Source organism: Schistocerca serialis, chromosome 8, assembly GCF_023864345.2.
Source record: "Schistocerca serialis cubense isolate TAMUIC-IGC-003099 chromosome 8, iqSchSeri2.2, whole genome shotgun sequence".
Lineage (NCBI taxonomy): Eukaryota > Metazoa > Arthropoda > Insecta > Orthoptera > Acrididae > Schistocerca > Schistocerca serialis.
In genome coordinates, this window is record NC_064645.1 from 274,872,795 (window position 1) to 275,161,152 (window position 288,358).

The window sequence follows — 288,358 nt, forward strand, 5'->3', positions numbered from 1 at the left end:
TTCGTGGCATTCGCCTCGGAACTATTCCAGAGATTCGACAGGCAGTAGACCGCTCCAATCGCACCATCAACAGAACAGACTCTGCTAATGGTATACTACGTCTTGAACATTGCTCGCAACGGATTCTACACAACGCTGGTGACTACTCTGAAGGACAGTAACAGGTGCAAACATGTAACTTTTTTGTAGCGGTCGTGAACAAATAGTTTCCACTATTTAAGTTCCAACCCTCGTATATAATAGTGGTGGTGTGCCAAATAATTATCTGCAGCAATGGCAGGTATGCGTCCGATCAGGACGGCATTCAGAACGAAAAAGTTGCTTTCTTCTCGGCAAGACAACTGAACTGTGTAATTATTCTAATGTTTCAGCGGTTACACGTCACAATCCATACAACCGCTTATACTAATTATTATCTTATGTAACTCTTTATTTATATTGTGAACTTTTATGTACGTTTTTGCTATATATATCCACGCCCATTCTGTAAATGTGCCTTTAAAAAGTGTAAAATATACGTTAGAATTAAGTGTCAGCTAACCTTATAGCTCTATGAAGGAATTCATAGCTGTAGTGGTACAATCGTTGATATCGCACATAGTGATGTCCAGCGGTTGAGTTCGCCAGCTGAGTGGCGGATATAAAGTGGTGGAATGGAAGAGCTCTTGTCGGCCTATAAACTCTTGAGTTCACGCAGTCTATAAATAGCTTACTAATAGACGTGTCTGCCGCCGGCAGTTGCCACATATAAACAGCCGGAAAAGACGAAAGGCAGCTGTGGCCTGACCTCTCTACAGACTTGCAAGAGGGACCCTGAATGCAATAAAACTTAAGAAAATGGAGAAATATTTGAGTGGCTCATAAAATGTGTAGGTGACCCAAACGAAATACCCCAATGAATAGCTATGAATAGACCCATTTCCTTATGGTGCTACACTTAACATCGCAATTAAGCTCGTCAGACCAGAATTAAACAATCTCCTTAAAAAGGCGAACAGGTCGCTTTGTATCGCTGTAGATGGTTTAGAACAAGTAGGTGGTCATACTATCCCCCTCCGCTGACGTAAGATAGGGTACTGATGTACCGCGGATGTGCCAGTCGACTGTACGAAGTAGACGCGGAGAGAGAAAGTATGATAGAATTGAACTCCCGTGTTTGGGCGTGCTCCTGGCAATGCTGTGTATGAAGCTGCCCGGTATGTTCATGTACCTTCGCGATCTTGGCAACGTGACAGCAGGGAATCGTGCACCACTTGCAGTCATGTAACGTGGCGTAAGAACAGTGATCGTAAAAAGACGCTAACCGACAGGGGCAAGAGATGATTGTTACACCTTGTCAATGGCAACCGGTTTCAAATCCGAGGGGAATTGGCGTCGGGCACTCGCAAAAGATCTCTCACAGCGACGCCCAAAGCTGCACGTCCTCAATGGGACGAACGACACAGAAAGTGGACGGTAACTGGCTATAAGCGCGTAAGCAGTGTGGTGCAACCATTGCTGTAAGTGATCAGTGTGGTGCAACCAGTTCCGATTTTACCTCTTTTCAATTGATACAAGGCGTCAAGTGCATTGACGGCCCAATGAGGCGCAGCCCGTGTGTGCAGAGAATGAGAGGCTGTAGTTCCGGCTAAAGGTTGTTTTGCTATGTATTTGGGGTCTTTTCGTACCAAGACTTGAGGCCATTCATTTATGTCACCGCGAATATGAACAGGGATGTTTATTTCAACATTATTGCTGACCATATCTTGCTCTACATTAAATATATATGGTGAATATTGGGAATCATCAGCTGTAGACTGAAATGACAACAATGTGCGTTCACCGCGATGTCGCCAAACACGGATGCGACCATCATGATGCTGTAAACAGAACCTGGATTCATCCGAAAATATGACGTTTTGACATTCGTGCACCCAGGTTCGTCGTTGAGTACACCATCGCAGGCGCATGCAGCGTCAAGGGTAACCGCAGCCATTGTCTCCGAGCTGATAGTCCATGCTGCTACAAACGTCGTCGAGCTGTGCGTGCAGATGGTTGTTGTCTTGCAAACATCCCCATCTGCTGACTCAGGGACCGAGACGTGTCTACACGATTCGTTACAGCCATGCGGATAAGATGCCTGTCATCTCGACTCCTAGTGATAAGAGGTCGTTGGGAACCAGCACGGCGTTCCGTATTACCCTCCTGAACCCACCGAGTGCATATTCTGCTAACAGTCACTGGATCTCGACCAACGCGAGCAGCAATGTCGCAATACGATAAACCACAATCGCGATAGGCTACAATCCGACCTTTATCAAAGTCGGAAACGTGATGGTACGCATTTCTCCTCCTTACACGAGGCATCACAACAACGTTTCACCAGGCAACGCCGGTCAACTGCTGTTTGTGTATGAGAAATCGGTTGGAAACTTTCCTAATGTCAGCACGTTGTAGGTGTCGCCACCGGCGCCAACCTTGTGTGAATGCTCTGAAAAGCTAATCATTTGCATATCACAGCATCTTCTTCCTGTCAGTTAAATTTCGCGTCTGTAGCACGTCATCTTCGTGGTGTAGCAATTTTAATGGCCAGTAGTGTACATTATGGATGTACGAATACAGATGGTAAACGCATGGTTGACGACATATGGAAATTTTGGTCTGGCTATGAGTCGTACTCGGGTAGCCAAATGGTAAAGTGACCGCTGACGATAAGCGGGAAATCCGAGTTCGAGTCCCGGACTGACACAAATTTTCTTTGTCGTCACGCACGCGTGTCCAAAGAAACTTTGACTCGCAATTCGGAATAACACAGGCGCTGCAATATCGTATGGTCTTGCGCTTTCGTGCGCATCTTCAAGATGAGTATACCCCGGACACTCCAGACTTCCAAGATGGCATCTACGTATGTATTCCGTAAGTTTACGTGAGCAGTTGTAGTCCCGCTCTGTCAGCCGTTGTGAGCGAGCGGTTCTAGGCGCTTCAGTCCGGAACCGCGTTGTTGCTACGGTCGCGGGTTCGAATCCTGCCCCGGGCATGGATGTGTGTGATGTCCTTAGTTTAGTAAGGTTTAAGTAGTTCCAAGTCAAGGGGACTGATGACCCCAGACGTTAAGTCCCATAGTGCTCAGAGTCATTTGAACCATTTGCAGTCCCTCTGTGCATGTGTGGTGGTGCAAATCTACCAGTGTGCAGTGCTCGTTGTGACTTCCGCTCAATAACACATGGAGTACTGCGTTTTGACGGAGGACGAGTAGGTGCAATGCTCATTTCCTTGACTCAGAATATCAGGAGAAATTAACTCGTACTGATATAAGACGAGAGAGTGCAATGCTCATTCCATTGAAAAAATAATACCTACAGAAACTAAATGGTACTGATACAAGACGAGCAAATGCAATGCTAGTTACTTGCCAAGATAATAAGTAAGTTATCCTTGTAATGGGACACAGTGTACGAGGACAACTCAACTCAGGGAAGTGAATCAGTTAGGAAAACAAACGGTTACATTAATATTTAAAGGATTGCCTGTCCAGGATAATTTGTAGGGCTAGTTGAGGGATCTTGAAATCTAGGTCAAGACTGAAATTAAGTTATTTATTTGCTGTAATGATTGAAATGAAACACAATGAGATTGACAAAGAGTAAATTTACGTATAGTTAAAATTAGGTTACAAAATGACGCTACCACAGTAGGAGATACAAAAAACTGTGGAAGAATGTACAGAGCTAGTACACATGATCTGCTTATTTAGGCAGCTCGCGTGATCAAGGACATTGTTACAATAAAAAGCCACGAATATTTCCAAAATTAGCAAGACAAGTTGCGTGACAAACTAGGCAAGTGACGATTAGTGGATAACAGTAATTTTGATAGTTACATCTGCTTAAACACCTAGCATGCATCAAGCAGCATCGAACAACTGCCGGAGATAATGCCATCCCCTCAACAACCTAGAGCATGGCTCCCAGAATCCAAGTCCACGGCACTCACCTCTCTGCTCTCAAAACCTCTGAAAGGGGGCATGCTGTTGCCAAGGTGACGGGTGGGAATTGTTACTGAATCCATGACAAAGCAGGGGAAAACACACAAACTTCCTTCCTTTTGCATACAAGACACGCATTTCTTAACACGAGTTGGCACTCAGTTGGAGCAGAGTCTTCATAAATTGCCCAAGAACGCTATTCAGAGCAATGCAAAACTATTGGCTGATCCAAATTTTTAGAGTGAACGCAACTGATTTCCATGTGGGACAATGCTGCAGCGTCTGTCTTTTGAAGCCGTGGAGAAAAGAAGGAATGCGATTCTCACTCATTCTCTGTGGGCTGTTGGGCAGCTGTGGTGTCCTCTACTCCCAGAACTGAAGGTGCCAGAACACCTTTCAGTTGTCACAGAGCCGGTCGTTGCCTGGGCTCCGCATACTGCCATTCTTCCCATATCAGGTCCCACTCGAGCTAATGAGATTCAGTGACGGTCTCTGCTGACGAGAGAGGTTACAGGGACGCTTCCAGCGGTGAACCATGCTACGTGGTGGGTTCAGGGCTGTTTTCTCAGACACACTGTTCTAACTCAGATAACTGCAAAATAGCTGCCGAAAATGAAATTATAGCACGTAGTGATAAGTGACAGTAACATCACATCACCTCTCACCCGTCGGAAAATGGATATGAATAAACGTCCCAACAGCGCAGAGCTCGTTCACCAGAAATGCTGACCCTCCTTAAATTCAATGAGCAAAAGACACGTAACGATTTTCCATTAGGGCATGTGAAATGGCAAGGTATAATAATGCGTGATTTATTTTTAATGAAAAACATGACATGAGTATGGCTATGGTTCCTCTAGTTCATATGTGGGATTACTTGTGTTAGCGAAAGAGAAGTAAAATGACACTGGTAGGAATCTTTGTGGCATGTGTATGTTTACAGAATTAATCCTCAGACTGCATCATAGAGTAGACTTGCTATGATAAACAATAGCCTTGACAAAGGTAAATCTTAAACAAAATTTTGTCTTACATCAGGTAAAAATTCATCTTAGTTCCTGTTCCTCTTGGACAGAATAATAATAAAGTAATGTTTCCCACATTGGGATATTCTGTCCGCAGGTATAATAATATCGAAGTCTGATTCATTAACCTGATTGAAAACAAGGACTTGAACTAAATGAGTCTAGTGCGACGTAGTGAGTGGTAGGTTGCATTATTAAATAGTGGTGACTTCCACGTTTTTTGTGTCAGAAATGTGTGTGTATGTGCGGCATGCGCGCGTGCGTGTGAACTTTCCTTGTGGTTATCAAAGGTCCAATGAAACTGATACATTCACGTGTCAATTTACAAATATGAAATGTCTGTCTCGAGCTCAATGTGAGCATTTAATTTGGAAACATTTAAGGTGTCGGGCTCTGTGACTTCTTGTGAATGGATGGCCATCCGCAATGGACATGAGTCCACCGACCCTGTCGTTCGTCAACATCTGGAGTTTGTCGGCCTGTCCACCGAGTGTACAGGTGCATGCCGGCCCACCTTTGTGCTTCAAAATGTCCGTCCCTGGGCCCGGTAATCCCTTGTGGGGGTTGAAGGGTCCCCACCATACCTGCCAGCTTGATAAACCTCCCCTGCCTCTGAAACATTCGAAACTCCAGCGAGCGGAGTAAGGCCAATACACATGACACAACAGCACAGTATAATCATGTCGTTTCTTTTTTATAATAATAGAATTTTGTAACAAATGTTAATGTGCGACCACGATACATTTTAATATTAAACTACTTCGACTTGATATTTATTTTCAATTCGCTTACTCATGAATCAAAGCAAACCAAACATGGTTGCGCAGCAAAAGCTACAAGAAAAGCCCCATTCATGCAATCTAATTAAATAAATCTTCGATCTAATGACATTGCCCCCAAAATCTTAAGTTTAACACATTCTTATTGGTCCTCAACAATGAGTCTGTCGAAATGGTGTTCAGAACGAGATGTATTGTGGATAAAGTTACGAGAGGATGGCATTAATCCATATGAATATTTCCTAGTCACAAAGGCCGGTGAACATACTACAGAAATGACATCGAGGAGTACACAATACGTGATAACAACATCAATCGCGCAGTCCTCTATGGCAAAACTGGCGTCTGACAAATCTCAAATACATTGCGTTAAGTACCGCTCGGCATTCTTGGCAGCTGCTAGAAGACCAAAACGCAGTAAAAGCTACAGCGTCTCCTTTGATCACACAGAACACGAAATACATTAATCCCCTCGTGCCACAAACAATGATCATCTTTTGCGGCACACTGATTCGCCACACCATTCACAACACCGCGCCAGGAGTTAGAAACCAACGGTTTTCCCTCACAGACAAATTCACTACCTAATTGGAAAAGTTATCTCGTACAGTATGTGGACTCAGCGTAAGGAAACAAAACTAAATAGAAAAAAAATTGTTTGGAGGAATGATGCCCTACTTTCTTTCCTTATCTTTTTTCGTATTTCTGAAATAAAACAACAGTATCGATGTCAGGTTTCATCGATAATAATTGTCGCTGATGTTGATTGGACTAGAATCTGAAACATTACCGAAACCAACATTTTCCTTCCGCAGAAAGAATGATCACGCCATGCAAATTTGCGACCAGCAGACGGGGTCTGCACACAAGTTTAAAAACGACAGCAACTGCGAAAGGACTGACGCCCTATGCATCTACTCGACTGCACACAAAATTTAAGTCTGAAAAGTGGTGCATGCCAAAGACTCTTTGCGTCCACAATGTGTGCAGCACTGCTGCATTTGCAAAGACCAGGCGTTTTCCTGTGAGTGGCTTAATGTACAGCTAGAATAGTTTCTGTGATTTGTTCTTCACCTGTCCTTAAATTGCCCTATCCAGGTCGTAATGTGCAAGCCGCCTTCTGTGGTGTATGTGAGAAAAATCCTTAATGAAAATAAGTGTTTTCCATCAGACTCTTGTCCGTTGATGCATACCGTCCTCGGTGACGGATTCGTAGCCCTCAAAATGACCCCATTTTGCATCGCTGATGACGCGCCACCGGACATCAAATTATCACACACATGCCGCTCGTTATACCAGAGGCAGTCATGACGCAGTACTCGCAACAGCTCATTCTCTTTCTCCAGGTCCTCAAGACCTTGTTTACTTGAGGCAAACTCCTCAGTTTTGGAGAATCATACTGGTTCTGTGATCTCAGAATCCGTTCACTCGTCCAGAGCCGACGCTCTCTGAGAAAACAAGTTGTTCGTCTCCTCCGGAGTTTCACCATGATGAGTAGGCCTGCTTCAGCTGTATGATGAATCTGCATTTCTGATACAATTTCGCTGCGTTGGAGCCATATCTTCAAGAACACAGATCTCCAATTTACTCCAAACGATAAGAAGTAAATAACCGTCAAGAAGTCGGTAGTCCAACTCAAAATAAAGCAAATTGAAGGGACCATCACGATACAGGAAACGCTGGAGATAGCAGCTCGCGTAATCAAAGACAATGTCACAACAAGCAGCGACAAATATAACCAAAATGAGCAAGTAACGATTAGTGCAGAATATGAATCACAACTACAACTGTTCTACTTAATCTGGCTACACAACTGCAAAGTGGACCCCACTCGAGCTATTGAGATTCAATGGTAGTCTTTCTGCTGACCGGAGATCATAATGTTTTTCAATGCTTCAATATTGGCAATAAATACCAGCGTACAGTTGGTATCTCTTTAACAGCGTGTGTTGCAGGACGTTTCTTACAACAATGCAATTCATTTTACGAGGACAAAATTTTGTCCACACAGCTTACTTATTCTCTCGTAGATGCTTGTATGAATATATCGCTGGGAAGCCACCTTCCACTTTTCTTTCTGTCTCAGAATTAATTCAAAGGCAGAGAATATTAGTAATAATGAATGAACACAGGTTAGATACAGACAAAAGTTTGAGACTTAAAACTTTGGTGTTATTTAACTACTGTCTAGAATTAACGTCAATAATACAAGAATGATTCGCCTCTGTGTCACTACCTTAGCACCCTTTTTTTCTTCTGTAAGTTCGCTTTTAGGCGTAATATGGGAAAAGTCGAAATTTCCGTCCTGCTCGTATGAAAACGCGGACCAGACAAGATGAATTCTCGATGCGAAGAAGTCGTTCATTGGAAAAACACAAAGGATAGTTGATGAGCTAGCATCAACGACATAACATTTACAATATTAGCTTTGAGTCCTCCGTGAGTAATTAAGGAGTAAAATATACATACAGTCACTACAAAAAATAAATATGATTGTAATCAACACTACATTGGGAGTTCGTGCCCTATGTCCTTCACAGGGGATAACGAAACAGATTCATGCAAAAAGGCAGTTAAAAAATATATGTTAAGCAATACATTCTATACAGTGAATGATTTCTGAGATAACACAGAATAGGGATTTGGTAAAAAATGTAACACAAGTAAACAATAATAACAGAAGAGAACATCTGTCATTTCACATGACAGTTTCACACTGTGTTTCCATTCATTTATCTATTATTTTATTTTTTCTCTTCGATTCTAAGATACCTTACTCCAAAAGCTATACAATGTGTAATACTAGCACCTTGTCCTCTTTCTGAGCTCAACACCTCTCTCATCATAAAGCGATGTTGACTCAGTTTTGGGGAGTTGTAGTGCATGAAATGAAAAATAATGTCGTCGCCATGGTCCAGATATCAGCTGACAGTATGTAGCGTAACATTACAAAACAATGTGTACATAGTGTTGGTGGTGACTGGAGTGTAGCATTGGCCTTTTGCATTATTAAATAACTTCTTTTGAAGTAGTGCAACAGGAATGAGTTGAATGAAGTAGAGCAGTTTTAAACAGATGTCCTTGGGAAAGTCGAGGCTCCAATCCGGCACTACTAAGGTTTTCCGTGGTTTCCCAGAATTACGTTAGGCAAGCACCACGGTAGTTCCTACTTTAAGGCCATGGTCGGCGACCTGACACACCCTTATGAAACGAGTATGGGTATACATTTACATATGAATTATGTTATTTTTATTGTTCTTATACTTTAACACGAATACATCTCCAGTATCCCTGTAAAAGTGATTTATCTGTGGGAAAAAAACGCTACTTGTAATGTGTGTACTCAGCGCCCCTACAGAGGTCAGGTGTCACGAATGCTGCTCCCACTGCGAAAGATACTAGCAGCGCCAACGGTGGTGAAGTACAAACAAAAGCAAATTATCGTTTCTGTAAGCTATCGTCAATGTGTAAGTCATGGAGCTACAATACGGGGAGTTTGTCATGTCGTCACAAACTTGAAGCCGACATCTGCCATGTTAGTTGCCCCAAACATTAGCTTCTGGTGGAACTATTTTGGTCAAAAATGCCAGATTTTGTTACTTACAGGTGTACTAATTATTCTGATTGTAGTTTACAGTGTAAAGAAATCACATTTCATTCGTAAGTGAAGTCATTCAAGCGATATTTTCTGTTATATACAGGAATTTTATGTTACGCTCTTTACTTTTGCTATATTGGTTTTCGGTCATTTGACTTTAGACTTCCTGTCAACCCAACTCGAAAAGCTTTCTGGGTGAAAGCTTTGAGAATAAAAGCTCGGAATGCAAACCGAACAAACATCGCAAAATAGGTTCTCAGCATTTTCGGGAACAGGACGAAGACAGAATATGTCTCATCGGTTCGTATAAGGAAAATGTTGGGTGAAAGCAGCCTTTTCATGTCACATACTTCTCTTCTTTGTTATTCTAAACATATAACAAAAAGAAAGGTAGATTAAGCACGCGAAATGGTCGTATTACTGGAGCAAATATGCAATTAGGACTAGAAAAACTTCTGAAAATACCTTCCTGACTCTGTGTTACTCACGAAAGCACTGTAACGTTTTCTATCTAAAACAGCTATTTCACCCGCATTACAGAAATTAAGAACAAGCAGCAATCGTAAACAGGAGTATGCTTCCGCTTTCGGTCATCTAACACTGAATAACACTAGTGGGTGCATTTCTCGCAGGGGAAAATGGTCTGTCGTATGAACTGACCAGCGAGATCTTCAGATGTAAATGATACCCTTCAGGGAGATACATTACTACAAATGACTAGAAAATTATCCGTTGTACTCTCTTATACACACTCAAGTTAGACACAACAGATCTTCGTTTGATAATCATATTGTGTCAACTTAACTTGAAGATCCAGTTGAAAACGCGAGAAGACTGTCACAAATTATTTCGCCAGGAAAACTTACGAAGTCACAACAGGCTTTCACATATGTTTGTCTCAAAAATATTTCTCGAAACAGGTCTGTTCCCTCAGTTCCGATCAAAGTTTTTTGGGAGGAAGTCCTTGTTTGAAAGCCAAAATCCTGAAACTGGCATTTCCTTCCAAAATATTCCCAAGCACGCACTCCCTCTGTCGCAGCCTCAGCTTAATGGGACCGAATCTTAAACTTCGCGGCCTACCCTTCAAGTTAGGCAACGTAATGTATTCTTTATACTCCCACAGAATCCTTTCTTTTGAACCGCTTCATACTCTAGAGTCTAGAGCATTACACAGTATGTGGGTAGCAGGGAAAACCACATTCCTTATGATCAATTTTGTTATTTGACAGAGATTTTCCTGTAATATACCTTGTTTTGTTTTTATCTTCTGCTTCAGAGCTTTCTTCATTAGATGTACTAGACACCCTTTTGTATCAAATTGCCTTGTGGTTGAATGTCAACCCCACCAAGAATATTTCCAGGAAATCTGCTATCATTTTTTAATAATTTTTAGCTTGTGACACTATAATACGAGAAAATTACTCTATCGCTCAATGGTTTGAGTTCCATGTTGACCTCTAGTGCTGGCCGGAGTGGCCGAGCGGTTCTAGGCGCTACAGTCTGAAACCGCGCGACCGCTACGGTTGCAGGTTCGAATCCTGCCTCGGTCATGGATGTGTGTGATGTCCTTAGGTTAGTTAGGTTTAAGTAGTTGTAAGTTCTAGGGGACTGATGACCTCAGAAGTTAAGTCTCATAGTGCTCAGAGCCATTTGAACCATTTTTTTTTTTTTTTTTACCCCTGGTCTTAAGTGGGCCTGTTCTTAGTTCAGTGATCCCGGTGGAGGTTCGAGTCCTCCCTTGGGCATGGGTGTGTGTGTTTGTCCTTAGGATAATTTAGCTTAATTAGTGTGTAAGCTTAGGGACTGATGACCTTAGCAGTTTAGTCCCATAAGATTTCACACACATTTGAACTTTTTTCCTTAGTTCAGTGTAGCATTACAGCTTACAGTCTCCAACAGGACAATGGCTAGTAAAGAAACAGGCGGGTCAAATGAATTTCTGGGGTTCTTTCTGTTTAATTTTCCTTGCTCGTATCGGGTTTCCACTTGCCCCGTCTATTCTTCATTCGAAGTGTGGAGCTTTTCTGAAGAAAAGGAGCTTATTACCCGAAAGTTATTCGTATTTTGAATCAAACGATGTTCATGTGCGGGCGTAATCATCATCAAATTGTTGAAGCAGCTGAACGGTCGAACACGTGTTGTCATTTATGCTGAAACACATTGGTTATTGCGAGAAAGGGGGGTGGGGTGGGGAGGGGTGAGCGTAGCGGAGACTCGCTGTTTGAGTAAACTTCTGAGGACTGAGAACGATACTAAACCAACAAACTCCAGAGTCAGGGATGATGCAGCTTGGGTTTTTCCAGTGCGCCGAAAACCAGCTGCTGTAATGGAAGCAGAATTACGTGAGCTCACCCGCAAACATCTCTAAAAATACGTGACGCTGTTTACAGCATTTTCATCGGCTCTTTGTGCCAAAGGATCTATGTTTGTTGTCATGAGGCTCACGAAAGACCGATTCCTAGGCAGGATGTGTGTAAGATTGAGTGCTGCCCAGCGTAGCGATTTATTTGCTGATACTGTCATATATGGTTTTGACGTATACTCTCAATGGAATGCCGCCTAATCTCGTCGTCTCTGAGATTTGTTCCAAGTCCATTTCGCGTCTGGTTGTGTGCTACTCGCAGAGCTACCATTTCAGATTGGTATAGTTACAGAGATATAATTATTCGCTAATAACAAACGTAGCTTACTTCCAAGTCTAATCCCTTAATTCAGCGGTTGGAAATGTTTTCATCGTGATGATTGGTACTGTAGTACGTTCGGCATTGCGGTAATTAGCACCATTTCGAAAATATTCTGAGACAGACGTAGTTAAACATTTCAAATTCAAATCCTTAATATTTATCGCATCAAGACATTACTGAGGTCTTCGCAGCAATAACTATCCCATCACCGTTACGGTCTAGCTTACATTCCCAGTAAGTATCCCATCTGAAATTTTAGATTTCGCTGCTCTTTACTTCTGGTTTCAGTAAGTTTTCTGTTCCAAATGCGACGTCTATTTTATTATTATTACAAAGTTTGAATAATTCTGGAACCTTTCCTGAACACATATCGTGAACTAAAATTAGGTTTAGATTGCCTTTTTCTCATCTGCAAGGACGCACTCTTCCTCGGTGGTTACACTTACCTTATTGGTCAGCCTTAAGAGTTTTTTGTAACCTAATAAAACATCTTGTGCTACCCGAGTAGCTGCTCCATGAGTGCAATGCATGCCTGATATGTAGTTCTCGACCTGACAGAGAAAGCCAAAATATGTGAACCCGAGTACGTCACACACCTCTGATTTAAACATTCTAACCGCTTCTAAACCAGAGGAGTGCAGCTGGCCCTGGGGGTTGATGTACGAAACCACAGCATCTTCATCGTTTCAGACAGTGATGGCCTCAGAATATAGGCCTCAGGTTTCACTGAAGCCGACATGCACCATTACTCTCAGCTGACCGTACTCAATGTACTCCACAAATCGAATTCACACTGGTACTTCTTCCCACCCTGACTACTGTACCCTGAAGGGCTTCATAAAGTTGTGAAAGAGAATCTGGCAATCAGCTTTCTTCTTCGTAGGCCGTCTTCTAGAGAACAGTTCCTTGCGTTTCACATTGAGGTTCGGATGCAACTCTGGTCTTTATTTGCTCTGTAGTTACCATTAGATTAGCAAAGGTTGCTCGTGCGATTCGAGGTTCAGGCATGAACCTGTGTGCTGCTGCCGTCTGAGCCATCACGAACTTTGTTAGTCCAGCTATAACATCGCAGATACGTAGTTGATGTCTCCGTCCCAGGACGTTATGTGATTCCTCCGAAGGACCATCCAGCCTCCTACAGACTGTAACGGCACTTTATGTGCATGTGTGTAAGCTTTCGAAGTGTAGTTGTCTTGTCGCAACAAAAAGAGTAGGGAAGGAACGAAGCATAATATAGAAAGACTCCAAATTAGAGAAAAGTAGGATGGATACAGAAATACATTAGAAGATTTTTTCGAGACAAGAAAGAACACAGGAAAGGAAGCAGAGGTGTGCACTAAAAATGGGAGCTACTGTAAACATCCATCATCAGTGTAGTCACGGAGGACGTAATGTGGAGGGTAGACCGGCAATGAGCAGTTAAATAGTTCGACGAGGGGTGTTCACTGGCAATCCAAGAGAGAATGAAGCGAGACAAAGAAGTCTGCAAAGGAAAACAAGACTAGCAGCGGAAGTGCATGGAGTTAAAAGAGCGTTTAAGTCATACAAGGTGAAGGAAATGCGGTATGAAAGGAGGAAGATGAAGCAGTTGGACGAAATGAGGGACTACAATGAGATACGAAAATTCTATGGAAGATCTAGAGAACGGAAGAGAGAATTTCAACCGAAAGTACTCTTCTAAATATGGAAATTTAATTAGAGATGAAAGCTTTGGGTAGATAGCAAGAGTATTTCACTGAGCTTGAAAGGATGGAGGGGAAGCCTTGAATGAACAAAAGGAAGAACCGGATTTGGAGCTGGAATTAGAATTACAAGAGAAGGAGCAGGAAGTCGAAGCAACTGCTCAGAGGAAGTGGAGAATGCAATTACTTAAAGAACAATAAAGCAGTAGGAAAAGACAGAATAGAGGCTGAATTATTAACACTTGGAGAAAGAGGGTAGAGACGGCTGTCAGTGAATTAATAAAGGAAATATGCATAAATGAAGAAATGCCTAAGGACTTGAGCATTGGAATAATCTGCCCATTACATAAGGAAGGCGATAAGTCAGAGTGCAGCAATTACCTTGGACACAATGTATAAGGTGTTTAATAAGATTTTAGCATTTCGACTAGAACGCTGGGTGGGAAGGATACTGGGAAATCGTCAGGCTGGACTGAAGAGAAATAGATCCACAATGGACCAGATATGCATATTGAGGCAAGTGGAATAGAAATTTCATGAATATGATAAGCAACTTCATCAGTTGATTTTAAACAAGCATACGACAGTCTAGATAGGAATAAGTTTCCCCAATTTATGAAAGAGTTTATAATCCCGATGAAATAGTTAGGTTCACAGTTTATGAGATCACAACAGAATGAGAGTTGTCAGAAGATGCCGTTTAACTTAGTACTAGAGAAGGTAATTCCGGTAATGCCAACAAATCCTGAGGGAACGCTGTTTAACCGACAGGTCCAGATAGTAACACCCGCTGATGATGCAGCATTAATTTCAATGAGTGTCACAGATTTGAAGGATAATTATACTGCATTAGAAAGAAGTGGGAAGAAAACAGGACTGGAGGTGGATCACGGACAAAGTAAGATATATGATAACGGCAGAGCCTGGTAGACTTCAATAAAAATGAATGGGAAAGAATATCGAAGAGTGGAAGCGTTTAAATATGTAGCAGGTTCGACAATGACAATAGAAACGCGGGGAAGGATTGCAAATGGAAATCGGTGCACTCTTGTGGCGTGATTGGAATATGAAGATTGTAAGAGGTCCGAGCAGATGTAATTTCGATGTATTGCTCATGCGCTGCCTGCGATATGCAAGGTATAAGAAAATCTCTGACCAGAGAGCAGTGTTGACTGCAGTAGGAACTGTGTAGCTGTAGCAGTAAGTTGTTGCTAGTCTGGAGTCTGCTCTGGTCTGGTCTGGTGTATCGTGTTGGCTGGCCCGGTCGCGGTGCAGCGATGTCGGAGCCTGAGTATTAATGTATAAGGTAAAAAAGCAGCCTTGCATATATATAGTAATGTTATCTCAAGTCCCATGTAAATGTTTTAAAACTCTCGTAATAATAATCTTCCTCATAAAAAGTAACTTTTAACAACCATTCATTTCAATTTAAAGAATTTACTAATTTCTCCCATCCATGATCATCCCGATTATTGCAATAGAAAAATCAGTTGCTTCTTTTCATAAATGACAGATAGGTCGGCCAGCATTGCACAGAGCTGTGCCGGAAAAATTTATTGTAAGAGCAGATATATCCGGCGACTTCATTGAAGTAAGAATTTCTCCTTTTTTTATTCAGAATGATCTTTCAGGGCCATGACGCAGCACTGCTGTCGTCCAAAATTTACCATGTTAAATTCACAGTGAATTATTGAAAAGTCATAAGTGAGCGACAATTTAATTGAGAGGTTAGTTACATTGTTTTATTACCAGGTTACTGATTTTTTTTTTATTGCGACGTTACACTGAATGTAAACTACATAATTTTAATTTTTACTGTTGTGAGGTAACGCTAAATGTGAATGAATTTTGAGCTTAGATTAAATGTAAATGAATTTTGTGGGGAGATTAAATGTAAACGAATTTTGTGGGGAGGTTACACTTGGCGACAACCGGCCAGGATCGTATTTCTTTGTGAATCTCTGAGAAGTAGTCATATATCTGCTCTTATTTACTTAAATGTAGGCTAGTTTGCATCTGGCGCAACGCATTTACTAATTTGTTACTTTTTCTTTCACAGATCATCGGCAATTTATTGCTCTTTGTTGTAATTGTGTTTGTTCCATTTTTTACTTCGTCTTTGTTTCATTTTTGTGCTTAATTTTGATTTGTGAAAAATGCCGCGAAAAACTGTTAACAGTACATCGCGATGTGCAATGAGTGAAATAGCCGACTCGAATAATTTGACGGATAATACTAGCGACACTCAGTGTAATAGTGATAATCCTCTAATTACAGATAATCAGTGTGTGCCGATCACTAGTAATGGTTTTATTCCAGATGATGAGCAAACAAATTCATGTTTCGCCGCCTACACGTATAGCGTCAGCTCCACCAAATAGTAATGCACAGCACAAGGAAACCAGTACGTACAGAAAACACGCCATTTTAACTCATATCGCAATGCACCGTATAGAAATGACTATAATTTAACGGCAAATGATGACGAGGCACGTTCCATTACAATGAACGCTGCCCAGCTTGACACACCCGATTTGCAAAATTTACGTAACGAACAGATAAATGTTTCTAACGAAGGTGAACAATGTACTCAAAGTACGTCAGATTTATTTGATTCTGAGGTAGTTTCTAATAGTGCACATCCGATTGGCAAACCTTTTCAAGAATCACAGAATGACCAAATGGTTATACAAAACGTGACACATACAGACACACCACCACACAGCTCATAAAATAGAGCTGCTAATGAAAGTTTCAAACAGACGAATAAAAGACACGACAGTCTTAACGAACAGAACAAACAACTTAGTGAACAGATTACAGCCGTTACCGTGCGTTGTCATGACACTAAAGAACAATTATGTGAGGAAATTAAGGTTTGTGCTAGTAACAGTAGTGAAGAAATTAGATCTGTTGCACAAGAATTAAGTAATACACTTACAACCACAACAGAATCACTTATAGATGAAATTAGTGCAGTCGCTGAACAATGTTCTGAAAAAGCAACACAGTTACGCGACGAGTTTAAATTAATGTCAGCAGAACTTTCACACACGCTGGATGCGGAAGTCGATAAGAAATTTGAACAACAGAACAGCCAAATTGACGAACGTTTTAAAGTGACAGAAATGAAAAATGTTTCAGTCACTAACACGTCACAGCATACGCCACATTCCGAACATTTGTCACACTCACACAGCCAGTGTAACTTACGTAATTTAGAGAGCGTACGTGTCTTAGATTCAGAACAGTCACAGACAAACAGATTGTTACACAAACCTGAACCTGCTCAGTCATATAGAGACGATAATTTTGACAATAAGCACTTTCTATTGATGAGAAAATTTAAGGTATTTAAGAATGACAGAACACAGAATCACGCATTGGACTGGATACGATAATTTGCTTTTGTATTTTCTCCGGCTTGGCCTGTAACGCAGAAACTAGAATTGGACTGGATACAATAATTTGCTTTTGAATTTTCACCGGTATTGTCTGTAACGGAGAAACTAAAATTTATTTGCAGCGCGTAATTGACCTCAGGGGATTCATTACACTTCGATGAATATGTGCCGTAGCGTGCACAGGGCCTCGAACCGTAGTAGTGCTATTTCATCTTTAGTTTTCTGCACTGCAGCCTTCTCTTCTACTATCCTTTATATCCGTCAAAACAGCTCTTCAACTATCGACCTATCTAGAATTAGGAATGAGTAAAGAAAACCTGATATGACAAATTTTAGCGAAAGTGACAGTTTTCTTTAGACACTCCCGAAGCGACAAGAACTACCAGCGTAATTTTAATATCAGACAAAATTTCAATCATCAGTATGTACAAAATTTTCAGCAGTCGCAAACACATTTTGGTTACAATAGAGGTTTTTCCCAACAACAGCAACAAAACCAGCCGGTTAGCATACCTAACCAACAATGTGGTTTGCAAGGTCAACCAAGCTTTAATGTTTCGCCGCCTACACGTATAGCGTCAGCTCCACCAAATAGTAACGCACAGCAACAAGGAAACCAGTACGTACAGAAAACACGCCATTTTAACTCATATCGCAATGCACCGTAAAGAAATGACTATCATGACAGACGTAAATGTAATGAGCACAATTTTCAGCGTACGTTTAATAACAGTCGGTCTTACCAGCAGCAAAGTCATCCGCAATAACAGTTATCATGAATGAATCAGACAGTCGGTATCATCCCGAACGTAATGCGCCAGGACGAAATAACAGAACAGTACAAATAGTCGAAATGCCACAGCATCCTCCGGCAAATAATAGCACGTCAGATAGAATTTGACTAGATACAGTACAGGTTGCATCTTCCAGCAACGCAAGCAATACTTTTGACGCACAGAATCTTGTTCAGGAAAATGTTATGACTTTTGACGACATCCGAGACACTCTTTTGCAGGAAAAACCAGTTATTCAAAAAACCATTTCACACCCTGTCATTGAAGTAAAGATTGGATCATCCAAATTTTCAGCAGTAATCGATTCTGGATCACCTATGTCAGTTATAAATGAGGAAACTTTCAACGAATGTAACAAAGAGAATACCTATCCTACGTTACCATTAGGCAAAACTAAAGTAAAAGGAGCAGTATCTAGTAAAGGAGTAGATGTAAAATTACAGACACACTTATCATTTTGTATTGCAGGTCATACGTTTCACTCAAATTTTTTGATTGTTCCCTTATTGACAACAGACGTTATTTTAGGTACGAATTTTCTGGTACAACACGACGCAGTTATTGACTTTCAAAATTCCTATTTAATGTTAAAGGATGAAAATGTACAACTGGCATTAGAATTTCAGCACTCTTTATCTGCAGAAGAACAAACAATTAATCGTACAGAGGTCATTTCTATATCACGTGACATGGTCTGTCATTTGACATTGTTCACAGATACGTACGTACACAACTATAATTCTCCAGACGAAGGCGACTATGACGTTATACAGATGATTTCTGATAAAATTAAACAGAGCAGTGCAAATACAGACGACGAACGTTCAGAGCTACGCAAAATTCTTTTGCATCAAGCTCCAGTTTTTGACAACGTCCCTGGTACTATGTCCAGTTTTATGTATGAATTTCAAGTTAAACAGCACGTTACATTTAAAGCCAAACATTATCCCATTCCGTATATTCACAGAGAACAAGTTAAGAAAGAATTGTAAGCTATGCTTGACCAAGGAATTATTGAACCGGCAGTTAGTCCGTACATAAACCCGCTCCATATTCTTAAGAAAAAGGATGGTCCACTTCGCCTCGTACTTGATTCGCGCCACATCAGTCACATTATTATTAATGAAACAGATCCCCACAAACACTAGAAGAACTTCTACAGAAATTTCATGGTACTGCTATTTATTCCACATTAGATTTGAAATCGGGATTTTGGCAAATTCAGCTCCATCCGAACTGCAGAAAGTACACGGCTTTTCTCTGTTTTGGTGACTGTTATCAATTTTGTAAATTACCGTTCGGTTTAACTACTTCTTCAGCTGCATTTATTCACGGTTTGAATACTATACTTCCGACAGAATTAAAAGACAGAATCACAATGTATGTAGACGACATTCTTATTGCAGAAGCTAACTGGTCTGAACACAATTTGATTCTTGAGCAACTGTTACGAACTTTTCGTGCACAAGGACTCACAGTTAATCTCAGTAAATCGCACTTTGGCAAAACGTCTATAAAATTTCTTGGACATGTAATTTAAGCAGAAGGCATTGCGCCTGACCCGGAAAAACTTCAAGCTTTACGTGACATTACTGTTCCTACGACGAAGAAACAACTACGCAGCTTTTTGGGTTTAATTAACTTTTTTCGTAAATTTATTCATTACTCTGCTTTAGACACCCCTAAATTATGTCAATTGACGGTTAAAAACACTATTTGGTCCTGGGATAGCCAAGCGCAGTCTGAATTTGTCAATCTGAAACAAGCTTTGTTGAATGCACCACTTTTATCACATCCAGATCTTACTAGAAATTTTTCCATTGCCACTGACAGTTCTAACACCGCTGTAGGCGTACACATTTTTCAGGAAATTGAAGAAGACAGTACTACAGTAATTAAAAACATCGCCTTTGCGAGTCGCATTCTGTCACTTGCTGAACGCAATTATTCTGTTACAGAACTTGAAACATTATGTGTTGTATGGGCATTTACGAGATTTAGGCATTTTCTTTATGGAAGACACACTACCGTTTACACAGATCATAGAGCTATACAGTTTTTACTTTACGTAAAATTTACACACGACAGGTTAAGCAGATGGAAACTTTATTTACAGGAATTTAATTTTACAATTGTTCACATTCCCGGTACACAAAATATTGTAGCAGACGCACTATCCCGTTCTCTCAGCAACAATCAGCAAGACATCGCAACCAACTTCTGCCAAGCAAATTTCAGCGTCATGTATATTCAACAAGTTACATTTGAAAATTTCATTTCGTCGTCATTACAAGAGCAGAGTAAAGACAACGTATGGAAAGAAATTAAACACCTTTGGCAAGATAGGAATAATGTTACCATTAGAAACCATTACACTGTACGCAATAATATTCTGTTTCGCCGCTCTCACCCTGACAGCAGCAATTGGTTACTATGCATTCCTGACGAGCTTGTTAACAAATTAATTTGGTATACTCATTGAAGTTACGCACATTACGGAGCCAGAAAATGTTTTCTTATACTGAGACAGAACTGTTATTTTGCCAACATGGAGAAACGTATACGACGAGTTTTAGCGTTGTGTAAAATCTGCCAGAAAGCTAAGTCAGACACGACTTCACATATTCCTCCGTTACATCCCATTGTACCTGTTAAATTGAGACACATGGCCGCTGTAGACATTTTTGGTCCGATTCCCAGAACTAATAGAGGTTTTTGTTACATCTTTGACGCTGTTGAACTCACTTCGAAATTTGTAACCTTCACACCGTTACGCAAAGCTACTGCTAAAACTGTTTCGAAAGCATTTGTAAAACATTTTCTATGTCATGTAGGACATGTATTGAAAGTAATTTCCGACAATGGACCACAGTTTCGATCTGCTGAATGGACACGTATGTTACGAACAAGAAACATTTCTCCGATCTATATATCCAAGTATCACGCTTCTTCGAACCCTTGTGAATGACTAATGAAAGAAATTGGTAAACTATGTAGAATATACTGCCATAAAAAACATATTGATTGGGATACACACATACTGTCATTCCAGGATGTAATTAACTCAATACCAAATGAATCTACTATGCTATCTCCGACTGTTATACTGAAAAATATTGAACCACCTAACAAAATTAAAGAATTAGTATCCTTTCCTACATCTCGTCGACTACGACACCATGAAATAATTAACATTGCGCTGAACAACATCAAACGTGCCGCAGAGCGCCGGAGAAGACAGCAAAAACAGGTTTGTACACGCCGTGATTTTCACATTGGACAGAAGATATTAGTACGTACACACTATTTATCCAACAGAGGAAAGAGTAGATGCAGTAAATTTGAGCTTCTATACTCAGGTCCATATCGAATTCGCAGCATTCCTCACCCGAATGCAGTACACGTCGCAACTCTGAGAACCAGAAAAAGTAAAGGCAATCACCATGTCTCCAATATTAAACCCTTTATCGAATGAATATACTTTATGATTTATCACACTGTAATGCCATTTGCAGATATTTATATAAACACTTACTGATGATTATCATATTTTTTCTTGGCAAGTGCCTGGCAAGGTAAGGTTAGCAGGTCGCTTTTCTTGTCGTTACACATCAGACCGTGCACATTTTTCCAGATAAACTTACATATTTTATGACCAATTATGCAATTCTATCTAGTGACATATTAATTTTATCAAATTCTTTCTCCATTAAAGTCTTCAACTCTCGCCTCTATCAACAACACAACACACAAGCTGAACACAAAGAAAGTCATTTCTTGTCGTTATATATCAGACCGTGCACATTTTCCGTTTTTCGTGTATGTATGATTGTTTTCTTGTTTTGTTTGTGTGCACTACGAAATCTTTAAGATATAACAAACACCAGTTGACTTTGACATTTTGCCTTACGATATCTCAACATCGTGACTATTTTACATTTTTTTTTGCTACTACATTATGATACTCTGTGTACATTTTTTGCACTTGAAAACTGTCTACGTTTTTGACATAATACGTTTTCTGTCATGCTATGCTGTATGCTTAATTATATCACTAGAAACAAGTTTTTATTTAATGGGTATATGATTTAAATGCAAGATATTAATCCTTTTTCATCATTTTCAGAAAGCAATAACGTGTAATAGAAATAACTTAAACAAACCACAGTGGATTACTATGAAATGGAATTTGACCTTCGGAATGAACGAAAGAAAATGGAGTACCTTGTCATGAAGAGTAAATGGATCAGAATTAACAAGCATTAACAAGAATATACTATAAACATCGTATGATAGCAGTCTTAACTAATTTTTTCTTTCAGAATACGAGGCGATTGATGCAGGCTGTTAGACAGAACTGCACATCTTAGTTTTAGTGATGAAATATGCTAGAAATAAGAAACTCTATACTATGAATAGTTGTATGAAGTAAATGGTAATATGAATAATGAATAATGAAGTGTCTTTTTGTAGATGATAATGAATGATGATGAATAGTTATATGAAGAATATGCTAATATGAATAATGAGGTTTTTCTTTGCAGCTGATGATGGTGATGAAGTTATGGTAATATGAATAATGAAGTTTTTCTTTGCAGATGAGGATAATGATGAAGTTTATATATTTACTGTTAGTTAAGAAATGCTATGTTGTTATTTAAGTATTTGTTGCAGTTCATTTTGACAGTATGTCTTATATCGCATGGTATAATGACTGCATGTTTTGGAAAGGACAGCTAGAGTACATACATATTGAGTACACGTTTCATTACCTGTTAATTCGAAGTTCACTACTTTTCAGCATAATATGCGTTTCTTCTTTCAGCTTAATAATCCATTTTGTATTTTTTCCAGGAGAAGCTATTCATGAAATTAATGTGCTATAAGCAGTTAGTCATTAAACCTGTTCAAGTACTTGCATTTTTTTTACCCATTTGTGTGTGTCATTCATGAATGTGATCACGTATACTCTACTTGTTTCATAACCTTGCTACAGCTGAGTCATGACGAATGACGTTACTAATCCTTATTTGCAGCAATAAGTCAAAAGCAAATATTTTCATGGCCCCAACAATTAATTATCGATCCCAACGCAATGCGTTGCTGGCACACACACAAAAAAATGTATTACCAGTCCCAAATAATGCTACTAGTTTAAGAGATATTTATAGTACTAAATATAATTCAGATTTGTCAGATGTGTTGAATCCATTATATCTATGTATTATTGGAACACAGATCTTGAGTAATAGTTATAGTGTGTCACATTTTAAATATGTCCTATGTCACTTGAATGATAAGTTCTGAGTAATACTGAATGATGTTTTGTAATAATGGATAAATGTTATGCCAATAATTTCTGTAAATAATATTTTTGTTATACTCTATAAATGCTATGCCAATAATTAACTCTCATTTTGAATGATGACTTCTGAATAATACTGAATAATATTTTATAAAACTATATGAATACTTTGTAACTGGCCAATGAATGCCACTGTTTCTTATATTTTAAATTTGTCTTATGTCACTTACATGCTATTATATATGAATACCAGTAGCTTGATGCTACACTCATTAACTCCTGTTTTGAATGATGACTTCTGAATAATGCATAAAAATGGTTTGTAACTGGCCAATGAGTGCCAATGATTACTATAACTTCAGGAATTATGTTAATGCTATGCCATTAATTAACTCTTGTTTTGAATGATGACTTCTGAACAATGCATAAATATGGTTTGTAACTGGCCAATGAGTGCCAATATTTGGTGTAATCAGATGACTTATTAATATTGTTCTGTAATACTCCATAGATAGTACAGAAATGTTTAGTAACTAGGCAATGAGTGCCAACAATTACTCAAATCGGTTAATAGACTAGTGTAATTCTCTATGATGATTAGCATAAGACTTAATGTCCTTCACCTTCTGACCTAATTACCAGAAATTACTGCAATATCCTTTTGTCCTGTCCATCCTCATGATCATGGAGCACTATATTTGGATTTTGCACTAATTCTACGTTGGTGTACCTTACAAGAATGTGGTGTTGACACATCATGCTGTCCACCACCTTGAACGATGGAGATGTTATTATGGTCCCACTGTTTGGTGTACCTAATGTACTACCAAAATGATAACATTGAATACTAATACGACATTTCAGTGTCTTGGCTACACTGATTAATACTTCAGGGAAGAGAACTTCAGATTGTCTCACTTGGTGTTGTGCTTCTGTAGAAAGATATGGACTTTCAGTGCAGCTATGTGCAACCTACTGTGCTACAACCATGATGCAATCCTTCCCTTTCCTTTTCTAGTTCTTGTAAAATGGTAAAAAATATATACAGTGTGTGTGCACTTTATGTCATTTGTTAATGTGTTTTGTACTCATTGCGTATACATTTTGTCATTGCTTGATATGTTCTGTACTCAATGCATGTGCACTCTATTTCATTTCATGTTCTGCACTTATATATATATATGTATATACTCTGTGACTGAAAAATAGATTTTAGAAAAATTTGTTGCTCATGGCAAGTCCAATTGACTCACCATCGCTGCCAAATTTTTGCCCCCCCCCCCCCAGTGGTGGGTTATGTAAGAGGTCCGAGCAGATGTAATTTCGATGAATTGCTCATGCGCTGCCTGCGATATGCAAGGTATAAGAAAATCTCTGACCAGAGAGCAGTGTTGACTGCAGTAGGAACTGTGTAGCTGTAGCAGTAAGTTGTTGCTAGTCTGGAGTCTGCTTTGGTCTGGTATGGTGTATCGTGTTGGCTGGCCCGGTCGCTGTGCAGCGATGCTGGAGCCTGAGTATTATTGTATAAGGTAAAAAGCAGCCTCGCGCATATGTAGTAATGTTATCTCAAGTCGCATGTAAATGTTTTAAAACTCTCGTAATAATAATCTTCCTCATAAAAAATAACTTTTAACAACCATTCATTTCAATTTAAAGAATTTACTAATTTCTCCCATCCATGATCATCCCGATTATTGCAATAGAAAAATCAGTTGCTTATTTTCATAAATGACAGATAGGTCGGCCAGCATTGCTCAGAGCTGTGCCGGAAAAATTTATTGTAAGAGCAGATATATCCGGCGACTTCATTGAGGTAAGAATTTCTCCTTTTTTTATTCAGAATGACCTTTCAGGGCCATGACGCAGCACTGCTGTCGTCCAAAATTTACCAGTTTAAATTCACAGTGAAGTATTGAAAAGTCATAAGTGAGCGAAAATTTAATTGAGAGGTTAGTTACATTGTTTTATTACCAGGTTACTGATTTTTTTTTTATTGGGACGTTACACTGAATTTGAACGACATAATTATAATTTTTATTGCCGAGAGGTTTAGGAATTTTTCTGTTATGAGGTTACGCTAAATGTGAATGAATTTTGAGCTTAGATTAAATCAGAAAGAATTTTGTGTGGAGATTAAATGCAAATGAATTTTGTTTTGAGGTTACACTAAATTAGAATCGTATTCATATTATTTATTTTATTTTTGTGGGTAGGTTACAAGATGTATTTGTAGTACGTGGCCTGGGTAATGGGGACTAGGAGCAAGAGGAGGTACCGTAGTGTCAGTTCGCTCATGGACAATGAGGAATGAGGTTTAATCACACTAAAAGTCGTCAGAAAGGATGGCAAAACGTCTTGGAAGTAGGGTGCAGAGTGGTTAACCATCCTTAAGGTTCTAGGAAATTGATGGTTAGCGTGCAGAACTGGATAGTGTGGGGTAGGATTATTATAGGTGAGGCGGTGGGAGGCATTCCAGTACGGGTTTATGGGTAGTGTAGTGTTGAGGTTGGTGTTAGTCCCCAGCGTTTCTATGCGTTTGGTAATGTAGTGTAACCTTTTTGCCGTCGTCGTCATCATCGTCGTCTCTGGCGCCGCCGTTATTCTTCCTCTCCAATGATCCATGGACCTTGCTGAAGAGGTGTGGTTAGCGTGCCTCAGCGATACAGATTGCCACACAATAGGTACAACCATCGATCTACGGTGATGTATGTGGAAGGTTGGATATGTTAATCGGGTAGGTAGCTTCGAGAATTTAAAAAGGGGACTGGATAGGCTGAAGTTGGGTATAGTGAGAATTAGTGAAGTGCAGAGGTATGAAGAACAGCGCTTTAGTCCGGTAGGTATAGGGTTTTAAATACAAAATCAAATCGGAATAATTTAGTAGAGGTCTAATAATGAATAAGAGAATAGAAATGCAAATAAGCTATTATGAACAGCGTAGTAAACTGACGATAGTAGCCAACGTAAAAACGATGCCAACACCTGCCACAGTTATACAAATTTCCGTGCCTACGTGGCCCGCAGATGACGATGAGATCGAAACAATGTAAGTTGAGATAAAATAAATTATTCAGAGAAGACAGACCAACATTTAACTTTAATGGGCGATCGCAGTTTGATGGCAGGAAAACGAAGAGAACGGAAAATAATAGGAGTTCATGAACTGGAGGAAAGGAATGTAAGGGAAAGAAGCGTGATGCAATTTTTCACAGAGCATAATTTAATCATTTCTAACATTTGGCTGAATAATCGTGAGAAAGGGGGTATGAGTGGAAGAGACAAGGAGACACACGAAGGTTTCAGATAGATTACGTAATGGTAGGACAAAGATTTCGAAATCAAGTTTAGAGCTGCTAAACATTTCCAGGGGCACATGTTAACTCTGACCATAATTTATTGGTTATGAACTGCATAATGCAACTGAAGTAACTGGAAGAAACGAGAAAATTAAGGAGATGGGACCCGGAAAATTGAAAGAAATAGAAGTTGCTGACAGTCTCAAAGGAGGCATTAAGCAACGAGTGACTGAGAATGGAGAAAGGAATGCAACTGCAGACAAACTATTCCATCTACTTGACCAGAGGTCCTGTTCTTCCTGTCACTACACCTCACTAATTCTCAATATGTGTAACTTCGACCTATCCATATCCCTTTATAAATTCTCTAACCGTCCCACCCGATTAACAGATCTAATGTTCGACACTCAGGCCCATAAATAGGTGGTTGTGCCTACGGTAAGGAGTGGCGAAATACCCTCTGACTTAAAAAAAAGTAATAATTACAGTTCAAAGGAAGATACGCGCTGATAGGTCTGAATATTGCCGAACTATCAGTGTGGTAAGTCATGGCTGCAAAATAACGAGACGCTCGCCTAAATTTCCGAAATCAGCGATAGTTTCTATACGGGTTTAATCGTAGCGTAATATTAACGTCTAAGGCAGAACGGAAGGACGCCAGTATTTTTGTCATTCTTCATCGGCCAGTTTCCGTAACCAAACTTTAAACTCGGAGGGCGGGAGAGAGTTATTGATTACAGCGCAGGAGACACATCCTTCGCCAACTGGAACACCTTGTCATTGTAACCCATATCTACACGAGCTTGAACCCATAGAAGGTAGATTCCTATACCTCTTCTTTTCTTTTCTTCTGTAGTGTGACTCCTAAAATTTCCAGGGGCACATGTTAACTCTGACCATAATTTATTGGTTATGAACTGCATAATGCAACTGAAGTAACTGGAAGAAACGAGAAAATTAAGGAGATGGGGCCCGGAAAATTGAGAGAAATAGAAGTTGCTGACAGTCTCAAAGGAGGCATTAAGCAACGAGTGACTGAGAATGGAGAAAGGAATGCAACTGCAGACAAACTATTCCATCTACTTGACCAGAGGTCCTGTTCTTCCTGTCACTACACCTCACTAATTCTCAATATGTGTAACTTCGACCTATCCATATCCCTTTATAAATTCTCTAACCGTCCCACCCGATTAACAGATCTAATGTTCGACACTCAGGCCCATAAATAGGTGGTTGTGCCTACGGTAAGGAGTGGCGAAATACCCTCTGACTTAAAAAAAAGTAATAATTACAGTTCAAAGGAAGATACGCGCTGATAGGTCTGAATATTGCCGAACTATCAGTGTGGTAAGTCATGGCTGCAAAATAACGAGACGCTCGCCTAAATTTCCGAAATCAGCGATAGTTTCTATACGGGTTTAATCGTAGCGTAATATTAACGTCTAAGGCAGAACGGAAGGACGCCAGTATTTTTGTCATTCTTCATCGGCCAGTTTCCGTAACCAAACTTTAAACTCGGAGGGCGGGAGAGAGTTATTGATTACAGCGCAGGAGACACATCCTTCGCCAACTGGAACACCTTGTCATTGTAACCCATATCTACACGAGCTTGAACCCATAGAAGGTAGATTCCTATACCTCTTCTTTTCTTTTCTTCTGTAGTGTGACTCCTAAAATTTCCAGAATCAGGAAGTGCATTTCACTGTCCGCAACATACAGCTAGCATTCTGTCTCTGTAACTCCTGCTCGCCCTCCGCAAATTACCACACTTCCCGACGGAAAAAGAACGAGCAATACGGTTTAATAATTAACCAGCGATGGTAGGAAAGTTCTCTTACACTCTTGTCCCTGTCTTCCGTCTTTAAGCACAACCAATTTCCTCGGCACGTGAGTGTAATCGCACGCTGTTGTTACAGTGTCCTTTCTACAGTGTCATTTCATCCAAGTAAAATCATAAAGAAAATAGTACTACCGAGCAGACGTCCATTATTAAAATGGTTTACGTCGCAACACTGCACTCGCTTCACACAGCTGCCGCTTACACAACTCGTCACTCACGTTGCACAATTGGATTCCAGCTGTTACTTCGTACCGTGTTGTAAGACCTGAAAAGGTCTGTGCCGAAGCAAGTATGCTATTTGGCCAAAGGCCTTGGTTTGTTTTCGATTTCTGCCGACTGAAGACTGCAAATTACCACCGCAGCCAGTAATTTTGCTGGAACCATGATTCGGTTGGTATATTCTGTTGTGTAAATCAAAAAGAAATCAAGAATAAGACTTCTGCAGCTGATTCATACTATTATGGGTGTTGTTAGTCCTTGTGCCTTAGGACAGTTTTACACTGTTTATAGAAGTCGAGCCTTTATGTAAACAAGTGATTGCATGGCCATTGGTTGTCGTCTACGTTGCTGAAACATCTGGGACCCAGAGACAGATACAGAGACAGAATGCTAATCGTATGTCGGGGATAGTAAAATGCACTTCCTAATCATGGAAAAGTTTACGAGAAACACTACAGAACAAAATAACTGGTATGGAAATGTAATTTCTATGGGTCGCTCTGTAAGTAGGCCTTACTTATGTACATAGGGGCCACTAAAAGTGGGCTACACATGTCAACCCAAATTGATTTCTGTCATCGAGAAACTGAACAAAGCCGGCCGGGGTGGCCGAGCGGTTCTAGGCGCTACAGTCTGGAACCGCGCGACCGCTACGGTTGCAGGTTCGGCTCCTGCCTCGGGCATGGATGTGTGTAATGTCCTTAGGTTAGTTAGGTTTAAATAGTTCTAAGTTCTAGGGGACTGGTGACCACTGCAGTTGAGTCCCACAGTGCTCAGAGCCATTTTTTGAAACTGAACTATAGGTAGACCTTTCCGTTGCTTATAGAGACTTGTTGACTATATTGGGGGTGGGGGGAGGGGTATAGCTTTGGCAGTTCTGCCAGCGTCGTAGGGTCACCTCGATGCAGCGGCTGGATCGTGTCCAACAGCGTTCAGAGTATTGTGCTATTTGTTTACAAGAGACTGATGGTTCTTTTGTAGGTCAGGAAGTGGGGAGTAGGGTATCCCACTTCAAGGAGCCAGGCCTGCGCTGTAGACCCCTTTAGCGTGCCGTTAAGCTAAAACAGCCCGCTGAGCTTCTGCGCGGAACTGAACCAGTGAGGCCGGATTATTATAACCTCGGAGCTACCGTGAGGCGAAGTACGCGCGCAGCTTCCGAGAGAGGCGGGAGGTCCGCTTTGTAAACAGCTGCTCCGGCGGTTCCTCTCGTAACACGCGGAGGGCCCGTTTGTTAGGCCGCGAAAATACACACGCTGACAGCGCACCGCAACACGCGGCCGAGTGGTCCAGCCACGGCGGCCCGCCGACCTTGGCGCTGCTGCCTAACCTGGAAAGGCCCAGTCAGCACTCTCTGCCGAACCGTGCTGTAGCACCATCCGCTCTCCTCAATCCCTTTTCAAACGTTGTCGTCCTGTCTTCACTCCTGTGTAGAATAAGAGGAAAAGTGCTCCTGTCGGAGCGCAAAAAACGCTAATATTTCCCTGTTTATTTAAAAGACTGACTGAAAAGTGGGGTACCAGCTGCCTCACTCTACCTTCCTCTGCATCTTTAAAAATTTTCCCAAAAATTTTGGCTTGCGAACATATTCGCACATTTTTAACGTGCAAGTCACCTCAATCTCCCACAAGTTACCTACCTTTAACTCACTCACACCCGCTAGTCCATCACTGTAAGTCGTTCATAACTATCCACTCCCGTTTGCCCTTTCCCACTCTTCATTCAGCCCAACTCATTACCATTACCTCTTTGTGTCTCTCTAGCATTGTCTCCTGTGTCACAGCCACAGTCCCCATTGTTCTATCCTACTACAACAGTCTCCTCTCACTATCACCTTCTCACTCTTGCTCTCTCTTACTGCTAATATTTCATTCCTTTCATACTACTGCTGCTGTCTCTCCTCAGTATTATTATCTCTCGCTTTTTCGTTGTCATTGTCGTATACTCTGTCTCTCATTATCACCGCGTGGCTTTCACCCGCTTCCAATTTCTCTTCCACTTTATTCCCCTCCCCTCCCCCCTTCCCCTGGCACAGACTCCCTCGCTCTTTTCCTAGCACTATTCTGTCACTGCCAACCATGTTCCACACCCAATATGACCCTCTCTTTCTCTCACGCTGCCATTGTCTCCTTCGCTCTTTCTATAACACATACTCTGTCTACTATCTTCCACTATTTATTAATTTTCCGTCTCTTTGCCAATGCGATTGTCTTCTTCTCTCTCAACATAAAAAAGCACGAATATGTTTGCATGTCATAATTTTTTCGGAAATTTTTAAACATGCTGAGGAAGATAGAATGAGGCAGCTCGTGCCCCACTTTTCAGTCAGTCTTTTAAATAAACAGGGACATATTCGCATTTTTAGTGCTCGATAGGAGCATTTTCCCGCTAGTTCCCTTCTTCTCACCGAGCGGTTCTCGGCGCTTCAGTCTGGAACCGCGCGACCGCTACGGTCACAGGTTCGAATCCTGCCTCGGACATGGATTTGTGTGTCGTCCATAGGTTAGTTAGGTTAACTAGTCCTACGTTCTAGGGGACTGATGACTTCAGAGTTAAGTTCCATAGTGTTCAGTGCCACCTGAACCATTTGAACCCACTATCCTCATTACTTGCGGCATTTCGCCGATCCCCGGAAGAGTTCGAGCGTGGTGTCCATCCGCACTGAACAGATTACTGGCTGTCCTCGCCTTAATTATACGTATGTGGTGTCTGTTCCATGCCCAAAAGAACAGACCCCACATAAATATAATTAAGTGTAGGACGGCCAATGGCGTCTTCAGTACAGATGTACACCAGGCCTGAACTCTTAGGGGAATCGGTGAAATATCGCGAGTTATCATCACATATAGGTATATAAATTTGGATAGTTTACTGATATGAAGGTGCCGTGGTCTTCGGCGGAATCACATCTGACCCGTTTGCTGTGGAAAGAGGGGTTCGTCAAGGCTGCGTATTGGCTCCCACTCTGTTCAACATTTTTTTCTCAGTACTCCTCAAAGTTGCTTTTGGTGAAACTAACCTGGCATTCATCCGTAAACCAGAGCTGCTGAGAAGCTCTACAACGTTTCTCTACTCAGAACCAAGCGCTTCCGAGAAGACTTGCTTGTAAACAGCCTTTCATTTGCTGACGATGCTGCATTTGTAGCGCATACTCAAGACGATCTGCAAGAGCTTGTGGATAAATTCTCTACTGCATGCAGCTCTTCTCCTTGTCTATAAACGTAAAGAAGACGGTTGCCATGACACAAGGATACACAGATCCGCCTGTCATCAAACTGGACGGCTCCTTGTTGAAGGTAGTCGATGATTTCTGCTATCTTGGTTCAATAAAGACAGAAAATCTCTCCCTGGACGACGAGATAAATTCTCGAATAGGAAAGGCTGACAGCACATTCGGAAAGTTCCGTACACGAACATGGGACAACAAACATCTAACATTGTCGACAAAAATACTTGTGTATCAATCATGTGTGCTGAGTACTCTCCTATATGGAGCTGGGACTTGGACTTCGTATGCCAAACAGGAACGAAAGCTCAACGCCTTTCACCTCCGGTGCTTACGGAGCATCTTGGGTATATCATGGAAGGATCATGTGACAAATGATATGGTTCTGAAAACTGCAAAACAACAGACTATCACTGCCACGCTCAAGCAACGTCGCCTGGGGTGACTAGGACATCTGCATCGTATGGACCACTCCCGTCTGCCCGGCGCACATTACTCAGTGAAATAGCAGGAGCAAAGACACCTCGTGGAAGACCTTCACTACGATTTAGTGACAAAAACATTAATTTCTTTTTTAATTGTTTCTTGGTGAACATTTGTAAAACTCTAATTCGTCTCTCTTAAACCTCCACCCTATGGGGAGAGAGGGAGAGTTTTAGTTTCAGCGAATCAAAATTTACGAAGTAAATAAGTATTTTTTATTTTCCACGCAAAAATGAGAACATGGATATTCTAGAATTACAGCGCCAACTACCAAGAATCAAAACAAATGTTTAAGACAGAATGTACGTAGTTTTTATGTAGAATCTGATTCTGCAATAAAAAATAGGGGTTCCCATTTGAATTTTTAAAGTTGCCTCCCACCCCACTCCCAGGGGGCTGGGGTGGCGGGCTAATTTTAGCACCGGCAGATGTCCCCCTCGAAAATAATCAACTTTGGATTCTACACATTTTTTCGTGTGAAGCTTATTTTTCGAGTTATTCTGGTTTGTCAACTTGAAATTTAAACCCTGTATATCGAAAGCCCGATTGTCGAGGCACACTGAGTAAATGGATTAATGTTTTTTAATTTAATCGTTGGAGAAAGTAGGTGGATCAATGTTTGTTAATAATAGACACATGTTCGATATGTTAATAAACATTGATCTACCTATCTTCTCCCACGATGTAATTAAAAAAGTATGACTATTAACTATTTTATACCACATTTCCTTGTCAACCCACAAAACAATATCCGGACTCCCCGCCTCGACTGTCGGGCATTTGATATATATCGCTCGCAGTGAGGGTGCGACTTCGATGCCTAGGGTTTCATGGAAATTCCCGCTGGCTGGCATATATGACTACGAATTTCATAACACAAGTTTTACTAACTCTGTGTTAAGAGTGACCAAAGGCGCCCATGCCCTTAGGTCTGGGCTCCCCTACCCCCGCCCCCCTCCTAACCGCCAAGAAAGGAAAAAATATGGTGAATTCAGCTGTTTTTCATTCAAGAAAGCGATTTCAAAGTCAGTAGGATAAGTGACAATATATTCCGCCTTCTCCGTTATTGATAAACGAGTGAATGTGTCATTGGATGGATAAAATGTCTCTAATGGAAAATTTATACATATGACAGAACTTCTGACAGTGTTATTGGGTTTGAGGACTTGGAGTTTACATGCAAAACATGTTTTCCCCCCAATATTTGACAGTGGCTTGTCCCACTTAGAGTAATATAAAGGTGGCAACAGGCTACAATGACTAAAACACAGTATGCCTACGGAACGACAAATGGTGAACTGACCCGTTTTGCATGTAGAGGTATATGTCTGTGCTTTTTACGTGTGAATCTGTGTGTTTATATTCTTTTGATATCAACGTGGTAAGCTACAGCTCTATTCAACGTCACAAGCGTTTCTTCACGAATGTGTTGTAACTTGCTACTGGATTCATGATTTTTATCCCTAGTTGCACTTATTTTAGAATTATTTTTAGAAACATCTGTATCTTCTGATATTACACAAACTCTTGGAGGCGAAAAAAAATTCAAAATATTTCGTAAATCACATAATGGAAATGGAAATGTCGAGTGGCTAGGGCCTCCTGTCGGGTAGACCGTTCGCCTGGTGCAGGTCTTTCGATTTGACGCCACTTCGGCGACCTGCTCGTCGATGGGGATGAAATGATGATGATTAGGACAACACAACACCCAGTCCCTGAGCGGAGAAAATCTCCGACCCATCCGGGAATCGAACCCGGGCCCTTAGGATTGACAGTCTGTTGCGCTGACCACTCAGCTACCGGGGCGGACTGTAAATCACATAGGAAAGGGATGCAAAACAAACATTATGCTTACAGACATCTGACGTTTTCCTTTCTCGCCGCTTGGAGTGGTAGCGTCATTTCAGTTGTCAAAAGGCAATAACTTTTACAGCAGTGAGTGTCGCGACTGTTATGTTAGACTGTGATTTTGACTCTCTTCTACAACAACAAAACAGTTCACAAGAAATATAATATGGCCTAGATGTCATACAGGCTAGACAACGACATTATGTGCTCTCTATGAAATGGTTCGAGAGCTCTGTGTGTGACAACGATTTCTGCCGAAGCCTGGAAGTTCGTATTCATTGACTGGCTGCATTTAGTCAGTGCAGTGCATCACAAGCTTACTCTGTGTTCCGTAGGATTCAGATCCGGAGACAACACAGGCCAGTCGATGTGATTGAGGCCTTCACCTGCAAAATTGGATTAGATGATCTTGTACAGTGTTAGACATAAAAGCTGACCGCCAGCCAGCTGCCACAGATACTAATCCGAGTCGTTCACTTAAGGTGGCCGATAAAACCGACCGCCCCTGACAATGCTAGATCCGGCCATCTGCACAATCTGGCAACACTGTAAGATGCAGAAGTGTCAGGAGGAAGTGTTGTCTACTTCCGAGGAATTCTTGGGTAGTGTGAGCCCTTGGTCTGGTGGTAATCGTCCGTGCATTCTAAACTTATAGTTTCGTGTTCGCGTCCAACCGTACTTTTTTTTCAGCACATTTCCGCTCTCATCTAAAGTTACGAGTCTGATTGAACGTGGAAGATAATTCGCTTCACATCCTACCCACCAGTGATAACAAATACTTCCAGAAACAAGTCGGCAGGACAGCTCGTGGCTGCATCATTGATCAGAACAGCTTACACTCCAGCATTTCTTGAGCTGCAGCAGCCAGCTACCGGCCACCGGCCAGGCGCCACCCGCCGCTTGAAATCGGGTCCCGCCTAGGTGAATGCGGCGCGACACTTTCAGTGTATGTATCAACCGTTATTTTCGAATTTGAAATTCTAGCTATCATCTTGCAGTTAAACATTGGATTTTGCATACTTGAAAATAATGAACTACGGTTAAGTGTTTTAAAATTGGGTCGCCAGTGGAAAAAGGTGTAACATCTGCAACACATTATTTACTTTTGGTATAACAGAGGGTTGAATGCAGAGGAGGCAGCACGAAAGATTTGAACTGCGTGTGGAGCGCGTGCTTTTGGGAAAAATACGTCATAAAAAGATTTTATTGTTTCAACAACGATCGTTCTGGCATGAATGATTCCCCACGTTAAGGAAGTCTGGACAACTGATATAAGTGCTGGATTACCATTTAACCATCATGAGACATTTGCATTCAACAGGCAAGGTTCAGACGTCTGGTGTAGGATTACTGCATGTTCTAAATCGAAACAAAAAAAATCAATGGAGTGACTATTATTGTAGTTTTGCTTGCTCATTGAGCATTCCAATGCAATACTGTTACAGGTGACGAGTTATGATGCCTTTATCGTCAAATTCATAAGAAGAAATGAAAGGCTCAGCCCCACCAAAGAACGTTAACTCGAGCAAAGAGTAGTGTGAACATTATATTTTCCATCTGATAGCTCCAAAAGGGTGTTTTGCACTACGAATTCTTCCCCAAGGGTGTGTCCATCATAGCTGGAATTTGTTGCCCCCAATTGAGACACCTTTTAGTTGCAGTGTAAGAAAATGGGCCGACAAAACTACATCACGTGTGCTACTGCATGATAACACACCCTGTTGATTTGAGAAACAAAACTATCCAGGAGATTGATAGGGAAGTCATCTCTCAGGCACTTGTATTAATAGGGAAGTCATCTCTCAGACACTTGTCCATCTGACTGTATACTCGTAAAATTTTACTCTTCCTACTCTTGATCGTTCAACCGTTAAGGAAATCCATTTCTAGACGAAGATGCTCAACAAACTACGCTGGTTTAATGACATGATTAGAACCAGTACGTTTGTACAGGCGTAGTATTTGTAAACTACTTTATCATTGTAAGATTGTTTTAGATATTGTGAAAGAATAGTAGTTTATTACCGACTTTCGACTTCCAGAAGGTCTGTATTTACTTCATGTCCTGTATCATAATCAGGTATTATGAAAATGTGGCAGTTCATAGATAAAATTATGTATTGACAGCAACAAAAAATATGTCGGCGGAAAACAAATGTGGCATTATGAATTTTACAGTATCATAATGTTTTCGCTCTGACACTAAGGGATACTGAAAGTAGCGAGACGAATTTTGCTCGAGTGTTGTCTTACGATTCCCTTTTTGAGTTTCTGCCTGCTACAAAAGAATTAAAAATTTGGCTTTCAGCGACTCCTGAAGGCGAATGGAAGCAGATTGCACCTGGTAGACAAGCGTGTTACCTCGGAGCTGGTTTTTTCCTAAAGTGGGTAGAAATAATTTTGACGTTGTATTGTTGACAAATGTCAATCAGATGTGTGCCGTTGGTGTTGTTGCTGCAGGGTGCTGAATTTATACCAGTAATTTTTCTATAGGTTTTTTCTGTCCCAAATTGAGCGTTGGAAGTCTCCCATTAGGATATTCACGTGGTTCAAATGGCTCTGAGCACTATGGGACTTAACGTCTGAGGTCATCAGTCCCCTAGAACTTAGAACTACTTAAACCTAACTAACCTAAGGACATCACACACATCCATGCCCGATGCTGGATTCGAACCTGCGCCCGTAGCGGTCACGCGGTTCCAGACTGCAGCGCCTAGAACCGCACGGCCACTCCGGCCGGCGATATTCACGTCATCTTGGTTAATTTTACTCATGGTTTTTTCGATTGTGTTCCATAATTTATGATATTTTGGGTTTTTCTTATTTTCTATGTTGGTGGGGCATGTGCAATTGATGAGTGTATATTTTTTTTGGTGCTCTGAATGCGCATAGTCATAAGTCGATTGTTGATGGGTGTGATTTCTTTGACAGAATTGATGATGGATCTGTGTACGAGAAATTTTATGCCGAAGACTGGTACGCCTTTCGCTACCGTTTGTTGTGTTTTGCTCTTGAAGATGGAGTAGTTTCCGTAATGCAAGGTTTCATTGTCAGTTAGTCATGTTTCTTGAAGAGCAAGGCAGAAAATTTTTTGTCAGTCAATTTCTTATGTGAGATTATGTAGTTTTCCTGTTTGGTTCAATGTATTGATATTTAGGGTTCCAATGAATGTTCTCTGCTTGTAGGGAAGCTTACCAGAGATCTCCGATATTCTCTGCTGTGCTAGCCTGGAGTCACCAGAATCCCAAAGTCCAGTTGCCATCTGTCGATGGGCGGGTTGTGTACCACCTGGGATAAAGCTGAATATACTCGCACACTTCATGTTTGCGTATATTTCATTGGTTTGGCCTAGATGATACCAGGACCGGATAGGACCATCCTGCCAGATGGATTGGTCAAGGAGGAACAGTTACTTGGCCTTCTAGGTCTCCTGATTTAAATCCTCTGGACTTTTTTCTTTGGGGAAGCATTAAAGACGTTGTCTATCGCTATATTCCAACAACCGCAGAGGACATGCAGCAACGTATCGTGCTTGCTTGTAATTCTCATCAGCAGGCAACACAGGAAGCAATAAATAATTCTTTCATTCCTGAGTGCACCAGTGTATCGGTGTCCAGGGTCACCACTTTGAGCACCTTTGAATGTTCTACTCCTGGGCAATGGTACAGGAGAGTCAAACTCAATTTTGTGTTACGTTTTTACTTGGTTTTCGTTTGTTTTCTGACAACTCCAACAAGTGGACGAGTTTGTGATCCCGGGTTCAAAGTCAATGTTATGTTCATAACGTTGTGTTTCAGTGAATGGCACATTGTGATACATTTTTGAACAGGTTTTTAGCATATCAAATGAATTACCGAATAAAAAATACGGGGTGCTTTGAAGATAAAAAACTAGTTTTTCACAATTATCAGATGTAAGATGAAGTTTGTCCGATTCCACTAATTATGACTGCATTATTAATTGTTGGTTCACAGGCGCTTATCTGTCGCTTATTGTAACTGTTTTTTTGAATGTTTGAGCTGGAAGAATAGAAACATCAGATTTTCGCCATATGGAATATTCAAAATCACCATAAATCTTCACGTTTCGAGCAACGGCAGAATATCCGTCAGAAAAGCTGACAACAAGAAGCCAGGTCATGCCTGTCTTCTGGCAGGTGTGACAATGACCGTGATCTCAATAACAATATTGTATAGCAAAGATATGTTGCCAACTCAACCACTGGAGAAGCTCCAAAATTGTGAATCGCATCTGATGAATACGCTTTGAAGGTTTCGGTCCGATTAAGACAGTGAAACACAAATAACTGTCACAGTTATTAATTTATCACGTTTCGTTTGCACTCATTGCATCGATGTATTGCAAGTAATTACACGCTACCCCCTTCCAACATTCTGCGTGGTATCTGTTTGTTCTAAGTCGTTTCGCGCAACGACGCTCTGTGCGTGTTTTTTAGGGAATTGACTAGTTTGAACCTGGGACCTGTTCCTGGTAAGGAGACGCCAGACCACACATGACATGTAGAGATCAGAAGAGTCCAGTGAGACTACAGATGATATAACCAAATACTTAGCTCCACTGCACTCCCTGTAAAAGAATCTTAATACCAACTAAATTTAGAGGAAGGGGTTCAAGGCTTTCCTACTTTTAGTTAGCTGGTAAAATAACGTCGATAAAGCAGTTAAGTTTACCATTGGAAATTTTATTCTACTCACAAAACATTGTTTATAAATTGCACTATTGATAAAAGGAAATATTTTAATACAGGATGATAAAAACCAACTGCGTTCAACAAAAATGTGAACGAATATTCCCTGAATGGGTTTCCAAGTTCTACAATGGATCGAAGGATGACTTATGCCATATCACATCTATAATCTAGGTTTAAATTAAGTTTCACAAAAGAGAAAACTATCAAAATGGTCTACAGTGACCCTCAATTATCTTCAATTACTTATCTAACTTGTCGTAAATTACAGTGGCTGATGTGGCTTCTCAATAATTATATAACAGAAAAATCATCGCGTTTCAGATTTTAACTTATGTAGCAAATGTGAATACCATGAGCTTCAATTGACGATCGAAACTAGTATTACGTAAAAATGGGATGTAACAGATGAGACTTCTGCAGTTCTGAGTGAAACCTGCACTCAAAAATGTGGCACCACGTGCTTTCATTACCTTGTCAGTGTTCGTCAGGGGGCGGCGGCCAGCACAGCTCCATACAGCTCACCGTCTCGGAAGCAACTCTCCCCTAACTTCTCCTTACTACAATTTACCAAAGTTGGTTTAAAAAAACACTATCTGGCTGTGTTTTCATCTGACCAATCAGGGTCTCAATGTTAACCTTAAGCTCCACCTACAAAAATTCTGTCTATCCAATGAGAAACGTTATACTTTTCGTGGTGGGGCAATGTTTTTAACGTTTGCAACATAACAGAGACTCGAAAAAGTCTCACGCTAAAACTTGCGGCTGGTGTGGCCCTTTTAGTGTTATCGTAAGATCTATACTGTTCTTCTGGAGGGCTCTAGCTTCTAACATGGGCTTGGGGGTGGTCCTGGCGGTTACTTTTCGTGGTGGGGCAATGTTTTTAACGTTTGCAACGTAACAGAGACGCGAAAAAGTCTCACGCTAAAACTTGCGGCTGGTGTGGCCCTTTTAGTGTTATCGTAAGATCTATACTGTTCTTCTGGAGGGCTCTAGCTTTTAACATGGGCTGGGGAGTGGTCCTGGTGGTTAGCTGGCAACGTGGGTGTCCGTCCTTTATCGTAGGGCCTTCTAGCTTAACACGGTACTGCTCTCGGCTTCTATTCTCGTTTCCCCCCTCGGAACTTCGTCTGTCTTACGGTGGGAAGGTATGACATGCATTTAGGCATTCTTGTGTTAGTCTGTGGTATTCCATTTGCTCACTCGTTACTCGAATTACTTTGGTTAATTTAATGTCACGATTTATTAGGAGCTATGTGACATACTACTGGATTTGCTTATCATGTCAGGGTTTTCATGGAAGGTGTTGGATTTGCCTGACACCTTACACCCTAGACCTAGTTACTGAAATGCGAAAAAAACTCATTGACATTTAATGAGGATATTCCGGCCCTTGCCACCCACAACTTTGAGATGGAGCTATAATCACTTCTGAGGTCACTCACAGAACACATCAGCTGGTATCCATCCTGGCAGTATAGCTGAAACATGGCAACAGCGCAGAATATGTTTGGCAACTCTGTGACTGACGAGTTACTTCCTTAATGGTGCAGAACTATCCTGCTAAATTCACTTGATATTATCGTGTCATTTAAAGTGAATAATGTCAGCGACATTCTCTTGAGATGTTATATAAGGATATCACTTAACGCTTTTGAGTCCAGAAAAGTCGTTTCACACGGGAATTACAACTACTCTCACGCAAAACAAAGAAAGAGGAAACATGACTGCCTGCCAGGTGCAAGCTCCTTTCGTTCTTCTTTCGAGACTCGCTGAAAGCTAGATTTTTATTTCTTTTGTAGCAGAGCTACAAGCAGACAGATAGAAACTCATTAAGGGAATCGTAAGACAACGCTCGAGCAAAATTCGTCTTGCTACTTTCAGTATCCCTTAGTGTCAGAACGAAAACCTTATGATACTGTAAAATTCATAATGCCACATTTGTTTTCTACCGACATATTTTTTGATGCTGTCAATACATAATTTTATCTATGAACTGCCACATTTTCATAATACTTGATTTATGATACTGGACATGAAGTAAATACAGACCTTCTCGAAGTGATATCCTACTATTCTTTCACAATATCTAAAACAATCTGACAATGATAAAGTAGTTAACAAATTTTACGCCTGTACAAACGTACTGGTTCTAATGATGTCATTAAACCAGTATAGTTTGAAGAGCATTTTCGTCCAGAAATGAACTGCCTTAACAGTTGATCGATCAATGGCGGGAAAGGTAAAATTTTATAAGTATAGGATCAGGTGGACAAGTGTCTGAGAGATGACTTCCCTATCAATGCAAGTGCCTGAGAGATGACTCCCCTGTCAATCTCCTGGATAGTTTTGTTTCTCAAATCAACAGGGTGTGTTATCATGCAGTAGCACACGTGATGTAGTTTTGTCGGTCCATGCTATTACACTGCAACTAAAAGGTATCTCAATTGTGGGCAACAAATTCCAGCTATGATGAACACACCCTTGGGGAAGAATTCGTAGTGCAAAACAGACCTTTGGAGCTATCAGATGGAAAATATAATGTTCACACTACTCTTTGCTCGAGTTTATGTTTTTTGATGGGGCTGAGCCTTTCATTTCTTCTTAGGAATTTAACGATAAAGGCATCATAACTCGTCGCCAGTGGAGTGCATAGGAATGCTCAATGAGCAAGCAAAACTACAATAATAGTCACTCCATTGATTTTTGTTGTTTCGAATTAGAACATGCAGTAGTCCTACACCAGACTTCTGAACCTTGCCTGTTGAATGCAAATGTCTCATGATGGTTAAATGGTAATCCACCACTTATATCAGCTGTCAAGACTTCCTTAACGTGGAAAATCATTCATGTGAGAACGATCGTTGTTGAAACAATAAAATCTTTTTATGACGTATTTTTCCAAAAAACCACACGCTCCACACGCAGTTCAAATCTTTCGTGCTGCCTCCTCTGCATTCACCCCTCTGTTATACCAAAAGTAAATAATGTGTTGCAGATGTTACACCTTTTTCCACTTGCGACCCAATTTTAAAATGCTTAACCTGGCCGGTGGCCGGTAGCTGGCTGTTGCAGCGCAAGGAAATGCTGGAGAGTAAGCTGTTCTGATCAATGATGCAGCCACGAGCTGTCCTGCTGACTTGGTTCTGGATGTATTTGTTATCCCTGGTGGGTAGAATTAGAAGGAAGTTATCTTCCATGTTCAGTCAGACTCATAATTTTAGACGAGGTCCAAAATGTGCTAAAAAAAATACAGTTAGACCCAAACACGCCACTATAAGTTTAGAATGCACCACAGGCTCACACAATCCAAGATCATCTTGGACGTAGATAACACTTCCTCCTGACACTTCTGCATCTTACAGTGTTGCCAGATTGTGCAGATGGCCGGACCTAGCATTGTGAGGGGCGGTCGGTTTTATTGGCCACCTTAAGTGAACGACTCGGACTTAGTCTCTGTGGTGGCCGGCTGGCGGTCAGTTTTTATGTCTAAGACTGTACATATTGATGACCTTACGAAGTATATGCTGGAGCTAACGTCTGTTCATTTCTATTCTCTTCAGGGTGGGTGGGTGGGAGGGTTGTTAGTCAAGGTGAGTTGTAGAAAGATTAATGTGAATATAATAACTCTCAGAAAGTGGCTGATAGTATTTTCAACATCTACATCTACATCCCCCTGAACCGAGGACCTTTCTGTTGGTGGAGAGATTCGAGTGGCTCAGCGCTAGAGATTGTTGCACCATAGGTGCAAACACAATGGAGGTGTATGTGTTGAGAGGCCAGACAAATTGGTGGCTCCTGAAGAGGGGCATGAGCCTTTTCAGAAGTTGCAGGAGCAACAGTCTGGATAACTGGTCCAATAATGAATAAAAAATAGGATCGTGAATAAGCTATTATGAACATCATAGTGAATGCATTACTGTATCCAAAATAGACATGAAGCCCACGCCTACCACACTAGTACAAGTTTATATGCCAGGAAACTCTACATGTGATGAAGAGATTGAGGAAATGTATGATGCGAGTCGAAAATTTAATAGTCGTGGGGACTGGAGTTGGATAGTAGGAAAAGGAAGAGAAGGAAAAGTAGTTGGTGAACATGGAATGGGGATAAGGAATGAAAGGGGGAGCCACTTGGTACAATTCTGCGCAGAACATAGCTTAATCATAACTAACACTTGGGTTAAGAATCATGAGAGAAGATTGTATGTGTGGAAGAAGCCTAGAGACACTGTAAGATTTTCGGTAGATTATATAATGGTAAGATAGAGATTTAGGAACCAGATTTTAAATTTTAAGAAATTTCCATGGGAGATGCGGATTCTGATCACAATTTATAGGTTATGAACTGTAGATTAAAACTGCAAAACAGCAAAATGTAGGGATTTAACAAAATGGGACCTGTATAAACTGAAAGAACCAGAGGGCGTAGAGAGTTTCAGAGAGAACATTAGGGAACAATTGACAAATGCAGGGGAAAGAAATATAGCAGAAGAAGAATGGATTGCTTTGAGGGATGAAATAGTGAAGGCAGCAGTGGATCAAGTAGATAAAAAGATGAGGATTAGAAGAAATCCCTGGGTAACAGAAGAGAAATTGAATTTCACTGATGAAAGGAGAAAATATAAAAATGCACTAAATGAAGCAAGCGAAAAGGAATACAAACGTCTAAAAATGAGATCGACAGGAGGTGCAAAATGACTAGGCAAGGATGGCTAGAGGAGAAATGTAAGGCTGTAGGCGCATATATCACTAGGGGTAAGATAGACGCTACCTAAAGGAAACTTAAAGAGGCCTTTGGAGAAAAAGGAACCACCTGTATGACTATGGAGAGCTCAGATGGCAGACAAGTCCTAACCAAAGAAGGGAAAGCGGAAAGGTGGAAGGATTATAAGAGAGGGTCAATACAAGGGCGAGGTACTTCAGGACAATATTATGGAAATGGAAGAGGATGTAGATGAAGATGAAATGGAAAATGTGATACTGTGTGAAGAATTTGACAGAGCACTGAAAGACCTAAGTGGAAACAAGGCCCCAGGAGTAGACAACATTCCATTAGAACTACTGATAGCCTTGGGAGAGCCAGCCATGACATAACTCTTCCATCTGGTGGGCAAGATGTATGAGACAGGCGAAATAACCTCAGACTTCAAGAAGAATATAACAATTCCAGTTCCAAAGATAGCTGATGCAGACAGCTGTGAAAATACCGAACTATCAGTTTAATAGATCACCACTGACAAATACTATCACAAATTCTTTACAGACAAATGGAAAAATTGGTAGATGCCGACGTCGGGAAAGATCAGTTTGGATTCTGTAGAAATGTTGGAACACGTGAGGCAATACTGACCCCACGACTTATCTTAGAAGCCAATTAAGGGAAGGCCAATCTACGTTTCTAGCATTTGTAGACTTAGAGAAAGCTTTCGACAATGTTGACTGGAATACTCTGTTTCATATTATGAAGGTCGCAGGAGTAAAATACAGGGAGCGAAAGGCTATTTACAATTTGTATAGAAACCACATGGTAATTATAAGAGTCGAGGCGCATGTAAGGGAAGCAGTGGTTGAAAAGAGAGTAAGACAGGTTGTAGCTTATCCCCAACGTTATTCAATCTGTATAAACAGCAAACAGTAAAGGAAACAAAAGGAAAATTTGGAGCATGAATTAAAATCAATGGAGAAGAAATAAAAACTTTGAGGTTTGCCGATGACATCGTAATTCTATCAGAGACAGCAAAGGACGTGGAAGGGCAGTTGAACGGAATGGACACCATCTTGAAAGGGGGATATAAGATGAACTGTTTTCGATGCTAAATAATTTTTATATGCTGCATGCATTTGTAGATGTTACTTCAGGTAGCGTAGTCTGCGGGATATTTTTTGATATATTCTGCCTTCTTATACTGCTTATGTACTACATAACCTAGAAATCGTTGCGTCTAGTGTTTCGAATTTCTTGCCATGCTATTCACCGTTTCACGCATAGCAAATGGGAGAAACGGTGAACTCGGGCAGGGGTGATACGGTGAAGGACTTTTCTTATGTGTAAAGGGTAAAGCTTTTATTTAGGTACATCCCAACCAGGGTTTTTGAGAAGTCATGAAATGTTAGCGTTTCCTATCTCATGCGAGTGTTATATTCTGTCTTATCCGACGTCTCAACACAATCGTTAATTTAAAAATTAGTTTTTATATATTTTTTGCGAGTGAAGTTCGGTTTGTCAGTGATTAAAAAAGTAAATGTTCTAACTATCGCCATTGTTCCAGCCAAAGATGCCTACATTTTACAAAAGACAAAAAGGATCCAGCCGTGCTGATTGGACAGAGGAGTAACTTAACGATGCCGTAAAAGCGGTGCAAAATGGAATGAGCCTAAATAAAGCCTCAAAGGAGTTTCACGTTCCATGGTCAACGCTGAAGAGACGATTAGCAAACGTGTGCCTTACGAAAAAACCTTTGGGTGGGCCGCCTGTACTAGCACAAGAATGTCAGAAAAAGTTGGTAAAACATATCATAAAATTACAAAACTTTGGATTTGCACCGACAAGGACAGAATTACGTACCATGGCATATAAACTAGCTAAGAAATACAACCAACATCACAAATTTAACGAGAAAAGGAAATTGCTGGAATGGACTGGCTACATTTATTCTTAAAAAGAAATCCGGAACTCTCAATCCGCAAATCGGAAGGAGTTTCACAAGCACGGTCAAGGGGTTTAAGTACGGTACGAAAAACGTTTCAGACTATTTCTCTTTGCTGCAGAACATATCGGTAGAGCATAACCTCCTTGATAAGCCGGGATATATATTCAACGTAGATGAGTCCGGACTTTAGCTGAATAATAGACCAGGTTACGTGTTGGCAGCAAAGGCGTCTAAGAGCGTTCCAGCGATAACATCCGGTGAAAAGGGTGAAACCATATCTGTAATCGCTTGCTGCAATGGAGAGGGCTTGTTTTTACCCCCAACTTGTGTTTTGAAGGGAAAAAAATGAAAAGGCGGAGTACAAGGAATGGTATGCCGCCGGGTTCCACGATTTTCATGTCACAAAAGTCGGAGTACGTAACACCTGATATTTTTCTTCTGTGGCTAGGGATCCATTTTGCACCGAGAAAGCCTGAGGGAACAGTCGTGCTTAATTTGGATGGACATAGCTCTCATTGCAGCAGCGTGAATACATTAGAGTTTGCAGAAGAAAAAAACATAATTTTGCTCTGTCTACCCAACCACACCACACACTATCTGCAGCTGCTAGACAGAGCATTTTTTAAAGCTCTGAAATCCTATTATTACAATGCTTGCAATTCGCACATTAAAATGAATCCAAATACACTCCTGGAAATGGAAAAAAGAACACATTGACACCGGTGTGTCAGACCCACCATACTTGCTCCGGACACTGCGAGAGGGCTGTACAAGCAATGATCATACGCACGGCACAGCGGACACACCAGGAACCGCGGTGTTGGTCGTCGAATGGCGCTAGCTGCGCAGCATTTGTGCACCGCCGCCGTCAGTGTCAGCCAGTTTGCCGTGGCATACGGAGCTCCATCGCAGTCTTTAACACTGGTAGCATGCCGCCACAGCGTGGACGTGAACCGTATGTGCAGTTGACGGACTTTGAGCGAGGGCGTATAGTGGGCATGCGGGAGGCCGGGTGGACGTACCGCCGAATTGCTCAACACGTGGGGCGTGAGGTCTCCACAGTACATCGATGTTGTCGCCAGTGGTCGGCGGAAGGTGCAGGTGCCCGTCGACCTGGGACCGGACCGCAGCGACGCACGGATGCACGCCAAGACCGTAGGATCCTACGCAGTGCCGTAGGGGACCGCACCGCCACTTCCCAGCAAATTAGGGACACTGTTGATCCTGGGGTATCGGCGAGGACCATTCGCAACCGTCTCCATGAAGCTGGGCTACGGTCCCGCACACCGTTAGGCCGTCTTCCGCTCACGCCCCAACATCGTGCAGCCCGCCTCCAGTGGTGTCGCGACAGGCGTGAATGGAGGGACGAATGGAGACGTGTCGTCTTCAGCGATGAGAGTCGCTTCTGCCTTGGTGCCAATGATGGTCGTATGCGTGTTTGGCGCCGTGCAGGTGAGCGCCACAATCAGGACTGCATACGACCGAGGCACACAGTGCCAACACCCGGCACCATGGTGTGGGGAGCGATCTCCTACACTGGCCGTACACCACTGGTGATCGTCGAGGGGACACTGAATAGTGCACGGTACATCCAAACCGTCATCGAACCCATCGTTCTACCATTCCTAGACCGGCAAGGGAACTTGCTGTTCCAACAGGACAATGCACGTCCGCATGTATCCCGTGCCACCCAACGTGCTCTAGAAGGTGTAAGTCAACTACCCTGGCCAGCAAGATCTCCGGATCTGTCCCCCATTGAGCGTGTTTTTGACTGGATGAAGCGTCGTCTCACGCGGTCTGCACGTCCAGCACGAACTCTGGTCCAACTGAGGCGCCAGGTGGAAATGGCATGGCAAGCCGTTGCACAGGACTACATCCAGCATCTCTACGATCGTCTCCATGGGAGAATAGCAGCCTGCATTGCTGCGAAAGGTGGATATACACTGTACTAGTGCCGACATTGTGCATGCTCTGTTGCCTGTGTCTATGTGCCTGTGGTTCTGTCATTGTGATCATGTGATGTATCTGACCCCAGGAATGTGTCAATAAAGTTTCCCCTTCCTGGGACAATGAATTCACGGTGTTCTTATTTCAATTTCCAGGAGTGTAGAAAAATTTCCAGACTAGCATTCAAACGACTGCTTACACAGGCATGGGTACAAGCAGCTACGACAGAGAAGCAATATCGGGGTTCAGAAGCACAGGAATCAACCCGTTTAATCCTGATGTCATCCCTGAATACGCATTTTCAACATCAGCTTCAGATCAACATCAGGAAAACAACGAACGTCATGAAAACAGACCTACTTCACCTCGACCAAGTTGTTCGCACTGGCAGAAGATACCTAATCCCCCAGAAGAAGCAACTACAGACGTAGATAACGATCAGGCACTTGAACATATACAAGCTTCACCACAACTGGGCTGTTCGCAACGGGCGGAAAATCCACAGGAAAACATGCAGTCTTCATCAGAAGCAACAGATATGACCTCGACAGTGGCAACAGAAGAATCTCAAATAGCCCCTGGCAAACTCTTGGACCATGTTTCACCGATACCTATCCTAGATAAAGTTGCACCTGCAAGGAAGAAGTCCAGAGCTTTAGCTGACGTTTTGACTTCTCCAGAAAACATCGACAACCTGGGAAACAGAAAACGACAAAATGAGTCAGTGAAGAGTAGAGCAAATGCTAAAAAGAGGACCAAAGGAGAAATCGTAACCAAAGGAAAAACCGTCAAAGAGACTACCAAAGGAATTATCAAACAAAAGCAGCCTAAGAAACGAAAAGCGTCTACCACTGACACCGAATCCGACTCGTCGCTGGATAACCAAATGCAAGACGATGATGACGACGCGGAAGATGAAGATTGTTGTTGTGTAGGGTGCAGTAAACTGTACGGTTGCACTAAAAAGAATGTGGTTTGGATCAAATGTATTAGTGCCAACGTTGGCTGCATGAAGACTGTTCGAAATATGAAGCTATGTGTGACGTATGTACCAAAAAGCAGAGGAAATAAGTTCACCATTTCACCCAAAGGGCATTCGCCATTTCACCCATATACATGGGTGAAATGGTGAAATTGATAAAAATAAGTATATTTTTTAACTTTTGTAGTGCCTTAAAGAGGACGTGGTACTGTTAATGTGTTACTTATGTATTTTGTGAAAGGAGAGTGTTTTTATTTCGTTTAAATAAACATTTTCTTGTCTTCTACGAGGCCAAAACCTTTTGTTCACCATATCACCCTGATTTACCCTGTAGATTTCTAAGGCTCAGACATTGTTTCCACGGAATTTAGATAAAAGCATTTAGGCTTATTTACATTCGTTATGATAAAATTACAGAGTCAACTAGTTTTGAGCCCTCTGAAAATGTACCGCTGTAAAGAGGCAAGGAATGGTTTAACGAGACGCATTTAACATTTGTTGCCCAATGGAGGTATCAGTAAATCCTCAATACTGTCTCATTCTTACGAAAGCTTGTGACAATATCCCAATTCGCAACTTCTGAAAATAACCGCCGCTATACCTGCTTTTCCGCCAGCCGAAGTCTGAGCTGGGGGCAACGGACTGAAGGGACGCATTTACACGGTGGAGTCGTAAACCGTCCATTGTGTGCACAGTCACGCATAATAAAAATTGACAAGTTTTCGTGGTCTCCGATACCGCAATATGGCCAGTGACCCACTTCCATTGGCCACCTCGGTTGTATAAGAAACTCTGGCGTCTGAGAAACGTTTAGAAATAGAATCTTTATTACACCTCATAGCTAGGACTAACAAGCTCCAAGGCACAATTGATTTAGGTAAAGATCTATAAGACTGTATCTGTTTACTTGTTGCCGTGGGAAGCGACGCGACTTTGGAGAGAAACATCTTCCCCCTCTGTGAAAACTTAAGAAAGCCAGTAATTGGTGGTTCCCTTTTTTCTAGAGACGCAGGTTTCGTAACTCTTGCGCTGGTTCGACATGAGTTTGTGCTGTCGTGTGGGAGGGGAGATTTAGCGCCTCTAGAGCGCTGTGATTGGCTCAAGACGGCGTGAAGGCGGTGTCGTTCGTACACTTTGAGGGAAAACGGATTTTTTTTCTGAAGAGGTAAGAGGCACTCTCGTGCTGGACTTTGGTCTGGAAGAGGGGACTTCTGGTCGATGCTCTGTCGTGCGTGGTTGGTGCTTGGGACCTGTCCTGAGGCTGACTTCACTTGTGAGTTGTTTAAACTGGGAAGCTTGTGTTTAAGTTCTTACTGTACTGACATTGTGACTTCAAATGTCTCGGACTACTCGTTTGCCAAGGACACACTTATTCGGTGTTGGTTTACCAGTCTTGAGGTTTAGTATCCTAGTGCGCTCTGTCGTATAAAAGAGCCAAATTGGTCCTTGGTACGACCAGTGAACGGGTGTGTCACATACTGAAATCTATCGTAACTTCAGAGCTCTGGTAGAGAATAAATTGCGATCCGTCTGCCTGAACGCCAGACTGTGAGATTTTTGCATTTCTTTCGTGGCCGCGATCGATTCACAGGTGCTGCCTCATGTCTCCCCTCCGTCGCACAATATCTCGCCAGCTGCAAGCTACATTGCTGCTCCAAGTAAGCAGAGTAACGTACTGCTGCTCTGGCCTTGTCAGGGCATACAGATCTCAATCGCCGCTTGCTCTCATCTGCACCTATGTAGTGAAACCACAGTAGATTTAATCAATCAAAATCTGCTTAGCGTCAGATCAGTTCAGATTGCGTTATCCATATTTTTAGGGCCAGAGTACTTGACCCACTTCTACCACCCAGGATCGTTGTCCATTGTGGTCTCAAACCACCAGTTAGTTGTTTACAGGACTCAATCAAAACTTGTTTGGCATAATTTTTGTCTGTCTTTGTTTTGGGAAAATAAATGTTGTTGGAACTCTAGTAAATTTTGCTTCATTCTCAATCACTTTTTTATAGCACCCCCACAGGGTTAACTTTCAGTTTTAATGATTGCCACTCCAATTCATGTATCATGTCTGTGTCACTATCTCCCCTATTTCGCGATAATACAAAACGAGCAGCCCTTTTTTGAACTTTTTCGATGTAACCCGTCAGTCCCACCTAACGCGGATCCAACACCGCACAGCAATACTCCAGAAGAGGGCGGATGAGCGTAGTGTAAGCAGTCCCTTCAGTAGACCTGTTGCACTTTAACTGTTCTGCCGATGAATCTCAGTCTTTGGTTTGCTCTACCCACAACATTATCTATGCGACCGTTCCAATTTAAGTTATTTCTAATTGTAATCCCGAAGTAGTTAGTTGAATTTACATCCTTCAGATTTGTGTGACTTACCGCGTAATCGAAATTTAACGGATTTGTTTTAGTACTCGTGTGAATAACTTCATACTTTTCTTTATTCAGGGTCAACTGCCACTTTTCGCACCATACAGATATCTTATCTAAATCAGTTTGCAATTCGGCTTGGTCATCTGATGACTTTACAAGACATTAAATGACAGCATCGTCTGCAAACAATCTAAGATGGCTACTCAGATTGTCTCCTGTGTCATTAATATAGATCAGTAACAATAGAGGCCTATACCGCTTCCTTGGGGAACGCCGGATATTACTCCTATTTTAGTCGATGACTTTACGTCTATTACTACGAACTGTGACGTTTCTGACAGAAAATCACGAGTCCAGTCGCACAACTGAAGCGATATTCCATAGGCATGGAGTTTGGTTAGAAGACGCTTTTGGGGAACGGTGGCTTGACCTTCTGGAAATCTAAAATATGGAATCAATTTTACATCCTCTGTCGATAGCACTCATTACTTCATGAATATAAAGAACTAGTTGTGTTTCACAAGAACGATATTTTCTGAATCTATGCTGACTATGTGTCAATAAATCGTTTTCTTCGAGGTAATCCATAATGTTTGAACACAGTATATACCGGTATTGCAAAACCGCCGGGCGGCTCCGCCGCCTGGTCTGAGGCCTCTTTCACAGTTCCCCCATTGGAGGTTCAAGTCCTCCCTCGAGCATGGGCGTGTGCGTTGTCCTAGGGGTCGATGACCTCAGCGGTTCGGTCCCATAAGAATTTATCACAAATCAACAATTTTTTTCAAAAAACCTACTGCAATTTGGTTTTAGTGATATGGGCCGGTAATTCAGCGGATTACTCCTATTTCCCTTTCTGGGTACTGGTGTGACTTGAGCAATTTTCCAGCCTTTAGGTACTGATCTTTCAATGAGCAAGCGGTTGTATATAATATGGAGCTATTGTATCAGTATACTCTGAAAGGAACCTGACTGGTATACAATCTGGACCGGAGGCCTTGCCTTTATTAAGTGATTTAAGCTGCTTTCCTACATTGAGGATATCTATTTCTGCGTCTCTCATCTTGGCAGTTGTTCTTGATAGGAATTCAGGAATATTTACTTCGTCTTGTTTGGTGAAGGAGTTTCGGAAAACCGTGTTTAATAACTCTGCTTTAGTGTCACTGTTGTCAGTGACTTTACCGTTGTTATCGCGCAGTAAGGTATCGATTGCGTCTTGCCACTCGTGTGCTTTATTTATGAACAGAATCTCTTTAGGTTTTCTGCCAGATTCCGAGACAGGGTTTCGTTGTGGAAATTATTAAAAGCATGTCGCACTGAAGCACGCGCTATATTTCGAACTTCTGCTAAACGTTGCCAATCTTGGGGATTTTGCGTTCTTTTGAGTTTAGCGTGGTTTTTTCGTTGCTTCTGCAACAGCGATCTGACCCGTTTGCGGGATCAGTAACACCACTTATTGATTTATGTGGTATACGTCTCTCAATATTGCCGTCGATACTATTCCTTTGAAACCATTCCACAGCTTTTCTACGATTTCATGATGAGATCGGAAAGAATGGAAACTGTCTCTTAAAAATGCGTTAAGAGCATTTTTATTAGTTTTTTTAAATAGATGTACTTCACATTTCTTTTTGATGGTTATGGGTGTTACGATATTCAGCCTAGCAGCAACTGCCTTGTGGTAGCTAATCCCTGTATCCGTCATTGTACTGCCTATTTGTCCAGGATTATTTGTTGCTGAAGAGGTCAAGCATGCTTTCGTAACCATTTACGCTTCGAATGGGCTCATGAACTAATTGTTGGAAATAATTATGAGAAAGCATTCAGTACAATTTCGGATGACGTTTTATGCCTGCCGCCGGCTGTAAACGCACAATTTTTCCAGCATATCGAGGGTAGATTGAAGTCACCACAGACTATAATTGTATGAGTGGAGTACCTATTTGAAATGAGCCTCAATTTTTCTTTGAACTGTTCCTCAGCTATATCTTCTGAGTCGAGGAGTCGGTAAAACGATCCAATTAATAATTTAGTCCGATTGTCAAGTATAACCTCTACCCATACTATTTCGCTGGAACTGTATACTTCAATTTCACTATATGGTAAACTACTTATGACAACAATGAATACCCCACCACCAAGTGTATTTAATCTATCCTTTCTGAACAATGTTAGCTCATTTGAAAAAAGCTTCGGCTGAACTTATTTCCAGCTTTAGCCGTATTTCTATACCTGTAACTATTTGAGCTTCAGTGTGCTTTCTGTTAGGACTTGGAGCTCTGGTTCTTTCCCTACACAGCTACGACAATTTACAATTACAGTACCGATTGTTGCTACAACTACCTTACTGTGTTTTACCTGCCTCCTTTTAGACGGACGCCCTTTGTGCGGTTTCCTGAGACACTCAAAAACCGCCCAGTTCCTTCCACACCGTCCCTTGCACGCGTGTAGCCGCTGCCTGCGTGTAGTGGACTCCTGAACTATTAAGTAGAACCCAGAACCCCCCCCCCCCCCCCAATGGTGCAAGTCAAGGAATCTGCAGCCTACATGGTCACAGAACCGCCTGAGCCTCTGATTAAGACACTCCACTCGGCTCTGCACCAAAGGTCCTCAGTCGGTTCTATCGACGATGCTGCAGATGGTGAGCTCTGCCTTAATCTCGCAAGCAAGACTGACAGTGTCTATCATTTCCACTAGCTGCCCAAAACCAGAATGAATCTCCTCCAATCCAAAGCGACACACGTCATTAACACCGATGTGAGCCACCACCTGCAGTTGGCTGCACCCTGTACTCTTCATGGCATCCGGAAGCACCCATTCCACATCCGGATGGACTCCTCCCGGTATGCACACAGAGTGCACACTCGCTTTCTTCTCCCCCCCCCCCCCACCCCACCCCCCACCCTTGGCAGCCATGATCCTAAGGGGCCCCATTATCCGCCTAATGTTGGAGCTCCCATCTACCATCAAACCCACCCTCTGTGAATGCTCAGACCTAGTGGGCCGAAAAGCTTCCTCTTGAATAGGGTGGACAACTGCATCTGGCTTAAAGGCTTCATCAGCCACAGATAACGCCCAAAACCTGTTCGTCAAACAAATTGGGGAGGCCCTACAATCGGCTCCTCGGAAAGCCCTTCACTGCCTGCCAGAGTTTGGAATGACCTCCCACTCGACCATGGATGAGGGGTCAACCTCAGTGCAGTCAGTACCCGGGGCGGCTACGGCAGTGGACCAGTCAGGGGACATTTGGGGCATGCTCATCGTCCCTCACATCCCTGCTTCCAACCCCCCACAGTGATGTCCCTTGGCAGGAGCATCAAGCTGTGTGATAGAAGCCAACACTGCCTGGAGCTATGAGTGCAGGGTCACCATCTCAGCTTGCATCTGTACACAGCAATCACAGTTCCTACCCCTTACTGAAATCACTCCAGTTTAAAGCTCATAAAAATATGTAACAAATGAATGGTGTACTCAGCTTATTAGCAGCAGGAACTCAAGCTTCTCTCTCTCTGATGGTCTAACTGACACTGAGCTACACTAACCAAAGCAAACAAAAGCCTGTATGATAAGAGGGTCGATAACAATGGCAGTACTATACATACACTGTAATTAAAATAAAATGTTGTGCCCAATAAGCACTCAAACTCGCAAGAAGTTACAAAAATAAACTAGTTACTACACAGATAACTGAAAATAAGTAGCTCCTGTTGGAAGTTCCTAAAAACGTACAACAAAGGAACGATGTACTCGCCTTATCAGCAGCAGGAACTCGAGGAGCTATCTCACTGATGGTCCAACCAACAAAACAGTGGAAGCAAAGGAAGATTGGCTTAAAGATAACTGCTAATTATTAATGACAAGAAAACTGTATGCATTAACTTAAACTGTATAAGAAACAGAAATAGGAACAATTTAAAGTGTACCTTATGGAACAGCCAAATCTAGCAGAAGAGTCACATAAAATTTTTAGAATTATGGGTGGATGAACATCTAAGATCAGAAAGACCATGTAGAAATGCTTAACAAAAAATTAAGCAAGTTCTGTTAAATATTAAGAATGCTGAAAGATTGTTGCAATGCTGAAAGCGTGTTAATTAGATATTACACCTGGATGCATAGTTTGCTAAGGTATGAAATATTATTCTGGAGGAATACCTCTTTTGCAAAGCAGACTTTTAAACTTCAAAAGATAGCTATTATAATGATGAAGCATGTTGCTTACAGAGAATCATGTAGAGGCATTTTTGAGGCGTTAAAAATCATCACCTTACCACCTATATTTAAATTTGAATGTACAGATTACATTAGGCCTAAGTGCCATAGAGAGTTTTCAGCGTTGAACAGTGAGATTCACAATTATCAGACAAGAAATAGGGATTGTTATCAGGTAGTCGTACACAAAAAACAAAATATCAGGGCAGGGCATTTCACGCACCAAAAATCCTCTACAGTGCATTCCCAGATAACATCAAAAAATACCAAACATTAATAATTTATAAAAGAACTAAAAACTCTAGTAATAAACAACAGCTTCTGCACTCTTAATGAATATCTGGAATATTGCTAAAATCCGTAACGTCTGCCTCATAACCTTTCTAAGCAAAAATTCGTAATTATCAAAGTATTCCTAGGTAAAACAAAACTCCTTTCACTAATGTACTCATGTGTCTAATTATGTACGTATGTTTTATGTGGATATGAAATTGTACATGTTATTATGCCTATTTAACTATAATATTTTATACTTCAATAAAATCGACCAAAATGTTTAAGTAACTGTTCAGCAATATGTCTATTTTCTCTATATGTATGTACAAAATGATTATATTCTTACCCCTCATTATGTGGAATACTTTTTATGTTGCTACAGTCATGAAGATGTGCTGATAAGAAGCACCCAGCCTTGATGAAATATTACTAATTATATGTGACTTTATTTTGTATGTGATATAAATACGTTTCATTCTGTTTTGTACTTTGACGAGTCCAGCATCATGAATGTCATAAAATGGGCGCTAAATAAAGAAATAAAAGTAATGAAGCACCTTGAAGGTGCATTTAGATCGGCCGTATTTTACAGTATTGGAGAAGTGGACAAATTAAAGGACTGCAAATTCTTTGAAAGTGATTCATCTTCGAGCAGAGCTATGGGACATCGAAAGTAAAGAGTACAAAGATCACAGTCAGGAAAAGCAAGTTGGCAGGTTACTGCTGAAAGTTCAGAATCACTCGATGAAGCATTTTGAAATCTTTGAACCTATGTCAAATGCAGGACAGAAAAGTTGCATAGGAAGAATGGAAAGGCAAGTAGCTTGCGTTTGATGCCATGTGTTTCACATTATAGTTGAACCAGGAATTGATAGTGTGAACAGTGGTGTGTGCTGCTGAACAAAAAATAAAATAAAAATGAAAAGTGTACTCTTATTTCAAAAGTTTCTTAATGAAATATTTGAATCCTTATACCAAAGCGTTGCATATTTCTGGTACCATTCTGGTTGATGAATAGTAAACTTTAAAGAAGTAGGGCCTAATGCAGACTTATGTAAGAATCATCAGTAGAAAACTGAAATGTGATTGCCAACTAGGTTGTAACTGGTATATATTCTCTCATATTTGCTCTGGTTTTGATATATGATGCGGTACTGAACACAGTGCAGTTAAACACTGCTGAGAAAGTTTATTAATAACGAAACAAAGAAACTGATTCTCCTATGTGGAATAAGTTTGTACAGGACATTAAATACATAAGTTTAGTTGGAGACTTGAGTTACACAATAACTGTCTGTTGGGTGAAAGGCCCCAAGAAATGTAAAAGATAATTTCTGGATTCATGTTAGATTGAAAAGTTGATAACACCAGGCATTACAATTATCAATATCAAAGTCCACACATATCCCTGGTGCAGGGGCCACTTCATGACAAAGCTGGCTGCTTCACATGTCAGAGGTCGCTGCCTAGAGTATGGCGTCGAAGATCCTGATGATTCCTTAATGAGAACTATGATTTATGAACCGCTATTCCAGTCAGCTCATGGCCCAGAGAACTCAAAGGACTGACGTAATCTGACACAGCCCAAGCGCGGCCTAAACACCGTGCAGGCGACAGTATACAGCGAGATCTATCTGCGGCCATGTGATCCTGCACAGGCAAGTTGGTCCAGGGGGTCAGTGGCCTTTGGTGGCGACCGTGCTGCCATCTGCTGGTCTGGTGGACGTGTGAAACCTTCGGGTTATCGTCTGCTGGAGTGGGTCCTGCATCTCTGCTATGTAGGCCACCCACTTAGTGCCGTTATATGGTTCACTGCAATATGATGGGTGTAATGTATCCATCAAAATTTATTAAGAAAGAGAGTATGAGATTGCATTGTGTCTCTGAAAACTAATTGTTCTTGAGACGGGATACATCGCAGAGGCCGCAGTAGTAGTGGAAAACCGTCATGTGTGAATTGAAAATTGTGTTAGAGATAAGTAAAACTCACACTGGACCAGTAGCTGCGCTTTTACCTTTAAGACTACCGGTATATTCTGATGTGAATTCAGGCATAGATGTCTTTGAGGGAGAGCAAATAAGTTTGGAGATGGTGGACCGTGATAACACATAGTACAATACGACGAATGAGTTGCATTGGATAGCAAGAATAATCGGACTTCACATTTAATGCACTTTTGACTGTTGGTTCGAATTAAAAAGATGGAAATACGCATATAAAGCCGCGCTGATAGCACTTACGGTAATCAACACATCACCAAACTAATTGCTTCCCAACTTGATTAAGCCACTGAAATATTAAACTGACATTTACATATTATTAGTAATGATTAAGGGACTTTCACGATGAGATGAGAACATATATATACTTAAATGTGATTATTATTATTCTAGAGTTACACAGAGTGACAGAACGGCGAACTTACACGACTCCGAACAAGAGAAAAAGCAGTTACAGACAAGGATACAAAGTGTGTGTCGATTTTGAAGGGCCACACACACAAGTGATGGATTGCAGCGGTCGGTTGCATGAGTGACCAATCGCTTCGTAGATCTCACATGTGTAGGCATATGACAGCAATCAGTATCTGATCATGATCGCATGGAAGTCCCAGGCAATCTGATGGATCACATGCAATTTGTGTTTGCAATGTGGGTGCCTGGCTGGTTGGCAGCGAAGCTTGACATTATGGCTGCGACTCACTTCTCTAGTTATTAAGTGTGGTTGTGCAGTTTTGTTACTTTTAGCTTTGCCCACATTGAGTAAAAACTGTACATAAGAATATACAGCTATTCGGATACTATGAACCACTCTGAGAAGTAAAGTGGACACAGGTATTGCCATTTATATTAATAACTTATACAAAACACATCCTCCGATTTTTTAGTGATTACCATTTTGAAATTTGTGCTGTAGAATTTGAGAATCCCATAGTAACTATGGTACCCTGGACTCCCTCGGATGATTGAGTTATTTATGAAGCAAATACATGCATTATTAAAGGTTTTAGCTTGTAAACAGAGTGACATACCATAGTATTAAGCACACATTTAAATTTAAGTGTCCACACGACATTTATTTGACAGCTATACTGAAGTCAATTGTCATTTCATATAACTTATCTCGCCCTTATACAATTTATAGCAAGAGTTATGATAACCAGTAGTATGGATGATAAGAGGAGGAAAACTGTGGAGTCATTAGCAATTTCTACGCTATGTACTCATGTATTTCTTGAAAGAAAAACCACACAGTACCTGTAAAATAGTAAACTTAACACAGTGGGTAATTAGTGACAATAACAACCATACTAGAAAAAATGGTTCAAATGGCTCTGAGCACTATGGGACTTAACATTTGAGGTCATCAATCCCCTAGAACTTAGAACTACTTAAATCTAACGAACCTACGGACATCACACACATCCATGCCCGAGGCACGATTCGAGCCTGCGACTGTAGCAGTCGCGCGGTTCCAGACTGAAGCACCTAGAACCGCTGGGCCACCTCGGCCAGCAAACATAGTAGAACCAACATTTTATCGGCAGTCACTGCAGTGCTGGTTTACACAACTCTTCTCTGCCTTACACGCTTTTTTCAAGAGGTATACTTTTTTTTGAGGTTATTTCTGAAATCAGTGAAGATATTTTAAATCTGTCTTGCAACTCCAATGACATGCGTATTTTTGTCACCAGATATGTTTCGTTTTATTGAAAGAAAACAACGGCAGTGGTCTTAATGAAACAAATACACCATTTGGTTCGCTTTCTCCATCTATGAACAGTTCATTGAAAAAGATGCTGATGTTAGCATTTAAGATTTTTGCTCACACGTTTAGAAATACAGATATCCTTACATTTTGTTTGTCAACCTACGACTTTACTTACCCTTGAGAACTCAAAATTTGTCCCCCCAGGGAGCCCACAGCTCTTTTGTGGGTACGTGTGTGGCGTGCATGAGCCCCTGAGCTGCTGCAGCCTTTATTTTTTTCTGGGCTGCTTTACCTTTCTCTACCTTCTCCTTCCCTGTCATTCTTCCCTTCCCTTTGCCCCTTCCTTTCCTTCTCATTGTGTTCTTCTTTATGTCGGCCTGGCTATGTTCATGACTTTCCTTCATCTTGCAGTTTTGGTTGGTTGCTTTTCCTCCTCCTTTTTGGCTTTCCTTTTTTGGTCCCCCTCAAGAGTTTGACCTCCATCTCCAAACTGGAAATCTGTAGTGTGAGCCAGATGGGGAAGAATTCCCTTCTTAGCATCTTCATCATAGGTTCCTCTCCCCCTCTTCCTCATCTCCCTTTTCCCCCTTCCCCAATCTCCCCACCAAAGCCCTTTCACCTCCTTGCTAGGTCACCAGCTCAGCAGTCATTCCATGTGGTGGGGCTGTTATATACCCATCTGGCTCAGCCCCCTGACAGCATAGGGATCACACTGCTGGTACCTGTGCTGTCAACACTTTGTGCAAGACAAGGAGTGGTTGCCCATCTTTTTGGGGCATTGGATTCCTGGCAATGACCATCCTGCCTGTGGCCATTGCTGAGGCTGGGTGGCGCCCACAAGCCGAGTTCCTGTTCGGAAGGGATGGTACCAGGGCAGATGTTTGGCACATGAAATGCGTTAAATTCTCTGGCCGCTCCACTGCGGCTGCGTCTCTTCCTCAACAAAGTTCTGTCTCACATCCTGTTTCTGCTCTCCCGGCCTTACCCTTCTTGGATGCACCCTGGGAGGAGGAGGGCCTGGCCTGCTGGCTTGGGGCGAAACCCTTTCCACAGTTCCTGGTCTGTATCAGGACTAACAGCGAGACGTTTACTGTCACCAAACCCCTTTTCTTTGGGGAACATATTGAGGACAATTTCAGACAAGTTGAGTCATTAAGCAAGAACTGCTCTCTCCTTGTAAAGACAACTTCTGCCAGTCAGTCAGCCTCCCTCTGTGCCTGCTACCATTCAGGAGACATCCTTGTGACTATCACTCTTCACCTCACAAGCCACTCAATATGACACAGGATGTAATTTTCATTAGGGATATTCTCCTCAAGTTCGATGATGAACTGACGGCTAATCTGGAATTACAAGGTGTTCATTTCATCTGGCATTTCCGGATAGGTGCCAAGAGCCATCATGTAGACATCAGAACTTTCATTATCGCATTTTAGGGGGATACCCTGCCTGAGAAGATCAAGGTTATGATGTACAGATGCAACGTGAAACTGTACATTCCACATCCCATTCATTGCTCCCATTACCTCAAGTTTGGCCACATGCAGTGCCATTTCCATCTGTGGTGACTGTGGCTGCACTCGTCAGATGGGGAGCCCTTGCACGCTACCACTCAACTGTGTAAACTGCTCTGGTCTGTATTCCGCCCAGTCACCAGAGTGTCCAGTGTACATGAAGGAAAAAAGAATTCAGGAAATAAAGATCCTTGGCCATATCAGCTACTTTGAGGCCAAGAAGGAGTTTGACAGACATCACCCTGTAAATCTCTCCTCTACCTTTGCCTTAGCTACATCTTCCCCTCCTCATCCCCCTCCCTTACCCCCATCCTGTCACCCTTCCTTTTCCTCATCATCTGTGGCTCCTGTCCCTTCCCCTCCAGGAACTGCTGCTCCTCCTCATCGTCCTCCTCCTCCTCCTCCTCCTCCTCCTCCTCCTAGTCCAGGGAAGATGTCCTCTTCTCTGGCTTCTGCTAGGGATAGGGCTCCATCTTGGAACACCCCTCCCTGGCGTGCTCAGGACAGGAAGCTTGCACCTTTGGACCAGAAGGGAGACCTGCACTCCAAGGGTCCCAGCTGTCTGATCCCAACATCATTGCCACCTATTCCCTCACTGATAACTCCTTCTCCCTCCTTTCAAGGGAGAAGAAGAAGCGGCACAAGTCAAAGGATGCGGCTTCCCCAGGTTCCCCCTCCACCTCATCCTGAATTAGACCCAGCTTTATGGATATCACCCCATCCTTGTTGGTGATGACCACCATAAAAGTAACATGACCTCCCCTTGGCTTCTTTATGTCTCACCTGGACTCTCACCACATGATAATCCAGTATATTATCATCAACTCCTGAAAATACAACGCCTTGTTTCCTCCCACTCTTCATTCTGTCTCGCTTTTCAGGAAATGCACCTTTGTGATCACCACACTCCAACATTTCATGATATTGGGCATTCTGTTGGAACCATGCCGGCTCCGGGACAGTGCCACTTCATCAGATACGATTTTTCTATTGACCAATTTGCTACTGACTTTGATTTGTGTCTCCTCAATGATGGTTCCCCTATCCACTTCAAAGCCATTCTTGGCACCTTTATTGCTATCAATCTCACAATCTCCTCCCCTACCCTCGTGACTTGCCTACATTGGCCAACCCATGATCAGCTTTGTGACAGTGACCACTTTCCACTGATTCTGTCACTCCCCTGCCGCCACTAGGCAGACAGGCCCCCACATTAGGCATTCCACAGCGCCAATTGGCCTTCATCTATGTCTACTGTGCACTTCAACAGCTCTCTCTTGAACTGGATTTATGCGGTCATGCAGGGCATCTCTGCCACTATTCTTCATGCTTCTGGCACTGCTAAACACATCATGACACACTTTGCGACAGCATTGGCGTCCTCTACCTATCCTGCTACCTTTCCCTGGCAGAAACACAGAGTTTAACAGACCCCCATCCCCTGTTTCAACCTTCACCAAGTTGAACCCTATAATGACAACTTCACTGAATGGGAATTCTTGCAGGCTCTTACCTCTTCACATGACATGGCGCCAGGCCCAGGTTCCATCCACAACCAGATGATCCAACTCTTGGACGTTACTCAGGGTCTTCAGCCGCATTTGGCTTCCAGGTGCCTTCCCCTCACAATGGTGAGACAGTGTAGTTATCCGCATTCTTAATCCTGTGGAGAGCCAAATGTCTCTCATCAGCTACCATCCAATTAGCCTGATGGGCATACTTTGTATACTGCTTGAGAGGATGGTTAGCTTCCAATTATGTTGGGTACTCGAATCTTGGGGCTTTTTGTGACTTCAGGGAAGGATGATCTCCAACTGACCATTTGCTCGTATTGGAAACTGCAATCCAATAGGCTTTTACTAAGCGTCTGCACCTTGTTGCGGTCTTCTTTAACCTACATAAGGCATACGACATGGGTTCATGCCATAATATTTTAGTTACATCCACACCTGGGGCTTTTATGACCCCTTTCTAATTTTTATTCATGAGTTTTTATCCCACCGGCTCATCAGGGTTCAGGCTGGCACTTGCCTTAGCACCTCTCGGATTCATGAGAACGGTATCCAACAGGGTTCTGTATTAAATGTCACACTCTTCGTCATAGCCAATCCAGAAATTTATTTAGGCAACCAGCTCCTCGATGTTGTAGCATGGTCCCATTTCTTGGGCCTTATTTTTGATAAAAAGCTGATGTGGCTGCCCCACATTCACTACCCGAAGACTACATGCATGTGGAAGCTTAATGTTCTCCACCCTATGTTGGCCCTCAGGTTAGTCCGATGTTGTATGTCTATGATTTTTGCATCTGATGCAGCTCGCATTCAGTAGCATTGCTGAGCACCAGTTCCAAGGCACCATCTGACAGACCTTTGCTTGGGCCATCTCCCATGGCTCCAGTTTTCTCCCCCCAAAACATGTGTTATGCATTTTTATCGTCGATCCACAGTACATCCCAATCCAGAACTTTATTTAGGCAACCAGCTCCTCGATGTTGTAGCATGGTCCCATTTCTTGGGCCTTATTTTTGATAAAAAGCTGATGTGGCTGCCCCACATTCACTACCCGAAGACTACATGCATGTGGAAGCTTAATGTTCTCCACCCTATGTTGGCCCTCAGGTTAGTCCGATGTTGTATGTCTATGATTTTTGCATCTGATGCAGCTCGCATTCAGTAGCATTGCTGAGCACCAGTTCCAAGGCACCATCTGACAGACCTTTGCTTGGGCCATCTCCCATGGCTCCAGTTTTCTCCCCCCAAAACATGTGTTATGCATTTTTATCGTCGATCCACAGTACATCCCAATCCAGAACTTTATTTAGGCAACCAGCTCCTTGATGTTGTAGCATGGTCCCATTTCTTGGGCCTTATTTTTGATAAAAAGCTGATGTGGCTGCCCCACATTCACTACCTGAAGACTACATCCATGTGGAAGCTTAATGTTCTCCAACTCCTGGCCCACACATCTTGGGTTGCAGACCATGCTACTCTTCTCCATCTTTACCGTGTGCTCTGGTATTGTCCAGACTAGATTATGGAAGTAAGGTTTTTGGCTCAGTGGCTCCATCCACTCTGAAAATACTTGATCCTGTTCACCACTGTGGAGTGCGTCTGGCTATTGGTGTCTTTCACACTACTCCTGTTGACAGTGTCCTCACAGAAGAGGGGATTCCCTGGCTATAAATATGATGAATCCAACTCCTAGTTTCTAATGCAATCACCATTAGCGGTTTCCCTGACAATCCCATGTACCCTGTCCTCTTTGCAAGTGAGGAACGTCTCCCTCCTGATCACCACCCACAGGTGGTATTGCTGGTTGGAATAATCTCACCTCCCCCTGTCAGGTTCTACATCTCCACTCCCTGAAATATGTCCAGGGTGTTGTCACCTTCTACACTGATGGTTCTAAGATGATAGATACAGTTCTAAGATGAAAGATACAGTGAGATATGCTTTCACATCTCCTACTGGCTTACAACACCATTTATTGCTAGAATCATGAAGTGTGTTTACAGCAGATCTGCTAGCCCATTGACAGGACCCTTCATTTTGTTACTCAGGCCTCCCACCACAGTGTTTTAATATGTACCGACTCAATAAGGTGCCTGCTACTCTTGTAATCCTTTGGTCTCTGCTACCTGTGACCTTCTCTCTTCCCTTGGCCATGCTCAGTTTTCTTTCTCTGGGTACCAAGTCATGTGGGCATCCCAGGGAATGAAATGACTGACTGTTTGGATAGAGAAGCTAATACTCTCCCTCCATTCCCTTTCATAACTCCAGCTGCGGGTATGCAGATCTATGTCAATCTCTTTTTTCTCAAAAGTGGAATGACATCTCATGCACTATTGCTCTCAGTAATAAACTCTGCACAATCAAGGAGATCACTGTGTTTTGGTGTTCTTCCTTCTGCTCCTCTCAGAAGGAGTCCACTGCTTTATGTCATCTACACATAGGTCATACCAGGCTCACCCATTGTTTTCTCCTGTGCAGCGAACCACCCCCACAATATGGTTGCGGAGCAAGATTAACAGTATCCCACATATTGGTGGAATGTCGCCTTCTTTTGGCCCTTTGTGCTATGTATAGTCTCCCTTAACTGTAATATTAGCAGATAATTCATGGATAATTGAACTGGTCCTCAGTTTCCTCTGTGAAAGTGGTTATTTCCAGGTACTAGACTTTGCTTTACTCCAGGAGCAGGGGCAGAGTGGTTTGTGGTTGAGGCCTCCCTTCATGTTTTCTCGGTCTGGGACCTGATGACCACTCCCCTGTGTGAAGATTGCCCTTGTTTTCCTGTTTTTAGATTTGGCCTAGCCTTTTATGCTTTTTACAGAGAATGTCTTAACTTCATCATTTTATAGTTTGACTCCCCTGACTGCATCCATCCACTTATAGTGAACCCTCTTTCTTCTGTGAGTAATTTTTATTGTGCCATAACATACAGAGTTAAATCACAAGATTTAATGTACAGGGACTCATCAATACTGCAGTTTATGTGTATTACAGAAACAATAATTATTAATTTATAATTTACAGATGCCATGTGTATCCTGACAACAGTATTACAGTAAAAAGAGAGAATAATTATTACCGTCATTTATTGGACATAAAACTTCGAAGCTTATTTAACAAAACATTTCAGCCACTTGCTTTCTTGCTCTGATTGTCGTATTATCATTAAGAAATTCTTATAAGGAATAATAACATTTCTGTACTAACAGTTGTCATAGTTTTTGCTTTAGTTGCCCCATCTCCATGCTGAGGATTTGTTTCATTTTTAGAGTGTTGTAAATTTTCATGCCCATGTATTATGGAGTTTGTGCAAACAGCTTTAATCTATTAGTGGGAAGCATGAAATTCTCCTTGTTCCTAGTACTGTACTGATTTATAAAAGTTATTGTCTATGAATAACTTGGGGTTACTTTATACAAAAATAATCAGTTCATAAATGTACAAACATGGAGCACTCAACATTTTTAAATTTCTTAACAGTAGGCGGCAGGATACTTTCGGTTTTGCATTACACATATTTCTAACAATTGATTTTTGTAATTTTAAGATGCTAGTGATTTTGCTTGTGCTTCCCCAAAAAATAATGCCATACCTTGTAACTGATTCAAAGTAGCTGTAGTAAACTATTTTTCTTGTCTCCGTGCTATTTGAATATGACAGAATCTTTATTGCAAATGTCAGGCTGTTTAATTTACTTGTTAAATACTTTATGTGTGAAGACCAGGATACATTTTGGTCCAAATGCATCCTTAATAATTTAACATGGTCCGTTTATTTAAGTTCTTGGTTTCTACGGCTAATGTGGAATTCTTCTACCTTAGAGTTTTTAGTTTTAAACTGCAGCAAATGTGTTTTCCCAAAATTCAATTTTAGCTCATTTAATTGGAACCAGTTTACCAAACTGTCTTAATAAGTTTGTGACAGTTGAAGGAATTTTTTCAGGGTCATTGCCTTCAACAAGGGCAGAAGTATCATCAGCAAATAAAACTGAATGTGAATTTATTTTCGGGGGTAGATCATTTATATAAAGAAAAAACAAAATTGGACCCAAAATTAAACCTTGTGGAATGCCTTGTGGAAATAATCATCCATTCACAGAAGGAATTTTCCTTATGATTACATAAATTCCCTTTGTTCACTGTTCATGAGGTATGACCTAAACCACTCTAAAGCACAACCCCCAATTCCATATCTTTCCATTTTATACAGGAGTAAGTGATGGTTTACACAATCAAATGCTTTCGTGAGGTCACAGAATAATCTTGCAACTTTTCTTGACTTGTTTAAGGTAGAACTGATTTTTTTCACAAACTCATTAAAGGCCTCTATTGTACTCTTGCCTTTTTGAAAGCCATATTGATGACTTGAAATTATGTTTGATTTCTCTATAAATTTTTTTTATTAGTGTTACCACCACTTTTTCAAATGGTTTTGAAAAAATTGGGAGAATAGAGATTGGGCAATAGTTCCCTATGCCTTCTCTTGAGCCTTTTTTAAACAATGGTTTTACCGCTGCATACTTCAGAATATCTGGAAAGTGGTCTTCTTGGAGTGATTTATTAATTATTGAGCAAAGAGGGTGAGCTATGGTGCTGGCAGCTGCTTTCACTACCTTGGCAGGTATGCCGTCCCACCCAACAGAATTTTTGTTTTTTAGCTGTAATATAGTTTTCTCTGCATCTTCAACTCAAATTTTCTCAAATTTGTTAAAGTATTCTTCTGCCCTGTGTCTTAAATGTACTTTTTCTTCATAAGCACATGCATTTACATCTGATTTAGTTACATTTATAAAGAAGTGTTGAATGACACTGTCATCTGAGCCAGGTTTGTTACAATTTTACTCCCCATCTTAATTCTGGAAATACACTACTGGCCATTAAAATGCTACGCCAAGAATAAATGCAGATGATAAATGGGTATTCATTGGACAAATATATTATACTAGAACTGATATGTGATTAATTTTCATGCAATTTGGGTGCATAGATCCTGAGAAATCAGTACCCAGAACAACCACCTCTGGTTGTAATAACGGCTTTGATACGCCTGGGTATTGACTCAAACAGAGCGTGGATGGCATGTACAGGTACAGCAGCCCATGCAGCTTCAGCACGATACCACAGTTCATCAAGAGTAGTGACTGGCGTATTGTGACAAGCCAGTTGCTCAGCCACCATTGATCAGACGTTTTCAGTTGGTGAGAGATCTGGAGAATGTGCTGGCCAGGGCAGCAGTCGAACATTTTCTGTATCCAGAAAGGCCCATACATGGCCAGCAACATGCGGTCATGCATTATCCTGCTGAAATGTAGGGTTTTGCAGGGATCGAATGAAGGGTAGAGCCACGGGTCATAGCACACTGATATGTAGCGTCCGCTGTTCATGTGACCGAGACGTGTAACCAATGGCACCCCCTACCATCACGTCGGGTGATACGCCGATATGGCGATGACAAATACACACTTCCAATGTGCATTCACTGTGATGTCACCAAACATGGATGTGACCATCGTGATGCTGTAAACAGAACCTGGATTCATCAGAAAAAATGACGTTTTGCTATTCAAGCACCCAGGTTCATCATTGAGTACACCGTCGCAGGTGCTCCTGTCTTTGATGTAGCGTCAGGGATAACCACAGCCATGGTCTTCGAGCTGATAGTCCATGATGCTGCAAACGTCGTCAAACTGTTCATGCAGATGGTTGTTGTCTTGCAAAACTCCCCATCTGTTGACTCAGGGATTGAGACGTGGCAGCACGATCCATTACAGCCATGCGGATAAGATGCCTGTCATCTCGACTGCTAGTGATACGAAGCCATTGGGATCCACCATGGTGTTCTGTATTACCCTTCTGAACCCACCGATTTCATATTCTGCTAACAGTCATTGGATCTCAACCAACGCTAGCAGCAATGTCGCGATACGATAAACTGCAATCACAATAGGCTACAGTCTGACCTTTATCAAAGTCGGAAACGTGATGGTATCCATTTCTCCTCCTTACATGAGGCATCACAACAACATTTCACCAGGCAATACCGGTCAACTGCTGTTTGTGTGTGAGAAATCGGTTGGAAACTTTCCTCATGTCAGCACATTGTAGGTATCGTCACCGGGACCAAATTTGTGTGACTCCTCTGTAAAGCTAATCATTTGCATATCACAGCATCTTTTTCCTGTCAGTTAAATTTCACATCTGGAGCACGTCGTCTTTGTGGTGTAGCAATTTTAATGGCCAGTAGTGTATCTTTGTTGTCAGTTCTAATTCCCAGTTCTGATTTTACAATTGACCATACTGCCTTTGATTTGTTTCCATGAGCTGCGATGTATTTATTATTAACAATTGTTTTGCTGGTTTCACTACCCTTTTAAATATGCTTTTGAACTGTTCAACATAGTCAAAGAAAACAGGGTCTTTGTCATGTTTCAGTTCCTTGTGCATTTTTTTTTTTTTTTCACTGGATATTTTTTTTTCCAGCTTTGATCTAATTTAGCGTGTTAGACACTTTTGTCTGGTGCAGTCTAAGTGGAAATATTTCATTAAATACATGTAAAAATGTATCAAAAATATGTTCAAACGTACAGAGATTGGAATCTCATCTTGGACTTGCCACTTCACCTCTTCTAATTTAGAGCAGAACAGTTTTAAGTTGTCAACAGTAAAATGTCTTTTGCTGTAATGTTTCTAGTATTTTGTTCATTTGTATTAGTCATTTCAATAAACAAAGTGGAATAGTCTGGAAGTCCTAAATCTATTTAGAGCTTCCTTGCATCATCTGGCTTATGATTTGCTAGAATATTATCGATACAGGTGTCTGTATTGTCATTTTTTCTTATGAACTCTGTGCAGTTTGCCTTGAACCCAAATTTTTCAAGTAGGTCCATAAACTGTATTGAGTCACTGGCTCCATTTGATAAATTTATTGAAATCAGAGGCTATTACAACACTTTTCTTTTTGTCATTACTGACTTTCTGTAAAGGACCCATTAACTTTGTTAAACACAGTTTTGTTACTGCTACACTGGGAATTATGTATATTGATATAATGGCAATATTTTGTTTTTCTAATTCAAGTGAACAGCTTTCAAATACAGCTTCTTCATTTAGAAAATTGATATCATCTTTGACTTAGGATTCTATAGAGTTATTTAGAAGTATGCATGAGTCTCCATGAGTACTATTTGTTCTACAGAAGCTTGAGGCTACACTGAAATTGTTTAGCTTCTTTAAAATTGTGATATAATCTTTTGTAAGCCAATGTTCATTTAAAGAAATAATTTTAATACTTTCGCATTCTGAGAGTAAACTCTGCAGTTCATCAGTTTTATTCACTCTACCATTATGATTGGTTGTACCTAATCCATTTATGTTCAAGTGCATTGAGAAAGTGTTGGTATTTCTGTCTAAAGTCTCAAAATTAGCATTCTTTGTAAGATTTCTACAATGACTCTTTTCTGGTTTCTTATTTATACTAGAGTGTATATGTACTGTTAAACATTTGGTTGTACTTAACATAGTTTTTTCCTCCTCCTTGTGCCTGATATTAAAAAATCTTTCAGGTGGGATGGAGGCACTATTTTTCACCTCCCTGTTTCACTACACATTTCACTTGCAACTGTTTCCTCTTCTTCTGTTGGTGGGGATGTTTTATGTGCTGGGTCTGGTCTAGACACACTGTTCATACTGCTGTTATATGGTTTGACATACTTCACTGCACTTTGCATGATTATTGTTTGCACTTTGTAAAACTATTTGCATTGGATTGACTTGGGTAAAGGAATGGCCGCTGAGCTAGATATGCCATGAGCATTCCTCAAGATTTCTACAATTTTTTTACAAATGAAACTTTTTCCCTTCCCATTAAGGTGCAAACCAAGTCTGGTGTAGAATTCTCGGTCCATATCCGCAGTGTCAAGAAAGAATGTGTTTTAGGAGGCCTGGCAGATTTTATAATTCTGCCTGTTGGCTTTCTCAATCTCCTTGTTTACACGTGAAGAGCTTGGGAGGCCAAATGTGTGTGGTATTCAAAAACAATTGTTGTTTGTTTCTCTAGTAGCATCAGTGTTTTTGCTAATGACTTTGTGGCTTGTTTGAGTTCATTTTTATAGACGCCACTGGAGCCCGCAATTAATATCATGCATCAATTGTTACTAGTTTTGGAGCAGTTATTTATGACTTCACACATGGATGCACATGGTTTGACAAAATAAGTGTCATAAAATTTTGATGATTCCTCTCCCATGACTGTCAGAATGCAAAGAGATATCATTGCTATTCTTCTGTTCTTTAATTTCATTCATGTGGCATTCTGTACATGGAACAAATTTGTATTTCGTTACTGCATTTCGTGATGTGAGAGAGTTATTATGTTTGTTATTTATTTCCACTGCTGTAATTCCATTTTTAGTAACATTTGGAGTGTGCAAACTTTGTGTCGGTATTTCGCATCTGTTATTTAGCGGTACACGTTTTTTATGTTAGTTTAGGCCTAGGATGGTAAGTCAATGAACTGTGACTGTTTATTGTTTGTTGCCTCCACAGAAAGCTGAGCAAGGTACCATAAAATGCAGTGAACAGAAACAGCAGGTTGAATGGAAACAAAACTTAATGTGCACAACTACTTTCAAAACTATAAGGTTGTACTGGACATTAATTTTAACTATTATTGTTTTTAGGTTGGCAACACTTCAGACTAAAAGGGAAATTATGTGTTGTTGGGTTGGCAGCATTGTAGGTTGATGTTTATCCTTGTGTCTGTGTCAATAGTTTTTAAGCTGTTTACCTATCTACTTTGAACTTCGCTGGTAAGTGAACATGTATTCTACATATGACAGTTAATGGCATCATAAGTACAAGGTATAACATCTACATAAAACAGTAAGGGCTGGTTTTGTTTCACTTTCAATGAAATCAGGTCTGTGAATTTTCAATTTTTGTTTTGTTTTTGGTTATGCTTATAAACTTTGTGGGGTGAAGAGAAACATACGAATTCTGGTGTTTCTATTCACCCCACAATAACAAAGTCTAAAAAAATCTTTTAGTATGCAATATTAATACTATATAATTCTCTAGTTATTACATGCACAACTAACGTATCTTCCATGTTTCAGAGTTGGTGTTCAAATACGCCATGGAAATACAAACCCATCGTAGGAGGTGGTTACAAAACACACAGACCTACTTGTATAAACAATGCTCTCTCTGGCATGAAATCAGGGGTTAGCTTGAGGAAAGCAGGTGAAAAAGATGGGATTCATTATAGTGTACTATACAGACACCTAAAAAGAGGCACCAACATTAAACTTCAAGGTGGACAAACTAACTTGTCTTTTGAAGAAGAGAAGCTGTTTGTAGACAGATTGAAAATATGCAGTGAATGGGGCTATCCTATTGACTTTACAACCTTAAGAGCTCTAGTAAAGGATTTTCTAGACAGAAGGGGGAATGAAGTGAAAAGGTTTACAAATAATTTCCCTGGTCATGATTTTGTGGAATCATTTATGAAGTGACACCAAGATCAATTAGCAGTGCAAATGTGCTAAAACATAAAATGCTCCAGATCTGGTGTTACACCAGAAACTATCAACGGTTACTTCAATGAACTGTCAAAGGAACTGGAGAATGTGCCACCATCTAATATAATAAATTATGATAAGACAAATCTTACAGATTATCCAGGCAAATGAAAGGTAGTCACATGGAGGGGAATAAAATATCCCGAAAGGGTCATGAACTCCTCAAAGGCATCAATCTCCATAAAGTTTGCAGCTCTTGCAGATGGCACTATAATACCCCCTTATGTCATTTATAAGGCTTTGCATTTACATAGAAGCTGGACCAAAGGTGGGCCAAAATATGCAAGATACAATCAAATAAAATCTGGCTGGTTCAATTCGTTCTGCTTTGATAATTGGGTCCTTACAGTTGCTGTCCCATACCTGAAAAAGCTGAAAGGTAAGAAATGTATCATTGGGGACAATTTATCTTTGCATCTGTCCATAGAATAGGTTAAGTTGTGCAGGACAATGACATAAGATTTATATTCCTAACAGCAAATTCAACACACCTGACACAACCACTTGATGTGGCATTTTTTTGGCCTCTTTGAACTGCTTGGTGCCAAATATTAGAAGAATGGAGAAAGGCCCAGGAAGAAATGAGACAACAGTTCCTAAGGATAAATTTCCTCTGCTTTTGAAAAAGTTATGTGACTCCTTGAAGGAAAAAAATGTGATTGCAGGATTTAGGGAATGTGGGATTGTGCCTCTACACTGCAAAAAAGTGTTGTCAGTGCTCCCAGGTACTGGTACCGGTATACCAGTAAATGAAAACTGGGATAAGAACAATTTTGAAGAATCCACTAATGCTGTTGACAACGTTTTTAAGAACTCTTCCAGAGTCTTAGATAAGACCAGACTCCTAAACAAAGGAGAAAAATGACAAAAGTTAATGTCCAACCTGGTAGAAGTGTTAGCGTTGATGACTTTGAGGACATGGATGAAGAGGATGTAACCCCCAGTTCTTCACTTTACGGCCGGCCGGGGTGGCTAAGCGGTTAAAAGCGCTACAGTCTGGAACCGCACGACCGCTACAGTCGCAGGTTCGAATCCTGCCTCGGGCATGGATGTATGTGATGTCCTTAGGTTAGTTAGGTTTAAATAGTTCTAAGTTCTAGGGGATTGATGACCTTAGAAGTTAAGTCCCATAGTGCTCGGAGCCATTTGAACCATCTTCACTTTACAGTGATCCAATCCCTTGCACATCTACTAACAAGCCAAGACAAAGAAAACCTCAAGTTTGAATAGATTAGTCATGTGACACAAACATTTTTGTATATTTTACTTACTTTTAAAATTAATAAACCATCATCTTTTGAAATAAATGTTCATCTATTTATTTTATAATAGAAAAAAGATATTTCATAGCTCTTATCAACCTCTCTTTGCTTTTAAAAGAAACAATGACAGTTTTATAACACTGTTTCTGTTCACCATCTGCAGGGTGATTAGAAACACCATGTTTAAATTTTTTTAATTTATTGAAAGAAAATAATTTGATAATAATATCATAAGCTGATAAGAGCGATACAGACCTGAGTTTATGGTAGTATTTTTTTGTTTAAACTTGCCAAACAATAAGTAAATTTTTCAACCAAAACTCAAATTTCTTGCTATTCACTCTGTCTTATGGTACCTTAATGCATCGTTGAGCACCTTGACGTAATTTTTTGCATCCATTATTTCACTGAGGAGTGGCTCTGTCACAGAAAGTTCCACGCCTTTGTTGTATATTTGTATTGCCAATTCGCGACCTTTATATTTTAATCTGCATTCACACATTTTTTTCTTCATTAACTCACCCAAAACAGTCAGACTGGCACCATTTCTGAAACACTGAGCATACAAGGGCTCTTTTCGTCATGTTTTCACCACACGGAAGACACTTGGTGCATATAAAACTCTCATTAAATATGGAGCGATTTGCCACCACCTGGATAACTGCTGCCGCCATCTTGTGAAAATTATATTGAGGGAATTAATAATAATTTTGATGCAGAAACACATTATCATAGGCTGAGAAGTAGGTATTAACATTAAAAATGCTACTATCAATAACAGGTAGTACGTTTATAAAGAGGTTGATTATTTATGAGATGCCAACTAACACTACTGAGAGAAAAAATACGCTTTTCATAATAGAAAACAATACGCTGTGAGCATAAAACAAATTTCTGTCTCATACTATACACAAACAGCTTCAACACAGTTCTAAAGTAAAGATTGAAGTGCATCAGATTTGACAAAAGTCTTAACAGACACAGAAATTAAATATCTTGCCAAGCGCAAGGAAAGAACTCACTGGAGTTGGGAACCTATAAGAAAAAATTTGTTTTAATGTTCTTTGTCTAGAAAAACTTATATTTATTGGGTGTAGTGGGACAATATCCTGTCCACCACAATCATCTGATTTAACCTGAATAGACTTCTATGTATGAAGCTACATAACAGACAGAGTGTCTTACCTGTGGTTAACATAACAGACGGTTATACTATAATTAAAATGCAGCTACTCACGTTGATCCAGTGTGAGCTGCAATTATTGTATGGCAGTGACACTTGGTAGTTACGCTAATGCGATGTGTTAATATGGAACTGATTTACTGGTACACTGAAAGAAAATTAGTTCTAATTTTGGGCACCAGATACAAATATGGCACTCTACTGCATCTCGTTCATGTCTCCACTGCTCATACTGAGCAGTATAAGCTGTGGTTAGTAATGAAATCAACCTTATGCCATTCTCACAGGCTTAACCTGTTCTGTGGATGACCCATTCCTAATCCTTTACATCTGGAAAGATTTCTGTATCTCTTTCTTGCATTCCCAGTGCCAGATTTGCACTTGCTGGCCAAAATTGGAACACATTACAATATCTACCAAGTTTTGCTGCAACATGATAATTACAACTTACACTGGACATCTGTAAGCAGCTGCATTTTAATAATAACCACTCAGTATATCTTATAATTAATAAAGAAGTAATGTTGCAGATTTGAAATGAAAATGGAATGAAAACAATTTTATTACAAAAATATTGAATTACTTTTTGCAAATGAGTTCCCCATGCACAAAAGAGATATTCGTCATTCAGCCACACTAAAGAAATGTGTTACGTTCCTTCAAACATCAGTTGTATTTCGTTAGGCTCTTGGTAAGACCTTTAAAAATGAAACTAAATCTAGTGCTCATGAGAAAGATATGCTTTCTTCTTTTAAAATATGATCAGTAGAGATATTCTTCAGTAACGTAAATAGATTTCTGAATCTCATTCCAATTCAGTTCAATTCAATTTATTAGCATCCTTGTAGTATATCATCAAAATGACATAGGACTTGTCAATAATCATTTCAATTTAAAATACATGTACATGAAAATTTATAATTGAATTTACTTGTCACTTAGACATTACAATTTTAATAGAACTATAAGAACATTAACATAAAAATATACAAGTAGGATAACAACGTACAAAAAGAAAAAGCTAGTGATTCTCACATCAAATATTATTTCCATTCTTACGTTAACACTGTTTCACACTTTCATAGAAACAGCAAGTATTTAAATGTGAGCAATTACACATATTTATTATGTCAGGGAAATATTAACTGTGCTTTTATTGTCAATGATTCATAAACTCTTCAATACTGTAAAAACTATTGCTCAATAACATGTTTTTAAATTCTCTTTTAAATATGTGCAGTTTTGGTATTATTTTTAGTTCTTTGGAGAGAGCACTGTAAAGGATTTTGGGTTGGTATAGTACACTTTTGTGATACATGGCTGTTTTATGAATTTCTCTGTGGAAATCATTCCTATTCCTCATTTCGAAGTTATGAAATTCTCTGTTTAATGCAGAAAATTCCTTGTGTTCTTTTAAGAAACATATGCTTTCATATATGTATAAGGATGGTAGTGTCGTGATTTTTAATTCTTTGAAAGCATACCTACAAGAGTCTCTATATCCTATACCTTTTATTATTCTGACTGCCTTCTTTTGTAGTCTAAATGAATGTTTTGTTAGGCTGTTGTTCCCCCAAAACTGTACACCATATCTTAATAAACTGTGCACAAATGAGAAATAAACACATAACACTGTTTTAATATTACATGAGCTTTTAAGCATTCTAAGTATATAACATGTTTGACTTAATTTTTTATTCAATGATGTTACATGCTTTTCCCATCTTAAGTGTTCATCAAACCATACTCCCAAGAATTTAGTGTATGATGCTTGTTCAGTCTTACACTTACCCAATTCTACTGTAAGGTTAGTTTTTATTTTATTTCTAATATGTTTGAAGCTGATCCATGTTGTTTTTTTGGCATTCACAATGAGTCTGTTTTCATTAAACCATCTGTCTGCTTCGTCTGTTGCTAATGTGACTTTTTCCTGTAAGTCAGCAAACAGTACTGCCTCTGCTTCAGATAGTTGACTTGGTAGGTCATTGATAAATATTAAAAACAATAATGGCTCTAATACAGATCCCTGGGGTACTCCGTACAAAACTCTCTCGAATCTTGATGAATATGTCCTATCTGCATGGCTTATCTCCACCTTCTGATACCTGTCCGACAGACATGATTCAAACCATTTGTGGGCAACTCCACGTATCTCATAGGCATATAACTTCCTATGGTCGATGACATAAAAGCCTTTGATAAGTCTAAAAACAATCCACAATTTAATTCCTTTCTATTTATGGGATTTAGAACAAGTTGCAAAAAATTGAAGATAGCTGTTGCAGTTGATTTATTTTTTACGGAAACTATTTTGCGCATTAACCAATATTCTAGTCTTAATAAGAAATTTGTATAGTCTATGATACATTATGCTTTCTATTATTTTTGAGAAACCTGACAACATTGATAAAGGCCTAAAGTTACTAACATCATATTTATCACCATTCTTGTAAAGTGGCTTTATAATTGACATTTTAAGTTTTCATGGAAACATCCCTGTCTTAAAAGATTCATTTATAATTTTAGTGAGATGTGAGGCTATGTTTCTTGCACTTTGCTTAATGAATTTGTCAGGAATCCCATCACACCCACAGGACATTTTATTTTTTAACTTATTTATAGCATTTAGTAACTCTGATTCAGTTACTGGATAAAGGAACATCGTCATGTCATTCACAGGGATTTTTACCTTGCTATTGGAATTGCATTAGTTTTAATTAAATTTATGGATATACACTCCTGGAAATTGAAATAAGAACACCGTGAATTCATTGTCCCAGGAAGGGGAAACTTTATTGACACATTCCTGGGGTCAGATACATCACATGATCACACTGACAGAACCACAGGCACATAGACACAGGCAACAGAGCATGCACAATGTCGGCACTAGTACAGTGTATATCCACCTTTCGCAGCAATGCAGGCTGCTATTCTCCCATGGAGACGATCATAGAGATTCTGGATGTAGTCCTGTGGAACGGCTTGCCATGCCATTTCCACCTGGCGCCTCAGTTGGACCAGCGTTCTTGCTGGACGTGCAGACCGCGTGAGACGACGCTTCATCCAGTCCCAAACATGCTCAATGGGGGACAGATCTGGAGATCTTACTGGCCAGGGTAGTTGACTTACACCTTCTAGAGCACGTTGGGTGGCACGGGATACATGCGGACGTGCATTGTCCTGTTGGAACAGCAAGTTCCCTTGCCGGTCTAGGAATGGTAGAACGATGGGTTCGATGACGGTTTGGATGTACCGTGCACTATTCAGTGTCCCCTCGACGATCACCAGTGGTGTACGGCCAGTGTAGGAGATCGCTCCCCACACCATGACGCCGGGTGTTGGCCCTGTGTGCCTCGGTCGTATGCAGTCCTGATTGTGGCGCTCACCTGCACAGCGCCAAACACGCATACGACCATCATTGGCACCAAGGCAGAAGCGACTCTCATCGCTGAAGACGACACGTCTCCATTCGTCCCTCCATTCACGCCTGTCGCGACACCACTGGAGGCGGGCTGCACGATGTTGGGGCATGAGCGGAAGACGGCCTAACGGAGTGCGGGACCGTAGCCCAGCTTCATGGAGACGGTTGCGAATGGTCCTCGCCGATACCCCAGGAGCAACAGTGTCCCTAATTTGCTGGGAAGTGGCGGTGCGGTCCCCTACGGCACTGCGTATGATCCTACGGTCTTGGCGTGCATCCGTGCATCGCTGTGGTCCGGTCCCAGGTCGACGGGCACGTGCACCTTCCGCCGACCACTGGTGACAACATCGATGTACTGTGGAGACCTCACGCCCCACGTGTTGAGCAATTCGGCGGTACGTCCACCCGGCCTCCCGCATGCCCACTATACGCCCTCGCTCAAAGTCCGTCAACTGCACATACGGTTCACGTCCACGCTGTCGTGGCATGCTACCAGTGTTAAAGACTGCGATGGAGCTCCGTATGCCACGGCAAACTGGCTGACACTGACGGCGGCGGTGCACAAATGCTGCGCAGCTAGCGCCATTCGACGGCCAACACCGCGGTTCCTGGTGTGTCCGCTGTGCCGTGCGTGTGATCATTGCTTGTACAGCCGTCTCGCAGTGTCCGGAGCAAGTATGGTGGGTCTGACACACCGGTGTCAATGTGTTCTTTTTTCCATTTCCAGGAGTGTATTTGTGAAATGTTTGGCTATCTGAAGTGGGTCCTTAACAGTTTTGCCCCCACTTTTAAATTGGTAAGGAATTATATTTTTCCTCAGAAAAAAAGTCATGGATTTGCTATCCAATTCTTCCATTTAAATTATGATTTTTCAGATGAATAAAATATTCCAAAGTGACCCCCCCCCCCCAAGGGGGGGTGCAATGCGTCCCCAAGTGAGGACATTGTCTTCAAGTGGGTGCAGTATAATCCGAAAGATCAAAGGATTTTATTTGATTTTATTTCACTGAAGTAGATAAATTACACCAATGAAACATTTGTATAACAATTGGAATCCACGATATCCAATGTCTTATGGCAGTAGACGATCCACTCTATTATTTGGATAAAAGTGTATGGGGCCTGAAGATGCCAAAATGAATTGCTGAAACCAGTTGCTTTCAGAATAAAATAAAATATCTTAAAGTATATGGCTGTTTGTGAAGTTTATTGACATTGAAAAATTCATTTCATGTCAATTTTGAGGTGGGCACAAGGCCGTATAGATTTTTTCAGTGCCTACATGATGGAAAATGCTTCGGGTTGCAAAACCAGCTAAAAACTGTGAAAATGGCTGTCAAAAATCGTGTTTAGTTTCAAAAGCAGCTAACTGCATGTTGTCTTCAGGTGCAAAGCCCGCTAAATGCCCAATAGGCATGGCTGTCACACTGCCATGTCTGGATGCAAAGCTCATGAACAGATATCAGACTCACCATTCTGGACATTCAAAGCTACCTTTCAGTCTGTTACTATTAGAATGGATATTTTTCTTTTTGAGGTTTAGGTTGGCTCTGCTGTAACAAATTCATATGCAACTATAACATTATCACTGCCAATGCACTATCGTTTGGATGGGAAGAGTGTTTCGTGATTATCTCAGTATCACTTATTATCTAGTTAGTGGGCTTTGCATCTAAGCTACTCAGCTTTCAATATACCATATGATATAAAACATGTAACATTACCTACATCATTATCCTCTTGTTCAAAATTATTCCCAGGATCATTGGATAGATTGTCAGTTTCAGATGAATTAAGGAGCTCTGTAACTTTTTTTCTGTAAGTGGCCTTCGTCTATCTTGGACTTGGGGCAATGTGAAATCACCGTAAGATGACTAAAAAGACAGCGAAATAATGTCCTAACCTTCTATACTATTACAATGTTTCAATCACAATGTCCTAATTTGGAGACACTTACCTTTTGATCTGAAAGACGCTTTTAGTTTTCACCTTCAAGAATGCACCTTCTACGCACAAATAAACTTTTTTACATAAACTCAGAAGGTATTAACCGGCTGATGGGAGGTACAAAGATTACAGGGAAGTGTTCATGGAGACTAAGCACATTCAGTTTTGTTTTGTGCTACCACAGATTGACAGGAGATGTCAACACTGTTCTCAAATAAACTCTCTGCTTGTGACAATGTAAGTACAAAAATCAAAAATGGTATAATTCAATGAATTTTAATATATTAATCACTTATTTAGTATGTGCTTATATGATGTACCATGACTGAAAGGGTTAAGATAATTCCTGAGATCTCTGTAAGATTTTAGTGAAAGCAGAAAGAATGAGACCTACTTTATTCTTCTAGCTTCAGTAAAACTGTACTGTATATTAAACTAGGTGGACAGTATTGAAATATAATCTTGGTTCTCAAGTCATGTCATTTCAAGTAAAACACTCAAGCTTACAATGGCTGTTCTCCATTATCATTGTGAGGAGTAAAAGACCACTGACTTCTACAGCTGCCACACTTTTCCACTTATATAGGTATGACTGCAGCAACTGGCACCAATCAGAGAGATCCGAAGCAATTAGTGCATCGAAGGTGAATTGGATAGATCATAGCAAGCCTGCCCTGCCACGGAATCCGAATAAGAGGTGACACGAGGGGCTGGCGTCACATTTGAAACTGCCACTCAGCCTCCCTACAACAGTCAAGTATCCATCTTTGACATCCTAACTTGCTACATGTTGCTTCTCAGAATGCAGAAATGCAGCTGGATTAGCCTCTTCTGCCAATCCACAAAGCATCCTTCATCAGTGGCACCTGAAAGCATTTGCAATGTCTCCCTTGTTATAACCATTCCCTCTGAATTTAGTCTTAAGTGCTGCAATTCAGACTGCTTATGACCTGCCTGCCACTCAACTAAAACATCCAAGAATGTTAGTTTGTCATCCTTCTCCATATCAGTAGTAAATTTACTGTTGAAATGGACACTGTTCATATGACCAATGAACTGTCGCAGTGCATTTTCACTGTGAGGTCATGTAAGAAAGATGTCATTAGTGTAACATAAGAAGCAAGATGGAAGCAGCATTGCAGAGTTCAGAGCCTGCTCCTCAGAGTGACTGCTAGAGACAGTGATGATCTGTGCCATCTGTCATCTCATAATATTCATCGCCATACAAGATTTCAGTCTATAGCAAAGCAATGGACACTGATCAATACTTCAGTGCCAATAGTTTTCAGCAGCCTGTATGAAACCTAGAGTCTGAATTGCAACACCTGAGACGCACATTTAGAGAGAATAGGTACAGCAATGAGTTTTTGCAAATGCTCTCAGATGCCACCAATAAAGGACACTTTGTGGATCAGCAGATGGGGCCAAGCTAGCTGCTTTCCTGCCATACTGTGGGCCAATGGGCAACACATTAGTACAGGGACTGTGGAGGCATGGACTGAGACCAGTGTTCCAGCCCAACCCCAGGACATGAGATGTGCTCTCCACATACCAGATGTGTATGGTGACTTTGCACAGTTGTGGAGTGTTGCACAGAGTACAAGCAACAAGCAACATATTGAGCAAAGGGAACTTGTTAAGTCCAGAAACAATTTTAACAGAGATCAGGGGTACACACTTAACACGATGTGGGGACAGGCTTTGTACATCAGAGGGGCGGGGGGAGGGGAGGAAGCTAAACGGCTGCTTGACTCTTGCAGGAAAAGTGAGAGTAGCACTTTAAAATTGTTGTACCCTCTTCTTGGTGGTCTCTGTCACATATGCTTGCAGTTCACAAGTTGATATTTTGGCTGTCAGCAAGTTCAGCTTGTGTCACAGCTCCTTGTACCTTATAATGTTATAGACTGGTCCAAAAATGGTTCAAATGGCTCTGAGCACAATGGGACTTAACATCTGAGGTCATCAGTCCCCTAGAACTTAGAATTGCTTAAACCTAACTAACCTAAGGACATTACACGCATCCATGTCCGAGGCAGGATTCGAACCTGCGACCGTAGCAGTCGCGCAATTCCAGACTGAAGCGCCTAGAACCGCTCAGCCATAATGGCTGGCTATAGACTGGTGTATTACCAGTTTTCTCATCCTGGCCTTTAACATCTTGTGTAGTGGCATAGATCCAATCATCGCTCCACATTCACTAGTGCCTGTGGTGCATTGTCGTATTTTCAGTAAGTGTCTAGGATGTGGACCATCCCCCAATAAGCAGTGTATAGTTCCCTTAGTCAGAAGAAAATATGACATTCTTGATCTTTCTTTTATGTTAGGAAGGAACTGATGAGTTCTGATCTCATATTTCCTTTCATTCTCTATGAATTCATGTTTTCATTTTCTTATCTCATTTACCCTATCATATGTGCGCTTTATGAGCCAGTACTCCGCATCTCTGTTCATTATGACTAGGTCAAGTGGTAGTGCATGCACAGGACTACACTTCTCTGTGATCACCTAAGAACCTGTGCTGTCTTTATCTTTGTGGCTCTATGAGCCCATATGCTCGACCTGTAGCCCTCAACAGTAATTTAAGATTGCATTATGGTAGACTCATATTGCACATAGAGGCAGCTGATGACTTCTTTGGCCAATTGCTATTTTGTTCAGAATTTTAATGCCTCTAAGGTAAATGATTTCTACATGTGCATTAAAGTTTTGTTTCTTGTCATTGTTTATACTTAGGTTCTATTCTCTTCACAGGTTGGTCATTTATTCCGATTGTGGGGTTTCTTGATCTTGAAAACATTCGTATTAGTAATACATAAACTGTTAATTGTATGCTATTACTGCTGGTTTACTTTCTACACATCATTTACTAATTGTTTCAAGAACTTACCTGATATTTTCCTCAAATTTACTCCTTGTGTTGGCAAATACTATAATTAGCAGATCTTCTATGTAATCATATTATGAAGCTGATTCTGTTATTGACAAATTGCCTATTAGCTTCTGTCTCGGGTTCTTTGGCCGACATTCATCTAATGATTTTACTGTCATGATTCTGTAATTGCTCTATGCCAATATCCTAAAGCTCTGGACCACAAACAGATGATACAATGTTCTTTCGGGGCATTCTAGTTTCACTTGCCCACCTGTGCAGTAATCTCATAGGCTTTCAGGAGACATCAGGGACAGTCCATCTGCTCAGTCTTTTGAACAGGGCAGGCCACCATAAATTAACGAATGCCTCAGCTATATAAGTCAGTATGCCTGTAAAATACTAGTCATCTCATGTGTTCACAGTATGCATTATGTGATTTACTGCATCCTCAGTAGATTAGAGTTTACTGATAGTGTATAGCAGTAGGCTCCTGTCAATTATCTGTCCATGATCCCTCAGGTGGTGGCACAGAAACGTTTCCTGTACTTCAGCTAGAGCATTTACCAAACAAATTGGTCCTTTAATGTTTTATGGATCTTTGTCTTCTCCCTTTTTTAGTATAATAACATTCATCATTTTCCAGATTCTAGGCCCTACAAGAGACATTTGTGTAATAACTGTTAAATATGGAACAATTTGGTCTATTAGCTAGTGCAACACTTCTTCTATCTTCTTTATCTTCATTATTGGCAGCTTTACTTCTTCCTGGGCAAATGGAATAACAATTCTATTATTCACATGCTCCTCTAATAATTCAGAGTGAAAATACTGATGGTTCTCCGTGCCTTCCATCATTGTGTCATCTGGCATTAGTGTTCTCAGTAGGTATTGTATTCATGTCTCCCTATCTGACATTATTGTGCCATCAGATTGTCTCAAGGTTCATTATACAGTTGGTGACTGAACGTTGTTTGTTACAGGTTCGTATGGGAAACCCCAAATATCAGCTGCCATTTGGTCCTTGACACATGCCTCCCATTTTTCTACTCTTGTTAGGTGTAATAGTTTTTTATATTGTTGTTTGACTGCTCAATAGGCACTCAGCAGTCATCATCATTCTGTTTTCCTCAAGGATCCCTGGAAGTTTCTTCTCACCTGCCTTGCTGTGCATGTTAAATACTGTAGGGTGAGACTCCAGTAAATTTTAAATCCTTTTGACTTTCTGACAAATGTTGGGATTGCCTTGGTCTTGTGCATTCTGCAATGCTCGCACCAGTGCGTTAGTTTTGGTATCGACAGCAAATCTGCTTCCTTCCAGTGGCTGCATCTTGAATTTTACATTTAAACATTCCCAATTGGATTTGCATAGAATATATATTGCCTTGGACTGGATCTTAGTACCCAAGTCAATATCTGTGGCTATAATTATGAAATAAATGAGATTATGGTCACTTGTAAATCTGTCACAGTCCTCCTTGTTTCAAATGTCGTCACTGACTTTTGAGATTGTGAGGGTGACATTTATATTTGTTGCAACACTTGCCTGATTTTGGAAATTAGGCAGGTTGAGTGGCCTATTCATGACATTAAGTCCAAGTTCTTATATAGAGTCTTGAAGGCTGAGTCCTATCTGTTATTCTGCTATGCCACAATGTTGATTTCACTTTTGCACCTATTATGAAAATGTTTCAGTCATGTCAACCCAGTATTGCTGGCATTTTATCTCCTGACCATTTTGGAAATATTGATTAGTTATGTAAAATTATCCTAAGGCAGTCATTATTTCTGTCATCACCACATGTTCATTGCACCATTGATGTATCCTTGTTATTGTTATATTTTTATCCAGCACCGCAGTGGCAGCCGCTAGATGATTGTAATCTGTGCCATATGTGGCATATGAGGTAAAGCCCCATTCCTGTAATATGGCTCCTATATGTGGAGGTCCACTCTTCTAACACTTTCAAAAGTTCTTGAATCACTATGGTGCTGCATGCTCATTTACCTGGTCAATTTTAATCATTTGTCTGTTCCCTATAGCCATTATGGTGAGAGCTGATTTTAGGAAAAAAATAAAGGATGGAAGATTGGGTTTAACATCTCATCAACATCGAAGTCATTAAAGATATGGCACAAGCTTGGATTGTGTCAAGGATGAGAAAAGAAATCAGCTGTGCCCTTTCATATGAACCATGCCAGCATCTGCCTGTTACAATTCAGGGAAATCATGGGAAAGCTAACTCTGGATGGCCAGACACTGGTCTGAACCATTTACCATCTGAATATGAGTCCAGTGTACTAACCACTGTGCCATATCATTTGGAGTTGATTTTGGGTTTAACATCCCATCAACATCGAAGTCATTAAAGATGGAGCACAAGCTTGGATTGTGTCAAGGATGATGCTATGGAAACTCAGTGAGCACACACCAATGGAGCCATTCTCATCTATGATCATATAAAATTTGGCTATGTGTCATCTCTAACTGCTTGTAAGGATGCTTGATATCAGGTGTCTCCTGCCTCCTCTTAAAGATCACATCAAGCGGTCTGTGTTTGTAGGCAAGTTTTTGACACTGAGTTGAATATGATCAACGGGGTGGATCACAATTAATAATGAAAACTCAGATGTATGAACATATATGATAAGACAAGCAAAAATATTCCAGTAAACATTAGTGAGTCCACAGATCAGATCAGCTAGCTGACCAGTGAATGACTAATCAGACTGCAATGGGAAAAGATGACTCAGACAATTATTCACTGAAAAACTCAGATATCAGCAATGAGACACCAGAGTTCACTCATTCTGAGTCATTGGAAAGAAGTGCAGTGTTTTCCCTCCAATAGTATAGGCTGTTTCCACCCACTGGAACTTATTATTTCCACCAGCAAATCTCTTTCATTCCTGAATTTCGCCATATTCCACCTAAGTGTCTAAAATACCACCCTAAACATTTTGAATTGGTTCCCTGGCACCATATAAGCATGCTGCACTAGTCGCATCAAGGAAACACCTTGGTAATACCATGTAACACAAGTCTACTCTCAACAGTGACTGCAATTCACCAAGCAATTGAAATCAAAACTTTCTTCATATATGCTGTACCAATTTGAAGCTCCTCATTAAAGATTACAGCACATAGCTTTAACAAACTGCAAGTAATTGATTGCTACATTTCAGCCAATGTTCCAAAACACCCCAGACATTTCCTTTAAGATTGCGTCATTTATGAGGCCAATCGAGGTGTAATAGGAAGTCTTAGTGTTCGTCAAACACACTATGTGTTCAGCTCTGTGAACACAGCTGTTGTCCATCTTGGAAGACAGAATTATCCATCATGAATGAGTCAGTCCAAGTTATGGCCTGACCCATGCCCTACACACACTATGGGTTGAATGACTCATTTGGTGATTGGCAAACTCAACACCTTGCATCATTTTATAAAAAAGCAAAATCATAACTTGTCACACCACACTGCATGCCTCTATTTAGGTGCTAGCCAATTTCTGTGTTGTTTGTCCCACTGAAGCCATGCCACTTTCGCTGTGAGCCATGCTGCGCAACCGCAAATGTCCTATACATGCAGCTCTTTGCGGTGTTCACTCAGAAGTTGCTTGAGCTGGACCTGCATTCACTGACAATAGCAATTTCTGTTGAGTCTGAAACTGATTATCACTGAAAAGGCGTGATAATCATCTCAGGTCCCTTTTGGTTAGGATATTTTTAAGACGGCTGTTCTTATGCAGTGTCACATGGCTCCGAGTGGTACACCATTCCTTGTAGACAAGTTGGACAGTCTGTCTGAGACACCAACAAAATGGGCAACATGATACACTGCTTGGTTATAGGCACATCCAAACAACACAGCTCCTTTCTACCATTCTGTCATGCCTCCATGTGAAAACCATCTCATTCCACTAACTCCATACAGCCAACCAACACAAGCACTCCACTTCACTGTTATGACTTATGTAAGTGGTGCAGTGTGATATGAGTGCTTGGTATCAGTTCTGTGCCATGCACAGCCCTCTCAAATGACCAGAGTTCTCTTTGAAGGGGACAACTAATATTTTGTCTGGAAAGTTTATCTCTTCATAAGCATAACACAGATTGTGTCCAGTATCATCTCAGGTGGCAAACCATTACTGAGGTTATACAGTAGATGAAACAGAGACCTCAAATTAGTTTTCACACAATCTCTGTCAGTTTTCATTACTAATTACCATAAGCCTACATTCTGTATTCAAATTTTGCACTTGGGTGCTTCCAGCACCTCTCTGAGCTTGGCACCTCAGTGGTTACTTGTGTCACTAGGGCCATAAACCAGCCTAGACTAAACTTGTTTTAAACTTATGTGTTTCTCATAATCCAAATTTTGCAAAAAATGATGTTACCCAATTTGAATGGAGATGGAAAACTATTCTGAATTCCACCAACTGTCATATGAAGTCTGTATGTTCGAGCCCCGAGATTGATTGCACTGAGACTATGCATGTACATGCATGTTGGTTCCAAACGGTTTTCTGCCTACCTCCTTACTGTTTTGGAAAGATCATCCAGATCTGGATGATTTCAGTCACCAACAGAATCCCTGATGTCGATGCCACAGTGACCACAGCCTAAGTCAGTATGCATAGTCTGTGGAAGAGTAACCCCTCAAGTATTGTCATCAGTATCCTCTTCAGAGTCCTTCAGGTTTAAGATGAAGGCTTTTGTTATTTATAAATGAATCCAGCAGGGGATCAACATTGTTTGCAATCTTCATGCAATGTGTGTCCACAGATCATAACAGCTAGTCGACAAGTAAATGAGTAATCATCAAGCAGTTGAAAAAAAAAAAAAAAAAAACTTTAGTCGTATCAAGGAAACACCATGCTAATATCAACTAACACAACATCTACCTTTCATAATGGCCTCATTTCAACTAGGAAGATAATCACAAATTTCTTCAGATGTGCTATATCCAGCCGAAGCCAATCATTAATGATTACAGCACATAGATTTACCTAACTGCAAGTAACTGATTGCCACATTTCAGCCACTATTCCAAAACGTCTCAGACATTTTCTTTAAGGTCATGTGGTTTATCAGGCCAATTGAGATGTGATAGGATGCTTTAGTTTTTTCAGACAAATGTATGTGTTCAGTCCTGTGAACGCAGCTGTTGTTTATCTTTGAAAACAGAATTACCCATCACCCATCACACAAAAGTAGAAGAAAGGGCAACACTTGGTCTCAGTGACTGTTGAAATAAACATACTCATTCGTATTTATGGTAATCTGATTGAGTCAGTGCAAGTCATGGCCTGACCTATATCCTGCGCATACTGTGGCTTGAATGTCTCGTTGGTTGATTGGTGTACTCCACATCTTGCATCATTTTATAAAAAGGCAAAATAGTAAATTGTCATACTTTAATGCATGCCTCCACTTAGCTGCTGTCCAGTTTCTGTGTTGTTTGCCCCATTGAAGACATGCCACTTTAATTTTCACTGTGAGCCGTAGTGCTTGACACCAAATGTCCATTACATGCAGCTCTTTTCACGGAGTTCACTCACAAATTGCTTGAGCTGGAGCTGCATTTACTGACAATAGCAATTTCTGTTGGGTCTGAAACTAATTGTCACTGAAATGGCACCATAATCATCTCAGGTCCCTGGCAGTTAGGTTATTTTTAAGACATCTGTTCTTGCGCTTGTTGCGTGGCTCCAAGTGGCACACCACTTCTTGTAAACATGTTGGACAGTCTGCCCTGAGTCACCAACAAAATGGGCAACTTCAAACACAGTTTGGTTATGGGTGCATCAAAATACAATAGCTCCTTTCTGCTGTTCTGTCATGCCTCCATATCAAACCATGTCATTAAGCTAATTCCATAGTGCCAACCGACACAAGCACACCACTTAACTGTTATGACCGAGGTAAGTGGTGGACTGCTTGGCACCATTTCTACACCATTTGCAGCCTTCTAAAATGACCACTGTTCTCTTTTAAGGGGGAAATTACTATGACGGTCACCCAGAAAGTAATGCACTGCAGTTTTTTCTTCTACAATTCTTTATTGAACATAATGAGAATTACATACAAAAGAATGGTGTTTTTATCTACACACCCTGTTTTTCCACATAATCTCCATCCCTTCCTCCAGTACAAAACAAGGGCTTGTATGCCCTGTCAGTACCAATCATTGTCGTGGTGGCGGAGTCAGTGCTTCACTGCATGAATCACCTCCTCAGCATCCTCAAAATGCCTTCCACGAATAGCATCCTTTAATGGCCCAAACAAATGGAAGTCTGAGAGGGTGAGTTCAGGTGTGTCAGGTGTGACAACTATGGATGGTCTCCCCGACTGTTACAAATCGTGGAGCTCCACCAAACCACCTTCTGATGACCTCACCCCCCACCCCCTGCCAAGTGACTAACTGTACTTCTGTTGACAGCATATGCTCCATAGACTTTGCACAAGTGTTTGTGAATATTGCGAATATTTTCCACAGTTTCTTTCTCTGCAGTGAGAAATTCAATGACGGCATGCTGCTTGCAATTTGTATTACCTACAGATGCCATTTTGAAAGTGTCCTGCAGCTACGCTACCTGTCAGGAGCGACAGAAACTTGGTGGGCTCACTCAGGAGACTTCAAATAACACATACATAACATTTCCCATTTGTAGCATTGTGTTCAGCAGAGAAAAAAAAAAGTGATACATTACTTTCTGGGCAACCCTTGTATTTCGCCAGGTGAGCTTATATTTTTGTAAGGGTAACACAGGTTGTGTCCAGTATCAACTCAGGTGGCAAATTGCTAGGGGGGTGTACACCAGGTGTAACAACAGCCTTAAATTAATTTTCAGACTTTCTCAGTACGGCACAATATCTAGTGTCCTTGTATTTGCTCACACTATAAGCAGCTGTTCTGCACGAGGAATGCTGTTCTATGTTGTGGCCCTTCTAGGCCCCAGAAGGTTGTGGTATTGGGCAGTTATCACTGGAGGGAAGTTTATCTCACTGCAGTCATCTAATTTATGAATGCCTTGTGCAAGGTAGGCATCACATATGCCTGACAACATATTATGCATTACAATTCTGAGTTCTGGATATTAAGGATACAAACCACGAGCTTGTTTCATAAACACAGGGGTTCATTGGACTAAAAATAATAAGTAAACAGAAGCACCAATGCAGTAAAAAAGTTATGATGTGCTTGCTCTTAATTGAAGGACTTTTATTTTTAATCTGAGGGATTACAGCCATATGAAAGAAGAGGACATGGTACTGGGCCTCCTCAACTAACCTATCACTCATTAAACTTTTGTGTTAGGCATTGTGTCCAGTAATAAACAGCATGCGTTAAATTATCCTGTGAAGTGCATGGCCCTACGAATCATGTCAGCCACAGTTGCTGCCCATATATTGGAACTAAAGCAAATCTGATACCTTGCTTCCATGACTGCTTGAAGATTTGCATCTGCCCATGCATGAATGTTATGATAATGAGTTATCTCACTCTGTATGAATCTTGCTTCATCCATAAATAAATTGAAAACTGTGAACTGTGGATCTTGAATGCTCACATTGGCTGAACTGTATCTGGTATTGTGGTCTTGTCCCGACAGCTTGCACATGCTCTAAATGATATAGATAAATCATCTGCTCATGCAGAATTGGCCATGCAAGAGTCTAGTTCATGCCTTCAACAGCTGTGTCTCTTTGCACACTTATTTCATGTTCATCACCATATTCATCATGCAAAGTGTGTAAGTTTGTTGTGCTCTCTCAACCTTGTTACAAATGATCCTATGTCTGCAAGTTTCTGGAATAGTTTGCTCAACATTTCATCAGATGAAATGCACCATTAAAGATTTCACTTTCATGATACTTGCCTGTCAATTAAAATAATGGGTTTAACCTTAAAATACCATGTCTGCCATCTCCTGCTTGGAATGATAGGACTCTATTCTACGTTGTTCACACTTCATGACTGGGTGATTTTGCAGACCAGGTGAGGTGCCATGGGATGCCTGAGTTCTTGTCAAATCAAGAAGATATGCATGAGGTCATGCAAACATGGCTATTGTACTGGAAGATGTGGGTGCCAACAAGATACTCATTGTGGAGATTTAGATGATAGGGCAACAGTTGGTCACTGAGAATGTTGAAATAAACATCCCATTTCATTTACATGGTAACTTGAATGATTGGCCCAAGTCAAGGTACAAAAAACGCCACTAAAATACCAGAGAACCATCTCCAGGCTGAACAACAGCTTCTGCATCTTGTAGATTAAATGCCTCATTGAACAGCATGCCGAGGCAAAACCACAACTTGTGATACCACATTATATGCCTCCAGTCAGTTACTTGTCTAGTTTCTGAGCTATTTGGTCAATTCAAGATGAGCAGCTTTACGTGCTGCTGCAAGCCATGGCCTTTTGAAAGGTACCACACTCATAATGTCCATAATATGCTGTTCCTTTCACCATGTTCACTAGGAAACCAGTTAAGATGGAACTGCATTCACTGACAGTGCCAATTCCTGTCATTTTTTAAATAAACAGTCATTGATAAGATGTAGCAAGTATCTCCCGTCCCTGATGATTAGAATATTTTTAAGAACACTGCTCTTACACCACATTACATGGCTACAAATGGTACACCCCTCCTTATAGACATGGACAGTCTGCATCAATTTACCAACAAACCAGACAACTTCACACACGTTGTGGTCGTGGGCACTTCTAAACATGACAGCTCCTTTCTGCCACTCTGTCAAATCCCTATGTATACCCATCCTACTATGCAATTTCTATACAACTGACAGGCACATATCATACATGAACTCACTGCCATAATGTACATCAGGGGTGAGTGGTCATGAGCTCCCAGTTCTACAGTAAGTAGTGTGCTTCAGTGTGACCAGTCTGCTCTTTAATGTGGTGAGTATTATTTTGTCTGGTGAATTTATTTGCAGAAAACTTAGGCTGCATACAGTATTATCTCAGGGAACAAAGCACTAATGGTGGCTTCAATAAACATTCAATCAGTTACAAATAAAATGTGTGTTGCATAGAGAACAGTATGGAAAGAAATATCAGAAGAGTAGTTACACCACTATTATCATGGAAAGTGAAATCTTCTTCAGACTTTGTGCCGTCTTCAGCCAATAGATGCTATAGTGTTGTGTGATGGACCCTCAGTTTCCTGCACATGTTTCTTCTCAGCTGAAGCTTCTGACAACAAAAACAGAATTTTCAGTAATTGCAAATAGTTTTGTCTAGGCTGATGAGGATCCACATGCTACTGTTATAAAGAGCTGTTACTGATGGGTAACCATAGTCTGTGACTGGTTTATAGATTAATACCTGTTTATAAAGCAAGGTGGTGCAGTGGCCAATTCACTGAACTCACAGTCTGGAAGATGGTGGTCCAAAACCTCATCTGACTGTCCAGATTTTTTGCAGTTTCCCTAAATCACGTAAGGAAAATTCTAGAATGGTTCCTTTGAAAAGTATATGGGTGATTTTCTTCCTCAGTCCAAGCATGTGTTCCAAATATAATGATCTTTTCTTTAAAGGGATGTTATGCCCTAATGTTCATGCCTTTTATTGTATCTTCTTGCTCTTCTCTGTGCTGCAACCATTTATACTGTGTTACTGAGTAACATGCTCCTAACATTGTTGATAGAAACCTCACATGACCCTTATGCATCATGTAGCTTGTATGTGATAGAGCTCAGCTTAGTTTGGCCATGAACACCTGTGTCAGATGTTCCTTGAGAGTTATATAGTTCCATGACCATCTCATTCATTTGATCAAACTCCACTTGATTACTACATCTGTATCTATGTGCATACTCCGCAAACCATTGTAAAGTGCATGGCAAAGGGTACATCCCATTGTATCAGATATTACAGAGTTTTCCCATTCCATTCATGTATGGTGCACAGAAAGAATAATTATTTAAATGCCTCTGTGCATGCTATAATTAATCTAATCTTGTACTCACTGTCTCTATGGGAGGCAGAAGTATCACTTTCTTCAGCATCTCTGTGACACTCCCACATGTATGAAATAAACTTGTGACCATTCAAGCTTCCCTTCCCTGTACATATTCAATATTTCTTTTTAGACCTATTTGCACAGGCCCCACAGACTTGGGAAATATTCTAGGGTGGGTAACAAGAGTGATTTGTAGACTGATTGCATTTCCCCAGTATTCTACCAAAAAACTGAAGTATAGCAGCTGATTTACCCGTGACTGGACCTACATGATCATTCCATTTCATATTCCTACAAAGTGTTACACCCTGGTATTTGTATGAGTTGATTGATTTCCACTCTGACTCACTGATACTATAGTCATAGAATACGACTTTTTTCATTTTGTGAACTGCACAATTTTACATTTCTGAACATTTAAAGCAAATTTCCAGTTTTTGCACCACTTTGAAATCTTATCAAGACTGACTGAATATTTAAGCAGCTGCACTTCATTATAGTTAACTACATCATCTGCAAAAAGTATGAGGTTAATATTAATATTTTCTGCAAGGTTACTAATATACAACATAAACAGCAAAAGTTTCAACACACTCCCCTGGGACATGCCAAAAGTTACTTCTATACCTGCTGATGATGCTCCATCCAAGATAACTTGCTGCGTTCTTCCTGCCAAGAAAACCTCCATTCAGCCACAGATTTCTCTTGATACTTCATATGATTGAACTTTTGATAATAAATGTAGATATGGTACAAGGTCAAATGCTTTTCAGAAATCAATAAATACAGCATCCAGATTGCCTTGATCCAAAGCTTTCAGTGTGTCATGTTGGAAAAGTGGGAGTTGGGTTGATCAGTGATTATGGAATCCATGATGACTGGTAGGGAGCAGGTCACTCTGTTAGGGATATCTTACTATGTTTGACCTGACAATACATTATAAGATTCTACAACAAATCAACATCAAGGGTACTGGATGGTAGTTTTGTGTTTTTTGTAGATCACTTGTACCGTCCTTCTTATAAACAGGTGCGATCGTTTTGCTTGAGGGATCTATCACAGATTACAGTTAAAGGAGGGGCTTACTCAGCAGAAAATTCAGCATAGAATCTGACTGGGATTCCATCGGTCTCTGGAGCTTTATTCATTTTTAGTGACTTTACTTGTTTCTCAAAATGACTGACACTAATAGTTATTTCACTCATCTTTTCATTGGTACGAGGATTAAAATGGGGGCCATATCTCCTGGATTTTCTTTTGTAAAGAAACAATTGAAAATGTTGTAAAGGATTTAATTTTTGCTTTGCTACCCTCACAGTCCCTCTACCTTACATTTCTGAACATTTAAAGCAAATTGCCAGTCTTTGCACCGCTTTGAAATCTTATTAGCATCTGACTGAATATTTATGCAGCTTGTTGCAAATGGCATTCATTATAGATAATTAGATCCCCCAATCACATGAAAATTTTATGAGGCACGTGAGGAGACTGAAGCCTGTGACATAGTTCAAATAATATCAAGGGTTGTTGGAACATGTACAACAGAACTTTATGCAGTGCTGTAGACGTAGCACCCTGTGCAAGTATTTTTCTTATTTGATTTTACTGGCATTTGGTGTACGTAGCATCCAAGCAGCAATACATCTGATAATTACAATAAATTTACGTTGGTACTTACAGAACACAGAGAGTGACAAACTGACACTATACTGGCAGAACATCAAAGTTGATAGGAGAACAAGGCATGAACACTGAAAATTAATGTTAATATGTAGTCCATGGAGCTTCAATTTGAATCATCATCATCATCATCATCATTTAAGACTGATTATGCCTTTCAACGTTCGGTCTGGAGCATAGCCCCCTTATAAAATTCCTCCATGATCCCCTATTCAGTGCTAACATTGGTGCCTCTTCTGATGTTAAGCCTATTACTTCAAAATCATTCTTAACCGAATCCAGGTACCTTCTCCTTGGTCTGCCCCGACTCCTCCTACCCTCTACTGCTGAACCCATGAGTCTCTTGGGTAACCTTGCTTCTCCCATGCGTGTAACATGACCCCACCATCTAAGCCTGTTCGCCCTGACTGCTACATCTATAGAGTTCATTACCAGTTTTTCTTTGATTTCCTCATTGTGGACACCCTCCTGCCATGGTTCCCATCTACTAGTACCTGCAATCATCCTAGCTACTTTCATATCCATAACCCCAACCTTGTTGATAAGGTAACCTGAATCCACCCAGCTTTCGCTCACATACAACAAAGTTGGTCGAAAGATTGAACGGTGCACAGATAACTTAGTCTTGGTACTGACTTCCTTCTAGCAGAAGAGAGTAGATCGTAGCTGAGCGCTCACTGCATTAGCTTTGCTACACCTCGCTTCCAGTTCTTTCACTATGTTGCCTTCCTGTGAGAATATGCATCTTAAGTACTTGAAACTGTCCACCTGTTCTATCTTTGTTCCTCCTATTTGGCACTCAATCCGTTTATATTTCTTTCCCAGTGACATTACTTTCGTTTTGGAGATGCTAATCTTCATACCATAGTCCTTACATTTCTGATCTAGCTCTAAAATATTACTTTGCAAACTTTCAATCGAATCTGGCATCACAACTAAGTCATCCGCATATGCAAGACTGCTTATTTTGTGTTCACATATCTTAATCTCACCCACCCAGTCTATTGTTTTCAACATATGATTCATAAATAATATGAACAACAGTGGAGACAGGTTGCAGCCTTGTCTTACCCCTGACACTACTCTAAACCATGAACTCAATTTACCGTCAACTCTAACTGCTGCCTGACTATCCATGTAAAGACCTTTAATTGCTTGCAAAAGTTTGCCTCCTATTCCATAATCACATAGAACAGGCAATAACTTCCTCCTAGGAACGCAGTCATATGCCTTTTCTAGATCTATAAAACATAGATGCAATTCCTTGTTCCACTCGTAACACTTCTCCATTATTTGCCGTAAGCTAAAGATCTGGCCCTGACAACCTCTAAGAGGCCTAAACCCACACTCATTTTCATCCAATTGGTCCTCAACTAATACTCGCACTTTTCTTTCAACAATACCTGAGAAGATTTTACCCACAACACTGATTAAAGAGATACCTCTGTAGTTGTTACAATCTTTTCTGTTTCCATGTTTAAAGATTGGTGTGATTACTGCTTTTGTCCAGTCTGATGGAACCTGTCCTGACTCCCAAGCCATTTCAATTATCCTGTGTAGCCATTTAAGACCTGACATTCCACTGTATTTGATGAGTTCTGACTTAATTTCATCCACCCCAGCTGCTTTATTGCACTGCAATCTATTGACCATTTTCTCCACTTCCTCAAATGTGATCCTATTTCCATCATCATTCCTATCCCATTCTACCTCGAAATCTGAAACATTACTGATCGTATTTTCACCTACATTGAGCAACTCTTCAAAATATTCCCTCCATCTGCCCCAGGCATCCACAGGCTTCACCAGCAGTTTTCCTGACCTGTCCAAAATACTTGTCATTTCCTTCTTAGCTCCCTTTTGAAGATTGCTAATTACACTCCAGAATGGTTTTCCAGCAGCTTGACCCATAGTCTCCAACCTGTTTCCAAAGTCTTCCCAAGATTTCTTCTTGGATGCTGCAATTATCTGTTTGGCTTTGTTTCTTTCTTCAACATAACTTTCTCTGTCTACCTGAGTTCTAGTATGTAGCCATTTTTGATAGGCCTTCTTTTTACTTTTACAGGCTGCCTTGACTGTGTCATCCCACCAAGCTGTTTGCTTCATCCTACTTTTACACACTACTGTTCCAAGACATTCTTCAGCCACTTCTAGTACTGTGTCCCTGTACCTTGTCCATTCCTTTTCCAATGACTGTAATTGACTACATTCAACTAACTGGTACCTTTCTGAGATCACTGTTATGTACCTGTGCCTGATTTCCTTATCCTGAAGTTTCTCCACTCTTATCCTCCTACATATGGACCTGACCTCCTGCACTTTTGGCCTCACAATCCCAATTTCACTGCAGATTAAATAATGATCAGTGTCATCAAAGAATCCCCTGAATACACGTGTGTCCCTAACAGCCTTCCTGAATTCCTGACCTGTTATTATATAATCAATGACAGATCTGGTTCCCCTGCCTTCCCAAGTATACCGGTGAATGTTCTTATGTTTAAAAAAGGAGTTTGTGATTACTAAGCCCATACTGGCACAGAAATCCAAGAGTTGTTTCCCGTTCCTGTTGGCCTCCATATCCTCTCCAAATTTACCCATAACCTTTTCATACCCTTCTGTTCGATTTCCAATCCTGGCGTTAAAATCACCCATGAGCAGAACACTGTCCTTGTCCTTTATTCTAACAACTACATCACTGAGTGCCTCATAAAAACTATCCATCTTATCTTGATCTGTCCCTTCACAATGCGAATATACTGACACAATCCTAATTTTCTTGCTAGACACTGTCAAATCTATCCACAACAGTCGTTCGTTTACATACCTTATTGCAACTATGCTGGGCTCCATTTCTTTCCTGATGTAAAGCCCTACACCCCATTATGTTATTCCTGCTTTGACTCCTGACAGGTAGACCTTGTATTCTCCCACTTCCTCTTCTTTCTCACCCCTTACCCGAATGTCACTAACAGCTAAAACGTCCAGCCCCATCTTACTTGCAGCCTCTGCCAGCTCTACCTTCTTCCCATTGATATTAATAGCTCCCCATCTCATTACTATTTGTTTGCCAAGTCGTATCTTAGGAGTCCCTGGTTTGTCAGTTAGAGGTGGGACTCCGTCACCTCCAAAGGTCCGAGGCATTTTGCTCTGATTGTTGCCAGCATCATATTTAAAGTACCAGGGAAGCAGGTTGCTAGCCTTACTTGCCCCGAGTCCCATTGGGTTTTACCCCTAACGGCTGAGGGACTAACCGGTGGATTTGGTAGTCTTTGCTGCATGAGCACAAAGGTGACCACGACTCAGAATATGTCCGAGATGCCCAGCCTTATTCGAAGTAACTGGATCCCGACTGTCGGGACCACTTACTTGGCCACTCATACGTTGCACGTGGTTCATGAACTAGGACTTGACTACAGGAACCCACACCAAGTGGTATATATTCAATTTGAATATGAAAAGAAAATTAAATTGTACCAATTCTCCAGTACATATTCAATTTATGTGATTTCCAAGTTAATTTCTGATGACCTTATCACATTTGATGATGTCCCATTAGTCAACTTGCTTGCTGGTATTAATATTAGAAGTTCATCCATTTTATTCAAGAGTCCTGTTATATCTTGATGGTTAGATGTGCTTTTCTATACTTATTGTTCTATGCAAGATGTAATCTGCTGTTCATTGCAAGAATTTTCCAGGTCTGCATACTTCAACTGATCCAAAGCCTTTCATATTGCTCAGAAGGAACTTTATATAAGACTAGTGTTGCAAAGAATTTATGGATGTCTGATACATTTACTGTTGAATTATTGAGGCTTATGTCCAAACTAAGTACTACCTGCGCTCCCAATATGAACTACTTATAAAACATTTTTTCTCCCTAGAGCATAAATCATAGACTACCCTGCTGACATCTCCAGATAATTACTTTTTATTTGTTACGGTAACAGGCCTATTCTGAAATTCACACACCATGATTACTACTACCCAGCGAAGCAATTTTGATTTTCTTAACCATTTCCTTCCTAGTGTTTCCTTGCACTGCTGCTCATATTTGTCATAATTTTGTAGCAATAGTTGTGATAACACACCATAAGAACTGCATCATTGTTATAAATGCAGTATTTTACATAAAATTGATACTGGCATTATTTATACTGATATCCATTTTATTTATTTATTCTCATTAAAGTTGTAGCAGTTTATCCTCTCATTCAATGCAGTAATGAATTTGATTTATTTCTTGAGTTTAATCTACTTATTTAAGAAAAGACAGTGTTTTGTGGTTTCTACGTGGTGTTGATTTGCTTAAATAGCTTGTAAATCAAAATGATTCGGCAGAACATAGAATTTCTTGAGTTTAAAAGTGTTGTCCTTTGTGCTATGGCATTTTTATTAGTGAAAATTATTCTTGGAAAATAATATGAAGGTGATTTGTAGGTGACTAATTGTAATTAGTCAACAACATGCAATAAGGTTTTCAGATAGATGATATCTGTTGCAAAAAATATGGTAATGTAGATATGATTGCTACACAATTGGGGACATAATCTTACTAAACGTCTTAGGTAAGTTCTATATGACCAGTAATTTTGCAATCAGTGAAGTGACACAGAAATTAATAACTTCTGTTAAGTAATAATATATACAAAAATTTAAATTTATTCTGTTCATTATTGTAAAGTGAATCTAAAATCATATTTCTAGAATCAACACTCAATTTCAAATTTCTTTTTGAAATATTTTGTACATTTCTTCTGTACTCACATGAAACAGGGACTTTCATCTTTACCATTATGATTTTCACCAAGAAAAGATAGTAATAAAGTGATATTTTTGAGTTTTTATTATTATTTATTGCCACAAAAGTAAAATATAAAAGCTATCAAAAATCTATTAAAGTCACAGTGTCAACTGTATTAAAATCTTTGGCTACATCATTAAGTGCACATTTAGTTAAAGTACAACCATTAGATGAACAAGAATAAATTACAATTAAAATTAGCAACTTCTGTTCAAAATGAAAACCAATAATTTTAACTCTACAATTTTTCAGATAATGTATTATGCATAACACTTTACCAGTGGTGAGTTTTGCAACATTATGAATATACATGAAACTCCTTAGTGTAAAGCTAACACAAACATCAAAGACACAATTGTGAATGGTATTACTGAGGAAACAAAAGCTCTTAGTTATAAACAGCAGAAAAATCAGTAGCTGCCATGAAACTGTTAAAGGTAAGTTTCAATATTTCAGCATCAGAAGGTTTTTCACCATAAACAAAATGAAAAATATTATAAAAGGAGAAAAATGTGAAGATGTAGAAGAGGAAGAGCAGCTTTCATAATCAAACAAATGTGGGATATCCAGACATATTAAATTAAAATTTAACAATGAAACTATACTATCCGGAGAGACAGCCAGACTGAAAGATAAGAAGCAAAAGTAAGAGACAAAGAGGCACTGTATGGCCTTCCAGGTACTGGTGACACTGTAATAATACCTGCTTGTAGTTCTTACATGCAAACAGCTCACTTAGAATGTTGCTGTGAACATTGTCTGTAGTTAAGTTTCTGCCTCAACACACATCATGTACTTGAAGCAAAGAAATATTTTGCAGTATTTGGAATACTTTTTTTTTACTATTACATTAGACAGCTTTCACATTGCACACTTAAACACAAAAACTGATATCAAGCTGTTATAAAACAATCTCAAAATTATCCTTCTCTGTGAGATCTATCACAATAAGACACTGAATCAATTAAAAACTAAGGTTAAAAAAGACCACTTCACAAGCTCCTCCATAAATACAAGTTGTCTAGAAACTATGGAGAATTTAGAGTGATAAAATTTCACAACCATTGTTTAAATATAACAGTTAAAAGCTAGAATCCTAAAATACACTCGTGTCCATAAATAAAGGGTTCTTTGAGTGCCATTAAAAAATATTTCATCATGATGGACTAAACTGTGCCTGGATAGTAGGGAGGAAATCATGTGATGTATCATGTGACTCTGTATCACTTAGATATAGTGATTCTAATTCCATGTTTTGTGTGTCTAACACACTGCATTTAAGATGTAATGTTAGGAGGATGACATAGTGAGCACCTCTGGATGCCACTATGTACTGGTGTTGCATTATTAGAAGATAAGTCTCCAGCTGCCTTAAGCCCCATGTGTCCAGCTGTGGAGAGGATACCAGAAGATAGGTGTGTAGAAGATGTGACACAGCCTACTGCCAGAATTGTTATCTTTACTTATGCACCCACAGACATCAAACCGGCACAGCAATAGCTCTGACTTGAGACATCACTGCATCCTCTGGGTCATCATATCATCATTATTAGTTATCACTGCCGTAATCTCCATAAGAATAACACAGACCGGAAGTGAATTCTTCTGCAACATGGATCAAGTAAATATACGGGACGCGCAACAATGGTGCAACAATGCTGCTACTAGGACGCGTGTTGCGCAGCAGCCTCGCTCTGCGGCTAAGTCCCGCTCAAGGTCACCCGTATATTTACTTGATCCGTGTTGCAGAAGAATTCACTTCCGGTCTGTGTTATTCTTATGGAGATTACGGCATTGATAACTAATAATTGCTTAAAAATAATTTATTTAAACAGTGTACGTACTGTTTGGGTGGACTACTGAGTTTAGGAGAGGGGACGGTGGGTGAGTATTGTGTCTTACGCGTTTTACTGCACTTGACCTTGAATTCGGACTTAGTTTCTGGCCGCTGCAACACAATACTAGCAACTCATCAGCTGTGTTCCCCACATGGCTCAATGAGTACAGTGCCATGCCCACTTAGCAAGTGTTGGCAGTCACCTATCCATGCGACTGCTATGTTTAAGCCCAGAAAGTGACTTTTCCTATGTGTTTACCCTTGGTAAGTGTTAAAACCCTGCCATAACTGTGAAAAGGGGCCAGTATGGCGTTTTCAGCATCCTCGATTGGGAGAGCATCATGTCAGGAACACTTATACCACTACATGTGTTTCACAGGGCAAATGTGATGGCTGCAGCTTATAGATGTGATGCCCTGCAATTCTTTATGTTCCCTTTTTATCGTACATTTAACCCTGACGTACATCAGAAAGACTATTATGCCTTACTACACAAGATTGGCCTAGAAGACAAGTACTACCTGTATTGTGAGGGCATTATGAATCTAGAGTGACAGTACACTCTTCAGAGTTAATTGGAACATGCATAGGGTTCTCTAAGCCGCCAAATAACTACAATCCTCATGCCACCAACACATTACCAATGCTGACTTACACTGGGTGCCAATCAAGCAGTTAGAGGAATTATCTACTGGATAGACTAATCCACATTATACAGAACCATTTGCATCCTGTACTGCCATGCAAGGGTATCATACCTAGTACTGACTTTCTCCGTGTCACTGGCAGGTGGATGTGACACAGAGTAAGAGCTCCCCACAGTCCCTGGTCAGTTTTCAAGTACATCTTGTATTTATAACATTATATCACATGTTACAACATTTACAGGTCAGATTTATGTGCATTTATCATCATCATGCCTCCCGTTTTGAGAATCTCGTAGATTCCTTCACTTATGAACTTAGGTGTACATAGTCTGTTATGAAAACTCAGTCTTATATCAAATAGGTGCATTAGTTACTCATATAGTTTCTGCTACATGCTGCTCTGACTTGAATTTGCCAGTATTTCAAAAGGAATGTTTCTAACACCAAATAGAAGGTAAACCCACAGATTAAATAAAACATTTTAATTTGTCTTTCACCATAGACCACTTTTTCTAAAGGTTTGCAGTGATTAATCCTCAAAATACCTGTCCAGCTTTAAATTTATCTAGTTTTATACCTTACAACAGATGTTCTGCATCTCAGTTATCTTGACTAACTCATTTGAGATAGCCGTCTTTACTTCATTTTCTCTTCCCTTTGTATTTACACTGTCATACTTCCATCTCCTAGAAGTTTCTCCTAGATTCTCCTAGCTATTCCCACCACCCTTGACTATCCATCCCCTGACTCCATATTGACAAATTCTTGTTTCTCACTGCAGAATAATACTTTTACCACTAACAAAGCTGGATTTCCTTGTTACTGATCTTCACTGAAGTAAATTTGCAAACACAATTGAAGAGGCTCAGTTGTTGTAATGGTACTTTATTGTTGTGTATTCACTTGCTGTATAACTATGCAAACACACATCTTCAACACACTCAATACCCTCCTAATGCACATGATCATTCTCTTTTCCATAATTGTTTTTATACTGCACTCGCTTGGTTTCCACATTTATTCTTACTGATTCATTCCAATTTTTTTCCTCTTATCTGTCTGTTATGGTTGTTGTATTTAATTCTTAGATATTTATAGTCCCATTCATTTAATTTTTTCCCTATTTCTTCCTATGGACTGCATCTCATCAGTTTTAGGCTTAGCCAGAACCTTCTGGTGAACTAGATGACCTTCCCTCGCAAACATATACACAAAAGTACCTGCACTTCCTCAGCTGGTAATGCCATCTATCAGATCATATGCATAAAGATGAGATGAACGAAAAGTATATGACAAGTATTAGATCCTACAGACAGGCTGATACAGACACAGACCATTATCTAGTACTCGACAAACTACAACTTCAGTTGTGTTGTAAAAGAAGGAGGAACAACAGGGTCAAGAGACAATTTGAAGTTGAGAAGCTTAAGGATCCAGAGTTGTATCACCAGCATAATAATATCAGAGTTCATAACAAATCTGAAGTAATGAAAGAAGTGTTAATGATCAATGGGAAGATTTAAACAGGCTGCAGAAATATGAAAGTGTGAGAAGACCTTCAACTGAGACGGCGGATATAATCTAATTGGTGCATGGAAGCAAGCTCTTGATGCAGAGAAGAGCCAGAGATATTCTTTGCTATGTTTATGCTATGATGGGAGTGGTGGTGCTGCCAGAACCGATGCTGACACCATCTGCGACGGCATGACACAACTACCAAAAAATCAGAAGCTGTCTTTGGGATGTATAATGCCACCACACCATCAGTTTTGCAATCAGTTACTCCTGATGAAAACAATGGTGTAAATATCATAAGCTTGAGGTTTTACCCTGAACTGACATGGCAAGATGTTCGCGAATGTTTTATATAGGTGGAGGCAAGTTGTTGAATGCTGAAGATCCTGAAAATGTCTTCCATGAAGGAAGAATTGCAGAGGGTGTACAGAAAGAATAATCTCAAGTAATTCAACAGGACATATGCAGAGCAGTTAAGAAACTGAATAATAATGAGGCACCAGGATAATTGCAGAGATGTCAAAGATGGAAGGTGGAACACTTCAGAAAGAGTGATATATTTTTGTAAGTGAAGTATAGAGAAAGGACATGATCCTGAAAGAGTGGAAATCAGCTACTATCATCCCACTGCACAAAAAGAACAGTAAAAGGAATTACTGAGGTATTTCTTATCTAAGCACACCACACAAAGTTTTATCACTAATAATTCTTGAAAAGCTGAAGCCTTTCACTGAAGACATTGCTGGAGAGTACCAGGCAGGTTTTCAGGAAGGAAGATCAACTGTGGATGAAATTTTGACAATGAGGTAAGTCTGGGAGAAGTGCTGAGAATTCAACCATCAATTCCTGATTACATTTGTGGATTTCTCAAAGTCTTATAATAGTATAAACACATTAAGCATGTACAACATCCTGAGGGAGCTTGCCATGCCAAGGATATTAATTAACGTTTGAAGGTGTAGACAGCAGAGACAGAAGCTAAGGTGAGATACCACAGCAAGTTATCCAAGCAATTCAGCATCAGAACAGGTGTGAGACAAGGTGACGCCATTTCCCTATTGTTTTTCAATTTGGCCCGGCGAATGTAATTCTGGAAATGAAAGAAGAAGACAAAGGGGTGAAGCTAAACTGAAGAATGCAGTTATTGGGATATACAGTTGACATGGCAGCCACAACGGAGTCAGAGAGAGAATGGCAGAAACCATAGAGAACTTAGCAAAGAATGCCAATAAGACTGGACATGTTTAAGAGAAGGCTCAAATGATAAAAGTATCCATAGAAACCTCTAATAATGCCTAGTTATGTGTTGGAATATGAAACACAGTGAGAGTTGAAACTTTTAAGTAGCTTGGCACATGGTTCAGCAGGCATAATGACCTGAAACAGAAATTAATCAATGTACTGTCAAAGCACCTAAAATTTATTTCAGTCTGAAACACCTAATGTCATCAAAAAATCTGTTAGTTAAGACCAAACTTAAAGTGTATAATGCAGTGATAGTACTGGCAGCATTATGAGGGACAGAAACATTAAGCACCACAAAAAATGAAAAGAACCTGTTGATCTTTGAAAGGAAAATCATGAGAAAGATTTTTGGATCATCCTGCGAAGACAAAACTTGTGGACATCAAAAAGACCAGGAACTGCATGACCTGAAGAAACAACTAAACATCATTCACAAAATGAAAGAGCAGAGAATAAGCCTGGCAGGGCACATTGGTTGGGGGCCAGACAGGTGTCAGGCCAAAGTTGTGCATTTGGGAATAATTGAAAGAGCTCACCCTACTGGAAGAGCAAGGAAGTGAACTGAAGAAGAACCTTCAGTTACTGGGTGCCCATGAGAACTGGGCCCACAGTGCACAAGATCATCATCTTGTAACATTTGCATTAAAGCACCGCTTCTGGGACAGGGAGTTGTGCCGGCCCGGGATCGAATATGCATGACAGATTAATAATGAGGACTGGTGTGCCAGCCAGTCCAGATGTGGTTTTTAGGCAGTTTCCCACATCCCATTAGGCAAATACTGGGCTTCTACCCAAGTCCCACCTCAGTTAGACAATTCACAAACATTCAGAAACTTTTACTCACTTCCACACTACTTGAAGGCAGTCGGGGTTACACATACCTGTAAGAGTGTGTAAGAGTGGTGACAGGAAAGGCATCCTGCCACTCATTAAATTAGTCATGCCAAATCCATAAGTAATTATGCCAACCCTATGTTGATGTGGGAAAAGATGCAAAAGAAAGAAGTTTTTTTAAAAGAAATTGTGCTTTACTTCCTCCATCCCTCTCACCTCCACAAAACTAATGAGCTAATGAGCTGCCATTCCTTTAAAAAAAAAGGACAAAGTTCAAGGTCAGGTCAGCATGTGAAACAGACTTACTCTTACCTCCTCTATGTCATTTTAAATGATACAGTTAGCTTTTAGCACATACACCATGTTCACAATGCAAATCTTAATTTTTTGCTGCCAATTTAAATCTGTCAATATTACAAAATACTAATATTGCCATTGAGCAATAGGAAATAGTTCTTTGATAAATGTGTATGATAAATGCAGAAATTACACACATATAACAATGTAGATCACTCTGAATATCGTCCTGTTGCAATTTCTCTTTTTACAAAATGAACACAATGTTAAAGCAACTCTTAGAGAACAAGTAGCTATTAGATACATTATAGCACAACCCAATAACAAAATAGTTGGTGTTCTTAATAATAAAAAATACTAACAGTTTTATCTGGTAAGTATTGCACAAACAAGAATCTCATGTAGACAGAAAATCATCTGAGGTATTAATAATTTGCTATCAACACATAAATAGCAAATAGATGGTGAAGATTGTGGTTATAATTTTTGATGGTCATTGGTAATTGCCTGTATTATGTTTCGGTACCGTTTCAGCATTGGATCATATATCTGAAATCAAAATATCATTTGTTATATGATGGGTAATTAAAAATCTATTTTGTTAAAAATACAGCTTAATCATAAAAAATTATGCACATAAACAAGCAGTAACAAATAACTGGCAGAAATTGTTTCAGTTTTAGTAGATAAGAAATGAAATAAATGTTGAATTGTCAACACATATTCCAAACATTCAGTAAAACTACACTGAACAAAACCAGAGTTGTATATTATGAAAATTTCCAAATTTATGCTAGTTTAAGAACAATGATGAAAATTATTTTATAGTAATGGAGTGAAAAGTTATAATCATGAGGGAAACAAATCCTGCTGCAATTGACAAGCAGTTATTGTAAGGGTGGACATGGAACAGACATCTACAAACTTCACAATGAAACAATGGGAGCTGGACCAGGGACCACATCATTTATGGTATATCATTAACTGCAACAGCAAATGTCAAATGGTAAAGAAGACACAAGCCCAAAGGTTGTGTTAAACTCTAAGCTTTCTTCTTTTATAAGAGAAGGACAATATTTTGTACTGTTCAAATAATCTGTCTCAATGCATGGTATTTATTTGGCTTGAAAACAGATGGCAGCAGGCCTGGTATCGACTTCAATTAATTATACCATGTTTTGAAGTATATGACATGTATTTGCAGTTGCAAATAGGGATAACCTTCAACTGTATAATGGAATGACAACAATGAAGATTTGTGCCAGCTGGGATTTATGCTGTGAGCCAAAACAGTTAAGATGAGAGATCGTTTAAAATGGGAAATCTGGCTATGAGTCCTGGACTAGAACATATTTTCATTGTTGTCATTCCATTATACAGCAGAAAGTTGTCAGTAATTGCAGCTGTAAATACAGTTCATGTATTTTATTATGGTTATAGTCACTGCAATGCCTGTTCTTTCAAACAAGCATGCATATTGAAGGAAACTTGCACCATACTACTTACCAACACAGGCACTGCAATATCACATTTGGAGGTATAAGGACAGTCATTTTTTCAAACCATTCTAATTTACAGAACTATTAAATACTTCACAATATCTTACAAAATTCAAATGATCATGCAATCTGACAAAATAAGAAAATATGAACAGTCTGAGATTCTTATAAATAACATAAATTGTAAGTATAAAATAATAATACTTACAGAAGCAGCATCACGATGAGGCTGACAAACCAGATGAGGGTGGCCTAAATGTGAAACCATTTCTTTGAAGGAACTTCCAGAGGCATGAACTATAGCATGCTTGGCTTGATATGCAGCCCCCAAGACTGCAGAGTTCACTATATCCTACATTATACAGAATTATTTGAGCAAAATTGTATATCACAGTGTTCCAGTGAAAATAACTATGACATGGATAAGCAAACTGTGAATTAGCTTCAGTTTAATCAAGTATTCATTCTAAATAAAATACAACTTCCAACACATATCTGCAGCAATATCATAAACTGAAACAGATACATCAGTCTTCTGTAAATGAGAAAATTAATGATATAATATGGGATTACTGGACAAATTCCATACAGGAGATTCAGTTATCTTTCTTTCCTTGCTGATATGACAGTTATATCTAGAAATACAGAGGTTAGTGTAGAACAGTTGAATCTGTTAAAATCTGGAAACCAGGATTAATTACCATTAGAAATACAAGTATATTGTAATAGCACAGGCCAAAGCCAGCATCCAGTGCTGCATATAGGGCACCAGGTCATGGTAGATGATCTGTCAACAATAGCAACCATATTCTGTGTGCTTGCTTCCACACTGACTTCATTCTGCACGATGACACCTGAGCTTAGGAAACTGGGCCCCTTTCAGCAAATTTTTGCTTGATCTAGAAATGTGACAGAGGTCAGCTACTGACAGCATGATCAACTCCAAACAGCTGTATTTAAACCACGAGCCCAGCCGAGTAGGTTATTGGCACAGCAGGGTCATATTACATCATCTGCTAAGTGTCAGTTGCCACCACAAGATTGACAATGCTCTACAGACACAGTCATAATTGGTGTAACTGTACTGGATGATGCTGCCAATACTACACCAACACCTCTATGAGACCATCTGTCGAGAAACTTGCTGCAGCTTCATGGCCCAAGCCACAAACGGACAACCAACTGGCTCCATTTGCTGGGGGCTCCCTGCCACCAGCTGCTGCTCTCCAGGCAAAGGTCCAGAGTTTACCTCTGTGTGTTGCCATCATCTGCCATAGCACTAGAAGATGCCACTGGCTGCTTCTTGCCACTGGCAGATCCATGTTATGTGTTCCACTCAGCTGCCTCTGTGTCAGCATCCACCAAGTCAGCATTCCCTGAGTAAACAGCTTTCCTTCCAATAGTTTGTGTACATCACCAGGCCATACAGTACGCATACGCAGGGACTACATGGGATGATGCCAGCTTGTGGTCCATATAAGACACACTCATGTAATTGTTCAAGTCTACGGTATTGTTATCTTCACACTCATGTGCGTCTGCAGCCTGTCTCTCTCAGCTTCCTACGAAGCTACACTCTGGAGTCATTCCTACCTCCCTTGCCAAAATACAAACCCATGACACTCCAGGTGGAAGTTGAATTCCCCTGACAAATGGCTCCCACCACCCAGTAGCAGCCATTGCACAAACTCGCCCACTTCATTGCACGAACTCGCCCACTTCATTGTGAAGTCAGAAGTGGGATGACTTGAAGACTGATTGAGTGACAGAGAAGAAGAAGTCCACTTCATTCTGGTGAGAGAAGCTGATGGAGACTGCAATGGTGACTCAACTTGGACAGCACCAATGAAAGTAGCAGCTCAAATTTTGGATTTTCATTCATGGGATCCACAAACCTGTCCATCCTCCTGACCTTGAATTTCCACCCTCCTACCACTGCGCCCAGTTTAGATTCAAATTTTAATATTTGGTAAAGGCCCCAGGGTTGAACTATTAACAGATGTTGGTATACACATAGTGCAGTTTGCCAGGACACAGCTCCATGCACTGAACCACAGAATTTAGTTTGCTGGGTATGCCAACAGAAAGGGCATTGCTCCAGGCAATGCAGAGAGGGTGCATGGTTAAGGCGATGAACTTTAGGACAATGTAAACAGTAGGTGAATATAAGCATGGATTGTTATATGCAATGGAGCAGACGTTTATTGGTCTACATGAGTGTATCTGATATGCCTTTGTGAACTAGTGTGAGTACCAGGAATAATTAAGTATTTGCTTGAGTAATGGATTAAAGCAACTTTTAGGTGAGAAATTATGAAGAATGTGTACTGTGGCAATGTGAATACTAGAATCTTGGCATGTTTAAATTAGTAAGAAACAATGAAGCTTTGTATCATGATATGTTGAATAATAGGGAATTTGACTGTTTTTGGAAATCATTTTAACATGGCGTTGTTTTCCTGCTTTCTAGCACTGGCCAAGGCACGCCAGTACCCTATGTACCTGTGGCAACTGAGGTATTCTGTGTGCCTGTATGTGTTGCTTCACATGAACTATTGTCCCACAGCACTGTTATTGCTGGCAGACAAGATGTCAGAAGTCAGTACCCATCTTCTCTGTTCATGTTGGCTGGTTGCTTGGCAATTTCTATTGCCTCTCTAATCTTCCTCCTGAAAGGAAGAGGCTGTTTCACCAGTACACATGCTTCACCAAAATCAATCTGTTTGCCACACTCCTGCTGTTGTTCAAATTGACACAAGCACTGCTAAAGCAACTAGAATGAATTTTGACAGAGCCAGAAGACTCATCCCACAAGTTCCACAGGCACCAACAAGATATAGTTTATCGAAGGTACATAAAGAAGCCTTTCCATTACGACCAATTGTGAGTACCATTAATTCACCGATGTACAGTCTAGCAAAGGAACTGGCTCCAAAGCTCTGACATTTGGTGGGCCACACAAATTTGTACATTAAGGACTCCACCAACTTTTAAAAGAAAAGTGTATCTCAGCCACAGACCTGATGGTTAGCTTCAACATAAAGTCTTTATTCATGAATGTACTGTTATAAGACACCATGATAATCTTAGAAGAACGCATGGCACCTGATATCTGCGATCTAGTGCACCACTGTTTAATGACCACCTATTTCAGGTGGAAAGCGGACTTTTATGAACAGACAGATGGTGTAGCTATGGGCTCCCCTCTCTTGCCTTTTGCAACAGACATCTTTATGGAAGCATTCGAAGAAACAGCTCTCCAGTCCACACCATTACACCCAGAATGTTGGCTCCAATATGTTGTCGATACTTTCGTTATCTGGGCACATGGAGAGGAAGAGCTATGAAATTTCCCCCAACACCTCAACCAGCAGCACAGCAGAATTCAATTCACTATGGAGATAGAAAAGAATGGGTTGCTGCCTTCCCTCAATGTGGAAGTTTACAGAAAGTCTGATGGTAAACTGGGCCATAGAGTATATAGGAAGCAAACTAGTACTGACGGGTACCTGCATTCCTCCTCACATAATCACCCTATGCAGAAGAAATCCACCCTGCATGCTTTAATCAAGAGGGCTCACAGGATCAGTGATAAGGAACATCTAAAGGATGAACTACAAAACCTCAATTCCATTTTTTGTCCCAAGGGCTGTGGAATGAAAGTAACAGATAAAACTATGGTGTCAAAGAACAAAGGCAATGGAGGAGGGCAAAAGGAAGCACAAATCATCACTGTATTATCATATGTTCATAGTGTCACTGAATGGGTGGGAAAAATTCTCCACCTAGCAGGTATCAAGCTGATTTTCCGAAGCAACAACAGAGTAGAAGATGTTCTTTGCACAACAAAAAGATACATTTGACAAAATACATGCTGCTGGAGTTTATGAAATCAGATGCGATTGTGGATTAGTGTATGTAGGTGAGACAGGGTGACCTATCAGCACACGGATACCTGAACACGAAAAATATATCTGACTAAGGCAGCACACTAAGTTAGCAGTGGCAGAACAGCAGCACGAGTGCGGCAAACAGATCGATTTTTGGTGAAGCACGTGTACTGGCGAAACAGCCTCTTACTTTCAGGAGGAAGATTAGAGAGGCAATAGAAATAGCCAAACGACCATCCAACATGAACAGAAAAGATAGGTACTGACTTCCGACATCTTGGCTGCCAGCAATAATAGCATTACAGGACGACATCTCACATGAAACAACACATACAGGTGTGCGGGAGGCCACAGCAGCTGCAGGTACATAGGATACTGGCACACCTCAGCCGGTGCTAGAAAGCAGAAAAACAATGCCACATCACAGCTGCCGCCTGGTCTTCCATTTACCAATTTCCACCAATTACAAGCAGTAATGCAAACACCAATCAAAATTTTGGGTTTCTACCAATGAAAAGAAATAATAAAAACACCAATAAAGACTTCTAAAATCCCTCCCCTTTATCCTAAAGAGCCTATGAAAATTAGATAACAGCTATGTCTCCAGGTATATAAGAAACAAAGTTTTCTCATTCAGCAGTAAACAAAAACACCCTGTAGAAGGTCTCTTGCAACAGGGACCAAAACGTCTGTAGTTTTATATATATTGACAATGCAGTCACAAACCCAGAAAAAATTTATTGAATGTGACAATGGCCGCAGAAGCCTACATTTACATGTCATTTTATGTTCATACCATGCTTTTTCTTTCATGAATTACAGTATTCCTTCATAAAAATGGAAATGAAATTCAAAGCATTTGAAAGCCCACTAAAATGCTCTATTCGAGTCACATGATGCCTGTGATGTCAGTGGCTAGCTCACTGCTCCTACTATCATAAATATAATTCACAGTGATGTCTTGCTTTGGAATTTACATTTTCGAAAATGGATTACAAATGGTGTGTAGTAGAACACTGTACACATACAGCCATAAAAACTCTTCAAAAATTGTTTTTGAGTGTTTCAGAGAATGAGAAGGTGCATAAAAATTGGTCGCACTGTACCAGCAAAATTCCATTATGTTGATGCCTGAGTTGCCTTAATTAAAAATGTCTTTCACTCTGAAGTTAACAGTAATTTACCTCCAACATAGCTTTTCCACTGTTACAAAGAAGGGTAGCATGTCAAAAAAATTAAATTCTTACTAAAATTATATCTGCTTACAGTATATCTGCTTAACTGGTAGCTCGATTGACATGTTGTGCCTCTATTTGTGCACCTGTCTGTCTTTTTTGTGGGCCTTAGCTGTGTCCACACTGGCATCCCACATACGCACCCCCCACATCTGAAGGATTTCAACATTCAATTACTGCATGGCGTAGCATGCAGCAACATTGAGATTAAGTATCTATTAATGATGTAAACAGCGGTGTGGCACAACCTCCCAACATCTATCCAAGCAATGTGGTATCACATCGCTTGTGGAAAATTCAACACTAACCAGCATTTACACGTGATTGTTTTAAAGGCCAGTCCTTTATGCCCCACCTGTCACTCAGTGAATAATGACACCCATCACCTGACCTGCATCAGTGTTCATGAAGTCTGGACATTAGGGCAACAAATGGTCACCTGTTTACTCCTCGCCCCTCCATCCATGGTTGAAACATATGCTTTCATTTCTCATGCAATAGTCTGGGTCAAAGGATAGACGATCACCTAACTTCATGGGGTTGTGGACAAATCGTGCCTCAGTCTTTGGAACTTCCTACAGAATGATGTCCAAGCTACCATGCCTATTTTGCCAATTACCTCTGAGGGGTTTTGCACGATGCCCTGCTCAGTTGGAATGTACCAGGCATGGTTGGCTCGATTGCTGTCAACGAGCACCACTAACACTTCCCTCATGTTATTTCAAGCCCCTGGCGGGTGCAGCACCTGATACCCCAGTGTCCTTGTTTTCCATTCCTGTCTCCCCTACCTACCACTGGTATGTCACACGTTGAAAGTTCATGGTTACAATTAAGTATCTCATTCTCTGACTGTCCCATCTTGCTGTCTTCTGGTTAGTTGGTAGTGTTCAAGACGCCATGGTGGCCAGGCCTTATGTGGCCGACCCCTGCCTACCCTGCCCCCCCCCCCCCTCCCCCACTGCCCTGCCACCGAGCTGGAGGTGACCTCCGCGTACTCGTGCCCCATTATAATATTTTAACTTATTTATAAAACAAATTGATGGTCCTTTCAAATGAAAAGCAAATCACAATTACAAAACTTCACCACAACAATTAGAAACAGAGTTTCAGATATTGGCATTAATTTACACTTACAAACAGTACAACCCTTATGTTTGTGTTACCTGCACATTGTACATGCTTCATATCTCTCCATATACAAAATCTCATTGTCCTAAACCTTGTATGATGATATCTTCACTACTCCCAGTGCTTTCCGAAAAGATAATTGTTTGTAAGGAAAGTAGATGCATTTATCCTCAGTTATCTACTTCTCAGCCTTAGATTAATTTGAAGCTATATGCAATACATCCCACCATCGAAGCAACTGCTGCAATGAGCTTTTGCTAATGCTACTTTCATATTTTGTGTAAAACTTTTAAAAATTAGTAAATTGTGTAGTAAGAATAATTAGGTGATAAGATGACCACCAGGCAACAGTTAGTGAATACTATTTCATTCCCAGATGTAAGTCAGATGATAACATAGATGTAAACAATGGTACAACGCTGACAAAGCAGACCATGGATCAAGTGTCATGATAGTATCAGATGGAGAAGATTTCCTGTCTTAACACTGTACAACGCTGACACAAAGCAGCAAGGCACTGAGGCACCACACAGGTTCAGAATGAGTCTTTGGCTCTGACATGAATTAAACTTTTTCAGGTCCCTTGAGATACAGAGAGGAAGATAGCCAAAAATCTGGCAACAATATCTGTCTAGGCTAGAGATTTGACATTAGGGGGTAATAAGTCAGATATTAAGAAATAATGTTGTATAAAAGGTGTACTATGGGCACTGGAGGATAGGTGAAAAGTGACTGTGCCCCCAGGAACTAGTAAGTTCATTGTATAGTTGAACTCTCTGAAGCAGGGATGCTTCAATAGTCTTTACGGGTGAAAGATAACTGTGAGTTAACGTATTAAGGTTTTATGCGAGGGATTTCTTATCAGTCAATGTGTCTGAGAATGTGATTATAGTGATGCTACCACTGACTTCTTTCTTTTTTAAATAGTTTTCCTCATTTGCTGTACCATAGTGATAAGGCAACACAACAGATTAACATAATTGAGTTCACAGAGGTCAAGAAGTATCTGGTTTTTTATTTTAAGTGCTGGACAGTGGATGACATTGTGAGAGTTAAGGCAGTGTCTGACTTAATGGGATATGCAAGAACTTTTAACTAGTTATTAGAGGTGTACTATGTTTATATTATGAGAATGTGTGACATTCAAATTTTCACTTGTGATGTTTTTATCATAAGACCTTGGGTATCAATCCAAATGGACAAAAAGTTAGTAGTGTTAGAGTGCAAATATTACTTGGGATGACTATCAAGGTTATGCTGATGGGTGCCATCCTGATACCTATCTCCTTTCCCATGGTGTGAAACAATAAAGCTGCTAACTGGACTGAAAAGAAAAAAGAGCAAACTAGGAATTGAAAACTCTGTTTTGTGAAACATTGATCTGAGTATAAAGAAAAACGAATGCCAAAGTGCGAAGGTTATTTGAGAGGGTTTACTGTGGACTCAAGATGAAGAATATGAAGTGTAAAAACAATTGTAACATATGCATGATTGCATTTCAGTTAGATCAATATCAGGAATCTGATGAGGAAGAAAGTCAAGGCGAGGACCCAGTGCCATATCTAGAACACCAGCAGCTACAGCCAATGACCTGCCAACACAGCAGCCCTCCCCTATGTGCCAATTTCTGCTCTGACCTCCTTTCACATGATAACAGCAAGGTCTAGGACACAGGTCCTCATTCACGATACTTCTGCGTGACCTAAGAACCCGACAGTGCTACATTCTCCATGTGGTCAGCTCCAGGCACTGGTATTTAAACCCTGGCTTAGCCAAGTAGGTCATTGGCACAGCACGGTCATGTAATGTTGCCTGCCATGGGTCAGTTTCCACTGTGAGATCGACAGTGTTCTGTTGATGCACTCATAATCAGTACAAATGGAATATGCTGCACTGGACGAGGCCATACTTCTGATGCAGCCAATACTCTGCTGCTGCCTCTATGAGACTTCCTGCAGAGCAACCTACCACTGCCACGTGGTCCAAGGCATGAATGGACAACCGACTGGCTCCATGCCACTGGGATCAACCAGGCGCCAGCTGCTGCTCTTCAGCCAACTGTCCAGATTTTGACTCTGGTTGACAACAATAGTAGATGGCACTGGATGCCTTTTGCTGGCAACAGAGCCATGACGAGTGCTCTGCCTGGCCACCACAATGCCAGCATCCGCCAAATTGGCATTCTCCGAGTAAGAAGCCTGTCTTCCAGTTGTCTGGATATGCCACCAGGCTATATGCTATCATGCCTTTATGATGCAGGGACAACACCCGACTGTGTTCTGTACAAATATGTACACATATAACTGTTCAATTTTAATGGAGTAACAAAGAATTGTTATGTTCACACTCATGTCTATCTGCAGCTTGTCTCTCAGCCTTCCTGCAATGCTACACTCAGGAGACACACCTGTCTCCCTTGCCATCATGCAAACCCAGGACACCTCAGGTGGGAGTTTAATGTTTCCCGAAAGACACAAATTTTTCTTCCATCACCCAGTAGCAGTCATTGCACACCTCCATCCGCCACACTATAGTTATGTGCATGAGTCTCATGATTAATTTTAAATTCAGTGTACTGAAAAAAATGAGATATTCAGAAAAGATGGATTTGTTGACAAATTTGTCACAAAGCTTATGATTGACCACTTTTCTAGTCAAGTGCAAGCATTCATCACAGGACGGAGAAAGTTGACTCATATTCTGATGAATTTGTTAACAAAAATTAAGTTAATGTGCATTGTACCTGACCTTAAAGATTCGCTTCGAGTTAACCAACATTAGTGTGGCCTACATGTTGAAAAGAAGTCACAAATTTGTGAAAAAAAGTTAAATGGAAATAAAATTATAGCACTAGGAATTGCACAAAACAATTTCATCAGATGTGAGTGCAAAATATGCTGAATTCCTGAAAAATAAAACAAATGTTTATTTCAACAAAACAAAAACAGCTATATACTTGAAACTGTTCAGCTCCCCGGTACTATGACAAAAATGAATGAAAGTAGAGTAAAAGCTGAATTCACAAAATGTTCGCACTACATTCATGAAAGTTGGCTTGACCAGTGTAATATAATATATTTTAGCCTAACCTCCCTTTATAAAATTCATATCGATAAAGACTCCAATGATAAAAGAGGACTATAGTATTACAAAATAGCACAAGCAACTATTATTTCTCGCAACATAATCTGTGAACAGAATAGCCTCTGCTGTAGTGTGTAAAGTGCAACATAAAACAAGGTGCTGTCTTAAAGACAGTATACACTCATTGAAAGTGTCTACATTTGGCAGGGAGTAGTCATTGCACATTATCCTGTTATTAATAACTACTGTATCATATTTAAAATACAAGGTTGACCTACACAATTTACTTTACTTTTTATCTCAACTTCTCTGATTTAGGTGGTACAGTGAGAAGAAATCAAACTCGAATAGAGGTGGACAGTGGTTTGGACCTCTGTCTGGTTATCCAGATTTATGTTTTCCATAGTTTTCCTAAACCAGTTAAGGCAAATGCAAAGTTGATTCTTATAAAATGACTTGAGCAGTTTCCTTTCTCAGTCTGAGCTAGTGTTCCATCTCTAATGATTCTAATCTTCATTCCATTTTGATCTCTATTATCCATATTTCTAAATTTGTTAACAACTTTCAACAATGCAATATAATTGAACTATCGGTAGTTCATATGTATTTATGCACTACATAACAACTGTAAATTGTCTTTCATACAACTCACCAAAACATAGACATCTGCATTGAAAACATCTGCTAAGACCTGAAGAATAGTTTGGTTTGCTGATGCACCACCTGTTGCCAGGATTCTCATTTCATTGCCTAAAAAATATATAGTTATAAGATTTTTGAAGATTTGACAATCTGTCTTCACTAGAAATTGGTAATGTTGTGTTACATTATTAGGTGAACGACTAACAGAACTTAACATATATGCACTGACACAGACATTCATCTACATAAAATTATATGAAGCCGAGGTCCCATTCCTTGTTTCATTCTTTTCACTATTCCTTGCATGTAAAAATAGTTGAGAGTATTTCTACAGTTTTTTGTACTTTCAAACTATAAAATACTAAAATGTTCAACCAGAATCAAAATTAAATGTCAAAACAGAAGATAAAAATGGTAAAGACAGCTAACAATCTGTTATCTGATGTGGGAAAAAATTCAAATTATCTTCTGGTTTAGATCATCTACCAGTCACATAACTGCACAGTGTCACATGCATTTGAAAAAATACTTAGCACAAAATTACCAACCTACAGAAAGACCAAGATCTTCTGCATGAGCTCTCCGTGCTATAAACTGTCCTTCGATGGCAGCTCGAACTTCTACTTCCTTACTACTGAACCTAGACACTCGATCACCAGCTTTGTTGTAACGAAAATCTCCTTGAACAAATGGTATAATTTCTTGTGCATCAAAGTAAAGACCTGAAACAGAATGGAATTGACTAGAATGAATCACTCCTAAAATTAATAATAAATAGATAGATTATGAAATAATCTGTGTCCATGAAAAATTGAAGTCAAACAAAGACGAAAAAACACGTATTTATACAGTATCAGCAGATACAAACATGAAAAATTCTATCTTTCAGAAGAAGAAGAAACTCCATCTCTTAAAAGAAACCAAGCTGATATTTGAGACAGAGATATTAAATAATTAAGTTGGACAATCGAACAAGATTCCTGATCAAGAAAAAAGCAGCAGAATAAAGCAGGGGGGAAATCAACAATCAAATGTAAACAAGAGATGATGTTTGGAAGTTAGAATGCAGGGAGTGAAGATTAACAGAAGAAGTTCAACTGAGACAAAGGCGAACAGCAACAGAGGAAAATGAATGAACACGTAGTGGAGAAGAATTGGAAGGAGAGGAAAGAAAACAAACAAAGACTCAAACTGTTAAAGATGAAGGAGAGGACAACATAAATACACAGTAGGTAAATACAATGACAGAGATATGGTGGAATAAAACAATAACATAGAAGACAACAAGCAGAGAAAAGTTTATGAAAATAACCATGCACATACTTTGTGGCAATTTAAAGGCTACAGATTCTGAGATCCTGGTCCTGATAGGAAGAATCCAAATCACTAACATGATTAAAAAACCATCAGAGTGACCATTACAGCATTTCAAAGTGTGCTCTGCATGGCCCATTAATACAGACTCTCTGCCAGTGCTTGGTGAGAAATTAATGGTGACACTGATTTATAATATTTATACCTACAAGGAAAGATGAAAACAGTTTTCTTGTCACCTAATACATGACATTGATTGTCCAATGAGTGACTCACTTTGAGGTGTAAGCCTTATTGATGAAGGTATTGGAAAGAGTTGAAGGAAAGTGCATAGGATAAGTTGTTGATGGGAGTCAATCTTGGCAATGCATACCACATGGCAAGGAAGTAAGTTGAGGAGTAGCTAAGTGTTTGATTACATCAATTTTGGGGTTTGACAGGTGACAAAAGCTATTGCAGGCTGGTGTGAAGGCAGTAACAGGCAGGAAGGGACCCACTTTGAAGCACGATGTAAGAAAATCAATGTTCAGATACAGCAGTTCGTTAATGATTGCCAGCTCATGACAGAAATGTATGACATGGGTTGCCCTGATTTGCTGATTTGTGTTATGAGTAAGTAGTACTGCCAATATTTCAGATTTACAGCAAATCTTCTTCTTAAATAGTTTGGTAGTGTGGTTGTAAGATGTGGAAATAATGGAGGCAGGTTGTGCATTCTTAAAGTTGTTTCTCTGTATATGTTTACACAGGATGAAATTTCAACACTCCTTCTCTCTTTCACATCTGTATATCTCATTTCCTTGATTTTCTATTATTTTAACATATATTTTTCTTATGTGTACAAGCATAATTCTTAATATTTTCACTTGTCAGATGCCTTACAAACTGTACAAACTGTTCCCATCTTTCAAATACACTTGCATCATTCTTTCTGCTATGTTCTCATTACTTCTATGTGCCCTTCCATTGAACCATTATTCATATTTGCTAAGGTACGTGTATTTCTTGTCCCACAAACCTGAGTGATTATTCCCACACTACACTTCTTGTGTGTCTATCTTTATGGTAATATTCGTGAGATCTGTAATAATATAGGAACAATATTGATCGATCCAAATAAGTTCTTAAGCAACAAACACAAACACACACACACACACAGACACACACACACACACACACACATTTGCACGAAATCTGTGGTGACGAGCAGGCACGCCGCCCTCGCCTGCAGCTGTTGTCTGCCTTCGTGAGACGCGCACCTGTTATCTCGCTGACAGGCAGTGACTCGTGCCCTTCCATTGAATCATTATTCATATTTGCTAAGGTACGTGTATTTCTTGTCCCTTAAACCTGAGTGATTATTCCCACACTACACTTCTTGTGTGTCTATCTTTATGGTAATATTCGTGAGATCTGTAATAATTTAGGGACAATATTGATCGATCCAAATAAGTTCTTAAGCAACAAATGTCTGGGGAAATATGGTACTCACTTAAACAGGTTAGGCTCCAAGACCTTCACTAAGATGATTACTGATATTTACAACATTATAAATAATAAGAGAAACTAAAAAGCAGAAGAAGGGGTGATCATGTACAGAATTTGCCTGAAGAAAGTGATATTTCTTTCCTACATTAAAATGTCGAGGGATTAGGTAAGAAGATTGATGTTTTTGACCATTATCTTACTGATATTACACCCCACATACTAGTTGTCAGTGAACACCAAAAATCTTCAGAAACATACACCTGTTTAAAATACAAAATTATTCATTAACTGATTTTTACTGTCATTCTAACCATAAAGGTGGAGGAGTGGCTCTCTACCTGAGAACAAATAACTTAGTAGAATCTTACAAAGATATCACTTGGGTAAAAGAGTATTCCTCTGATTTGCACCATGAAATTTTAGCAATTAAGTTAAAAGTCTTGTCTGTTGTATACTTTATCTTAGCATGGTATAGATCACCAAATGGAAATTTTGAATTATTTATTAATTCCCTTGATACAGTATTATGTAAATTAGTGTCCAAGTAAGACCATAAATGTTATATTATTAGGGGATATTAATGTCAACAGGTTACAAGATTCCCAAGAAAGCAAACGCTTCAAAGACTGTATCCATTCTTATGGCGCAAAAGATCTGTTGGTAGACATAACCACCAGAATCACTCCAACTAGTATAAGCTCTACAGACCATGTTATTACTAATTGTGAAAGTATTGCAACAGCTGCTGTTGTAAATGGTCACATCTCTGACCATCTAGGCCAACTATTACTGCTAAAGGAAGATCCTTGTATAAAACCAAAGAAAATTTATGAATACAAAAGAAATCTCTGTGTTATCAACATTGCCAAACTGAGAGAGAGCCTTGGTCATGAATCTTGGCATCTAGTATTTCAAGCCAAAGGAGTGAATAATAAATGGGATGCCCTTCTAGACACATTATCTTATCATCTAAATAATACTATTCCCATCAGAAAGATAAATATTAATAAGAAATCGACAAGACAGTCACGACCCATGGAATTTGACAATTCTACCAAAGAACTGAAAGAAAAAATGGAAGAAATGTATATGATACAAAGAGCGACCAAAAACAATGAGCACAAGAATAAATACAAACAATACAAGTACAACTTTCGCAAGCAAGTCAAAAGATTGAAGGCTGAAAAGATTAACTCGAAAATATAAAATTCAGATTGTATCCCCAAGACCAGCTGGTCAATAGTAAATAAAATAAGAGACAATAAAACAAAACTAAAATGTACTATCAACATACAGATATCTAATAACAATATTGCTGTCACCAATCCTCAAGAGACCAGTAACATTTTCAATGACTATTTCATAGATATCATAGAATCTGACATTTGTACTACAGATAAAGTACCTGTTGGAAGTCTTGCTGAGGACAATTCTGAAGCTAATCAACACTATGAACTTGAAATCAAGGATATTTCACAGCTTCTCAGAGAATGTAGAAACAAAAAATCTGCTGGCTGAGATGAAATTTCTCCATTTTTACTTAAACAGTGCAAAAACAATCTAGCATATTCTATGGTGCGTCTAATAAATAGCGTCTTAAAAGAAAGAGTGTTCTCTGACATACTAAAATTAGCCAATGCTAAACCTCTCTTCAAAAAGGGTGATAAACAACTAGTAGAAAATTACAGACCACTCACTTTAACTTCCATTTTTAGCAAGTTAATTGAATAAATAATTCTGTAATATATGTTAGAGCATTATAATAAGCACAACATCCTGGGAGATTTTCAGCGTTGTTTCAGATGTGGTCATAGCGCCATGACTGCAACACTTCAATTTATGCTGAAGCTCTTGACAAAATTGATGAGGGCATGCAAGTAGCTGGAGTTTTCCTAGACCTATCAAAGGCTTTTGATAGGGTTGATCATAAGGTACTTCTGTCAAAACTGGCCAGAGATGGCATAAGTGGAAAACTATTGCACCTCATCCCATCATATTCAAAAAACAGAAGACAGTGTACCTCAATCTCACACAATAATAGAGAAACATTAAAAAGTTATAAATCAAGGGTCAGGAATATTAAATTTGGTATGCTCAGGGATTGATAATTGGTCCCTTCCTTTTTATATGTTACGTTAATGACTTCCCAAAGATAGTAACAAATGATACCTTCATCACAATGTATGAAGATGACACTTCAGGCCTTTGTTGGGGAAATGATATTCTTAATCTTGGCATAGAAGTAAAAAAGTTATAGATATTGCAAAGGAAAAGTTTGAAAATGACAATCTAAAAGTCAACTTACAAAAAACAAATATAATCCCCTTCAATGTTGGTGATTTGCAAACTTGTATTGATTCTCAAGACAGTAATATTTTATGGAAAATCTGCAGCGAGTGTAAATTCCTAGGTATATGCATAGATAGCAAACTACTATGGACACAACAAATTGACAATGTATGTGCAAGGGTACCATCTAGCCTATATGTTTTAAGAAGAATAGCTCTATATGTCAATACCCAAATAATGAGGATGATGTATTTTGGTTTAATACATGCATTTATGGCATATGGTCTTTTACTGTGGGGCAGGGCTTCCAAAACTCATGTAGACTGAGTATTTAAACTACAGAAAAGAGCCTTGAGAATATTAGGCAAAAAAGATGCTAGAACATCATGTAAAGGATTGTTTATAGAATTTAAAATTCTGACTATCTATTCTATGTATATGTTTCAAACAATAGTATTAACCATAGAAGATAAGAAATATAGATGTCGTAATGCAGAAATTTGTGATCACAATACTAGGCTAGTGCAAAATTATCATATGATGCACAGAAGACTGAAAAAACAGCTAACAGTCCATATATTAATGAAGCAAAATACTTCAATGCACTGCCAAATGAACTGAAGGTAATAACTGGAGAGACATTCAAAAAACATCTAAAATTGTGGCTCATTGAGCAGTGCTTCTGTAGCCTACTGTAGAAACTAAAATCTAAAGTTATTATATCAAATAATTTAAAGTACATTCTTAAGTTCCTATTATAAAGTAAAATTAGATTGTATACTGTTGTATTGTACTACCAATTACTATGCAAGTAATCACATGTTTCATGCAAATAAATAACAAATTAGAAAAAATTACAAATCCTTACATATACTTTCTTTTTAATTTAAATGAAAAAAGAAAACAGTTGTTTCCAAAACTAGAAATTCAGTGCGTTTCATGTACTTACATCCACTACTATCTGCTACAGTTACTTCAATTCTACGATATCAACAGATGTTTTTCTTCACACACACACACACACACACACACACACACACACACACACACACACCGAGCGAGATCGCGCAGTGGTTAGCACACTGGACTCGCATTCGGGAGGACGACGGTTCAATCCCGTCTCCGGCCATCCTGATTTAGGTTTTCCATGATTTCCCTAAATCGTTTCAGGCAAATGCCGGGATGGTTCCTTTGAAAGGGCACGGCCGATTTCCTTCCCAATCCTTCCCTAACCCGAGCTTGCGCTCCGTCTCTAATGACCTCATTGTCGACGGGATGTTAAACACTAACCACCACCACCACACACACACACACACACACACACACACACACACACACACCACAAGTGTGCATTGCATCTCTTCTTCTTTCACATGTTGTGAAGAAATTGATTTTATTGAATTAAATTATTTGCGCACCAGTAAAACACTGACATCATATTCACTCTGTACTGAATAAAAAATAAATACATAATTTACACAAGGAAAAGTTACAGTAATTGGAGGCAATATCATATTCAACCTGTTTTCCTCTTTTTCAACTTTGTTGAGTCATATGAGCTACATCATGTCTACAGTGTTTGATGGCTAGTCATCATAAGCAAAGAGGAGGATTGCAAAGGACTGCAGGCTGTCTGAAGACTAAACATATCTCAATATACAAAATTAAGACAAACATATCTACCAAGGATTTGGTTATTATTCTTTATAATGTGCAATTCATTTAGTTTTTTGGGGCCATAAAGATAATTACAAACAGATTATAATTTTGAATGAATATCTATTGGGAGACAATTCTTGGTGTAGCATAAGATGGAATATCTCAATTTTGTTATAAAATCAAGGAATTGATCGATGCCATCTGATTTGGGGAAAACAATTAGCAGTGAGTCCACTCCAAGTATTGCATGTTGGCAAGCTTTTAAATTTTTACAAAAGAATTTGGTGGAAACCATTCCACCATTTCTCAAAATACTTGCCTTTCATTAACTGATGCACTCATGAAGTATGCTGGGGGGGGGGGGGGGGGGGTGGAAAGAGCAGTGCCCCTCGCTGCCATGGAGTGTAAATATCTCACTGTAAGCACTTAGAATGTGAAATGTTCACTGTTTTGATTCCAGTAAGCTGTTAGTTACTTGGCAGCACATGTTAATTCCTTTTGTGAAATGACTTGGTGTAAATAGTTAAGAAGGTTGAAGTTTTCCAGACAAAATGCAATAGCTACTGAGAAGAAAGACCATATACTGCAGGTAAAATTGTTTTATCAGAATGGCAGCAATAGCACCACAGCATTTCAGGAATATCGCTGACAGAAACAGCTGCAAAGAGAGCCATGTCAATAAATGGGCTAAAGAATACAATCAAGAAATCAGGACAAACAGGTGAACTAGGTGGTGCAGCAGGGAGAAGGAAGTGGCCCATTCCCATGGCAGCTGTTGATGAAGTTGCTGTAGCAATAGCTAACTGTACAGTACATGCCTCAAATTCTGCAACCAGTGCCCAAGCTGCGTTATGGGAATTATCTGTCCCCAAGTCAACAGTTCAAAAGATTTTATGGTGTATTTTATATCCTTACAAAATTCAGAATGTGCACCAAATGAGCCCTCAAGATAGGCTTCTGTGATGTGACTTCACCCTTTATGTTTTGGCACACATCAAAATGGATGATATGTTGCCACGAAATATTCTTTGGACAGATGAGACACATTTTATACTGTATGGTACTGTGAATTAGAGATGGGCAAAACTGTTCTTTTCAGAGATCGGATCAGAACTGTTCACTCCCTGAAATGAATTAGCTCTTTTTCATGACTCACCACTCATTTACAATAGAAAATAAATGGAAGGCACATTGCCCTTTAAACTTCGTTTATTCTACTACTATACCTGTATTTTGATCTTATTTGATCCTATTTTGAAGTAACACAGATAATGAGTAAGAATTTTGTATTGTTTATTGAAATTTCCACGATATGACAAAGTTTTTGATTATTGACTTATTTTGCACTATCGTGGTTTTTTGGGTGATCGGAAAATGTTGTAACTTCAGATTTACATTAACAATATATTTGGCTACAATGTATTAAAATTTCATTAACCTCATACAAATACATCGCAAGCCATATATTTTTAAAGTGAACGTTTCCTTCCGAAGACGCCTAAAATCGCAAAATCCGTACCAGAATAAGAAAAAAACTATAAATTTGACTGTAAAACGAAAGTGCTGCATATAGCCTTACGCAGAATAAAACAAGGAAAATATTGGTGTATCACATTTTGCGATACGTTTATCGGTTCGCTCGTAATTAAAGCGTAAATTCGAGTGTCCATAATAAAAATCCTATAGTAAGAGGAGTCGTCAGGAACCTAATCTAATCAGTTTAAACAAATAAAAATAAAATAAAAACAAATGATGTATACATAACATAATAATGTAATATACGTAGCGGTATTACTACGAAGAACAATATCCAGTAGAGACGAACTCCGATGCAGAGCCGCTGAGTCGAGCAGGTCGAGCCGCGAGCTGTATTACTGCGTGAGCCGAGACCGCAGAGACCAGAGTGACACCTGAGTCGCTTTGCTCAACGCTCTGGCTAGAGTCGAGATGGTGGAGTGAGCGTTGAGCGGGCGAGTTCCGAGGGTGGGGGGAGCGGTGAACTCACCCGCTCCGAGACAAATCGTCTGTTCTCTTGCGAGCAGGTTGTTGCAAGTAGTTCCTATGTTATCCGCTAGGTGGCTCCCTGTCCTGTTGCTCGCATCAACTGCCCAGAGGGCAGGACGTGCGACTGAAACGATCGCCGACAGAGTGCGATGCGAAGTCAAGCTGCGCCAGACACTGCGCGCGGCAGACGACGCACAGAGACGGCACGGCATATGTGAAACACAAAATCCAATGGGGCACTGCTCAATGCAGGTAGCCAAGGTAGAAGCAGGGCAGAGGCCGGCGCTGGCTGTGTTGTGTGGCGTGCACTGTGCTGTGAACAGCAGAGGCGCCGCTGATATGCTCCGTCTCTCTCTCTCTCTCTCTCTCTCTCTCTCTCTCTCTCTCTCTCTGCCGTCGGAAACGTTTGGAGCTACCGTTCTTTTTTTCTGAATCACTGATTGTTCACTCCTTTGAAAGATTCAACTCTATGAATTAGTTCAAGAGTGCATCCCCCATCTCTACTGTGAATGCTCAGAACTGTCGCATATGGGGTTCTGCTCCACCACATGTCATGCAGGAACATCCACTGCACACCACTTATGTGACTGTATGGTGTGGTGTCACAAGCTCCTTGTGCTTGGTCTGTTTTTCTTCAAGGAGGCCAGTTAGGCCTACAGTGGCATCTGCACTTTATAAATACCCCCTTGTACAACATGTGATTCCAGTTTTATAAGAATACAACTGGGTCATGTACCACTGTGTTCATGCAAGATGGGTGACACCACATGGCACTTGTCAGGAGAAAGATTTGTTTTGAGAAATCTTTGGCAACAACTTTTGGTTTTGAGGATATCTGAAAAGTTAGGTCTATCAGGTATGTATCCACACTCTTCTTGACCTGAAGGACAGCATTACATCAAACATGCTCCAATAAACTATTCCCCACGCTATGTAATGGATGCAGCATGTCACTGAGTGTGGAAACCATATTGAACATGTGTTGTGACTCTTGACTATATCCTAATAAACATGCTAGAACAGCCGTTATTATGTGTTTTGTAGTTTTTCCCCATTTCATGCACCCGCATTACATTCTGAATGCTTACAGTGGCATATTTTCAGATGGTAGCAGAAAGTGGAACTGTTATTTTTTTCAGCATACTTCACAAGCACACTGATTAATGAACATATCTGCAATGTTTCAGCATCCTGTGATGTACACAGCCTACACTGCAGCACTCAAAGCACCATCAGTTTTATTATAACCACCTGGTACTTTTGCATGCACTTGAATTATATAAGAACATTTTTTTTCATTCTGGAGCTTGAATCTTGAAAATGTGGAAATCTCTAAAGAGCATTAAATTTGACTACTGAAACATGAAAATAATTTGAACATTATAGGAAGTAAAACAAAAGTTGTTAAAATAGAAAGTAGAGTGAAATTTGCATGGAAGCACAGGTGTTTGAAGAACATTCAGCCTTTATCCCTAAAGATGCAATACATAAATGTAAAGGGATATCTGCTACAGGCATAACTAAACAAAAGTAAACCACAGTAATCAGAATTGTAAGCAGTACTGCAGTTTTAGCTAAATCCAAAAACAACCTTCAAAAACATACAAAATTAAAATAAACTAGAAAAACTGACATTTTAGAATGTAGCAAAGTGTTAAAAATAGGAAATACAAGCAATATATGGAGAGAAACTGGAGCAGGCTGTCAGTAACTGACCACAAACAATGGGGCATCTAGGGTGGTTGGGTATAAGGACTTCAAGAAGCATATAGAAGATAAGAGTGTTGGGAGTGTAAGGGGTGAGGGGAGAGATGGACTTTGGGGAGAGGTTCTGGGATGGGCCTAAGGATTTGAGGAGAGACTGGAGATCCTGCTGGATTTCTGGATAGTGGTCACTGTAGCAGGGTTTGTAGGTGAATGAATCTCATGGCTGGCAGAATCCTTCTGCCAGGTAATCCTTGCAATCCTGAACAACAGTGGTGGAGCCTTTGCCAGTGGGTAATATTATAAGGCTGGGATCAGTTTTTAGGAGGTGGATTGTAGTTCTCTCTATTAATGTATGGGTAGTTTGCATGTTGAGGGATTTGTGCTACAATGGTGAGGCAAGGTGCATGGTTAAGAAATTCTGGAAAGTTAACAGGGGGTGATTTGGGGGCAGTGGGGATTGATCACGATTAGATGGAGGAGTGAACTGAGTTAGGCAGTGTTTAACATTGGTCTCTGGTTGAGTCTGATTGGTAGTGTTGGCAGCAAAACAGTCCATGGTAGGGACTTTGAGAAGGGCAGAAGGTCCTTAACAAGTCCTGCATGATTGAATTTGGGAGTGGGGAAAATGGTGAGGCCTTTGAAAAGGATTGATACTTCTGCGGGGATAAGGCTTTTGGAGGAAAGATTCATGACTGTGTTACAGGTCTGTTTACCTTCCAGATTCTGTGTGGTAGTGGGAGGGAGTTTTTGAAGGTGGGGTAAATGTAGTAGGTCTGTGAGGCAGGGTTTGTCAGTTATGAGGGGATATGGGGGAGATTTGGAGGTTTTAGTATAGGTGGCTGATAGTGGTAGTCCAAGTTGGGAGTAGGAATTGAACACAGTGGAGAGTTTTTGAGGTGGCATGTTGCTCTAGTTCAGGGAGGGCAACAGTTTCATTGTGTGATATGGGAGTCAGGAATTTGAGATTGCATAATGGGAGAATTTTATGGATGGAGAGGAGGTATTGCAAGAAGGTTTGGGACTGATTGATATGGTTTTGCAGGACTATGTTGGTGACTGGTAAACCACAGGACTGGCAGAATCTGTACAGATGGAGTTCATTGAGGAAGGCATTGTGGCAGCCAGATATGGGTAATTTGATGGTAAGGCCATTTGGGGGGATTCAATTAGCCAAGTAACAACACAGGAACAGAATGTGGGACTGGGTTCTGGCAACAGATAAGGAAACTTTTCTGTATCGACACAGATGGAAGGAGCAAGGATCCATGGGGGGAGGATAAAAATGCATAAAAATACATAAATAATGTAGAAATATGTCCAAAAAATTCGTAAAAATACACCCAATTAGGTGGGAAAAATCACGATAGTATGAGACAGAAGAAGTAAAGGAAAACAAGAATAACTCTGAGGAACCAGGCCAAAAGTGAAAGGTGGAAACCAACTGAAATTGGAGTGAAGACACAAAGAGGTCAAAGAAAAAATAAATAAAAAGGTTGTAATTTGGGTTTCAGGTCAGTGGGTGGATAAGTGTGAGGGGGGACATCAGATCTGACTAGATTAGGTGAAGTTAGTAGTTGTGAACTGGAATAGAGTGGAGAAGGGGGAGGGGGGGGCAGGTGGAAAGGGGTTGATAGGCTGAGATAAAAATTTGTGGGGCACTGGAAGGTATGGGAAATAAAAAGTGAAAATACAGGAGAGTGATGCAGGAAGATTGCTCAATTTGAAGGCATGGGATTAATGATAGCGGGTGTTGTGTGACATGAACTGCTGCAGCAACAATCAGTGCAATCTTGGAGCCATCTATTGTGTGCAGCCAATATAGCTGATACAGTGTGGCTCATAAATAGAGAGTGCTGTGTGGTTTGTAAGGCGACAAGAGAAACACAGGAAAGAAGAAAAAGAAGGAAGGTCACTGAGTATTGTAATGCATTAGAAAATAGTAACAAAGGAGAACAGCACTGGGTTATGGGATGGAAGAAAAGCCATTGGGCAAAATAAAACAATGGAAAATCCAGGATGGAATGTAACAATTTTATGAAACAAATAGTTGTTACTCAGCATATAGTGGAGACACTGAGTTGCAGACAGGCACAAAAAAATGACTGTCAGGAAGTGAACTATCAGCCAAGTCCAAGGTTGGAAATAGACAACACACACACAAACACACACACACACACACACACACACACACACACACACAACCACAGTCTCTGGATGCTGAAGCCAGACTGTGAGCAGCAGCACATGATGTGGGTAAAGAGGACGCTGAGGCAGGGAGGGGGAGGAATAGCAGGTTAGGGGTGAAGGACAGTAACGTGTTGCTTGTTGGAGCCTACAGGGATGAGGTGGAGAGAGGGTAGAGCAGCTATGTGCAGTCGGGAAGTTTGACGAAGTGCAGGGGGGGAGGGGAGGGGGGGGAGGAAGCAGAAAAATAAAAAGACTGTGGGTGTGTTGGCGGAACAGAGAGCTGTGTAGTGCTGGAATGGGAACAGGGAAGAGGCTAGATTCATGTGGACAGCATGCACACCTTCACTTCACTCCTTACTCCCACCTTCGGCTACCACCAATCACAACCTAAACTACAATCTCCAAACATCCCCCACATCCCCTCATAGCTGACAAACCCTGCATTGCAGACCTACTTCATTTGCCCCACCCTCAAAAACTACCCTCGTGACTCAGTATCACCCAGGACAGAGCAACTGAAACACATTCTCCACCAGGGTTTTGACTACCTCTTTTCATGCCCTGAAATGGGGTATGTCCTACCCACTATCCTTCCCATCCCTCCCACAGTGTTATTCCACTGCCCACTGAACCTGCACAATATCCTCATCCATCCCTACAAAGCCTCTGCTCCCAACCCCTTGCCTCATGGCTCATATCCCTGTAATAGACACATAGACATCTTCCCAACACCAAGTACTCCAGTCTGGTTACAAGCATCATCTATCCCATCAAAGACAGGGCTACCTGTGAAACTGTTCATGTGATCTACAAGGTAAGCAGCAGCCTTTCCATGTGGGAATGACAACCAACAAATCATCTGTTCACATGATTGGCCACCAACAAACTGTGGCCAAGAAACAGCTGGACCACCCGACAGCTCAGCACGTCATCCAACATGACATTCTTCATTTCAGTGACTGTTTCACAACCTGTGCTATCTGGATACTTCCCACAAACACCAGATTTTCTGAACTGTGCAGGTGGAACTCTCCTTGCAATATATCCTACATTGCTGTAACCTTTCTGACCTCAGCCTTTGTCAGTCTTTGTTCTTACCCATCTAGCCTCTTCCCTGTTCCCATTCCAGCACTACACAGCCCTCTCTCTATTCCACCAATGTGCCCACAGTCTTACTCTCGTCCCCCCTCCCCCTCCCCTCCACCTCATCCATGTCACACCATCAAACTGCTGCTCACTTTATGTGCTGCTATTCACAATCTAATCTCAACAGCCAAATACTGGGGTCATGTACATGTGAGTTGTGTTCGTGCACACCTGTGTGTGTGTGTGTGTGTGTGTGTGTGTGTGTGTGTGTGTGTGTGTGCGCGCATGCGCACGCGCACACGCTATTTCCAAGCAAAGCCTTGACCGAAAGCTCACTTTCTGACAGTCTTCTTGTTGTGTCTATCTGCCACTCAGCATCTTCACTGTATGGTTAGTAGCAGCTATCCTTTTCATGATATTGTTACATTTCATCCTGGATTTTCCATTGTTTGATATTGTCTTCCGAAACGTTTTTGACAGTTGTTTAAATGATTAATTTTCTCCTTAAAAAGCAGGGTTGCCAAACAGCAGCAGTGTTGGCAACTTTCTCTTTTTGAACTCTGTTAATGCTTGAAAATGATATATGAGTGAATCAGAATGTTTTGAAGAAATGGCTTTTTTGTTTAGTGTGCCACATAAAGGTGTCATGTTAATGTTTCTAGCTTTATTTTCTGCATTTTGATCACATTTAAGCTCATAACAAAATAGTGCCAATTGACATATGGCAATGTTTAGTCTACAATTTCATGGTACACTACCAGTCATTCTGACTTGACATTCTTTTTAACCTGATGCAGCCAGTAGAATAGCTGGGTACAGAACTGGGGCTAACAAACATTGAGGCCAGGGGGATTAATGGATTGTTGTAAGGAATCAGAGATGCTGGTAATTGGTGGAGGGAGATCCAGATGGCACAGACTGTACAGCAGCCATGGAAGTAGAGCATTTGGATGGATTAGAACGTTATGTAACTTGGGTTGGGTGACAGAATTTCATTTTGAGAGGAGTGGAAGGATTATGGATAAGATATGCCCCATTTAGAGGCATGATTATAAACAATCACAGCCCTTTCAAACCACGTCATTAAGTTGTTAAGAGTCTGTAGTGATAATGGGTAATGAGGATGATGCTCTTTTTCAGCTGGTTTGGAGGATTAGAGTCACGTGTGGATATGACATGAGACATCTGTTTGCAGACTACTCTTGGAGGATAGTGCTTGCCTGTGAAGGCCTTAGCAATGTCTTTAGCCTACTGGGCAAGGGGTTGTTTGTTACTGTAGATGGGTGAACAGTCTGCATGAGAGAGATTTTTTGCTATGGATGGGATGCAGTTATTAGAATCAAGGCACTGTTAATGGTTGGCAGTCATGAGATGAGCAGAGCTTCTTATGCATCCACAGAAGATATGGGGGTTGTTGTCCTGATTGGAACAATTAGCTATCTGTCAACAGCTGTGCCAAACTGAGACTTAAACCTAGGCCTCAGATATTTTTTGCGACCGTTCTACCAATTATGAATGTTTAATGATCAGAAAAGAGGAATGATTACCAACTAAAATATCACTGACAAAAAAGTTTAAAACATTAACTTGGAAAATAAACAAAGTAAACATGTCATGAATAGAAAAGTAGTTTAGTTTGTGAAGAAATTATTTACCCATATTTCCAAAGTTGCCTCTAGGTGTACTGTCCAGAAGCTCATTGAAAAGATTCCATGATCCCTCTGCACAGTCATCTCTAATCCGTTCCCTTGTGAGAGATCCATTCTTAAAACTGAAGCAAAACAAACAGTAAGTAAATGAATGACAACCAAGTTCATAGTAAATAGAAGCAGTCTACAACATATCACTAAAAATTTTTTTGCAGCAATGAGATGAGTCCAGTGAAAGTACATCTAGTGCAATGACATAAAAATTCATGTGTTCAAAATTACATCATGTGTTAGCTAACATTGCCAGTGAATGAGTATTTTATTCATTGATTTATGTGTTTGCTAACATCACCAGTAAATGAGTATTTTATTTTTTCCTTTTTTTATCAAGTTCCATGCAACCATGCTACCCAAAGCTACTTGGTCATGGAACGAGTTTATTGTCGGTTGATTTGAAAATATATAAACAAAGAATAAATAAAACATAACAAAATTTGTGAGAGATTAAATAAACAGCATATTAGACAGAAGTACCAAATTACTGCAAAGGACTCCCGAAGAGAGTAGAAGGAGCATGCCACAAGGAAACCTGTCATCTTAGATTCAAAGACTTGGGGTTTACCACCAACTTATCAAAAATAAAACCTGTTAAACATTTCATTTCTGTCAGTACAATGCTTAATGAGTGTTATCTCAGTGTATATCATTTTTCTGTTTAGTGTTCACTGAATGAATGTTGCAGTTTCTTCTGGTTGGGTCAGTATTGTAAACAGCAAATCCTGTAGTGGAATATATGTACAGGGATTGCCTTAGTATTCTGTGACACCTGAACAGTGGCCTACATGAAGTTCACGAATGACAACACAGTTCAGTCTGACTGCCCACTTTGGGATAAGAATATTCTCCGTGAGTGCACAGAACTTCCCCAAAATATAACACCATACAAGATAACAGAGCAAAAGTAAACAGGCCTTTGTGTTTCATTTTCAAAGACAGTGGAAATTATTCTTGCTGTAAAGACAGCAGCATTCAGTTTCTGCAGAACATCTTCAATGTGACACTTTCAATAAAGCCTTCCACCTAGCCCCAGTTCTAAGAATTTAAAATGGTCTGCTTTGCTGATTGTATGACCAAGTTGGGACAGTAAAATTTTGTTTTTACAAGAGTTCAGTGTCAGAAACTGTATGCATTGCAATTTGTTGCAGTTAAGCATTAACATGTTCTGCAAAAGCCAGACCCTATTAACTACCTTGCTTATATTACACTGCATGTTTTTCATAATAATGCAGAAGTACTAGGAGGACATTTCCCTCCCTCCCTCACACACACACACACACACACACACACACACACACACACACACACACACTTTTCTCTAATCCCATAAAGTTCCAACTTACACAAAAGTATTGCATGATCCACATAATTAAATGTTTTGTTAAATCAAAGAAAATAGCTACTGTCCTCAGCCTAGCTCTTACCACTGCTAGTGCCTCACATACAAAAGAATACGTTACATTTCCTGGGCATACTCCTTTCCAGAAGCCAAACTATAAGTTTGACAGCAAATTGTGTGTACTGATCTGTGGCACTAATCTCTTCTGTACTTTCTTCTCGGATATTTTTGTTAACACTAGTAGCAAAGGAAAATTTCTAAGTTATCTTTTTAATCATTTTATAAAGTGTTTTCACTAATGACAGTTTTAGTCTTTCGGGAAACTGACAGCTAGAATTTCTTCCAAAGTGTTGTCAAATGGTATTGTTTCTCATCAATGAGTGAAACAATTAATTGCAATTAATAAATAGCATTGACCGTCTGACAGAGGTAGCAATCACTATGTCGATGTACATACACACAAATTGTGTCATCAGATCTGGAAAATCTCCTTCTGGTGCATGCACATGATCTTGCTGCACTGATACTTTTGCCATACAAAACATTTTGAAAAGGAAAGTTGATGATTTAATCCCAGAGTGTCTTTGTGTGCAGTTGTTGTTGTTCAGTCTAAAAGCATAGATGTGTGGCTTGTGATTGGTAAAAATTGTGAACTCTCTGGCTGCCAACTGGGGGAAGGGGGTGGGGGCAAGTACTTGATTGATTCATAAATACAATAAAGTCTTGATCGTAAGTGCTCCACTTTTGCTGTGAAGGTGCAAGCTTCTGTGAAAAGAAGGCAAGTGGTTGCCAAGCACCATCAACTAGCTGTTGTAATGCAGCACCAATAGCAGTCTGGCTAGCATCTACCACCAATGCAAGAGGTGCGACCATAGTGGGGTGTGCCAGGACTGTGGTATTTGCTATGCTTTGCTTTGTTGCTTCAGAGCCATGGCTCATCTCGTCTGTTCATTGGCTCAGAGAATTCCCCGTAGCTTTAGGTTCAGAAAGTGCTTTACTTAGTGGTTCTTGCAACTTGGCCAAGCCAGGCTGATGATGCAGGTAAAGATTTAGCAGTCCTAAAAAGAATATACTTTCCTAATGGTTATATCCTTGAAATTTTCATGATAGCTTCTACTTTGTCTGGAAGCAGTGGTCACCCTGCTGATGAAATCAGATGGCCCAAAAAGTAATCTGTGCTTAACCAAATACACACTTGGCAGTGTTTAATAGCATATTATGTTGTTCTAAGTGTTTAGAGACTTCCACCAAGTGTTGCTGGTGCTGTTTAGCAGTGGTTGGAAGACGAGAATGGCATCTAGGTAGGCTAAACAAAATGACAATCCTTGCAGCATGGAGGCAATAACTGTTTACGAAGACTACGCAGCATTGCATAGACCAAATGTCATGAATAGACACTTGAACAAGCCAAATGGCATGATTATGGATGTTTTCAGGATGTCCTCATCTGCATCAGGAATTTGCTTGAAAGCCTTTGCAAAGTTTAGCACACTAAACCCAGCCACACCACAGAGAGCATATTCATAATCTCTTAACATGGGAACTGGATATCTATTGGGCACTGTCCTTGCATTCAGTGCATGATAATCATCACATGGCTGCCACATGCCATGCTCCTTATGTACGAGGCACGGAGTTCATGACCACAGACTGCTAGAAGGCTGAATAATACCTTCTTTGAGCATACAGTTAAATTCTGCCTTTGCAATAGCCAGACAGTCAGGACCCGATCACCTAGGTCTGCACTGATTTACCTCTCTTGAAGTGCCTGGAGGACGTATTATAGCTGTCAACTGTTCATGTACTCAGCATATTTGCAACTTGCCATCTGGACAAACTTGGCACTGTGTATCACTCCACTGCATTGGCATCCAGCACTTGTAAAGCCTGAGATGCTGTTGGCAAGTCTTGAATTCATCACATCTAGTACCAGATGATAATGCACATGAAGTCTGCTCCAATTATGGGTCCCGTGCAGTCAGCAACGGCGAAATTCCAAGGGGAAGGCATGGCGCAGACCCAATTCCAACACAATAAGTTGACTGCCGTAAGTCACTTTGGATGAATTGTTTCCTGCAGAGAGACAGAATGAAGTCCATTTTATGTACTGTAAGGTACATGGATAAATACACAAGTTTTAACCAATCCAGATGAAATTTTGTCCTGTCATCTGAGACGCCGTGACTGTGATTGGCAATTGGATGTGTCTATGTCCAACTGCCACTGGCATTTGGGTAAGCATAATGTGATGTACATTTTTGCGTCTCATCTCCAAACTCCTTTGATATCAGAGAAAAGAAAGTGGCTGCACTGTGGCATTTGGGGCCAAGGAGACAGTGCAGGTACAACTGCACGATCTCTTGCAATAGCATCCCCTGCCACTGCTGGAGCAGTGACAAGCCAGCAGTTAATTAACTTTTCTAGTCAGAGCTTTGATCATGTCTGCAAGGCAGATGTAAGCTGCATGAGTCACCTTGGATGACATAGCACTGTTGCAAGGCACTGCCACTACATTTATCTATGCCATCATTATTGGAACTTGTGTCATCTCAGGTAGGTCCATGATGGTGGCTAATGGCATTTCTGTCTGAGACACTACTATAGATTTCACCTGGGCTAGAAGAAAGCTACCACAAAGTACACAGCAAGGTATTAGGTAAAATGCCTGCATCAACTTTAAGGCGTAAGTGCCTGAGATATTGTGATGGTTTTCTGTCATCGATTTCGTCTTGTATTTGGTCTTGTCACATGCACTCTTCTTATGAAGCAGAAATCCTGCAAATTAATTTGACATTATTTTGTCAAGAGAATCTCACTCAGGAGGTGCAGTTATTACATCTTCAACTTCAGCTGCATGATGATTATCGAGCTGGCTGATCAGTAAGGCAAATTCATAGTTATTCTGTCATAATAAAAGCTTGCTTCTGCCTGGGTGAACCATAATGCACAATTAAGTGGCCACAATGGAGGAAATCTCACAGTGAGTTGTGATACTGGAGGTTCTTCAGTGGCCATTGTGTCTTGCTTGTGTGAAAATTCCTTATTCACTCTTAAAAGTTAGTCCTGCTTTTTCTGATTATATAGACTGAACATGTAGGTGTCAGCCAACCAAACAACTGTAACTGAATGCTCAAGATACTCAGCCAATTCTACAAAATATAAACCCCAGTGTAGCACAAAGAAATAACATTTGTTATCTAATAAACAAAGAACAGAGACTTGAGACTAAACCCAGTCTGCTCAAACACTGCACTTGATGTGTGCATTTAAAGTTGGCAGTGTAACAGTTTAATAAGTGAAAAACGTGAAGTGTGAGGACTAGGCATGGGGTGCAAACCAGTCACAGCCCAGTGGTCACTGTCTGTTATGACGTCGAAGTTCACACATTGTTAGGCTTTGTTTTGTATGAACATAAGCAATATGTGTTTCTACCACATGCTTATCCTGCCCATGAAGTTGTGGAACAAAAATTAAAAACTTTGGGAATTAGTACAAGAATGGTAGTAAGTAAGGGAGTGTTACTGCAAAAGCTGAAAGATGTAGATGTGAGCTTAATGGTTCATCTTGCTTTGCAGAGTTATGCCCAGATATTTAAACAACAAGAGTGTGTCAAGCAGGACACTAGTAATACTGTATCTGAACATTACAGGGTTGATCATCCACATTAACTTACATTTTTCCACATTTAGAGCTAGTTCCACTCATCACACCAAATGGAAATTTTGCCCCAGTCACCTTATATCTTCTTACATTCACTCAATTTCGACACCTTACTGTGCACCAAGGCATCATCAGCAAACATTCGCAGGATGCTGCCCACCATGTCTGCCATATCATTTATATATAGAGAGAACAACAGTGGTCCTATCACACTTCTCTAGGGCACTCCAGATGATACCCTTGCCTCTGATGAACCCTCACCACTGAGGGGCAAGACACTGGGTTCTATTACTTAAGAAGTCTTCAAGCCACTCACATATCTGTGAACTTATTCCGTATGCTCTTAGCTACATTAACAGCCTGCAATGGGGCACCATGTCAAATGTTTTCCAGAAATCTAGAAATAAAGAATCTGCCTGTCACCCTCCGTCCATTGTTCACAGTATATCATGTGAGAAAAGTGCAAGCTGAGTTTTACACAAGTGATGCTTTTTAAAACCATGTAGAGTACTGTTTGTAAAATCAAACTGGGGTTGCATCCAAGCTTGGTGGTAATGCACTGAAAGCTGGGGCAACAGAAGTAAATACAACCTACCCAGACAAAGTATATAATTCAGGATGAAACAGTAACAAAACATAAAAACACAGTACCAGACACAGAATTTATGTTTGATCATTACACATGTTTCATCTGTACAAAATACATGAGTCATTTGCTGTAGCACAAGTAACATGAATATCTTACCCCAAGTAGCCCCTGGCATATATAGAATGGCTGGCAGTTGGGAGCAGTGGGGTGAAAATCCCCATTCAGTCATCCTGTCATTTGACCAAATCCTTTGATGCCAAAGCATGAACAGTATTACAATGCTTTTCTATGAAGGCTGCGTTGTCAACAGAAAGTCAATGCATAATTCCTTCCCATTCTAATCTCTGATTTAACCTACCTGCAGTCTCCCTATGCACCTCTATCACAGATCATCCATTACATGATGTCTCAATGTCATTCAAATAAGTCAGAAGACCAGAAATGTTCTTTTACTTTCCGTTACATAGAGTTGTTGCAAGTGCTTAGTTGCATCACTGGTTTTTATGTATTAAATCTGTACTTCTATGGTAAAAACACATTAAAATTTCTTGACATTTTCTTGAATTTGTTGACTTGTTTGTCAATTTCTCTGATTTATGAAAACCAACATAATATTCATTCAGCTTACATATTCCAAGACTGAGTCCCTTCATGTATGATTTCTTGAATTATTGTTTTTGCTATAACCTAGTAGATGACACAAATATCAATTTTCATTCCTTGATTCAAATAATTGACACTTGAATGAACAATACAGATACAGAAATGACTCAAAACATTACTTATCTTTCAGAAAGTACCCTTCTTCTAGATAACTAATACAGAAAACACATATACCTCCACAGTTACAGCGTTGCAGCTGACTACATTGCACTGTGACTGCAGTTTGACTGTTGAGTAACAGTCCTGATACAATGTAGTTGTCTGGGACAATATTGTGGTGGTGGTGGTGGTGGTGGTGGTGTGTGTGTGTGTGTGTGTGTGTGTTTTCTGTTAGCTCTGTAAACGTAAATCATCCAAAAGCTCAGCAACATTTTCAGTTTTGTTTAAATGCCTACAAGGCACTCAATGCCCCAATTGTGTGAGTTGTTACTTTTACACCTCACATTATTTATATTCCACTAAAAACTTTCAGTTACTTCATTTCATTTTAAAAATGGTTGTTCCAACAGTATAGCAAAATATAAGTTGCTCACTTCAATACTTTTAACAAAATTTTTGATATCATATAACAGTTATTGTGTTAAAAATATAAGAGAAAAAGGCAGCTCAGATCACTATAGTTAACACATAAATAAATAATGTGATCTGGACTGCCTTTTTCATTATACTATTTAATCAAAATGTATTACCACAGCAGTGCCATATACTCCTCGCTGTTGAGTGGATTGCAGAGAACATGGCCATAAGGAAGGGTGTGTGGCTTTTCTAACCACAGGATTAGTGTGTCACTTGTGCCAAGACTTACGACGACGTCATTTTTAGTTTGTCGCATTCCTATAAATAAAAATAAACCTTAAAAACATAATAAGTATTTTGAAAAAAAAAAAAATGGTGAGTTTTTAAAGAGTATAAATCTTTCTGACAGAATAAAACTGTCTTCCAGGCAGAGGCTCAAACCTGAATCTTTGTATTTTTACTGCCTTCAATTGTGAAAGGCAAATATTATTCAAGTCTCAGTCTTAGGTACAGTTTTAAACACAAAAATACATTCATAGAAATTTGCCTACACCACGGAACAAAATGGAAACACGGGGGAAAAAATTATCTTCTATTAGGAAAGAATTTTAATCTCCACAATAATAGTGCGCAGAAATTGCTTTAGTTAACAGAGAAGTAGAACGTAATGTGCTTGCAGGTGGTTTAAGGTCATAATTTGTGAGGTGACACTGACTAATTGTTGAAATACCATTTCTCATGTAATCTTTGTTACAGTCTACATGTAAATTACTCAGTTATAGATGTAGTTATATTTGTCAAGAATGTTATTTGAAGAAGTGGTACACATACAAAAAATTGTAATTGTCTCACTCGACTGTACACCAGGAACTCATTAAAAAACTTTCACAGACAAACTCAATACACTTATATCATTAGTTTCAAGATACACACATCACAAAGCTTTCATAACCGGTGACATTACCATAAACATAAGGGAAAAAGAGAGAATGTATCTTACAATAAATTCATTTAATCTCTACTGCACCCATGAACAACCCACAAGGCAAGGAGATTGCTTAGGCATAGCAACCAATGAGCATAGATATTATGTAGAATGTAGGGTGATTAAATTAGGAATATCATAAAGGGCCAAGTCTAAATATACGAGTGCCATTCTCTGAATGTACCAAAAGTTTTCTAAAGTATAGAATACTAAATAAAAATAAGACTGAAAATGTTGTAAGGGAACTACAATTAGTGGACTTTTCCTGTAAACTGACCACTGAAAAAACTATTGATGATTGCATCACTTTGTTTCTGAACATTTTTCAATGCACGCTAAATAGCAACTGACCAAACACCTGCAAGAAAAATATTAATGACACTAAATGTGACCACAAAATACTAAAATATGGTATAATTTGAGACTGAATAAAATAAGAATGCTACTTCTTATAGCTAAAGACAGCTCTATTAAAAGGGGTGAAGTTAATACACAAAACTCAAACAAGTCTACAAAACTGATATTAAAACAGCCAAATGTGAAGCAATTGACAGCTACATTTTGAATTCTAGAAACAGTAGCACAGGAGCATGGAATGTCATTAAACGGTGAAATAAACCAATGTAAAAAAAGACAATACCATTCCCATAGGCTCAAATGCATTAAATTAATACTTTGTAACTGTACAGGCTGTCATCATTCAAGCTGCAACAACAGCTCAGTTGCTGAGACACTTCTACCCCAAGAAAAAAAATATAAATACGTTACTGTAGTCTAAAATTACACCACATAATATTAGCAAAGCAAATAACAAGCTTGGAAATTCTTTCCAACAATGGACTATTATGGAATGAGCAATTTCGTCATAAAGAACATCACAAATGAAATTAAAATGCTGTTGCTTTATCGAGCCATCAGAATTGTGGCAGATGGTACTTTCCCTCAAACACTTAAAATAACTGCTACCTGTTGGTGTTTCAGAAAGGAGAAACACACCTCTCTAGTAAGTATAGACTAATCTCAATTCTCCAATTGTACCAAAAAAGAATAGGAAGCTTTTTATACAAAAATAAATATGCAACAATTTTGAAAATAATGAGTTACTGATTGCAAACCAACTTGGCTTTAGACCAAATCTGTCAACAGTAAAAGCAGTAGGGTATCTGTTCCATATTATGTTTGATAGTCTTGTTAAGTGATGAGCTACTTATGCTATGTTTCACCTACAGACTTTGGCAAAGCCCTGGATTAGATGTCACATGAAACTATATCAATAAAATTACCTCACTATGTCATAAGAGATACATTATTAAGCATATTTAGAACCAAGAACAGTTATTGAAAATAAAATAAATGATTTCTCAAATCACATAGTATGTGAAAATGTGCTGCATGCTGACGACATCACACAGATAGCGATAGCGACAGGTGAAAACTTACAAAATGTTCAAAATTACAACAGAGAAATAACTGAGATGACAAATCTGGGTTCTGGCCAACCAGTTGTCCATTAAGAAACATAAACAGAAGAACTTTATCTCAGTCTCAGAGTAATGAACACTGACAATAAGAATGTGAAATTACTTGGACTGGATCAATAAAAAAACTGTTGTGGGATGCACATAAATTACTTAAGCAGCAAACTAGCAAAGAGTATATTTTTTGTTGCCAGTACATAAATTAAGACAATATGTCAGTAACAGTCTGCTACTATACTCTTATTATGTGTTCTTTCACTCAAATCTGCAATATGAAATACCGTTGCGGGGAAATGCACTAGATTCGAATTACAGTGTATTCTAGTTTTGTCTCCAAGGAAGATTTGCAGAAGTCATTTCAGATCACTTAACATTATGATAGTCCCCAACTTTTAGTTCTATAGGTCTCCAATTTGTGCCAAAGAAAATTAAAACAAACTGAGACAAGAAATAATGTTCTTTTGCACAATACAAGAAATAGTCACATGAGAGATTTACCATACCCAACACTTTCTCACATACATAGTAGCCATATACATATGAGACTAAAATTCTGTAACACATTGCTAAATTGACTCCCTTACACATGTTTAAAAAGGTTTTAGAGACTTTATTAAAAGAGCAAGAATTTTACAAGTTGGTGAATTCATGGATAGTGTTTTTCATGAATAGTGCTTTGAGTAGCTGTACTTTTCAGTAAAATCATATCTAAATAATCATACAATTAAAATTAGAATTGTGCATTTATCCACCAGTAAATAAGTATATTAGTATTATTGCTTAAAGAAGCTATAAGTAATTGTAAATGTAGGTTATTAATATGTAAATGCAAGTAATTGATATACAATTTTAATTATGCAATCAATATAATGGAAGGAAACATTCCACGTGGGAAAAATTATATATAAAAACAAAGATGAGGTGACTTACCGAACAAAAGCGCTGGCAGGTCGATAGACACACAAACAAACACAAACACACACACAAAATTCAAGCTTTCGCAACAAACTGTTGCCTCATCAGGAAAGAGGGAAGGAGAGGGGAAGACGAAAGGAAGTGGGTTTTAAGGGAGAGGGTAAGGAGTCATTCCAATCCCGGGAGCGGAAAGACTTACCTTAGGGGGAAAAAAGGACAGGTATACACTCGCACACACGCACATATCCATCCACACATACAGACACAAGCACTTTGCTTGTGTCTGTATGTGTGGATGGATATGTGCGTGTGTGCGAGTGTATACCTGTCCTTTTTTCCCCCTAAGGTAAGTCTTTCCGCTCCCGGGATTGGAATGACTCCTTACCCTCTCCCTTAAAACCCACTTCCTTTCGTCTTCCCCTCTCCTTCCCTCTTTCCTGATGAGGCAACAGTTTGTTGCGAAAGCTTGAATTTTGTGTGTGTGTTTGTGTTTGTTTGTGTGTCTATCGACCTGCCAGCGCTTTTGTTCGGTAAGTCATTTTAATTATGCATTTATACATAATGTGTAAACAAGTACTCCAGTACCCACACATAGACATTAACAAGTATACCAGTAATCTGCATTGTACTCTACTTATACATGCTTTTATTTTCTGATAAAGCTATTGTATTAACTGTACTTTACAGGCTGGCAAGGCCAATTGTATCAAAATGCACTGTACAGCTGATAATAAACATTGTAAAATGTTAAAAGTAAAACCACAATATTTTTTTTTTTTTTTTTTTTTTTTTTGTATATTGAATCCTTAAGTGGCACATTAGGAATGGTCAGGTAAGGAAAACGAAAAGCATGTTCTCCATCAACAAAAAGCAAATCTTATTGTCTACAGGAATTATTTAGTTACTTTCATGTTCCATAGACCATTCATTTCCAAATTGCTCTTTGTCAGACTTTTGGCATCATTGGGTAAGGGATTAAAATTTTTGGTAGCAGCAGGGTGCACATCTTTCTGTGCAACAGACAATCTTAATGTGGAATAATGAGTGTCATTTTTCTTCTGGTATTGTCATTATGTACGTCGTTGTTCCATTTGAGTTGTAGAGGGTTAGTTACAACAAACTTTATGAGGAAATAAATATACTGTAAGCAGCAGTCAAAATGCCTAACTCCTAAAAAGGGTGTCTACAAGATGATTGTGGATGGGGACCACATTTTATTGTTACAGCACATTTTTGAGCAATGATAACTTTCTTTCCTAAGTGTGAGTTGCCACAAATTATTCCATATGACATTATTGAATGAACATATGGGATGTGTGTTGATTTACTGATTTGTCTTTCCCCAAGATTTGCAATGATTTCAAGTGTCACATTTTTCATTGATGTAGTACCTTTGGTGTGCGGAAGGTGTTAATATGTTTTGCCTCTCTGAAATTGCAAAATTCTTCTGTTGTCCTGTGCATGTTTGGATTGATCACAATGCAACTGAAGACTAGAAATTAAAAAAATCCTCTAAATGCCATAATCATAAAATGGGGAACATGATTTTTAAGACTACGAGGTAATTAATAGTCATAATTTCAGTGTAATGTGTTTTATTTGAAAGTTAAGCATAACATGGATCTCGTTTCCAAATCAACTTATGAACATTATATTGTAATATCATGAAAAACTTACTGAAAGTGGACATTCAACAAAAGGCTCTAAGTTCCACAGTTCAGTACTCAGCACAAAGTAGTAAAGAGAACAAGTGAATGAAACAAAAGCTTTCTTATTCATACACAAAAAATTCACCACGTAACGCTTTCGTAAAACCATTTGAGTCATCATGTGTCTGGTGTAGCATCATATCAGTCAAATCTTTCTTCTTTTCTTGAGATACATGGCTTTTAACACCTAGGGCACATAGTTGATTTTTCTTGAAGTCCTGTGCTTGTAAACATTTTTTGAATAGTGATATCTTTCCAGCCTCATTTCATGGGGCTTATGTTTGCCCAATCACAGCCACTATACTTTGGAAATGTTTAGTTTTGTTGTTTTTGTATTACAATTTGCCACTTTCTTGAAATCTAAGGCGTCAGATACATTCATGTTACTGTTGATAAATGGCTTTATTTGTGTAAATTCCTTTACATTATCTGGAACAATACACCTGGTAATTTTCTTTTCTGAATAACAGTGAAATCCCTGTCACAACTTAAATGGAGTGATCTGATATGAGGAACTTGGGGTTTATTTTTTCAAAAACATCTGTTATAACTAGGTACATCCAAAATCATGTGCACATCATTATTATCAGCTATATGGACACTGAAGTTGTAAATGAAAGTTGTGTGAGGTAAAACAGTAGACTATGAGTCAAAGTTGGAATGAACAGCACTTGCAAATCAATGAATTCTGTACAGATAACAATGCTAGGCTTCTAGGATTAATTTTGGTCACACTTCACCATATCTTTAGTATCTCCACCAGTGCACACTACAATGGAGGCAGATGAGCTGGTGCACAAAGCACAGCAGAATAGTGTGGAAATCTGCCATGGAGAACGTACATGACACATAGTATGGATAGATATACTGGCTGTTTACCTTGCGGACAGTAAGCCAGGCGGGGCAGTTCTAATGCTAAGTTCAACGACCGTAGACCTAGACTTGTGCTTTATATTGAGTGTTGTTGCTGAGTGCTCTATCATCAACCTGGTGCAGCCATGTGCAGGGTTTATCCCCGTGTCTCTATGTGGTTTCAGAAATTTCTGCTTCTCTCAGATTAACTTGCACAGCAAGTTTTTATTTTTCTTAAGGCAGTTCTGTTCCCCATCATTATTGAGCCACTGTTGGCCCATGAAGTACCTGCACCAACAGTGTGATGTAGCTCCATTGTCATGCTTTTGCTGGTACCAAAGTGCCAAAGTGGCAATGAAGGACATTCTTACATGCAATGAAGGACATTCTTACAAGTGAGAAACCCCTAGTTTTTGTTTCCATTTTACCATTGTTAATTTTGGGCCACCATGGACTCAGCATTTCTGCAATTCAGGCAGGAATAGTTGCACGCACACAAGGAACAGCAACAGGGGCAGATGCAGGTGCTGATGAACCAGAGTGTGAATTTGGTTTGCACTCTTGCCAATGGAACATTAGGTGCCTTTTGTGCATTCTTCTTCCATGTCCCTGATGCTGTTGATCAGCTTCAATCAGTCTACAGAGATGTGGGAGAATTACCTGGACCAGTTCTTGCTGCACTGCCAGTAACACCACTTTTCTGTTGTGCAGCCACTTGGGTTCATTTGAAGCTGTTCAAAATTAAAGAACTCCATTCACCTTGAGAAGCTCCCCTTTCTCATTTGCTAATGCAGTATTTCAGACATCAGACCAATGTGGCGGTAGAACAGCCGCAGTTTAACCCGAATATGCGGCCTGGATCACAGTAAACCATGAGTCAGCCATCAGACACCCGTGCGTTTTCTCTGGATTCTGGGACCATCCCCTATGTTCAATATGGGTCACCCCAGTGTATTTTGCTGACAGTGGTTGTGGAGCAGCAGCCAGTAGAATGTCAAGCAGACATTGGAGCAACAGTCAGCCACATTAACTTAGATACTTACAGCCTTTTGGAGTGCCAAGAGTAGCAATGACTGCTATGTCAGGTTGTGCCTTATAGTGAACTGAGTCTTCCTCTGTGGGGACAATTCTCCATCTCTATGCATTATAAAAAAATTCAGGATAGCAACTTACATTGTTAATGGCATCACTATTGGTGTAAAATACACACATCAAAAAAAGTTTTGCATCATCCTGGTTCCCAAACTCCTGAAGACAGATGTTGACTGTGGATATTGTATCACAGACACAGTCTCTTTCACTGTTCAGAGATGTCACTAAACCCACCTAAAGATGTAAACAACCATACATGAGCAGCGCCTATTAGATGGAGGGGGTCTGACAGCCAATCAGTTCCAGTCATTACACCAGGAAGGAGGTACATGGCTCATGTTGTCTGTAGTTCAATCATGCCTAGATGGCCAATACTGAGGTTCGATCACGTCTGCATTGTTACATTCTGCCTTGAAGGGCTCTCAACAAGGGAAGTGTCCAGGCATCTCAGAGTGAACCAAAGCGATGTTGTTCAGATATGGAGAAAATACAGAGAGACAGGAAGTGTCGATGACATGCCTCACTCAGGCCACCCAAGGGCTACTACTGCAGTGGATGACCACTACCTATGGATTATGGCTCGGGGGAACCCCGACAGCAATGCCACCATGTCGAATAATGCTTTTTGTGCAGTCACAGGACATCATGCTACAACTCAAACTGTGTGCAATATGCTGCATGATGTGCAACTTCACTCCTGACGTCCATGGCGAGGTCCATCTTTGCAACCATGACACTATGCAATGCAGTACAGATGGGCTCAACAACATGCTGAATGGACCATTCAGGACTGATATCATGTTCTCCTCACCGATGTGTGTCGCATATGCCTCCAACCAGACAATCGTCAGAGATGTGTTTGGCGGCAACCCAGTCAGGCTGAACAACTTAGACACACTGTCCAGTGAGTGCAGCAAGGTGGAGGTTCCCTGCTGTTATGGGGTGGCATTACATGGGGCCGACGTATGCTGTTGGTGGTCATGGAAGGTGCCGTAACAGCTGTACGATATGTGAATGCCATCCTCCGACCAAAAGTGCAACCATATCGGCAGCATATTGGCGAGGCATTCATCTTCATGGGTGACAATTCATGCCCCCATCGTGCACATCTTGTGAATGACTTCCTTAAAGGATAATGACATCGCTTGACCAGAGTGGCCAGCATGTTCTCCAGACATGAACCCTATCGAACACGCCTGGGGTAGATTGAAAAGGGCTGTTTATGGATGATGTGACCCCACCAACCACTCTGAGGGATATACACTGAATCGCCTTTGAGTGGGACAATCTGTACCAACAGTGCCTTGATGAACTTGTGGATAGTATGCCAAGACGAATAAAGGCATGGATCAATGCAATAGGACGTGCTACTTGGTATTAGAGGTACTGGTGTGTACAGAAATCTGAACCACCACCTCTGGAGGTGGTACAACATGCAATGTGTGGCATTCATGTGCAATAAAAAGGGTAGAAATGATGTTTATGTTGATATCTATTTCAATTTTCTGCACAGGTTCCACAACTCTCAGAACTGAGGTGATACAAAACTTTTTTGATGTGCGTATTTTTAGGCTCGACATCTTCTTTGCTTTTGGCTTCCAGATAGTTGACAAAGTGCATTTAGTTCTTCAGTCCATGCCTTTTCTTGATTCGGACTTCGTACTGCAGTCATACAGCCCACTGTTTGAGAATATTTTGGGCTGGGCATAAAATTTTGAGACTTATATTTCTCTTAAGGCATCAGCAGTACCTAAATGTTGCATCCTATTTCATTGAGTCAATGTGCCACCCCTTTGATGGTGATACAGAAGCCCAAGAGCGCCATGTGCCTTTGTTGAAATTTTAAACAGACGGTCAATGTGCATTGTGCCACAGATTCTTATCCAATTCTGTGGTTAGTAGAGCTGTTGGCAAAGATGTTGGGGGAACCAGTATTTCTCACCTACCTGCAGTTTCCATTGCACACAGTCTTTGGGTCTTCCTCTGTACTCAACCCCTTTGGCTATATCAATTTAATTGATTGCCTTTTGGAATCTTGTCCATGCTTGTAATTTGTCAACAGCATTTGGAACACCTGATTCAGGGCATTCTCTGTTTCAGCAATGATCTTGGTGTCATCTGGGTAATGGACTCCGCAAGAAAGGAGCATTTATGAAACATTCATTGGTTTTACACAGCCTTGTGGAGAATGGCCTTCATTGCAAGCTGGGAAAGTATAGATTTTTTTCTCCAAGGATGCATTTTTTGGGATATGTGCTTAAAAAAGATGGCTTCATCTCTATGGACAACCACATCAAAGCCAACATCAAATAGCCACTGCCCAAGAACCTCTTTATGCTGGTGAACCTTTACCCTGGCCTGTGATGTGTCCCATTATGGCATTGCTAGATCAGAATCTAGATGGCATCAAACAGCCCATCACTCATGCATCAAAGATGGTTTCCACTGCACAATATGTTTGGGGTTAAAAAGTTTCAATTTTCTTGTATGGGATGGGGTTCCTGCTTATCACTGACCACAAGCTGCAGGTTTTCTTATTTGGCTCTCATTTTAAATTGTCTGATAAGATTGCCCACCAATTTCAGAAGTGGGCACCCTTTGTCAGTTACTGTTGCTACGACATTCATTACTGCTCCACTGTCCATCATGACAATGCTGATCTGCTATTGCAGCAGCTGGTGGGGCCTGATCTGGAGCCTGATAGTCAGGAGGCTCTCGTGTTTGCTTTGGATGATGCCTTGCAGCAAATTCTGTCAGATTTTCCACTGACAGCATAAGAGGTTGTGACTGCCATGGCTGCTGATCTGCTTTTCTGGAAAATTATTTCAGGGTCCAGATGCATTGGCCAGAGCGTGACAGTTTTCAAATTGGATGGTCCTGGAGCTCCCTTGAGAACGGGTGGTTGTTGGTGGTTGATGCACTGTCCAGTTTCCCATACATAGACATCTGTCCTCCAAATTGTCAGCTATCAGTTTTCATGCGTTTTCAGTTATTTTTGCCATTGAGGGATCTGAAAGAACCCTCATGTCTGATAATGATACAAAATTTGTGTTGCAGGAATTTGAAGACTTCTGCATTTGCAGTGCTATCTGGCATCTGACTACCACCACATTACACCTTCCTTCTAACTTGGAGGGAGAGCGCTTTGTGTGTATGAAGAAGACCATGTCTGCCTCATTCTGTGATGATGTGGTGCATCAAGAGGCGCAATCCAGTGGATCATTTGTGAGGCACCAGCCATGGATCTCCTGGATTTGCTGCAATCTGAGTCGCATTTCATATACCACCATGCTCTGCAATGTTTTCCTCTGCAGCTAATGTTTGGGCCTGGTCCTTTGACCAGCAGCAGCAATGGCTGCCAAGTGTCATGGTGGGTCACAAAGGTTGACAGATGCTTATGGCAAATTTCAGTGCAGGGAGCAGCCTACCCATCATACAAATAAGTTGTGCCCACATCTTGTTGGGTTATCAATCCTATGGTCTTCTGGTCAGGCAAATGGCACATGTTGTCATTGTGTTGTTCCAAGGACATGAATTCCACTAGCAGCAGCGTGCCTCTCCATGATAAAAATGTCATGTAATGTAAAACTCTAATTTATTTTCATTGTTATATTAAAAACTGTTCAGCAGTTGTAAATCATTGTTGGTCTTGATGGCTTTGAACATTTAATGTACATTAAGATAGAGACTGAGACATTCTTTTTCAGTTTTGCATCCACTTTAGTGATTTTGGTCTCATGGAAAAGTTCGTTCATGTTGTGTGGCACATGTTGTCATTGTGTTGTTCCAAGGACATGAATTCCACAAGCAGCAGCGTGCCTCCCCATGATAAAAATGTCATGTAATGTAAAACTCTAATTTATTTTCATTGTTATATTAAAAACTGTTCAGCAGTTGTAAATCATTGTTGGTCTTGATGGCTTTGAACATTTAATGTACATTAAGGTAGAGACTGAGACATTCTTTTTCAGTTTTGCATCCACTTTAGTGATTTTGGTCTCATGGAAAAGTTTGTTCATGTTGTGCCACTTGATTTTCTATTCCTTCACTGAATTTTCTGTGTTGCATTTTAGTACCCCTTATCTCCTTGTATGTCGTAAGGCATTTTTTTCCCTTTCTTCCAGTTAGTACTTAGATTTCCTTCTGAATTAATGAAAATATTTTAGCAAATGTTCCTCTGAAAATTTACATTGCATCACCTTGCTCATCTGCAGCAGTGTAATGAATAGTTGCTTGTCTCCTGCTCTGTGCAGAGTCATCATTGGTACCATGACATTAGCCATATCAAGCTACTCCCTTGTTTTTCAATACCTGCCACATTATAAACATTTTCAAACAGCGCAACTTTGAGTTCATAGTTAAAGTTCTTGCATTTATACTTGATGTAAACTGACTCTGAAAAGCAAGAAGGAGAACACTGTGCACTATATCTGATTTGTTTTTTCTTTTCACAATCAACATAAGTTACTGGGATGTTATTGGTGCTTTCAAGCTAAAAGATTAAACAGTTTGTCCAGATATGGTTAGATTATTGATCAGTAATGAGACTATTTCCTGTGCTGGGCAGGCTTTTGCAGGAATGCATTTATTACTTGAACTTATGTATTCATTCCCTCCATTTTTCAACTTTTCTTATCACTGCAGCCACAGTATCTTCTCCTTTAATTCATCATTTCTTCCCACTTAAAATGTTACAAACATCTGTTACCATCACCATTTTATTTAACTCTAAGAGTAAGTGTGGAGGACACAGCACCTTTCACATGTTAACAGCAGAAGCTGTTAAGCTGTATGTCATCTGCTGACTGAATTTGGTACTGCATATTCATTCATGGCAGTTCAAGACTTTTATACATTACTGGGCTTGGCATGTAGATCCCATAATACACAAAACTTCAAAATTCCTTATTATGGCACTTACAACATTTTTTATTTCAAGTTTTCAGTCACAATTAGCTAAAAGCTTATTTACATATATGAGAAACAATAGTGACCTAAGACTGAGCCCTGTGAAACCCCATAAGTGATGTCTATTCGGCCGGCCGAAGTGGCCGTGCGGTTAAAGGCGCTGCAGTCTGGAACCGCAAGACCGCTACGGTCGCAGGTTCGAATCCTGCCTCGGGCATGGATGTTTGTGATGTCCTTAGGTTAGTTAGGTTTAACTAGTTCTAAGTTCTAGGGGACTAATGACCTCAGCAGTTGAGTCCCATAGTGCTCAGAGCCATTTGCACCATTTTTGATGTCTATTCAATCAGAAGAATCTTTTATGGTCAAATTCGTTGAATTATTAAGTGCAACAAGTATTACGGGATGTATTTCATCTTTCTGACTGAAACAAAAGCCTTTTTTAGACCAGAGATATTTCATTTTATTTTAAAGCATCTTCAGTGGTCACTGTAACTATTGTGTTTTTCCTAAATAATATTCATATTACAGTTGCAAGGACTGAATATATCCTGTATAACTTGTAAACCTGAGACTGTAGAAGAGAGGCCTAAAAGATAACTTGTATTAAGTACAACTATTATGATTACTCATATGTCAGTTATCGCTACATCTTGTCAACTACCAGAGTGGGGGTTTTAACATCATCAAAATATATTTTTATTATTACAGATTCATTATGATAGACTACCCTAATTTTTGTAGTTGAGCTTCACACTTAATGAGAATTATTACAGGAATAACCATGATATTAAAATAATTTTTGTCAACAGTAGTGTTGAGAGCAATGAGACAATTCCTACAGACATTTAATATTTCAAATGTTAATGTACTGTAACATACATATATGAGTATACTTCTGCTGATATTTTGTTCAAAGACAATACAGTGCAATATGTTCACAAATCAAAAAATATGACTCACAATGTTCTAATGCAATCAACTAAGTGGTTAATGTTATTTTCTCTTTATCTTCCACATTAAAGAGAGGCTCTACCAAGCTATCATGCAGCTGTAAGTCTAGCAGTCTTGGGAAAAAAAAGAGAAGACAGAAAGAAGAGGATACAACGGAGAGTTTGACTTAATCAGGAACTTTACAGTAACACCAAATATCACTTCTAGTAGCTTATTTCCTCAAATTGCTCTATCCCTGCCACAATGCTTCCTCTCCCTGCTGATCACCAGCTTCACACTTCTCCACACCTCTTACTATATTTTTATTTTCACCATCATAACCAGATTTTTACATTAATGTGTTAATGTTGCATCGGGCAGGTAAATAAATGTTTAATTGTATCAGAATGAAATATAATGGGAAAAAACATTAAAAAATTGAAAAAGGTCAAATGTTTTGACTAAATTAAGAAGTAAAATGAATTAGAGAAACATTTGACGTGCCTTTGCATGATGCTCAAAACCATGTGAAGCAAATGACGTGCTAGTTGAGAGTTTAAAATTCAATGTTCAACTTACAATCTTAGAAATTTAATGAGTAGTAGAGGATATTTGGCTACTGGATTATATAGACTGTGCAGTCTGCTGTTGTGTGGCTTTGACATGTTTACATCATCTATGACTGAAAGCATAAAAAAGTTCCAGTAAGTTTTTAGTCACAAAAATTTTTCAGTAGAGAATCCTTCAAATATCAGGAAGGAGCAGGCACACTGCCAATCAACACCTCATTTCCAGTAAATAATTTTGAGTATCATTCAAAGGTGCATCAAATGTTTCTCTAATTTATTTTATTTCTTACTTTTAGACAAATCATTACACAAAAAAATGACCATTTTTTTCTTTATTTTTAAGTTTTGCTCAGAAATATGTTCTCAAAATGTCTTAAATGTAGAACTTGATTTGAAGGAAGCCATTTTAAAAATCAAATTTAACACCAATGCAACATTCTTTACAAGAATAGCTATGCCCGGAACAGGCCAACTTTTTGATATGTCATTTCTGATTCCACAATTTTCTGTTCTTGAAATGTCCTGAATTAAGTACTTGGTGCAAAGAAAGCCCATTTGACAGTTAATGTCAAACCAAAGCAACTTTTCATGTGTGAAACAGCTAGTCCTCGAAAAGATGAACTTTCTGACACCTTGTTTGCATTCCTTCTGTCTTCTGATTTCAAAAGTCTTAAATTTAGTTCTTGATTTGAAGGATACCTTTTTGACAGTTAAATATCACACCAGTGCATCCTTTTATGTGCATGATGGCTAGGCCTTGAAGAAATGAACTTTCTGACACTTCATTTACATAGGTGGGGCAGTTGTCATGAAATACCTCAATTTTTCCTGGAATCACTAGTTAAGTTTTTCATAATTACATTGATTTCTTTCCAAAAATTAAATCTTTTTTTTGCAAAACTATACATCACATTGGTCTACTTAATACCCCATTTGTCCATTTTCGACTCTGTTTGGCTTATGAAAGTTCGAACAATATTTTCCCTCAAATACAGTATTAATTTTTTCTTAATTACTCTGATTACTTTGAAGCATTTAAACACTTTTTTACAAAACTAGACCTTATGGTCTTCAATTTGAAACCCCATTTGCCTGATAATCCATTCGTCCATTTCCCACTCTTTGTTTATCTATAAAAATTCAGACAAAAACCCATTTGTTTATAGAGGGTCATGTTTTCATTACATTCAAACATTTGACCAAAAACTGCACTGAGATAAAATACCTTCTGCCAATAGACAAGTGTAAATATGTCTATCGGCAGTACGGAATGTTGTCTCCCAGATATAAGTACTGGCCATACTTACTGTCTCTTTAAACTATTATAATTTAACGCTCAGTCCTTTCTTAATGACCTGATTATTTAATACCATTCAGGCAATGGTAATCTTGCCAAATAAGGAATTTGGAAGTATACAGACAATAGTGAAATACATAGTGATTAGAGAAATGTCAAAATAAACAGTAAAAATTTAAGACAACTTTTAAGAACATGTGGCTTCACTCAAAATCAATAAATGTTGCATACTATACCAATAAGTGATGCTGGGTTATCTCCAGTAAAGGCCACTACTTTGCAGTCAGTATTGAAGTCAAACCGTTCAACGAAATAGTTAGAAACCGGGCCCAGCAAAGTGTAAGAGGGTACAGGCTCCCCCAACTTTTCAGAAAGACCAGGAGCACAGGCCTATAAAAATGAGCAGGTGATTTCTTGATAGTTATTTTTTTGGACACAGACCTTAGAACATTAACAAAATCAATGTTTGTGTTGGAGTTCAGGTTACTTTGTGTCAAATTTTCACTGTTTGAAGTACAAAATGAAATTAAGTGTGCCTTAATAAATATTTCTAATATCTCACCTCAAGGCAAATTTTGGACCATTTCTTCTGTGTAATGTCCATTAGGTTCATACCAGAACCATCAGCATAGTCTATTGGAGCATAGTGACCCAGGAACAGTGAACATACAAAGCTGCTTACTACTGAGATTCTCTACAGAAAGCAAAACAGAGTTGTAGAGATGAGATATTTGTACATTTTTAACCAGACACATATTCATACTAGGTAGTATTTCATGAAATTATCACTATACTGATGTAAAACTGCTAACACTTTTTTTCAATTTTTTCCCATGAGTTTACAGGCAAATTTAGTGATGTGGTTCAGTCAAATTCATCACTTTTTTGTTAGTCAGTCATCAACTCCAAGTACTCAATTGACCTCTAATGATCAGTTGCTTCAGACTGAAATCTTTGTTTGTTTTAACCCACATTTTCATTTATTAAAAGTTAGTTCTTATGTACATAACAAATACATTTTTTTACTACATGAAATTACTTGACTTATTATCCGTCTCTTTTCTTACCTAATATTCTACTTGCATGTACTCACCCATTGATTCATGACTTCACTTTTGGTTTCCATTTTTGAGCTCCTAACATTTACTGAAAGTCTGAACAGTCTTTTATTTGCAGTGAGATAACTTGTTGTGTGGGGGTAGCTTCTATGTGATAATACCCTCCAGCATGATTCTTAAAACATGATGAATTACTTCATAATAATGCATGTAAACTTCTTCAACAACTTCACAAATATATTACCTTCTACAAAATTTGATTGCAATTCATTCTCCCCAAATCAAATGTCATCAGTTAATAAACACAATAACAACAGAGCACTGAATTTTTATTCTTCTAACTTTACAGAAAGTTTTGTTTTGGCATGTTTTTAGCTGTTCTGTCCTTGAGTCATCTGGTTTGATCAACTTACTATAAATGTGAGTTGCATTCAAATAGAATTGCCATCTGTGGGGAACTCTTGCTTCCCTTAAGATACATTGAATAATACAGAAAACTGGTTTTCAGCTTCATTTAAAATTGTATGAAATATAAACTGAACCAAGCAATATGTCATTATGACATACTGTAATAAAACTGATTATGGTGAGATAAATATGCTAACTGATCTTGAATCATATGAAGTGAACGATCATACCAAAGACATAAAATCCAAAAATCTCTACTACATGATTATGCGAAAATCTTTAAATGTCAATGCTTATAAATAATTATGAAATTACAATAATGATTACGGACTTCTCAAAAAGGTAGACAATTAATTGTATTTTATTTATGAAATGTATGTTCCAACGATTGTTTTGCATACACACAGATCGATATATGATACCAATTTCTTTGTTACATGTTGTTAGAGGTAAATCTTTGTTCTTTTGTTCAGATGGTTGTACGAGTTTAAAGTGAGAGGATGGAGAATGAGTTATGTGTGTTTTATTGATTTGCTTTGGCAAGTGAGATGACTTATAATGTACGTAGATGATTATAGAAAGATAAACCACAGAAAGCAAATGCACAGCAAGCCATCAACACACAACAAAGAAGAGCAACAACAGCATTAACAGAATTAGTTATTTAAATTTTACTTCCCTGCTACTCACTGCAGAGTCACTATCCCAACGTGGCAAGTGCTGTGAAAATGTGACTAGCTGCCTAAGTTACTAACTTACTCCAAACATTAATAAATCAAATTTGGGCAACAAGAGGGCGTAGATGGTCAGATTATGGTGATGTCATCCAGGATTTTCTGAAAGTGGTCTGTGAATACGGAGTTGGACTATTTTTCTTGTTGCAGATTAAAAGATGTAGTGAAATTTTTATGTGAACAATCAGCCAGATATGAACCACAACTGCAAACCAGCAACAATAGCAGCAGAAAGGAGTTTTAAGCAAAAAGAAGAAAAGGATGAAAAATAAAAGGTAAGGTGAACAATTAACAATGTGAAGTGTTTTGATGTATAATTACCAACAATGACAGGCAGTGAATCTGGAACAGTAGGGAGTAATACTGACATGGGAGACTTAAATAGTGTAGTGAAACAAGAACAGGAAAATGTTAGTGATGAACATGTAAAACAGAAAAAGCTAATGGAGTACTTAAAATAAGATGATAATAATGACATAAGCACCATGCTGTAATTGTTAATAAATATGAGCAATGATAATAAGAATCAGTTCACAGAAACTGGTCATTAAATAGGAGCATTATTTGATTGTGTCAGTAAAAATATAGCTCAAATAAATGATATCAGCCAACAAATTGATAGATTAGATGTTCAATTAGAATCTGTTGAGTATAAATGAAAGAAGTTGGATGTAACTTTAATATTGAAATTAAAAATGTCACAGATGAGATCACTGAAGGTAGGTAGAAAAACAAAATTGCTTTCGAAAATGTGAATGAGGAAATAAGTCCCTTGGACAAAAATGCAAATAATTGAATTTCGAGATTGGAAAGTAATGCTGACACCAAAGTGGCACTTGTTGAAAACAGTTTTGTTGAACAGATGAAAACAGGAGACAGCAAATTCATAGAAAATGTGAAAGGTACCATGTTTTGCAACATTCCAGTGAAAAATTTTTCCAGTGAAGGTAGTTTACATACTGTAGATTTTCTGCAGCATTACAGAGATAATTTTGTGTCTAGTATGACTGATATTATGAAAATCAAGTTTGTTAAGAAGTTTCTGGCAGATGAAGCATTAAGCTGGACAAATCAGTATACCAATGATGACACAACCTATGAAGATTTTGAAAAACGATTTTTAGATAAATTATGGTCAGAGACTGAACAAGCTAGAATAAATAGTGAATTTCTCAATGGACCAAGTTACAGGGAAGGGCGTATTAGCATGAAACACTTTTGCAAAAATGAGCCAAAAAAATTAGCACATTTGTGCAAACCTTTTGATGACCTGACCCAGATTGACGCTTTAAAAAGGAGGTCACTAGCTGAGGTACAGTGGTACCGAGTCTGTGGGCCAGATGACACAGTAGTCCATTTTTTGAAATATGTAGATAAATTAGATAATTTTGGGGGAAAAAAAGGGAAATACAACTACAATTGACACATAAATTTTGAAAGAGATATTAAAGTAAGTAAATCAGAACCGTGTTTCCTCTCCTCTCCTATGGTGGTGCTTGGTTCTTTGTTGTGAACTTCTTTGCTCCTAAGAGTTTATTTTTTCCTATGTTTTTACTCTTTGGAGTGTTTGTTGTTGCTGTGAGTCATCTTTTGGATATTAAGAGAAGAAGACCACTATTCCTAAAAGGGTTGTGCTCTTGTTATAAAATTATATCCTAAGTCCATCCACAACAGGTTATGAGCCCAGGTTTGAATGCTTCAGACTCTGGGAATTAAAGTATCCATTCGTGAGACTATTTTTCCATTTACTAGGATATTTGTGAGACTGCAAAATTTTTGGAATGGCAGACACAGCGCTTCCATTGAGTGATGATATAAGTAAGACAAACATTTGCAAACTGTCAAGTAAAGATCAGTGGGAAACATAGAAATGGCAGATCCAATTTTGTTTAAAGGACCAACCTCTTCATTCTACTGTAGATGGTACACATCAGTGTCCGTCATTAGTGGAAGGAGAAGAACCATCCGACACATATTGGTGCTGGCAACGGGCAGCTCATATCATTGGAACAGCGCTTGATGAGGAACCTGCTTTTCGTGTAAGAAAGAAGACTGACACAAAAGAAATTTGGGATACCCTTATGTCAGTATACGAACATTCTTCATTGCAGTGACTAGATAAATTGTTCAATTGTTTCTTTGAAATGTCAAAAGATGACGTCATGTCTATAATAATACACATGTCGCTCCTTGCAAACATTTTCCCTGACTTGTGCAGTAAACTGAACAAAATTAATCCAAATGCAACTTTTCCCCTTTCACTGCTCCAACATCGCATTTTCAAAACATTATGACCCGAATATCAGTTTTACAGGTCGACCTGGTATTGTGTTCCTGAACCTGAGCAGACGACACAGCTTCTAACTGAGAATTTGCGTTTGATTGAGAATTCACTAGCGACATAGACAGCTGGTGCTTCTTACACAAAATCAAAATTGAATGAGCAACATCAAAAACATAAGAGATTTGCAACAGAGGGGAGTAAGTCAAAGAAGAAAAAAAGTTGTACATGTCTGTATTGCAAGAAAACTGGACATATTATAGCAAACAGCTGAAAGCGCATAGCCGCAAAAGAAGCAAAAGTGACAGCTAACAACAATAATAATTCAAGTTCCAGTTTAAAAGTGAGTAGCAAACCAAATACATTTCTAGCCACTAGCTTGTTGTCACATGTTAATTTTGATAGTTCAGATTCTTGGATTTTGGACTCTGGCACAACACATCATATTCACCAAATAAACAGCATTTTGCTACATTTGAAAAGTTTCCGATTCCACAATGTAGGCAGACAGCTGCCAAAAAAGTTATTTTTGCACATAGGACTGGCAATATCCATATTGAAATATTCATAAACAAAAGGTGGACACCTGTTTTGCTTTAAAATGTCTGGTATGTATGTGATGTCAGACACCATCTTTTCTCTGTCCGTCAAGCTACACATTGTGGATATAATGTGACTTACAATAACAAAGGTGTTATCATTCAGTGACATAGTGAAGTAGTCGCAACAGGAAGACTAGGTGGTTCAGTATACATTATGAACATGTGAGTTTGTCCTCCAGGTTCATAAGTAATGATTAACATAACAACTACAGAAGAATTACAGTGTTGGCATGAGAGACTCGGTCATCAAAATAAACGTCATGTACAAGATGTGCTCTCTTGTTTCAGTATTTCAGTTAAGTGCCCTGATACCACATCATCTTGTGATGGATGTGTTCTTGGCAAATCCCATTGTAAAACATTTAGCCATCACAGAGATCGTCCACAAACTGTTGGTGAGCTGATCAATGCAGACGTTAATGGACCCATGTCTATTGACTCTATGAATGGTTTTCATTGCTATGCAAAATAAATCTCAAGTGGCTAACAATTTGAAAACATTTTTGAAGGAGTGTGATGCTATTGGTTATAAGGTAAAAGTATTTTGGTTTGACGGTGGAGGAGAGTTGAATTGTAAACTGGTAGCTACTGTTCTATGAGACCATGGTATTGAGTTTCATCTTACATGTCCAGACACTCTTAAGCAAAATGGTGTTTCTGAACAAGCAAATGCCCATATAGTTGAATCAGCTCACTCAATGTTAATGTCCAGCAAGTTACCTAAATTGTTTTGGTCTCATGCATGTGACACAGCCATTTTTCTACTCAGTCATACTGGGAAGTCAAGTGTTGAAGGTAAAGCATCTTCGAATTGTGGACGGGCAAGGTGTTTGACAGTTTTAACTATCTAAGAAATTTTTGAATTAAAGTACTATGTTTATTTCCCAAAGAAATTTTGGTCTAAGTTTGACGAAAAGGCTATACCTGGTCATTTCATTGGCTATGTGAATGAGAAAGATGGTTACAAAGTGTGGATTCCATCAAAACATCATGTGGTGACATCATGCAATGTTGATTTTCAATCAGAAAAGCTATGTAAAACTGGAAATTCGATTGAATTGTAATTTAATTCTGTGCCTGAAGAAACAGGAGAGGATAGTGAATCTACTGTTGATCAGATTGAAACTAGTGACCAAGAATATTGGAATGAGTTACCAAATCAATGTCCAGTTCGTGAAACATACCCCCACTAAAATTTAGTGACTACAAATTAGGATACCAGTCTCACCACTCTCAACAAAAAAAAAAAAAAAAAATGCATTAGTTTGCCTGACAAAACCAATCCATGAAGAGCTTGCACCAAAGAACTTCAATGAAACTATGGAAACTAGTAATTCCAATGAATGGTTTAATGCAATGAAAGAAGAAATGAAGGCATTTGAAGAAAATGATACCTGAGACTTGGTAGAACTGCCTAAACGAAAACGTGTTATCGATAATCGATGGGTGCTTCATATTAAATATAAGCCTGATGGATCGATTGATTGATACAGTGCTCGCTTGGTTGTGCGCAGTATGTTTCAAAGTGCCGGACTTGATTATGATGAAACGTTTAGTCCAGTTGCTTGTTATGATGCCATTCATGCTGTAATAGCGATTGCAGCTGAAGAAAATCTGAAACTTGCTCAGTTCAACGTTAAGACTTCTTCATGACATCAGAAGTGTTGGTCAGCCAGACCATGCGCCATTGATCCAAACATGTGATAGTCAGAGGGAGCAACATCTGGAGAATATGGCGGGTGGGGTAGGACTTCCCATTTTAACATTTCCAAGTACGTTTTGACCTCTTTTGCAATGTGGGGTCGAGTGTTGTCATACTTCAAAATCACTTTATCATGCCTCTTGCTGTATTACGGTTGTTTGTCTTTTAATGCTCTCCTCAAATGCATTAATTGTGTTCGATAACAAGCACCTGTGATTGTTTCACTTGGTTTTTAACATCTCATAGTACACAACACCGAGCTGGTCCCACCAAATGCAGAGCATGATCTTGGAGCCGTGAATATTCAGTTTGGCCATCGACATGGAATCATGGCCGGGATACCCCCATGATTTTTGCATTTAGGGTTATTGTAATGAACCCATTTTTCGTCCCTGGTCACAATGCGATGCAGAAATCCCTTCCGTTTTAGCCCCTGAAGCAACTGTTCAAAAAACACACAAACACCGTTCAACATCTCTTGGTTTCGGCTCACACGGGACTCAAGTTCCTTCTTTCTGAATCAAGCCCATAGCCTTGAGATGTTTTGAAATGGCTTGCTGTGCCACTCCCACTAATCGTGCCAACTCTCCTTGAGTTTGACGTCAGTCTTCACTCAGCAATGTCTCCAATTCTGCATCTTCGAAAACATTCTCTCTTCCACCACTATGTCGGTCTACGACATTAAAATCATATCATGTTGAAACCACTCATGACATGTTCTTTCACTACTAGCATCCTTACCATACATACTTGAGAGCATTCGATGAGACTCAGCCACTGTTTTCTTCATATTGAAACAAAACAGTAACACCTCCCACAAATGACATTTTCAATCATGAACAACTTTATGATGCAGACACAAATCGACAAATGTTTGAATGAGGTTACGTTGAGTGAGGTCCAAGTTAACTTCCTGATGTCTGCGATCTGTTTTTTTCGACCGCTACTTACCGTTGTCACCACCTTTTGACAAACGGCAAAAGCAAAGTTGTACGCCTTATAGTTCAACAGCAGATCTATGCATTTACCTTCAACCAACCAAAGCAGAAAAATTGCTGATTGCTATTTATTTGATGATGGACTTATCACAGGAACAACTGAAAGTGCGGTGAATTCATTTTTAGATATGTTAAAGACTGATTTGAAAATAACAGTGGGTTCCTTAGACTCATTTTTAGGTATGCAAATATAGCAACAAGAGTCTGGCTTGTTTATTTCACAGCAAGCATACACAGAGAAGTTCTACATTGTTTTAACATGGCTGATTCAAAATGATTAAAAAATCCGTGTGATAATGAAAAATTAGACAGTGAATATAGCAATACTCTTGACAACAACATTCCTTATTGTTCAGCTGTGGGATCATCAATTTACTTGGCAGGCTCTACTCATCCAGATCTTGCTTATGTTGTTTCAAAAGTTGCTTGATCTATGGCTAAACCCACTTCTTCTGATTGGAATGTTGTAAAACATGTTTTCAGATATCTTCATAGTACTTCAGACTTAGGTCTCTTCTATACTTCATCCGGAAATAAACTTTGTGCCTATGCTGATGCTGATGCTGACTAAAACAAGATGATCAACAAATGATTTTGTTTCAATGATTGGTGATACGGATGTATCATGGACATCTCAGCTGCAGAAATCAGTTGCACTATCCACCACTGAAGTGGAGTTCGTTGCTGCAAGTGAAGGAGCCAAGGAGTTAGTTTGGCTCAACAGACTGCTGTTGAAGATCAGTGGAAAAAGAAACACGCCCGTATTGTTCATTAACAATGCAAGTGCATGAACTCTATCAAAATGGGGATATCAATGTAGAACACGTGTGTTCTGAAAATCAACATGGTGAATTGTTTACAAAGCCTTTAAAATCAAACAAATTCAAAGCAATGTGTACCAAGATGGGACTTTGTAACTAATGTGTTTTGACCTCTTATTTTTTATTTAAAAGTTGTTCAGTGCACCACAGTTTGATTTGGGGAGAAGTGTTAAAGTAAATAAATCAGAACTGTTTCCTCTCCTCTCCTATGGTGGTGCTTGGTTATGTGTTGTGAATTTCTTTGCTCCTAAGAGTGTCTTTTTTTCCATGTTTTTACTCTTTGAAGTGTTTTTTGTTGCTCTGAGTCATTTTTTAGATATTAAACGAAGAAGATCACCATTCCTAAAACTGTTGTGTTCTTGTTATAAAATTATATCCTAAGTTCATCCTCAACAAGAAGTAGTAATCAAAATTAGCACAGTAGTAATCACAACAGGAGGGAATATAGTGATAACAATTATCATAAGAAGGAACACACTAGGGTAAATGATAACAATTTTCATTCTGGAAAGCAACATAGTTGCAGCAAAAAGAGAAAGAAAAGAAAAAAAGTTATATGTATCTGTTCCACAGAAAAAAATGTTGCAGGAACAAAATGTTTTCTGCCATACGTAAATAAATATACAGTTACAGTTGTTCAAACATTTTTGTGCAAATGATTTAAATGTGCTAACTTACTATTTTTGCTTGTGCTGTGTTACTTTCCTACAAGTTGTAAATAAGACATGATTTGTATTTTATCATTTCTTTTCGTGAGAAGTAATTAGTTTTTTTACAGTGTTATTTTCAATGTTTAGAGTAAGCTTTAAGTGCAAGACTCAAACAATTCCTGAGCATTTATTCAGATGTTAATATAATTTTCTTTGTGATATATAATATGTTGAATGTCATAAAGCTGGATTTGGAATCTGTAACGTGGTAATGGGAAAATGAGTGTTATGGTACTGTCATGATGTTTCTGTAAGGTGAGCTACTTATCCCCTCTCCCCTCCGCACCTTCTCTCCTACCCTCTGTCTAAACTGCAACACTTCACTGTCCGCCACTCCCACCATACTATCCCTCCCCTTCCCTGCCCCAGCTTCTTCCTTACCCCCACCCAGTCATCACTCCCATCATGCACTGGTGCTGCTGCTCACAGTGTAGTTTCAGCTCTCTGAGACTGCAGATGTGTGTGCAAGTTGTGCTTGCGTGAGTGTGTGTGTGCGTGTGTGTGTGTGTGCATGTGTGTCTACTGCTGGCAAAGGCCTTAATGGCCGAAAGCTATGATTGTGTGCATCTTTTTATTGTGCCTATCATGGCTCAGCATCTCCGCTATATGGTGAGTAGCAACTTTCCTTTTTCTCGTAAAATATTACTATAGTCAGCCAATGTTAGCAATACCAAAACATCTAGTGCTTTAGTGAATAAAAATGTGTATGGAAAATTAAAAAGTTAGCAGTTTACAAGCTATGTCAGTTCAGTTATTATTGTGGTGTCTTTGTGAGGGAAAGGCATAATGGAGAGTGTTGTTTTTCAGACCTATGTGAAGTTAATTATTAACATATTTCTCTTGGTTTATAACACATGTTGTATTATTATGAATAGAATACAGGAACTACAATGCAGAGCAATTTTTCTATTTGAGGTATATTAATGATACTGTGTGGTGTTGTGAAATATTTTGTAAAGTTGATAAGTTTATGTTGAGGTGAAGTGGTGTGAGAGATGAAGGTTCATTGTATTGTGAACTATAATGAATATGTGAAGTTTAAGAAGATTATGATGATGTTAGGGAAATGAAATATTAGGGACTTATTGGTGCTCTGTCTTGAAATGCATTGTACTTTTGTTTATGATGGTATGCTGTAGAAAATATTGAGAAATGAATAAAAGGAAGTTAGGAAAAGTGATGAACAGTAGTCTTTGATTAAATGATTGATGTTTATGAAAGCTTGAGCTCAGTCTCATTTGCTGAAAATATCTAAATTTTATTTAGCAACTGTATGATTCCACAGCATTGGCATGAGAAAGAGTTCACATTGGCAGGAATTAACTTACATGTACTAAATATCTTGTTGCTGACTATAAAGTATTAACAATTAGTAAAGTCATTTCCATGTTAATTTTAAAGCAGATTTCAGTTTTGGTAACATTTTTGGCATAATTTATGGCCAAGATCTTTTTTACATAAGTAACCAAATACCTCAGTTTTTAAGAAAACATGTGAGAATGAGCTAGTTGTCTCATCTTGCAACGTAATTTGAAAGACTTGGAAAGCAATTTTTCATATGCTACTGTACATTCTATTATGTGATACAAAAACTAATGAATGCAAAATATTTTTAACAATCAGAGACTAATGGACAAAATAAGTGATAAAACTGATTCACTTATGCATGGAATGCGTAGGGGGTCAGCTGACTTTGGTAGGCACACTATGTGGTGAGTGGTGCCTTCGCTAGCAGGGTGTATCCATTCTTTATCTCTGGTGTACTCTATTCTAACTCTTTCCTACCCAGTTTATGTTCCCACTGTGCTCTTCAATTTTTCTTTTTTTTGCTATTTTTTATTCAAAGTGTATCCTATTTCCTGTCACCACAACTTTCATGGATGAAGTGGGACAACAATTCTGCACTTGTAGCTCCTGCCATGTCAGGCATTTTAAAAAAAAAAGAGCCCCTTGCAAAATAGACGAAGAAACAAGTTTTCTTATAGCATGCTTTTATATGCCAATGGCTCAGTGTTCTGTATGAAAGGTAAATTTACAAGCAAGACCTGGTAAAATTTTACAAAAGTATTTCACTGGTGTTCTGAGAAAAAGCAGTAAGTTCCTAACTAATTACATTAATTTTGCCCTGTGATCTAAAGTACTTTGCAACATGCGTACCAACAACCTCAACCAGGCTTTCCTCTTGCACAACTAACTCACAAACTTTTTCTGTACAAATCTTCTAGACAGTCTCTTTCTCTTGCTTTTAAACAAAAACACATTCTACTTAAAAATAAAAACAAAACACAAAAAACACACTATGTCACCAAGGACATGGCTTTCTCTAGTCAAGCACTGAAATGAGATCCTCTCTCCCTAACATTCTTCCCACACTGTCCACTATCTTTTTCCATTGCCCTCCTAACCTCTGTACTGTCCTTGTAAAACCATATGGCATTCTCAGGCTGCCATCTGTATCCCTGCAGTCATATTTCTGTAAAACCGACCCCATGCACCCACCCACTATAACTTAATCCAGCCCCACCATTAGTAGATCTTTCATCAAAGGTAAAGCTACAAGTGAAACTACACACATTGTTTACCAACTAACATGTGATCATTGCATGGTTTTTATTTAGGAGTAACCACAACTATGTTGGCTGGGCATATGAATGGACACAGAAGAACTGACTGCCTTGGGTACAGCCAGAAAACAGTTGCTAGCACATTCTACAGCAGGCTGTGCCAACACTACCTACCCACCCAGCCCCCCACCCCCACTTTGTCCCTCCCCTAAGATTGGTGCCTGCAAAGGCTCTTGTACACATTCGCAGATAGGTGCAAACGGTGTATCAACCCCACCAGATGGCCTGACTGCAAGTCTTCTGCGCATGCACAATCTGATTTGCCACCCCTTCATGCCTGACCCTGGCCTGTAGATTACAATCAGATATGCTATGGGCTGGCTGACAGATTGGCATTTGTCCACTTCTGCCCATCCTGTGCCTGTACCCACAACTTGGGCAGTGCACAATCTGGAGCAGCCTGCTCTATAGCATTACTTAAGAGATGTGAGTGTCTGCTGCACCATATTGGCCTTTCATATCCCCCATCCCGCACAAATTTCCCTGAAATATGGAGATGGGAATTTGGTCTACATCAAGTTCCCACATCCCATCACCCTCCTCCTGAGTTTAACCTCTGTTAACCTCTCCCCATCCCTGCCCTTCCCCTTCCCCCACCCCTACCCCCACCACCACCACCACCACCACCCTCACCCCCACCCCACCCCACCCCACCCCACCCCCACCTCCACCCCCACCCCCACTCCCACCCCCATCCCATGAGTCATTTATGGGCAATGTGCCGGCATCCATAGGAGAAGGAGGCAAGTAGATTGGCTCTGACAGATGATGGTCATCCAGTTCCTGCATGGGCACGTCTCCTGGTGGCGTCCGTTCTTGTACTGGCACCGAGATGATGGTGAGAGGGCTGCGTTGTGAGTAATGAGAGGTGCCAAGATCCCAAGCATCAGGTAGAGCTGAAGGTGGTGTAGCGGAATTTGGAACAGGTGTTGCCGGCACACGATTCCGAAGCTGGTCCGAATGACGCACTGCAACACCAGTGTCCATTTGGATTTCATACAGGCATCGGCCACGGTGTCGTAAGATGTGGCCCGGACTCCATTTTGGCCACCTGCCATATCCCCATACCCAGACAAGGTCGTCGGCAGTGAACTGGCCAAGCGAAGGCACCCGTGGCCGTGAGGTGGGAGGCCGCAGAAGATGAAGTAGCGTGCGGGGCTGTCGGCCATGTAAGAGCTCAGCTGGGCTGTGGTCACCCATGGGGGTGAAACAGTAAGAAGCCAGAAACTGTAGAAGCACATCATCAGCAGCAGAAGAAGTCAGGAGTTTCCGCATCTGAGCCTTAAAGGTGTGGACCAGTCGTTCAGCCTCACCGTTTGATTGTGGATGGAACGGATGGGCCGTGACAAAAAATCCACAAATTCGGAAGAGGCAAATTGCGGACCATTATCAGCAACAAGAGTAGATGGAAGGCCTTCCAAAGAAAAAATGCGGGCGAGAGCACTTGTGGTTGCCGCGGTGGTAGGAAAGTTAGAGTAGGCGTCAAGTACGAGGAGCCAATAAGTACCTAAAATAGAGCACGCAAAGTCAGCACAAATGCACTCCCAGGGCGTCTCAAGCGAAGGCCACGGTGACGAAGATGACTTCCGGGCGGCAGCCTGTGACGTACAAGGGCCGCAGACAGCGACCATGTGTGCTATTTCAGAGTCGATGCCGGGCCAGTATACATGACGGCGCGCCAGAGATTTTGTGCGAGACACACCCCAGTGCCCTTGGTGAAGGAGGCGCAAGACTGAAGCACGCAAAGATGCAGGTACCACAACACGCGGCGAAGCATTGTCGGTGGAAAGGAGGATAACACCATCCCTAGCCATGAGGCGGTAGCGCAAAGCGTAGTAGTTCCGCAACGGGTCAGAAGTCTTAGCGGACGGACGATCTGGCCAACCCTTCTGAATACAGTGTAAAACCTAGGAGAGGGTAGGGTCAGAACCCGTAGCCGCTGCCAGCTGGTCCCCTGTAATGGGGAATCCGTCCACAACCCGCTGCTCGGCAACATCCACATGGAAACACAAATGTTCGTCCTTATCGAATGCCGGATCAGAACCCATGGGAAGGCGATACAGTGCATCAGCATTCACATGTTGAGCCGTCGGCCGGAAATGAATCTCATAATTGAAACGAGACAAGTAAAGAGCCCAACGCTGGAGGCAGTGTGCAGCCTTGTCAGGAAGTGACGATGATGGATGAAACAAGGAAACAAGCGGTTTGTGATCTGTAACAAGATGAAATTTGGACCCGTAGAGAAAAACACCAAACTTATGAAGAGCATAAATAATGGCCAAAGCTTCTTTTTCAATTTGAGAATACTTTTGTTGGGGATCCGTGAGTGTTTTGGAGGCATAAGCAATGGGTTGTTCAGAGCCATCTGAAAAACAGTGCGCAAGGACTGCACCGACCCCGTATTGAGAGGCGTCTGTGGCAAGAACAAGATGTTGGCCTGGTCGATAAGTAGCCAGGCACGGGGCCTGTTTCAGCATAGTCTTCAATTTCTGGAAAGCCGCATCACATGACCAGTGAAAAGGCACGTTTTTATGCAACAGCCGGTGCAACAGCTGAGCCACCGAAGCAGCAGACGGTAAGAACTTGTGATAGTATGCTATTTTCGCCAACAAAGCCTGCAGTTCCTTAACAGATGCAGGGCAAGGAAGGGCATTGATCGCAGCAACAGTTTGCTGATGCAGACGAATACCATCCCGAGAGAGTTGAAACCCCAAGTACGTGATAGATGCCTGAAAAAATTGTGATTTCTGAAGATTACACTTAAGACCGGCAGTCTGTCAGACATGAAAAAGTGTGCGGAGATTCTGAAGATGTTCTTCAGAGGTGAAGCCAGTGACAACAAGGTCGTCCACGTAATTTATACACCCAGGGACAGGGAGCATTAATTGTTCCAAGAATCGCTCAAAGAGAGCAGGGGCGCTGGCAACCCCGAATGGCAATTGTTGGTATTGATAGAGGCCATAAGGTGTGTTAAGGGCCAGAAACTGCCGGGAAGCAGTGTCGAGAGGAAGTTGACAGGTCAATTTTAGAAAAATATTGGCCTCCCGCAAGTTTAGTGAACAATTCTTCAGGTCGGGGCATAGGGTAAGTGTCGACGAGGCATTGCGCATTTACAGTGGCTTTAAAATCACCGCAGAGACGAATATCACCATTGGGCTTAGCAACGACAACAACAGAAGAGGGCCACTCACTGGAAGTGACAGGAAGCAAGACTCCTGAAGTAGTGAGACGATCCAGCTCCCGTTTTACCGGATCACAAAGGGCCACAGCAATGGGCCAAGCCCGAAAAAACTTAGGCCAAGCAGTGGGTTTGAGCGTGATATGAGCTTCAAAGTCATTTGCACAGCCTAACCCGGGAGAAAAAAGGGACGAAAATTTCGTCGACAAGGAATCCAATTGGGCATAAGGAATAGCATCAGAGACAATATTGAGAGAGTCATCTATGGAGAACCCAAAAACGCGAAAGGCATCAAAACCAAAAAGATCCTCTGCATTATTCTGGTCGACCACAAATATGGAAACAGTGCAAATGACGGATTTGTAAGATACCTCAGCATTAAATTGTCCCAAGAGAGAAATCTTCTGTTTATTGTATGTCCTTAATTGTTGAGTGACAGGTGATAGGAGTGGAGAACCCAACTGAAGATACGTCTGAGAATTAATTATAGTGGCAGCAGAACCAGTATCCACCTGCATGCGAACATCCTGACCAAGGATTTGGACAGTGAGGAATAACTTCCCTGAAAGGGAAGAAGTGCAATTGACAGACAACACAGAATCAGAATCAGCGTCATGTTCATGAACATCACGTATGCAGTCGGATTTGCAAACGGAGCACACATGACCATTCTTTTTGCAATTGTGACACACAGCCCAATGTTGGGGACAATCCTAGTGTGAATGTTTCGTAAAACACCGCGGACATGAAGGAAGTTGCCGGGGTTTTGATGCAGTTCCTTAGAGGGTTGTTTACGGTTAGGCCGAGGCTGCGCGTGGGAGCGTACTGCAGCCACGTCGGCCGGTGGGGACGCGCCGCACGCGTCGTCAACAGCGCACAGAGGTTGTATCCCCCAACGTCACCCCATGCCTCTATTTGCACCCCAGCGGCACAAGAAATTTCAAAAGACTGCGTGATGGATAGGACTTCATCTAGAGTCGGATTTGCTAACTGAAGGGCACATTGCCTAACTTCTTTGTCGGGCGCCGACCGGATAATAGCATCCCGTACCATGGAATCGACATAGGATTCTTTGTGAACGTCAGTAACAAATTGACACTTTCGACTGAGGCCGTGAAGTTCAGCAGCCCAAGCACGATAGGATTGATGCGGTTGTTTTTGACAACGATAAAAGGCAACACGAGAGGCTACCACATGCATTTGCTTTTGAAAATAGACAGACAGAAGTGAGCACATTTCAGCAAAGGACAAAGACGCAGGATCTTTCAAAGGAGCCAATTGCGACAACAACCGATACATTTGAGGTGAGGTCCAGGAAAGGAACAGAGTCTTACATGTTTGTTTGTCCGTGACTTGAAATGCCAAGAAGTGCTGTCGAAGACGTTTTTCATAATCAGACCACTCTTCCGCCGTCTCGTCGTAAGGAGGAAAAGGAGGCATAGCCAACGACGAGAAACGCCCTGCATTTGACGCCGCGACGAAATCGCGAATCGCTGACGTTTGAAGCATTTGCTGTTCAATGAGACCTTGCAATAGTTGCTTGACAGTAGCCATGGAAACCTGTGGGTCAATGATGAAAAGGAAAAATCCACTACCTCGTCACCAATTGTTATAACGTCAAGTTGAGCACATATATTTCAAAACGACACAACACATATAAGTCACTGAGCAAGTTGACAAGCAAGACATGTGAACACGGTAACATTCGAATGAGCACTGAGTCCGAGTCTAGCGGCCGCTGGCTGGCTGGCCGCTTATGTGGCACGGCTGCTGCATGGCTGGCAGATAGCGCCGCACGTAGAAGACGTGCGTAATTGCGCAGCGGCACTTTGAATGATCGGCGAGTCACAACAATTCTACCTCTCTTGAGCAATTAACTTTTTTTCTCTCTATATTTTAGTTGTGCCTAACTAACGCCACTATGTATATTATATACACTCAAAATTGAAAAAACACTATAATGCAATATTTCTCATTAATTTATTACTCAAGGGGTAGTTTTCACTCCACGGGTTAAGATGATATAGTTAGTTTTGCTGAAATAGGTGTTAACAAAGAGTACCACCAACTAATAATTTAAATTATTACTATATCATGTAGTGATAAAAACTGCATGAGCGTATCAACAGATTTGAGAGTACTGATATCACTCATTAGTTATCATTACAACACATCCTCCAGTCCTATAATCCCTGTAGCCTCAATCTCCAGTAACTCATTGACCCTGGACCATCCACACAACAGTTTCCACTTCCTCTGCTCTGTCACCCCCTCTCATATCATGTCCCCATGTTGCCTTCAGAACATGCTGCTTACCACCAGCCACTACAATTGTGCCGGTCCATATATCTGTCACCTCTTCCTGCTGCATTTCTAGCCTACAAACTGGTTTTGAACAGTTAGCCAATGGCTGAAAAGTAACATTGGCACTGTTAGTCAAGCCAGCAGAGGTTTGTCAGTGTGTGTGTGTGTGTGTGTGTGTGTGTGTGTGTGTGTTTTGTTTTACTCTAGCTCATCAAAGGATAACTCTGAAAGATAGCAAGTTTTCTTTATTTCATGTGTGCCTATCAACAACTCAATGCTCCTGCTTTTCAGTCAGTTGTAGCCTTTAATTCTAAAGCATAAACAAATATCAACAACTCTTTCAAATTGTTTACTGTGATATTACATTTAAAGAGAGATTCTGTCATGTGAGAGTGACAACAAATCAAGAAGTGCATGGCTTATAAGATATCAGTGTCAGCTGAATTTAAGTAAATGCAAGACCAAGTTTACAATGGACAAAACAAATCAATATTATTTGAATGTAACCTCAGTATTAAACCACTGCACTTTGTGATATTAGTAACTTACAACAAAATAGCTATTCAAAACATTTTAAGGTGGAATTGCCACATTTACAGCTTTGTTTTTGATGTGTCTCCTAATACCTCTTATTTTACTTTTTGCTGCTCAACACAAGTTGTTTACCTTTTTATTGTCCCTTTGCACAGATAACAACATTTAATTTCATGATTAGATATTATCTAAATTAGAATGACTGAATGGACTAATTAAGTTTAAATAAAAGTCCTTAGATCTGCAATCAGGCAGTTCGCCCACTCCAAACAATCACACATATATTGATCAATCCAACAGAAGATAGTACAAGAATTATTCTTAAAATCCTAAAATCCCCCCCCCCCTTCCACTCCCGTTCCCACCTTCACCCCTGAACCCATAAAACAAAGAGTGGTGCGCATGTCTTGCAAACACAAAACTGATATGGTATATGTAAAAATCAGATCACATATGCAAACAAACGGGTAGTCTTTTCTGTCTATTACTCACTAATGTAACCAAGGCTGCAATTTTTCTATAATGACTTGAACAATACAAAAAACACACATAGAAAATAAGAACTACAATAGGAAGATCACAAATGTGCGTAAAGGAGATTCTTATTAAACAATTACCTAGAAACATTTTTCTCAGTTTTCATAATTATGATCTCTCCTGTAGATAAATTAATATTTGTGTGCTATCCTTGGTACCTATTAAAGTATAAAGTGCATGCATAACTGATTTCTTCTGTGGCACATACATACTGAGTAACACATTTGGTATTTTGAACTCACACATGTTAGAAATTCACCAGTGAGATTCATATAACGGTGTTCTGATTATAGTTGTCATTGTGTTAATGGAAAGTTCTGGTAGAATGTAAATCATTTAGGAGCTCACCAAATAGTGTAGGTGTTGAGTCTTCAACAGGCACAATTATATGTATTCAGCTGGTAAAATGTAGCCATACAAGTGTGAGTTTGTGCGCATATTATCTGTCTAGTTTGAAAATAATATTTGTCCAATAGCTAATAGAGTTTTCAGTCTTGTCTATATGCCTGTCAATGACTTAATGTCTCTATTATTTGGTAAGCAGTCATAGCGTTAAGATACATTTATATAAAAGATTATATTCACCTCTGTATTTTCATATGCCGAAGGCTTCGTCTGAAATATTTTTGCAATCTGAGGGCCAGTGAAGCGTTCATATGCTTTGGAACCTGTAATTTCTGCCAGTTTCTGGAAGTAATTTTTAGAAATAATCTGAATTAGTTTATTATATTTTATGAATCTGAAGATAAAATTAAAATTTGGATGTCAGATGCAAATATAAAAACTACAGCTAGTGTCAAAGTACTCATAATAAGCAATACAGAATACAAAGTTGTGAGATTTTTTATAATCTCTGATTTCACAATCTCTCTTACTGAAGGTGCATTTAGTGGCAAAATCTTAAGAGTCATCTTTATTTGTTCCAGTCTTGCCTCATCTGCTCTATGTTCTGCAGTTTCTTTTAAATTTTATAGAGTATACTGCTTAGTTTGTATGAACAAAACAATCTACATCATGTTCTTTATTTTGTGGTGATAACTGGTTTGAGCCAAATCAGGCCATCTTCAGATCTAGATTTAGAATTAAAAGAAAAGAAAAATATAACCATTAATTAATCCCTATCATCTAATTATAGTTGTACATGATAGAGCTGTATTATTTTGTAATGCAAAATTACAACACTACAACATACAGTAGTTGGTTTACAAGCAGCCTCACATGTGACAGAAACCATAGTTATTAGAGGGATGACAAAAATTCATGACATAAAGAAACATGAACAACAACTTTTTAGAAAAATCTATGCCACTGTACTCCAAAATGGAAATTGGATCAAATGACCTACTAAGGAACTCTACGATCACGCAGTCGACATCACAGTCAAATTTAGGAAAAGATGCCTATAATTTGACACACACCTATGTAGGATGCATTAAAACAGACTCTCAAAGAATATTTTTAACACTCAATGATAGCAAATTAAAGACCAATTTGATAAAAGAAAAACAAGATGATCTGCAACAACTAAAAATTTCAAAAGAAGAAACTGAGGACAGAAAAGTTTGGAAGTAAAATCAAATACAAGAAACTTGAACAAGTCTTCACAAAAGAAGCAACAGAGAAAATGGACAGACCAAATGAAGAAAAAACACAATGAATTAATGAAGAGGTTTTGGAAAGAAAAGAAAAGCAAAAAAGAAAAGGAAGTGAAGCTGTGACGGCTCAAATTCACACATTTCCCTAAAAGGGAATAATTGAGAATAATGTTAATAAATGTACCAGATTACTAAAAATCAGTAAAGCAGTTGCTATCATCAGCATTAATAGTTCTGCTTTTCATTTTCCTCTAGTCTAAATTTAAATCTGAATTTGTCATGAATTTGTCAGATGAATATAAGATACACACATATGTCATTCAAAAAAGACTGTCTGCTTCTTTTTCAATAATAGAAAAGAACTGTGTATTATCAAGTAGTGATATGCATAAACTTTAGAGAAATGTAAGTTGTTCTATTATATTTGTGAAGAAGAGGTACATAAAATTAGCACAATGTACATAAAATTACCACAACAATTTCCAGTGTCACTGCAGATAAATGTCTGTGAACAATATACCAAATGCTTCAAAACAAAAGGACAGAATTCAGTTGCTTATTACAGAAAAACCATAAAAGACAGAAAAAACATTGAGTATGTCAACAAATAGAGGAAGGTTCAACATTTTGATGCAGCTGCACTGTCATTTCTTTGTAGCAACATGGCAATTGCGCTACAAGAGAAATCATTTTGTATGTTGGAATTTAAGTGAATCAATCCACTGTTCAAGTGCAATTTGCATTCCTTACACCTTCCAATTTTTTTCTGTGGTGTGCATAAAAGGCAGAGTCTTTATCCCACCTATGGCAACTACTCTTCAAGAGCTGAGAAATAAAATTGTAGAAGCTGTTCATCTAATAAACAGGAACATTTTGATTTGTGTATGTCAATTATATTCAGGAACAGAATGTATTTACTGCAGAGCTTAAAACTATTAAGACACAAATCTGTTTTCTCCATTTATTTGATGTTGCTAAAAAATAAACTACCACTAAAACTGAGCTTTATGTACATGGAGTCACCAATAAAAGTTCAAAAGTTCACACCCATGTAAGTTGATAAAATGAATCTGTAATTCAATAATTGTGTAATAAATTTACTTCAATTTCTAGAAATGAGATACTTATAACTATTCTAAATCATAATGACCCTTTACAAGTTAATTATGGAGATCTTAAGGGCAAGGAGGAAATGGACAGAGTGGGAAAGAGGAGACAGACACACAGAGAGAGGGGAAGGAGGAGATGGACAGAGAGAGAGGGGAGAAAGAGATATACAGTGAGAGAGGGGGGAAGAGATCGACAGAGAAAGAGGGGAAAGAAAAGGAGAGAGATGGGGGAGGAGGCAAAAAGAGAGAAGGGGGAGGAGGAGATGGGCAGAGAGATGGTGGGAGGAGGAGATGGACGGTGAGAAGGGGTCAGAATGGGAGGAGAAGGAGGCAATGGAAGGTGGAGAGGAGTTGTGGGCAGGTGGGAAAGGAAGCTGTTGTTAGGAAGCAGGTGGGAGAGGGAGTTGGTGCACGCCAAAATGTTCTAAAACAACCTGTTGGTAATTTATTTCCTGTATTTAGTTGACATGGAGTACTCTAAAATTATGAAGAGCAATTTGCTGTTCAGTGTGTCAATCAGATTATGAGAATGAGCACTGCAACAAGCCAATAATTTTTTCAATCTATTGCAGAACCCTAGATCATTGCACACAGCTTTACCATCCTCTTCAGAGTCATATGGTGTAAAACAACAGAGAATCAGATATATATGTGTCCAATATATGACACAATTGTACATACTGCCATGGCCATAGTAGTGTGTGTTTGGATGCCCATGTGGTGATGGGTGAATGTGTGCTATTGCTATAAAAAGATCTAGTGCTCAAAAGCTAGTGTGAATACAGTTTTCTGTCATGTGTTTCTCTGCTCCATGCATTGATCTACTACATGACAGTTGTCTTTCCTTTATTTTACATATTGCTCCATCCAGAAATTTCCATTTTTGTTGTAAGTTTTGCGTATATATGATTCATTATTTGTCGTGATACCTATATAAAAATACTGTAAGGATAATGCACCTCCACCACACCTAGGGAGGTGGGTTAGAAACAATAACATGGAAAAAAATTAGATAACAACTGATATTAGTATAGCATCCACAGTTTTCAGGATCGCTAAGCTCACAGGCATGGGACAAGGAACATTTCAAAGCCAGAGATGAGATGGAAGGGCAAAGACAGTGACATATCTCTGTAATGCCTGAAATAATTTCTACTACACTTGTCACTGTATCACTTGCTGTCTTGGAAAAATGACTTTATCAGTATTACACCCATATGTGTGAAGGTGGGAGTGAAAAAGGCTGACAAGAAAGCATAACTCAAGAACATCTGGAACAATTTCAAGCAAATTTGGTAAGTACATGATTTATTTACTTGTATAAAAATACTGTGGGAATATGATACTCCTATGTGAGGGCATAGGGATTAGATAAGGTGACATGTAAAACTGTTGGAAAACAGCCTGCTGGTATTTCTTTCCTGTACTCTAGTTGACTTGAAATTATTTAAAAGTATGGAGTGCAATGTGTCTTTTATATGCATTGTTCAATGCTTCGACCAAGTCACAATGAGCACTCCAGCGAGCCAATAATTTTGTCACTGTGTTTCATGCCAAAGATAATGCTACACAGCTCAACACCTCAGATACATTTTACGTCCTCTCTGAAGTTGCATGATTTAAAGCTGTGTAGAATCAGTTACTTGCCTGCCTGAAATATATTTAACTCATATGTGTGTGAACCAAGAAATAAACTTGTATTTTATAAAAATGAATGTTTGTCATCTCCTCCTAAACCACTGGATTGGTTATGATCGAACTCAGTACATATAGCATTTACTATCTGGAAAGAAGCATTGTGTAAAAACCACATATCTTCGAAAGGGGTGGAGGTGACACATAAGATTATCTCAGGAATGTCTGGAGTAATTTCAATAAAATATTGCACATGCATGACTCATATTGGTATTATTAGTATAAACCATGATCAACCATTTCCAGCAAACACAAGTAATCTCCCTTACGCCAATAATCTGGCATTAGCGAGTCAAGAGAATCTTTTGAAGATGTTGAAACCCACCTGCCAGAGTCGAATGTCTATTACTTCAACAGTCAACTTCATCCAAACCTAGCTAAAACCCAGCTGCATTTGTTTCATCTTAATCATGTATTTTGCAAACTTAACATCACATGGCAAAGGATATAATTAGTAAATATGGCTCATCCAAAATATCTGGGAGTCACTCTGGATCATACTCTCATGTACAAGCAGCACTCTGAGAATATGAAAATGAAGGTGGAAGCCAGAAATAATATCCTCTGCAAGATCAACTGGGGCTCTCAATCACAAATCCTCAGAATGACATCACTGGCAATATATTACAGTTCTGCAGAGTGCATGCCCAGTCTAGTAAAAACTACCCATGTAAACAAAGCTGACAAAGCCAGTGAACAAAATGTTTAAGCTTATTAGAGGATATCTGAAACCTATGTCACTTGTAAAACTCTACCTGTCCACAGCCATAGCACCATCATATATTCATCATAAAGTAGCAGCCAATTTGGAGAGAACTAATCACACTTACCAGCAAAACCATCCATTACTTGGGCTCATTCCAGCAGCCACACAGTTGAGGTCCAGAAGAAGTTCCATCAAGACTACAAACAATGGCAGCTACAGCAAGGAAACCACTATGGATCCCTCAACTTGAGAAAAATTCAAACTAGCCATCTTCTTTGAAAACCCTTCCACCTCAGCAAGAACAGAACTGGATGACATGGAGGTCACGCAACCACCTTCCGTCTGGAGTTGGAAGTAACCTCCAGAAATTGCACTTGCTTGTGCATACCATCAACTGCGACTCCAGAGAAGAACATACCAAGGAACACTTACTGGTCTGTTAACTATGCCCTGCATCTTGCACAGAAGAAGACCATCTGCTCATGATTCCAGGTGCAATTGAAATTGCACCATTTTGGGAAACAGTAATGTAGCTTAATAATTTTTCTCTCTTTTGTTTTTAATGGAAATTATTACATATTGTATTTGCTTCTGACTAGAATGAATAACATAATTTGTATAAAAATACTTTGTGGGTAATACACCTGTACCTACAACCCCTATGAGTGGATGTGAGGATGAGAAGCTGAGACATGTAAAAATGTTTGATAAGGACTAATATTAGTATTGAATTGATAGATTCTGGGGTTGTTGATAAAGTTTCACTCCTAGATGTGTGTGTGTGGAGGGAAGTGGGGGGAGGGAGGAGTGCAAAGACAGTAACATATCAGCACATCTCTGTAACACCTGAAGCAATTTCTGTCACACTGAGTACATACATCACTTGCAACCTGAAAAAATTACTATGACAGTTAGACTCACTAGCATCCCTATGGCTGAGAGTGGGTGTAATTACCTTATGAATGGGAATGGGGATAGGGATGAGAGAGAGAAAGAGAGAGAGAGAGAGAGTAAAATGACCTGTTGGTATTTTTTTCTTGTCTTTAGTTGACTTGGAATACTTGAAAAGTATGATGTGTGATTTGCCTCTTATCTGTGCTGTTCAGTGTATCAATCAGGTCACAAGAATGAACGTAGCAGTGGCCAATAATTTTGTCAATACATTTCAAGACATAAGATCATGCCATACAGGTGAGTACCACAGATAAATCACCAACCTCCCTGGAGTTGTATGGTGTAAAACAGCAGAGAGTCAGACATACATGTGTGCAACATAAATGACAAATACGTAGGGAAAGGGGCAGGTAAAAACTTAGTTATATAAATAAGTCCTCCCCACCAAGTAAAAGAGGTGTGTAGCAGCAGAAAGGAACATAGAAAAGGACAACAAACTGTCAAGTTTTTAAACGAAGTCATCCTTTGGAGATAGCCCCCCCCCCCTTACACACACACATGATATTTGTGTAAAACATAAAATTCTCCTTGGCAAACAACAATGTTATGGCATTAATGGCATCTCTATTGCATAGGTGGAAACCTTTATAACACAAAGTGGAGGAGTTGCAAGAAATAAATGACCCACAGAAATAAAACTAAACTCTGCAAGAAGGAATATAACATTATGGAGCTTCATAATATTATCTGTTTTGATCTTACAATCACTGATATGTATTCTCAAAAACTGTGTGTGAAATGCAACACTCACCAATGGACCTCCAACAGCTGCCTCTAGCTGCTGACATTGTTTGGAAGTGCTTGAATCTTGCCATACAGGTGATTCTTTCACTGAGAAACAGCCACTTAACTGTTCATGCATGAAGCGATCTGGTGAAAGTGATTCCAATACTTTCTCACTTCCACGCTGCCAGTAGACAGATCCATGTTGCTATAATTGGATGAAAGAAAAGATTTTAGGTCTAGTTATTGCATGTGGTTGTTGCATGTTATCATCACATCTGTACACAATAAGTCCCATTCATTTTTCAAAGATATACAATGAACATCAAACTGGGGAACAGGGAAACTCAAAAGGTATGCTGGACAATCTAGTAGAGTAATGCCTCAAACCAGTATTCAGTAATCCAGATTTAGATACAAATTAATTCAGCAAAATGTTCAAAGTCTTAGCAATAAGCATAATTATTTATATACCACTGCAGAGATAACTCTGATGTTTTAGTTACAAGTGAACATTGGTATACAAATGAACTAATTTGTGTATGTCAGCCACTGTCCATGATCTTTTGCTCTGCCTTCAGCAGAAAAGAGAAACATAGCAGTGTAGTTGCAGCTCTAATGCAATAGATGTAAGTACTTTCACCATAGAGGGTAGAAGAACTAGCAGCAATTAATTACAGATAGAGGAAAAAGAATTTGTTTATTATAGTCTATATAGACCTCCCTGTGATAACCTAGATACTTTCTTTGAAATTCTTAATAAGCTGCTTGTTAATATAGACAGTAAATACTGCAATAAAAACAGCTGGGATAACATCACCAACTGAAGATATAAACAATGACTTACTGTGTAGTGAATCCAGCTAAAAAAACCTATTGCTAGTACTTGATCTTTCCTGATAAATGAATGAGCCCCCTACAGAGGTCAATACCAGAAAATCTTTACTGGCAACATTATAGCTAAAATGTCTCACTTTACATGTAATGCATCAATTTTGAAACTTGCCATTTCTGAATTTCTGAAGACAATGCTTTTCAATTACTGACAGAATCTGAAATTCATTACGTCAGCAGAAAAAAATTTCATGAGAAAAACTTTAAGACTTTTCCACTGTGCAGTGCTAAAGGATGGTAATAGTCAGGAACTATAGACAGAATTCAAGAACTATCGTGATCATTACAAACATTTACTATTGGACAGTAGAAGCAAAAAATCCAGTCACTATGTGAAGAAACTTGAATACCACTAGCATTACTGTTTTGGAAGTTATAAACAGCTTCAGGGATAGTGATCTTAATGTCGACTATAAAGGGAGTATCATCAAATATCACAGTAAGATCACAATTGTTTTTAAATGAATACTTTTCTTCTGTTGAAAAATTCTTCAATGACCACTTCAACAATGTCCAGTATAGATATGTGATCATTCCAGTTAAACAAAGCATGTACTTGGCCCCATCTACCAGCAAGGCAATAAAATACATAGTAAGGACACAAAAATCCAAAATCAGCAGGCTGTGATAGGTTGTCAGGCTATGATGGGTTGTCTATCAGCACTTTAGAAAAGTCCACAGAGAGCAAGTCTGATGCTTTTGCCACACCAGTAAATGATATTAACTGCACCCAGTAGCTTCCCAAACAATATAAAAATAGCAATAGTAACCCAATTTACAAGAAATGTGAAAAATCTAAACCTGAAACCTACCAACTCATTTCAATTTTACCTGCATTTTCTAACATAATTTAAACTAATGACAATCCCGAGTAAATAGAAACTAATATTTGAAAATCAGAATGGCTTTGTGAAAACAAGTCAACTTTAGTAGGCCCAGCACAGATAATAGATGAAATTATAACTGCCATAGAGAACAAGGAGTATGTTACTGGAGTGTTCCTTGATCTTGAAAAAGCTTTCGATTGTGTCAACTTCATCATATTACTTGAACAGCTGTGAAACTTGAATATTATAGCAACTTGCTATGACTTGATAAAACAGCATACAAACAATAGAAAACATTTTGCGTTGCTTAAAACCAACAGATGGTCAATCAAATCCAAAATTACTATTACCAAATATGGAGTACCTCAAGATTCAGTGTTGCAATCCCTTCATTTTTTGATTTATGTTAATGATATACTCTTCTTGTAACTCAAGAAATATACAGGTGCTGTGCAAAGTCTTATCAATGAAACAGTTAAGTGTTTCAATGAAAGCATCTAAATGTAAGTGCTTCAAAGACTGTAACAATGGAATTTAACTCTTGGAAACAAATAGAATTTAGTAGGAATTGACATTGGAAAAAAGGAAAAATGGACAAAATTCTTGAGATTCACAGTCCAGGACAACCTCATGTCGGAGGTGATATAGATTTCTTAGCCTGTAAGCTATTTAAAAACATATTTGCCATAAACATGACTACCATATATTGTAAAGATATATATGTGTTAAAATGCATATCATTCATTATTCTCATTCAATTTGAACTATGCAGTATAAATATGGAGTGCAACAACACAAATCAACCTAAACACATTACTAAAACTGCAGAAAAAAAGCTTTCAGTATTATTTGTGGTGCCAAGCGCAGATACTCATATCGGAGCTGGTTTCCAAAATTCAGTGTGCTTATCACTATAGAACTGCAGTTAGCCTACACCGTAACTACTTAAAACCTTACAACTCTCCCTATTAATAAATTAAATGACCAGCTCAAAAGAATTTTAACAAAAAACTCATTTTATTCTATAGATGAGTTCTTTATTTTTATGAAAATGCTTTACAAGAATATCGGGCTCACAGTTTTGGGCAATACACAAGCAATCTAATGATAATAAAAATTTCTGACACTCTTTCTTACATATTAACAAACATAAAGTGTACTGAAGTGTCAAAATGATGGTTAAACACAAAAGTTTAGTTTGTAAACTGTAAACTGAAATATTCAGAAGAATAATCTGTACAATGTCCTAAAGCTGTATTATTTCTGGGGATTGTATAGGGTTATTCAATGTTGAATTGTTATTATTATTATTTCTTTCCTTTCTCAGACATTATGTCTGGTTAAAAATGGAAAGTGACGCGGACCTTATTATTATTATTATTATTATTATTATTTTATCATTATTATCATTACTATCAAATTGATAAAACTGACAAATTCTCACTACAGAATAGTGTAAAAATTTTATGTAGGGCCAAAACTGTAGATAACTACATTATTACCAGCTCTAATCCCAAAAGACAATACCACATGATGACTGACACATCAAACTTTATTATGTCTAGAAAACAAATTATAATGGGTACACTAGCCATGGAGTGGCTCACAATAACAATATGACAATATATATGCAGAGGTAAACACGTAACTGAGTCAGTGCTGGCTGGGCCTGTCCCTAAATGCTGACAGCCAGCCGGTACAGTGCATGGATGAGAGACCATGTGCACATCCACAAGTGGTGGCCTCCAACATTTGTCAAATTTCCTGCTGGGTCTGCCAACTTCTGTGGGGTGCTTCACAACATTTGTCAAATTTCCTGCTGGGTCTGCCAGCTTCTGTGGGGTGCTTCACAACTGCACACCAGGATCTTGGCTGTGGATCTATGTGGGTCACTACCTTCCTTTGCCCCATTGGGGGCAGAGTATTGCTGACCCAAAATGTGAGTTGTGGATGGATGTGATGATGGCATCCACATCCATGGAGACCCCAGAGGGGAGAGGAGTGTGCAACCCCCAGCTCTTGCCACAGATCTGAGGATACAGAGCAAAATTGGCCAGTGGGAGGAGAGGCCCATGCACTCCCCCCCCCCCCCCCTTTACCCATCAAAACATGATGGGCAGTCCTAGGTGGGATCCATGCCGATGTCCAGCAGCAGTGCAGAAAGTGGAGGCAACACCACTACAAGTTCAGGTTCCTCCTGTGACATTGAACCAGCAAGGGATATGCACTCTTGCTGGTGTGCCTCCAGAAATACTGCCAGAGGCTGTGAGGCCATAGGATCTTTGTGTGGAGGTGCTGCCACAGGTGGGAGAGAAGGCTGGAACCCTTGTAGATAGGCAGCACCCATTGACGGGGATACTGGCATAGGTGGTGTGGCTCACCTGGATGCAGAGCTGATTTTGATGGCACCAGAACTCATGGTCACCTGTCCATGGGGTGGAGACTTGGTGGACATTCTGGCACACTATGACTGCTGGTATCCAGTTGGGGGCTCTGATCAAAACCACACAACCAGACTGTCAGCCACAGCTTAAAACCTGGTACACCAGAACAAAATGGCAGGTGAGATCCAGGACAGCCTCTGTGTCCTTGACTGGCATCTGTGTAGAAGCTCTGCTAGACTACAGGAACCAATAGGAGCCATCTGATAGGCCATCAGAAAAAAATCTAATGCCTCTTTGGTGGGGAAGTCTTGCAGATATTTTTTCTTCTGGGACTTAAATGTGCAAACCATGAGCTCGGCCTACCTGTTAGATTGTGGGTGAACGAGAGGGAATCAAATATGGCAAATGCCTGACTACACACAGAAACACATAAGACAAGAAATGTGGTCCATTGTCAGAAATGAGGGTAATTGGAAAACTCCCACAGAAAATTTTTTTGACAGAACTTGAATAGGGTCTTCAATAGTGGCCATGGGGCACTTGACCATAGATGGAAAATGCACAAGCACTTCAATGACAATCAGCCAGAACACATTCAGAAACAGACCCACAAAATCAACATGGATTCGTTTCCAGGGCTGGGTTGCCAGAGGCCAAAGAGAGAATGATTACCTGGGAGCTGCCTGTTGACTAGCACACTAGGGACATGCAGCAACCAAGTATTCCAGCTCTTGGTCAAACCTGGGACAGTAAACATGTATGCAAGCAAAGGGTTTGGTTCAGGGAGCACCTCAATCCCCCTTACATAACAGCTGTAAAACCTCCTGCCGCAAACTCCCGGGAACGACAACTCAGGGAACTGCATTGTCTGAGGAGATGAGGATGACCCCCTCTAACACTGAGAGATGATGGCACAAGGCAAAGTAGTTGTGAAGTGGATCAGGCGAGTGGCCCAGAGGCCAAGAAGACCAACCCTGTTGGATGAGGTTGACTACCTGTCTGAGGACGGCCATTCTTGCCTTGGTGACTTGGGCGCTAGTGATCGCAAAACCATCAACCGTTTGGTGGGAGGAGACATACACTGAAGACATACACTGATAAGCCAAAGCATTATGACCACATGCTTAATAGCTTGTTCTGTCCCTCTTTGAATGTAAAAGACATCACTGATTCTGCATATCGGGTATCTGACAGTTCGTTGGTAGGTTTGTGGAGGTATGTGGCATTAGATTTCTATGCACAGGTATGCAATTCACATAAATAACAGGTCGCTGGTTTGTGTATGCAGTGATGGTGCCTGAAAGTGACCCACGTTCCACAGGATATACATGAGGCAAATTTGGTCATTGAGAGATCAACATGAGTTCATGCTCCTCAAACCACTGTAACACATTTCTAGCTCTGACACATTGACAATTATGCTGCTGGAAGATGACATCACCATTGGGGGAGACATCAAGCATGAAGAAATGCAGGTGGTTCACAGCTGTCAGCAGGTCTTCGATTATTACCACAGGTCCCATGCAAGTGCAGGAGAATGTCTCTGCATAGCATAATACTGTTCCCACCAGCCTGTGTACATGGCATGTTGCATGTTTTGAGCTGTTGTTCACCTAGATGACAGTGTTTGTGGAGACAACCAGTGACCTAGTGTAGCAAAAGTGTGATTCACCCAAAGATTGATGGTCGAATACCAATGGTCCCATGCCCACTGCAATCATAAATGACAATGTCGTTGGGTCAACATGTCAACACATAGAGGTGGTCTCCTGCAGAGCTCTACGTTCAGCAATGTACGAGGTGCTATCCAAAATTTTTGGAACTGGTGCTACCATCTGTTGAAAACCTTACCTTTGGACTACTGTGTCACCACCACCCTCGAAGCAGTTCCCATCTACATGTACAAAACCAGTCCCAGTGCTTCTGCCACTGGCCAAACATTTTCTGGAAGTCCTGTTCTTTGAGGGCAATGCTTCTTGAATCTTCTCTAGAGTGTCAAACTGACAGCCTTTTAACTTGAGTTTCAGTTTTGGGAATAGCGCAAAGTCACAAGGTGTCAAATCTGGCAAGTACAGTGGGTGGGGTACATCCACCATGTTGTTTTTTTCGAAAAACATCCTGGTGAGCAAGGACATGTGACAGGGAGTGTTGTCATCATGCAGCAGCCAGTTTCCTTGACACCAAAGGTCGGGCTGTCATCGCCGCACGTTTTCATGGAGCCATCGCAAACCATTACAGTAGTATGCGGAATTCACTGTTTGGTTGGGTGGGACAAATTCTTTGTGCACAATTCCCTTGGTATCAAAGAAAATGATGATCATGCTCTTCACCTTGCTCTTCACCTGTCTCGCTTTTTTGGGTCTTGGAGAGCCACTCAAACATATGCATACGGCTCATGCTCTGTCCCCCAAACACTTGTTGAATCATTGCAAGGGCCTCCATAGCGCTTTTCCCAAGATTCACACAGAATTTGATACACACGCACTGTTCTGTTCGTGGATCCATCGTAAAATCGCCACACACCAAACACAGAGCATTACGGAAATCACTGTGGACACACAGCATGTCCTCCCAGCTGAATGCCACTCTGCCCACTGACTCATCAGATATGCAGCTCTTGCCACCTAGCAGTGCAAAGATCTACTACTCCTACTTTCCAGATGGCAACACCAGTCTCGAATAATTTTGGATTCCACCTCATAGATGAGTGGTGTGCTCCAAAACACTTGTGCATGCACCAGCTTTCAGCAGACACACCACAGATCACTGTCTATCCTACTTTACAGAGCACACAAGCCGCTGAACCCCAAGTTCTATAGTGATTCATGGACGTCCAAACATTTAGTACCTTGTGGTAGTTTCACTGTCTATCTACCTCTTTCTGTAGGCACTCACAACAGTAGCATATGACATTCAACCAAATTTGCCATTTTGGAGATACTCGCTCACAGGCTGTTCTTAAAAATAATCTGCCCTTTGTCAAAGTTGCTTATCTCAAAGGATTTACCCATTTGCAGCCAATATCTTCACTAGAGTGATCCCCCATCTACGTCTGCTCCACTTACATACTTTTGTTACCACATCACCTTCCCAAAATGCCACAGTGTCACTGTGGGCAGTGGTCATAATGTTTCGGCTTATCGGTGTACGTGTCACTTATGACGAATTTATTACTACATTTTGATTTTGTATGCCCTGAATTAATGGATATTTTCTAGATAGGATAGGAACCTTGGAATTATCTGACATCACAACTGATTATTATATAGTGTATGTAATGAATGTGGCTGTAGTAATGAGAGTTTTATAACTTTTCTAAGTTCAGGAGGGCAGTGCATTTGGCTGCCTTGAGTAACTATCGGTTAATGACATCCCTTTTTATTATTCAAGATGATTGTGTCACAATCGCCAGTCATACTGTCAGCCACACATACAGAATGTTGGTTTCAGCCAATAAGTACTACATCTGTAACAGGGCATGAGTTACAACTTGAGTGGTAAATATCTCATGAAGACCAGACTAGTATTAGCTCATGGTTTAGTTCACATCAGCACTTTACCCAAAAAGTAATTCATCTCAGGGTTTAGTTCATGTAAGTATCTTATTCAAAAAGCAACCCCTTGTGCAACAGAGAGCATTTATCTGACCAACCGTGGATGTAGCTCACAAAGGGAAATGAGGCCACAGCTTGAAGGGGTGGGGTTATTCTGAAGGTGCCGTTTGTGACTGGTGTGGAGGATCAGTCAATGAGACATATTGCAGAGTATCACTCACTACATTCTTTTAAAAGTGGTGGTGGTCTGACACAAATAATTTGATCTACCTGTCAAATTTGAACGTTAGCCTATATATGAATTGTGTTTGTACATGTCCTGTAATGCTGTACTGTACTAATAACAACAATTATTATTATTATTATTATTACATAGTGCCAGAAAAAAATAGTAGATCTGGAAAGACGAAATCGATTTTGATCCGGTGACAGCATATCCCACCTGGGGGATAAGAGATTACTGATAATGGTTTCAGCCATCTGTGTCTACCCTTTAATACAAGGGGAGTTTGAAAAGTCTGTGCAAAAATAAAAACTACTTACGTGTTTGGGGTGAACCTTTTTTATGTTTCGACATAGTCTCCTTTTAGACTTATACACTTCGTCCAGTGCTGTTCTAATTTGTTGATCCCTTCTGAATAACAGGAATTGTCCAAGTCTGCAAAACAGCTATTAGTCGCCCTCCTCATTTGAATAAAATCTTTGTCCCGCCAGTCATTTCTTCAAATTGGGGAACAAATAGTAGTCTGAGGGAGCCAAGTCTGGAGAATAGGGGGGATGTGAAATGGGTTGGAAACCTATTTCCATTAATTCTGCGACCACAACTGCTGAGGTGTGTGTTGGTGCACCGTCATGATGGAAAATAACTTTTTTGCAGTCTAATCACCGGCGTTTTTCTTGCAGCTTGGTTTTCAAACAGTCCAATAACTATGAATAATATGCACCTGTAATATTTTTACCCTTTTCCAGATAGTTGATGAGGATTATCCCTTGCAAATCCCAAAATACAGTCACCATAACCTTTCCGGCCGAAGGAATGGTCTTCGCCTTTTTTGGTGCACTTTCTCCCTTGGTAACCAATTGTTTAGATTGTTCTTTGGTCTCAGGAGTACAGTAATGTATCCATGTTTCATCCACAGTGATGAAACGACGCTTAAAGTCCTGCAGATTCTTCCTGAACAGCTGCAAACCATCCTTGTGACGCTTCACACGATTCTGTTTTTGGTCAAGCATGAGCAATTGCTGAACACATCCTGAGGATAGCTTTCTCATCTCCAAATATTTATGCAAAATATTATGTACCTGTCCATTCGCAATGCCCACGGCACTAACAATCTCATGCACCTTAACTCTTCTGTCATCCATCACCATATCATGGATTTTATCAACGATTTCTGGAGTCGTAACCTCCACAGGGTGTCCAGAACATTCAGCATCACTTGTGCCCATATGGCCACTCTGAAAATTTTGAAACCACTTATAAACTGTTCTAATCGAAGGTTTCAGAGTCACTGTAATGTTTATAAAGCTTCTCTTTAGTCTCCTGAGGCGATTTGCCTTTCATAAAGTAATGTTTAATCACCACACGTAATTTTTTTTTCGTCCATTTTTTGACAATCACTTGACTTCATTGATTCACACGAATGCCAATCACAAAGAAATAGACCAATATGGCTGAAACTTGGTGTTCGTTCTTTCCAAAGATGCTACTAACTAAACATGACCTCGATACGCGCCGGTGGTGCCATCTCTTGGGCTTTTCAAATGCCCCTCATAGGGAATGCTCACAGCCAAATGGCTCAGTGTGGTGCAAATGTGTGAAGCAAGTAGACAACCAAACCATGAAGATACACTTGTGCTTCCTACAGCCAACTGAGCAAGTTTGAAAGGGGGCAAACTGTGATTTTTCAAGTGGTGGGACAGTCCTTTCAGGGAACTGCCACATAAGTTGGACGTGCTGTGGTTGCTGATATCAGCACAGACACTCGCCATGATCATCGTATTGTAAGGAGAGCAATGGCAGACTGTACAAGTACCATAGCACAGATAAGAGAGTTTGTGAGCCCAGATGTGTCAAGACAAACTGTTGTGAACTGGTTATTAGCAGTGGTACTACAAGCCTGCACACCTCTAGCCCATCTTCCACTCATGTCACACCACTGACATGCATGGCTCGACTGCCTTCAGAGGATCATTTGGAAGATGTAATGGGCTGCCCTGGTCTTCAGCAATGAAAGCAGATTCTGCCTGCACAGTAGTGATGGTTGTTTGTGCTACAATGTAGACCCTGTGAGTGCTCTCTTGTAGAGTGCATTCATCCAAGACTCACTGGCCCTATCCCAGGCCCTGCAATGAGCTACAACTCTCATCCACCTTTGGCGCTTCTGGAGGATATGATAATCAATGCTGGTGCATGTAGAATGTTGTTAGACCCGTTCTTTTCCCACTCTTGTCACAGGAAGGTGATATGTTGTTCCAACAGGATAATGCTTGTCCACATAATGCCCATGAAACTCAACATGCTCTGCAAGACATGCAACTTCCTTGGTCAGCACGTCTCTGGATTTGCCTCCACTTGAGCACATATGGGATACGATGGAACGAGAAGTGACTCATATGACATACCCAACAACTCTCACAAAACTATGTGTACAGGTTGAGCAGACACAATATAATTTATCCTAGGACAGATTCGCCATCTGTACCATCAACTGGTTGCCAGAGGCAGCACCTGCATTGCGACTTGTGGAGGCTACATCACTTACTAACATGGGTGATTGAGAATGGGTCAGTACCTGATACCTCAGAACTGCTTGTGCTATCAATCTGTAAATGTAATCATTTCATATATTCCATACGCACTGTTGCAACAATAAATCTTAAGTGAGCTGGAAACCTTTAAAGGGATGTACTATTTTTTTTTTTTGCCAGCCGTGTATAATAGGTTTATTTGGAATATGACCTTGGAAGGAACACTAGGAGGCACTTAATGTTGTTGGATGTTCACATTCTTCCTCCACTCATGGACAATATATATATATGCAAATAAATATACACTGCTCACCATTGAAACTGACGCTTAAAGAAAGATTTTAAATAATGAAATCTCTTATTGTGGCTCTGTAGTATAGTAGGAAGAAGACATGACAAATGTATGTCATTTGTTGGTATATAGAAAGCAAAATTTTGTATAAGGCTTTCTCAATTGCTCTGTGAGAACTGCTACAACACAGTTAGGCTCTGGCTCTGAGCACTATGGGACTTAACTTCTGAGGTCATCAGTCAACACAGTTAGGCATCAAGTCAAACTGGGCTTGAATTATTGATATGGACACATTCTTACATGTTGCTTCAACTCTGTTCCAGAGTTCATCAATCATAATGGCTAATGCCATATCCTAGGCAAACTATAACTAGATGTTCTCAATGAGTGAATTGGCAAATGTACTGGCCAGGATAACAGTTGAACACTCTCCATATAGAGGTGGGTTAGGACTACATGCGACCTTGCATTACCTTGTTGAAAGATGTGTCAACTGAATCTACAACCTTGTAATACCTGCTATCCAAATTTCCAGCTGTGCTAACAAGAGGGGTTGTGCTGAGTACCCAAAGACACCCCAGCCCATCGCACCGAGTTCTTCACCCATATGACAGTTTTCCACATCGTGATGCTGTATTCAGTACTACAGCATCACAATGTATTAGTCTGAAACTTGTGATGCTGTATTCAGTACTACTCTGAAACTATCACATGGCACCACTCCGGTGTCCAGTATTGTCATTGCACACTGCACCGTTGACATATGTCTCTGCTGCCACATCAAGGAAAGCTGTACCAATTGTTGCTGAGCTGATAGTCCACAGTCCTCCACATGTCTTCCCACTGCACATGTGGATATTTGTCATGCTGCTAACAAGTCCATTTCCTGACTGTGGCTGCATGATCCTGCAGCACTGAGTGAACAGTAGGTCTATCCTATCAGGCAGTAGTCACATTGTATTGTTGAGGTCCTGCATGGGTTTCAGTACGACTGTTCTCTAACCCATGAATTTCATATTTACATGACAGTCATGTGATCCCAACCAACAAGAGCAACAATATCTTGGAAAGGTAAATTGCAGTCACAACAGGCCACAATCCTTGATTTGGTAGACACTGCTCCTTCTTACAAGAGGCATAACAAGAGCTCACAAACAACCAATATTAAAGTGTGATTTCTACATGAGAAATCCACTGCATAATTTGTCTTATAACAGAACGTAGATGGTATTACTCCTACCTAATTTGTACAATTGTACTGAAGGGGTAATGATTTGCATGTTCAAGCATGTTATACACTCAATGGCAATTTGACATTTGTTGCATGCTGCCTTCGTGGTGTTGCAGTTTTAATGGCCATCAGGGTAAGTACACAGGGTATGACAACATAGCTTCCTGATTTCAAAACAGAGTGAAACCCATTTTATGGATCAGATTACTTTTATTTTTTTAAAAATTATGTAGGCACATAACTAAAGTTTTGTTTTACACAGTTCTGAAAATCATATCAGGTAGGAGACGCTCCCCATGGCCAATACACTGATTAAGCCAATTTCTAGTGTTTCTCATGATCCTTACCAGCATAGCAGCAAGTTTGTTGACAGTTACTGCCTGGATATTGGCCTTCAGGTCTTGCAGGCTCCTAGGACAGGTGACATAAACACAAGATTATAAAAACCACCAAAACAAAACAAAAAATCGCAGGAGCCAAATCACCCAAGTTGGCTGGCCACTTCGAATTGCCCATTATTGAGATGAAGTGTTCCAATAAGTTTTCCCTCAAAGCAGCCACTGATGCTCTTGAAGTGTGAGCCATTGCTCCATCTTGTTGGAATCAAATGTCCCCTTAGTCCAAGTCATCACATCATGGCAAAAAAAAAAAAAAAAAAAAAAAAAAAAAAAAAAAAAAAAATCTCCAACATGTTCACATATCATTCTGAATTCACTGTTACTGTGACCCCATTTTCTTCAAAAACCCAGGGATCAACAATCCCAGCTGAGAAAATTGCACACCACACTGTAACTAAAAATGACTGCGGAGGGCCCTGAAGCATTTCTTGCGGGTTGGGTCAATCCAGTAACACATATTCTATTTGTTGACGCATCCAGTCAAGCGAAAATGGGCTACATAATTGAAAAAAAAACTGCGTCCTCAGGAACTTTTTTGAGAAGTGCCTCACATGTGTTCCTCTGAGAATTGAAGACACATTTGAGGAGTTCCTGCACAATCACCAAATTGTATAGATGGTAATGAAAGTCATCATGAAGAATTTGCCTCACTGAAGAATCAGAATGTCCAAGGGTAGATGCATATCTGCATGCAGTTTGCCACAGGGATTGCAAGAGTGAAGCTCTCACTGCCTGAATGTTTTCACAGATCAGATGGGTCCAGGGACTCCAGTTCTTCATTTTGTCATACTTGCAGTTTGTGTGAACATAGTGACCCGTGTAACATTTGATTTCCGTTCCAGAACACGGCCTAACAGGACTACATTGAAGTGATTTCAGATGGCATGCTGAGTTGTGATCACGGAGGATCCATTCAAAAAGTAGGCCTTGATGGCAAACACATGCTCCTCACTGTTCCATCACATGATGGTGACTGACCTGGAACAGAACAACACTTTAGAACTATGCCTATCAAATGAGACCACCCCCACTATGACTGCTACAGCCCACATGGCATGCATGTCAAACAAGGAAGCTATGTTGCTGCACCCAGGTATTGGGGGTGTCACATACCTGATTTGATTTTCAGAATCATTTAAAACTAAATTAGATATGTACCAACATTATCAAAAAATTCTGATTCATAAAATGGTTTTTACTGCATTTAAAAATCAGGAAGTTATGTTGCTGTATTTTGTATAATGTAGTATGGGACAGAAAAGTGGTGTGCCCCTTTTACTGCTGCTTTAATAAATAACAATGATTTATGTTATCTTACTTCCTGTAATATGTTGATTTGGGTTGATGCCAAAACTAATATATCAGAAACTCTCATACAAAATCCAAAAGGAATAACTTGAAATGGTCACATTAATTTAATCACAGCAAAGGCAAATGCTAAGTTTTAATTCATTGGCATAATGCTGAGCAGTTGTTTTTCTTTTAAAAAGAGTATCATCCAGGCAAAACATACCGTATATTTTTATGTATTTAAAACAGAAATATTATACTTTAAGAGGCATATGAATATTACCGATGATAGATGATGAAATTAGTGACTCCAAAAAGAAATCACTGCTTTGCTTAAGACCTAGTTTTTAAAGACCTAAACAAAAATTCAAGTATTGTATGTTTTCACCACATACGAGTTGTGAGTATGTAAGGGTATGTGAGTATGTAAGGGTAGAGCAAGAACTGCATATATCATAGAAGAAAGTATCCACTGGTCTTCCTTAATAGTCAAGGCAAAACCTGTACCAGAATGGATGTAATAGCTATGTCATGAATGCAAGGCCTTGTGATTATCCAAACATAATATCTCTAGAAACTCTAAGTAAAGGTCTAGCAATGCTTACAAGCCTATGAATTAATCCTTTCATAGCTTACATTATGCATTTTCAGAATGCACTTGTGATTCTTTATTTCTTGATCTGTATTAGTTTGTCACATATTTTGAAATGTATTTCAGCTTTTTATTTTCCTCGTCTGTTGATGTGCAGCAGGGGCTTTCCACGCATCTTTTTTGCCTATTTTCACTAGAACTTCTTTATCTCAAACTGGATTTGTCCACTTAATTTTTAATATTCATTCATAATAGAATGTATCAAATGCATTCAAGTTTCCATGTATTGTTTTTCCACTGCCCAAAGATAATTCAAACACTATACTGTGCTTTCGAAGCAAAACATCCAATTCTGTTCTCAATTCTATGCCAGAATTTGATGCCAATGGGTCTGTTTTTGTTCTTTTGAACTGTCACCCATTCCAGACTCACACATTACTACAAATAAAATTTTTACACTACTTCTGCTATGATATCTCATTTTCATTTTTGATGTTTAGCTTCTAATCATTCTCCTTTTCATTATTTTTCATCACTTTCATATTATCCATTTGTCATCGCACCAAATTCTTTGCTAGAGATCTTATCTATTCTGCTCAACAGTTCATACCAAATGTGCATTGGTTTCAACAAGATGAGCTTCTTCACTGTGAATGTTAGCAATGACAGGCTGTTTGTTCCTTTTGCAGTTTTACTTCTTGTTGGAAATTCTTTTGTATTATCTATTGTTTCCTCACATGACTTCAACAATACTGATAACAAGCCATAATCCTACCTTACTCTCCTCTTAAAATTAGCCTTTCTTGATTTTCCACTTTAATTAATTTTTTGTGGGGACTGAAGATTATTTGCTTCTCTCTGCAATATACACTCAATATTTTCAGTGTTGTGAACATGTGGTGCTGTAACAAAATTTGTAAGTGGAGCACATATGAATGGGGAACCATTCTAGTGTCAATATTTGCCGTAAGTCAGGAAATCCATTGAGAGACAAGATTCTGAGAAAGGGCACATCATTATGGCCCAGCACCTGAGAATGACCTTCTCAGAAGCAGCAAAGCTGGTGAGCTGTTCATACGCTTCTGTCATGAGCATCATGTAGCTAATAGAATAGTCAGTAAAATCAGCACATGGATATCAGAGAACTGATTAATGTTTAATTGTAACAAAAGGCAATATGTATAGTTTTTATACCTATACCTGTACTCTGCAAATCACTGTGAAGTTAACAGCAGAAGGTAAATACAATTGTACCAGTTATTTGGGCTTTTTCCTGTATCATTCCCATATGAAGCCTGGAAAGAATAATTGCTTAAATGCCTCTGTGCATGTTGTATTTAGTCTAATCTTGCCTTCGCGATTCCTATGGGAGCAGCACACAGGAGGTTTTAGTATTTCCTACATTCATCACTTATAGTTGGTTCTAGGAGCTTTCCTATTAGGCTTTCATGGAATAGTTTGTATCTATCTTCAAGCTTCTACCAGTTCAGTTCTTTCAACACATTGATGATGCTGTCTCATGGGTAAAAAATCCAAACATTTACACATATGAGATAAATTAAACAATGAAACATCCATGATGGAATAATGACAATATTATGAAAAGGATAGATTGCTACTCACTATATAGAAGAGATGTTGAGTCACAGGCAGGCACACAAAAAGACTGCTAACAATTCAGCTTACAAGCAAAAGGTCTTCTTCTAAAGTAGGCAACACACATGCACACTAGCATACCTCACACACACATGACCACTGTTTCTGACCACTGAAGCCAGACTGCGAGTGGCCAGAGGCAGTAGTCGTGTGTGTGTGTGTGTGTGTGTGTGTGTGTGTGTGTGTGTGTGTGTGTTTTTGCTACTTTCGAAGAAGACCTTTTGACCAAAAGGTCAGATGTTATCAGTCATTTTATTGAGCCTTCATGTGACTCAAAATCTCTGTATGGTGAGTATCATTCTATCCTTTTCATGAAAGATAGCTTAAACATTTGTGATAAGTTAAGGCTATGTATGTAGGACCAGGAATTCTATCTAGATGTGTACCTTACAGGCTGTTTCCTTTGAATTAAGCCATGTATGTTGAAGCTCTGACATAGTCTTAGAGTTTTGCTCACATGCTCAACTGAATGAACACTGTTTGTGAAAAGCGTTATATGATTTTAACTTGTCACAAATAATCAAAACAGTGTTTACTCAACCAACAATAAAAGAAGAGTGTCTCATTTCCTAGATTCAGTTCATACCACATGATAGATATTGAAGCAACACCTTCTGAAAAAAGTTACTTCATTTATTTTATTTTATTCCAGCCCCACTTCTAGTTTCCTTCTGCCATATTTTTCAAATAATTCTTGCAGTTCAAAATCACATGTACATTCAACATCAAGCCCTCTGTATTGTAATTCATGAAACACGGAGGAACTGTAACCATTGCACATGCTACACATGCTTCAAATGCACAATAAGTAAATCTTTACAAGCACCATGAGAGTTATCACTAATGAAGTGAAAGGTGTTACCTTCAGTCAGGACAAAACATCCTAAGATGTATGAGAGAATTGCTGAAATAGACAGTCATGTCATACCAAGAAAAAAATAAGTAGCTCCAGTGTTCACATAAAGAGCTTTAGTGGAAATGCAGTTATCACTATTGTGCTCATTAGCAATTGAGCACTGCAAGCATGCAAAAAACAGCTGGGATGGTAAGCATGTTGATCTACTTATTAGTCACACAAAACTACAAAATTCCTCTGGTTATATTTGCTGACTGAACTGTTGTTGTCTCACTCACTCTGCAACCAAGAACACTTCAAATCACTATACAGCCAGCTATTTTCTATCTAGATGCTTCTTCAGGCCTTGAATCTCATCCAGTGAACTGCATGCCACTAGAGTATTTGTTAGTACGGTAAGCTTGGAATCCAAGACTATAATACAAGACCAATGCTTTCTAACACTTTCCTAATGAATCGCTACTAACACAGGCAAATTAAACAGGAAACCTGCTGTTTTCTGTTACTATTTCTCCTTTCTTGAAGCAGTTTCCATATATTATGTGCAGGAAATGCCCACTGAGTCCATCATATTGAAGAATTAAGACGGCTGTGGAGAGAAAGAACTAGGAGTCAACGTTCTCATTAGCCAAGAAAATATGAGTAAATACCACTTTCAGAGGGACTCTCTCTCTCTCTCTCTCCTCTCTCTGTTTTTCTATCAGTCTGCACAAACAAACACCACACCAATTTAATATGTTACTTAAACAACATACAAATTCTTAAATATCTTATTACTTCATCATAAAAAAGTATAGAACTGTAAAATAAATATGATAATGGAAACTTCTTGATGGAAAAAAAATTAAACAGGAATAAAGGTAACATTCAGAATACAGTTGAAGCAATGAGTGATCAATAGGCACATAAACACAACTAAAAACATTGTTAAAACTTTGAACACTGTCATTCTTCAGTGCTAATTAGTACAGAAGATACATTCATACACACACACACATACACACACACACACACACACACACAACACACACACACACACACACACACACACACATTAGTCTGAAAGTTTAGTAATGTTTTCAGTCTCTTTTATGTGCCTGTTGCTCCCAAAACACCTCAACTACGTGATTAACTGTAAAGTAAATGTATGGAACAAATAAATATCATTCTATACAGATTCATCTTCTACTTCTGGAACAGTAAATAACCAAGAATAAATCTCAAACTTTATTACAATCAGAGAAAATAGCCATGTAAAATGAAATAAGAGATTATAGTAATGTTAATAACAACAAGGAGACCAGGTTTAAATGTTAATTTCTTATAATGTGGTGTATATTTATTACTTGGTGGTTATGGCAATTTCACTTATTGTCAAGAGAAAATTGCTGTCTGTTGATACATTCCGATGACATGTGAAAGTGGCACTTCCAGGTTGGGGAGGTGCACAGGCCTCAGACACTATCAGTCCACTGGATGAATGACAAGGGTGGGTCAGTATGCCAGCCAGCCTGAATGTGCTTTTTAGACAGTTTGCCACATCCAACTAGATGAATACTGGACTGGTAGCCAAGTCCCACCTCAGTTACACAATTTACAAACATTTAGGAAAACATTTGCAATCTCTCACATGGATAACATTGCACGCAGACACCTGGGGTACACATATTCCCTCCCCGGTATATTGAGAGGACAGGGGAATAACATGGTGGTGACAGGAAGGGCATCTGCCCACCCTTATATTAACCATGCACACAGTTTTAATCTGCCAGGAAGTATCATATCAGTGCACACTCCGCTGCAGAGTGAAAATCTCAGTCTGGAACATCTCCCAGTCTGTGGCTAAGCCACGTCTCCACAATATCCTTTCTTTCAGGAGTGCTAGTTCTGCAAGGTTTGCAGAAGAGCTTCTGTGAGGTTTAGAAGGTAGGAGATGAGGTACTGGCAGAATTGAAGCTGTGGTGATGGGTCGTGAGTTGTGCTTGGGTAGCTCAGATGGTAGAGCACATGCCCGCGAAAGGCAAAGGTCCCGAGTTCGAGTCTCGGTCTGGCACATGGTTTTAATCTGCCAGGAAGTTTTATAATCACAGTTGTTGTCCCTGTTCCCCTCACATCTCCCAAAACTATAGTTCTCTCCCCTCTTCCTCCCCCCCCCCCCCCTCTCTCTCTCTCTCTCTCTCTCTCTCTCTCTCTCTCTCTCTCTCTCTCTGTTTCTTTCTCATAAGTTTAAATACACCCTGCCCCCCCCCCTCCCCTGCACTCATTCCCTACTGCTCCTCTTTCTTCTCTCATCTTTGGCCCTCTCTAACAATCACGGAGTACATAATCATTTATTTTTACTTTTAAAGAGGATTATGATGCCTTACTTGTTCTAACTGTGTCATAAAGAATATTCCTACAGTGAAGATCAAATTCTCTTTAGTAACTAACATTTGCATAATGTTAATTTTTTTCACCACAAGGCAATTCAACTAAAGTAGTTGTGTTTCCTACAGACCTCATACTTGTAGTGTGGTGGAAAAGTAGTACAAGGTATGATCAAAAAGTGATGGGAATTATTTAATTTTGTAGGCTTTTTTCATCCGATTTTCAAATATTTTTTTTATCTTGTTGGTACACATGTTCCTGATGTATACTTGCATTTTGAACTGTTTTGAATGTTTAGTTTATTATTGACAGTCCAAAAAGTTATATGTGTTTTCAAGTTACCAACAAATTTTTACTTTTGGAAAAGATGGATCAAAGAATATGCATTAAAGGTTGCTTGAAAATGGAATAATGTGCAGCACTACATTCAGAATGTCGACTGTGGCTTTTGACAAATCAACTATAAATAAGGCAAGAGTTTATGAGTGGTATAAACATTGGCTGGACTCTGACACTGTGTGAATAGGACTGTGATGGGATTGCTTACTTAAAGATAGCTGGCACTACTTTGAACAGACTCAAACATGAACTTGTGTTAATGGCTACTCCTCACAGTCAATGGGCCACTTCAGTGGTAACAGCACACAGTCCCAACAGCACTTTGAGAATTTAAAGTGATGGAAAACGCACAAGCTGAAGTGGAAAGTTACCCGCTATAGACCCATAATGAACTCTGCAAAATTAGGCCATGGCAATTATTCAATAAGATCAATCTCGCAAAGGCACATCATCAAACTCTCCTGGATGCAACATCACAAGCTCACCCACTGTTCAATCTACCATAAGGCCTACACACACCATTATAATTGGTTACCTTCTAGAATCTCAACACCCCTTGCCATATGCCAGTGTTTTACAGATCAGGAGCTGGCAGCAAAAGGACTCAAAGGATAAATTGAAAATTGTTGGATGCTTAACAGTATGATCATCAGCAGCATTTCTCAAGATCATGATACTGTTTCAGTAAGAGGACTCAAATATAAGATGCACAAGTGTTATTTCATGCAATCATCATTGACATATTTGGGGTTCACACTCTCAGCCAATAAACATGAACCTATGGAAGATTATTTTGAAGGAATTGACAACAGGCAGCCATTGATGAATGTCAAAGACAAACAAATGTTTCAGAGGTTTCCCCAACTGAAGGCCGCAGTCTGGCAGAAGTGATTCATGGCCCCCTCTCCACACCCTCTTAGGTGAGTTGCATCCACCATCTGCAGATAGCACTGCCATGTCCTCTTACTACTGGGTGGAAGCCCCTGTGTGGGCCTGGAAGTCTGGATGCTAGCCATCCTGGATCCATGGGGCAATCTCTGGCTGACCCATGTCCATTATCTATACCCTGGCCTCTGCCCATGGCCTTCTGTGGTACCATCAAAATCAACTTCATCTGAGCCATTTCGTCAGCAGCCACCTGCCTTCCACAGTGATATCCATGGACAATGATACAACACCTTTCCCAGTAACAGCACTGCCAGACCATGGACTATCTTCTTCTTTCTCCTAGCAGTTGTTGCTATGGAAACTGAGTAGCTGGCACAACATTACTGCAGACTGTCATGGTGTCGCTATCCATATGGGGCTTCTCATCATGATAGCTCTCTGAAAAGGCCACAGCTACCAGAATCCTGCATATAAGCTGGCCCAGACCAGTCTGAGCCAATTGTAATTCTGGCATGGAAGTGTACATCTGTCAGTCTACTGATTTGGTTCTCATTGGGGACTTGGTTTACGAGTGTTTACCCTTTGAACTTTGTTAATAACTGGTTGAACTCTTAACACTGCACAAGTTTTGAATGTAAATCACATTTACAGTAACCTCCATCCAATATTTACACTAAGTGGCTACTTTGGCATCGATCAGTTCCTTGATTGTCCCTTGTACCTTTTGCTAGTAGCTTTACATTTCTACTCTTTCCCAAGGAGCTGATTTGGCAACACATGAATTAAATAGTCACTATATCTACATACATATTCTGCAAACTGCTGTGAAGAGTGTCATAAAATTGTACTTAGCATGAAATTACATGTTTGTTCCCATTCCACTTATTATGGAACATGGGAAGAATGACTGCTTAAAATTGCCCTTGCGCCTATCGTAATCACCCTAACTTTGTCTTCAAAAGTCCCTACAGGAGCAATTTTATTATTCATTTATTTAGTGCCCATTCTATCACATTCATGACATTGGACTTGTCAAAGTACAGAACAGTATAAAGTATTACATATTTACATCATGTACAAAATCTTATCATTGGAATCAACACATCTTTATAACAAAAACATTATTCTGCTTAATTAGATTATAAAATTATGTATTTACATACAGATCGAATAAAACTAGTGAAACTCCTTGGTTGAATTTACTAAAACTGTTAAACACCAGTACTTCAGTTAACTAGGCATAGTAACATATGGCACAAAAGCTAGGTGCATAATTACATACATACATGGATGAAAGAAGTTTGGTTTTTTTCTAGGAATGGTTGATGATTCTGAATTTTTGTTTAGAGAGTTATGAAGCAGACTACAGATTTGAGCAAAATTCCAGGTATTCATTAATGCTGTAAAAGGTGTTGTTTATTAGTAAATTTTTTAGTTCTTTTTTGAATGCATTAATGTTTGGTATTTTTTTGATGCTATCTGGCAATGCACTGTACAGAATTTTTGGTTTGTAAACAGCACTGTCCTGATATATTGATTTTCTGCGCACATCCCTATTATAGTCGTCCCTGTTCCTTGTTTGATAATTGTGAATCTCACTATTCAAAGCTGAAACTTGACAGTTTTTAATGAAGCACGAGCTTTCAAATATAAATATAGATAGTAAGGTCATGATTTTTAATTCCTTAAAGATATCTCTACATGGTGCTCTGTGAGCAACATCACTTATTAATCTTACAGCTTTCTTTTAGCACTTAAAAGACTGCTTTGCAAAAGAGGTATTTCCCCAGAACACTATACCATACTTCAGTAGACTATAAACGTATGCCTAATAAGCACTTAACACTGTTTCGGTATTGTAGCAATCTTTAAGCACTCTTAATATGTAACAGTACTTGCTTAATTTTTTGTTAACATTTCTACATGTTTTTCCCATCTTAGATGCTCACCTACCCATAATTCTAAAAATTTTATGTGATTCTTTTCCTGAATTTGGCTTTTTGGCAGTGTGAATTTTATATTGCTCCTATTTTTGTTCCTTATATGGTTGAAGTTCATCCACACAGTTTTCTTGTCATTGACAACTAGACAGTTATCTTTAAACCATTATTCTGCCACTTCTGTTCTTTTGTCAACTTTTGCTGCATCTCATAATCATTCTTCCCTTTTATAATGAAACTGGTATCATCTGCAAATAGTATGGTATCATCTGTTGAAAACTGTTGTGGTAGGTTATTAATAAAAATCAAGAATAATAATGGTCCCAATACTGAGCCCTGGGGCATCACATAATTACCTCTTTTACATTCAGAATGGTACACATTTCCATCCTGAGAGATTTGTACTCTTTGTTTCCTATCAGTTAAATATGACTTGAACCGTTCATGGGAAATACCACGGACACCATATTTGTACAGTATTAATAGCAGTAGATTATGATTTATAAGATCAAATGTTTTGGAAAGGTATAAAAACAGCCCACAGATCAGTTCCTTGTCCTCAACAGCTTTGTAAACAAGTTTTAGGAAACTGAAGAGAGCCATTTGTGTAGATTTGCCTTTTCTGCAGCCATTCTGTGCATTTACAAGAATCTTATTTTTGTTTAGGAAGTCTAGCAAACTGTCATACATTATTCTTTCAATTATTTTCTAAAATATGGACAATAATGATAGTGGTCTGAAATTTTTAATGTAAAACTTGTCACCACGTTTATAAACTGGTATTACTGTTGACTGCTTAAGTTTACTTGGAAACGCACCAGTTTCAAAGGAGTCACTGATTATGTCCACAAGTTGAGAGACAACATTATCAGTACTATATTTAATAATTCTGTCTGGGATACCATCAAATCCGCAGGTCATTTTGCTCTTTAGTTTGCTGATTGCCGATTGTACTTCTTTGGATGTTACGGGATATAGGTACATTGTCCTTTCATTTATTGGAGTTATTTCCTTTGTCTTTGGATTATATTTAGTGGTGATCAGGTTTTGGGCTACATTAATATAATGATCATTAAATATATTAGCTATTAGAAGTGGATCATCAACAATTTCATTTCTGTGTTTTATGGTGATTTTTATTACTTGCATTTTCATGTTTGCCTGCATGATTATTAATAACTTTCCACATAGGTTTCATTTTGTTGCTACCCTTTCTGATATATGAATCATTGTGCTTCTTTTTTGCCCCAACTATAGCTTCCCTGTGTTTTTTCCTATAACACTTTACATATGGTTTCAAGATAGTATTTTGCTTTTCACTTATATAGCATTCTAAGACTTTCTGATGACTCTCTGATTTCACTTGTTACCCATGAATTTGATTTGTTGTTTATTTTCATTCTCTTCAGAGGGAATTAAATATCATACCAGTATTTATAATTTGACAAGAACTTGTTGAATTTCATATCTACAGAACTACTGCTTTCCATGTCCCAGTCTACATTTTATAATATTAGATTAAAGACCCTAATGTTGTCATCATTAATTAATCTTCTCTCAATGTATCTCCTGTTGTCACTTCTCTCATGAGATTTCTCTAGAGTCAATTTAACTGCTTGATGATCAGAGAAACCTGTATACACTACCTCAGATTTAAAGCCACATTTTAATTTGTCAATGAATATTTGGTCTATAGTACTTTCACTTTTGCTGCCGTATCTGGTGGTATCTTCTACACACATGTCCATATTGTATGTTTTTAGTAGATTAACCAGTTTCTGCCCTTTTTTACAGTTGTCCTTCAAATTAACATTGAAATCCCCAAGCACCATTATGTGTATTTTGACTGACTATTTAGATAGTTCAGAAGATTTTCCAAATTTTCAGAGAACAAGGGACTGGAGGATATCTCTACATTCTTAACTTAGTACTGTTCTTGAAACTTTTTATTTAGGCCTTTACAGGATAATTTGCATCTACCTTCAACAGTCTGCCAGTTTTTCAACATTTTTTGATGCTCCTGTGTATGTCAAACAAACCTGTGACCATTCGTGGCACACCTCTTTTTTTTTTTTTTTAAATAAGTCCAATATCCTCTGTTAGGGCTATTTGGTATGGGTCCGACACACTTGAGGAATATCCTAAGATGAGGTGAACAAGTGATTTATAAGCAGTCTCCTTTGTACAGTGACTGCATTTTCCCAGTTCTCTGCCAATGAACCAAAGTCAGCAACCTACCTTACCTATGACTGATCCTGTGTGATGACTCCATTCCATATCCCTACAAATAGGTATAGTGAGGTGTTTATATGAACTGATTGATTCTAGTTGTGAATCATTGATATTGTACTCATAAGATACTACTTTGTTTCATTTTGTGACCTGCATAGTTTAACATTTACGTGCATTCAAAGCAAGTTGCCAATCTTTGCAACACTTTGGAATCTTATCTGAGAATTGACTGAATACTTCTGCAACTTATTTCAGACAGTACTTCATTACAGATAACTGTGTCATCTGAGGAAAGTCTGAGGTTACTATAGGTATTTTTACTAGGTGATTTCTCTGTGGCATGTCTGAACTTACTTCTACTTCTGTTTATGACTCTTCACCAAAATTTAACAAGCTGCACTCTGCCTACCAAGAAATCATTAACCCAGTCACAGATTTTGTTTTGTACCCTATATAATAGTACTTTTGTTAATAAATATTCATGTGTGCCAGGTCAAATATTTTTGGAAATCATGAAATACTGCAACAACCTGATTTCCTAGGTTCATTGCCTTCAGGATATCTTGTGAGAATAGTGCAATTTGTGTTTTTCATAATGAATGTTTATTGGAATCCATCGTGCTTACCACGGAGGTGGTCTTCCTTTTCTGGTTCTTTATGTATCCACAAAATTGTTTTCATCCACCAAAAACTTGAAGACATCTAATTTCACTCTATGCCAAAGTCAAAGTTTCTCTTTTCTTAAATGTCTCAGTTTTGCTTGTGTGTGGCAAAATTGGGATGGCCCTTGTTTTCCAGAACTCTTATCTTTATTTCCTTTTTTATCATTCCAAGTATCTGGCTGAAGTCATTGATTTTTGTTTTAGCTTCAGTATCTCCTGTGGCACTCAAATTTGTTTTGAAGATATTTTGAATCTGAGACTCCACATGACAAGCTTAGGATATTAAACGTAATTTCTCAGTGTCACTTTGCAAGTTATTTTCAGTTCTTTGTGTAATATTCAAGTATATTAAGTATAAATAGTGATTAGGATCAAGTAAGAATTCAAATAAAATCCAGTTGTTATTTAATATTTAAATCCCTCAGGTGGTTGTTCATGTAAATATTAAAAAGTGAATGGGATGCAGAGAGCAACTCTGCCTTACGCTTTGTTAACTCATTTACTATATGACCATACAGCTCTAATACTGTTGAAGAAACATGGTACCTCTTCGTAGCGTCATAATTAGATTTCTCACAAGAGTTAAGCTCTTGCAGTATTACCAAAATCTTTTTTGAAATCTACAAATGCTCAGTGCATCACGTCTTCCCCCCACCTCTTCTTTACTTGTATTCTATTATCTTCCTCTTTCTGTCCCTCTCCTATCCCTTCTCCCATCTCCATTACTACTACTTCCCTTATTTTGAATCAACCTGCCTGCTATGTGTCTTTCTTGTTCTACTTCTCAGGGAAAAAACTTTTCCCCCGTATAGGTACACTGTTTATGTTTTAGTTATTCTGAAGCGTTTGATTTTATTGAAATATAAGGGTTACTATAACATGTATGTCATAATAAATATAAAGTAAAATATGTTGATGCCTAATTAAATTGAAGGTAGGGTCTGATGGCCCTTAGCTTGTCAGAATAAATAAGATTTCAGTGCAGCTTTCAGTCTATTGTCCAAAACTCTTATTATTTGCACACAAATCACACAATCTTACATCAGTATACACATTTCAGAGTGGAGATAGAAGATGGTGAAGAGCAAGTCCTTGGCACCTTAAAATACAGGCTGTCTGACTAAAGTCCAAAGGAAAATCATGGTGCTAAAAAAAGGGTTTTGCAGGGATCAGCAGCTTCTGTGTATTAAAATTCTATGTATTCATAGTGCAACATAAATAAAAATTCTAAACCCAGAACCACTCCTAAATTGCTAAACAACATTACCACTTAATCCCTGAATAACTCCATTTTTTTATATCCTTTGTATTTTGTCACATGAAACCCTGTGGATCCCCATAACTTCCTTTCTATCTCCCATGATCTTATATTTTCTTCAGTCCTCTCTCCTCTTTTCACGGATGAAGAAACCTCTGCTTATGAAAACTAGTGTTTTATCATCAGTTTGCATGTCTGCTGTAGTCAGTTAAGTGGAACTGTTCTCTAGTTTCATTTGATTGTAGCTTCATTTTCATTATTTGCTTGCATTATTGCATTTCTATAGCATATTCTGCATTAGTACTAACACTGAATTACGATGATAAGTCCATTTCAAACTCTACAGTCTACATCTATGTTTTGTTTTAGCTCTGTTTATCATTAAGTAATATTCCTTGATTTTTTGGGCTCCCAAGAGAGACAGACAGAGAGAGAAAGAGAGAGAGACATAAATGTTTGTTAGATCTGAAGGAGGACTTTGTCATGAAACTTACCAGTTCAAAACATTTTTCTACATGTCCATCTGTGGCTCAGCACATCTTCTGTTTGATGAGTAATGCTCTGTTTGCATACTGATAATTAAGTGTTGATGAGTATTATTCTATGACAAATATCAGTGTGGCAATTTAAATGTTTAGGCAAAGCAGTACATAAAGAGTGGCTATTTAACATACATGATGATTCTTATTAACATTTAAAAATACCTGAAGTGAAGAGGATGCCACTGCGACATATTAAAGACACATTGGGCTGCAAAAGTCAAAAATAACCAAAAAGTGGATTTCAGGTGTTGAATATGTGATGTCACCAGATGATGTACCTCACCACAAGTGCAATGCTTGGGCTTGTTGCTGTACCCTGCTAGTAGTGCATGTGAGTTTGAGTGTGCCGAGTGTGGCAGCACTGCACATACGCACTTGAATCAATCAGCACACCAGGAGGAACTGTTGGTGAAAATATCGGGTCACCAGTAATTTCTAAAATTGATTTGTCTGAAGTGTATCTGCAAGTTCCTGTGGATAAGAAGTCTCACTTAGTTCTGGTTTTGAATATTCCTTTTGGTGTCTATCAATATTTGCATCTTGCTGTTGGTGTGGCTAGTGTCCCTGCCATTTTCCAACAATTTTTAAGGCAATTGACTATGCCTGTCCTGAGTTGCATTAATTATGTGGATGATACTGTTGTCACAGGCTCCTACACAGCTGCTCACTTGAAAAATTTGTGCACTTTGTTTCCTGTCTTACAGTCCACAGGCTTACAGCATGACCTTACAAAATTTCAGTTTTTTCAACCTTCCACTGGTTATTTGGGGTTCAAGGTCTCGTGGGACAGGGTTCCCCTCTACTAGAACACATCTCCACTGTTACCTCTATGTCTCACCCCTCATCCACGAAGGAGCTTCAAGACTTCCTATGGAAGATAGCCTACTACCATAAATTACTAATGCTTGCAGCCACATTAACCCACCCATTGCATGCCTTGTTACACTAAAATGTACCTTTCTAAAGGAGCCAGGATTGCGGACATGCTTTTCAAATGTTGAAATCTGACTCCTCTCGGTGCCTTGTTTAGCTATGTTCTCTCCAGCACATAGTTTTGGCGACCAACACTTCACAGTATGGCCTTGGTGCAGTCCTAGCACACTGATATTCTGATTACTCTGAGTAAGCAGTTGCTTTTGTCTCTAAATCTCTCACTCCAGTAGAGTAGTGTTACTCTCAAGTGGAAAAAAAGGCTCTTGCCGTCATTTATACTCTCCAAGAATTTCATGATTTTTTTTGTATGGCTCCAAGTTTCCTTGTTACTGACCATAAACCCTTGGTTTCCTTGTTTAATACTCACACTTCCTTGCCTGACAGGGCAGCACACCACATACAATGCTGGGTGCTTTTCTTATTTCACTACAATTACAAAATCCATTTTCAACGTATGTCCAAACATGCCAATGCAGATGCCTTATCTCACCTTCCTGCGGGTCCTCATCCCGACTTTGATCATCAAGAATTGCTTTACTTCCATCTTTATACTGAAATGTAGGCCACGGTCAAGGGTTTCCCAATTACGAGCTTGCACAAAGCAGCTGTCATTGCCACCAATCCATTTCTTCACCAGGTGGTTCGGTTTGTTCAACAGGTCTGGCCAGATAAGCCACCAGGTCAGGCCTCAGATCTCTTGCATAACTATTTTTCCTTACAGTATCACCACCCTGTTTTTGATGGTATTTTGCTGTTATCCACAAAAGACCTCTCTCCCAGAGTAGTCATTCCTGCCACATTACAAAGCAAGGCTCTATGCCTCCTCCACCAGGTCATTTGAGTGCTATGTGCACTAAATGGATAGCTAGGAGACATGTGTTTTGGTTATGGCTTGACGGCAAAATTGTCCATTTTGTCATGGCTTGTGAGTAGTGTGCCGACAACAGGCAGCTCCCAGGGTGTCTCTGTCCCCCTGGCCTGCTCCACACCTGCAATAGAAATGCTTTTGTGTAACTTTGCAGGTGGATGCATTTGCCTGGTTTCCTTACATTCTCAGGTGTGTGTGTCAATGTTGGCTAAGGTCACAATATCCTTTTGAGGGTTTTATCTATTGAGGGGTTGCCTTATACCTTAGTTTCCAAAAATGGGTCCCAATTTGTTTCTCACACCTTTCAATTCTTTTGTTCCCATTGTAGCTTCTTTCAGGTTATGGCTGCACTGTTCCCCCTTAAATTGAGCAGTGAGGCAGAATGACTAGTGTGTACATTTGAGTCCCAAATGGAAACATTTGTCGTGGATTCTGCACACTCCTCTAGCTTCTGCAGCGTGCACCACATCTTCTATGGTCGGCTTTGTCTGGCTGCTTTGCACTGGGATTGGGTGTGAGGGTTTGGTTACTGGCCCAAGTGGATACCGCCGCAGAGGATGCCACCTTCGTGATGTCTGTATGGCCAATGGACTGTCAGCACACCACTCTGATCAGTTGCACCCTCGCTTGCCACCAGCAGCTACTGGTTCCCGGGTATGGCCCCCATCACCACAGCCCACCCTGCCCGGCCTCCCTCTGCAACAAGCTCGTTATCATCTGCTGTGGAGGTGCCTCCATCCCACTGGCTGCCTCCTCCACATGTGGCACCCTGGGTTTTAAGCTTCTTGGCACTGGGCAACACCTGTCTCTAGCCTCAGGTCTCTTGCCACAGCCTGCTGTTCAGGATGGGCCGCCTCCATTGTCTCCCTCACTGTCATCGCCTCAGCCTTCATCATCAGTGGGTTCAACCCATCTCCTGTGCACAGGGACCTGCCTGCTGATGATGACCCAGAGATGGTGATGGCACTCTCCTCTCTCCTCTCCTGTGCTGTGCTGTCATTAGGTGCCACACGGGCCCACTGTCCTCAGGCATGCCCGCATCCCCGCACATTCCAGCCCTATGCTCCAGGGCCTGCCTGGAACTTCATCCTGCCCCCTCGATCAGCACAGGCTCCCGCTACTCTTGATCCAATGTACGTGTCTCTCGTCGGGCCACCAGCTCCTCCACCATTACCTGTGTGCCCACTTTGCACAAGGGAGAGGTGTGCCATATCCTGCTACTAGTGCATATGAGTGTGAATGCAGCAAGTGTGATGTTGTCACATATGTGTACTTGAATTGGCTGCCAACTGTATCAGCGTGGCCTGCCCACTGGAGACCTCGTGTGGGAGGCGTGCACACAGTGAGGTCTCCACCACACCATCTGCCAGCAACTCACACACACCTATATATAAATAATGAGCAGCACTGACTGCCCCTCTCTATGTTATTCTAGTTTGTATCATGCACATCAGTTGTTCAGGGGTTATGAATAAAGCCATATTTGTGTGATTTTGATTGGTTTTGTGTATTAATTGGTTACTATTATGCTTGTCGATCCTACACTTGCTGGTATGAGGCATTGCTGCACATTGCTCCAAATTTGAAACTCCTTTTGTAAATGATTAATGTCCTCACTGTAACCAAAGAAAAGCTGTTCTTATTTTGTGTTTCTTTCCTTTTGTCCATGCTTTTTTTGTTCACAGATATTATTTAGTAAAGAGAACGTAGGTCATTTACAGGTAAAGAGGAAATTTGGAAGCATATACTTATTTACTTGTGACACAATATGATGGGTTTCTGTTGTACTGTACTTTGCGGAGACTGTGAGACCAGTAAATAAAATAATAAATCTTACCTCAGTGTAAACACATATCTGAAACAATGAAAAAAATACTGCCTGCCAGATGCAAGACTTGGACCCTGAGCCCTACGTGCTAAGGTCATGCACGGAGGCCCAGTGCCACACCAATGTGAATACTGACTTGGGTATGAATCATCAGGTGCAACAGACCGATAGGCTCAAATGCTGCACATGCAATGATGTACATCATCTGCTGACAACACATGTTCAACATTTGTCAGCCAATTCTGGTGTTTTTCCTGACATTTGTGGCCCCATGTGTCCTGTATTAAATTACTTGTCTCAGCATCATCTACATCACTTTGGAGGTTTTTAAATGTTAATAAGAATCACCCTATAAGTAAATGAGGAAACAAAGGAAAGTACGAAAAATCAGAATATAAGTTCTACCAATGATATGGCCATCAGAGATGGAGCACTACCTTGGACAGGACAACGACAGGAAAAGGCTTCAGACAGATCCTTTTCAAATAAATCATCCCAATGTTTTCACTAATGACTGATTTAATGAAACAGCTGAAAACCTAAATCTGGATAGGCAGATAGGAATTTGAATCCCAGTCATCCCAAATGCAAGTCCAACCAGTGTGCCACTTTACTAGGTCTGAAGAAGCAGCAGCCTCATCCCCTCACTTTCTTTCCATTTCCTAAAAGTTCCAGTACCTCCAAATGAATGTGTGCCAGCACATATAGCAGTGCAGTAGTATTCATTGCAAATAAAGTACAAAGATACAGATTTTAATAGGAGATTCTCTTTTGTAAATGTATATTTTTTAATGTTCCATATCCCTAGAGGTTCTCTACCATGACAGGATCTGCAGAACAAAGTGAATATATGTCTTTTGGGTATGCTGCTGGATTATATTTAGTGCATCCTGCAATATTTACTCAAAGCAACTGCTCAATAATTGCCACTCTCCATCAATAATAAGTGGCCACCACCTGGTGAGGTCAAACAATTGCCATGAGGAAAAATTGTAGATACACAAAATATGATCCAGTGGCATCTTGCCATGTTGATGTGTTTTCTGTCTTGAAGAGAAGACCATAGCAATAATATCTATTCATCTTGCTAATTAATTCATCATCCAAAATTTTCCTTTACTTCCTTTACTGCTTGTTTCTGTGGTGTCACCGCCAGACACCACACTTGCTAGGTGGTAGCCTTTAAATCGGCCGCGGTCCGTTAGTATACGTCGGACCCGCGTGTCGCCACTGTCAGTGATTGCAGACCGAGCGCCGCCACACGGCAGGTCTAGAGAGACTTCCTAGCACTCGCCCCAGTTGTACAGCCGACTTTGCTAGCGATGGTTCACTGACAAATTACGCTCTCATTTGCCGAGACGATAGTTAGCACAGCGTTCAGCTACGTCATTTGCTACGACCTAGCAAGGCGCCATTATCATTTGCTATTTATCTTGTGATGCATGTACCGTCAGACCGATGTTCACCAATTATGGATTAAAGTTAAGTATTCCAGAAGCTACGTACCTTTTTTGCTAGTCTCTATTCCTTTAATTGTTCCAGACCTCACGCCAGTCTGCGTGAGCTTAAACGTGTGCCTTTCGGCTATCTCATAGTGGCTTGGCTGTCTTGCCAAGTCACAACAGTTTCACATTCAAGTTAATCAGCTGTGGTGATAATCTACAACTCTTTGTTTCATCCCTTTGAATGGACTTCAGTTACCTTTATAGACTTTGTAGGAACCACAAACATCTAAAATTTCTGTCTGTTGTTATATTGTCTCTTATTTCAGCAACATAGTGGGCACAGTTCATGCAAAGGAATATGTAAGCAACAGGTTAGGTTAGTTATTACCTGTTGTGTGACTCTATATAACAATTTAATGAGAACCTGTGAACAGCACTCATCTTACCTAAAATACAAATAAATATTTGGTAGTGTTGGACTTGACATACTACTAGGATAGTTTCTTACACTTTTATATGTGTCTATAGCTAGTATAAAAATTTTGCCTCCTAACGTAAGTACTGGTCAGCAGTTCTGTCCATAATTTTACATTCTTCTCAAATGATTTTTTTTTAACAATAAACTTTGGATAACATCATTCTGAAATGTCATCATACTTACATAATATATCAGTCACAAAAACTCTAACTCTGATTTATGGTAGTCACATTTTTGTTGCCATTTACCTTTTAAATGTTATATAATTTATTGAGTGTTCTTTGAATGTGCTGCCTTACTAATACCATGAAACTAACACATAGCACAGGAACACCATTGCAAAGGAGTGTGTGATATCAGCATGTGAAAAACTACTAATTTACATAAATTATGTTTTCTTTTTAAAAAACAAACCAAAATCAAAAGAAAATAACGGAAAAAGTTTTTGTGGAGATTTCAGATACATACCATGTCATTACTGAAGAGACCAGCACTTTCCTTTTTTTATTTTAAGTAAGCAGAAGTAGTTTAGAGACACAGAGAGATAACCTTCAGTATCTACGCTGCAATTTAATATACACCAGTTGCCTTCTCATCAAACAATGAAACAAACTTAATCTCCTACTTACATTCCTCTCACACCCATCCCCTCATCCCTCCACCTTCGAACATTTGCATTTCTTGAAGGGACTCCTGTTGTAGTAGCTCAAATTAAATAAATAAAATGGAACAGAAAATGTAGGGAATTTGAATGATTGCGTTATTTAAAAATATAGCTACGAAATATTAATCATAAACTACATTTCAGATGCACTTTGCCATCCAACAAGGACTTCTAAGTGCATGCATATTGACATTGTTCCAATGCTAATTTAGATTTGTATCACTAATTTTGTTTTGCTAGAGGGAGCACAAGCTATCCCACATTAACAGAACTTCCAAAAAGTTTTTAAATTACAGTTTCTTCCCACAATGAATTACACTATTAAAAACACAGGTTTTGACCTAGAACAAATGGTCTGTTTTAGAAATTTCAGTACACATAGAAATTAAAGAAAATATTCTGCATGTATTACTTGTGCAGTTCCCGAGATCGCAGCAATCTTCTCAAACTGAGTTCCAGAAATTCTAAGCCTGTCCATGAGCATATCAAGTGCTTTTACCCACATGACTGGAGAGGCCCACACCTCCCTGCCCTTCCGTACCACTCCTGCATGTGTCCTGTAAAAAGTTCAGATCACAGTCACTCATAATGTGATATCACATACAATTGAAAAATGAAGTTTACGACACTGAAAAAAAGAACTTACTATACCGTACCTGAATTCTGGCAAATCATTGTCAAACTGAACCTGTGCTTCATGTAGGACAGTTAACTGATTGTCAACTACTACTGCTTTAAGCTGTAATAAAGAAATAAAGAGAACTATAATTATCAATACAGTCCTTCAAAACAGTAAAACGTTGACAAACTGACTTATTTCTCATACTCTGTATGTCTGCTAATAATACTTTTGAAATAAAGAAAATGAAATGACCAGCATTAATGAAACAGCTTTTTGATTCTGGAGATATTTACAGAATGATAATTAAATCGACACCCTAGCTGCAAACAGGCGTTGATATACATAATTGGGAACATGTTGAAAAGGTGTGCCCCGACCGGGACTCGAACCTGGGATCTCCTGCTTACAAGGCAGATGCTCTATCCATCTGAGCCACTGAGGGCACAGAGGATAGTGCGCCTGCAGGGCCTTATCCCTTGCACACTCCCCGTGAGACCCACATTCCCAACATGTCCACACCACTACATTCATAGAGTGCCTAATAGATGTTTGCACACTCATTACTCATGGCAGATTAATCTACCAAGTCCCGTATGAGTTGGGGCATAGCGTGTGCATTTGCACAAGAAGGTCAATGGCCGGGTAGCCATCTTTTAACTATATAGTTATTTTAGTATATAGTATATTTTAACTATATAGTTAAATGCAAAATGCATGCCCATCACATAACACGATGTGTTATACGTGTGGAAAAAAAGGTCATGTCCAAGCAGTTTGTTTGCAACAGCACTAACACGCCAATTTTTCCCGCTCCCAGGAAAAAACAGGCTCATGCATATACAGTGAACATTGTGTTTTCCAAACCTACAACAGGTTCTGAAAAATGTAAGATTAAGGTTGTGCGTCATTCTCACTATAGTGCTGTGCAACGACATTCTAAAAAACTATTTGTCTCATTACGAATTGCTGGCCATCGTGTGAACTTCCAGTTGGACAGAGGTGCATCAGTCACTTTGCTTAATGGTGCCATATACAAGCAGTTAGGCCCACTATGCCTTTCTAAATCTAGCAAGCACCTTACTGCTTACAATGGACAGGAAATTCCAATGCTTAGACAGTGTAGTTTGCCTGCCACATACAAATCTCACACTAGAACAAAGAATTTTACTGTGTTGAAATTGCAAGACAGTGAGAACATTTTTGGTTTAGATGCCTTTGATTTGTTTGGTCTTAGCATCCAAGACAATGTACTTTCCATATTGGCTTTTGATCTGAAAACCAATGTAGCTACTAGCTTGCTTAAAGAACTTCCTCAACTATTTTCAGATCGAATGGGAAATGCTAATAACTTTGTAGTGCATGTTACATTGAAAGACGGTGCACAGCCTAAGTTTTTCTGGGCCTGCCCCATTCCCATTGCTTTATGAGACAAAGTAGCCAGTGAATTGAAAGAATCGCAAGACATTGGTGTAATTGCTCCCACTCAAGTTAGTCAATGAGCCAGTCCACTAGTTTTGTTGCCTAAACCTTCTGGGCACATTCACATTTGTGTTGACTTCAAGTCTACATTCAACCCATAGACAGTAGATGGCACTTATTTGTAACCTCACCCTGAGGAACTCGTGGACAGGCTTGGTGCAGGACGGTACTTTCATAAGATAGATTTGCATGTTGCCTACTTGCAAATTCCATTGGATGAAGAATCACAGAAAGTGTTTATTGTAAATATGCACTTAGGACTATTCAAGTATTTTTGTTTGCCCTTTGGCAGTGCTCCCATTTTTCAATGTTACTTAGAACAGTTGATGCAAAAGTGTCATTTTGTTCAAACTATGTTGATGATATTGTTGTCTCAGGTCATTCACCAGGGGAACACATTGCCAATTTGTGTGCTCTTTTTCGAGTGTTGTCAGAAGAAGGACTCAAGTGTCGTCTCGAAAAGCATGACTTTTTTCAGACTGAACTACAGTTCTTAGGTCATGTGATAAACAGTCAGGGTGTGCACCCCCTTCAGTCTGATTTGCTTGCAATCCATGACCTGCCTGTTCCTTGCAATGTATCTGGACTGTAGTCAGTACTAGGCAAGATGATGTACTACAATCGTTTCATACCGAATACCACTCAGATCACAGCTCTATTGCATCACTTGCATTGCAAAAATGTACAATTTTGGTGGTCTAAAGATTGTCAAGATGTACTTCAGAAACTCAAAAATGCGTTGCTTAGTGACAGATGCTTAGTGCATTTTGATCCTGCCGAGCCAATAGTTTTGCAAGTCGACACTTCTTCCTACGGAATTGTTGCACAAGATAGACCTATTGCTTATATCTCAAAGTTCTTAACTCAAACTCAGAACAATTACTCTCAAATTGAAAAAGAAGCTCTTGCTATTGTGTATGATGTGACAAAATTCCATCACTATTTGTATGGTCGCAAATTCTATTTAGCGACAGATCACAAGCCTTTGCAGTCCTTGTTTCATCCATGAAAGCCATTCCCTACATGCACTGCTCAAAAATTGCAATGCTTTATATATTTATTTATTTAAACGTCAAGTTCTGTAGGACCAAACTGAGGAGCCAATTTCCAAGGTCATGGAACATGTCAGTACATGAAATTATAACATAAAAGTAGTAACAGATAAAAATAAAATGTTTACGAACCCAAAAAAGTCAATCATAAGTTTAGGTAAACGCAATCAACAATACAATACGAATCAGCTTAATTTTTCAAGGAATTCCTCGATAGAATAGAAGGAGTGACCCACGAGGAAACTCTTCAGTTTTGATTTGAAAGCGTGTGGATAACTGCTTAGATTTTTTAATTCAAGCGATAGCTTACTGAAAATTGATGCAGCAGTATACTGCATACCTTTCTGCACAAGGGTTAAGGAAGTCCGATCCAAATGCAGGGTAGATTTCTGCCGAGTATTAACTGGGTGAAAGCTGATTATTCTTTGGAATAAGCTAATATTGTTAACAAGAAATGACAGTAAGGCATATATATACTGAGGGGCCAATGTCAAAATACCCAGACTCGTGAACGGGGGTCAACAAGAGGTTCGTGATCTTACGTCACTAATTGCCCGAATCGCCTGGTTCTGACCCAAAAATATCCTTTTAGAGAGGGAAGAGTTACTCCACAATATAATACCATGCAACATAAGCGAAGTCGACTAAATTTCGTGTTGAACAACCACTCACTTAAAATACCGTTCGTATAGTAAAAATGGTAGCATTAAGTCTTTGAACAAGATCCTGAACGTCAGCTTTCCATGACAGTTTACTATCTATCTGAACACCTAGAAATTTGAACTGTTCAGTTTCACTAATCATATGCCCATTCTGTGAAATTAAAATGTCAGGTTTTGTTGAATTGTGTGTTAGAAATTGTAAAAACTGAGTCTTACTGTGATTTAGCGTTAGTTTATTTTCTACAAGCCATGAACTTGGATCATGAACTGCACTATTTGAAACTAGGCCAATGTTACACATGACATCCTTTACTACCAAGCTAGTGTCATCAGAAATATATTAGAATTACCCGTAATACTAGAGGGCATATCATTTATATTAATAAGGAACTGGACACTGATCCCTGGGATGCCCCCCACTTGACTGTACCCCACTCAGACCCACATCACAGCCATTCTCAACACTATGAATAATGATCTTTTGCTGTCTGTTGCTAAAGTAAGAGGTGAACCAATTGTGAGCTACTCCTCGTATTCCATAATGGTCCAACTTCTGGAGTAATATTTTGTGATCAACACAATCAAATGCCTTAGTAAAAACAAAAAATATGCCTAGTGTTCAAAAACTTTTGTTTAACCCATCTAGTACCTCACAAAGAAAAGAGAATATAGCATTTTCAGTTCTTAAATAACTTCTAAAGCCGAACTGTACATCTGATAGCAAATCGTGTAGTATAAAATGATCACTTATCCTAACATACGCAGCCTTTCCAATAACTTTAGCAAACACTGACGGCATAAAAATAAGTCTAAAATTGTCTACATTATCACTTTCTCCCTTTTTATAATGTGGCTTTACTACTGAGTGGTTTAATCATTCAGGAAACTGATGATTCCTAAAGAAAAAATTACAAATGTGGTTAAACACAGGGCTTACGTGCACAGCACAGTACTTTAATATTCTGCTAGGCCCTCCATCATATCCATGAGAGTCCCTAGTCTTCAATGATTTAATTATTGACTTAATCTCCTCGTTGTCTGTATCGCAGAGGAATATTTCAGATATCAATCTCGGAAAAGTATTTGCCAAGAAAGTTATAGGATTCCCTGTAGAAACCAAATTTTTATTTAATTCACCAGCAATGCTCAGAAAATGATTGTTAAATACTGTACATATATCTGATTTATCACTAACAGAAATATTTTTACTATGGACTGAATTTATATCGTTGACCTTGTGCTGCTGACCAGACACTTCCTTCACAACTGACCACATGGTTTTAATTTTATCCTGTGAATTAGCAATTCTATTTGCATACCACATACTCTTTGCCTTCCTAATAACATTTTTAAGCACCTTACAATAATGTTTGTAATGGGCTACTGTAGCTTGATTGTGACTACTTCTAACATTTTGATATAATTCCCGCTTTGTTCTACATGATATCCTTATCCCAATAGTCAGCCACCTGGGTTGCCTATTACTGCTAGTAACCCGTTTAGAACATTCTAATGGAAAGCAACTCTCAAAGAGCATGAGAAATGTGTTAAGGAAAGTATTAAATTTATCATCTATGTTATTGGTACTATAAACATCCTGCCACTCTTGTTTCTTGAAAAGGTTTAAAAAACTCACTGTTGCTGTTGGATTAACTTTCCTACACAGTTAGTAATTATGTGTGATATTTGTTTGAGTACAAAAGTCTTTTAGTGTTAAAATTTGTGCATCACGGTCTGAAAGGCCATTTACTCTTTTACTAACAGAATACCCATCTACTAATGAAGAACAAATAAAAATATTGTCTATGGCTGTGCTACTGTTCCCCTGCATCCTTGTAGGAAGAAACGCAGTCTGCATCAGATCATATGAATTTATAAGATCTACCAACATCCTTTTTCTTGCACCATCATATACAAAATTTGTATTGAAGTTACCACATATAATTAATTTCTGGTACTTCCTACAAAGTAGATCAAGAACCCTCTCTAGCTTGAGCAGAAATGCTCTGAAGTCAGAGTTAGGGGACCTATAAACAACAACAATTAGAAGTTTAGTTTCACTAAATTCACCTCCCCTTGCACAACATTCAAATATCTGTTCAGTGCAGCGCCGTGATACATCTATGGACTCAAATGGACCACTGTTTTTTACATATGTAGCCACTCCCCCACCCTGCAAGGAACTCCTTGAAAAACAGACAGCTAATTTGTATCCTGGTAAAGGAAGCCTGTGAATTGTCAAATTATTTAAGTGGTGCTCTGATACACCAATAATTTCAGAGTCAACATCTCCTTCTCTACTTGGAAACATGACGTCCTCTAAAGGTGAGCCCTTAGTTAGAGGGACTTCCTTTAAGCAGGTATACCTGTCGGCTGACTTCAATTTAAAAAAGGTGCAGCTCTAATACCAACTACTACAGAAATTTTTCGATGAGTGATCCCACCACCACACACTATGCTGTCACCTATAAGCTTTGCCAGCTTCCCCTTCCCATACCCCAGGGCTTTGTTGCTTTCACAGTATCAGTAGAAAATTGTGTACAGATTTACGGCAAAGCATGGCAATGCAGATGCCCTATCTTGCCATCTGATTGGCCCAGACTCTGATTTTGATGCATCTGCTGCATCTTGTTGTCATATTGATACACAGGACTCTAAATTACTGGAATCTTTTTCCTTGAACTACAGAAAAATAGCACAGGCCGTGGAAGCAGATGTCAACATCAAGATTTTGTTTCATTATATTCACACGTCATAGCCTTGTTCATTGAACAGTATCCAGATCTCAGATGTGCACCAACATTTTGCGCATCAGCATAGTCTTTTAGTTCAACAAAGTGTGATTCTAGCTGAAAATGACAATGGACAATTCCATGTCCTTATTCCAAAAGTGTTGCAAAAGGATGTGCTGGGATTGTTCCATTAAGGACATTGGGGAATTGTTCACACTAAATAGTTAACGTGCCAGCACTGCACTTGGCAGGGCACGGACACCCACACTGAACAGATGGTGGCACAGTGTGATGCATACATGGAGAACCAACCTACTCCCACACAGACATTTGCAGCTTGGTCTAAGACTCAATCACCATGGCAACGAGTGCACATAGACTTTGCAGGACCATTTTGGAACAGTCGTTGGCTCACAGTGGTAGACTCTTTTAGCAAGTTCATATTTGCAGTGCCTATGAACTCTACCACATCATGTAGCAGCATTCAAGTGTTGTCCTCAATATTTTTCATAGAAGGTTTGCCAGAAGTACTTGGATCAGACAACAGACCACAGTTCACTTCACTTGACTTTGAAAAGTTTTGTGAACGCAATGGTATTTGTCACCTAACAAGTGCTCCACTTCACCTGCAGTCCAACACTTTCACACTTTCAAGCACTGGATGGCCATGCTTCGCACCACCTACACACGGGAACAGGCACAGCAACTCTTTCTCATCTCATGTCACTCCCACCCATGAGATGGACCATCACCTGTGGAACTCCTGCATGGCTGCTGCCACTGGGCGCTGCTACACTTGCTACATCCACTGCAGCACCCAGTGTCGCCAGTGGTCCACAAATATTGCTTTGTGCCATCCGATCTTGTTCTTTTCAGGGTTTGTGGCAACTGTGGGTGCTGGGAAAGAGGCATGATCCAGGAACACATTGGTTCTTTTATGTATTTGATTGCAGGCACTGATGGTTTGCAGCGCAGCCACCAGAACCAAATTCGCGCACATTAATTGCCCTGTGATTCTGTTGCTTTTCTTCCACCAGATTTATGCCTTCACTGGACTGCTCAGACTTTGCAGCCACCTGCTGGTGCCACCAGGGCACCCCAGAACATCCCCGCTTGTCAACCCCATGGACTCGGACCCACCATCGCCGTCCCCATCACCGTCATCACCCCAGCACACGCCTTCAGGTCTGGACGCGTACCCTTGCAGCAGTTTTCCAGATGACGTATCTCTTGCCTCACAAGCCAGACGGTGGGGTACGGTTGGGAGGCTGCCGTTCTCCACAGTCACGGTTCCCAGCCATCACCACACCCAGCATCCCGCCTCCCTCCCAGTTGACATTCACAGCCTCACTATATGACATCGGTGTGGCATTTTGGGGGGAGGAACGCGCTGGTATATGCTGGCGACAGCACACCATGCAGCACAGAGGTTATGAGAGACCGATCAAGGCCAATGACAAGACTCACTGGAAACGTGCCACAAACGCCCTCTCAGCTGTCAGTATTTAGGATCGCCGCTGCGGGCCAGAGGGCTAGTTTAGCCAGTTAGTTGAAGTCTGTTTGCCTTGTAGTTCCGGCATGTCACTGAGGTGGAGTCATAGACTTAGCCTTTAGCACAGAGACAGACAGCACATAGTAACCTTATAGTGAACATAGCAGACTTCTACTTCAACAACATTGAGGCTACGTGGAGTATACAGAAGAGAGCTTGTACCGCAGCATACGGAAACATTTTGAGTTAAATAGCTCTTTGTTTATGAATAAAGAACTCAGTTATTAATTGCGTGCAGTTGTGTTATAGAATGAGGATACCGGACACCAACCCACATCCTCTCCTTCTGCCCATGGTACAGCTCTACAGGGACAACAAGATGACATAAAAGCAGCTAAAAGAATACAACAATTAGAATAGCTACTTCACACACAAAGGCATTCACACAATTGTTATTTCCCAATGAATGGAACAGGAAGAAATCCTAATAACTGATACAATGGGAAATTGTTTCTGCCATTCACCTCACAGTGGTTTGTGGAGTATAGGAGGAGATGTAGATAAAACATGCTGCTCCTCTATGGATCCTCTCTATTAATTGTACTTTGTAAAGGTCACAGACTAACAAGCAACATTCAAGATCAGCTGAATAAGGGTACTGTAAACCACCTAATCCATGGGTGAACTACTTTTCAGTGGCTAACTGTTAACAGTGTAATTGAACTATCTACATCATATTCATACTCGGCAAGCCACTGTAAGGTGCATGATGGAGGGTACCCTATACCACGACTAGAAATTTTCTTTACTGTTGCGCTCACAAATAGATCAAGGGGAAAATGACTGTCTATGTGCCCCCCCATGAACCCTAATTTCTCATATGTTATCTTTGTGGTCCTTACACAAAATGAACACTTGCTGTCAAGGACAGCATTCTGGGTTCTATTGCTTAAGAAGTTTTCAAGTCACATGTCTGGAAACCACATTTAATGTATTTGCAGTTGTGAATATGGATAACCATCAGCTACATCGTAATGGGATGACAACAATGCAAAATTGTGTCAGACTGGGACTCGAACCCAGACTTCCCGCTTATTGTGAGCAGCCGCCTTACCATTTGGCTGTCCACAAGCATGACTCACGGCCAGACCAAAACTTCCACATTTCATCAACCATGGAAGTTTGGATCTGACCATGAGTCATGCTCGGGTAGCCAAATGGTAAGACGACCGCTCGAAAGCGGAAAATCTGGTTCCGAGTCCCAGTCCAGCACAAATTTGCATTGTCGTCATTCCACTGCCTCCACGCATGCCCGAAGGAACTTTGCATCACAATTGACAATAACAAATGCACTGCAACATCATATCTGGGAACCTGTACCATGTGCTCATACGCTTCTGCAGTGGAGCACCATGTCAAACACTTTTCGTAAAACTGGAAATATGGACTCTGTATGTTGGCCTTCATCCCATAGTTCACAGGATTATGTGATAAAAGAGCAAGCTGAGTTTTGTATGAGTGATGCTTTCTGGGACTTTGCACTGGGCAAGAGATTCATGATAAATATAAATGTATGCTAAGTAGGGGGCCAATGCCGTACAGTACTTTTTGTAAAACCGAATTGGGATTCCTTCCTGGATTTATTTGTTTATGACTTTTTCTGTTGTTTCTCTGCACCAGGAATTCTTATTACTATGTCATCCATATGGAACTCTGTGCAATAGTCAAATGATGGTATGTTTGTACAATTCTTGTGCATGAAAGATTTCTTAAAAGCAAAATTTAAAACTTCGGCTTGTGTTTTCCTATCTTTTATTGTCACACCAGGTTGGTGAACAAGGGACCGGAGACATGCCTTAGACCCACTTAGCGATTTTACATAGGACCAGAATTTTCTCAGGTTCTTGGTCAGATCTTTTGTTAAGGTATGACAGTGGTAGTTGTTATATGCTTCTTGCATTGATCTTTTCACTGATACTCAAATCTCTACTAACCTTTGCCTGTCGCCATTTGCATATTCCCTTTTGAACCAATACTGCAACAGCCTTTGCATCTGTAGCATTTTCTGGATTTCATTGTTAAACTGCAGTGGGTCTCTTCAGTCCTTAATCCAATTATTAGATACACATTTGTACAGAACACAATTTACAATCTGTGTAAACTTTGTCCATAGTTCCTGTATATCCATCATAGAAGGACTAAATGATGTCAGTCCATTGTCTAAGTGAGATGCTAACTACTGCTTATCTGCTCTTTGTACCAGAAGCACCTTTCTAGCCTTCTTGACTGATTTATTAACTTTTGTAGCCATAGTCAGTATGACACCATCATGATCACTAATCCCCATCTCTATACTGATGCCCTCGATAAGATCTAGCGTGTTTGTAGCTACAAGGTCTAAGATACTTCCATGGTTTGTGGGCTGCCAAACTAGCTGCTCAGACAGTTTTCAGAAAATGTATTCAAAAGTACTTCACAAAACTGTCAATATTGAGTCTTTCTGCTTGTTTATATAAAATATTTTAATTTGCTTATGTCTGTGGTCAAGTCATATTCTGCACTGAGGATTGATGCTCATATTCATTTAAAGACAAAAAGTTGGTTTATTTTGCATATTTTCATTCACTGTTGTCTTACAGAATTATTTTCTGGGGGCAGTGAATCTAAGTAAATACAGTATTTATTCGGGAGAAGCATGCAGCAAGAGTTCTGTATAAAACAGATAACTGCACTTCTTGCAGCAGTAGTTTTAATTATCCTGGAACTTTTACATTCAGTTCCCACTATATTTACACCTGAATGGTTGTTGTTGTTGTTGTTGTTGTTGACAGTAATAACTTGTTTCAGCTGAACTGTGATCCATACAATTGGAATACAAGATACAAAAAAGTATATGAAATTTTTGTGAATTAGGAAATGGCAGAGTAATTGTCAATGTATATAACAGAGCACATTGTAAACATTTGTTCATCAAATATAAGATTTTAACAGTAGTTAATTTGTATATTCTTGACAGTTTTAATCACATACTTGCTGAATTACCTAATTTAGTTATAACAAATCAGACACATGATAATAATACAAGAACCTGTACTTCTCTGATCTTATCTAGATACAGATTAACAAAAACTAGTGACAGCAATATGCACATGGTATTGTGGTTCGTGTCATACAAGAGCAAAAGATACATGGCGGAACAAGATATTATATGAAGCGTACTCTGGTGCAACTGACTGCGAGAAAGCGGCATTATCGCTGACCTCTCTCTATTCCTTGAGCTAAGAGAGCTTTGGTTCAGTATTAACTATTGTGAAAAGATATAGTCTAGCTGCTGATCTTAATGAGTATGGATGAATGTATTATGGTTTAATAGAGAAGGCTCTGTTGCAAAACTGCCATCTTGGTAGCATAAACAAGTTGTGTATTGCATAAATTATTCTCCATCTTATGGTTTCACATTTTCAAATATTTGTGCATGCCTACGAGACATATCTTTGGACTGTGGAAGCTCGAACCTGCAAACCCTATATGGTCATTAATTTAAAGACTCTTAAACAAATCCACTTCGACAGACAGGCTTCCATGGAAAGGAGAATTGGACCGTAGTTAACATAGACTAAGATTCCTCCAGATTTAGCACACAGTTTGACAACTGGCATTGAGTACAGCTTACAGTCAGTATGCAGCAGCAGACCTCTAGTCTACCATGCACAATCGCCTGAGCATAAACATCGTCTAGTGGGATCTGTTTGGTTTTTTATTCATTTCAAAGATCTTAACTCTTTTCTTAGAGAGAATGAATAATAAAGAACTAATTTCTTGAATCAGTAATAATAATTAAATCAAAGCAGTAATTAATTGAATAATAATAATAATAAAAGCAGTTCATTGAGGCTATTTTTGTCTCTGAAAGGAAGTTTCCAACACAGATCTCCACACAATAACTGGGTTCAGGGTGAAATAATGACTCCTCTCATTGATCATTACATCCCAGTAAAATTACAACAATTTACCTTTCACGTGAGAGGGAGTTACAATGGCACCCTATGTGACAGGATGTCTAGAAGTGGTATGAGAATTGAATATCTACTGAATTTTGACTTGTGGTAACTTTATTTTTCTGAGTGACAACAAGTAATCATGACAAAGATAAATTTGAAACCTAATCAGTTTCAACGAAAAAGTATTAATATGTGCATCTTAGGTTAAGTTTTTGTCATTTGCATATGCATTACTATTATAATAGACTAATGAATGTGTGATTTGTTTCATGTCCTCCCACAACCAATACTTCCTGTTGGAGAGAGGTGATATCCTATGAATGTGGAGCACTGCCAGCATCATTTCTCATTGAAAGGCAAGATCAAGAAAAGACTTTGGCAATGCTCTTTCTGTGCCTTATCATAACAATCTCAAACTGACAGAATTAGTAGAACTGTAGATTTTCATTGGTTGAGGATAATAATTTCCTAGTAGTTTTAAGTAGAATAGTATTTATTTATTTGAGATGTATAGTGACTTTCTATGAACATATTTTCAAAGTGAATAACTTGGGCGTTACAGATTATTGCATTGCATGTGTCTAAAGTTCACCTAAGGTGTCTAGTGCTTTTGTGCAAATATAGGGTGTGTCTTTTTTAATTTTTGTGTGCATGTGTAATGGTTAAAACCCGTACCAAATACAAAATGGAGCAGCAAAAGGATTTAGACAATTTTGAGATGGAATCGACTCAGAATGTGGTAGTTGAACATGGTGATGCAAGACCTGCATCATTGGATCAGTCAGAAATGTCCTTTGTGGACAGATTTACAAGAGAAGTGGGCTCTTCATGCAAAACAGAAAATGTACCAATGAGGGTAGTAGAAGATACTATTGCCTGAATGCTAATAGATTTTCAAAAATTAATGGTGCGAGGTATGAAGAACATGGAAGAAAATAAAGAAAAGAACTTAAAGAAGTATTGATACAAATAAAGGATTTGTAAGAAGCTAATAAAACTGCAATTTTATCTATAAAGAATGAAACAATTACCAAGTAAGTTCTAGACTTGTACAAAACTGTTGCTGAAGTGAATCAGAAGCAAGAACAACTACCTGTGAAGGAAGATATACAACAGATGAGAAAAGAAATGAATGATGTCACTGAGAAACAACAATCAGTAGATGAAAAATTATATAATTTGTCAACAGTAGTAACTGAAATTGCTTCAGGGTGTGAGAAATTCATTGCACACAATATCAACAAGAAACATGCTGCTTATGAATAAAAATTAGAACAATGGATACAAGACAAAGAAGTTTCAATAAGCACTTTAGTTGAGAGGAAAGTAGAGGAAGGAATAAATTCTGGTACAATCAACATCCCTCAGATTGAAAGAATAGTAACTGAAGGAATGAAAGTAATGCAAAACAAATTTTTGGAAGAGCTTAACACAGTGAAAAGGAACTTTTCACACATGTCAGATGAGTTGAAAATGTGTCAATCATCATCTATGAATAACAGACAGGAAGATGTACCGAATAATCCTTGGGGACATGTCGCTACCAACCCAGAAAGTAACAACAGATCCGGTTTCATTCAAGAAGGAAGCAGAAAACATTGTCTAGTGAGATCTGTTTGGTTTTTTATTCATTTCAAAGACCTAAGCTCTTTTCTTAGAGAGACTGAATACTAAAGAACTAATTTCATGAATCAGTAATAATAATAAAATCAAAGCAGAGAGACTGAATACTAAAGAACTAATTCCTTTAATCAGTAATAATAATAAAATCAAAGCAGTAATTAAATAAATAATAATAATAATAAAAGCAGGTTACTTTTTGACTCTGAAAGAAACAACTCTGAAAGAAACAACAACTGGGATCAGGGTGAAATAATAACTCCTCTCATGACTCATTACATCTCAGCCAAATTACAACTTACCTTTCATGTGAGAAGGAGTTACAATGGCTCAAAAATTTATAACAAATAACCAAAGTATGCCCCAAGCAAACCATTTAACATAAAGTTGCAGAGCTCCTTGTTAGCTAACCCATATTATTCATTAGAAGAATTTTAAGACATGCCCAATATGATCATAACAATGTAATTGTAATATGTTAAGTGTTCTGATGAAGTCTATTGTATGTACTAATGCTGAATGACTAACACTGAATCTGAACAAAATAATTTTCATGTAGATCTTGCTTCCTCGTCTGGGGCTGAGAGCGAAGTTATGTAATATGAGGGAAAGGTATTCAACCAGCTCCCACCTAAACTCTGTAAAGTTCCAATGTTTCAGCGACCGTTGCTAGGCACCTTCCTCAGGGTGTGTTGCCAACTGCTGAGTGAGCACTAGTTTGGATACTTGTGGAGGAATGCTGTCATTGGATGTGAGGGTGAGGAGGAAGGGAATTTGGAGTTCATTTTATTGGTCTTTGCATTGCGTGTTGTCATTGGCGGAAATGGGTGTTTTCCATTGGAGTTTCCTTTACTGCTTGCCATTGTTAGAAATCGGCAAATAGGAGACTATGTGGCAACTACAGTCTAGCGTTGTTTACTAACTGCCTAGTATCGACTAGTCTGCGTCTGCGCTCTGTGTACCCTCCACCACTGTAGCTACCACATGTCTATTGCTCTGCAAGAACTGTCCTTCCGCAAAGCTGTCACTGCTGGGAGCCAAGACGCTGCAAGTCGTTACCCATTTTCTCTATTCATATTGTTGGGTCACTTGGCTATTTCTATAGCCTCTCTAATCTTCCTCGTCAAACTAAACAGCTGTCTCGCCAGTACACGGTCCTCTAGAAATTCTATCATCATCCTGCACTGTTCCTGATGTTCTGTCACCACTGATTTGTTGTATTGTTTGAGGCAGATATATCTCTCCTGTTCAGTTAACAAATCAGCGGTGGCAGAACGTCAGAAACAGTGCAGGATGAAGATCGAATTTCGAGAGGCTCGCGTACTGGTGAAACAGCCGTACAGTTTGAGGAGGAAGATTAGAGAGGCTATAGAAATAGCCAAGCGACCCAACAATATGAAGAGAGAAGACGGGTACCGACTTCCAGCGTCTTGGCTGCCAGCTGTGACAGCTTTGCAGAATGACAGCTCTCACAGAGCAACAGGCGCACTGTAGGCCACAGCAGTGGAGGGTACACAGAGTGCTGAAGCGGCGTAGTTGATACTAGGCAGTTAGTAAACAATGCTACGCTGTAGTCACCGCTTAGTCTCCTATTCGCCAATTTCCACCAATGGCAAGCAGTAAAGGAAACTCCAATGGGAAATGCCCATTTCCGCCAATGACAACACGCAATGCAAAGACCCATAAAATGAACTCCTAATACCCTTCCTCCTCACCCTCACATCCAATGACAGCACTCCTCCACACAATATAGGTATCCAAACTAGTGCTCATTCAGCAGTTGTCTATACACCCTGAGGAAGGCTCCTTGCAACCGTCACTGAAATGTCGGAATTTTTTAGATGACAATGCGGCCTCAAATGCAGAAGAATTTTATTGACTGTGGCAATGGCCGGGGAAGCCTATGTTTACATTCATTCTACATCACTCAACAGTCTCTGTACTAGGAGAATCCAAGGAACACACTGAATGAATGCACAAATGACTGAGTCAATCAGTGTGGAGCTTCCTGCATTCCACTATTACTTCCATGTAGACAGCCTGACAGAGTTTCTAATGTTATCTAACTGGTCATTTACATATATTGTTAACAGTAACAGTTCTGTAACATTCCCTGAGCTACATATACACCTGATGATATCTCTCCATTAAGAACAACATACCGAGTTAACAGCTAGAACTCTTAAATCAAATCACAAAGCTTCCAGTGTTAGAATTGAAAAGAAGTTTATAGTCTCATAACATACAATTTCAAGTCACATCTTCGTGTACAGGAAACTTGCCACAACACAACAATTAATTCACCATTTTCCTTACAATATCATTAATATAATATCCTGTACTAAATATATAATTGCTACACAAAACATGACTTTAAAAAAAATGTATTATAAAATGCTATGCAAGTGTTCTCTCATGCTAAAATTTTCAGATTGTCTTGCCATGAACTCTTCAATGGAATAGCAAGATTCCGAACCAGTCTGACGAGGTTTTTTAAATGTGTCTAAATTGATAGTGAGCAATTTTTATCCTTTCCCTTTGCTGTAAATTTTCATATCCATATACTGCAGAGTTGAGCATAGAGTTCTAAATGGTGGGTGGTCAGTGTAAAATTATTTCAATTTCTGGTGGTGTGACCATGTTGAAATTAATTTGCTACAAATGAACCAGGGGTACTATGTACAAAGATAATCAGTTCATAGGTGTACAATGAAGGAACACTTAATATACTCACATTTTTTAACAGCGGGTCACATGATTTTCTTTGCTTTACATTGTGAATATTTCTAATGATAGTTACTTGAAAAAAAACAAAATGAAATGACTGTATGGCATTGTTGGCTGTGAGGCCCCATGCGGGGAAGTTCGACTGCTGTATTGCAAGTCTTCTTTAGTTGACACCACTTCGGTGACTTATGAGTCAATGATGATGAAATGATGATAAAGAACACACAACACCCAGCCATCACGAGGCAGAAAAAATCCCTGACCCTGCCAGGAATCAAACCCGGGACCCAAAGCACGGAAAGCGAGAATGCTACTGCAAGACCACAGAAGTTTTAATATTACAGATATGTGGTTCAAGCTATCCCAAAATGTAATTCCAAACCTTATTACTGAATCAAAGTAGCTGTGATATACTATTTTCCTTATTTTCATGCTGGTAGCATTTTGTCGTACCATCATTACAAATGCTAGGCTCTTTAATTTATTTGCAAGGTACTGTATATGTTAGTTCCATGATAAATTTTTATCTAATTGCATTCTAGGGAATTTCACACAGTTAGCTTCCTGCAAATCCTGGCTTTTAAGATCGATTTGAATATCATATAACTTTGCTTCTTTTGTTTTAAACTGCATTAATGGAGGTATTTCCATGTTTAATTTTAACCCATTTAAATTAAATTAGATATCAAATGTCTGTATGGAACCTACAACAGTTTAAGGAATTTGGTCAGTACTATTAGTTTCAATGATTATGCATGTGTCGTCTGCAAATAAAACAAAGTGACACTCAGCATTAAGCGGTAGCTCATTTATGTAAAACAGAAACAGAATGATGCTAAAACCGAACCTTAGTGTACTTCTTTTGAAACGGTTTTCCATTCTGAGGCATAATTTCCTCTCTTTGATGTTGTAATCCTCTGTCTTCAGTTCATTTGGAAGGACTTAAACCATTCTAATACAGTAGCCCTAATTCTATATTTTTCCAGTTTAGAGAGTTGCGAACAGTGGTTCACGCTATCAAAGGCCTTTCATTGGTCACAAAAAATTCCTGTGCTTGCAGGGAGTTGTTTAGAGAGGAGCTAATTTTGTGTACAAACTGGTTGGTAGGAGATAATATGCTTTTGCATTTCTGAAACCCATACTGACATCTTGAAATTAAACTTTTGTAAGAAATTTTGAATTTGTATTGTCACAACCTTTTCCAAAATTTTTGGCTGTGGCAGGAGGAGAGAGAGAGGGCAATAGTTCCCAACATGTTCTTTTCTCCCTTTTTTGAATAGTAGTTTATCTATGTGATATGTGATTTATTCATCTCATTACGTACAATTTTCAAATCATTTGATTTGATGTACAGGAGACATGTCAAGGTTTACAAAAGAAACTTTTTTCACTTTTTTAAGAGAAATGCGAAAGTTTACATTGTATTTTACATTTTTAAGTTACAGCGACACATGTACATGAAATAATACATGTAATACAATCCCTGTGTTCAGACTGTGAAGCTGTACTCAATAAATTCATCAACAGAATAATAACACTATTGCTTACTTCATTGCATCTAGAAAACAACCTTCTTCAAAGGACTGTTTAACTATTGTGAATAGTAGCTGCACAATTATTTTAGTGACTGCCTTTAACCCTTTTGTTGGTATTTGTATAGCATTCCCTATATCTTTTGCAGTAGTTTTGGTGAATGCACTGAAAAGTTCACCTTCAAATTCCTCAGTGCTGAAGAAATTTACGTATCTGCGTAATTTTCTCATCAATGTTTTATCTGTTTACATTCAAATAGAATTTATCGAACAGTTCTGAAATTTGAGCAACATTTACAGTACTTTTGTCCCCTATCTTGATTTTGGCAATAAGATGGGCTTTAGTTGTTGTGCCTGTTTCAGATTTGATCACTGATCGTAGCACTTTGATTTGTTTTCCCTATTCGAAATAAATCTATTATTTGCCAGTTCTTTTGCTGCCATACTTAAGCTTATATTTTGCTCACTAGCTGAAAGTGCAGAACTTGACTGAATTGCTTTCAAAAGTTAAGGAATTTGGCACCAACCTGGGTGCTGCTATCTACTGCCATCTGGGTCTCGTGGGTCACAAGTTGCAGAATTCACACTGATTTCTGTAGAGGATCTTTCTTCTACAATTGATTAATACAATCTAATACTGAGAGCATTTTTTGCAATGTGGTATGGCCTATGCAGGTCTATTGTTCCAGATTATATAGAGAATAACGTAACTTCTTAAAAAGAAAAAAAAAGTTATATGTGTTTCATACATTGTCAGTTATACCAGTAGCTTTATCTGTCTTCTTGGCCACAAAGTGTATGTCTAAAAGTTGAAACTTGGATTGTCACAGAATTGCCAGAAGGTTGGACTGCCTCTAGTTAACTGTGAGTTTTAGCCAACATTTCATAAATCTTGGTAAGGAGGCTGATCTAAGATGCCTTGTCTGCAGAAAGATTTAGTCTTTGAGTACTTTCAATTTCTCAGATACATTATTTAGGGTATTATACTCTGATACACCCACCTCCAGTAGCTTCCAGTTTTCTGACAAAAGTCAACCCAATTTTCAACTACTTCTATTTTTACATAAAAACAAGCATTTGTAACTCTATGTTTAGGAATATGAAATGAATAAAAATATGTCTATTACAGTCACTAAACAAACTTCAGTTGTACAGGATATCAGGATTACAATTTCTGTTTCTGTAAGCACAGTCACTAATACATGCCAGTATCATGGTACTCATCTCAGCGATACCCAGTTCAAATCACTGTGGCTGAAGATATTTACACCCCAGTATTTTAGTGAACAAGAAAAGGTGAGATGGTGGTGCAAAGTTCTTGGTCATCAGACTTCGTCAGTGTCCTGGATTGAATACAAAATACTCTCTGCAGAGTCTTGTGGAGTCACACCTTGTGACACATGACAGTAATCTGTTATGTTTGGTGGCTTCCTTGGTACTACCTGATGGGAGTAAACTACTGTGCACTGGGGATATAGCTCGTTTACAGATACATGAATTAAAGTACTTATTTCTGTTCAAGATTTCATTTGTAGTATATGAGACATTTTTATGGAGAAACAACCTTAAACTGCATATAAACACATTCCTGCTGCTTGCTGAACTTTTTATTTCTGTGTGTAGATATAAATTGTTGCATTACTTAACATACCAAACTCAATTTTTATTGATAATATTAACTGTATATTATTTAGCTTATACTGAATACAGAGACATTCAACTTTTTCTGTTTGTACTTCTATCAAATGTGCTGTGTGTAATCCATTCATTTTAACATTTATATTACAATGGAATGTCATTAATGTATCTGTCGTAATAATGACAGCGTTGATGCTTCAGCTACATTCCAAGCTACAAAATATATACATACAAAGTTGGCCCGGGTCACCTATTTGCTAAGTTTGATTTACTTTACACTTATTTATTTATCCAAGGATCATCTCACAATGATATTATAATATAATGAAAAAACTGCTCAAAATATATGTACACAAAGAGTGCATAATTATATCTTTAAGAGAAGGGGCAAATGGCTGGCCATACAGTTAGCACTTATGTATAAGTGACAAGTTACAGCAAAACACCTGTTGTGCCTTTTGTCATTTTTTCCTGATGTGTACATAACCCTTACTGCCAAAGGGAAATCTTCATTTAGCACATAAAGCAGTCGTCCTATGCATCTCCGACATAATTAATCCTGAATCCTGTAGAGAATATTTTACAAGAAACTATAATACTGACTGTTAAACTCATTCCTTTGGAGTAGGTCTACACCAAAGAAACTCAACATAAGCACAAACTGTGATAGTCTTTACTCAAGTGTTTCACTTGTCAAACACAGATAATCAATACCTCAGTTACTAGATTCAGAAATATACAAGAGTTATTAATACAAAGGAAGGTAACTATTTAACATGCTGCTAACACAACCATGATACGTCTCTCTGATAGCCATCAGAAACAACACACCAGCGTCTACAAAGTATGTGTGGTGGACACATTGACAGCAGATCAAGATCATGATGTGTTAGTTGTCCATCTAAACAGTCAAAGGAATCTTCATAGAAAAGCCATTATGTGGTATTCTGACTAGATCATCAGTAAAAGAATTATAACAGAAGAAGGAATAAAGATCTTCAAAAATGTGCTTGCAGGATTGACTGGCAGTCTGAAGTTATAGGATTGGGACCAACTGACACTTTTAAATATTTTAAGGGTTTCTTAAAATTACTGCATCCAGTCACCTTTGGCATTGTTCTTCAGTTTTTATTATCTCATTACCAGTTTTGAACCATCTACCTTCATCAGAAGGTACATATTTATAGATTACTTATAGCAGTGTGGGAGTCATGCAGTTGTGACAAGATGTATAAATGAAACATGTAAGCACTGAGTGTGGAGAGAATTATTGACTTTTTAAATGCATCTCCAGATCATCAAAATAAATCTAGAGAACTGTTTCCCATCAGTAACCATAAGGAATCCCTTAGATAGATAAACTACTAAACAGAAAAGATTTACACAGAGACAAAGCATAGTACACCCCCAAGCTGGAACACAAAGTATGTTGTTCTGCTGCTAAATAAATGACCAAGTTCAACAGCAACATATGCCTGGGCAAAAGATATGTTTCATTGTTGTTATCTGAAAGCTACACAAATCTACAGAAAGGAAGTAAAAGTAGCCAAGAAGGCACATAATGTCTGCTTCATTTCTGAAGCTCCCAAACCCTGCAAAGCAATTAGGGAACTTAACAAGCACAGAAACAGACCCACAACCCCAGTCCTGGTGATTGTTAACAAATATTTTACTGATGTTGATGGGAATAATGCAGCTGAAGGACTAGATTAAGAAATTGTTATTACAAACAATATAAGCATTAGCAATAGCAATAGCTGCACCTTGGCCAGGTGGAAGTGCTTCCATAGCATATAGTGAAAATCGAGAAAGGTTTTAAAAACACTCTGTTAGCACACATTCATACGGAAAATCATGTGCTGTATCTGATATTGCTAAACCTTTGGCTCCTGTTATTAACCACTCACTTGAGGTCGGTGCTTTTTCAGACTTCTTAAAACAAAGACAGTGTCATTGTATATAAAAGGTGATCCTAACAATCCATCCAATTAGACATCAATTTCGTTATTCCTATAATAGCAAAAGTGATGGAAATTATAATGAAAACCCAGCCACTATGTTATTTCAAAGACAGCAACCACTTCCTGGATAGACAACAAGGATTTAGAAGAGGGAAATCTACATTTACTGCAATGCTTGATGTAATAACAAAGATAATGGAAGCATTTGATGAAAAGAACTGCAAGGCTTTAATTCTTTAAGATCTAAGCAAGGCATTTGATGGCACCTCTGGTAAGATACTCCTGGAAAAATTAAAAGCTTATGGTATAAACGGTGTCATTTTTGAGATTCTGTCATCTTACTAGGAGCACTGTCTCATGAAGTGGTATGTGAACAGGGTGTACCACAGGGCTCCATACTTAGCCCTCTGCTCTTTTCTTATGCCTGTCAATGACTTAAGTTGTGATGGCTCTACCCTGCTTTTTTGCAGATTATACAACATTAATGACTAAGGGTAGAAATTCATCTGAGGCACTAAAGGATGCTGATTTTTGTTTGAAGTAGCCAAAAAGTGGTACAAAACAAACAAAATGAAATTAAATGAAGATAGAGCCCAGGAAATATGCAGTCTTAGTGACTGTGGACTCATAGTAAATGTTGATAATGTCAAACCCCTGGGAATCACAACTGACAATAAGCTGCTGTGGACCAAACACACTGCATGTGTGTGTTCTAAGCACTCAAGAGTAATTTACCTTGTCAGGATGCTCAAATTCCTGATAACAGATCAGTACTTAATCACAATATATTATGCAATGTTCCACAGCCACATTACATATGGATTGATGTTGTGGGAACACTCTACTGGAATTAAAAACATATTGCTCCTACAAGAGAAGGCTGTAAGGATAACATCTTCCAGCAAGAAATTTGACCACTGTAGACCCATTTTCAAGCGGATGGGAATAATCACAATATTTAGCCAATATGTTTTCAATTCTCTCGTCTATATAAAAGAAAATCAAGGATCCTTCAGCAAGAGACAAAAAATTCACAACTATGAGACATTAACTAATGCCAACACTGATATTCTAAGCTTTTGCCTAAGTAAAACATTGGACAGATTTCCCTCAGCAGCCCTGTAGAGCTAGACTGATATCAACCAACATCCACTAGGCCTATATTCTGTAAATGAATTTTTCTCTCCAAGTGGAATTTTAGAATGGTCAACATGATACAATCACATGTAGATCCACGAACTGTAAACATCTAAGGGCTGCAAATGGTTGTTTATAATCATTGTTTATAACATTTGTGTTAGGCAATGCTTCTTGTCTGTTATCTTAGTTTTAGTAGCGATTTTAATATATAATCACTAAAATGTGATGCGGTCTGCTTGCCCCTGACCTGGGAACAATGCTGACTTAGTTCTTGCACTGTGTTCTAGTACTGTATTGACTGTCTTATTCTTTTTGTTTTTACAGTACCCATTTTAATATTGTAGTTCCAACAGCAATATTTCATTCATTTTATGTATTATATATTATTCCAAACTTGATGTTGTTTGTTTGGCAATGGCTGGTGAATGACATAGAATTAGTAATAAAGGTAAAAGGAACATATCATGTATGTCTTAAATTCTTCTGTTGTGTAACTTGCTTTTTCTTTAAGCTGGTCTTCAGAGGTGTTTCTATATACTTTCAATGATACATTTTGTGCTTCTGTTGATAACATATTGTATCTGCACCTCTTTTGTGTATTTCAAAGTCTTACACGAAATGTTAACTATTTACATTTATAGCTCACATCACAGTTCTGCACCATACAAATGACAACATGGATGATACACAAAATTAAATTCCTTAACAGCCTCGAGTAGCTATCATAGTCTGCTTTAAGGACATTTCTCCAGCATCTTGGATTACTGATAAATGCTTTCTTATGTGGGGCTGCAAGCTGATAATGGTAGTCCACTGACGTGCATTGCCTATACGTAATATTCATGTATTTAGAAACCGTAATATTAGTGTTATGTCTTTTTTTTTTGCCAATAAACGGTGGATTCACATATTAAGTGAATAAAAATCTGCTAAGAACTCGTTCACAAACGAGATGAAAATGACAAATTCATGCAGATATGATTTAATATAAGGTACCGCATTTTGATGACACTACCACAGTTGTCCTCTGTCAAACAAACTGGGATATTACTGAAATCGCTATGACAACACCACAAGCTTATTATTCGAAAATGGACAATATTAAGTGCCAAGACAACCTAACCTATTACAATTTTACTACACGATATCGAACAAGCCTCGTCATGTAACCATAAAAATTGCGTGGGATTGTGTGTTTTCGTCTGACATGCCACATTAAATGACATTGTCGTGCGCGTAACAACGTTGTGAGAAACCTCCGTGAACACAATAAAATATCATTTACCGTGCATATTAATTAGGAACCCACTTCCAAAGACATGAGCCATTTCGAAACCAATGTTCACCTGTTGTGTGCTTAAATCAATCCCCAGGTACGAGTTATTCTCCATGTCAGACGTTGTTGGTACACAGCCGCTAACTGTGCGTGTAGGCGTCAGCTGTGCACCAACTAAGCCACTTATTACTACTTCCCCCACTATTACAGGAGCTGGATTCGGAATGAAAGTGATAAGCAGGCGATTAATGCAGTGTCAATAGTTCAGAGTGATGTAACCCACATGTCCAGATTAGCATAACTGAAAAGACGAACTTCAAAACTGTTTCTTGAAAGAACCTTGCGAAGACCTTTTTCAGTAAAGATTTCTCGAGCTATTCTGCTTGAAGATTTACGCAGGAAACAGACTTATCTTAAAAATTTAATAAAATTGCCAAACTTAATAGCATGACACACAAACGGCATCATTAACCTATATTTTATCGACTTATACGAATTATCCTTCGGTCCACACGCGGTTTCTAAAATGTTCTAAATGTTATTGCTTTACTATAAGTCTCGTTCGGAAGCTTTTACTTAGGATAAGAAAAATTTTCGTCGGGTATAATTTTTCTTTAGTGGTTATTTGATGGAAAACAGAAGCACAATTTGCAAAGCCTTCTACACAAATTACCTAAAGACCTTAACCAAGCAATGGCATGAAAAAGGAGGCAGGACCGCAGTCTTCAAGACGCAGAAATAAAAGCGCCTACCACCGACAGGTAATGCTACAAAATCCGCCAGTGATATAGGAAGGAACTTAGGAAGTGTACCCAAAGCCCCATCAGGGTCAAAAGTCCGGTACATACGCAACGATCTGTATGCGCCGATGTCTGTGCAGGCACCTTCAGTAACAGCAGTTTGCACACATTTATTTACTTCGCCAATTATAGAAAGAACCTGATGTCCAGAAAAATTATTTACGAAAGGCCATAGAGATACACAAATATCTACTGACGCTGTAACTTCTCACATTCCATTTCCTCTGCTCTTGCCTCTCCCTTTTCTTCCTTAAATGTCCTCATGCTGGGTCTCAGTATTTTTGAAGAGACCAGAAAACAATGGAGATCCAAACCATTCTTGGTTGTCCCCGGCTCTAGATGGGTTACATATTGGAACTCTTTGATAAAATGTTCGGATCGACATTTTTTAACCGTTTCGTTGCCTGCCACTGGGTAACTCAAGTGTACGGTAATCATAAACTGCTGCCGTTTTATTGTGATTTCCTTGCTCTTAACTTTTCAGAACCACTAAATCCTGTATATTTCAGTAAATTCAGCAACAAAATCACTAGTACACTGGCGCTTATTAGTCGTTTCACAATTCAGTGTTCAAGCACATGGTGAGAAACTCCGAATGGAACGAACAGCTGTCTTCACGTTTCACGTGTGAGATTTGCAGCAGTTTCCTGTCCTCATTATACACTTTGTGCCCACAGATTTGAGGAATTTTGCTCAAACCTGGAACTCCAGCTCCCAATTTTAAATCAAAAAGATACCAGGATACCAACATTCTATCCCTGAATCCTATTAATTTCTGATTGCTAATAAAAACATTTTCAGTCTCTTCGGCCTGCCCACAACTCATTTCCCAAAATTCAAGTCCACACGCTACAATCGATCTACGCAGATATTATAAGCTCAGGCAAATTTTTGCGTAGGGGAGTCTGAAACAATAGCTCAATATATAATGTAAGTTCAGTGGTCCGAACGGAACAATGTTAGTAACGATAAACAAGAGCTGTGGTAGCTGTGAAACTTATTCTTAAATAATTTATTTGGCTTGTTTGGGGCTCGTCAAGGCAATTTGTTATACACTTTGACTGACATTTACACATGGCCTTTACTACTTTTTACAAATCTGTTTTTTGCTGAAAGCAAAACAGTACAGGTTCTGGTATTATAAATGTTTGTGGCAATTAGGTGGTTCAGCAAGAGTGTACATTGACAGGTACTGTTACCTACCTTTGCCATTACTTACTTATTTATTTACCGACTAATGATGTACATCTATTGAGCATATCCAGGTAGTGAACATTAGCCTTACCAATTTCATCAGTAGATTTGTTTAGATAACTAATAAATTTTAGCCACAATACTTCTCTTTTGATTTTAATTCTAGATACAGTAAGCTAAAAAGATTTTATAAGGCATATGTATTCTAAATACATAAATGAAAGAAAGAAATCTAATAGCTATAATTCTGTGCTATGGTTACATCCTTTAGGATATGACTGTCATACAAGGCACAAACATTATAACTCAAGTTTTCTTTACATTAACAAAAAAATTAAAAGCAATAATATTGTACCAAAGTTACAACAGTTAGATACAAAAATGCTGTTACGAAGTTATCTCGTTTTACTTTTCATTTTTCTCTCTCCCTGTGTATCCATCCACACACAAGAAGAGAGAAAAGCATTCATTCCCTCAGAGAGATGCTCAGCTCTAAATCTGTCTCAGTGCACACTAAGCTGAAAATCTACAACACAGTTATATGCCCAGCAGTAATGTATAGTTCAGAAACATGTAGCATGACTAAGCCAGAAAAGGAAAAACTATTAATATTTGAAAGAAGAGTAATGAGGGAGATATGGGGACCAGTTTTAGATAATGGAGAATGGAGGAGGAAAAACGAGGAAATCTACCTTCTGATGCGGCAACCAATTATCCTACAGAAGATAAAGAGCAAAAGAATACAATGGGTGGGCCATGCAATCTGTATGCCAGATGGAAGACAGGTAAAGATGACACTACAGGGGAAACCAAACACCAAATGCCGCATTGGACGACCAAGGCAGCTCTGGATGGACGACCTGACGAAGGACCTAGCAACCCTGGGGATTTTAGACACCTGGAAGAACCAGGCACAAAACATGAAGGAATGGAGGTAGTTTGTGGAAGCAGTGTGTGCTATGCAGGGCCTGTGATCGCTGTCTATCTCTTCCTGTGTACATTTTTACTTCATTGCTCTGTCTGTTTAATTCAGTTATTTTCATGTGAAAGAAATTCTCTGATTGAATATAAAGGGGTTTTTAGTAGTAGAAGTTAGATCAAATGTAACTTAACTTTCGATTTGGCACTAGTGATGTGTGGATAAAGAACTGAAAACTTTGCTGTCAGGTAATCACTGCTTCTCTTATGTTATGTTATGCTGTGGAATTCTCGATTTCAAGCAATTTCTAGTGGTGCTATATACAGGGCTATTACAAATGATTGAAGCGATTTCATAAATTCACTGTAGCTCCATTCATTGACATATGGTCACGACACACTACAGATACGTAGAACAACTCATAAAGTTTTGTTCGGCTGAAGCCGCACTTCAGGTTTCTGCCGCCAGAGCGCTCGAGAGCGCAGTGAGACAAAATGGCGACAGGAGCCGAGAAAGCGTATGTCGTGCTTGAAATGCACTCACATTAGTCAGTCATAACAGTGCAACGACACTTCAGGACGAAGTTCAACAAAGATCCACCAACTGCTAACTCCATTCGGCGATGGTATGCGCAGTTTAAAGCTTCTGGATGCCTCTGTAAGGGGAAATCAACGGGTCGGCCTGCAGTGAGCGAAGAAATGGTTGAACGCGTGCGGGCAAGTTTCACGCGTAGTCCGCGGAAGTCGACGAATAAAGCAAGCAGGGAGCTAAACGTACCACAGCCGACGGTTTGCAAAACCTTACGGAAAAGGCTAAAGCAGAAGCCTTACCGTTTACAATTGCTACAAGCCCTGACACCCGATGACAAAGTCAAACGCTTTGAATTTTCGGAGCGGTTGCAACAGCTCATGGAAGAGGATGCGTTCAGTGCGAAACTTGTTTTCAGTGATGAAGCAACATTTTTTCTTAATGGTGAAGTGAACAGACACAATGTGCAAGTCTGGGCGGTAGAGAATCCTCACGCATTTGTCCAGCAAATTCGCAATTCATCAAAAGTTAACGTGTTTTGTGCAATCTCACGGTTTAAAGTTTATGGCCCCTTTTTCTTCTGCGAAAAAAACGTTACAGGACACGTGTATCTGGACATGCTGGAAAATTGGCTCATGCCACAACTGGAGACCGACAGCGCCGACTTCATCTTTCAACAGGATGGTGCTCCACCGCACTTCCATCATGATGTTCAGCATTTCTTAAACAGGAGATTGGAAAACCGATGGATCGGTCGTGGTGGAGATCATGATCAGCAATTCATGTCATGGCCTCCACGCTCTCCCGACTTAACCCCATGCGATTTCTTTCTGTGGGGTTATGTGAAAGATTCAGTGTTTATACCTCCTCTACCAAGAAACGTGCCAGAACTGCGAGCTTGCATCAACGATGCTTTCGAACTCATTGATGGGGACATGCTGCGCCGAGTGTGGGAGGAACTTGATTATCAGCTTGATGTCTGCTGAATCACTAAAGGGGCACATATCGAACATTTGTGAATGCCTAAAAAAACATTTTGAGTTTTTGTATGTGTGTGCAAAGCATTGTGAAAATATCTCAAATAATAAAGTTATTGTAGAGCTGTGAAATCGCTTCAATCATTTGTAATAACCCTGTACCTTCATTTTTGTTGAATTTATCTTTATAATCCCAAGTAAGGATCGGAATTTTGTATGTGTAAAAACTGTAGGAAGTTAGAATGTTATATTTTTTGAAAATTGGCTTGCAGCTGTCTCTTTGTCTTAAGATATTTTTATTATTCTGAATGATCTCTTATGTAATTTGAATATTTCAAATGCATCAGTCAAGTGGCCCCAGGTCTTGACAACATAGCTCATTATAGCACAGAAATATGAAAAAAACGCCAAGCGCTGATCATCTCTAGTTATTAGCTGCTTAATTTGTCTGTAAAAACAGCATGGCTAAATTTATTGCTTACATTGGCAACTTGATCTTTTCATCCTAAACAAATGTCTACAGTGATCCCTAAAAATTCTGCACTTTCAATTGTTCCATTTAGATCTTGCAATTCGAATAATTCATTTCTCTTTCTTCTGTTGTTTCTCAACAGTACTGCAGTAGTTCTCTCATAATTGAGAATTTGCCTACTCACTTCAAACCAGTCAGTAATCATTTCAAATATTTGATAACTTTTTGTTACAGTCCATTGTATGTTCAGTCTCACAGTTATTCTTTTTGTGTGATCTACAAACAGCGTCAGTTCACATTCTGTGTTATAGTGTAAATCAATTACCTACATAAGGAAAGCGAGAGGTTCTAGAATTCCGCCCTATGGCACACCATGTTCTATGTTTTGTAGTTCCAATAGGTGATTCCCTTGCTTTTGTTAAACTTCCATTGCCTACTTTATGTTCTGCAAAAATAGCTTTATGATACTCAGGGCTGTTTCTCTAATTCCATATTGGTGTAGCTTCATCATTGCCCGTGATCAGGCACATTAAGTGAAACACGAAAATAAGCCTGTTTGTGCAAAGTTTATTGTAATGTGTAACAGCCTACAACTAATAGCAGACAACGATAGATACACTGAATAAACAGCAAAAGCCAAAGCATCTAAAGAACTGAAGACAACACAAAGCAAAGAAAAACAGTGTTGCTTCTCAAAGCAGTGACATTGTACCATTAACACCCTTAATCGATGTTAATTATCAATGTTACAAAACAAACTATAAGATCTAAGTAAGTTCTAACAAGGCTCCAAATTTTTCAAATTTTATTTTATCTAGTGGCTTTGTCAGAAAATCAGCGTTTTGGTTATTTGTGCTAATGTATTTTAACATAGCTTTCTTAGTAAAAAATTTCTCTCTCATAAATAAAATTTCACAACTACATGCTTTAGTTTATTCTGGAACTGTGGGCTCTTGCAAAGGTTTATTACTGCGTACTGTCTTCAGAAAGTACAACAGCGCTTTTACTGACTTTGTTACAAATTATTGAGCCAAAAGGCTTTACTAGTTGCCAAGGCCACAAATTCAGATGGTGTTGATGACAGAGACACTGTCCATTGCTTTTTAGATGCCCATGAAACACTACAATCCGAAACTTTGAAAAGATAGCCACTTGTGAAGACTCTGTATACTCTGTCACCAGCACAATCAGAGTCCACAGACCCAGTTATAGGATCAGTACACTTTTCATTCTTAGTATATAACAGACTCAGTTTTAGGGTTCCCTTAATGTAACGCAAGACACGTTTTAAAGCATTCCACAAATCCAGACTTGCCCGTGATTGGTAGTTACTTAGAATACTTATAGTTATGCAAATATATGGTATGAAACCTAACATCGCATACATAAGTGATCCGTTAATTTTCTACAATTTTCTCAATATCTTCATTTTCAGGTCCTGAAATCATTGAACAAGCAGTTTCAACCAAGGTGCGCATTTCCCTTTCAGCTCTTCCATTTTGTTGTGGTGTGCACACAATGCGTCTTTGATGGGCTATGCCATTTTTACTCAAAAATGTAGCTAAGTCAGTTTACATAAATTCCAGTAAATATTACTCCTTTTCAGAACAGTTTCTCACTCAGTTGTTGAAATAAACTTCCTAATCAAATCTTTAACTTAGTTCTTTTGTTTCATAAAGAATACTTCGTAATAATCGTAATCAAAAGCGAAAAATATCTTGCTCCTTCAAGAAAGTTAGTCTCTATCGCTCGACATCCGCATGACCCAGTTCGAGTGGGGCATTAGCTCTCAAGCAACTGACAGCGAAAGGCAAGCGATGTTGTTTACCTGCCACAAACATCCTTCACAAGAGACAAAGTCGTCAATGAAGCTCATTCCTTTACATGACAAAAACTCTTTCACATGCTTAATGCTGTGATGGCACGATTTTTTATGCCAGACACTCATGTGTTCAATAGTGTTAGACAAACTGATCAGGCCACTATCAATATTGACTGGCGAAAGCTCACTAGTGTCAGTACTGTCAACCACAGTGTGTGTTTTATCCAAACACGCTGAAGTAACTACTGAAAATTCTTATCATGTTCTGTTTAGTGTAAACAATATATGATACATTCTGTTGACACATTTTGACAATGCAAGACATTCACCTTACTGTTCAAGAATTCACGCTGTTCCCTGTTCGACACTAAAGCATATTTTTGTCTAACACAGTTCCTTTAGAAAACAGATTGAATTTCAGTTCAGGCACAAAAGCGCTCCACTAACTACTGTTCTGACAAATTTAAGTCCATTCCATGCATGCATTTCCACAGTACCATGTAGAATCACATCAAGAAGTTTACTGTTACCTATAGTACCTTTCATTGAGCTTTATCACTGTCCACTTTCGTAAACACTTCTCTCTTATTGCACATATGCTCCTAGCACCGTTATCCATTACCCAATAATCTTCTAGGTCAAATCATTGATTCATACACATCAAGGGATTTACATCCCGACCCTTTTTTGCCTTCCTTCGATTTCAACAGCCTGCAAATGACTTCTTTTCTTACAATAATTGCAGCTACTCGTTTCTCTATTCGCTTTGCATTTACGCTCTTTTGCATAATGGCCCTTCTTACCACAAGGATAACAGGCAATTTTTTGCTGCCTGATAACATTGACGAAAGCTACCTCTGGCTGATCGGACTGATTATTTCTCTCTTCCTCAATGACCAATCTTGAAGTTAACTCCTCAAGCATTTGCTTCTCAAAGGAGATGGACTCCAGTGCTGAACGCAAATGTTTATGTCGCTCTGGCAGTAACATTAAAATTTTTATTATTATTATTTTATCTGAAACTGGCTCACCCGCTTGCTTCAATTTTGTGTTGAATTTTTCTACTTTCTACATAACTGTAACACCCGAGTCTTCACCAAACTGGAGCAAGAAAAACTTTTGCTGAAGGAGGTGAATACTCACTGCAGACTATTTTTCATACACAGTCTTCAGGTTCGACCACATGCCAGCTGATGCCGTACACGAAAGTAGATGAGTGAGTGGTGATACCTCCATCTGCATCACAGTAAGTTCCTGTGCTTTTGGGCCCTTTTCCAGCCATGCTTTTACTTCAGCTTCTTTTTCCTCTGTTGGCTTAATAAAAATGCTGTTGACAATATTTAAAAGGCCTTTTTCTCTGAATATCACTTCCATTTGGAATTTCCACACCGCCCAGTTGTCTCCTCCAGACATCTTTAAACACTGAAATTGATGGGTAGATTGTTTCATTCCTCCACACCAACATTACGCCTGTAATGTTAAATTTTGCTGTTATGAACGACGTCACCAAACAAATCTCTGCCACTACACTGAAAAACAGACCTATGCACCTGGGCCTACAACCTGTGAATAGGTGCAGTAAATGAAGCCTGTCTGTGCAGAGTTTAGTGTGATGTGTAACAGCTTACACTAATGGAGACAACAAAACACACAGAGAATAAATAGCAAAAGCCAAAGAATCGAATATCACACAAATCAAAGAAAAAGAGTGTTTCTTCTTTAAGGTAACATTAACATTGTACCATTAACATTAACATTTGATGGTTATGAAGAACAAAGACGTCAGATGAGTCCCAAAACACACCAACAGGGATTTAAACTCGCTCTAGCCCTGCTGAGACAATATTAATAAATAATGAGTTTGAAACCAGCTAACACTGCAGAGTTTCCTCTCTGGGACCCAAAGAGCCTACAGTTTATGATACAGATTTTATTAAAAATGACATTAACCAGACAAATACTATTCCTTCTAGGATCATCGACAAAGTTGGCAAGAGGCTAACTGTTCTGACATTTTCTGGGCTTATAGGATCATCTTTTATGAAGCGTGGTAAAATTCTGGCAATCTTTATTTTATCTTGGGTTATTTATTTTTCTAGACATGAATTGGCTAAGTGACAGAGGATTTCAGTAAGTTACTTAGTGGTTAGCTTCAAAATTTTATTTGAGAAGTCCTTAAGTATGTGGAGTCTTTATCGTTTTTAGATTTGCTGTTATTTTTCTTGTTTCTTATTCAGTTGCAGGATGCAGGTGACATGAGTGTCTGGTTCAGTTTTTTTTTATTTTCGAGAAGTTTATGGGCTTGCAGAGAATCACTGTTGTTACGTTATGGAAGATTTTGGCAGATGCTAGTAAAATATTGGTTGAAAGTGTTGCTGATAACTATTTAATCTCCTGTTATAGAAGTATTGACTTTCTGGTTTAAGCTTTTATTGTGATTTTCTGATGCCTTTCCTGTTTCTCTGTTTATTATCACCCTCCTCTGACTTTGCTGGGACTTGTGCAATAATATTCCCACTATGGTATATAGTTTTTTGCATCTATTAGAGTTTTACTGAAAAATTTTTATAGGCTCTGTAAAGTTTCTGATAGCCTTATTCTTAATCACAAGAATTTCATTTAGTTTTTACTGTTTCCCTAAAGTATTAATCCATAACTTAATTGCTGGGTTCAAATTAATGATATGAATATAATAGAGGGAAACATTCCACGTGGAAAAAATATATCTAAAAACAAAGATGATGTGACTTACCAAACGAAAGCGCTGACAGGTTGATAGACACACAAACAAACACAAACATACACACAAATTTCAAGCTTTCGCAATCAACAGTTGCTTCATCAGGAAAGAGGGAAGGAGAGGGAAAGACTAAAGGATGTGGGTTTTAAGGGAGAGGGTAAGGAGTCATTCCAATCCCGGGAGCGGAAAGACTTACCTTAGGGGGAAAAAAGGACAGGTATACACTCGCGCACACACACACATATCCATCCGCACATACACAGACACAAGCAGGCATTTGTAAAGGCATAGAATTTGGCCTTTTTTTCCCCCTGTGGTAAGTCTTTCCACTCCCGGGATTGGAATGACTCCTTACCCTCTCCCTTAAAACCCACATCTTTCGTCTTTCCCTCTCCTTCCCTCTTTCCTGATGAAGCAACCGTTGGTTGCGAAAGCTTGAATTTTGTGTGTATGTTTGTGTTTGTTTGTGTGTCTATCAACCTGCCAGCGCTTTCGTTTGGGAAGTCACGTCATCTTTGTTTTTAGATATATTTAATCCATAACTTAAAATAGATTTAAAAAAGCAAAATATGATGTCCTTTCATATGTGAAAGTGACACCAGACATCAGTCTCTTCACCAAATATATTACTTTTGATACTCTAACAGTTACTCATTCAACATGGGAGGTGCATTTTACTTTGTTGACATCTACAATGACTAAAAAACATTTTGTTTTCCTATTTTTATAGTTTCTGGTAGACTGAACCACATATTCTGGGTCTTTTTTACATTTAATAGTAAATCGTTGAAACTGAAATGTTATTGTCACTTTTAAAATCTCACCGCCTAAGATACTGATGGCTTCACAGCTGTATTTCTTCCAAATTTCCTTGTTTCCCTTTTATTCATTCATTGGATGTCTGCTACGTGTATCCACCATAACGTTAAATGTGGTCAAAACTACCACTTTTGTTTGGGTGAGCCTGGCTGCACACTGGTAAAGTCATGCATGGTGTCATTATGGAATGTACATGCTGTATCGAAGAGGACAGAGGCTGTGTATCGACTTTTGTGTTTGTTCTAGACACCAGACTTCCGTAGTTTATCATGCAGATTAATTAAAGGAGCACTTCATTATATCTTCAACTGGTATAGTTACTGCAATTTTTGAAGCTATTGATCCCTTTATTTTTCTTTTGACATCTGAAGTTGCCAACTTTTGTAAAAATATCTCACAATACTATTTGTATATAGTAAAACTGGCAGTTTTGTAAGCAATGTCATTGTGATTCAGTTGGTGAAATGGAGATTTATGGTAACAGAGACCCTGTGGTCAAAACTACCATTAGGCTGACTTTTTTTAATAAAGCGAAAATTGCCACCAAATAGCACATTAAACTTGATGCAAGTAGGGAATTACTATCAGAAATCATTCAGAATGAGATTTTCACTGTGCAGCAGAGTGTGTGCTGATATGAAATTTCCTGGCAGGTTAAAACTGTGTGGCAGATCGAGACTCCAACTCAGGATCTTTCATGGACAAGTGCTCTACCGACTGAGCCACCCAGGCACAACTCACGATCCAACTCCACAGCTTCTTTTCCGCCAGTACCTCATCTCCTACCTTCCAAACTTCACAGACGCTATCCTGCGAACCTTACAGAACTAGCACTCCTGGAAGAAAGAATATTATGGAGACTTGGCCTAGCCATAGACTGGGGGATGTATCCAGACTGAAGTTTTCACTCTGCAGTAGAGTGTGCGTTGATATGAAACTTCCTGGCTCCTGGAAGGCAAAAGTCCCAAGTTCGAGGCTTGGTCCAGCACAGAGTTTTAATCTGCCAAGAAGTTTCAGAAATGATACAGTTGCTAGAATTAAAGATTGAAATGTCTGACATCAAATAATAATTTCATAGGTATTCTCCATATTGTCAAAAAGTTATACCTAACTGAATCATTGAAGAACTGCGTCAGTAGGTCTGAAGTTGTTCTAGCACTTTATTAGTAAGGATTATTGAATTCAACCTTTGAACACGCTTTTGAGATTTTCAGACTCACTAGAGAGAAAGACAGGTGCCAGTCTGACTTATTTTCTATGAGACAACAGAGCAGTCGTTAGTCACATCTACTGCTTCATTTAACTTCTCTGTTGCTGGAATACTTGTAACTCGAACTAATCCACTTAAGAATACTTTTTTCATCTGACGCCAAAGGATTATACTTAACAAGCAATCAGGAGGATAACTGACCTTTATCCAAGAGTGACAGTGCAAAACAGAAAACTTAAAAGATGGAACATAAGATACAGGGATAAACAACATTCATGGAGAAGGCACAAGCAGGCATAAGAAAGGCCAGCCCCCCAGTGGCCAGTCGCAGAACTTTTTGACAGTCGCAATTCATTTGTTACACATGAAAAACACAATGTCTCTGGTGGCCAACATGGAACTATCTTGACAGCTGCAAGTCAGCTGCTACACCATGTGACACAGTGATGTACAAACACTATGTGAACAATTAGCTCATCTGCATTACCTCACAACAGCTGTCATGTGGGATGCTATGTCAGTCTCCTCCGTGTAAGCGGAGTGTCAGTACTGAGGAAAAGTGAACACAGCATCCAGAGTGGTCATCCATGCCACTGGATGTTCTGCACGTGGCTGCAGCGGACACAGTGCTTGCGGCTAGGTTTCTTGTTCCAGCAGGTTCCGATGCCTCTTCACGAATGTATGCAGGCTTGACTCTATTCAGAGAAATGATCGTTGAGTTGCCATCCACCAATATTCCATTGTCTGCATACTTCTCCATAACACACAGTACAGGCCAGTGTTATGAGGTTGTAGTGGTTGTTTTACATCGTCAGTGCAGAGAATGAAATGAGAGCAACGATCCAGGTCCTGAAGCACATAACAAAGTGCCCTGCTGTGATGTGAAGCCTTTGGAGGATAGATCTGTGGAACATGGTTCCACTGGCTGGTCTTGCATCGATGTTTGCAGTGTATCTGCGTCGAGGAGATCACTGGGCAGATGTAAACTCTCTCTGTAGACCAACTCCACGGCCAATAATCGATGTCGGGTTTATAAGTTGTTTGCAGGTCAAGTAGAATCATTGGGAGAGCCCAAGTATATGTGTTGCAGGGCACATGAGTGCCACCTTTAAGGAACAATACCAGCCATATCATTAATAGCGAGATGGTAACTAGTGATCTTATGGTGTATATGCCCTCAAAACCTGGTAAGTTGCGAGGGCAGGCCCAACTCAAACTGCCATCCACGATCAGTAGTGAAATGCCCGCTAACCACTTTGACGCAAAGGTAGAGGCTAAGGTTTTGGTGGTAACGCTATCAACTGGCACTGCGGCTGTCCAGCAGGTAAAATGACCAATCATTATGAAACGATAGTGTTGAGTGTACGATGCAGCAAGCAGTCCACAACAACCAGATGTGTATGGGAGAAACTTACAATTGTACCTGGAAGGTCATTGATCGGGATATGGACATCGTGAGACACTTCACACCTTTGGCATTACAAACATGTCCTTGTCCATTCTCGACAGTCTTTTCCCATGCCTGGCCACACAAAGCATTAGGACACGAGTCGAACAGTGAGGTGTACTCCTGGATGGCACAAGTTTAGTATGCTGTCAATGGCTTGTGTTCTGAGTGCTATTCGAAGAAATGGGCGAGGTCGCCCACATGAGAAGCCACATTAGAGCTTGGCATCTTCCCCCAGAATTTCGACAAACTGCTACTGTAATTCTGACATGGCATTGTAGAAGAATGTTAGGAGATCCTCATCTTCTTGTTGCACTCAGGGCACAGCTGAAAAGTCAGTAGGCCTTGTGATGCTGCTGACACATGAAAAATAGTCACCCACTACATTGGTAGTAGTGGGGCAAAGACAGCATCGAGTCCCCTCTACGTTCATGCCAAATTTATTCAAGATGATGGATCCAAGACGGTGGCCACACATGTGACAACATTGCACTGACATCATGGCAGGAAATTCAAATTTTGCCAGGAAAATAGGTCAATTGGCTACTTCCACTAACCTAACTCCTCCTCCTCCCCTCTCCCCATCTGGAAACTGGCAGGAAAAAAAATGACTCTGAGCACTATGGGACTTAACTGCTGAGGTCATCAGTCCCGTAGAACTTAGAACTACTTAAACCTAACCATCCTAAGGATATCACACACATCCATGCCCGAGGCAGGATTCGAACCTGCGACCGTAGCAGTCACGCGGTTCCAGACTGTAGCGCCTAGAACCGCTCGGCCACCCCAGCCGGCAAACTGGCAGGAAAAGCGCTAAGTCTGTGCAGGGCTGACAGATAGGATGGACATAAGTACTTATTTTGTATGCAGTGCAGTACATTATTTATTTAAATAATTCCAGTTGCATTGATCAAGCACTAGACAGTAGCCCCATCCAATGGGTTCACCTTAAGGTCCAGAGACAACTGACCTAGTTCAGAACACCAACACCAGAGGGCACTGTAGGCCCTCCCCCTTCCTCTCCGTTCTACACTGTGACACCATCCAACATGGCGGCCTGGGGAAAATAGGGTAGGAAATTCGCTCAGTCTTTGTAGAGCTGCTGGACTGGGACGACCTCACAATGATAGGCTAATACAGCTTGCACAAGGCATTGATTAAAAAATTTGTTTAAGAATATTGTTTTTTATTTCTGACATCATTGGTGTTTAAGCAATTTTTATTCGAATAGCGAAAGGAACCACACAATTACACTGTCACACAATTACACTGTCACAGATCATACTAAACATATCTGAAAAACGTCATCTTGCACATTCTGAACACCAGAGCTGCGGTAGCTGGAAGAAGCCATGGCTTGGTTGGCTCCACCGTATTCACCAGTTACCAGCATCTGGAAGGGCCGCACTGAGCACCTCCTGTCATGCTGGAAATACTTTGGCCTTTTTTGTGGCACACAGATACCCCTTGTCACTGAAAACGAACTGCTTCAGGCTTATTAAATCTGGTGTTTAAGCAGTGTACAGAATACTGACACATACATATCTTGAAGATGCCACAGGAACGAAATGTACTATTGTACAAAGAGGGAGAGAGCTTGTAAAGTATGTATGTAGAACCGTAAATGGACCCTAGCCAAGGCTCGACATACGTACCGAGAACAATGGAGATGTAGCCCTTGTGCGAAATTTCTGGTTAGGCCACCTCACAAGAACAATTATAAATTAAAAAATTACAGAGTTGTCACCAGCCCAAGCACTTCCTAACAATTAAGAAAAGACCAAACTGGAAATCATAAGCTTAATTACATTAAGAATTTAATCATAAGCATGCAAATTTGTAAAAGAAACTAACAAGATAAACAGCATTGTATGTTGTACATTAATGACCTCGTTTAATTAAATGTGAATTCCTTAGTTTTGAGACAGTACACCGTTCACTTTAATTTTTCCTCCCATTTTGTTCATCACAAGCAAGCAGGTTAACTTTTAAAAACTCATGGAATAGAATATTAATTTGAAAAGTGGTATCAATGAGAAAGATAAAGGATGCAGAATTTATGTTTTACGTAGTACATTTATTTCATGACTGAATTTGATGCACATCCTATGAATACACATGACTGGTGCCTGAATAAAAAAATTGACTAAATAATTCGCAAAAATAGTAAGATAGCGCAATGAAAAAAGAAAAACACGCAAGAGGGAAGTGGAACACAATCATTCAATCATTCCATCTACATACCCATGACAGAATGGCTCAGATACCTGTCACCATTATGCTCATGCACTATCTTCGAAAGAGGTTTATCCGATTCGCAAGGTTTTGTAGAGTATATACGACATGGAAGACACGCCTGCTGCTTACGAACAGCCAAACTTCAGCACGTGGTAAACTTGATTACTAGTTAACAGTTCAGAAATTAGACATTAAACCAAGCACAAATGCAAGAAATTTTAATAGTGCAGTATCAGAATTATTTTGCCACCACGAAATAAACTTAACTCGGCAAGGCAGAAACTCCCTCCTAACCATTTCAACTTACACGTGGACTGTTCAGAAAGAAACTGTTACAAACATTTCCGCTATACACACGAAAAACGGATATTTTACTGAAATTATAATACACAAAACAATTAAACTGGTAATATGAAAACCTATTGCAGTGCAGTAGTAGACCAGAAGGATCATTGATTACCAAACACGAGGTACAAGACGAACACAAAAAGACAATAGCATCTTCCACAAAAACATAGAATATAAGAACAATAAAAATCACAATCACTCGAAAACATTATTATTCTCACGTCCACCCAAAGTTATACTGACTAGTTTTTCCTAAGCATATTCACTGCTATAAATTCCACACCATGATGTCCGAAAGGAACAAAACAACTTCCACACCTTTAATTTCAACCACCATCATCGCTGATTTTTTTTAACAAAAAATTATGCCACAATCCGAACATACATAACTACACACCCTTCAGTTAATCTGAAGTACGTAAATATTCCATGGGGAAGTTCTAATTCGACCGACTTCCTATCAGCGAAAACCTTCTCTATGAGCTACAAACTGTACTCACCAACCGTTAGCCGCAGAGTCCTTTCTCCACTGAGATCCGCTTAACTACCAGTGCAACGGAAGCTACCAGAGGGGTACGCTTCCGCCACAAACCTGACAGACAAACCAACCTCAGACTAAAAGGGGTAAATCTCTCTGTCCAGGTACTGGGATTCTAAGTTGGTCATCCTGTGCTACCCTCCAAACGAGAAGCAGACATCACCTGCTCCTAGCAGACGACAACCAACTCAGAGTCCTCCACAAAAGAAACCAGAAACCACAAGTAAAACACTCATTAAATCATATTCAAGCACACATAAGGTATGTTGAAGGGAGAACGTAATAAATGCAAGTCATGATTTTCTATGCAGTATAAAAAAGCAAACAGTATACCATTTAATAAGCTTTAGTTTGATTGATCAGTCTTCCTGGGAGAGTCAATAAATTAAACAACAATCAGGCAGTGGACAGAATAGGATGTACAGAATCTAGTGAGACAAACGTCTTATGAAACGACTCCACAGAGACGTTCCATCACACTGAACCCCCCCCCCCCCCTCCGCAAAGACTGTGCAGGGAACGTTATTGCCATGCTATGACGTTACCCAACAGGCTTTTCATCTTGCAAATTACACAGAAAAAAACGGATAAATTCAGCCAACCAGTAATTGCAAAACTCAAGGATAAATACAAGTTTATACTAAAACCATGTAGTATGAGTTTACATGTGGTACTAATTTACTGAATGAAAAAAAATGGACCTCATTTGGTCAGCAAAAGGGACATCCATTTGTTTGCAGAGTACCACAAGAAAATGATGTGTGGGTATGATTTAAAACAGTATACACAATAGAATATCTTATCAGCAATCATATTTAATTTACGAAATTACAACTTATAGTGAAAGTTAATTGTGTTACTAATTTACTAAATTAAAAATGCCCTCATTTTTCAGCGAAAGGGGCACTGATATGTTTGCAGAGTACCACAACAGAATGATAATGCACAACATCATAAGAATATATGACACACAGACATAATGTTACGTAGTTTACAGAAAATCATAGTAATAAACATACACAATACATAGACATAATTTTACACAGCAATCGAAAATCATAGTAATAAACATAGTTGAGTCATGAAAACAAGGTTCTGATATGTTACAGAAAAACTAGTATGTATCAAATCATCAGACAGAAAACGCCACTAATAAACATGTAAACAACAAAATGATTCCTCTCAACTCTACATGAACATTAACATACCATGTTACAAAAAAATAAACAGGGTATCTCGACTAAAAAACTTTGCATTTACACAAATATGTTGACGAGTTAATTAATCTAATTATTAAGAGATTAAAATTCAGAAACATAACTTTACAAAAATCAACATTTGAAAATGTACATACAGTCATTTATAAGGGCACTCTGTCTTTCTTTGATTTGGCCTTTCGGGAATGATGAGCTTGACAAAAAAAATGCTGGAAAATTTGCGCATTCTTTTACAAAAAAAAAAAAAATCACTTGCCTCACTGAAAATTGCACTGCACAATCAAATTGCTGTATCCTTTTCGACACTTCCAAAATTTCAAATTTACGTAGAGATGGAGGCAACTTGTCAACCCAATTCACAGTGGTGTATCCAACTGTCCATTTTGCCGACGATCTTATTGTTCTCCATACTCAGAAACGTCAGTGAGAACTCGCCCAGCTACTGTCGTCTCTGAGAAACGCCATGAGGCAATTTGTCGATGCAACTTGCACTTGCGACGATTATATCGTCCTCAGTACTCAGAATGTCAAACAAATCTCTTATGGCTACTGCCGTCTCAATGACGTGGAACAGCCCATTCCATAAAAAGTAGCCTAAATCTTTTCTTCCATCCTCGTGACGCGATGAGGTTTTGGTCATATGGATACGCTGGCGCGAGAGCGACACTGACTGGCTCTTCTTTGTGCCACCCTCTGCAGCACAGAGCATCGACCAATATGTAGTGCCACCAGAACTGTCTAGCAGCAACTGCTCACAATCTATAACAGGTGACATCATGGTGGGTGGCACCTCAGCAGCATCCCACAATGCCACACGAAACTGTGGATCCAACTCTTCCTGTCACGCTCGTTTTTGTGGTTGAGGGACTATTCGTGGTTCTTAGCATGTCCTCATGCAAGGATGGCGCTAATTGGCACTTCTACTCACTATCCTAGGCAGCATAGGACATCGACCATTCCACATTTTCTCCATCCATAACGCAGCATGCCCATGCAGCTGTCAGCTTCTCAGGCACGCCCTCTTCCACACCGGGTTAGAAATGTAGTCAGCCCAGATGTCCACATGGCTATGGTTTGACAACTAGCCAGACCTTGTCTATCTCCAGTTTCATCGGTGCCTGTCATCTGTTGTTTGTCTGTGGCCTCTGACCTTGCTGGTTGGTCCCATTAGCGGTTGCTGTGGACACAGAGACCGCATCTGGCAAACCCATCGACCTGTGTGTGGTGAGGGAGGGGAAGGTGTCTGCTGCAGCGGTATCTCATCAGCTTGCCTGAGCGAAAGTGTTTCCTGAGCACCGCTATCTCCCACCCCAGACTTCCACTGTTAACTGGCATGCGCCATTCATCAGTTTGCGCCATCCAAACAATTCTGCACTGACAAATTGAGCTTCCATTTCAAACTCCACCATCTCTCCGATTTTTAACAAGCATAAAACTTAACTGGCCCAATAAGATTTCATAAAAAGGGCATTTATCTAACTAATATTGGACTAAAAATTTGACCCATAATTGGCAATATATCGAAAACAAAATAGAATGGCGTAGAATTCTAACTGACTAAATCTCTAATGCTTGCTTGCACCAAAGGCAAGAAATGTTTTTAAAAATTTTTAGAACAAGTATAAAAATTTAATGTTAAAACAGTTTTCTTAAACAGGTATTCAGTAATCACTATGCAAAATTGTGTCTAGTCTTTGATGCACTGATCTGTTTAAGCACTACTATATCACAAGAAACAAAGTAAATTACTCAATGTAAATTATATAGGAGTGTTGTGCTCACACATCAAAGAAAACTTATTTAGCTAATTCAATAAATATAAAATATTCAAAAGAAATCAATAATCTGTGAATCATAAAGAAAATTATAATTGTTATCTCAGAATCTTATGGATTTACTCCTTTCATTACACTTTCAAAGGTATCTATTACATAAATCAGTTTAAATTATGGTACCAGAAGGATTCTTCGAGCTCCTTGAAAAGGGACTGTGATCACATTTTTGGAGTAGGAATAAAGACGCACAGGGAAAACCGTTTAGAGACATTCGAACACCTCTTAACTACTTTTAACTACATGCTACATAGAATCAAATGCAAAATCTACTTGTTATCACAATGGAACTCGTCCGCTAATTTAAGGCATTTGTACTATATGCTCGATACAGAATACCACCACTATCCAGGTTTGTGGTGTGGTGTCTCTCTCTCTGGAGTGGGTAACACTATATCGACTGAAATCATTGACTGGCATCCCCTTGAACATACATAAATGCCATGTATTATTTCACTAATAAGATTACAAACACAAAACCTCAAGTCTGAAAAAAACATTCTTATTACAACATACAATTATATTAAACGCATTAATATTTTTTTTTACTCTAAATCTTCTTCATTCATTTACTAATTTACGATTAACTGCTGATTAGCATACTAACAAAATATAAGTTTAAATTCGATACTTCATGTCCCCATGGTCAGCAGTCTTCTGTCCTCTTTTCTTAGTACATGCAGAATTATTTGCTGGTACACAAACTGCTTGCAGAAGAGATACCTTGAACATATACTTCAGATCAAAACAACAAAATATACAGTTCCATTTTGTACACAATACCTCTGTAAACATCATTGCTTGACACAACACAACTGAAATAATATACAAATATACTACTGCTAAAGATTGTTTAACACAAGTCCATTATTACTTCTCCTCGAAGAAAATACCTCTTCATTTAGCGACGATAACTCATTCTCGAACACCTCTGTTCCAAAAACGGTTTCACATTCGGTATGTGGTGCAACCCTTTTGATTTTCGGGTGCATAGTCCTTCTATTTCCACAACATTCGGATGTGGAATACGCTTCACTCGGTAAGGTTCCATTGAACAGATTGAAAAACGTTTTGCACACCCCTGTCCGTTTATTCGACAACTTGTGGGCCCTCACGAGCACTTTCTGCTCCAGTGTGAATTTTATTTCTCTAGTTCTCCTTGTATATACCTTCACTCTTGCATCAGTGGCCCGTTAATGTTCTCCAGTGCGAGGTTTACCACAGCTCTGTGCCGTAACCTCGTTTCTGTTGGCCAAGACAGAGTCTCTTTAATCTTACTCGCTGGTTCAGTGTTTTTAGCACTAGGACAGGTGGCAGCTTCAACAAGGCATTAGGCAACTCATTTAGAAGGTCTTGGAAGGTACTTAGGTGCGTATCCCACGACCGACAATTGTGACTACAATATAAACGACACAATTTGTTTATTTCCTTAATCGTTCACTCAAGCAGATTGGAGGCTGCGTGAAATAAGGATATAAATATTGGCTTAATTTTCCTTCTGTTTAACAAATATTTCCAAAGTCTCGATCTAAACTGTGGTCCGTTGTCTGAGATGACGTGCTTCACGGGACCAACACCTTTTAGGAAGTGGTTAACAAAGGCTGCCGCCACCGTTCTTCCCGTGGCTCCTCGCAATGGTGGCAGGTTCATGAATTTGGAGGTGAGTTCGACCGCCACTGAAACATACGCATAGTCTCTCTGAGAGCGAACGAGAGGCCCTAGGAGGTCGATAGCAGCGATTTCCCTGAGCCTGCTAGGAACAATGGGATGTAGTGGTGCGGAATATGACACAGTGGGAGGTTTTGTTCGTTGACAGGGCCGACAAACTCTAATGACACGATGAATTCACTTCAGCATGTTATTGAAGTAGCAAGTCTCCCGCAGCTTTTCAAAGCACTTCCGTGCACCAGAGTAATCACAGCTCAAGTGCACATACCATACCAGTTTGTTCACTAGTTCGTCGTGAATAGCTAATAGCCACCGGGAGTCGTTTACTCCTCGCCTCTTAAACAGAATACCATTCCGCACCAGGTAATGCTGCCACAGCGCGGCTTTGTTCCTGTCATGCCATTCCGTTTTAATGTCACACAACAATTCATCCTTATCCTGCTCGTGACTAATGTCACTCAGCGAGGCATTGATATGGTTTTCCAATGCAACTCCTTTGATGTACATGGTACTAAAATTATTATCCCCTAAATCACCTTCCTCTGTATGTTTGAGCCCTACCGGAACACGTGACAGTGCGTCTGCAACCACGTTTTCTCCCAGAATATATACTATAGTGAACCGATACTCTTGGAGCAAAAGGGTCCACCTGCCTAATCTTCCCTGCCCAATTTTCGCTCTTGTTAAAAATTGTAAGGCCCGATGATCAGTGAAGACTCTCGTAGTTCGGACGAACAATTAATAACGAAACTTTTTGAAGGCCCATACGATCACTGGCGCCTCGAGTCCGTTACCGAATAATTTCGCTCGCTGCGAGTGAACACATGACTGGCAAACGTAATGGTTTTCCATTTCCTGGGTTCATCTTCTCCACCAGTTTGGAACTCCACCGCCCCCAGACCATTAATCGAGCTGTCCATCATTAAGCAAAAAATCTTGGTTCAGGTCGGGATGTGAAAGTAATGGTGCATTGACTAATGCTCTCTTTAAGCTATTAAATTCTTTATCTGCCTGTTGGTTCCATATCCAGACGGTATTTTTACTCTGTCAGTGAACACAGACGTGGCGTGGATGATATCCCCACGTCGATAAATCTTTTGTAAAAATTACAGAGCCCTAAAAACGCCCTCAGTTGTCTTTTTGTTGTGGGAGTTGCATATTCGCCTATAGCCACGATCTTATCTGGGTCGGGGTGGATACTATCGGCAGAGAGAACGTGTCCTAAAAAGTTAATGTCTTTGCATCCGAATTGTGATTTTTCTTTAGTAGATGGTTACCCCAGCATCTGCAAAGACATCCTAAAGTCTGTTCAGGACCCAGTTATGTTCCTCTCAGGACTTTTCAGCGATTAAAATGTCATCAACATATATCGTAACTCATGCTTTTAAATCATTGGGTAATATACTGTTCAATCCTCTGATGAACGCAGCAGAAGGTACGTTTAGCCCGAACAGTAGGCGGCGGAACTGGTAACAATTCCCATAACACAAGAACGCAGTACACTGCCAGCAGGTATGATCGAAGGCTATCTGCCAAAATATCGATCAGAGATCGATTGATGATAATATTTTAACACCATGGAAGTGTTGGAGAACCTCGTCTAGGCTTTCTGGTCTGTCCATTTCCGGCATTATTATGGTATTTATTTGACAGGAGTCTAACACTAAACGGACAGAATCATCTCGCTTTGGCACCAGTAAGGGCGAATTGTATGAACTTCATGTCATCTCAATAATACCTTGCTCTACCATCTTTTTTAATTCCTTTTCTATACTAGCCTTGTACGCAAGTGGGATAGGGTACGGCTTCACGAAAAACGGTTCATGCTCACATATCCTGAATCTGTAACTGAAGCCCTCTATCGCGCCTGGTGCTTCTATAAGCATGCTTGCGTGGTTTATGATTATCTGACACAATGCTTCCCAGTCCCCATCCACATTTCCGGGACAGGAAATCCTCTCATTCAGAATACTGGCAAGAACACTATTCTGATACTGTTCAATAGACATTGAAACCAACCCATCCACCAGGTTAACATTGAACTCAAGTTCAGGTTGCGATTCGGTACAAGCGGGAAATCTCAGGCAACTCACTTCACTTTCATTGTGGAGCATGTGCTCATCGAAAATTAAACTGGCGGAGTTACGTTGAACCTCCACTGTCATAAAACATCCACAAACGTTGATTATTGCATTATGTGCATACATAAAATGACCGCCACCCACATGGGGGTACAATATAAAAATTAAACTATTAAAATTAAACTAATAATTCGTTACCTTGACATTTGAAGTTAATCTGAGGTCATTGTTTGATCTCCACGCTTTTCCCATAAATTGCTCCCGTTACTCTGGTCGCTTGCACCAGAAGAACAGGCCAATCTCTACCCTTTTCGCACTACCTAAATGTGCCCTCACAATAACTGAACACGGATTCCCTGTGTCCAAAATGCACTTTAACTGCAACTCTCTAATTGAGATAGTGACAACGGGCATAATAACTGGCATTTCACTGCCTGGAGCCTCTCGTAGTAAATCTTCCAGTATATCGTCGTTTTTCATGTACATAATACTCAGATTAGTCCTACCTGCAATTTTGTTCCGTTCCGCGCCATCCAGAAGTCAAAGTTCTTGCCACTCATTTTCGACACAAAGATTGTGTTGGGGGTTTGCAGGCCTAATTTCCACCCCAAGTGGTGGTCACGCATCTGCATTTCTATCCTCATTACGTTCTCTACGTAACTGGTTTCTGACCTCCTGCTCTCGATTTACACTGTTTCCAGGGTTTGTATCATAGTTTGCATGCACCCTCTCATTTCCAAAATAACGGCTCCTGTTGAATCCATTGTTCAAGTTATTCCCACGGTTTGGCCACCCGTTATTACTATTCCCATTTTGTCGATCATGGCCCTGTGATCGATTTTGGTCGCGTCCTCTCGATCTTTCTTGCTCGCGTCTTCTCACGCGCCCCCCTACCAGAGTCTTGTGCTTCCACACCACAGGGTTCGCCCGCATAATTAGATGCATACGCCTCTGAGTCATCTTCTAGGTCTTGCAGTATTCCTTTAAAAGCTTCCACATCATCTTTGCACTTTGCAGCAAGGATGAAGTGGCGCATATGTGCCAGCAATTTCATTAGACAAATCCGGATCAGCTCTGCTAGTCCGTACGGGACATATAAGTATTGATTTGCCTGCATCATGTGATCGAATAGACGAGCCGCACTCGTTAAACCTGAGTTCCTCAGGGAGAGTATCACAAATATCATGTTTTACCCTGTCCCGTGTAGCTTTCGACCTGTAGGCCGAAAGAAAAGCTTGTTAAAACTCACGCACTGTGCCACAACTGCGAGCTACGGTTCTCATTCGCGCGGCGGGTTCCCCCCCTAGGAAACTACACATGAACTCCCTTTTATGAGTGCTGGGCCATGTTGGAGACAGTTCTATCCAAGAAACGGGGTGGATTCCATCACTTGCGTTTTTAAATACGTCAATCTTTCTCAATGAAAGAAAGTGCTTGAAATCGATTTCCTGCCTTTCTCTTTGCGGAAATCGTTCGCATGAATTCCTTGTTCGACCCCATGTATTTTGGGTGGCATCGTTATCTCTAGAGTCCCAATCGCCCTCATGCCCAGAGTCTCTCTCAGCACTTCCGTGTGCTTTATTTCGTCCGGCCACCCGTCGACCATGTTTTATACGTGTTTCGAGGTTCCCGATACGTTCATTCAAATCACGGTTACCCCTGCTTGCTGTCGATTGATTCACAAAAGTTATACTGACTAGCTTTTCCTAAACATTTTCACTACTAGAAATTACGCACCATGATGTCCGAAAGGAACAAAGCAACTTCCACACTTTTAATTTCAACCACCATCACCGCCGATTTTTTAAACAAAATAATTATGCCACATTCCGAAAATACATGATTCCACACGCTTCAGTTAAGCTGAAGTACTTAAATATTCCATGAGTTTAACATAGGGAAGGTATAATTCGACCTACTTTCTATCTGCAAAAACCTCTATGTGCTACGAACTGTATTCACCAACCGCTAACTGCAGAGTCCTTTCTCCACCGAGCTTCGCCTTAACTACCGGTGCAACGGAAGCCACCAGAGGTGTAGGCTTCCGCCACCAACCTGACAGACAAACCAACCTCAGACTAAAAGCGGTAAAGCTCTCTGTCCAGGCCGGCCACTGTGGCCGAGTGGTTCTAGGCGCTTCAGTCCGAAATCGCGTTGCTGCTACGGTCGCAGGTTCGAATGCTGCTTCGGGCATGGATGTATGTGATGTCCTTAGGTCAATCATATTTAAGTAGTTCTAAGTCTAGGGGACTAATGACCTCAGATGTTGAGTCCCACAGTGCTTAGGGTCATTTGATCCTTTTTTTTCTGTCCAGGTACTGGAATCCCAAGTTGGTCTTCCTGTGCTACCCTCCAAACGAAAAGCAAACATCACCTGCTCCTAGCAGACGACAACCAACTCAGCGTCCCCCACAAAAGAAACCCGAAACCACACGTAAAACCATTCATTCAGTCACATTCAAGCACACGTAAGGTAGGGTGAAGGGAAAACGTAATAAATTCAGGTCACGATTTCCTATGGAACATTAAAAAAATCAAACATAATATCATTTAATAAGCTTTAGTTTGATTGCTCAGTCTTTCTGGGAGAGTTAATAAATTAAAGCGCAAACAGGCGGTGAACAGAATAGGATGCACAGAATCCAGTAAGACAAGCGTCTTATGAAACGACTCCACAGAGACGTTTCAAGCTTTGCAGATGACGCTAAAACATTTAAACAATATGCGATGTAATTAGACTTTTTATTCCGAGGAATATCCGCCATAATTCAACACACACTCTGAAAAGATTATGGCTCGTTCTGACATACACTTGTGAAACCTCCCAATATTCATCCAGCCCCCCAGCCAGAAACACCTCACTCGCTTTTGTGGGAAATAGAGCCCGAAACTGATATTAGTTGCAATATCCGATTTTACACGCCAAAACGACGATATTTCAAAGCCGAAATAAATATCTCAGTAACTTTAAACAGGAGGCTCACCACTTTCCGAGCTTTAGCTGCTTGTTTGAAAGCACTGGCAGAGAGAGAAAAATTTCTGAGTTCTGTAGCTGTTGTGGCGTTCATCACTTATCTGAACTGCTGAATGGGCTTAGTTTATATTTGCTGCTCGAGTCTGTGGTGCTAAGTTTCTTCTTTTTTTTTTCCTCACTTTTCGTAGCAGACTGGTGTCTAAGAACAGATGGGAAATTCAGAACAATTATGTTTCTAAAAGTTCATGACATATTTCGAATCCCACAACAGATCATGATAAAACACAAACAGAAATCGAAGCACTGTCGCACAGACGAGAGAAATGGGTGGAATTTTCTGTGAATTTTCATGTCCTACTACTGTTGGTCTGGACACGCTCTAATGCCACAATGGCAGGTGGAGGACAGCATCCCACCTGTCCGAATCAAAGGAGGCTGATCTGTTTGGACTTGTCTCTGAACACTTGAATAAAGGAGACATCATGTGACTCTCAGATGTCACGGAACTTTACATAGATACCTCACCCCTGTCTTATTCAAACTAGTCCGTAGCGGCTCCTACGACACACAAAGGATGTCTTAAGATTCCCTAACGTCAAGGAACTTCCACTGAACGCAGCATTGTGATTGGTTATTACTGAATTTACCTGCCGAATTGCTCCTGCCAGTATGGGAACACTGTCTGCCACTTTCTGCAGATGGACAAATTACCAGAATTTCAGCAGCAAACTGTTTTGTACATATCGATAAATGTACAGCTGTCATATTGCACTGACAGTTAAATCCCTGAAAAAGTTATCTACAGATCATGAAATTCGGAAGTCATGGCCAGAGACACTTCCTCAATTACACTGCCGAGGAAAGGTTGAACTGATCTGTTGTTTAGCGAAGACTGTTTGGCACCAATCTTACTCAAGGCACCCATAGAAGTGCACAAGGTCTCACCAGATGCGCGCAAGTCGAGGAGGGGTGCACCCCTTATCGGTGGATGGTAGATATGAGAGTGTTGTGATGATATAACAGACGATTAAGATGAAACGGCTGACTTATGCAAAAAATGGTTCAAATGGCTCTGAGCACTATGCAACTTAACTTCTGAGGTCATCAGTCGCTTAGAACTTAGAACTAATTAAACCTAACTAACCTAAGGACAGCCCACACATCCATGCCCGAGGCAGGATTCGAACCTGCTACCGTAGCGGTCGCTCGGTTCCAGACTGTATGGCTTATGCAAGATGGAGCTACAGATGGATGGATTTTGAAGCAATATACGTAAATAAACTGCTCTATTAATTTTAAAGTATTGTTCTAGTCGCTTGGGTCAGTACCAAGAAGATATCTGCAAGAGAGAAAAGGTCATAGAACATAAACACATGCACTCTTAACGCTATACAGTTCACCACTTAAACACACTACAATGTTAAAGCCAGGTGGTTTCCGAAATATTAGTCGTGAGGAGTGCAACACTCTTAATACTGTAATGCAGGACATACATATCCAACATCTGACATATGTCCACTCTGCAAGTTTTCTTTCCGACTCACTACAGTGAGAAACTTTAAGACTATAAAACTAGTTCCATCTAAACTACAGAATCTTTGTGATACATGCACAATATAGCTTTATGTAAGTGCTAGAAATATGTGGATCGATGTAGGACGCTGTCTGGTATACTTTGGTATATATGTTCGAGAATTAACAATGAATTAACATACTGCATATTTATCTATCAACATTCGCAATCTAGAATATGGTACTCGCAAAGTTGTGGAGCGATGGTTTAGCGATGATACAGAAATTGGGGAGAGTGCTACTGTGTCATTGATCAGTGCTGAGAGTACAGAAAAAGCGGTCAAATTGTTAAAACTGATCATGCTATCAACTGTGGTGCTTATTACAGTATATTGTCGCAAAATCGATGGTGTCTTTTCCATCTCATCCATCGACTGGTATGCTGTTGATTACCACACAATGAGTGACTGACACCACTTGTTTGAGATGGAGAGAGAGTCTTGGTGGGAGTAACAAAACAGTGATTGTACATGACTGTAATGTTACGAATCAATCAAAATGGAACACCGAGGCACCTGTGAAAGATGGACTCTTTGGAAACTCTCCACAATGCCGTGAACTCTTTCAGTTTCCGTATGCCACAAAGCTGCAAACTTTTCTAGTTTCCATATGTTGTGATGTCTTCCACATTTTTGTCAATAAGAAACTCCACCTCTGTCTTTTATTTCAATCGTTCTGTGCATTGTAGGAGGTGCAGCATACTTTACGCTGCACGATTTCCAGTTTTCTGTGAGAGCACCTGGCACAGACCTCAAAGTCATGTTGTATAAACAGAATGTATGGTGGTGTACAAAACTGTAGGCATACACTGCTTGGACGTGTTACAGCAGAAAAAACAATGTATCAGATAACAACACAGAGACCCTCTCTCGCGACTGACAGTCTGTGGGATATGGTCCTCCTGCAGTAAAGGTGAGGAAACTTCACACTGATCTGTGCAAGCGACTTCGATTTCTGGTCACCTGCTCCAGCAGACTAATACATGTATATTTAACGGTATCACCACATATGGTCAGTGTCAACACATAGATGATATTTGTCTCCCAATATTTTAGAATTGGGAGATGCAATAAAATCTTATCAAGTTCTCTTGGATGACGTTAATGGAGTTTTTATAGTTTGTAATTCTTCTCTCTTGGTTTGTTTTCCAATATATCAGAAGAGGGAGACGCAATAAAATCTTATCAAGTCCTCTACTGGATGAAGTTAATGGAGTTTTTATAGTTCTTAGTTCTTCTCTGTTGGTAGGTACAAAATAACGATGACAGACAGAATGTTTGGGTGATAGATGTGAACGCATCCTGAGGGATGCAGATCTCCTTCAAACAAGCGGTACATGTATGTAGTTTGGAGGCACACCTTAATGCAGTAGCAAAAACCTCGTGCTTCTTCCAGTTCCCGTATGATGTGGAGTCTTCCTAATTTTCTGGTATGAAACATCACTGTAACTGCTCGTCTGTCTTTTCTGCTACATCATGCTGCAGGAGAAAGCGTCGTTTGACGCTGGCCTTACACATTGTACATAGTTGGCGGGGCTGTGACAACATGTTCCCAGTCCGCAGCTCGTGGTCGTGCGGTAGCGTTCTCGCTTCCCACACCCGGGTTCCCGAGTTCGATTCCCGTTGGGGTCAGGGATTTTCTCTGCCTCGTGATGACTGGGTGTTGTGTGCTGTCCTTAGGTTAGTTAGGCTTAAGTAGTTCTAAGTTCTAGGGGACTGATGACCATAGATGTTAAGTCCCATAGTGCTCAGAGCCATTTGAACAATTTTTGAACATGTTCCCATTTCCACCGAATAGGCAAAACACGGCCCTGTCATGTTGACTCAGCTGACCATGTTACTTACAAGTGTTGCAGAAGGTGTTAGATATAGTGCTCTCTGACTTGTGTGCAGCTCCACTATTAAATTGGGGCGGTCACATGGACAAAGCTGCAGGGAGGGTGGGGCAGAGGCTGAGGAACAGTCACAAGATGCAGAGGGATTGTCTATAACCATGTTGGAGGTTTTGTTGTATGGGGTCTTTAGCAGATAGATTCGAAGAAGGTGACTCACATCGAGATACAAGAGTGCCACGAATGTGATTCATTAAAAGACATCTAGATAGGATCCAACGCAAGTATGTGGCTGAATGCAGAGACTTGATTCCAAATCACAGACAGCATATCAATTGAAAGAGGAACACTATAGATCTGAAAGCCAGTTATTGCTCATAGGATTTTGTTCATTTCTTATGACAACAATTTAGCGTTCCTTTTTTTTTTTAAGTGATTCATCACATAGTACACCAGCTACTGTATGTGATCACTCTCAATCAACCATCATCCTCTCTCTTGCCTGTAGCCCAGTGGATATATTTCAGAACCTCTGACATGGCATCGAGACAGAATGCATCATAAATACTGTTTGTTAGCGTGGGAAATATCTAGCGGTGGCATGAGGGAATTGCAAATTTCGATTTAATATCACGTTCCTTAGCCGAATCACTTTCTAAATTCGGTGAGAATAGTGATTTCATTGCTAGCTTACTCTGCCAACGACGTGCACCTGCGCTTTTGGTCTGTTAATACACACCTCAGCGATCACCGTCTGCATTCAATGTCACGGTATTTGTGCTGAAAACCGCTTCATTTGGAAGCAATACCATACCTCGATTTATAAAGCTTGTAAAGTTTTGAACATGGACATCTATAGCGACACTTGTGTTGTCCTGTGGAACCAAGACAGCTTTTTATGCAGGATGGCAATAACATCGTTGTTGCTATGGTGTTTTTAATAGCTGGTCGCTTACAGAACGATTACGTCTCTCTTCATGAGACACAGTGGTGCCATTCGCAATAAAAACAAATGAGGCATGACAATCCATTACGGATTTTCGCTCAGTACTGTTTGGTGTCATCCACATTCACTTATTGGTGAAGTATTATACTTAGTAGGGAATGTGTGATAGATTCGCTGTGATCAGCGGGCTTATAAAGTATGTGCTGGGGTGTAACGTTATTGTAGTCATTGTTCCACCATGTGCAAAGAAAACGACTATGTACTGTCGTAAGGGAGATACGGATTTGACATGGAAGATTGCAAGCAGTGCATCGATAGTTGTAAAGGGGAGAAAGATTTTTACACGGAACATTATGTCCAGTCATAAGGAGGATATACACTGAAGCGCCAGAGAAGCTAGTATAGGCATGTATATTCAAATACAGAGATATGTAAACAGGTAGACTACGGCGCTGCGGTCGGCAACGCCCATATAAGACAACAAATGTCTGTTACACTTGTTAGGTCGGTTACTGCAACTGCAATGGTAGGTTATAAAGACTTAAATGAGTCTGAACGTGGAGTTACAGTCTGCGCACGAGGGATGGGACACAGCATCTCCAAGATAGCAATGAAGTGGGGATTTTCCCGTATGAACACTTCACACGTGTAGAGTGAATATCGGGAATCCGATAAAACATCAAATCTCCAACATCAATGACCACTAAACTTCCCAGACATGAACATTATTGAACCTATCTGGGATGCCTTGCAACGCGATGTTCAGAAGAGATCTCCACCCCCTCGTACTCTTACTGATTTATGGACAGCCCTGCAGGATTAATGGTGTCAGTTCTCACCAGCTCTACATCATCCATTAGTTGAGTCATGACCTATCGTGCTGCAGCACTTCTGCGTGCTTGCACGGGCCCTACACGATATTAGGCAGGTGCACTAGTTCCTTTGGCTCTTCAGTGTAGATAATGATATTTCCAGAGCCTCAGCCGTCAGGAGGAGGTCTATCCAATACTTCGCTTATTGTCGAATGTTGTCATATTGGTGCTGCAGTCGTGATATTTAATAGTAAATACAGGGATAAATATGTGTCTGGTATCCTAGGACGATTCTGCCTGTTGTGCAGGTGCGCGGCAGGGGTGTTCGTTTACTTGAGCAAATTGTCATTTCCGGCTTATAGTGGGACCTGTTGCTGAGCCACCTGAACTGGAGATGTGGGGTACAAGAATGGAGCTGCCCTAACTGTGTCGCCTTCTACGCAAGTGAATAGTGAACTATTACTCCATATGTGCTCGGCAGCCTTTGTGATAGCATGTGCTGTGAGTGTTCTCCAGGGAAATTTATGAAAGATTCAATATGGCTAGTATTTGCGCTGGACAATTGTTCCCTCCCATGTAAATTGACTATTTGGCCACTTGTACTACGATTCCACTCAGTTCCCGTCTTTATTTGGTTGAGAGAACATCAACTGTGGTGTGTGTTGTGTGCATCTAGATGGTGAAAAACAGATGAAAAAGACTTTTGCTGGTTCTCTAGAGATTCGATTGTAAATATTAGAATCTTAGTTGACTTTGTACAGTACAAGGATGATTTGGAATCTGGCATATCATTGGCATAGGTATTCGTTGAAAAATACGAGTGAAAGTACTAGTTTTCTCTATTTACGAGTTTTCACGTAACGATCTTCACAGACGAGATAAGTTTCTAGTTACTCTTTGGGTTGCAGCACCTCGCACATAATGACCTCGCTAGAGATTTGGGTATCTAGAGATATAATTTCCACTCTTTATCTTCGGAATTATAGCGTGCAAGCGATTAGTGGCGCACTGCTATGTGGTCGATATCAAGAACGATCGCGTAAATGGTATGATAGTCTGGCAAACCATGTGAAAATACTTACCTTCTTGTAATTTCAGAGTCTGGAGATGATCGCAATTAGTTGCAGAAACCACTGCAGCAGGCTGGCCAGATTGGAAAAGGTATCATCAAGGCATGCCTGTGTGCCGGGGGGAACCAGCCCAGCATTTTTACACCAGTTCACAGAGTGACCGCTATTCGCAGAAGGCGCTCTGATTGCGCATCAAGCCAGCATATGCCTGGGGCAGTTGAGTCATGACCGTTGGCTGAAGTGGATGACGGACCGACCTCGCGGGAAACATCTAGTGCTGCGACTATACACGGTGCATGTGCTTACGGTTTATGGGATCTGTCTGCCTTCATTATGTGTGTACGAGTGTCTGGTGGTCGATAGCTATATGCAGGATGCAGAAGTGATGATTTTGTATCCTGCAGAATACGAATGGTGTTTACTACATCGATGTGGTATGGTGGTACAATCCTTTGTGGTGATATAGCCTGATTGGAGATCGGTTTCATGCTGAAAAATTCAAGGAGAGCAGTGCAATTGAGGAAGTGTCTCTGGCAGTAGTTTCTGTATTTCATGAACTATAGATCACTTCTGCAGGGTTTAAATGTCAGTGCAATATGACAGCTGTATGTTTGTCACTATGTACAAAATAGCTTTCCGCTGAAATTCTCGTAATTTGTCCTTCTGCAGATAGTGGAAGACAGTGCTCCCACACCGGCAGCAGCAATTTGGCGGGTAAATTCGGTAAAAATCGATCACTATGCTCCATTCACAAGAATTTCCTTGATGTTAAGGAGTCGTAAGACATCCTTTGTGTCGATCATAGGAGCCGCTACAGACTAGTTCGAACAGGACAGGGGTGAGGTATCTATGGAAAGTTCCATAAAATTTGAGAGTCACGTGATGTCTCCTTTGTTCATATGTTCAGAGACAAGTCCAAATTGACCAGCCTCCTCTGGTTCAGACAGGCGGGATGCTGTCCCCTACCTGCCATTGTGGCTTTACAGCATCTCCAGACCAGCAGCTGTAGGACATCGAAAATTCACCGAAAATTCCATCCACATTTCTCGCCTGTAGAACAGTGCTTAGAATTCTGTTTGTGTTTTTTCACGATGTGTTGTGGGATTCGAGATAAATCATGTACTTTTAAATATGTAATTGTTCTGAATTTCCCATCTGACCTTAGACACTAGTCTGCTTTGAAAAATGAAGAAAATAACACATCCAGCAGCAGATATGAACTAAGCCTGCTCAGCATTTCAGAAAAGTGAACACCACAGCAGCTGTAGGATGCAGAAAAGTTTCTCTCTCTGGCAGTGCCTCAAACAAGAGCTAAAATTCGAAAAGTGTTGAGCGTCCTGTTTAGAGTTACGGAAATATTTATTTCGACTTCGAAATATCGTTGTTTTGGAGTGTAAAATCGGATATTGCAGCTGATATCACTTTCGGGATCTATTTCCCACAAAAGTGGGCGAAGTGTCTCTGGCTGAAAGGCTGGATGAATATTGGGAAGTTTCACAAGTGTGTGCCAGAAGCCGCCACATCCTTTTCAGAGGATGTGTTGAATTATGGTGGATATTCCTCAGTATAAAACGTGTAATTACATCGCAAAGTGTTTAAACATTATTGTGCCATTTGCAAAGCTCCCTCTCTCTCTCTCTTTGTGCAGTGGTACATTTAGTTCCTGTGATATCTTCAGGATATGTATACGACAATATTTCACACATTGCTTAAACATAAGATTTAATAACTCCTGAAACGGTTTGTGTTCAATGACAAGGGGTATCTGTGTGCAACAACGAAGGACAAGCATGACAGGCAGTGCTTAGGGTGGCCCCTGCGGTTGCCAGTGGCTGGTGGCCGATATGGAGCGGCCCAGCACATGGCTTCTTGACTCTGGTGCACAGAGCACACGCTAGAACGTTTTTCAGATACGTGTAACGTGGTTCCTTTCGCTATTGGAATAAAAAATAAGGTACCACAGTTGTTTTACATCGTCTAAATTATTTAAACACCAACATCAATTCTGAGGTGTACTGTCTTTTCAGAAATAAATAAACAGTATTTTTAAAGACACTGTTTAAACAATACCTTGTGCACATTGTATTAGCCTGTCATCGTGAGGTTCTCTCATACCAGCAGTTCAACACAGACTGAGCGAATTTTCCGCCATTTTTCCCCAGGTCGCCATATTGGATTACGTCACAGGAGGAGGGTGGGAAAGGGGGGTGGGTCAACAGTCCCATCTAGTTTTGGTGTTGTGAACTAGGTCAGTTGTCTACAGACGTCGTGGTGAACCCATTGGATGGAGCTACTGTCTAATGCTTGATCAATGGCAACTCAAATTGTGGAAATAAGCAACATGCCACATTTCATACATGATAAATGCCTATGTCCATCCTATCCAGCAGCCTAGTACAGAGTCCTTTTCGCACCAATTTACTGATGGCGGAGGGGGCTGAGAGGGGAAGGTGATGGAGGCATGTTAGTGGAGGTAGCCCAACTGAACTACTTTCCAGCAAAATTTCAATTTCCCATCCTGACATCAATGCGACGTCGCCACATCTATGCCGCCATCTTGGATACTCCATCTTGAATAAATTTTGCAAATGCAGAGTGGGGCTATGCTGTATTTGCCCCACTACTTACGTTATCGATGCCTGAAATGTGCTAGATGTCAGTAGTGAACTGAGTTATGAACTCTACATGATTGTATTGGTGAGGAGAGGAGTTGGCACTGTTATGCTTGAATGCAAAGGTCGATGGTTTACAGTCTTTGAATATCGCGAACACCTGCACTTCAACTTGAGTGTGGGAGTATTTCACTGTGTCGTCTATGGCCAGGAGCTCGAGGTCATAGGCTGTGGTATTGTCTCTGAGATGGAAACAATTTTCGTTAGCAGTATGCCCATGGTTGCCATGAATCGTCTGACCACTGCTGTAGCTTCATGCGAATAGCCATCTGGCTTGCAGTCACTATTCATGCAGGAGGGCCATCGATCGTAGGATGAGCTAGAAGCACTGAATCAGCCATGTTATGTTTCGTCGCCACAAATGCAGCACACTTAGCCTCAGTCCACCGCACTGGGAAGTTGCCTTTCGCCTTATTATCCATATAATAATGATTGACCTCTGATTTTGAGCTCATATTCTGGCCACATTGCATGGCGAACTTCGATGTGCTATACCTTACCAGTATCGTGGAAATGTCTACTTTTAATTGAAAAGGGAGGACATTAGCGGTACCATTTATGAGAAAACATGCTTTTTCGACCATTTTTTGGCGAGGGTCAAGTTTGTAGAGTCATAAAAGTCAGAGCGAAATTAGCAGAATAATTTTCGTCTCGGAACATAATTAGCTGCCTTGTAGTTATTTGAAACCATGCATAATTTCTGGAGTTGCGGAATTAACGTATAAGAACTACGGGATGAACTTGGCTTTTGTCAGGGATAAAGACCTGAAATTGTCTGTGTTTCAACAGGCTTTCTTCCTGAAAGACCTCTGTTAAGGTTGCACCTGACCCCATCTCATTACGCGATTGTTGTACAGCGGGGTTTACAGGCTGATGTGGTTCAAAGTATGTCCCTGAGCTTTGTGGACCCGTAATGTATGCGTCCTCCATTTGCGTGTCTATAGTCGGTGCTTCTCGTGACAGCTGTGGTATTGTTTCCATCGCATGTCGCATTTCTCTTACCTGTGACGAAACTTCGTCTCGCCAATGTGGAAGGTAGTGATGTATCGTGTGCTTTATGTGGTCTATTTCCGAGGAGCGTTTGTTTTGCTGTGCAGCATTCGGCCATCGCTTCGCTCCCAGCTCGTTGTATTGCGCGTTTCCACTCTGAATTTATTTTATCGGTGAGCATTTTGTCTTTCTGTTCAAGCCCCTTGGCGAACTCGGTATTTAATTTTTCACTCTGCTCATCTAGCCTGGTTTTTAACACTACTTCTTCTGTTTCTACGGACAGGCTGTCCACACGTTGTGTTAATTCGCATGAACGTATATTCTATCGTCTTCTGTGGTGGTTGTGTTGCTTCCACGTATTTTGATAGTTTGGAAACAGTTTCTGGTAAATCCTTATATGCCTCCTTTAGGCTGTTAATTTTGGATGCTATTGTTCCTAAATCCCTTGGGGTATAACAAGGAACCCATGCTGAGGTTTACAGGTGAAGACTTTAATGGCAGCGATGGCGGGGAAGAAAGACTTCGGAACGGCGAAGGTGGCAGATGAGGCAACCCTTCTTTCTGGGGATTACATGAGAAGGGAACCACTGCCTTGTGGTGGAGGAGAAATTCCAAAGGCTTAGGGAGACAACACCAACAGAAAATCCTGTCTTGTGTTAGGCCTAGTAAGCCAGTAGGAAAGTCTTCATATATTGGTTTCAAAACACAGACGAGCCTCAGAACGAACCACTCAGGATTTGACCCCACTGCTCCTTCAAGTACTGGTGCGAATGATGGGGGACCTGATGATATTCGTCAGTACAAGAAGATGAAACCAAATTGACTAAAAAATAACCTAAATATTGGCACCCTTAATATATTAACCCTCAATGGAAAAGTGGAAGAAATGACAGATGTACTAACAGAGAGAAAGTGAGATATTTTGGGATTAAGCGAAACGAAGTGGAAGGGAAAAGGTGAGAAGAATTTGAGAGGAGGAGGAAAAATTGTACTGGAATGGGAATAATAGGTTTGGAAGAAATGGTGTGGTGGTGATGGTGAATATGAATATACAAAGCTGTATTGAAAGTGTGAGATATATATCAGACAGGATTATAATCTTAAACCTGATATTCCAAAAAGAAACACTAACAGTTATCCAGATTTATGCGCCTCAAGTGGGATGTAGCGAAAAAGAGAAGATGGACGTTGAAAATGAGTTAGAGAACCATATAGAGAGTGATAATATAGGGATGGGAGATTTTAATGCACATGTAGGCAAAGACAGAAAGGGATTTGATTAAGTATTGGCATGTTTTGAATATGGAGCCAGAAATGAAGAGGGGGAAAGATTCCTGGATTTGTGCCAGAGGAATGGAATGAAAATATCAAACATCTGATGTATGAAGAGAGAAAGTCATGTAATCTCCAGATACAGGTGGGATGGAAGAACCAAGAGTTTAATTGACTGTATTCTAGTCGATAGGGAATGGGGAGAGAAAGTAACAAATGTGAAGGTAATACCAAGTGTGAGTGCAGATGGGGACCATAGACTACTGTGGGACACTGGAAAATATTAGTATGAGAAAAATAGAAAAGAGAGGAAAGTTATGAGGATACGGGATTGGAAACTGAATGAGAGTCAAAGTGCTGAGAAGTACAGAGAATTAATCACACAAAAATTTCCAAAACAAATTCTGCAAAGTAGAAAAAGAATGGAGTTTATTCAAAGACACTTTAGTCAAAGCAGCACAAAAAGTATGTGGTAGAACATCTGGAAAGGAAAAAGTAAGACAGACAAGTTGGTGGGATGATACCACAATCCAAGCAGTTAGAAGAAAAAACGGAACATGGAGAAAGTGGTGGAAAACTAAAAATGATGAGGACCATGAAAGACATAGAGAGGAAAAGAAGATGTACAAAGAAATAGTGGAAACAACAAAGAAAAAGGCATGGGAAGAGTTTACAAAAAAACTTGAAGAAGATGTGGCGAGCAATTAGAAAATGTTATATAAAATGATGGGAAATAAAAGGAAGGCTTCTGAAGTACCAGTAAAGATGGAAACAGAGGATGGTACTGTGATTGAAGATCCAGGAATATAAAAGATCTCTGGAGAGAACATTTTGAGAAACTGTTAAACGCTGAGGAGCAGGTACATGAGGAAACAACAAGTAATGGAGAAATTGAGAGAAGTTGGGAAGCAGAATTAGGACAAATTACACAGGAAGAAATGCAAATAGCTGTGAAGAAGATGAATGTGGGGAAAGCCCCAGGACCTGGTGAAGTATCAGTGTACATGATAAGAGCAGCAGGTCCCGTGGAAATGCAGTGGCTGTATAGAGTACTGTCAAGTGTGTGGAGAAATAGTACAATACCTGATGAATGGAGAAGAGGAGACATTATTCTCATCTTCAAAAAAGGCAACAATAGACTTAGTAAAAACTACAGAAGAATAACCTTTATAAGTCATACAGCCAAGATTTTACAAGAATTCTACTAAATCGAAGTGAAAAGATAGAAAAGGAGCTGAGAGAAGACCAGCATGGGTTTAGGAAAGGGAGGAGCACTACCGACCTGATATTTTTTATCTATCAGCTGATGGAAAAAGTTGGGAGTATAACAAAATGGTTTTTATAGATATAGAAGAGGTATATGACACGGTTAACGGGGAAAGACTCTGGGAAGAAATGAAGAAGGCAGGTATAGAAGAGGGATACATTAATGTAATAAAGACAATGTACAGAGGACACAATTGTAGAATTAGAACATCACTGGGGAACTCTGAATACTTCGAAATTAAACATGAAAGTATTCTATCTCCTGCACTTTTAAATTTTATGATGGAGTGAATGAAAAGGGCAGTTAAAGTTATAGTAAAAAAGAAAGACAAAAAAAATGATTTTTGCTGGGTGATATGGTAATATGGGACGATAAAGAGGTAGATATACAGTTACAACTTGATGTGTGGAGGGAAATAATGAAAAGATATGGATTAAAAAGAAATAAAAATAATAGTGAAGTAATGGTGTTTAGAAGAGACAAAGGGATCAATGGGAATATTATTTTGAAAGGAGAACCCCTCAAACTGGTAGACAGTTCCACTTATTTATGGAGAGAAATATTTAGTGATGGAAGAATAACCAACGACATTAATAGGAGGTTACAGAAGGGAGGCAATTTCTACGAAACAATAAAACACCTGATTTGGAATAAGGAAGTTTCAAAAAAGCAAAACTCCTTATGTATAAGAGTTATTACTTCTCTATTGTGACCTATGGAGGAGAAACATGGAGAATAACAGAAAGGGATTTGAGCAGGCTGCAAGCAGGAGAAATGAAAATTCTCAGGGCAGTTGAGAGAAAAACAAGAATGGAAAGAGTAAGGAATGTAGATATTAGAAAGGACCTTAAACAAGAAAGTATGAAAGAAGAAATCGAAAAAAAAGTGATTGAGATGGTATGGGCATGTTAAGAGGATGCATGGGCAGAGACTTCCCAAAAATTGTGGAAGAACTAAAGATAGATGGAGAAAGACCTAGAGGACGCCAAAGAACAGGGTGGAAAACGGGAGTGAGAATATCTGTGGAAAGGAGAGGTGTGACCTGGCAGCACGTGGAGGAAGAATAGTGGTGGGAGGTCCGAGCCAAATGGAGATGACTCATCAGCGCCCACACTCGGCAGTAGCTGGAACAGTATCCGGATACAACAATGTTCCTAAACCAGTATTTAATTTATTTTTTTTACTAATTCCTCATTTACCTGAGTGATTTGAGATGTCAGCGTTACATCTCTCTCAGAAAGATTAGTGTTTATGCGTGAAACAAGCGCTTCATCGCATATGTTAATCATCTCAGCAGTTTTATTGAATAACAGAGAAAAGGGATCTACGATGGGAGGAGGTACTTGCTCGGCACTTTCGATTGCTTGCTCCTGCGTATTAGCTTCTGCCTCCACATTCTGATCATTGTATTCTGTCACCATCACTATTGTTACAGCTATCGATTTTATTTTCAGAAACACTAACATTTGCGAAATCCATGTTTTCAGGTTTTCTATCTTTGTCATAACACAAATTGAAAATACATATCGAAATAATATCTCTTGACATCACACCGAATAGTTAGCGCAAATTAACCAAAAACTAATTGCTGTATTATTAAAATGACAAGATGGTTGCTTCAAACTAAAACAGTCCACTATCATTCGTTTTCATGTCGCTTGCGAGCAGCGGAAAAATAGCCATCTTAGTATAGCGCTTAGCAACAATGACAAATGCAATTACAAACTATGCAAAATGCAGAAAATCCAAATTTACCATTAATTAAATGAGCTACGCGTCGCAGACAGAGAAAGGAGTGGCAACTGGTAACATGTTGATAACCATACCTTTTTTTTCCGTGTTGCTGCTTGGAGTCAGCTGTAATTCCCTTACATCAGTTAATTTCATTTATGTTTCGTGTTGCGGTCATCAGTTTTTTCTTGTCTCCAACAATACAGTCGATTCATGAAAAACAGAACAAAGAAGCATCAAGTAACATCATACAAGTTTTTGTTTGAGCAACACGCTGGCTTCGACAATTTAATATTTATGGTATTTTTTTAAAAAATAGTGTAGTTTTATATTTATCACTTTTGCTGGTGGCAAAGCTTCTGAAATGGTAAAATTGTGAACAGAAAATTTTTACTTATGGATAACTAAATTATATATTTCGCCTACCAGCACCAGATTGCCATCACACCGACGAGGACATTGACCGACGGCATTGTTTAAAGGCCAGTGACCGATCTCAAAATTAAACAGTTTGCGTAATTACATTGCCCGGATACTGATAGAAACGACCGGCAAAAGGGATCTCAGGTACGCTGAAATAAAAGTTTGATAAAGTAATAGCCGTTGGAACCCTAGTAGCGTTCGGCTGTGGCCACCAAACAATTCGTCGGCAACTCTCCTTCGCTGCAACCTGAAAAAGTTCTAAAATGCAGCGTAATAGTTTGATATGTGGAATTAATGAAAAAGGAAAGTAGATTGTAAATTTAAACACGGCTATTGTAATTAAATTAGCATAACTACTTAATCAAAGTTATAGATACGGGAGCGACCCTTACATTTTGTGAAACAGCCGTCGAAAACAAACGAGAGAGCTCACAGCTCTTGCTTTCACATAATCCAAAAACAAATTACGGCGACTGCCTTAAACTTGCTTTACACTTTCGATGCACATTCTATTAATTATTAAAAAAAAGCAACATTTCAGAGGGTGAAACCACGAACCATGTCAGATGTAATGATCATGGCCAAGATCCACAGAAGCCTTACAACTAAATTCCACGTTATAGCCATGGCCTGGGACAGTGTGCCCAAGGATCAGCAACCCACTCTGAATCTTCAAGAGTGGCTCATCCTTAGAGAAAAACGATTAAACGATGTGGAGGACATGTCGAATTTTCCAACAGCGACTTCATTTCAAGGTTGGAAGAAAGAGCATATAGGCTAGAAGAAGAAGAACCCAAATCTGGCGATTCCAAGAGCAAAATTTACTTGCTGGACCTGTGGGAACGAAGGTGATCTGTAGAGAAACTGTCATACTAAAAAGAAGAAAAATAGCCAGCAAAACTGAGTTAATGTAAGTGCGTTCGTTGTTACCAATGGTTGGTCACACTTAAAAGTTCCCCATGAAAAAGTGATTGAGCCTATGCTGGCGTAAGCGACGTCTGGGTTACCGAAAGAGGGGCATCGCGGCGCATTACTTTTCGGCGGAAATGGTTCAATGAAATTCTCGGATGTCAACACGCTGAAATTTCAGTTGGAGATAACGCTCAATGCGAAGCGAAGCGAACCGGATCAATAAAAGTAAATAAATTCGCAAACGGGCGTTGGAAAGATGGATGAATTTATGATGTGAAGCACGTCTCAAAAATAAGGAAGAATTTGTTTTCTGTCGGTATTTTTACGATGAAGGGTTTTGAGGGGAGCTTTATAGATAAATTTGTAAACACACCTCATGTTGGACGTGTCATTGTCCTAGGAAAAAAACAGGAACGAGATCTGCAGAATATTTTTGTTCCAGGCACCCAATGTGACATTAATTTGACAACCACAAATAACCTCAAAACCCGACACAAAAGATTTTGTTACATAAATGTCAAATTAATTGCAAGTTGTTCCTTCATAAGCAGTTTAAAACATTGTTTTTTAAAGCAGTATTTGACTTCAGCTTTGTACACCACCATCACTTTGTTTTCTACCATGGCTTCAAAGTCTGTATCAGGTGCTAAACTGACATCAACATGTTTCGATTCACTGGCTCTCACAGAAAGCTGAACCCCACGTGGTGTAAACTATGCAACTCCCACAACACACAGGTTGGTAGAAATAAAACACAGAAGCAAAGTTTCTCATTGACAAAAACGAGGATGACATCGCAACATATGGAAACTGGAAGAGTTTGTGGCTTTGTAGAGCGCTTCCAACAGCTATCCAAAGGTGATGACCTATACACTTCATCTCATCTTCTACAGTGATGGGGTAGTAAATGTCTGTGTTTTGTTTAAAAGATCATTGTTTCCTCATTTTGCAGTCACGCACATGATTGCTGTTCTGGTGTTGACATCGCTGGAAGGTGCTGTTCAGAACTGACGCGAGGTAGTAGAAATAAAAAGAGATACTGTTATCTTATTTGTGAAAAAAAAAAGTATGGAAGGCATCGCAGCATATGGAAAAAGGCCAAGCTGTCTGAAGGTGATGCTCTCCACATTTAATCCTATGCTTCACAGTGACAAGTAGCAGATATCCAGTGATCCACCAAGACTCTCTCCATCTCAACAAAGTGGTGTCAGACAATCATTATGTGCTAATCAACATTGTACCTGTGGATGGACGGGATGGGAAAGACACTATTGATCTGGGACAATGTACCGTAATACCGACGACAGTTGATAGCACGATTAATTTTAGGAGTTTTACCAGTTGTTCCATAGTTTCAACGGCAGCCAGTGACACAGCAGTATGCTTCCACATTGCTGTATCATCGCTGAATCACGGCTCCACTACTTTGCAGACGCCTTATACTAGATTGTAAATGCAGATAGATGACTGTGGAACGTGTCGATTTGGTCACATACCACAAAGTATACGAGTTCCATAATATCAACGCCAGCCATGACACAGCTGAATGCTTCCCAATTTCTGTATCATCGCTAAACGACCCCTTCACTATGTTGCAAGCACTATGTAACAGATTGCAAATGCAGGACGTCAATTTGGTCATATACGCCAATGAATACCAGATAGCGTCCCATACCGATGCAATTAGGTTATCTACATATTTCCAGCATATTCATCATAGAGCAGAATTTACGATTACGACTGACCTACTTTCCCTGTGTGGATGAACATACGGAGTATACTAGCATTCATAGGATAAAGTCGGACATTGACAGATCCCTCCCACATTGTCCTTGACCAATACTTCCTGCAACACCGCCTCCAAATTAAATGCAACTGACCAGAAGTATGAGGGCCCTACACCCAATGCATTCTGCGTGTTGTGAAGGGACAGGGCGAGCCGCGTCTGTAACTGCTGTTCAACGAAGACTGTCCCGCACCAATCTTACCCATGGCACCCATCCAAATGCACAAGATCTCTCCAGGTGTGTGCTTGTCAAGGTGGGAAGCACCCCGTATCGGTGTATGGTACACATGAGAGTGTGTAATGATATAACAGACGGTTAAGAAGAAACATGTGGTTTATACATGATGGAGCTCCAGACAGATGGAGTTAGAAACATTTCATGTAAATCAACTGTCCTATCAATTCTGAAGCATTGTTCCACTGTCTGGAGTCAACACCAGGAAGTTACTGGCATGAGAGAAATGACTGTAGAGCATAAACACACTCTTATATAGCTACATGGTTCTGCACCCAAAAATGCTATATTGTTAAAGCCTTTATGGTTTCTGAAGTATTAGTCTTTTCACTGTAATGCAGTATATATTTATCCAACCATTCTTCAAGTTTCCTACCACAATAATTGCAGTGACAAACTTTAACCCGGGGAGGATGTGGTGCAAAAAGCGTACATCAAAGATGTGGAGGGTCATATTGACCATGTTTTTCATTTATATTTGTAAAGTATTTATTGACATTTTTTAACAAAAGATGGGAATTAAATTTATGAATTACGTATTAATTAAAGGATTTTCATAGAAATGAACACAATTAAGTGCACAAATACTTTGTTACTTAATTTTTATATAATGTCTACAAAATAATGATTTTAACAGCTCTTAATGTTACATATTTTTTAAAATCTACAAAACTATACATTCTCATCAGTAATTCGGACTTTTTCCTAAGTATTTATGAGATAAATCTTCTTTGAACACAAAATTAACAATAAAATGTTGACATAAGATGTTAATCATCTCTTGCCATAGCACTTTGTTGGATGAATGAAACAATGTGTTCTTGCCAAATGCACTTATGACAACTTTCACAAACATGAGGTGTCTTACGATGTCTAGCGTAGGGACACTCTTGATATCTTTTTCGTTCACCTTGAAATTACGACACTTATTGTTTTTATTGTTATTTGATAACTGAACAATAGCCGCACTTATGCTGGCCATATTCAGTATTGCATAGAATATAGTCTGAAGCCTTTTTTTTTTTACTTTTGGATTACGTCATAAGTCGCTGACAGCTCATCTGCAATATCAAATCCACCTTTCATAGAAATATAAAACGGGAAGACTAGACATGAGCAAAACAACTTTGTTTTCCTCTGGTATATGAGAAGCAAGTGTAAAATCCTTTTGGAAACCGAGCTCAGATGAGTAGATTTCTCTACCATGAGTTTTGCAGAACTCAGGAGGAATTTGCCTCTTGTGTTATTTCAGCAGATGTGACACTAGTTCATAGCTCATAAAGCAATTATCAAAAGTCATATTACGGCTTGTTTTTGAAATGGGTTGCAACAGTCGATTTACCTCGTCAAATGGTTTATTACTGAGTGAAAACGGTCCCTCTGGCTGTTTCCCAACGTATATTTAGAGGCTGAAGATATAGAAATTATTTGCGTCGACCAAGGCAAATATTTTTATGCCATATTTGTCCGGTTTCGATGGAATGTATTGTCTAAATTTGCATCTGCCTTTGAATGCAAACAGCATTTCATCTATGGTTATCTATTCTCCTTGTACATAGCCTTTCTTGCAGTTTTCAACGAATATTTCAAATATCTGACATATTGGCGCTAAGTTGTCCAGCTGTTTTCTTTCTTCACATTTGGATTTATCGCCGAAACGAAGACAGCTTTGAATAAAATGAAAACGTTGCCGTCTCATTGTCGGCCGAAATGTTTCAACGCCTGTTTCGTCTGGTGCCCAAAGGTCAATGGTGTTCTGCCTCGCAGATCGGTAAAATCCAGCAATGTACAAAAAACTAATATAAGCCTTCATCTCGTTCAAGGTCATTTCCTTCATAAAGTAGTGATTTGCAACTACTTTACAAGCTGCTTTCCATTCTGAAAGTTTGTGTATTTTAAGATAATACTAAGCATATTTTCATTGCAAAACAGACTCCAGCTTGTTAGCTCTGTCTTTGCTAATCTTGACTCTAAACTCACACCTGATAATATTTTCAGAACGGGTCCGAACTTGTTGTTGAGGTGGATTTTTGCACCACTTGGAACTATCTTTACCAAAATAAAATGAACTGCGTAACTGATTTTCTGATCGCTCGATTAATTCTGGTAACGCAGCACTGTGGGCAGTATTTTGTTGCTCATTTAGTGGTATATTATCTTCTTTGGCACTGATTTCACTCGCAACTTGCTCAGTACCACTACGCTCACTTACACAATCTTCATTTCTACTGCCATCTGTCGTAAAGTCATTTTCATTGTCTGATAATTCCGCCAGCCAACGACATATACACTCAGGCTCCTTTTCTTTGTGGTTCATTTTGACTACAAACACCAAAAACTACGAAACATTCATGAAATTAGATAAACTGAAAAATGCCACAGAAATCTTGTGGTTGTGTTCAGAAATGTGTGAAATCTTGTGGGACTTAACTGTGCAGTTGTGGAAGGGTCCTAAATATCGTCTTACCGTTGGCATTCGTTTATCCCTTTCACGGACATCAGCTGACTGAGCGCCTGCACGCGTTAGGGAGGGGAGTTCAATAATTACAGCTAGTGTTAACTTCGACAATGTGCAACTGCACAACAAAGAAATGCCAAGAAAACAAAATCAGCAGGGTCAAACTGACCATACCACATCCTCGCCGGATTAAAGCGATAAAACTACTTCCTTCTGCACTATCCTGGTGTCATAGGAAGGCAACGTCGGTGTACATATACCGATCGAGCTGCTTATAAACCAGCTAGAATGAAATCAGGAGACTGCTGTTCTGTCTTTTAGGAAATTGATGGAGTTATCAATTTTTTTAAAGTCAGAAATGTATGTACCCACAACCTCACTTCCCATGTCAGCCATGCTTGTGGCTAGTAGCTGTATCAGTTTTGACAGATGTGGCCATGTCTCACTAGGAAATAAAGCTAGGAAAAAAACGACACAAATATTTTCGAAAGTTAATACACTGAGTTACCAGCCACGTCCTGTTGCAAGAAATTACACATGAATGAGCAGCAACTTCTTATGAGGGAGTAAGCACCACAATCAGTAGCTAGAGAAAATGTAAGAGTCTTATTCTTTTACAGTAGCATCAACACGTCTCTGGTAGCATTCCTCTCGCACATAGAAATCCTGGTTTGATGTTAGTACGTTTTGCTCATATATTGGATAATATGGCAATTTAGTCCTATCACCACATGTTTCAAGTACACCCACCCTCACACTGTTAAAGGTGATTTATGTGGAATCAGTCCAACTCTGCTACAGAGCGCTCTAGTGAACGGCTTAAGCCTAATAAACACATTGATTCTTCTCCTTAATACTAATGGAATAACACTGCTTATGAGAACCAACTGTAATTCGGTAATACCTATATTCGACTGCATGAATGCAAACACATTTATGAATTCGGGTACACATGTTTCGCCTGCTTTAATATGGCATCTATGTATGATAATTATATCGCCTCTGCTGAAGTATGTGTTACGAAAACCCATGTAGTTTACAGGAGGAGGGAGAGGGCTAAAGCTGAATGCATCCAGAGCATAATTTTTCAGGTTTCCCCAGTCTTGATTCTCCGTGTGCTCCAACCCACTTCATTTCTCCGTATTTCATAGTACTTTTTCTCTAATCTTATGTATTCTCTGTCAATTACCGTAATTTTGCTAGTTTTTTCATGATTTTAGATGTTTCTCTGTATTTCCTTCAATTTTACGTATTTATCATCGATTTATCATAATTATACCAGGTTTTCCTTGATTTTTCCTGATTTTATGTGACTTTTTCATACTTTTTCCAGTTTCTCATATATATATATGTTCATATTCCTGCACTGTTTGATTTTATTCAACGATATTTGTGTGTCCAACACAACAGCCTATTAGAAAATTCTGAGAGTTCCCCACTTCCCCCAGATGAGTCTTAATGAGTGGTGCAGATTGCAAATTCATAGTCTAGACGCAAATCCATGTGCTGTTATGACACATCAGAGAGTGATGCAGTTGATGCAAACTCAAAGTCTGGCACAGTTCTACATGTTCATTTGACTTTCGCTCTACCATGTAGGGGTCTGCGACAGGGGATTGAGATGTGTACATAGTTGATTTCTGCTAATGCTCTGATATTTTTCCCCATATGTATATGCTCTTATTGCTTACCAAATGAGCTTTGTTGCTTTTTTTACACTTTACAACTCTGATACTTCCCCTCAACCATGTCAGGACATCTACAAACTGTAGATTTTTTTATCTTAGTAATCAGCTCTTTGTTAGTTGACAGTGTGTCGACAGCACTTAGTGTCGTGAAAAGTGAGATTTTCCCTTCCCCATACCTACAGATTATGCATCCCTGGCAATGTAGTTTATAGACGAACAGTTAGCACATTGTGCACTCCAACTGCAACCACTGGCCACCGACAGTTCTACACACATACATATATAGAGATTATGCATGCATATTACCAATCGTGAAGTCTCGATTTGAATCAATTGTACGTTAATTTCGACAGTGCTGCAGCCCACAAACAGCGAAAAACTTTTCGCAAAAGGATTCCTTAGGGGATACAAGCACATTTAAGTTCATCCCGCTAAAGAGCATAACATCTTTGGTGCAACTTATATTACCGATATTTCATAACAATATTGTCAAGATTCTTCAGTAATGACAATAAACTGATGCATTCTGCTATGTACATCACATGTCCTTTTATACTCCTATTAAAGATCCATGATGATGGCACATTATCATCCCAGCTGCGCAATTTTGTGTGCTAGATGTCCATTGGAAGGATGGAGCCAATTTTTCATGAGCAAAATTCGAAATTACCGTCAAAATTCGAATTTCTCACCAATAGGGCAGTTGGGGGAGGAGGGGGGATGGGGGTCAGTATGATGCCCAAATTTCATTCATGGTAATATATTACACAATATGCATCCATTTACAGGCTGAGGAAAACACACAACATCATCTGGCACTGTGGTTGTTTGGGGATAATTAATTGAGCAATTTAATTAATTTGCATATCAACTTGATATCAAATTTGCATCCATGCCGCTATCTCCCTACTAATAACGAGGTCTTCAAAAACATGATTTACACACAGATAAATTGTGTCATCCACATACCTATACATCTTTACATAAGAATTTGCCAGTACCAGTAAGTCATTTGTTTGTGCAAGGAATAAAAGGGCTCCTAATTTAGATCATTGTGACACTGAATGTTAAACATCAAGTGTGCTTGACAGCTGAATTCCTGAACTCACCACATGCTTACTTTTATTAAGGGATGATTTGATATGTTTAAACATTTGCCACAAATTCTATAGTACTGCAGTTTAGAATGCAAAATAGTGGTCAACACAATCAAAGACCTTGCTTAGATCACAGAAGGTGACCTGTGAGTGAGTCTAATCCTTGAATGCTGATGAAATACCTCTCCATAATAGTTCTGTGGCATGCTGTGCTGATTTTTCCTTCCTTTAATGATAGGTCTTGGCTAGGGTGCATGCAGAATGACATATCTAGTAGATGCACAGTCAGCTGAATATGCATGGGGTGATTGGATTCAGGATTTCCTAGAAGAAAGAACACAACATGTCATTCTTAACGGTTCAAAATCTGCAGATGTAGAGGTAATTTCGGGAGTACCGCAGGGAAGCGTGATAGGACCTTTATTGTTTACAATATACATAAATGACTTAGTTGACAACATCGGTAGCTCCATGAGGCTATTTGCAGATGACACGGTTGTCTACAAGAAAGTAGCAACATCAGAAGACTCGTACGTACTCCAGGAGGACCTGCAGAGGATTAATGCATGGTGCGACAGCTGGCAGCTTTCCCTAAACGTAGATAAATGTAATATAATGCGCATACATAGGGGCAGAAATCCATTCCAGTACGATTATGCCATAGGTGGTAAATCATTGGAAGCGGTAACGACCGTAAAATACTTAGGAGTTACTATCCGGAGCAATCTGAAGTGGAATGATCACATAAAACAAATAGTGGGAAAAGCAGGCGCCAGGTTGAGATTCATAGGAAGAATTCTAAGAAAATGTTACTCATCGACGAAAGAAGTAGCTTACAAAAGCTTGTTCGTCCGATTCTTGAGTATTGCTCATCAGTATGGGACCCTTACCAAGTTGGATTAATAGAAGAGATAGACATGATCCAGCGAAAAGCAGCGCGATTCGTCATGGGGACATTTAGTCAGCGCGAGAGCGTTACGGAGATGCTGAACAAGCTCCAGTGGCGGACACTTCAAGAAAGGCGTTACGCAATACGGAGAGCTTTATTATCGAAATTACGAGAGAGCACATTCCGGGAAGAGATGGGCAACATATTACTACCGCCCACATATATCTCGCGTAATGATCACAACGAAAAGATCCGAGAAATTAGAGCAAATACGGAGACTTACAAGCAGTCGTTCTTCCCACACACAATTCGTGAATGGAACAGGGAAGGGGGGATCAGATAGTGGTACAATAAGTACCCTCCGCCACACACCGTAAGGTGGCTCGCGGAGTATAGATGTAGATGTAGATGTAGATTGGTAGTGGTTAGGGTTGTGGGCAGGCACTATAGGGAAAGTGCCAAGTGCTGGAGGGGTAGTGCTGTCCTAAACTGAAGCCTACACTCATATTTTTTGCAAACATTAATTTTAGCTTCTCCATGCCCGGACTTATATGGTACCATTCAAAAAGATCTGTTATCACCTCTGCTTTGATTAGTATCTAAAAATATAGTTGTATTGGAAATGCAACAAAAACAGTGATTTATTTTCAGCTGGCTTGTTAACCATTTGTAACTTTCAAAGATGTGTCATGAGTGGCTAATTTCTCTTATTGCCATGTTAAAATTTGCTTCTTTTGCCAAGACACAATGGAGTGTACACAATGTCGCCTCACTATCATGTTGTTCGTATGCCATTGCGAGAGTCTGAGATAGTGGTTAACTAAGTTTAATAGGTGAGGAACTGAGAAAAAGTAAGGTCAATAGCTTATGAAAAAGTACAACCCACATACCTGCATAAACCTGTAATGTCTTCACTTATGTTGTTACCAAACCCATTTTACATCAGATAACTCTTATTGAAATTAGTGACTAATAAAGACACCGACTGAAGTCTAAAGAATACTTCAATACTTCACCTAAACTTCATAAACAATAACATATTACATAATATGCACGAAACGCAAAGTATTGGTGACACTTATTTTTCATTGTAACTTTCTCGAATTTCGCGCTGTGTCTTGCTTAACTGCAAATATCACAATAACCACGACCATTAACGAAATGATGGGCACATCATCATAAAACTGGCAGTTAAATCTACAAGTAAGGCAAAAATGAATTCTTTTTACAGAATAGTTTCTATAAAATCGTTTGAGAATGATTGTAGGGCGTGTGCCTTACTTCTAACATTGCAGCATGTCGCTGATCAGCCAAAAGCAAGCAAAGAATGTTAGCCACCCCTTCTGAAGAAGCGAATGACTTCACCCTGAACTTTGGACGAAAATGCGTCGCAGTGCATCGGTCACTGTATCCTACACAGACTATAGTACTTGGATTAGTGAAATGGACCTTTAGGTTGCAGTCTTACATTTGCTATCTCTCTTACAGACTGGAGTGACTTTTCATAGTTTGACAGGGTCTGAAGAAACAACCCTATGAGACACAAGTTTGTAGAATATCTTAGTGATACTAACATCTAATGTACAATTTCTCACAGTGGATTATTTGACATTTAAAAATATCTCTGCTACATGAATTTTCATTATTTTGATAATTTTAAGGCTTTTCTCACTATACCACTCTAAAATTGATTGAAGAAGAGCTCTTATAAACGTTATTAAGGCTTACATTATTAAGATAATTATATGTATCAGATTTATTAATTAACTATTTGGTTCCCTTTGCACAGCTTACAAATTATTTTTTGAATGCATCTGCTAGTATCTGTGTTATTAGAGTGTCTGACTTCACATGTAATATTATTAATTACTGACAAGGCTGTTTGCACTGGTTTTTACTATTTTTAATTAGTATTTATTGTTTAGCCAACTCCTAATACTATTTCTTATACAGTTTCTTAATGAAGTTTTCGCTGATCCTTAATTTCAGAAGCATTATTAACTTTGCCAGGGTCTTTTAGAAGCAGCAGCTATTTTTTAAATTTTTCAATTCTTTGGAGTTCCATAGTCTGACCATTCTCATTTCACAATACCTCATTGGAACTTGATGCCCATTTAAGTACTTATTAAAATTATGGAAGGCTTTGTACATTAGCCAGGCATGGAACCTCATCTTACCAATAAACTGTTCAAGTCAGTTCTAGTCAGCTGGTGCATTAGCTTTCTCCGAGTGTATTTTGATAGCATCAGAGTACTTGTTGCTTTGATCAGTTCGTTGTATTTGTGACAGATTGAAGACGTGAAAGAGATTGGAAGTTTGCATCCATTGCATTCACAAGTCATTGTGGAAACGATTAAGGGTTGGATATTTGTTCAGCTACACCAATTCTACTTGAACTTGTTACTAATGATGCAGTTACGTTTAGTAGGATGTGATGTGGTCCTGAGATGTATTTTAGATGCTAGTGAAAGCTATGAACTCATTTTCAGAGGCTCGAGACTGGAGAGGTACGGAACTGTACAGCAAATGAGTAGAAAAACTGTGTAGTGAGATATGCTGTGCAGCACATCTAGTCATGGTGATGATAAAATTCTCGCATACAGCATGTGAACTGTATTGACAGGAGCAGCATATAGTGATGAACTGTGAACGCTTATTGTGGAATAACATGCATTAAATATGTAATATATTAACCACTGTGCATGTTTCAAATAATATTACTAAAATCCAGGCTGAACTGAAAGAGCGAGAGAGAGAGAGAGAGAGAGAGAGAGAGAGAGAGATGAGAGAGAGAGAGAGTGAGAGAGAGAGAGAGAGAGAGAGAGAGAGAGAGAGAGAGAGGGAGGGAGAGAGATTTAATGATGGTAATAGTGGTAGTAGCACCAGCAGCAGCGGCAGTAGTAGTAGTTTATGCATGGACAGTGTACATT

The 288,358-nt window shown here is 39.7% G+C and overlaps 1 protein-coding gene across 1 annotated transcript; it reads right to left on the minus strand.

Moving 5' to 3' along the window:
* Positions 1–98,811: 98,811 nt before the first annotated feature.
* On the minus strand, positions 98,812–236,373 carry LOC126416806 (xylulose kinase-like). The gene is made up of 13 exons (XM_050084680.1): positions 236,024–236,373; positions 212,676–212,758; positions 212,432–212,576; positions 178,879–179,058; positions 172,654–172,755; positions 154,140–154,271; positions 153,814–153,967; positions 139,016–139,160; positions 132,025–132,140; positions 117,184–117,357; positions 116,646–116,743; positions 106,865–107,008; positions 98,812–105,706 (listed from the first exon to the last, which is right to left on the minus strand). The coding sequence occupies exons 1-13, from the start codon at positions 236,066–236,068 to the stop codon at positions 105,635–105,637; spliced, it is 1,590 nt and encodes a 529-aa protein (XP_049940637.1). The 5' UTR covers positions 236,069–236,373; the 3' UTR covers positions 98,812–105,634.
* Positions 236,374–288,358: the final 51,985 nt, after the last annotated feature.

What these genes read in the sequence shown, in the direction of transcription:
- LOC126416806 (XM_050084680.1), bottom strand. Translation starts at nt 236,068, where the DNA reads ATGGAGAATAACTCGTACCTGGGGATTGATTTAAGCACACAACAG. An exon ending in AATGATTTGCCAGAATTCAG is followed by an intron (nt 212,577 to 212,675) that starts GTACGGTATAGT and finishes AACTTTTTACAG; the next exon opens with GACACATGCAGGAGTGGTAC. An exon ending in CAGCTGTTGGAGGTCCATTG is followed by an intron (nt 172,756 to 178,878) that starts GTGAGTGTTGCA and finishes AATTACTTCCAG; the next exon opens with AAACTGGCAGAAATTACAGG.